The sequence below is a fragment of the Pelodiscus sinensis genome, chromosome 25 (genome assembly GCF_052426305.1).
Source record: "Pelodiscus sinensis isolate ZL-2025 chromosome 25, ASM5242630v1, whole genome shotgun sequence".
Taxonomy (NCBI): domain Eukaryota; kingdom Metazoa; phylum Chordata; order Testudines; family Trionychidae; genus Pelodiscus; species Pelodiscus sinensis.
Genome location: NC_143076.1, coordinates 2085859 through 2336829, shown reverse-complemented (window position 1 = coordinate 2336829; position 250971 = coordinate 2085859). Strand labels below are relative to the sequence as shown.

General features: G+C 45.5%; 2 protein-coding genes and 1 long non-coding RNA gene across 12 annotated transcripts; 2 read left to right on the top strand and 1 right to left on the bottom strand.

The window, feature by feature from the left end:
* Positions 1-57969: 57969 nt before the first annotated feature.
* PRDM10 (PR/SET domain 10) lies at positions 57970-163778 on the top strand. Of its 4 annotated transcripts, none has more exons than XM_075909729.2 (23): positions 57970-58091; positions 76824-77013; positions 79465-79629; positions 81843-81902; positions 85486-85605; positions 86592-86811; positions 87534-87775; positions 88738-88941; positions 108565-108637; positions 109588-109705; positions 110774-110903; positions 116071-116286; positions 128926-129273; positions 132046-132201; positions 133752-133931; positions 134740-134850; positions 136563-136763; positions 138148-138291; positions 147076-147246; positions 149205-149345; positions 156833-157001; positions 157923-158035; positions 159737-163778. In XM_075909729.2, the coding sequence occupies exons 2-23, from the start codon at positions 76921-76923 to the stop codon at positions 159971-159973; spliced, it is 3612 nt and encodes a 1203-aa protein (XP_075765844.1). In that variant the 5' UTR covers positions 57970-58091; positions 76824-76920; the 3' UTR covers positions 159974-163778. The 4 variants fall into 4 exon arrangements, with proteins under 4 accessions (XP_075765844.1, XP_075765843.1, XP_075765842.1 ...); XM_075909728.2 differs by having other exon boundaries at positions 58011-58137; XM_075909727.2 differs by lacking the exon at positions 57970-58091 and adding an exon at positions 58100-58220.
* On the bottom strand, positions 75836-102483 carry LOC142820543 (uncharacterized). Its single transcript, XR_012897764.2, has 4 exons — positions 102310-102483; positions 101780-101858; positions 96723-96759; positions 75836-76624 (listed from the first exon to the last, which is right to left on the bottom strand). It is a non-coding gene; the product is annotated as an uncharacterized LOC142820543 (long non-coding RNA).
* Positions 163779-171922: 8144 nt separating the features above from the next.
* Positions 171923-231477, top strand: NFRKB (nuclear factor related to kappaB binding protein). 7 transcript variants are annotated; one of them, XM_075909822.2, is made up of 27 exons: positions 172055-172176; positions 172991-173096; positions 175435-175591; positions 176286-176487; positions 177260-177387; positions 177934-178108; positions 179051-179152; positions 179369-179442; positions 182131-182215; positions 182943-183123; positions 184151-184259; positions 185268-185394; positions 186194-186259; positions 187284-187369; positions 187459-187502; positions 193852-193912; positions 195039-195213; positions 196495-196601; positions 197095-197218; positions 201795-201874; positions 202646-202866; positions 202986-203265; positions 204182-204403; positions 208968-209753; positions 214559-214665; positions 227209-227344; positions 229629-231477. In XM_075909822.2, the coding sequence occupies exons 3-27, from the start codon at positions 175457-175459 to the stop codon at positions 229752-229754; spliced, it is 3939 nt and encodes a 1312-aa protein (XP_075765937.2). In that variant the 5' UTR covers positions 172055-172176; positions 172991-173096; positions 175435-175456; the 3' UTR covers positions 229755-231477. The 7 variants fall into 7 exon arrangements, with proteins under 7 accessions (XP_075765940.2, XP_075765939.2, XP_075765937.2 ...); XM_075909823.2 differs by having other exon boundaries at positions 172060-172176; positions 172988-173096; XM_075909825.2 differs by lacking the exons at positions 172055-172176; positions 172991-173096 and adding an exon at positions 171923-172048.
* The last annotated feature ends 19494 nt before the right edge of the window (positions 231478-250971 follow it).

Genomic DNA, 250971 nt, shown 5'->3' with positions numbered 1-250971 from the left:
AAATCTAGACAGCTGTCCCACAATGTCTCAACAGGGTATAGAATATTTGGAAGACATGAAAGCAGTGCAACACCAAAAGGATGTGGGGCAATGCACTCTGGGAGGAGAAAAGACTGGCCAAAATGGCTACACTACAGTGTGGCAATACAACACAGTGAAACCATGTGCCTTCCTAATCGCCTGACAAGATGAAATACACTTAAGTCCAGATTTTTTAAGCTATGCTATTGTTGCCGTGCTTAGCATTGCAGTGCAAAAGTATCTGATTTAGAACCCTAAATCTCATTTTCATAAGGGATTTAGGCACTTAGGAGTCAACTCCCATTGACAGTAGATGGGATTTAGATAAACTCTGGGCCTCAGCTACCACAGTTTAATATTAACTATGTTGTACATGGGTGGCATCACATCTAGGGTCAACCTTGCAACTAACTGGTCACTATACTGGTGGAGAGATGTGGTGCAGACACAGCTTTTACAAGTCAGATAGGTACCTAAATAACTTTGAGCATGTGGGCCTATCTTTCATTTTAAATCAACAGGAGCTAGGTACCTAAATGCCTTTGAGAATCTGAACTCTTGGTCCAACAGCCTTTGGATATGAGTACATACCTGAAAAATAGTAGATTCCATGGAAAGTCACGACCTATACTTGACACTGGTCACTTGATTTTGGCAATGGAACTTGCTCAGAAAAGGTCCAAAGTTCATATAGTGTCTGAACTCAAACTTGCCCTCAAGGGCTATGTCTAGACTGGCATGATTTTCCGGAAATGCTTTTACCGGAAAAGTTTTCCGTTAAAAGCATTTTCGGAAAAGAGCATCTAGATTGGCATGGACGCTTTTCCGCAAAAGCACTTTTTGCGGAAAAGCGTCTGTGCCAATTTAGACGCACTTTTTCACAAAAAAGCCACATAAGAACATAAGAACGGCCGTACTGGGTCAGACCAAAGGTCCATCTAGCCCAGTATCCTGTCTCCTGACAGTGGCCAGCACCAGGTGCCCCAGAGAGGGTGGACCGAAGACAATGATCAAGCCATTTGTCTCCTGCCATCCCTCTCCAGGCTCTGACAAACAGAGGCCAAGGACGCCATTTTATCCCCTGGCTAATAGCCTTTTATGGACCTAACCTCCATGAATTTATCCAGCTTCTCTTTAAACTCTATTATAGTCCTAGCCTTCACAGCCTCCTCTGGCAAGGAGTTCCACAGGTTGACAACACGCTGTGTGAAGAAGAACTTTCTTTTATTAGTTTTAAACCTGCTACCCATTAATTTCATTTGGTGTCCTCTGGTTCTTCTACTATGGGAACTAATAAATAACTTTTCTTTATCAGCCCTCTCCACACCACTCATGATTTTATAGACCTCTATCATATCCCCCCTCAGTCTCCTCTTTTCTAAACTGAAAAGTCCCAGTCTCTTTAGCCTCTCCTCATATGGGACCCGTTCCAAACCCCTAATCATTTTCTATCCCTTTCCTAATAATTCCTAGCATCCTATTTGCCTTTTTGACTGCCGCTGTACTCTGTGTGGAAGTTTTCAGAGAACTGTCCACGATAACTCCAAGATCTCTTTCCTGATTTGTCGTAGCCAAATTAGCCCCCATCATACTGTACGTATAGTTGGGGTTATTTTTCCCAAAGTGCATTACTTTACATTTATCCACATTAAATTTCATTTGCCATTTTGTTGCCCAATCACTCAGTTTGGTGAGATCTTCTTGGAGTCCCTCACAGTCTGCTTCTGTCTTGACTATCCTACCCCTTTCTCCAGATCATTTATGAATAAGTTGAAAAGGATTGGTCCCAGGACTGACCCTTGGGGTACACCACTAGTTACCCCTCTCCAATCTGAAAATTTACCATTTATTCCTACCCTTTGTTTCCTGTCTTTTAACCAGTTCTCAATCCAAGAAAGGACCTCCCCTCTTATCCCATGGCCATGTAATTTACACAAGAGCCTTTGGTGAGGGACCTTGTCAAAGGCTTTCTGAAAATCCAAGTATACTATATCTACTGGATCCCCCTTGTCCGCATGTTTGTTAACCCCTTCAAAGAACTCTAATAGATTAGTAAGACAGGATTTCCCTTTACAGAAGCCATGTTGACTTTTGTCCAACAAATTATGTTCTTCTACATGCTTCACAATTTTATTCTTTACTATTGTTTCGACTAATTTGCCCGGTACTGAAGTTAGACTTACCGGTCTGTAATTGCCAGGATCGCCTCTAGAGCCCTTTTTAAATATTGGTGTCACGTTGGCTACCTTCCGGTCATTAGGTACGGAAGCCGATTTAAAGGATAGGTTACAAACCACAGATAATAGCTCCGCAATTTCCCATTTAAGTTCTTTTAGAACCCTTGGATGAATGCCATCCGGTCCCAGAGATTTGTTAACATTAAGTTTTTCTATTTGATCCAAAACCTCCTCTAATGACACTTCAATCCGGGACAGTTCCTCAGATTGATCACCCACAAAGGACGGTGCAGATTCAGGAATCTCCCCAACGTCCTCAGCTGTGAAGACTGAAGCAAAGAAATCATTTAGTTTCTCCGCAATGGCTTTATCGTCCTTGATTGCTCCTTTTATAGCTCGATCATCTAGGGGACCCACAGGCTTTTTAGCAGGCTTCCTGCTTCTAATGTACTTAAAAACATTTTGTCATTTCTTTTTGAGTTTTTGGCTAGCTGTTCCTCAAAATCTTTTTTTGCTTTTCTTATTACATGTTTACACTTGATTTGACAGTGTTTATGTTCCTTTCTATTTATCTCACTAGGATTGGACTTCCACTTCTTAAAAGATACCTTTTTGTCCCTCACTGCTTCTTTTACATGGTGGTTAAGCCACGGTGACTCTTTTTTAGGTCTCTTGCTATGTTTTTTAATTTGGGGTATACATTTAAGTTGGGCCTCTATTATGGTGTCTTTAAAAAGTTTCCATGCAGCTTTCAGGGATTTGGCTCTAGTCACTGTGCCTTTTAATTTCTGTTTAACTAACCTCCTCATTTTTGCGTAATTCCCCTTTTTGAAATTAAATGCCAGAGTGCTGGACTGCTGAGGTGTTCTTCCCACCACAGGAATGTTGAATGTCATTTTTGCGATTGGGGCTTTTTTTGCGGAAAACAAATCTCAGCTGTCTATACTGGCCCTTTTGTGCAAAAGTTTTGCGCAAAAGGGACTTTTGCCCGAACGGGAGCAGCATAGTATTTCCACAAGAAGCACTGATTTCAGACAGTAGGAAGTCAGTGCTTTTGCGGAAATTCAAGCGGCCAGTATAGACAGCTGGCAAGTTTTTCCGGAAAAGCAGATGATTTTCCGGAAAAACTGGCCAGTCTAGACACAGCCAAGGAGTTTGCATTGTAAGTCGCAAAGACAATACCCAGGACAAGAGGTGCAAGCACAGCTTTGCTGAGGAAAAGAGCATTACTCACCCTGTGCAGTAACATGGGTTCTTCGAGATGTGTGTCCCCATGGGTGCTCTTCTCTGATAACTGGTGATTTTTCTAGCAGCGCCCTGCCGTGCTTGGACGAGCAGCATCTCCTCATGCTGTTACTGTCTGCTCCTCCAGTCCTTCCCTACCCTGGTTCTAGCCCTCTAAAGAGGCTCCAAAATAGGGGATGGAGGGAGGGCAGTGGAGCACTTTTGGGGACACACATCTTGAAGAACCTCCTTCACTGCAAAGGGTGAGTAACTCTCTTTTCTTCTTGGAGTGATTTCCCCGTGGGTGCTCTACCCTGGGTGACTACAGAGAAGTGTTTGTATTGTGGAGGTGGATTTGGAGCTGACATCGCTGGAGTGACAATGGAGGTGACAGTATAGTGTTTGGCAAAGGTGTGGTCGGATGACTAAGCTGCTGCTTTATAAGTGTCCTCTAAAGGTACATTGTTAAGAAAGCTTGTTGGGGATGCCACAATTCTTGTAGACCGAGCAGTTACGATGCTTGGCTGCTGCTTGTAATTAATGTATAGCATGAGTGAATGCAAGATGAGATCCATTTGGATATTTTCTGAGAGGAGACCGCATGACCTTTGGAGCGCTCTGCGAACAACAAGAAGAGTCTTGTTGATGGTCCATCAGAGAGAATGAAGGCAGCATTTAATACTGCAGGCACAGTAGGCTGAAGAACCGGGGAGGGCAGTACAGAACAAGGAAGAAAACTGGCAGCATGTAACCTCCAGGAGAAGAAAGCCAACGCAGGTATCCCCAATTCCAGTAGAGATAGGTAACCGCTTTCAGGTTCTCTGCACAGGCACTATGATGGAGAATGCTTTGTCAAAGATGCCTCAGGGAAGGAATCAGAAGGAAATCCCATCAACCAGGAGGCATGGAATACATAGCACTAAAGATAGGGGTTCCACAGCCACCGCACCTAAGAGAGGACGACAGGTGGTGGTGGTCGAGGACTCCCTCCTAAGAGGGACCGAGTCATCCATCTGCCGTCCAGACCTGGAATCTCGACAAGCGTGCTGCTTACTAGGAGCTAGAATTCAGGATGAGACCAAGAGTCGTCTAAAACTGGTCAAACCTTCAGATCACTACCCCTTACTGCTTCTCCATGTAGGAGCTAATGATACAGCCAAAGCATAGGCATGCGCAGCACATTTCATTAGGGTGTGCACCCAAAGAATTTTTTTTAAATGTGCTTTGATCCCCAGTAGCCACACCCCTGACCCTGTTAGCCACACCCCTGACCCCCCATTAGCCACACCTCTGGAGGTAACATTCTCTGGGCAAGATGGACACCTGACCAAAAGGTGTCATGTGACATCCCCCCCAAGGACTTTTCCCACTATGCTCCTGCCAATAGGGATTAGTTTTCCCCCCCTCCCCAAACTCCCCTCATGCAACTATCCTGCAGTTGCATTACCCCAATGTGTGTGACATTAACTCGGGGTGGAGAGGCTGGGGGAAGTGTTCCCTCTAAAAGTTTCCTCCGATGAGCAGAATGAATTTTGTGTTGTGCACCAGTGCTGAGTTCATGTGGCTTGTTTGGATGTGTCACTGTGGCACCCACGTTATTAATAAATATCTCATAAACCTCTATCTTTTCCCTCTGCTGCCAAGTCTCCTCCCCTTGCTCCATCATCTCCCCTGGTGCCTGCTGCCCCCCAACTCCTCATCCTCCTCTGCTGTCCTGACTCCTGCCCTTCTCACTGCCCTCAGCCTTCCTGAGACCTGCCCCCCTCCACCAGCCCTTCTCTGCCCCCCCGTGCCCACTCCTCCAGTAGCCCCACTCTGATCATGTGAGCTACCCCTCCTCATCCCCTCTCCTAACACCTCCCTCTACACACCTGCCCTGCCTCTCTCCTCTGGTGCTGGTCCCTCCCCTGCAGGTGTCTGCCCTTCTGCTTCACCCCCAGAATCCGCTGGCACCTGCATCTTCCCTTAGCCCTGCACCCTCCTGGTGCCTCCCCCTTCCCTTACTGCCCCTGCCCCCTTTTTTCCTGATGCCCACCCCCTCACCACCCTCTGCCTCCATTCCCCTCATGCCCCTGTGCCCTCACACATGCCTTGCTCCATCCCTGCCTTCCTCATGCCCACCCCTTCTTTCAAGCCTTCTCCCAGCATCTCCCCTTCTCCCCTCTAGCCCCCAATGCCCTTACCCTCTCCTCTCCCAGCATCACCCTGTCCCCACTCCCATTGACACCTCCCCTCCTGCCCTTTTCCTCATTGTCTCCACTTGGCCCCCTGGCATTTGCCTCTCCTCTACCCTGTCCCTTAGCGCTTTCCCCTTTCTTCTCCTGACCTGCCCCCTCCCTTCAGCACAATCCCCTTCCTCTCCCACCCCTTCCTCTTATTTTCCCCCCTCCCCTTTGGCTTCTGCCTTCCAATTCATGGGGCTGGAGTCAGAGCTGGCCCAAGCTACAGGCCGGCCAGGCCCTAGCTGGGGCACCATTGGGGCGCCGTGCGGTGCTGCCGGGCTGGACAGGGGCATCCCTGGGGTGCCTCAGGGAGTGCCACGCAGTGCTGCCGGGCCAGGGGAAGGTGCCTCAGGGGGGCCAGATGGTGCTTCCGGGCCGGGCAGGGGCACCCCCGGGTGCATAAGGGGTGGTGCTGCAGGGCCTGGAGCGCAAAAATGGCTCAGGCCGGCTGGCATTTGTAGTGGGGCCTCAGCTGCTTGTGGAGCTGGGATGCACGGTTTGAAATTCCTGGGCCGTGACATTGCGCAACGGCCGGGTGTCTCCCCTCTCACCTGTTGTGCGGCATTTGAGCACACCGCGTATGCGCTCTCTCTGCCCCACAGTGCCCCATAGATGGCCATGGGGAATTTAAAGTAAGGGTTTGTGGCACCCCATCACAAATTCCTCTCCTCCTCCAGCAGCCGCTAGCTGGCCCGAGACAGTAGGGTGTGCCTAAGCACACCCAGCACACCCTGTGCGCACGCCTATGCGGCCAAGAATGACCTTGAGCAGGTCACTGCAGATTATGTAGCACTTGGAAGAAGGATCAAGGAATCGTGGAAGTAAATGCGTGGTTGCGTAAATGGTGTCGCAGAGAGGGCTTTGGTTTCTTCGACCATGGGGTGCTGTTTCAGGCACAAGGATTGCTAGGAAGAGATGGGATCCACCTAACCAAGTGAGAGAAAAGCATCTTCACAGACAGGCTTGCAAACCTAGTGAGGAGGGCTTTAAACTAGGGTTGTTGGGGAACAGTGATCTAAGCCCTGCGATAAGTGGGGAAGTGGGATCCTTCTCTTGTGTGGGAGAAACACAAGGAGGAAGGAACAACAAAGGAGGACTCCTGATTCAAAAGGAGAAGGCAGGGCAATCAACTAGTTATCTAAGGTGTTTGTGCATGAATGCAAGAAGTCCGGGACACAAATACGAAGGATTAGAAGCCCTGGCACAGTAAAAGAACTATGATTTCATTGGAATAACAGAGACATGGTGGGATGACTCGCATGACTGGAGCGCTGTCATGGAAGGGTATAAACTGTTCAGGAAGAACAGGCAGGGGAGAAAAGGAGGAGGAGTTGCACTGTATCTAAGAGAGCAGTATGGCTATGTCTACACTGGCGGCTTCTCGTGCAAGAACATCTTGAGCAAGGGTTCTTGTGCAAGACGTCTTGCACAAGAAAACATCTGCACTGCCACGTGCGAGCTGTGCTTTTGCACAAGAGCGCCCATGGCAGTGTGGACGCTCTCTTGTGCAAGAAAGCTCTGATGGCCATTTTAGCCATAGGGCTTTCTTGGGCAAGAAATCCCTTCTGAGCGTCCACACTGCCCTCTTGCGCAAGAGCTCCTGTGCAAGAAGGCTTACACCTGTTAAAAAAGAGTGTAGCTCTTACGCAAGGAGCCCTCTCTTACCACTTGGTACTGTAAATTTCCTTGCGCAAGAGCGGGTGGGCAGTGTAGACGCTCTGCGGATTCTTGCGCAAGAACAGCGGTACTTGCACAATAACCCGCCAGTGTAGACATAGCCTATGATTCCTCAGAGCTCCAGTATATGGAGAAAAGCCTTTGAGAGTCTTTGGGTTAAGTTTAGAGGCAGAAGCAACAGAGGTGATGTTATATATATGACCAGATCAGATGAGGTAGGCAAGGCTTTCTTTAGACAACTAAGAGAAGCTTCCAGATCACAGGCCCTGGTTCTCACGGGGGACTTTAATCACCCTGACATCTGTTGGGACACAGCAGTACACAGACAATAGATTTAAAGCCCTAATTTAATTAGCTGGTATTCCTCCTGCAATGAGGTTTACCAGTTAATTCGAATTAGGGGCTTTAAATCAGAATCCCATTTCACTGCCACGTGTAGACGCGGGCAGTTACTTCGGGCTAGTCAATTTCTAAAATGGCGACCGGTCGGGAACATGAAATCAAGCACGGGATATTTAAATCCCGGGCTTGATTTGCAATTCCGGTCGCCCTCATTAGCCTACCTAAATCGATCTAGGGGGCTAGTGTAGACGTACCCAAAGGGAAAAGCACAACTGGAATTGCAGCTGGCAAGTGATGTGAAGGGTAACAAGAAAGGTTTCTACAGGCATCTTAGCAATAAGAGGGTGGTCAGGGAGGGTGTGGGACCCTTATTGGATGAGGGAGGTAACCTAGTGACAGATGATGTGGGAAAAGCTGAAGTACTCCGATACTTTTTTTCCTTCACAAATAAGGTCAGTTCCCAGACTACTGCACTAGGCAACACAGTATGGCAAAGAGATGGGCAGCCTTCGGTGAAGAAAGAACAGATTAAGAAATATTTAGAAAAGCTAGACATGCACAAATCTATGGGTCCGGATTGAATGCATCTGAGGGTACTGAGGGAGTTGGCAAATGTCATTGCAGAGCCTTTAGCCATTATCTTTGTAAACTCAGAGATCGGGAGAGGTACCGGATGCTTGGAAAAAGGCAAACGTAGTGCCCATCTTTAAAAAAGGAAAGAAGGACAATCCAGGGAACTACAGACCAGTCAGCCTCACCAGGGCCAGCTATAGGAAGTTTTGATGGGCCTCCCCCCAGGATTTTTTGTTGCGCAAAAAACCCAACCAAACTACCCACACAACAAACCACAGCCACACACAAATATCACACCAGAAGTGGATCTGATCAAAATGTATATCAATATAGTTGAACATTTTCAAAAAAATGCCATCCTTTATTATGCAAAATTTTACACAAAATTAAATCAGTTGCCTTAAGTGCAGGTCAAATATTTTCAATTGCAAACTATCCAATTTTTTTCAATAAATTTAGTTTTTAAAAAGTTACTAGAGAGCGTTGCAGTTTTCTGTTACATTGATTTACTTTTTAAATAGCAAAAATAGAGTCTTTGTTAAGAAAGTGTCAGTTCTGTGGTCAAATTCCAGTCTTTAGTGATTTCAGCACCAATGATTTCACTAGTAATATGGTACCTCATCACCATTGCCTCCTTTGCACTGCCCTTCAGCACATTCATATTGCCTGCATGTTGAGTCCAAGGTTAGTTTACACAAGATTTTATCAATGATTTTTGCTCAAGCAATCACTGAGACAAGACAAGGACTCTCAAGTGATTTTAGTCAGGTATCAACCTAGTTTTTCATATTTGAGATGGGTTACCAGGAATCATACGTGACAATATGAAATCTTTCCACTCTCAAGTCAGCATATTCACAAAGCACCCATAATTTTGATCCATGCATTTATTGGCTAGTGAAAGAGAAAGGAGGGGAATTAGTGTAGATAAATGTTCAAATTTAAAAAAAAAAGAAAAAAAAAAGCCTGAAGGAATTAGGACTGGGCTCCTACATCTCACGTTCAGAACTGACTAGGACATTTACGACCAGATTTTCAAAGGTGTGTAAAGATCAGATAAATATCTTTCAAGATCTGAGTTGGCAACTTTCTCTTTAGGAGCTTAATTACCTTTGAAAATCTGAGCTTAGATTTCCAAGTCCAATTTTCAAAAATGACTTTAGTCACTTAAGTGCTTTTGAAAATTTTAACTGGGGGCCCAAAGAGACAAAAATAGACAAAAGGCAGGAGATCTGGGATTCCTTTTAAAAACGTGGGACATCTATTTTTAACTACATTTTATATTATTTTTCTCCCAGGGGACACTGACCCCTCCGGCCCCCTCACTATGCCACTGCCCCCCTGCAGCTCTATCATCTTATGCATGTGCAAGATCTGTGACAGCCGTCCCACGACTCTGCAGTTAGTGTCTGTTAGTTTCTACTGCTCTGTATTCTGCACCTAAACAAGTATTTTTAGTCTAGCCTTCACACATTAATGAAATACATTAATAAAGAATACATTGAAAAAGTCACATCACTGGAGTAAAGACAATTCCATGTGTGGAGGTGTCATGAAGTGTGGGGAACCACAAGGCCCTGCACCCCCATCTGCAGCCAGACTTGACTCTCAGCCCACAGGTACAACAGAAAGCTTATTGGTTCACAGGGAGACAGCTTAGCATAGTCCTACTGTTAACACAGAAACCAGGAACGGTCAGTGCAATCCATCTTGGAGATAGAGGGACCCAGAACAAGAGCTCTAGGCTCCCTCCCTGCTCCCCAAGCCAGCTAGACTCATTGAACTCTAAGCCACCTGAAACTAACTCATGGAACGAGGTGTACCGGTAGTTCAGAATAGGAATCCTAGTTCGAACTACCTAGTTCGAGCCCTGTGTAGCCGCGCTGCACGGGGTTCGAACCAGCGGGGCTTTAAAAATGGCGGCTCCCCGCTTATGCAAATGAAGCCCGGGAAATTCAAATCCCGAGCTTCATTTGCAAGTGCGGTATGCCTACATTACCCCGCTAGTTCGAACTAGCGGGGTAGTGTAGACATACCCAGACTCAGCAACCGGTCCCAGCCCTGCAGGCAAGCCCGCCTCCGCCTTTGTCCAGCTTTGGGGGAGACGGGGGCAGGGCAGGAGGTGTTAACCTGATTGCATTTCCCATGTAGGCTCCGGTTACAAGAGAGTCTGAGCCTCTGTGTAGTGCTAGGCTGGACAGCCTTCCGTCAGTGAGAGTCACACCCAAAACTCCCATCTCCAGCTAGGCAACAGTGCAGTGCCCAGGGAAATTAAGGGTATGTCTACACTGCCACCCTAGTTCGAAGTAGGGTGGCTAATGTAGGCATTCGAAGTTGCAAATGAAGCCCGGGATTTAAATATCCTGGGCTTCATTTGCATCTTGCCAGGCGCCGCCATTTTTAAATCCCCCTTAGTGCCGACTCCGTGCCCGCAGCTACACGCGGCACGGAGTAGGTAGTTCGAATTAGGCTCTCTAATTCCAACTACTGTTACTCCTCGTGGAATAATTATTTCATGGGAGAGATTTGAACTTTATTAATCTACATTTAGTTGCCCTCTTCAACAAACAACCAGAAAATGGAAATAAAAAATGGTTTGTAGTACTTAGAAGCAAAGACAGTGATCTGAATCATAACCGAGTTCTTCATTTGGTATTCACTGATGGATTAAAAGTGAAATCATTTTAACAAATGACCTGGCAAATGAGCAACATTAAATACAAAAAACCTCAGATCTTGTCCTCTTGCTAAAGATGCCAGATTGTCTGCAATAGCTCTACAGGTCAGCGCAATAAAAACAAAAGGTCTGAGTCAGTGCATTTTCAGACATCATGGAACTAACTTGTGCTAACAAGCTCACTGAGGTTGCCCTTTTATTCTTTCTCATCATTTGTTTGTGTAGTTTCTCGGTTCATAAGCAGCAGAGTGTGTTAAGTATCAATGACATAATACAGGAACTTAAGAGTTTCAGGGGGTAGCTGACTTAGTCTGTAACTAGAAAAACTTAAAAACAACGAATAGTCTAGTAGCACCTTAAAGACTAACAAGATGTGTAGGTGGTATCGTGAGCTTTCCTGGGCACAACCCACTTGTTCAGATGACTGGAGGAGTCATTTTTAAAAGTGCAGCAGAAATTATATCATGGCACTGCAAAGCCTTTGTTAACAGGTCCTGTTCTCTGAATCAGTTGCACAAACACCTAATTACTTAGGGCTAATTTTTCTCTCATTCTGGTTTTACATCAGTGGAATAGTAATAGAAATGTAGCCGTGTTAGTCTGGTGTAGCTGAAACAAAAGACAGGACTATGCAGCACTTTAAAGACTAACAAGATGGTTTATTAGATGATGAGCTTTCGTGGGCCAGACCCACTTCCTCAGATCAAATTGTGGAAGAAAATTGGCACAACCATATGTCATGGCTCCTTCCCCACTCTGGCATGATAAATGCAGAAGTGGGGGCCAGCAAGTGTACCCCAAAGCCTTATCTACCAGGCTTTGGTATAAAACTTCCCCCAAAATCTTAAAAACCTAGATCTTGGGAATAAAACTTCCGCTGCCACCACCCAAATGTTGATAAAGAAATCAGGGGAAAGATCATTTGGGAAATCTCACCCCTAAAATAAAAATCAGGGCACACTATTAACCAATGCCAGGTTAATAAAAAGAAAAGAAAGAACTTTTATTATTACAACAATATTCCTGTTGCAAGCATAATGACTCGATGGAAAGGTAACAAAATATACTCATGGAGAAACTCCATGGTCCTAGAACTTAGTTACAAAGAAAAGCCAAAACATCTTTTAAACAGTGCCAGATCTCAGATCCCATACCCAACCCTTAAAACAATAAAGCATAACGAAACTACCTAAACTTTACCCTACTTACAGAAAATGAAGAATGGTGTCTTGGAGAGAGAGATAGTAATAGAAATGTAGCCGTGTTAGTCTGGTGTAGCTGAAGCAAAATACAGGACTATGTAGCACTTTAAAGACTAACAAGAGAGAGAGACATGCTTGTCCCTCTCTGGAGCTGCAGAGAGCACACACAGAGACAAAAGGAGAAAGGAAAAAACCCAAATTCCTTTGTCCCAGTTTGAAAGTCCCACCTACATTCCTACTGGTCACTCCCCCTGGCTAGGTGTAGTTAACCCCTTAATCCCCAGGCTGCTGGCTAACCCTCATAATCATGACACCATATATACCAAAGGGTTACAAAAGTGTAACCCTTTGGTATATATGGTTGTGACAATTTTCTTCCACAATTTGATCTGAGAAAGTGGGTCTGGCCCATGAAAGCTCATCACCTAATAAACTCTCTTGTTAGTCGTTAAAGTGCTGCATAGTCCTGTCTTTTGTTCCATCAGTGGAGTTACTCCCAATTTACACTGGTTTGAGATCTGAGTCAGTGCCTGCATCTCTGTATGCCCTGTTTTGAGTAATCAACAAACTGTTTTTTCTGTTAAAATAATCATTAAACTGGCAGCCTTGATGGGATTCTGGTGCTTCCCAATTGAAATTCATTCATACTGCAGCCATATTAATATTTCTCTCATGAGGAATCTACAACATTAAGGCTATGTCTACACTGGCCCCTTTTCCGAAAGGGGCATGCTAATTTCACAGGTCTTAATAGGGAAATCCGCGGGGGATTTAAATATCCCCCGCAGCATTTAAGTAAAAATGTCCGCCGCTTTTTTCCGGCTTTTAGAAAAGCCGCAAAAGAACGTCTACACTGGCCCCGATCCTCCGGAAAAAAGCCCTTTTCCGGAGGATCTCTTCAAAGTAGGAATAAGAGATCCTCCGGAAAAGGGCTTTTTTCCGGAGGATCGGGGCCAGTGTAGACGTTCTTTTCCGGCTTTTCTAAAAGCCGGAAAAAAGCGGAGGACATTTTTATTTAAATGCCGCGGGGGATATTTAAATCCCCCGCGGATTTCCCTATTAAGACCTGTGAAATTAGCATGCCCCTTTCGGAAAAGGGGCCAGTGTAGACGAGCCCTAAATGATTTGCTTAAGTTACATCATGAGTTAGTGGCAATGCAAAGAACAGAACCCAGAAATCCTGGCTTTCAGTCCTTTGAAATAGCCACCATATAACATTTCTGGCAGGAGCCAAGTATTTTGTACTACTGTAGGCCCCAGTCTTGAAACTGGATCATTAGCAAGAGCCCAGTTAAGTCAATAGGGCTCCCAACAGGCACAAGAGTCTGCAGGAGTAGGTCTGATTGCAGGATAGCAGGTTTATCTTCTCTCTGTCTCTCTTCCTAGAAAATAGGGCCATCTCGTGTGGGGATTCTTACACTTCTTGCATAGTGGCCTTCCAAATGATATCTTAAAAGAAGTTGCACTTTAACATTCTGTAAATCCTAAATGCTGAAAGAAATCAGAATTTAGTAATCACAGGAAATGCAATTGTTTTGAGTTTGTCAGTTGAATGACACATGATGAGAAGTGTTTCATGTTGAAGGAAGTAAGGGAAATCTGACCAACGGCATGTCTAACCTACACCCCTCTTTCAAAAGAGGGATGTAAATTAGACAGATCAAAATTGCAAATGAAGCCAGGATTTGAATTTCCTGCACTTCATTTGCATTATGGCAGCCACACATTCTTTTGAAAAAGGGCTTTTTGAAAGTGAAACCGTTGTCCAGACATGGTTCATTTGGGAAAAAAATACTTTTTCAAAAGATTCTGAACTCCTCAAAAAATGTCTAAACAGCGGTTTCACATTCGAAATACCCGTTTTCAAAAGAACGTGCGGCAGCCATTATGCAAATGAAGCACAGGAAATTCAAATCCTGGCTTCATTTGCAATTTCGATCTGTCTAATTTACATCCCTCTTTCGAAAGAGGGGTGTAGTCTAGACATAGCCCAAGTTATGAATTCTGGTGTCTCCAGGGGAAAAAGTGATTTACCTGCAGCAGCTTACATCCACAAACTTAGGGCCTTAAAGGGAGATCAGACAACTTAGTTTCTTTCCTGAAGTCTTCTGGTGTCTCAGAAAAAGGGTCACTCCCATGGTGATCTCTGCTTCTCCAAGCCCAAGCACTTTCTGCTATATTTGCTTTTGCTTATTATTTCACTTCCCTTGAAGAGAACTGAATTTAAAATTTTTCTGGTTTTGGTGGCTGAGTTCTTTGCTGATGCTATTTTGCAACTTATAATATTGTTCCTCAGTGTATAAGAAGAGATACAGCAGACCCATGCCTCCAATAACATCAATTCACTTGCGATCGGGGACCTTGTTTCCCTGCACTAGAGGAATAGCCTCTTTATGCAATGGTGTAGAGAGAGCTGGCATTTTTAACACTGATAACAATAAGACCTACAATTTTAAAACAGACTTACAAGGATTATTCTGATTCTAAATTTTCCTGACTTGTCTCACTCATCTGTCTGAATCCCAAAAGTCACACTGAGCTGTAGCTATCTAGTAAGTTATTTAAAAGGACATCTTAAGTACAGCCTTATTGGGGTTTGGTTTTTTCCCTTTAAAATGCAAATAGCTGGTAATTAATTCCCCATTTGGGATCTAACAACTGAATTTAAAATACAGCTGTGATAGAAAAACATATTTCAGAAAGCCCTGTAGTGTATGAAAAGAAACATTGTTACATGAGTAGATTTTCTTCTGGTTAGTCAGATCTTTATTCATCTAGGCTATGTCTACATTGCCCCCATTTTTGCAAAGAATTTGCAAATGAGGCGAAGTGTGGAATATCGCCGTGCCTCATTTGCATAATTAATGAGGCTCTATTTTTTCACAAAAGGCTTTTGCGCAAAAAAGAGCTGTGTACACAGCTCCTTTTTGCGCAAAACCCCCTCTTATGCAAGAGCCATTCTTCCTGTAAAAAATGCAGAAGACCAGTTCTTGCACAAAGCCTCTTGCCTCATTTGCATATTTTTTGCGCAAAACGGGGGCAGTGTAGACATAGCTCTGCATTTTAAACACCTTCACCAACAGGTGGTCATATGTTGAAACACCTCCTAATCATTGTTTTTGGCCAAATTCTGCTCCTACGTATGCTTTGTTGCAACCTCTCTGAAGTGTATATGATGGTGAAATTTGACCATGTTGTCTCCTCTGTAAAATACTGTAAACAAATTATACATCAGCACATCTAAATATATTAGTACAATAATTTTTCCTTATTAAAAAAGTCACACTTAACCACCATTTTTCTGAGAACTTAAAAAATCATCATGTATTTCCTGAAAATAGACCCAGCTAACAGAAGAGTTGTTTGCCTCCTTCAAATTATTATATAGTCACTTATTTTCAGCTTCAAAAATTAGAAAAAGGCTGTCCAACGATGAACAGAAAGTGAAATTTCATTCACTTTAAAACTCATTTTTAATCTCTTTCATGTAAAATAGAATAGCCTGGCATCAATGAAATTTTGTCTAAAAACTAATTATAAAGCTAGATCATTGCAATTTAATGTTAACAAATAATATCTAGTTACAAAAATATACATTATTTGGATAGCTTAAGATGGCACTTTATAGGCAGAGCACAGATCCTGAGCAGTGGTTAGAGAACATTTGCACAGATCAGAGGACATCCGGCTGTTCCAGAGAATAAACTACAGGAGCGTATAGGCTACTTAAATCATGATGGCTGCTGCCAATGCGTCATTTTGGTAGTGGAGGATTTACCAGGATGCTCTTGCCATGTCTCCTTTCCCAGCTATACCCCTGCTCCCCACACTAACAACACTGAATGGTGGTGGCCTAAGAGCTACTGCAGTGACACTCCACCCACCTGAAGATTCCAATATATTGGAGGGGGCAAGGAAAGGCAGTTTTAAGACCAATTTGTATGCAGATCCCAAAACATGAACAAGGGAACATATTTCTCAAAGAGGTACTTACACGTGGGGGGGGGGCAGGTGAAGGGGAAGGGAATTGAATATAAGAAACAAAACAGAACTTTGTGCCTTTCATCTATTTTCTCAGGGGGGGGGGGTTCTGAATCTATTTGCTTACTGCTACAGCTATTGAAGTGCTAGGGTACGTCTACACTACAGCGCTAATTCGAACTAACTTAGTTCGAATTAGTTAATTCAAACTAAGCTAATTTGAACTAGTGCATCTAGACTAAAAAACTAGTTCGAATTAGCGTTTTGTTAATTTGAACTAATGCGTCCACATTAAGTGGACCCTGAACCGGGGTTAAGTATGGCTGGAAGCAGTGCCGGCAGGGCATCAGAGGAGGACTTAGAGCGTGGAGCTGCTGTCTCAGGCTAGCCGAGGGCTGTGCTTAAAGGGTCCCGACCCCCACCCCGGACAGACAGTTCTCAGGGGTGCCCCGCTTGCAAAGCAGTCCTGGCTTGGATTGCCCACACTGGGCACATCACAGCACTCGGCCATCAGCCCGGCTGCACTTGCCACAGGCTGCCATCTGGGGAGAGGGGGCAATTGGGGGGCTGCAGGAGAGCTTCCACCCCCAGAAGCCTGCAGAGCCAGCCCAGTCCTCCCCATTGGGGGCGCGTACCCCATTCCTCCCTCACCTCCTTCCACTTACCCTTCCCTAGCCCCTCTGTGATGGCGCGTTGGGGGTCCCCCGTCTCCTGCACCCCGAAATGGCATGAACAGACTTCACCAGCCAGTAGAATGGAGGTTGTTTATTGTTCCTCCAGCACAGTGCAGCACAGATGTAATCTGGTTACAGGAACTGGGGCTAAGAGGCCTCAGTGCCCCCCTTGAGATAGGGGAGTCCCAGCCCCCCTCCCCAGCTCCTTCTTCCCTGCCTTCCAGCCAGGAACTAACTAACTCTCCTCCAGCCCTGCCCCCCAGCCAGGGCAGCATCCACCTTCCTTTGTTCCTCTCCATGGGGGGTGTCTGGTTCAACAAGTTTGGCATTACCTTTGCATAGTGAGGTTTTCCCTGCTGGGTCTTGCTCCAGACAGCAGGGGTCATCACAGCCCAGCAAGTACCCCCACTACGTCACACCCTCTTCTTGATGTACAAAATAAAGGACAATTGTGTTCAAAAATGGAATCTGTCTTTATTGACCAAAACTGGGGGAGACTGGGAAAAGGAGGTGGGAGAGGGGAAGAGAGAGGCTGGGAGAGGGGAAGGCAACTACAATGATCAGGGGTTGGGAATGAGGGGGAAATCTCGCTCCCCTGGGGTACAGAGCCCCCAGAAGGGTCCGAGGCCGGAGGTTAAATCAGTGAGGCAGGAGAGAAACCTAGAAGAGAAAACTTTATGATGCATGCATGCAGGCTGTCACTTCCAAGAGTGAAGCAGCAGCCCTGACAGACAGATTCAGGTATCCTATATACAGAATGCTTAGACAGTTCAGTTGTGGATTGTTCTTCTTTAACATATCAAAGTCTCAGCAGAAGCACTCTGAGACTTCTGTTCACCCCAGGAGTGCTAGAAGTAAGTTTTTACAGTACACAAAGCCACATGAGAACTTGAGTGGAGGAGTCTACAAGGCAAACTGTGACAAAGATAAGGGTTTACATGACAAATTGTGACAGACTAGGAGTATCCATGAATTTGAGATAGTCATTTGTAAGGGTCTTTGATTAGAGCTAATTTGATTTCTCTCTGTTACAGGGATAGAGGTCTGGAAAACTTTTTAACCCTTACAGCAGTTTTCTTTCAGAGAGTTTTGATTTCTGCACAGTCCCCCCTTTAGACACAATTGGAGTTATTTGATTTTTCTCCCACAGGAACAGGTCCCATATGAAGAGAGGCTAAAGAGACTGGGACTTTTCAGCTTAGAAAAGAGGAGACGGAGGGGGGACAGGATAGAGGTCTCTAAAAGCAGGAGTTGGGTGGAGAGGGTGCATACAGAAAAGTTGTTCATTAGTTCCCATAAAGAAGGACTAGAGGACACCAAAGCAAAGGAATGGGTAGCAGGCTTCAAACTAGTAACAGAAAGTTGTTCTTCACAAAGCAAAGAGTCAACCTGTGGAACTCCTTGCTGCAGGAGGCTGTGAAGGCTACAACTAGAACAGAGTTTAAAGGGAAGTGAGATCAAGTCATGGAGGTTGGGTCCATGGAGTGGTATTAGCCGGGGGTAGGAGTGGTGTCCCTGCCCAAGGTTTGTGGAAGGCTGGAGAGGGATGGCACGAGACAAATGGCTTGGTCACTGTCTTCGGTCCATCCCCTCCAGGCTCCCTAGGGTTGGCCACTGTTGGCAGACAGGCTACTGGGCTAGATGGACCTTTGGTCTGACCCAGGACGGCCATTGTAAGCTCAGGGCTCAGGGTCAGGGGTCTCAGTGGACCACCTTGATTCTCTTGCACACCTGCTCCTGGGTGGCCAGGCTGGCAGCTCTCCTGCCCTAGCCGGCCACTTTCCTGTGCCTAGTGAGGAGGTCATGGATGAGGTCCATGATGTCCGCACTAGCCCAGGCAGGTGCCCGCCTCTTGCGGTCCCGGGCAAGCTCGTGGGAGCCACCAGCCTGGTCCCGGGAAGAGGGGGAGGGCTGGGGGGCATCGGGTGGGTGGCTCAATCCGTGCCAGGTGAAGGGTCTGCTGGCTGGGTGCTGGCAGGCTTGCACCTGGCACGGGCATCGTAGCCAGCCCGTGCCCCTTTAAGGGGTCCGGGGACGGGAGGGGGGCAGACGAGTTTCCCTGGTGTTGGCCAGATTGGCCACCAGGGAAACTTAGGGAGGGCTAGCCTCCCACTAGTTCGAATTAAGGGGCTACACACCCCTTAATTCGAACTAGCTAGTTCGAACTAGGCTTAATCCTCGTGGAATGAGGATTACCTAGTTCGAACTAAGCACTCCGTTAATTCAAATTAAATTCGAACTAACGGAGCGCTAGTGTAGCGCCTATCAAAGTTAGTTCGAACTAACTTTGTAGTGTAGACATACCCCTAGAGACTGGCTTGAATAAAACATTTTAAAAAGCCACAGCTTTGGTGTATTTGAAATCCATATCTGCATTTAAATGTATAGTTTGAGTCCATAGAATCATAGATTCCTAAGGCAGGAAGATGGAGGTCATCGAGTCCAGCCCCCTGCCCAAAGCTGGATTAACGCCAACAAAATCATCCCAGCCAGGGCTTTGTCAAGCCAGGACTTAAAAACCTCTAGGGATGGAGATGCCACCACCTCCCTAGGTAACCCATTCCAGTGCTTCACCATCCTCCTGGTGAAAGCGTTTTTCCTAATATCCAATCTAGACCTCCCCCACTGTAACTTGAGACCATTGCTCCTTGTTCTGCCATCCGTCACTATTGAGAACAGCCTCTCTCCATCCTCTTTGGAACCTCCCTTCAGGAAGTTGAAGGCTGCTATCAAATCCCCCCTCACTCTTCACTTCTGCAGACTAAACAGACCCAACTACCTCTCCTCGTAGGTCATGGGCTCCAGCCTACAGGGAAGGGGTAGTGATCTGACGGTTTGATCAGTCTCTGAAGACTCTTGGTCACATCCTAAATCCATCTCTAGTTGCTACGTGTTTACTCCCACTGACTATGGGCTGCAATATCTTACACGCTCAGCCCGTCCACTTGTGTCTGATTCAGCAGTGAAGCCTCAACTGGGTTGGTGTAATGTGTTATGCATCCCCAATTCCCAGTCAGATATTCCTGCCAGGAGTGGGAATAATTGACATAGATTGCAAGATGAATCTGTGGATACCACCCTCCTGACTCTTGCTGAGGGTCCCCCAGAGCACCCTCACTGCAGGTTTCCAGGGTTCCAACTTCCAGAACAGGGAGTTGACACTTGCACTCTGTATTCTGCTTCTGGCTGAGGCTTTTCAGGCATATGCATACAGTGCACTCATAGCAAGGATTTAGTCTGTAATGAGAAATTGGGAAGTCATAATAAGCAAGCAAGCAAATCCATGTATTGATTAACTGAACATGAGTGCCATCAAAGCAGATTTTTTTGAAACCTTCATGATCCATTGTTAAGTTGGAGCATCCAGCAGCTGACCTTTGAGTGTGTTGCAAGCTAGGGATATAAAATCCCATTTAATTATTTAACTGGTTAAACCAAGTTTGACCTGTTAACTGCTTTAATGGGAGGGGAAGCCACTTCAGAACAGCTGGGCTAGAGAGGCCCCCCCACAGACAGTGTGGTGTGCTGGGCCTTCCCGCTCCCTCCTACTGCTGCTGCATGGTCCCCCATGCCGGAGCAGACCCTTACCTCCACTGTGCAAGGGACTGCTCCAGCCTGGTCAGGTTTCCGGTGAACTGTAACCAGGTAGGGTAAGGGTGCTGCTCACCAGTTAACCATTCACATCCCTACTGCAAACCATACGTCCATTTCCACACCGGTCATTCCTTGTTTACAGCTGCACTAACACTTTTTTCAGCATAGCTTATAGCAGTGGTCTACTACCCCATGCTACTCATCCACGTGGGCACAAATAATACTGCCAGGTGTGACACTGAGCGGATCAAGCGTGACTACAGGGCTTTGGGAGTACGGGTGAAGGAGTTTGGCGTGCAGGTGGTATTCTCTTCGATCCTTCCTGTCAAAGGTAGGGGCCCGGGCAGAGAGAGGTGCATCCTGGAGGTGAATGCCTGACTGCGAAGATGGTGTCACCAGGAGGGATTCGGCTTCCTTGATCACGGGGTGCTCTTCCAGGAAGGACTGCTTGGCGGAGATGGAGTTCACCGTTCCAGGAGCGGGAAGGCCTTGTTTGGACACAGACTGGCTAACCTTGTGAGGAGGGCTTTAAACTAGGTTCGACGGGGACAGGTGAGCAAATCCCACAGGTAAGTGCTGAATGTGCGGGACTGGGAGATGGGTTGGAAATGGCCTATAATGGACTACGGCCTATAATGGCAAGGAGAAAGGAGGGTCAGGGCACAACAGGGAGGCAAGATCAAATCAGTATCTTAGATACCTATATACAAATGCAAGAAGTATGGGTAATAAGCAGGAAGAACTGGAATTGCTAACCAATAAATACAACTCTGATATCATTGGTATTACAGAAACCTGGTGGGATGGGACGCATGATTGGAATATTGGTATGGAAGGGTACGGCTTGCTCAGGAAGGACAGACAGGGAAAAAAGGGAGGAGGGGTTGCCTTGTATATTAAAAATGTACACACTTGGACTGAAGTGGAGATGAACGTAGGAGATAGCTGTGTAGAGAGTCTCTGGGTTAAGCTAAAAGGGGTAAAAAACGAGGGTGATGTCATGCTAGGAGTCTACTACAGGCCACCTAGTCAGGTGGAAGAGGTGGATGAGGCCTTTTTTAAACAATTAACAAAACTATCCAAAGCCCAAGATTTGGTGGTGATGGGGGACTTCAACTATCCAGACATATGTTGGGAAACTAACACAGCGAGGCACAGGCTATCCAATAAGTTTCTGGACTGCATTGGAGACAACTTTCTGTTTCAGAAGGTTGAAAAAGCTACCAGAGGAGAAGCTGTTCTGGATTTGGTTTTAACAAATAGGGAGGAACTAGTGGAGAACTTGAAAGTGGAAGACAGTATAGGGGACAGTGATCATGAAATAATAGAGTTCATGCTCTTAAGGAAAGGTAGAAGGGAGACCAGCACAATTGAGGTAATGGATTTCAGGAAGGCAGATTTTGATAAGCTCAGAGAACTTGTAGGTAAGGTCCCATGGGAAGCAAGACTGAAGGGAAAAACAACTGAGGAGAATTGGAAGTATTTCAAAGGGACGTTGTTAAGGGCCCAAAAGCAAACAATTCCGCTGTGTAGGAAAGATAGAAAATATGGCAAAAGACCAGCTTGGCTTAACAAGGAGATCTTGCATAATCTCAAAATAAAAAAGGAGTCGTATAAAAAATGGAAACTAGGACAAATAACAAAGGATGAATATAGGCAAGCAACACGGGAATGCAGGGGCAAGATTAGGAAGGCAAAGGCACAAAATGAGATCAAACTAGCTACAGGCATAAAGGGCATAAAGAAGACCTTTTATAAATACATTAAAAGCAAGAGGAAGACCAAGGACAGGGTAGGCCCACTGCTTAGTGAGGAGGGAGAAGCAGTAACAGGAAACTTGGAAATGGCAGAGATGCTCAATGACTTCTTTGTTTTGGTGTTCACCGAGAAGTCTGGAGGTGTGCCTAACGTAGTGAATACAAGCAGAGAGAGGGTAAGTTTAGAAGATAGGATACACAAAGAACTAGTTAAAAATCACTTAGGAAAGTTAGATGTCAGCAAGTCACCAGGTCCTGATGAAATGCATCCCAGGATACTCAAGGAGCTGATAGAGGAGGTATCTGAGCCTTTAGCTATGATTTTTGAAACATCATGGCAGACAGGGGAGATTCCAGAAGACTGGAAAAAGGCAAATATTGTGCCCATCTATAAAAAGGGGAATAAGAACAACCCAGGAAACTACAGACTGGTCAGTTTAACGTCTGGCCCAGGGAAGATAACGGAGCAGGTAATTAAGGAAATCGTATGCAAACACTTGGAATGTAATAAAGTGATAGGGAATAGCCAGCATGGGTTTGTGAAGAACAAGTCATGCCAAACTAATCTGATAGCTTTCTTTGATAGGATAACGAGCCTTGTGGATAAGGGAGAAGCGGTGGATGTCATATACCTAGACTTTAGTAAGGCATTTGATACGGTCTCGCATGATATTCTTATTGATAAACTAGGCAAATATAACTTAGATAGGGCCACGATAAGGTGGGTGCATAATTGGCTGGATAACCATAGTCAGAGAGTTGTTGTTAACGGTTCTAAATCCTGCTGGAAAGGGATAACAAGTGGAGTTCCTCAAGGGTCTGTTTTGGGACCTGTACTGTTCAATATCTTCATCAATGATGTAGATATTGGGATAGAGAGTACGCTTATTAAGTTTGCAGATGATACCAAACTGGGTGGGGTTGCAACTTCTTTGGAGGATAGGGACATAATTCAAAATGACCTTAGCAAGTTAGAGAAATGGTCAGAGGTAAACAGGATGAGGTTTAATAAAGAGAAATGCAAAGTGCTCCACTTAGGAAGGAACAATCAGTTCCATACATACATACAAGATGGGAAGCGACTGTCTAGGAAGGAGCATGGCGGAAAGGGATCTAGGGGTCATAGTGGACCACAAGTTGAATATGAGTCAACAGTGTGATGCTGTTGCAAAAAAAGCAAATATGATTCTAGGTTGTATCAACAGGTGTGTTGTAAGCAAAACTCGTGAAGTCATTCTGCCGCTCTACTCTGCACTAGTTAGGCCTCAGCTGGAGTACTGTGTCCAGTTCTGGGCGCCACATTTCAAGAAAGATGTGGAGAAATTGGAAAGGGTACAGAGAAGAGCGACAAGAATGATTAAAGGTTTAGAGAACATGACCTATGAAGCCAGGCTTCATGAACTGGGCTTGTTTAGTTTGGAAAAAAGAAGATTAAGGGGGGACATGATAGCGGCTTTCAAATATCTAAAAGGGTGTCACAAGGAGGAAGGAGAAAATTTGTTCCTCTTGGTTTCTGAGGACAGGACAAGGAGTAATGGGCTTAAAGTGCAGCAGGGGAGGTTTAGATTGGACATTAGGAAAAAATTCCTAACTGTCAGGGTGGTCAAATATTGGAATAAATTGCCAAGGGAGGTGGTGGAATCTCCCTCTCTGGAGATATTTAAGAACAGGTTAGATAGACATCTGTCAGGGATGGTGTAGACGGAGCTTGATCCTGCCTTGAGGGCGGGGGGCTGGACTCGATGACCTCTCGAGGTTCCTTCCAGTCCTATTATTCTATGATTCTATGATTCTATGGTCACCAACCAGTAGATCAGGATCTACCGGTGGATCTTGGAGCCTCTGACAGGGGATCCTGACTGGTTTGGCCAGGAATCTCTCAAGTGCTGGCACTTCAGTTGCCCCTCCATGCTGTTCCTGTCCTCTTGCCTTGGAGCTGCCCCTTCAAGGCCTCCTGCTTGCTGTTCAGGGTGTGGGAGGGAGAACGGGGGGAGGGTGTCTCTCCTCCCCCCACTCCTGTACCCCATCTCCACACAGAGAGAAGGGGATGGAGGGAACTTGGCAAGGCAAATCTCTGTCATGCCCACACACTGTGGGCTCGTCTACACTGGCCCCTTTTCCGGAAGGGGCATGTTAATTTCACCTGTCGTAGTAGGGAAATGCACGGGGGATTTAAATATCCCCCGCGGCATTTAAATAAAAATGTCCGCCGCTTTTTTCTGGCTTTTAAAAAAGCCGGAAAAGAGCGTCTACACTGGCCCCGATCCTCCGGAAAAAGCGCCCTTTTCCGGAGGCTCTTATTCCTACTTCAAAGTAGGGGTTCTCCACATGCTGTCCTTGCCAGTAGACACCACTTCTGCACCTCCCCTTCATCAATAATGGAGAACTGTGGCCAGTGGTGGCAGGGCAGCACATTGCTGTACAGGCCGGCTGCTTTTGGGGGTGGGGTAGGGTAGGGCCAGGGGTGCTTTGGCTCTGTTGCTCTACCCTGTGATAACTGTCCGGTCAGTCCCACAGGCAACGGGGGGGGGGGGAGCAAGAACTTGAACCCACCATGCTCTGCTTTTCAGGCAATTGCCCTGTCCCCTAGTCCACCCCAGCGCTCTCCTTTCAGAGGCTCCCTTATCCTCTGTCTGGTCACTCCCAGGATGGGTGGAGGGGGTGGGCTTGAAGGTAGGGAGGTGGAGTGGGATCTCCAGTGAACTTGGGGATGGGCATCAGCCTCAGGAGTACAGGATGGTGGGCTCACTCCCGCCCCCTCCAACCACTCAGAGAATGGCGGGGCCGCCAACACCAGCTGCCCTAGGGATGGACCTGGCGCCCGTATTAGGAAGGCAGGATAAGGGGCCTGTTGAAGGTAAGGGAGCTCTAGAGTGGCTCAGGAGCCAGGGCGTTTGTCTGGGAACACATGGTGGCAGGCTTAAGCCCTGTCCCCCTAAGCAGCCCAAGCTCCCCTGCCAATCCTGGGATTGGCACCCAGACGCAGGACAAGGCTCCCTGCAAAGGCAGGAAGGTGGGGTGGGTTCTTTAGTGGACCGGGAGATACAGAACTTACCCAAAGGGGACAGGGGTGTGGGTTGGAGTTACAGCCCAAGCTCTGCCCATCCTGGGAGCAACTGGACAACCAGCACAGGATACAGAATCCATCAGAGGCAGGTAGGCTTAGTTCTGGAGTGCCCTAGGGGATAGCACAGTCACCTGGAAAATACAGTGGGGGGAGTTCAAGTTCTCAGAGCAGCTGGACAGCCCACACAAGCTCCCCAGGAATAGACCAGATTCCTGCATTAGGAAGGTTGGGGGTGGACCCTGGAGTGGCCTAAGGGCTGTGTCTAGACTGGCCTTTTTTTCCGGAAAAGCGCCTGCTTTTCCGGAAAAACTTGCCAGCTGTCTACACTGGCCACTTGAATTTCCGGAAAAGCACTGACGATCTCATGTAAGATCGTCAGTGATTTTCTGGAAATATTATGCTGCTCCCATTCAGGCAAAAGTCTTTTTCCGAAAGACTTTTGTGCAAAAGGGCCAGTGTAGACAGCACAGTAATGTTTTCCGCAAAAAAGCCCCGATCACGAAAATGACGATCGGGGCTTTTTTGCGGAAAAGCGCGTCTAGATTGGCCATGGACGCTTTTCCGGAAAAAGTGCTTTTCTGGAAAAGCGTCCTGCCAATCTAGACACGCTTTTCCGAAAATGCTTTTAACGGAAAAGTTTTCCGTTAAAAGCATTTCCGGAAAATCATGCCAGTGTAGACGTAGCCAGGCAGTGCCCCCCAACCTCCCCAGGCACCCAAGAGAAGTCTCAGGGTACATCATCACAACTAAAAGCTGGTGAATTTTTGTTTTAAGTTTTACAGCATTTGTATTATTTTTGTACTTTTTACACCCCAAATATTTCATCACCACCCACCCAGCTACAATTAAGTTGTTTAAACATGTAAGCAGGGGCTGAACTGCTGCTTGCTATCAGCCAGCTAAAAGGAGGGGTGGGTGTGCCCGCTATAATTGTTTAGCTTTGCAAGGAAATTAACTGTTAACTGTTGATATGTAAATACAGCTCAGGAGAGAATACAAGGTATGGCTATGTAAATCCCAGTCAGCCAGGGCTGATGGAAGGTCAGTGTTGGAATGGAATGTGGTGTATTGTATATAATTTGGGACTATTGTGGGGGTCACAAATCATGCTACTCCTAAATGTGGGAACTGCAAAACATGCCACCAGTGCTTGCAGGAGAGACACCACCATCATGGTAAGAGATCTCGGAGGAACAAGCCTCCCCCCTTCCAGAGTTGAGTGAACAGAGTTGGGGGTGTTGGGATTTTGTGGTTCCCAGAGAGTCAGGTGCTGGGCAGAATCAAGGGTCTTCAATTCAATTCAATTCAATTCAATTCAACAAGACTTTATTCAATGTGCACAAAGGGAGAGCCCCTGCTACTAAAATCAGCCAGATCCCTCGAGCAAGGAGCCCCTCCCCTTGCTGTTTTATAGCACATGGCAGTTACAGGTTACATAACACAAACTTCTAAACCAATCAGATTCAACCTTTCCATATATGGCTTTGTTTGTCACATGCTTGTACTTCTCCACTCCACATGTTGAGTTCACCCCCCCTCCCCTTGGCCTTTTCTAGGCTGTTGCTAGGGTGGTGAGCCACAGCATGCTTCTTTATGCATAGCTACTTTCCAAACCACATTTTGTTTAAAATGAACACATGCATGCCCTTCAGCTCCCCGATTTGGTTTTGGGGCTAAGAACAATTCTTAGACCCCACTAACACCACTTCCTTGTATTTATTAGGAGCTATAATTGACCTTATCAACACTTAAGTGCAGTTTTGGTAACAGAATTAAACAATACATTAAACCTTTAATACATAATGGTATCTACACTAAAAGTAAGTCCCCATATCCATTGCGAAAACACAACTGAAATCCATCCCCAGGGTATCTCTGTTCCCACAATAGCAAACTCTTCTATCCACTGAATCACTGCAATTGCCTTACCACTTCTTTCATAATATCTTCCACAATAGGAAGAATGAGATGTTCAAGCCAGGCTTACCTTCCAATGCTAAATACCCAAATCCACACCAGATAGTGGAGTCTTTCTTCACTGTTATAGCATCCATTAAATTAAACATTACATGCACCATTAAGTCAGGTCCTAACATTTGAGTTAGGGCTCGTCCTGACTCCATGTTTCTTATATGCAAAACCCATCCTCACAGGATGGAACATTGGTCCCATGGGAAAGCTATATAGTTATCTCCAGCCATTATTACATACTCAGCTACACAGGTGTCTATGACATGAGAATGGGAGTGGATGGAAGGGCTGAACCTCCAATCCAGACCAACCCACAGGAATTTACACCTCTCCAAAGATGGAATGATCATTCCAAAATGCCCGTTATCAATAGAGACCACTCCCCTGCCATCATCCAAGGTGAAGACATTCAGTCTTTGAGAACTGCGGCTCTCACCCAACAGGGCACCTGTGACACGAGCAAGTCTCCTACCAGGGCTGCAACTTTCATGTTAACACCATGCCAATATGATAACACCATTCCAGACCAATGCTTGCTCATACATTTTAGTAGTTTTTAATAGATGGCTGAGTACAACAGTGAGGACCTAACCAACTATGTTGCTGAGTTAAGGTGATATCTAATTAATTAGACATGAGCCCTATTCTCACCACAATAAACTGTCATCCCTGTTACTAACAAATTTTCAACCCAGTCCCTATTATGAGATTTGATAGCTTGAGTAATGGCATTTATATCTGATTCAGTGGCTCCTCCCCTGGTGACTACATCAATAAAACACTGGGAATATCAAATTAAAACACTTAACAATACTGAAAATGGCCCTCAAGGCGTCCATAGGGTAAACAGAGATTATTGTGCCCTATGTTGAGTGTCACCCTTGTATACTTTTACTCGTGACAGGTGCACCCACACTGGAATTCCAGTGACCCAGGCCGCTGAAGGAGTTACCAGGAGAACCATGTGAGGTACAGTCCAGGCTGGTTCAAAGGTTCATTTTCTATAGGCTTTCACCAGTACCTGATCACCGGGCTGCACCTCACATGTGTCCTCTTCACTAGCCTTTGGGTCTGGTTCAGTTCGGGGGTCCTGTGAGACACACTGAGATAACAATTTGCAATATTCAGCAAGCTGGTCACCCATGACATACAACTCCCCTGCTCCAATGCACAGATTTCCTGGCGTCCTCATCGCCCACCCTGTCAGCATTTCAAAAGGAGATAAGGAATGTGGATTAGTAGGACTGGATCTCATAGACATGAGAGCCACTGGTAAATTGGTGACCCAGGCTTTCCCTGTAGCAGAAAACATCTGTTTGGTTAGTTTGTTTTTAATGGTTCGGTTAGCTCTTTCTACTAATCCCAAACTCTGGGGATGGTAGGGACAGTGGAATTTCTGTTTGATCCCCAGTGCCATGCATACTGTTTTCATCACCTTTCCTGTAAAGTGGGTACCTTGGTCACTATCAATGAAGCATGGAAATCCCCATCAGGGAATTATTTCGGTCATCAATATTTTAGCTACATCAGACGCAGTGGCCTTGGCCACTGGGAAAGCTTCTACCCACTTAGTAAAGTGATCCACAATCACCAGAACATATTCTTTCCCTCTGCACCTTGGCAGAGGTCCAATGAAATCTATTTGTAACTGTGTGAAGGGCTGTGTTGGTCTTGGCTGATGTTGCATTTTCATTTTCACTGTGGGAGCAGAATTACATTGAGCACATGTTACACACCTCCTCACATAATCACGCACATTTGCATTAAGCTGAGGATGCCACCAGGTGTCCGATATCCGGTGGATCACCCTCCATGCTCCATCATGTCCCAACATGTGATATATTTGTATCATAGTTCCCATCAGTACATTTGGTGACACTAATGTGTTTCCTGGGCCTCTCCAATTGTTCTCATCACACAGTTTTCCCCCATTATCCATCCATAACCACTTCTCTGCCCTCGGTGCAGCATGTTGGATGTCCTGTAATTCAAAAAAGTTTGGGGTTTTTATGAGAGGCTGTGTTGCAGCAATCAATTGCATCTCTTTACCTTCCACTGCTGCTCGTTTAGCTAGTTCGTCTGCCCTTCAGTTGCCCTTACTATGAGGGTCTGTCCCTTTTGTGTGGGCCCTCATTTTTATCACTGCTAATTCAGTAGGTTTCTGCATGGCTTCATGAAGTTTCTCCACTATTCCCCCATTTTGTATTGGGGATCCTGTACTCGTCAGGAATCCCCGATTTACCCACAAGTTAATATAATCATGTACAACCCCAAACGCATATCTAGAATCAGTATATATGTTTATAGCATGACCTTTCACAGCGTCACATGCTGCAACTAATGCCTGCAGTTCTGCTACTTGTGCAGATGCCACAGGCAAGCTGCCGTGTGCCACCAGCTGTCCATCTTGAGTACAAACGGCCCATCTTGTGTGTCGCTTGCCATCCACACAGAAGGAAGAACCATTCACATATAGGCAAGAGGCACCAGGTATTTCAGTTTCTTTTACAAATGGAAGGTCCATGTGCTCTTCCTCAAGGCAACAATGATGTGGGTGTCCCTCATCTGGGGTAGGCATGAGGGTGGCAGGGTTTAACAATGACGCTCTTTGCAGATGTACCAAAGGCATTAGCAAGCTCGTTTCCCATCGAGTCCATCTTGCCTTATGGAGTGCTGAAGATTTCTTCCCTGATAAAATAGCAAGGACAGCGTGAGGTACAACAATATTTACATCCTGTGAACCAATAAGTGGTGTGGCCCGATTTAGGGCCATAGAAGCTCCTTCTACTGCCTGAAGGCATGGTGGCATTGCTTGAGCGACAGCATCTAGTTTAGAAGAGTAGTATGCTACTGGGCGCTGTCTGTCCCCATGTTTTTGTGTTAACACTGCTGCCATATGTCCCTCACTGACATGCGTGTACAATGTAAAAGGTATTAATGGATGAGGAAGTCCCAACCCTGGGGCAGTACTTAGCCTTTGTTTCAATGTGGTAAATGCCTGTTCACAGTCAAGTGTCCATTCAATTGCCTCATGTGGTCCACCAGCACCCTTCAGGAGATTATTGAGAGGCTGGACAATCTTTGAATAATTGGGGATTTGAGTTCGGCAGAAATTGAATAGCCCCAACACTTTCCTAACTCCCCTGACCGTAGTTGGTCGTGGGCATGCATTAATAGCCTCAGTGCGGTCAACAGTTAAACGCCTGTACCCTTTGGATATTAGGTACCCCAGATATGATACTTCCTCCTTTGCAATCTGAGCCTTTCTAGCATTACATTTTTCCCCACTGTCTGCCAAGTGCTGCAGCATCACTTCTAAGTCTTTCATGTGCGTTTGGCGATCTGGTGAGGAGATAAGAAGATCGTCAACATACTGTACAACACAAGAAGCCATGTCTGGCAGCTTTGCCAGCACATCAGCTAATGCTCTATGAAACAAAGTAGGTGAGTTATGAAAACCCTGGCTTAGGCGAGTAAAAGTATATTGCTTCCCTTTAACAGTAAATGCAAACCAAAATTGATGGTCAGACTGCACAGGACATTTTGCTTTTACCATGGTGAAAACATCAAAAGCATGCAGGCCTCTCACGACCATCCAGTCCTGCACCTTTTCCCAGAAGAGTAGGTTTGGGTTATTAAGCTGCAAAGATGGCAATTCTTTTAACATGCTCCACAAGTCAGATGGACTCATAGGAGTGTGCTCTAGGTGACTAACAGTAGCAGGGTCCCCTTCCCCTTGATTAGGATTAGGGACAGTGTGCACTCTCACTGGAGCCATAAAACCAGACTGATATCCCCACATTCCACATGTAGGGTCCAAAGGTGCTGAGGGACAAGATCTCTCTTCCTGCAAGGCTGTTTCTTTATAGTTTTTTGCTTCTGTTTGCAGTTTTTCTACCTCTGCTTCTAACTCTCCTACCCTTCCTTTTAGCATCTCACACTTTCTAACCAGCTGTTCATAATCAACAATTAAACACATACCAGCCAATGTGTCCTTTGATAAATATTGTGGTTTATGCACAAAATCAGTGTTGCCCACTTGTAATGGGGGTTGGTCATCCTTCTTTCTTTCAGTCATACAGCCAAGATATCTCAACAAGAAAACTAATAAACTTACAGCTACAATAGTTATAAAAGCACTAATTAAACACTCATATTGAGGATCACTAAATCCCTTCATCTTTCCCTTTTTTTAAAAACCTAAATATCCTCCAATCTCAAAATCTTTAAATACAATTCTGTTTACAAACTAATAACAATTTGCAATGAGGAGATCTGGGCCAGCCAACACATTAACTAGAGGTACTTATGGCTATACCTGCCCCTACACTAACTGTTGGTCCTTATGGCCTCTTTGATTTCCCACTTCAACAACATTTAGTCAGAGGAACTTACAGCTTAACCCGCCCCCACACTAAGTACAGTGTATTAAGACTGCAACCAAGATGTCACAAAACTGCAACAAACCCCTTAAATTCTCCAACACCCAGTTTCACTTACTACAAAAGGTGTGAGAGTCACCCGTCAGGTCAGGGACACACAACCAAATGAAAAATGAACAAAATCACCCTCTAACTTGATTGTAGGTCTTGATCCTGAAGGATATTTCTCACCCTGCTCGCTGCGCCAAGAAACTGTTGGGATTTTGTGGTTCTCAGAGAGTCAGGTGCTGGGCAGAATCAAGGGTCTTCAATTCAATTCAATTCAATTCAATTCAATTCAATTCAATTCAATTCAATAAGACTTTATTCAATGTGCACAAAGGGAGAGCCCCTGCTACTAAAATCAGCCAGACCCCTCGAGCAAGGAGCCCCTCCCCTTGCTGTTTTATAGCACATGGAAGTTACAGGTTACATAACACAAACTTCTAAACCAATCAGATTCAACCTTTCCATATATGGCTTTGTTTGTCACATGCTTGTACTTCTCCTCTCCACATGTTGAGTTCACCCTCCTCCCCTTGGCCTTTTCTAGGCTGTTGCTAGGGTGGTGAGCCACAGCATGCTTCTTTATGCATAGCTACTTTCCAAGCCACATTTTGTTTAACATGAACACATGCATGCCCTTCAGGGGGAATTGTTAAAGGGCTTGAGCCACTCTGCTTCACACCTACCAGGTATGAGCTGTAAGACTGGCCCAACCTCTCTCTCTCTTCTCTTCTCTCCTCTCTTCCCCGCCCCTTTGTTTTAAGAACAGATCTAAAGCAGATTCCCTGGCTGTGTGTAGACTGGCCAGTTTTTCCGGAAACTCAGCTGCAAAAAAGCTCCGATCGCGAAAACAAATCTGAGCTGTCTACACTGGCCCTTTTGCGCAAAAGGACTTTTGCATGAACAGGAGGGCTGTGTCTAGACTGGCCAGTTTTTCCAGAAAATCAAACGCTTTTCCGGAAAAACTTGCCAGCTGTCTACACTGGCCGCTTGAACTTCTGCAAAAGCACTGACTTCCTACTGTAAGAAATCAGTGCTTTTTGCGGAAATACTATGCTGCTCCCGTTAGGGGAAAACTTTTGCGCAAAAGGGCCAGTGTAGACAGCTGAGATTTGTTTTCTGCAAAAAAGCCCCGATCATGAAAATGGCGATCGGGGCTTTTTTGCAGAAAAGCGCATCTAGATTTGCGGAAAAGCCTCCGTGCCAATCTAGACGCTCTTTTCCGAAAATGCTTTTAACAGAAAACTTTTCCGTTAAAAGCATTTCTGGAAAAACATGCCAGTCTAGACGTAGCCCTGAGGTCTGTCTACTTGAATTTCCGCAAGAACACTGACGATCTTCTGTAAGAAATCAGTGCTTCTTGCAGAAATGCTATACTGCTCAGCTGTGTCTAGACTGGCATGATTTTCCGTAAATGCTTTTAACTGAAAAGTTTTCCATTAAAAGCATTTTTGGAAAAGAGCATCTAGATTGGCACAGAAAAGATTGGATTGGAGTGCTTTTGCAGAAAAGCGTCTGTGCCAATCTAGACGCGCTTTTCCGCAAAAAAGCCCTGATCGCCATTTTCGCGATCAGGGCTTTATTGTGGAAAACAAATCTGAGCTGTCTACACTGGCCTGAACGGGAGCAGCATAGTATTTCCACAAGAAGCACTGATTTCTTACAGTAGGAAGTCAGTGGTTTTGCGGAAATTCAAGCGGCCAGTGTAGACAACTGGCAAGTTTTTCCAGAAAAGCGGGTGATTTTCTGGAAAAACTGGCCAGTCTAGACACAGCCCTCCGGTTCGGGCAAAAGTCCTTTTGCACAAGAGCTTTTGCACAAAAGGGCCAGTGTAGACAGCTCAAATTTGTTTTAGCGATCGGGGCTTTTTTGCGCAAAAGCGAATCTAGATTGGCACGGACGCTTTTCCACAAAAAGTGCTTTTGCGGAAAAGAGTCCGTGCCAATCTAGACGCTCTTTTCCGCAAATGCTTTTAACGGAAAACTTTTCCGTTAAAAGCATTTGCGGAAAATCATGCCAGTCTAGACGTAGCCTGAGAGCTGAAATCACTGGTTTGGCTGAGAGCCAGACCCAGTGCAGCCAGTGAAGCAGCGGCAGCCAGCAGAGTGGCTGGTGGGAATCACTGGCTGGTGGTATAACGTGGCCGGTAGGAGCGGCGGCAGGTGAGGCGCGGCGACCAGCGGCATGGCGTGGAGCGGCGGCAGGCGAGGAGCGGCGACCAGCGGTGTGGCGTGGAGCGGCGGCAGGCGAAGAGCGGTGACCAGTGGTGTGCCACGGTGACCAGCGGCATGGCATGGAGCAGTGGCAAGCAAGGAGCGGCGATCAGCAGCGTGGCGCGGAGTGGAGGCAGGCGACCAGTGGCGTGTAAGGTGGCATGGGACGAGACAGTTGGTGGAGTGTGGCGGAGTGTCGTAAGGTGCCCCCTATCTATCCTCCCACCCCATTTCTACCCAGGTTGGGAGGTGAAACCCTGTGGGTGAACTTTGGGACTCTGGGTGGCACGGACCAGGGACAGAGACTTTTGGGGTGTTGGATTCTTTGGTCTTCAGGTAATTCTTGGCTGGGGTGGGGGGCTTAGCTCATGTTTGGGTTATGAACTCTGTTTGTGGTGTTTTCCCCAAGTTAATGCCGTATGACTTCTCTCTCTGCCTCATTAAATAGTGATAGAAATGTAGCCGTGATAGTCTGGTGTAGCTGAAACAAAAAACAGGACTATGTAGCACTTTAAAGACTAACAAGATGGTTTATTAGGTGATGAGCTTTTGTGGGCCAGACCCACTTCCTCAGATCAAATAGTGGAAGAAAATTGTCACAACCATATATACCAAAGGATACAATTAAAAAAAATGAACACACATGAAAAGAACAAATCAAATTTCAGAACAGAAGAGGGATGGGGGGGGGGTAAATGTCTGTGAGCTAATGATATTAGAGGTGATAATTGGGGAAGCTATCTTTGTAATGGGTAAGATAATTAGAGTCGTTATTCAAACTCAGGTGTAAAGTGTCGAATTTAAGCATGAATGACAGTTCAGAGGATTCTCTTTCAAGTGTAGTCTTAAAAGGCCTTTGAAGCAGGATGCAGGTAATCAAGTCATTGAGACAGTGTCCTTTCTGGTTGAAATGGCAAGAAACTGTTTTTTCTTTGTGATCCTGTCTGATATCTGTTTTGTGGGTATTGATCCTTTGGCGAAGTATCTGAGACATTTGTCCAATGTACATAGCAGATGGATACTTTCGGCACATGATAGCATAAATTATATTTCTGGATGCGCAGGAATATGTGTTTTCCGTTAAAAGCATTTGCAGAAAAGAGCATCTAGATTGGCACGGACTCTTTTCCGCAAAAGCACCATTTTTGCAATCGGGGCTTTTTTGTGCAAAACAAATCTGAGCTGTCTACACTGGCCCTTTTATGCAAAAGCTTTGCGCAAAAGGGACTTTTGCCCGAACGGGAGCAGCACAGCATTTCCGCAAGAAACACTGATTTCAGACAGTAGGAAGTCAGTGTTCTTGCGGAAATTCAAGCGGCCAGTGTAGACAGCTGGCAAGTTTTTCCACAAAAGCAGCTGCTTTTGCGGAAAAACTTTCCAGTCTAGACGCAGCCACTCAGTGCTTGCAAGTGGGGAAGCATTGCCTCTCAGAGGCACCCAGAGGTGTGTGAATTTCCCAGATTACTGTGTGGAGGCTTGAGCCGGTTCTGTGTGAGATGGACCCCAAGATATTGAACCCAGCCCTGGTTACTGCCAGGCCTACTGTTGTACTGCAACAGTAAAAAAAAATGTGTGTGTGAAAACTGTAGGTACTGGGGGTTCTTATACAATTTTTTTGAAAAAGGGGTATTTTATTAAAAAAAAAAAAGGTTGAGAAACACTGGCCTAGGGGATAGGGCATTTGCCATATGCCCAAGACTAGAGCCTGCACTCCTACTCCAGCCTGGGGAAAGAGAATGAGATTCGGGGAGGAAGGACAACAGAGTAAGCAGGGTGAGGCCTCGGTGAAGGGGTGGAGCAAGGGCAGGGCCTCAGAGAAGGGGGGAAGGAAGCCAGGCAAGGGTATTTGGGTTTGAGGTAGATCTTACATCGCACATAAATTGAAAAAGTGATCTTGTGGTTAAAAAGTTTGGAGACCCCTGGCTTATATTGTTCAGAGAAGTATAAAAAACACCCTTCTGAGCCAATCAGTTACACTAACAGAAGTGCTGGTATGGACATCACTATGTCAGCAGGACACACTTCCAACAATATAGCTACCCCCACTTGTTCAGGGTGGTTTAATTATATCAATGTTGGCTACATGGGAGATCTTACAGCAGCACAGCTGCTATAAGATCTCTAGTGTAGACATAGCAGAAAGACCAAGTTAGTTTATTTTTTGTATAAATGGTTTCTCTTCATTCAAGTTTGTTCCAGGCTGAAATTTCTTCTTTAAACACAGATGAAGAAAGCAGACTGGCACACTAAATTGTCCTATTTACTGCATCTCAATATTTGCCCATGGGTTTTCAATAATGATATGATTCACTGGTTATTTTATTGAGATCAATCAAGCAGCCAGATGCTGAAAAGCCTGAAAAAAAAGAGCATAAAGCTATAATAATTTCAAGGTGAATAAAGCCATTTAGCACATGTTAAAGGACTGCTGTAAAGTTGTTTAGGTCTAAATTATGCAGTTGATATGCTTTTAACATGTTGGAGATTTTTTATTTCAGTGAAAACAGCATTTTGTTGTGGTGTGACATACTGGAGATTTTTTTCACCTTGTTATGTTATATGTGAGTTCTTCTGTCTTATAGTAACTCTGGGCACGTCTACACTACAACGTTAATTAGAACTAACTTAGTTTGAATTAGTTAATTCGAACTAAGCTAATTCGAACTAACGCATCTAGAACTAAAAACTAGTTCGAATTAGCGTTTTCCTAATTCGAATTCCACATTGAGTGGACCCTGAACCGAGGTTAAGGATGGCCGGAAGCAGTGCCGGCAGGGCATCAGAGGAGGACTTAGAGCATGGAGATGCTGTCTCAGGCTAGCCGAGGGCTGCGCTTAAAGGGACCCAACTCCCCACCCCGGACAGACAGTTCTCAGGGGTTCCCCGCTTGCAAAGCAGTCCTGGCTTGGATTGCCCGGAGTACCCACACTGGGCACATCACACCACTCGGCCATCAGACCGGCTGCACTTGCCGCAGGCTGCCATCTGGGAAGAGGGGGCAATTGGGGGGCTGCAGGAGAGCTTCCACCCCCAGAAGCCCGCAGAGCCAGCCCAGTCCTCCCCATCGGGGGCGCGTACCCCATTCCTCTCTCACCTCCTTCCACTTACCCTTCCCTAACCCCTCTTCTTGATGTACAAAATAAAGATAACGTGTCTTCCAAAATGGAATCTGTCTTTATTGAACAAAACTGGGGGAGACTGGGAAAAGGAGGTGGGAGAGGGGAAGAGAGAGGGTGGGAGAGAGGAGGGCAACTAAAATGATCAGGGGTTGGGAACAGGTCCCATATGAAGAGAGGCTAAAGAGACTGGGACTTTTCAGCTTAGAAAAGAGGAGACGGAGGGGAGACAGGATAGAGGTCTCTAAAAGCAGGAGTTGGGTGGACAGGGTGCATACAGAAAAGTTGTTCATTAGTTCCCATAATAGAAGGACTAGAGGACACCAAAGGAAAGGAATGGGTAGCAGGCTTCAAACTAGTAACAGAAAGTTGTTCTTCACAAAGCAAAGAGTCAACCTGTGGAACTCCTTGCTGCAGGAGGCTGTGAAGGCTACAACTAGAACAGAGTTTAAAGGGAAGTGAGATCAAGTCATGGAGGTTGGGTCCATGGAGTGGTATTAGCCAGGGGGTAGGAGTGGTGTCCCTGCCCAAGGTTTGTGGAAGGCTGGAAAGGGATGACACGAGACAAATGGCTTGGTCACTGTCTTCAGTCCATCCCCTCCAGGGTCCCTAGGGTTGGCCACTGTCAGCAGACAGGCTACTGGGCTAGATGGACCTTTGGTCTGACCCAGTACGGCCATTGTAAGCTCAGGGCTCAGGGTCGGGGGTCTCAGTGGACCACCTTGATTTTCATGCACACCTGCTCCTGGGTGGCCAGGTTGGCAGCTCTCCTGCCCTAGACGGCCACTTTCCTGTGCCTAGTGCGGAGGTCGTGGACGAGGTCCACGATGTCCGCACTAGCCCAGGCGGGTGCCCGCCTCTTGCGGTCCTGGGCAAGCTACCGGGAGCCGCCATCCTGGTCCCGGGAAGAGGGGGAGGGCTGGGGGTCATCGGGTGGGTGGCTCGATCCGTGCCAGGTGCAGGGTCTGCTAGCTGGGTGCTGGCAGGCTTGCACCTGGCACGGGCACCGTAGCCAGACCGTGCCCCTTTAAGAGGTCCGGGGACGGGACGGGGGCAGACGAGTTTCCCTGGTGTTGGCCAGAGTGGCCACCAGGGCAAGCTGGGAAGGGCTAGCCTCCCACTAGTTCGAATTAAGGGGCTACACACCTCTTAATTTGAACTAGTAAGTTCAAACTAGGCTTAATCCTCGTGGAATGAGGATTACCTAGTTCGAACTAAGCGCTCCGTTAGTTCGAATTAAATTCGAACTAATGGAGCGCTAGTGTAGCACCTATGAAAGTTAGTTCGAACTAACGTCCGTAGTGTAGACTAACTTTGTAGTGTAGACATACCCTCTGTGTGCGTGTGCCTCAGTTTCCGTTAAAAGTTTTCCGTTAAAAGCATTTGCGGAAAAGAGCGTCTAGATTGACACAGATGCTTTTCTGCAAAAGCACCATTTTCCCGATTGGGGCTTTTTTGCACAAAACAAATCTGAGCTGTCTACACTGGCCCTTTTGCGCAAAAGGACTTTTGCCCGAACTGGAGGAGCGTAGCATTTCCGCAAGAAGCACTGATTTCAGACTGTAGGAAGTCAGTGTTCTTGTGGAAATTCAAGCGGCCAGTGTAGACAGCTGGCAAGTTTTTCCGCAAAAGCAGGCGCTTTTGTGGACAAACTTGCCAGTCTAGCTGCAGCCGCAGCGTGGACGTGACTGTTTTGTGCAAAAAACCCTTTTTGTGCACGATCCTTATCCCTCTCCTGGAAAGGGGTTTTTGCGCAAAACGGACGCGTCCACACTGCCTTTTTTTGCACAAAAACCTCTTAGCTACATCTACACTGGCATGTTTTTCCAGAAATACTTTTAATGGAAAAGGTTTTCCGTTAAAAGTATTTCCGGAAAAGCGCGTCTATATTGGTCCCAGAGTTATCTGCGCTTTTGCGGAAAAGTGCGTCTAGATTCTGCAAAAGCAGAAGCCCGGAACCATTTTGAAGAGGGCAAAAGGCCACCAGACCTTTCTGGGGGTGGGGCTGGAGCTCCGTTCAGACACGTGCTTAAAGGGGTCTCGCCGGACAGCTGTTTGTCTCCTGCTCCGTGCGTTGGGACCTCTGGCAGGGACTGACAGCCATAGCATGTTTGGTGGTTGCCCTCTGACTTCTGGGGACACCACCATTTTGCCCCCTACTGCTTTCCCTGATTTTTCTTTCTTGTGCCCTGCTCTGTCTGCCATGGACCCATGGGTGGCCATGTGCCTGCTCTGGCCCCTGTCGGCCATGTCCGAGTGCCTGCAGCTCATGCTGCAGGCTGGTGCCCTGGTGTTCCAGGACCAGGAGGCAGAGATCGCCTTCGACTCCCTCACCAGAGAGGCCATGGTGACCCTGTGGCATCAGCACCCCAGGGTGGAGAGGCTAGTCTGGAGATTAGACACCAGCACCGACTGGTGGGACCGGCTGGTCCCCGGACAATGGGGACCAGCAATGGCTCCGGAATTTCCGCATGCGAAAGCGGATGTTCCTGGAGCTGTGCACCTGGCTCACCCCCGCGCTGCAGAGAGCCGCCACCCGGCTGCGGGCACCCATCCCCGTTAACAAGAGGGTCGCCATCACGCTGTGGAAGCTGGCCACCCCGGAGAGCTACCGCTTGGTGGCACAGCAATTCGGGGTGGGAAGATCCACCGTCAGTGTGATCGCCATGGAGGTAAGTCCCAGGGGGAGTGGGGTGGGGGGAGGGTGCTGCACTTCATGCCCAGGGGCAGCCAAGACTCCAGGCTGGGTCGCCTAGGGGTTTGGACCATCCTCCCTTGCACAGGCCTGCTGGTGGGGGGGGGGGCAACGGGGGCCCTGGTGGGTGTGTGTGTGCGTGAGGTTGTCCCATCCTTGCAGCAAAACTCAGGGCGACCCAAGCACTTCTCCCCCTTCTCCCTCTCACTATCCCTCACACAACCCCAGCAGCCCAGGGACAGGTGTGGCCACGGTGGGGACTTCCCTTGAGGAGCCAGCCAAGGCACCGGGAGCAGGCGAGGGGCTCGGTGGGGGCCACGGTCACAGGGCTGTGACGCTGCGGTTTACCCAAGAGCAGCTGGCTGTGCCTCACAGCCAGGCATGGGACAATGTGCCGTTCTCCATGCACCCTTGGCGGAGGTGCGGGCTCTGGGCTGAGTCCCTGGGGCCCTGGCGGGTTCCAGCCGGCATCCACCCTTCCCCCTGGTCCCGCTGACATGTGTGTGAGCAGCACGGTCCCAGGCATGCCCTGCAGCTGCCTGCTGCGGCCACGTACCTCTCGGTCACCAGGCTGCACGTGGTTGCATGTGCTGCTTGCTGCCTAATGCTACACAGCATGGAGCTCACGTGGCCTGAGTGACATGCTCTCCCCCTCCTCTCTCCTCCCTCCGGGTGCCTGGCTCTCCCCCCCGCCCTCCGCCCTTGTGAGTGCAAAGACTCACCGGTGGATCCTTCCCCCGCCTCGGTGGTTCGGATGATGGGGGGGCGCTGGCAGGTGTCCACCAGCACGTCTGGGCCTTGCGGGGCTGGCTGGCCGAGGATGGCATGCAGCTGGTCATAGTGGGGGCAGGTGTCTGGTTCTGCCCCCCTGCCCTCGCTGGTCTGCACGTACCCGCGAAAATGGCGAGTGGGGCTTTTTTGCGCAAAAGCGTGTCTAGATTGACACGGACGCTTTTCCGCAAAAAGGGCCAATCTAGACGCTCTTTTCCGAAAATGCTTTTAACGGAAAACTTTTCCGTTAAAAGCATTTCTGGAAAATCATGCCAGTCTAGACGTAGCCAGTCAGTTTGCCAAGTTCCCATCTCAGGAACAACTGTATACATTAAGCAAAGAATAAGAGTTACCAAAATATTCTCTACTTCAGGACATGAGAGCAGTTTTCAGGTATCACAAGGGAGGAGGGAGAAAAATTGTTCTGTTTGGCCTCTGAGGATAGGTCAAGAAGCTAAAACTGCAGCAAGGGAGGTTTAGGTTGGACATTAGGAAAAACTTCCTAACTGTCAGGATGGTTAAACACTGGAATAAGTTACCTAGGGAGGTTATGGAATCTCCATCTGTGGAATAGTGATAGAAATGTAGCCGTGTTAGTCTGGGGTAGTTGAAGCAAAAACTCTTCCAGAAGAGAGCGTCTACACTGGCATGTGCTTTTGCGCAAGAGCATCCATGCCAGTGTAGACGCTCCTTTCCGCAAGAAAGCGCCGATGGCCATTTTAACCATAGGGCTTTCTTGTGCAAGAAATTCATGTTGCCTGTCTACACTGGCCTCTTGCGCAAGAACAGTTGCGCAAGAGGGCTTCTTCCTGAGTGGGAGCATCATAGTTCTTGCGCAAGAAGCACTGATTTCATACATTAGAACGTATGTATGAACAAGAGCAAGAACTCATGGCCAGTGTAGACAGGCAGCAAGTTTTGGCGCAAAAGCGCCTGCTTTTGCGCAAGATCATGCCAATGTAGACACAGCCCACGGGTTGTGCTGGTGGTGGGTACCCAGCCCTAGCAGAGCCAGTGAAGGGGAGAGCACAGCTCGGACCTGGTCTGGCAGCAAGGAGAGCAGCCCCAGCCAGGGCTGGAGGTAGCAGGGCTGGCAGCCAGGAGTGTAGTACCAGTTGGGGCTGGTGCTGTGAGAAGCACAGCCTCAGTTGGGACTGGTGTGGTGCAGAAGTGCAGTCCCAGCTGGAGTTAGCAGCGGGAAGCTCAGCGGGAAGTCAGCTGGACACACAGCCCGGATCGGCACTGTGGATGGGGGCAGAGAGGGTGAAGCCACTTCTGGGGCTGGAGGCAGTGGAGCCAGCCCCTGTCTGAGGCTGGTGAAGTGGGGGATGCCGTGGTAGGGCTGGAGGCAGCAGCAGAGAGCACCGCCCCACCTGGAAGCAGAGCCTACAGCCAGGTAGGGAGCCTTGACCTCCCCTTGTCTGGCAAACTCTATTGTTCAGGACCACTTAGGTCCTGAGGGTGTCTGTAGTGACTTCACCAGTGTTGCTATGAGTTGCTGAAACAAAGTAGTGAACCCTTAACCAATTGGCACTGTCAAGGCTGTTCCCCACTCTGGCACTCAGAGTGAAGAAAGTGGGGGCCTGTAAGACTTTAAATATACCTTGCCACTTCAGGCACTGGTTACAAAAACTTCCTCCGGAATCACAAATGCACAGATTTTTGGGGGTAGCTGCCACCATCAAATGATTTTTATCCTAAAACTGGGGTGAACACTTGAATTCTTCCACAGGGGTACCCAAGCTCTTCTGCCACAAGAGAGCTAGAAAAAAGAAAAAAGAAAACAAGCTAAATTACATGTGTAAATTACATGGCCATGGGATAAGAGGGAAGGTCCTTTCTTGGATTGAGAACTGGTTAAAAGACAGGAAACAAAGAGTAGGAATAAATGGTACATTTTCAGAGTGGAGAGGGGTAACTAGTGGTGTACCCCAAGGGTCAGTCCTGGGACCAATCCTTTTCAACTTATTCATAAATGATCTGGAGAAAGGGGTAAGCAGTGAGGTAGTAAAGTTTGCAGATGATACCAAACTGTTTAGGATAGTCAAGACAGAAGCAGACTGTGAGGGACTCCAAGAAGATCTCACCAAACTGAGTGATTGGGCAACAAAATGGCAAATGAAATTTAATGTGGATAAGTGTAAAGTAATGCACATCGGGAGAAATAACCCCAACTATACGTATAGTATGATGGGGGCTAATTTGGCTACGACAAATCAGGAAAGAGATCTTGGAGTTATCGTGGACAGTTCTCTGAAAACTTCCACACAGAGTGCAGTGGCAGTCAAAAAGGCAAATAGGATGCTAGGAATTATTAGGAAAGGGATAGAAAATAAGACCCAGAATATCTTACTGCCCCTCTTTAAAACTATGGTACGCCCACATCTTGAATACTGTGTACAGATGTGGTCTCCTCACCTCAAAAAAGATATTTTGGCCTTGGAAAGGGTTCAGAAAAGGGCAACTAAAATGATTAGGGGTTTGGAACGGGTCCCATATGAGGAGAGGCTAAAGAGACTGGGACTTTTCAGTTTAGAAAAGAGGAGACTGAGGGGGGATATGATAGAGGTCTATAAAATCATGAGTGGTGTGGAGAGGGCTGATAAAGAAAAGGTAATTTTTAGTTCCCATAATAGAAGAACTAGAGGACACCAAATGAAATTAATGGGTAGCAGGGTTAAAACTAATAAAAGAAAGTTCTTCTTCACACAGCGTGTTGTCAACCTGTGGAACTCCTTGCCAGAGGAGGCTGTGAAGGCTAGGACTATAATAGAGTTTAAAGAGAAGCTGGATAAATTCATGGAGGTTAGGTCCATAAAAGGCTATTAGCCAGGGGATAAAATGGTGTCCTTGGCCTCTGTTTGTCAGAGGCTGGAGAGGGATAGCAGGAGACAAATCGCTTGATCATTGTCTTCGGTCCACCCTCTCTGGGGCACCTGGTGCTGGCCACTGTCGGTAGACAGGATACTGGGCTAGATGGACATTTGGTCTGACCCAGTACGGCCGTTCTTATGTTCTTATGTAAGCTGCAGTCTCTGCTGGCTGACCTCTCAGTCTGAGGCATGCAGACACACACAGACAGACAAACCTCCTGTACCTTCCAGGACACAAGAATCAAATCGTCATCTTAAAAAAAGTCATTTTTATTACAAAACAAAAGATATACTTGATAAAGCATACTTGGTTGCTAGATGTTACAGAGCAACTAAGGAAAACATATTAAAACAAAGATAAAATCTCTGGGAATAATGCTTAGATGGCAAATGGGGAGGAGAGGCATAGATTCACACAGAGCAGTTCAAACCAAACCACAAAATAAAGAAAATACCCTGATTACAACTAGATTCACTTTTCCCCTTTACTTATTTCCAATCTTTTCTTGGTTCAGTCCACTTCCATGCCCCAAATTCCTTGGAGGCATGGTAGTCCTGCCTGAGTTTAAATCATTCTGTGTTTCTCAACTCCTGGTTTAACTCCCTCCCACAAAGAAAGCAGGCAAGGTATCTATATCCAATTCAGATTTCAACCCTCCATCTCAGTTGGTTCTCCTGGCCCCTTGGCTAACACCCTTGCTAGCTATCTGAGTTTAACTCAGTCACCAGGTGCTGGTCAGCACTCCTCCTATTCATTACAGGCACTAATGGGCCTTTTTGTCATAATTAGAGATGGAGGCAATCAGCTTCACTGAGATGTCAAAAATATTCCTAAAGTCCATGTTGTATGCCATGATCTGTGCTGTAGGCCACTTCCACTTTGCCATCAGACGTTGCTTAGATAGAACAAGGCTCTGGGAGCCCTGTCTCTCCTGGGCTGCTCTTTGCATCTCCTTTGTGTTAAGTGACAAGTCCTATAGATTTTCCCTCTCTGAGTAGTGTTCAAAGAAGGGAGTCTTTCTATCAGCCCCTTCTACATTTCTTTTGTTGTCCAGTGGCACACCTGCCACAGCAGTCACTTCAGTTTTGTTCTCTACACATGTTCCAAATATTCCCATCTTCTTTTCTGGACATCTTTAGAAATAAGGGGATGCTGATCTCACATGGATCTTGGGATTTGAACATAAGAACGGCCATAGTGGGTCAGACCAAAGGTCCATCCAGCCAATACCCTGTTTGCTGACAGTGGCCAATGCCAGGTGTCCCAGAGGAAGTGAACTTAACAGGTACTGATCAAGCAATCTCTCTCCTGCCATCCATCTCCACCTTCTGACAAACAGAAGCTAGGGACACCATTCCTTATCCATACTGGCTAATAGCCATTAATGGACTTAACCTCCATGAATTTATCTAGTTCTCTTTTAAGCCCTGTTATAGTCCTAGCCTTCACAACCTCCTCAGGCAAGGAGTTCCACAGATTGACTATGCGCTGTGTGAAGAAGAACTTCCTTTTATTTGTTTTAAGCCTGCTGCCCATTAGTTTCATTTGGTGGCCCCTAGTTCTTGTATTATGGAACAAGTAAATAACTTTTCCTTATTCACTTTCTGCACACCACTCATGTTTTTATAGACCTCTATCATATCCCACCTTAGTCTTCTCTTTTCCAAGATGAAAAGTTCTAGTCTCTTTAATCTCTCCTCATATGAGACCCATTCCAAACCCCTCATTATTTTAGTTGCCCTTCTCTGAACCTTTTCTAATGCCAGTATATTTTTTTGAGATAAGGAGGCCACATCGGTACGCAGTACAGGCAGTCCCCGGGTTACGTACAAGATAGGGACTGTAGGTTTGTTCTTAAGTTGAATTTGTATGTAAGTCGGAACTGGTACATATTGTAGGGGAAACTCTAGCCAAACATTTTTTTTAGTTTTGGATAGCATAGGGAAAGGTTAACTCCCCTCTAATGTTTGTTTTGCTGTCTGTTCCCCTGTTCAGAAGATTTCACATCTATTTCTGCCCCTGTGACAAACTCAGGACTAAAGGAGTAACTCATCAAATACCAAACAGCTCTGCACCATGCTTTGAGCTAATAGCTTTATTTCCACACACCACCCAGGGTTCTAGGAGGAGGGTCCTTTTTTTGCTAACACAATGAGGCCAGCACTTTGTTTGTTTTGGTGGAGTCTTTGTTTGCCCAGGGAGCCCAGCATGTATAGGGGGAGGAGGGGCGGAGAGGCTGCTTTTGTCTGCTGTTCGGCAGCCTGTTGCTCAGGGGAGGGGGCAGCCTGTTGCTGGCAGGGGGGAGGGGGGAGGCGTGCAGGATGCGAGGCCGCGGAGGGGGGGGCAGCGGGCGTGGAGAGGCACTTTTCCTCTGCCCGGCAGCTCTGCGGGATCCCTGTCCCTGTGGCCAGCTGCTGCAGGCAGAGGCCAGTTGGAGCCGGCCGAAGAGGAGGAGGAGGTGGAGTCTAGGACCCAGGTGAGCGAGCCCCGGGGACGCTGCTGCGCTCCGGGAGCCCGGCATGTATAGAGGGGAGGAGGGGCAGAGAGGCTGCTTTTGTCTGTTCGGCAGCCTGTTGCTCAGGGGAGGGGGCAGCCTGTTGCCAGCAGGGGGGTGGGGGGGGGGCAGCAGGTATGGGGAGGCACTTTTCCTCTGCCCGGCAGCTCTGCGGGACCCCAGTTGGAGCCGGCCCGAGGAGGAGGAGGATCCTAGGACCCAGGTGAGCGAGCCCCGGGAATGCTGCTGCGCTTGTGCGGGAGTTGCCTCACCCCGTTCGTATCTAGGGATCCGACGTAAGTCGGATCCACGTAAGTCGGGGACTGCCTGTATTCAAGATGTGGGTGTACCATGGATTTATATAAGGGCAATAAGATATTCGCTGTCTTATGTATTTATTTGTTATAAATTCAATCCAGTTAGTATATTTCTATGGCACTTGATTTCAAACACATTTTGGTGTCAGCATGTAGGGTGGAATACACTGAATTCCCAAACTCAGATGTTATAAAATATCGTTTTGCCTTAGACTACACATCATGGTTAGATTCTCTTTTATCAAGACAAGTATCAAATACATCTAAAGTGCAAAGAGTAAAAGTGTTTTGATGATAATCCAGAAGGTAACCTAAATCAGTAAGTCTTTTTTTGCTGATGCAGGTGTTTGTCTCTGTGGAATTAATTGCAGGATCAGTTAGTTCACACAGGAAGCTGAAATCTGGATACCATAAGCTATGCAGTGCTGCCAATTTTTGCAATAATTGTTGTGCTTCTTAAAACCCCAGTTCCTGAAGAGAGAATCTCAGCTTTCATTTAAGAATAGTGGCTGTGTCTAGACTGGCCAGTTTTTCCGGAAAATCAGCCACTTTTCCGGAAAAACTTGCCAGCTGTCTACACTGGCCACTTGAATTTCCGCAAAAGCACCGCCAATCTCATGTAAGATTGTCAGTGTTCTTGTGGAAATACTATGCTGCTCCCGTTCGGGCAAAAGTCCTTTTGCACAAAACTTTGTTTTCCGCAAAAAAGCCCTGATCACAAAAATGGTGATCGGGGCTTTTTTGCGGAAAAGCGCATCTAGATTGGCCACGGACGCTTTTCCGCAAAAAGTGCTTTTGCGGAAAAGCGTCCGTGCCAATCTAGATGCTCTTTTCCGAAAATGCTTTTAACGGAAAACTTTTCCGTTAAAAGCATTTCCGGAAAATCATGCCAGTCTAGACGTAGCCAGTAAGGGTACGTCTAAACTACATGGCTCCATCAACGGAGCCATGTAGATTTGGTTTTTTGGCAAAGGCAAATGAAGCCGCGATTTAAATGATCGCGGCTTCATTTACATTTACATGGCTGCCACGCTGAGCAGACAAACAGCTGATCAGCTGTTTGTCGGCTCGCACGCTAGTCTGGACGTTCCCCCTGTCGACATCAAAGCCCTTTGTCAGCAGCCCCAGTAAACCTCATTCCACGAGGAATAATGGAGCTGCCGACAAAGGGCTTTGATGTCGGCAGGGGAGCGTCCAGACTAGCGCACGAGCCAACAAACAGCTAATCAGCTGTTTGTCGGCTCAGCGCGGCAGCCATGTAAATGTAAATGAAGCCGCGATCATTTAAATCGTGGCTTCATTTGCCTTTGCCTATGTGTCTAATCTACATGCCTCTGCTGACAGAGGCATGTAGTCTAGACACAGCCTAAGTTTCCAGCCCTCCTCATTGTAGAGAAAAATATGAAAACATGATTTCTAAAGGCTCAGAAACCAAAAGGCAAATAAAGGGAACCCCATTTGTTTTCAGTTTCATGATCTTTAAGTCAACCTCATGATTTTTAGGGCCTGACTCATGATGCTTGAATGCTTGGTGATGGCAGTATCACATATGGTCCAATTCTGACATCTTTTATTCAAAAAACCATTGCCACAAAACTGGATTTTTATGCGAATAAAGCATTGTCTTGTTTTGTTTGTTGTTGTTGTTGGTTTTAGCCCTCAGTGTAGCTACACTGGTGCATGGTTTACATTGGTCTGAGATAAGGATGTTAAATTTAGATTAATCAGCTAATCAAATAGTTGATATAATTTACATTGACTATTCAATTAGTTGGTAAGGGCATCTCCACCTTTGAAATGTAGCAAGAGTTCTGCCAGCTACAGTTCAAAGGCAGAAACACCACTGGGAGTGCAGGGCCAGCAGGGAACTCAAACAGTCCCCCACTGGCCCCGTACTCCCTGACTTTGAAATGTACAAAAGCCCTGGGAGGATTCTTGTACATTTCAAAAGCAAAGCGCCGCTGGGAACACGTGGCTAGCGGGGGACTCAAACAGTCCCTGATAGAGGCAGCAAGGGGGTGGGGGACGCGACTAGTTGAGCATTTGCCCACTGAATAGTAGACTAGTCACTTACATCCCTAGTCTGAGACTGGAATATGTTGTTGCAATACAAATCATATCTATGCTAGGGGGTTGCACCAGTGCAGCTGCACTTAACTATATTAAGATCTGATCTGGTAAGGTGCCAAACACCTTCAGCTTCCACTGTAGTTAATGGGAAGTAAGGATGGACTGCTTTTCAGAGGATCAGGTTCTTCATAGCTGAAAAGTAGAGCTGGTCAAAAAATGTCTAAGGGAAATTCTCAATCCTTGAAAAGAAGTGGAAAAGAAAAATAAATCTGAAGCACCACTCCAAAACAAAACATTTCCTTTTGAATCAGGTCATTTTCCAAGATAATATTTTTTAATTGGAATTTTTCAGAACTTATAATTATGAAAAAAATTCAATATTTCTACGTGTTCGACTGAAGATGAAAAATGTCAACACGCAGAAATTTTCCCATTCTGTTCTGGGAACAATTTACAAATTGACATCTGTTATTGACAAGATACTCACTATTACGGAGATCACAATTATGGAAATATTAAAATAGTCAGAGGGACTTCTAAAAACTTAGAAGAAATTTCATTTAATAGATATTCTTGAATAATAATCTGACAATGATGGGTACACTACAAGTACTACAATAATAGTAAATATTAGTAACTAAGGGTATATCTACACTTGCAGCCTAATTCGAACTAGGGCTGTAAATGTAGGCATTCAGAATTGCAAATCAAGCCTGGGATTTAAATATCCCACGCTTGATTTGCATCTTCCCGGCTGGGCGCCATTTGTGAAATTTACAAGCCTAAAGTAACTGCCTGCGTCTACACGTGGCAGTGAAACAGGCATTCGAAATAAAGCCCTAATTCGAACTACCTGTTAAACATCATTGCAGGAGGAATAACAGGTTGTTCGAACTAGGTCTTTATTTTGAACGCCCGTTTCACTGCCGCATGTAGATGTGGGCAGTTACTTCGGGCTTGTAAATATATAAAAAAAAAAACCCCAGCACCCAACTGAGAAGATGCAAATCAAGTGCGGGATATTTAAATCCCGGGCTTGATTTGCAATTCCGAATGCCTACATTTGCAGCCCTAGTTCGAATTAGGCTGCAAGTGTAGACAAACCCTAAGGTAGTATAATACTAAAGTTTTCCTTGTTAATTCAACTTGTTTATTTGTAACATAATCGGAAACCTTAAAAGGTTTCGTTGCTGATGTTTTGATTCACTCAGCCTGTCTTTCTAATGAAGCTGAAAATAACATTGCTCTTTTGTTTCCTTCATTATTTCTAAACAGCTAGTGTCACTGGGAATGATATTAATCAACTTCTTCTGCAGAACCAAGTTCAAAACTAATTTTTCTGACTATTACAAAGACAGCAACTATTAATGTAGAAGGAATGAAATCAGACCTCCCGATATAAAAATTGGCCAACGGGGATCCAAACATTTTAAGTAGAGGAATTTGCTAGGCAAGGGTCATCTATGCTCTAAACTGATAAATAATCCCAGGCAAAAGAGTTTAGTTAAGTTGTACATAAATCTGAAATAAATTTTTCCACTGCAGTTTTCTGGGAAAAGCTCCAGTTATTAAAAAATCTTGAAATATAAACTCCACTGCTTCACTATTCTTTTATTCACCCTACTCTGTGTGCCCTGCATGTAATATATTATTATTTGAACTGGAGTAGTACCCAACTCTATAACATCGATCAGGACCCTCTGTGTTAGGTGCTGTGCAGACTCCAAACAAAAACATGGTCCCTGCCACTCAAGAACTTAAGACAGGGTCTAGCAAAGCAAGATAACACATAGAATCCTCAGCAGTTTTGTCTGTCCTTGTGCTCCAGGAAAATGTTGAAAACATCACATCAGACAGAAGACTTTATGATTTTGCACTGGAGCCATGGGAATATTAGCAGGCTAGTGGCAGGAATTTTCCAATGAGGGAGCCTTGACTCTAGAATGCATCCTCCAGTTGTTACACCAGAGCTTGACTTTTAATGCAGACCTTCAGGGCAAACAGTAAAATTTACCTCTTCTCCTAGGCCTTTGATATACTGCTTATTAAAAATGCAATAGAGTTTTTGAAAGGATTATGAAGCCAGATCCTCAGATGGTGTAAATCAGCATAATGAGCTGACAATCTGACCTGTTGCCTTATGGTATATTAATTTATATCAGAGTTCTATACATTCTCATAAGGTGATGTGGTAGAGTGGAATATTTTTATGAATGATCTAGCAGGTGTTGTGAAATTTGCTGATTATATAATAGTGTCTATAAGTATGGAGTCTTCAAGCTTTTATTAGCTTGATACTGTCTAGAAATTAACATGCATTTTTTGTGAAAGTAATGTTGAACTTTTTGTATTGAAAATGGATCTCTTGAATGGGAACTGGACTCTCTTGCTTATTTCTTATTTTGACCTTTGCGAACATTTTTGCAAATGGTAGAGGGCTGTGTGTGGCGTCCCATGTGAAGTGTCCCATCATCAGTGATAAAGATGGGAGTGTGGAACTGGTTTGCTCATTTAAAAGCTGTCTAGGACTATGTTTACACTGTTTTGCTGAAAGAGGCAATACAAATGAAGCGTGGATTAGCATTTTCTCGCGCTTCATTTGCATAATCTCTTTCAGTCCGGTTTTGTGCAAAGGGTTTTTGTGCAAAAACAAGCAGTGTGGACGTTGCGCAAAAATGGACTGAAAGAGATTATGCAAATGAAGTGCGAGAAAATGCTAATCCACGCTGCATTTGCATTGCTTCTTTCAGCAAAATGTGCAGACATAGCCTACATGTTTAGATTTTTAAAAAAGGTACAGAACTTCCATGAAAGAAAATGTAGACTTTTGTGGGTGTTAAGTGGATACCCTTATACCGCACATATGCATAACTAAGTTTTCTATTAGAGAATGAGAAATATGATTAACTTGGTTTGTGACAATGAAAGACTGAACTGATTTGGAAAAAAATGGAACCAAGAAGGGAGAAAAGCTTTGTTGATTTGTATGGCCTTTTGATGCAATGATCCCCTTAATCTGAATTTATGATGGCTTCCTCCTAAATTATTAATCTTATACCAATATTTCCATTATCTCTAGTATTCCACCCTTACGTTATAAAACAGTGCAGTGTATTCAAACAGCTCCAAGATGATCAGTCATCTACTATATATTAGAGAAATTTTGTGCATCTATTTGTGTCCATCCATCCATCCATCCATCCATCCATCCATCCATCCATCCATCCATCTATTAGTCCATTTGTTCAAGAATTCCTAAGCAGTGTTCACTCTAAACTGGGCAGTTTCACAGGTGATTAATCAGCCCCTCCCAGTCAGAGGTTCAGGGCTCCCTGAATGGAGCTGTGCTGCCACACAGTTTAGAGGGAATACTGCTCCTAAGTGTGAAGAGTTAGGACCACCAAATTTGGCAGGCAACTTCCTCTTATCATAGCTTAAAGCAAAATCAGGGTTTGGTTGTGCTAGGACAATGGGATGTGCATGGAATGTGATTGTTTCACAAAAGGAAAGAGAGGGATGTGATAGCAGAGACAGTTATAATTATGAATGACCACCAAGGGGCAACAAGTGCCCCAGCACTGGGGAGCAGCTACTGGCCAGCAGCACAGCCTCGGCCACCCCCAGGAATCAGCTACCACCAGGTGACCCACACGGCCCCTGCCCTTGGGGAGAAGCCAGCAGGTGGGCAGCATGGCCCCCGCTGCTCTGGCTCAGTTCCAGGAAGAAGTTGGTGGCCGTCTTCATCCCCTGCCCTGAGCTCCTTCACACACCTCCCATCCCTCTAACCTGACTCCTGCACCCCCTACCCCCTGTGCTGAGCTCCTCCTCATCCCTAACCCTGACTACTGCACCTCCAACACCTCTAGCCTCCTGCCCTGCATCCCCCACATCCCCAGCCCTGAAGGATCTGAACAACAGGCTTCTGCTCTCTTGGAATTCACACCTCCAGATCAGCTGCTAGAAGTGGGCCTCATCCTCCTTGATTGGATCTACCTTGTCATCCCCAGCCTGATCCTGGCCTGCATATTTATTCCTGCCTCTGGATATTTCCACTACATGCATCTGACGAAGTGGATCCTTGCCCACGAAAGCTTATGCTCCTACACTTCAGTTAGTCTATAAGGTGCCACAGGACTCCTCGTCGCAACGTCAGGTAAGTCTTCTAGTTCTAGCCAATTAGCCCATCATAAGATGGGCTTTTCAGGTCTCTCCTCCACATTGGTCTTCCCTCCTGAGCCTCCGGTCTCTTGCTCCGTCTCTCTCTCCTCCTCCTACTGCCTCCCGCCCTCTCTCTCAGCTCTCCTCCACTTTCTGCCTCTCTCTGTCTCTCTCTTTCTTTTCTCCCCCTCCTGCCTCTCACTCTCTCTCTTTCTCTTCTCCCCCTTGTGCCTCTCTCTCTCTCTTTCTCTCTGCGCTCTCCTCTGTCTCCGGTGGGGATGCACGCTTGTCCAGGCCCCGCCCCCGGCCGTGCACGTCACCGCCCCACTCCCCTTCACCTCCCGCTGTGGTGCTTGGCTGACTTCTGCGCTGCTCAGCCGGGCCACCGCGTGGGAGCAAGCAGTGCAAATGGCCTCTCTCTCTTCTCCTCCTACTGCCTTGCCCTCTCTCTCTCTTAGCTCTCCTGTGCCTCCTGCCTCTCTCTCCAACTCTCTCTCTTTCTCTTCTCCCCCTCCTGCCTCTCACTCTGTGTTTCTCTTCTCCTTCTCCTGCTGCATCTCTCTCACTCTTTCTCATTGTCCTTCGCCTCCTCCGTTCTCCTCTTTGTCTCCTCCGCATCCTCTGTGTCTGCTCCGCTTTCCTCCTTTTGAATCCGGCACCCTTTCCTGGCGTCAGAGACGCACGCTTGTCCAGGCCCCGCACCCTGGCTGTTCACTCTGGGCGGTGCTGTTGCCTCCCGCCATGGCGCTTGGCTGACTTCTGCGCCGCTCAGCCAGTGCCGCCACGTGGGAGCAAGCGATGTAAGCAGCCGTTTGGGCCCTGCGCTCCCCATGCAGCTCCCGCATGGCAGTCCGGCTGAGTGGCGCAGAAGTCAGTTGAGCGTCATGGCGGGAGGCAACAACGCCGCCCAGAGGGAACAGCCAGTTTTTCAGCGTTACAGAGTCACAGACATTGGGCTACTTTCTTCTAGACTACATGCATCTGACGAAGTGGGTCTTTGCCCACGAAAGCTTATGTTCCTACACTTCAGTTAGTTCATAAGGTGCCACAGGACTCCTCGTCGTTTCTTCTAGTATGTTAATAATTCTGACAAAATCATGGTCAAGACAGAATGAAAATTTTCCAGTCTTCCAATTATTTAGATTATAGACAGACACCGAGGAGCAGCAGGGGAGTGACAATCTAATGATGGAATGGACAATCTAATTTATGATTCAGTTTGCAACCCTTATCATGCATATGAGTAGTGCCAGTGACGTCAATGAGGCTACTAATGTAGAGACTACTTACGTAACAATTCATACGGATTTACAAGATTAGATCAATGTTCTCCATACAGATTATATAATCTGTATCGCATGATACCTTACAGAATTAAACAGTACCACAAAAAGGAATCAAATACATAATAGCAAAGAAGGGAATTCAGAGGAGGACAGAGGTAACTTTAGTTTAGATTTGAAATGAGGTGGAGAGTTGATGAGGTGAAGGCATTTTTTTAAAAGGCTGTTCCAGATGGCTGGAGTTGCAGAAGAAACTATACTGACAAGGGCTTTGTTGCTTAAGCAGTATGCCAATAAGCAAGCAGGGTTCAGCCACACAAGTTTTGTGAAGTAGGCTGATACAAATCAATAGGCTACAAAGAAGTCAATTTCTAACTGGATTTTGAAATGAATAAGAAAGGAGCAGAATTGCTGGAAAGATATGGGTGTACATCTGAGAAGGCAGATGGTGCCATGCTCCAGGCATCTGAGAGACTTGCAGAGGCCACAGCAAAGGGAATTGCAATAGGTAAGACAGGAGAAGATGAAAGAATGGATCAGAAAATCAACTGAAGTACTATTAATGCAGCAGTATATCAAGGTGATAATGCATAAGTGACTATGGAGATTTGCAGACCTAAAAGATGTGGGGAAAAATTCAGAATCAAGAACTACAGCAGTGTTCCATACAATGAAGGCAAATGGGGAATAGTTTATTCTGGGTGCCTAGAAAAATACATTGGTTTGACAATGGAAGCCTTTCTTTTAGGAATCTGTGTGGTAACAAGAGGACAATAGATAAATGGGCTTCCCATCAAAACATCAGAAACAAAAAGGATTAAAAGAAGGGAAATGTAGGCTTTACATCTGATTTCAAACACAAGAGTTGATGACTCATGATTTTCTGTATTGGCAGTCCTTTATATCATATGATGTACTGCACGCTTAGGTCCAATAATTCTCCTCCGCTAAAGAGGGAAGCATATACTCATAAATAAATCTTGGATTGTGGGCAGTACAGGAGGAAGGGAAAGAATGGAGCCAATGCCACATATTCTTATGTGCCAAGTTATAACTCAAGACATGTCTACATGAAACTATAATGCAGCAGTGTATTTGTATTTAAGTAAATGTAACAACTTTCCTATTCTCCAGAAAATTAAAAAGGCACTATCAGGTACCAAAGGCCTAAAATGAAGATTTGCTTAAAATATTTGTTTTCTTTACAATCTAATATGATTTAAGTTTTCATAAAGATAAAATAAAATGGAAAATGGACCTTTTTGCAAACATTCCCTTGCTGTGTTTCCCACTCAAACATTTCAGCATGTCAATGTGAAAGTATGAAACTGACTAGAATAATAAATACTACCAGTGCCTTTTTTGTGATGGTATGCACCGGTATGGTATACTGTCACTTCTTTTGGGAGCACTCGCTGCTTTCCCCTGGCACAGCCCCCAGCCGACGCAAGGAGCACTTGCTCTGTGCTGGACGGAAGCCTGCTCGGGACATGTGGCAACTAAAGGGGCCGTGACCACATTGTGGCCCCCGAGGTTTTTTTGCTCGACAGTTTTTCCTGGTGTGTTTTTTTTTTTTGCTCAACAATTTTGCCTTAGTACCAGCATCTTTTTTTTTTTTGTACAAAAAAAGCACTGACTACTACTACTACTACTACTACTACTACTAAAATAAAAAAAATTGACTGTTTTGTCTAACCAAGCATACAATTTCAGTGAAGAAAAGCAAAACAGAGTCAAATCTCATTCCCTTTACTCATGCAAGTAATAGTATTGTCTTCAATTTTAAAAACTAATTTAGCTGAAATAATCTAAGGTGAAATTAGTGGAACAGGTAAGACAATGTGTATATATGATTTTTAAACTATTTAAATAATCTAGTAAACAGTCAACAATTGAGGAGACTATTTCAGTATACACCTATTGGCCCTTCCAGTATAGAAAAACTGAGTATCATGCATCTTAAAAATAGAGGTTCTGGACTAAATCTTTACCTGAAAATCAGTTCTATTGAATCAACAGTGCTACATCAATTTATGTCCGATAGGGTATGTCTACACTACCCCGTTAGTTCGAACTAGCGGGGTAATGTAGGCATACCGCACTTGCAAATGAAGCCCGGGATTTGAATTTCCCGGGCTTCATTTGCATAAGCGGGGCTCCGCCATTTTTAAATCCCCGCTCGTTCGAACCCTGTGCCGCGCGGCTACACGGGGCACGAACTAGGTAGTTCGAACTAGGCTTCCTAGTTCGAACTACCGTTACTCCTCATTCCACGAGGAGTAACGGTAGTTCGAACTAGGAAACCTAGTTCGAACTACCTTGTTCGTGCCCCGTGTAGCCGCGCGGCACAGGGTTCGAACGAGCGGGGATTTAAAAATGGCGGAGCCCCGCTTATGCAAATGAAGCCCGGGAAATTCAAATCCCGGGCTTCATTTGCAAGTGCGGTATGCCTACATTACCCTCCTAGTTTGAACTAGGAGGGTAGTGTAGACATACCCATAGTGATCTAGTCCTCTCTATGCTCTTGCATTTCTGTGCCACTTTTTGTAAATAGTGCTTTGCCTTTGTGTCTTGGATCAAAATTTCCCCACTCTCACTGCCCTGCTACATTCCACTGGCAGACAACTGCTCACAGGAGATTAGGGATGTAATCGACTAGTTAACTATGCAATAAGCAAATGCTTATCGGCTAGTCAACTAGTGATTTGGTTAGTCGCTTCCCTTCCCCTTGCTGCCTCTATCAGGTTCTCCCCAGCACCATCTGTGTGGGGAGAAGGGGCAGGGCTCTTGCTACATTTCAAAAGCAAAGCACTGCAGGGAGTGCAAGGCTGGTGAGGGGCTCAAACAGCCCTCCTGGGGCTCTTGTACATTTCAAAAACAGGGAGTGTGGGGCCAGCGGGCGATTGCTTGAGTCCCCTGCTGGCTGTGCTCCCTGCGGTGCTTCCACCTTTGAAATGTAGCAAGAGCAGGCAGAGCTCTTGCTACATTTCAAATCTGGAGACGCCCTTATCGACTAATCGAATAGTCAATGCAAATTACATTGACTATTTGATTAGCTGATTAAATTTAACAAGATGGCCGCCTTTCAGTGGTGCGTAGGTAGGTGTGTTTTGTAAAGCAATTTTTCTGTAAAAAGAACTTGCCAAATAAAATAATTTTCTGGGTGTGTAGTAAACAAACACTAAGATAATTAGAAAAAAAGTATTTTTCTGTGCCATACCAATACAACTCCTCTTCCCTTCCTTAAAAAGAATAGCGGTAACCCCCAAAGGCCTGGGTAGATAGGTCAAGTTTCTGAACTATGTCAATTACTACCCTTGATTTATTTTACATGACATTTAAAACTTGAATTTATTATGTAACACGTGAGCTGAAAGAAACAGTACATGAGAAAATGATGCAGGAGTATCCAAAATATAACAGGCATCGTAGACTAGTCAGGTAGTAGCGCCTCAGCTGAATTTGCATTTCCTTGTGTACTGAAGTTATAGCTAATAACCAAATTCTGTTTCTTTTATAATTTGCAAATATCCTTTCCCAAAGAACCTTGGGAGACTGTAGATAGTGTTCATATTTTTAAAAACCCACCTTTTTCAGGCAGGTTAGGCAAAATTCAGAGTAAAATGTACTTCAGATTAATAATTTTGTATTTATTTACATGTTTTTAGAAACACTGTAGGTTCAGGTGTGTGCTGAAGATGCTATACAAATAGATAAAGTGTAAATGGACCAGGATCAGTTTCCTTATTATACAACAGAAACAAAGTGACTGCCACAAAAGTGACAACAAAAAGACAATCCACATTCTTATTCAAAAAGTGAGTTTAGGTTACATTTTAAATAAAAATCAGAATCCTACAGTGAAGAAGGATCAATTATGTCATATAGCTCCGCCCGCCATAAAGAATCCCCACTGTAGCATTTACAACAGTGCTTTCTTATGTCTATAATAAAATACCAGTTCTTACATGTCTAGAGCCCCCTGCCTCTCACAGAGGCCGGACACCTGTTCTATATACCTGGGGCTGGCTGAGTCCTGGAGCATAAGGTGAGCAGTTGGGTGCCAGGGCTCATCTATTTGCTTCCCCCAGCCTTGGGTCATTCCCCCTTCCAGCAGGGGGGGCTGCTGCGCTTCCCTTCTCCCCGGCCTTCCAACAGGGGGCACTGCTGGATTCCCCAGACCTCCGCCCCGCTGCAGGAGGGCGGAGCCCGGTACTGAGAAATACGCTGTGATTGGCGAGCAGGCCCCAGCGGAGCTTCGCTTGAATGAGAGCGCCATTGTGATTGGTGCGTGAGGCTTGCGGGGCTGTTTGTGTGTGGAGGCCTTGGCAGGGTTTCCCCCCTTTTTGCATATGGGGGGGGCTTTGCTTTACTCCCCCCCCCCCCGGACCCAGTCGCTTTGTCCTTTTTTTTTTCGGGGGAGGGTGCGTTTGCCCGGTCCCCACAGGCAAGTGACTCCTGGCCAATCAACGTACAGCACTGGTGGCTGTTGCCAGGTAGACTATGGTAATGAGGTAAGGGCGGCCGCCCCCCCTCCTGCTCTGCAGCTACCATTGTGAGGTGAGGACAGGTGGGGGGGTTTGGGGCGACGGCGGGCCCTGCGGCGGCGGCCGGGACGCGGCACCCGCATGAGACCCCCTCAGGTAACGCGATGGGACGGTCCGGGAGGGGAGTCTGTCCCAGGGGCGCCGCAGAAACCTGCCAAGGGTTTGGGGCTTGTTGTTTTAGTCGCACCCAAGATGGCGCCGGAGCCGGAGACTCCTTAGCGCTGGGGCCGGGACAAACCGTTCGCTCCTGCGGGTGGGGGGGGGAGTAGGGCGCTGTCATTCCCTTCCCCCTCCCCGCAGGAAAGGTACAGTCCGCTTCTTCCCCCCTCCTCGATCGGGTTCCCCCACCCGCTTCGGACAGGGGGGTAAGGGGCTGCCCCCACCCGTTTTCCCCCCTCCCGGATGGTACAGTCCGGACCCCGTCACTACATTGACGGGGGGGGGGGGTGTCGGAGCCATCTTACTCCCCCCATCACGTTGGGTATTTCGCCCCCCGTGTGCCCCTTCTTCCCCTGCCCCCATGGTTGGATCGTTCTCCCTCCCCCAGCTTCAGCCTTGTTCCTCTCCCAGCCCTTACGGCGCAATCTCGCCGCCGCCTCCCTCCACGGCCCAGAATGGTTGGGGCTGAGTGACCGTTGGGTGCCAGCCGTGGCGGGGGCTGTCCCGCCTCAGGCTTTCTGGGGGGACAGTCGTTGTGCGCGCGGCGGGAGGGCTCCCTCGCTTTGATTGGCCGGCGGCGTCTCCCCCTTCTGGCCCGGGAGCAGGGGGATCGCGCCCTGCCTCTGGCCGTGGCGGAGGTGCCGCTGGTCCCCGTCTCTGCCTGCAACCTGGAGACCATGGGCTTCTATTGGCGGGGCTGGCCAGTGATTGGCTGGGGGCTAAGAGCCGAGGCCTGCCAGGGGGGTTCTCCCTGCTCCAGCTTGGGGCGGGAAGAACCTGAGGCGTGGCAGGTACCTTGGAGGTACCAGGGCACCTCAAGGTCACGGTGCTCCCCCATATCCGAATGAGCCCAATTGCAGGGCAGCAGTGTTCACTTTGGGGTTCAGGGAGGCTGCAGGATTTCTCATAGGAGCAATCGCTATCCTAACATGTCAAGTATCAGAGGGGGAGCCGTGTTAGTCTGAATCTGCAAAAGCGACCAGGAGTCCTGTGGCACTTTGTAGACTAACTGAAGTGTAGGAGCATAAGCTTTCGTGGGCAAAGACATGCATCTGACGAAGTGGGTCTTTGCCCACGAAAGCTTATGCTCCTACACTTCAGTTAGTCTATAAGGTGCCACAGGACTCCTCGTCACTTATCCTAACATGTTCACTTTGGGGTTCAGGGAGGCTGCAGGATTTCTCCATAGGAGCAATTGCTATCCTAACAGGTTAACTTTGGGGTTCAGGGAAGCTGCAGGATTTCTCCAGTCCCAGCATGTTGGGTACTGTGCTTTCTTTTTGTTGGGGATGATCCTCCCTAGCTCATGGGCCATTAATATGGCCTTTAATCACGTGTTTTTTTGTGGGGGCGAGGGGAAGGTTGTGAAATGCCAGTATGTTTAGATATGCTGACAGTTTGTCATCTTTGTTATGTATAAAGCCAGCATTTCTCTTCCAAATCTTATGAGAAATTTAAAATGGCATGATGCTTCAATCTAGAGGTTTAGAATAAAAATAGAAACACTACGGGCTCATCCCAATATTATCTCCCAGTTGCACCAATTTTTTCTTCTTTCTTCTAGTAGGCTATGTCTACATTGGCCCCTTTTCCGGAAGGGGCATGTTAATTTCACAGGTCGTAATAGGGAAATCCGCGGGGGATTTAAATATCCCCCGCAGCATTTAAATAAAAATGTCCGCCGCTTTTTTCCGGCTTTTAGAAAAGCCGGAAAAGAGCGTCTACACTGGCCCCGATCCTCCGGAAAAAAAGCCCTTTTCCGGAGGATCTTATTCCTACTTTGAATATTAAGACCTGTGAAATTAACATGCCCCTTTCGGAAAAGGGGCCAATGTAGACGTAGCCTACTAGAAGAAAGAAGAAAAAATTGGTGCAACTGGGAGATAATATTGGGATGAGTATCATGAGTAAGAGGAGGAATATAACGAAATGATAAATGTAGAGTGGGACAAAACTGAGCAGTGTTGATATTTTTCTGTCACCTCCTTTTATGGAAATTTAAGAATGCTCTATGCCTGGATACTCTATGCATGTCAACTTGTGGCACATGTAATTTTGTCAAAAGTCCTTATTTTTCTTTTTTTCTTTTTCAGTTTCTGAGGTATCTGCATTTTTTTCATTAGGTAACTTCGTTTTGCTTCTACACATTTGGGATGTAAAAGAGTAGTTGAGTTGACTACTTGGCTGCGTCTAGACAGGCAAGTTTTTCCGCAAAGGAAAAACTTGCCAGTTGTCTACACTGGCCGGTGGAATTTGCGCAAAAACACTGACGATCTAATGTAAGATTGTCAGTGTTCTTGCACAAATACTATGATGCTCCCGCTCGGGAAAAAGCCATTGTAGACAGGTAAAAACTGTTTTGCGCAAAAAAGCCCCAATGGCGAAAATGGCGATCGGGGCTTTCTTGTGGAAAACTGCGTCTAGATTGGCACGGACACTTTTCCACAAAAAGTGGTTTTGCGCAAAAACATCCGTGTCAATCTAGATGCTCTTTTCTGCAAATGCTTTTAACGCAAAAACTTTTCCGTTAAAAGCATTTGCGGAAAATCATGCCAGTCTAGACGCAGCCCTTGTGTTTTCCCCCTCGCTGCCTCTGTATCAGAGGCAGCAAGAGGGGGGGAGAGGCAGGAGCCAATGCTGGGGGAGCTGGCTCCCCCCTGCACAATCTCTGCAATGGTGGAAAGGCAGAGGTGCAGCAGAGCTGTGGCTTTCTTTTTGAATGTAGTAAGAGCCAGGTGGCTCATAATACATTTAAAAGGAGAGCCGCAGCAGGGAACCTGGCAGGAGCTTGAACTGCTTCAGTACGAGCTTGCGCTGGGTTCCGCACTGCTCCTCTGCCCTTTAAATGTAGTAAGAGCCAAGTATCTCTTACTACATTTAAAAGGCAGAGCTGCAGCAGGGTTAGCTCCCAGGGGTGGCGCAAGCTTGGACTGCTTAGTCCTGACTCATTTCCCACGGCCTGGGAGTGAACCCCACTGTGGCTCAGCACTTTAAATGTAGGTAGTGAGCACCCCTCCATCAACTAATTGAGTAGCCGATGTAAATTCCATTGACTACTTGATTAACTGATGATCTGCAGTTCAACATCCCTACTATACATATCGCTTATACAACACTGCAAAGCTACATTACTGTTTCCCAAGCAATTTTATAGACAAGAGCCCTGACTCAAATTTCTTAGTATCTAAAGGAGTGGTGGTCAATCTGTGGCCCATGCCCATTGTGATTTTATGGGTGACTTGCTAGACGTTTTGTTTACCATTGCCCATGCTCAGAGTCGCTAGTGTTTTTCCTGCTGGTATTACTAAAGTGATAAACATGTAAATCAAGGCATGTGAGGTGAGAGGCATGGGGATTGCACACATTCTTGACTGTGAGAGCCATGCACTGTATCTGCATCCAGTCAAAACACTTCCAGGGTTCAGTTGGCACATCCCACAAATTTTAGGTATGCAAACACAGTAGGTAAATCTACCATAGGAAACTGTCTTGTTATGACAATCTTACAGACCACTGAGGTGAAGGAGGGCCACTCATGCAGTTACCCGTGGGTTGCCTATCAATGTCCTAAGACTATGTCTACACTTATGTAGGTAGAATTTAAGTTGCTCAGGGGTGTGAGTAAACTAGGAATGTGAACGACTAGTTGACTGTCCGATAAGCAAATGCAATGCTGTTTAGCAGACTTCCCTGCTAACTCCAGGCTCCATGCAGCGCTGCCGCTTTGAAACATTGCGGGGAGCACGGGGCCAGTGGAGGACTGCTTGAGTCCCCCACTGGCCCTGTGTTTCCTGCAGCGCTTTTGCCTTTTGCTGGGGCTGTTGCTAAACTTCAGAGGTGGAGACGCCTTTATTGTGCCCAAATTGCATCGACTATTCGATTAGCCAATTAATCGAAATGTTACATCCCTAGAGTAAACCACTCCCGTGAGCGACATAAGTTACACCTACATAAGCGGTAGTGCGGATAGCACTATGTCAGTGGGAGAGCTTCCAGTGCCACCATAGCTTCTGCCACTTGTGGAGGTGGTGTCATTATGCTGATGGAACAGCTCTTTCCTGTGGGAATAGAGCATCTACATCAGACACTGCTGCAGCACTATACATGAAGACATGCCCTAAGTCTGAGTAGTTTGATGTGTAGGACATCAGTTTTAATACCAGAAAGCAAAATGGTATCTTAGTGAAATCAGAGCAAGAAATCTTTGTGAAAAAAAAAATTTGAAGGAAAATGTACCAAATTTAGAGGTAGCATAAAGCTTAGCAAGTCAAGAATGGTAGAAAGACTGACTAAAGGATGCAGAGGATGAAATGAGGACACAAAATTTAAGTAGGAGTTTGATGAAATCCAATAAAAAAGACTAGGACTATTTCTTAGAGAGGTTTTTAAAGGCAATCACATTTCTCAACATGGAAGATTCCTGTTACAATCTGTAGCCCATGGTCAGTTGGGTATTGATCTGCTTTTTGAAAAATATGCATTATCATCAGCAAGATCTTCCACTGTTTTCGGAGTAATTCAGAGTGTATGGTTCTTTGTTATATTCAGTGAAATTAAATCGATTTTTAACAGGTAATTCTAATAAACCGTGAGAAACTATTTAGGAACATAATGATATGATTTTAGGTGATCAGATAATATAAGAACCTAGATGGGTCCATTCCATACAATTTGAGTAAAGATTTGTATCTGTTCCTACCCTACCACACCCATGGACAGGCCTCTGTATCCAAACTGTCTTGGCCCATCCTACCCGCTCAGGACCTTCAATTGCCAGCCAGTCCCTCCTCCCACATCCTTCCCATTCCTGTCTCATCTACCAATAACATAGTTTGTTCACGAGCAGAGTTCGGAACGTCTCCTGGGCAGCTTGTACGGGGAAGGGATATGCTCTGTGGGCTTGTGGGCCTGATGTGTAACTGAAAACCAAACACTATCAGTAAAACGGCCCAACTCCAGCTGGCAAGCGAGCTCTTGCCATGAGGCTGGGATATGTTCCATGCGGATGGTGTAACAAAGAGACATGGAACCATGGAACCCCAGCTTTAAGCACCTGCATCCTACTGAGAACCAGATTTGGGTCATGTGGGAAGAGAGCCCTGTGGGGTAATCTGGGCTGCTAGTCCTTAAACTGGAGCTGCATGGCCCACAGCCTACCCCCCTTCTTTCATCCCTATCCCCACCTCCATTCCTACACCCACCCACCCATCCTTCCCTAACCCACACTACCTATCCCTACCCCCCAACTGACTATCCCTCCCCACCTTCTTCCTCCGTTCCTATACCCCCGTCCTTCCCTAACCCCTCTCCTCTGCACCTCCACACTGCCCATACCCCGCCTCCATTCCTATACCCCCCTCATCTCCATCACCCCTTATCGCCCACCCCCACATACACTCTATCCACTTTCCTCCCTCCCTGCACACACCCTGCTTCCTCCCATGAATTCATCGAGCTGCGCACTTTGGCTCATCCCAGCCTTTCCTAAAGGGCCTGTTTGGGTTTGTGTGACACTGTGTGAATGGCCTTTGGGGCAGCTTTGCTCTCTGGTGAGCCCAGAGTGGCTGCCCTGGAGAGTTGGGGAAGTGGCCAGAGTGCAGCATAACTAGGCCATCCCCAAAGGGGATGTGGTGTGACCAAAACCTGCCCTGCCTGCCCAGGAGAGCCCGCTTGAGCCAAGGGCTTGGCCTTGATGCTCCAGTTGGTGTACCTCTTCCCTGCAAGGCCAGGGTGTAGCACTGTGAGCAGGCCCCGGCTGGGAGCCAGAGGGGGGAAGCGGGGAGATAGGGCCTCACAGAAGAGGACAGTGCTTTGTGGACAGGGCGAGCCCAAAGGGCCCTGAGGCTTCGTGGGGGCAAACCTTCAAAGGGCCGCGCCTCCACAGCGTTCACCCAAGCTTGGGTGTCTCAGGGAGGGGAGGGAGAGCTGTCAGTGCATGGGTATTGCTATCTGCAGACCTCCAGACCCTCACCACAGGCCCCCCAACTCCTGCAATCTGCTTATGCTTGGGAAGGCTCTCCCTCATCTTGGGTGGGAGAGAATCAGGCTGCGGCACTGCTGCAAGACATGCTGGTGATGCCGTGCTGCAGCTGCTGCTGGGAACTGGGCCCCCTCGCTCCTTATCCCCATCCTGAATGTTGCAGTACAGGGTCCTGCCGGGGCAGCCAGTAGTCACCACTAGTGCCAAGCCCAACTGCTCTGCAGTGGGCTGCCAGGAGAGATGCATGCCTTGAGCACCAGGGAGGAGGGAGGCCACACAGCTCCTGTCCCCCCGCCGGAGCACCAGCAAGGCGGGAGGCTGTGCAGCTCCTCCCCCCCCCCCCCTTCTGGAGCCCTGGGAGGGGGAGGCCTCATGCCCTGGAAACCATGTAGCTCTGCCCCCCCAGGGAGGGGAGAGGCCACGCAGCTGCCAGGGGTGGGGAGTGGTGGTGGGACACAGTGACACATGACATCATTCTGTGGTCCCGCAGGAAAAGTTTTTTATATATATAGAGAGAGAAATAAATTGCAACCATTACTCTGCTCGTGAGTAATGTCTTAGCGGTGTGTGTGATTTCCATCTATCTTCTTCCAGTGAATATAAATCTTGTGGCCATACTCTACCTGATTACGAACATCCAACCAGAATGCACTGAAGCCAGAGTTCCTTGAAATAATGTGTGTGTTTGACGAAATGAGAATTCAGAAAAAAGACAATGGTCACGACTCAGTAGTCAATGAGGCTAAACAATATTGCACTTTCCAGCTTTCTTGCTGCCATGAGAACATATTCTTTCAAAGGCTCTCAGAAAAATCACTGACTTACCTCCCATGTGTGCTGGGATATTTAAGTTAAGTGTAGGATACAGCTTTTTGCAGACATGTGATGCTACTTTTAAGTATAATAAGCCATTTTGATATTAAAAGCTGAATGACAATTCACAGCATAATTTAGTATTAAACCCACTTTGCATGATGATCTTGTATTCAGCTAATAGCCATTGCGGTTTTTGCAGCAAGGAACTTCAGTCGGCATGCAGACCTCTTCTGTAACCTGAAGTTGATCAAACCAGCCCTTTTATGCACCAGTATTGTAAAGGGATTCTTATTTGAGATATTGCCATGGCTTTATGACTTTCTGAGCGGAGAGGTGGACAATTCCATTTGCATAACCCCAGTCTTCTCCCGTGTTTATCCTATGAGAGCACGGGCAACAGCGAATGTTCACAAGCCCCTGGATGTAGGTTTCTCTGTGGGATCTCCTTAGCTGGGCTCATAGCAGGTACCAACATAAGTGCAAGGGTCTTTCTGCAGAATCTGTCCTTTGCATTTCTTACATTTGAAGAAAGGTGCCCTTTCTCCAACATAAATCCACTTAATACATCCGAGGGTACTGAGGGAGTTGGCAAATGTCATTGAGGAGCTTTTGGCCATTATCTTTGAAAAGTCATGGAGATCGGGAGAGATCCCAGGTGACTGGAAAAAGGCAAATGTAGTGCCCATCTTTAAGAAAGGGAAGAAGGATGATACAGGGAACTACAGGCCGGTCAGTCTTACCTCAGTCCCTGAAAAAATCATGGAGGGGATCCCGAAGGAATCCATTTTAAAGCACTTGGAAGAGGGGCAGGTGATCAAGAATAGTCAGCATGGATTCATGAAGGGCAAGTCGTGCCTAACCAAAATGATTAGCTTTTATGATGAAGTAACTGGCTCTGTGGATATGGGGAAGTCAGTGGATGTGATATACCTTGACTTTAGCAAGGCTTTTGATACGGTCTCCCACAATATTCTTGCCAGCAAGTTAAGGGAGTGTGGATTGGATAAATGGACTGTAAGATGGATAGAAAGCTCCCTGGAAGGTCGGACCCAGTAGTGATCAACAGCTCGATGTCAGGATGGCGATCGGTTTCTAGCGGAGTGCCCCAAGGTTCGGTTCTAGGACCGGTTTTGTTCAACATCTTTATTAATGACCTGGCTGAGGGGATGGATTGCACCCTCAGCAAGTCTGCAGATGACACTAAGCTAGGGGAAGAGGTAGATACGCTGGAGGGCAGGGATAGAGTCCAGACAAATGGAGGATTGGGCCCCAAGAAATCTGATGAGGTTCAACAAGGACAAGTGTAGAGTCCTGCACTTGGGACGGAAGAATCCCAAGCATTGTTACAGGCTGGGGACAAACTGGCTAAATAGCAGTTCTGTAGAAAAGGACCTGGGATTACAGTGGATGAGAAGCTGGACATGAGTCAACACTGTGACCTTGTAGCCAAGAAGTCTAATGACATATTAGGTTGCATTAAGAGGAGCATTGCCAGTCGATCCAGAGATGTCATTATTCCTCTTTACTCGGCTCTGGTGAGGCCACATCTGGAGTATTGTGTTCAGTTCTGGGCCCCCAATTACAGGAAGGATGTGGATGCATTGGAGAGGGTCCAGCAGAGGGCAATGAAAATGATTAGGGGGCTGGAGCATATGACCTACGAGGAGAGGCTGAGGGAGTTGGGTCTATTTAGTCTGCAGAAGAGAAGAGAAGAGTGAGGGGGGATTTGATAGCAGCCTTCAACTTCCTGAGGGAAGGTTCCAAAGAGGCTGAAGAATGGCTGTTCTCAGTAGTGACGGATGGCAGAACCAGGAACAATGGTCTCAAGTTGTGGTGGGAGAGGTCCAGGTTGGATATTAGGAAAAACTATTTCACTAGGGGTGTGTCTAGACTACATGCCTCCTTCGACAGAGGCATGTAGATTAGCCAGATCGGAAGAGGGAAATGAAGCCGCGATTAAAATAATCGCGGCTTCATTTAAATTTAAATGGCTGCCCCGATCTGCCGATCAGCTGTTTGTCGGCAGATCGGGGCAGTCTGGACGCGATGCGCCGACAAAGAAGCCTTTCTTCATCGGCACAGGTAAACCTGGTTTCACGAGGCTTACCTGTGCCGATGAAGAAAGGCTTCTTTGTCAGCGCGTCGCATCCAGACTGCCCCGATCTGCCGACAAACAGCTGATCGGCAGATCGGGGCAGCCATTTAAATTTAAATGAAGCCGCGATTATTTTAATCGCGGCTTCATTTCCCTCTTCCGATCTGGCTAATCTACATGCCTCCGTCGAAGGAGGCATGTAGTCTAGACACACCCTAGGAGGGTGGTGAAGCACTGGAATGGGTTACCTAGAGAAGTAGTGGAGTCTCCATCCCTCGAGGTGTTTAAGTCTTGGCTTGACAAAGCCCTGGCTGGGTTGATTTAATTGGGATTGGTCCTGCCTTGGGCAGGGGGCTGGACTTGATGGCCTTCTAAGGTCTCTTCCAGCTCTATGATTCTATGACTAGCTAGACTATAAAGAGAAAACACTCTTGTACAGTATTTTGTGTATGCTTATCGGTTAATGGTCCCAGTTAATCTCAATATCCTCTCTCCTGCGTGCTCTGCATTTAAAGCTTGAACTGGCAGGCTGGCTTAGTCCCAGCCCGCCAGTCCAAGTTTTCAATGAAGAGATTGCAGGGGAGCTGCCTACCACCATGAGCTGCTGCCTCTGATACAGCCGCTGTCCACAGAGGGCTTGGGCTGCTGCCACCCTGCACTGTAGCCTCTGGAAACTTCTGTTAGTTGTCCAAAGAAAAGCTAGTCTACTTCATCCTCCCTACTCTCTAATTTCCCTGAGCATTTTAAAGTCACTTTTACCATCCTGGTCAGGTGGTCGGTAATATATCTCTACTGCTATATTCTTATTAGAACACAGAATCCGTAAAGATTCTATGGTACGGTTTGGTTCATTTAAGATTTTTACCTCATTTGATTCTACACTTTCTTTCACATGTAATGCCACTCACCCACAGCATGACCTGTTCTGTCCTTCTCATAGATTTTGTACGCTAGTATTTGAACCAATACTGATGAGATTTTGGAAATGTCAAACAGGAGGCAAGTGCTCGAAGAGTAGAGGGACAGGGTCTGTGAGGCAGGTAGGATCAGTCCCCAGAGGATTTTAACAAAAGTAGGGCAATTTAAACTATCCTGAAATGAATGAGAAGCCAGTAGAGGAGTTTGCTGTTGTGATTGCACTTTTTATAGATTTGAGAAGGCAGGCAGCTGCATTCTACGTGTGCTAACATCTGGACGACTGGTCCCAGGGATGCCAGAGAGGATGGAATTAAAGAGCTAGGTGTCATAATGACAGGAGTCTGAAGAATGGATGAGATAAAATGATCTAAATAGCTCTTGTTAGAGAATGCTCACAGGAATCTGGATGCACGCTCAGAAGGCAATATTGTGTTGAATTTAACTAGGAACTACAAATAAATGGAGATGTGTGCGTTTCTCCTCACATCATACGTTATTTATGTTGCATTCTATGGTATCCTGTTTCTTTCACATTCCAAGATGATATGATTTACTTATATCCATTGTCATTGCAGCTCTCATTTCTTCACCTGATTCCATGCTGAGTGAGGCACACCTATTGTTTTGAGAAGGAAAATGCTTTCTTCATGGATGCTGTAAATGGTTTAGCACACTGCACATTGCTTTCAGCACTGCTTCACATGCTGCTTATGCTGTATATATGTCTCAGGGATGCTACAGAAATCGATTTACATTGGGTTCATATTGCATCTGCATGCACCGCTTCTGACAGAAGAATCTCCCATTGGCATATTTGCACTGATATTCCTTTATTCCTAAAGCAGGAGTGGTGAACCTAAGGACTGGGAACCAGATGTGGTCCCTAGCCTGCCTGAATCAAGCCCTCGAGGCTTGGCGCTCTCCCCATCCCAGCATTGGGGAGCCTGTGTTGGTGCTCCAGACCCCTCCCCCTGCTGTCCCTCCATAGGTCTGGAACACATAAAATCTACTAGCCTGTGCCGCCCCCCTCCCCCCCCCAGGCTCTGGTGAGTGAAGGGAATGTGAAGAATGTCTTTCTCCTCAGTTGGGGGCCGCATCAGAGGATTATTTTTCTCACTTGTGTGTAGCCCCCGTCTTGATTTTTCTGTGGATCAACGGCCCCTGACCCAAAAAAGATTCTTCATCCCGTCCTAAGGTGCTCAACTTCTACACATGGAGAGGAAAAACACAATATTTGGAAGGAGAAATGTATACCTGTAGAAAATGATCCATGGATACAATGCAGAGAGTATCCCCTCATTATGCCAGATTTTGAAGTATCCCAGACAAATGGAAGGCCCTGACATCTAAAAATGTAGACGCCCAAGAAAAGATCTTTTATGTATAATGTAATGGAGGCACCAGTTTCTCTATCAAATTTCTCTATCCCTTCCACAGTTTAGGGACACACACCCTTACCCAATTCCTAGGTCTCAGGGCATAACTTCCTGCAGGTTTGCAGGATCTTTTGCCATTGAAAGAGCCTTACACAGTAATATTCTTATTCTCTATTTATTGACAATTCCCAAGCAAGCAGAATGCACATGCTACACATACGGGCTGTGTCTACACTGGGCCACTTATTCCGGAAAATCAGCCGCTTTTCCGGAATAAGCTGCGAGCTGTCTACACTGGCCCTTGAATTTCCGGAAAAGCAACAATGCTCTACTGTACAAAATCAGCCGCTATTCCGGAAAAACTATTCTGCTCCCGCTCGGGCATAAGTCCTTATTCCGGAACACTGTTTCGGAAAAGGGCCAGTGTAGACAGCCCAGTAGTCTTTTCCGGAAAAAAGCTCCGATCGCGAAAATGGCGACCGGGGCTTTTTTCCGGAAAAGCACGTCTACATTGGCCACAGACGCTTTTCCGGAAAAAGGGCTTTTCCGGAAAAGCAGCCTGCCAATGTAGACGCTCCTTTTCCGGAAAAACTGAAAACGGAATAGTATTCCGTTTTAAGCAGTTCCGGAAATTCATGCCAGTGTAGACACAGCCACAGTGTCATGCTCACCAATTCTGATAAAGGTGGGCAGACTTTCCCTGTTGGCCAGGCAAGGTCAGTCTCTTTGGATCTTAGCTGCTGCACGTCATGGTCGTGTGAAGGAGTTCTGGCAGCTTTGGTCTTAGGCTGTATCTTGGAGGTGAGTTCTTCCAGGTCTTCCCTCCTTCTTGATCTTCCTTTCCTTTCCCTTTTCCGTCTTCCTTCTTCTTGGACCCCAGTTTATATAGTGTAAGCTATACCATAACCAGTTATTTTTGTATAATTTTACTAACCAATCATACCATACTGTAACAGAATTACCTAACCAATCATACCCCACCACCTTAGTTGATTTACACCTAGCAAAATTAATTATACAGCAGACAGAAACAGTTACAAACCAGACAGAGCTCACACAGACAAACAATAGGAAAGTAAGGACATAATCATAGAATGTGGATTCCACAACCTCTTCTATTGATAAACAGTTTCTTGCCAGATGAAATGCTGTTAACTAAGTTTTCTCTACCCATGTCGATACCTATTTCTTATCTGGTGACAAAGGGTGCTATTAGGACAAGGTCTCCTTCTTACAGCATAGTGTGACACTATTTTAATGCAATTTAGATAGAATGTGAGAATGTGACTCCAGGCTTTACAGCTAATGGCTGCTGCTCTTCAGTCTGGCTGCAGAAGAAGGCTTTAGTTTAGGCCTTCCAATATGGCTACAGAAAAACCATATTGTTACAGGATTAACAAAAACTCAACAAACTTTCCACATAATTAAAATTAATTGCAATCTTATGAATAGACTATATTTGAAGAAAATAAGTTGTAATTAAGCTCAATATTAATGAGACTTGTATCTTGTTTTTATGGTTACATAGGCTACAGCCTGGATAAACGGTTCATATAATCCTTAAATTGAGCCACTGAATCACTGTCAGCTCACCCAATTACCACCCTTCCTCAACAGCTAATCTGCATGGAACATTTCTGTTGGGTGTAAAGAGTCAGAAGGAGACTGGAGTCATGTCAAGGGATTTCATTGATTCATCTGTCACTGCTCTTTAAAAGTCCCATAGAGTACGTCTACACTTGCTCCCTAGTTCGAGCTAGGGATGCAAACATAGGCAACCGAAATTGCTAATGAAGCGGGGATTTAAATATCCCGCGCTTCATTAGCATGATCTCGCCGGCGCGTTACTCCACTCAACAGCTGATTCGAACCAGGAAGTGCGTGCTGGGACGCATTAGTTCGAACTAAGGGGTCACAAAATCTGATGATTCTCAGCCCTGACCATTGTTCAATGCAGATATAGTGGTTTTTTTCCTTACTAGTTGGATCTCTTTCTAAGGCTGCATTTTTTTTCTTACCTCTTCTGCTCTTTGCCCAGTTTTTAGGATTGAGTACTACACATAGTACTCAATGTATATGTACCATCACTCATCAGTGTAACATTTCTGTTTTCTTTTCCCCAGAGTTTAATAGCATGAATGTATATGAAGTCACATCTCATACCCTACTTTCTTCCATCACTTCTTGGGTTGAGCAACACGTGTGCACTGTATTTCTTAGCATAAGGGAGCCAGTGGATGATAGCACGACATACTGTCTAGTACAGAGGTGGGCAAAATCCTCTCAGTGGGCTGAATTTGGCCCATGAGGCAGTTCTAGGCCCCGCCTCCTAGCGCAGGAGTTGGCAACCTACGGCGCACATGCCTCTTATGGCACGCAAGACAATTTTCAGCAGCATGTAGGAATGAGCTCAGCCCCGTCCTTCCTCCCACGCATAGCCGCTGGTGAGTGCTCCCTCCTCCCTTCAGTGGGTTAGGCTGCGGTGGGAGGAGGCAGAGTACTATGGCAGGCTCTTCTGTGGCACTTCAGCCAGGACTGGAGGCTCTGCTGCTGCGGCCACATAGTCTGGGGCTGGCCCCAGAGGCTGGATGTGCTGCTGCTGTTGCCATGCAGTCTGGGGCTGCGTGGCTATGGCAGTGGTATATCTGCCCTCTGGGACCAGTCTTGGACCACGTGAATCACAGCCTTGGAGCTGGCCCCAGACCACAGCAGCAGTGGGGCCTCTGAGGCAGCCCCAGACTGTGACAACAGCATCAGTGGAGCTCCAGGGCCGAGGCCAGACCATGTGGGCTCTGGCAGCGGGGCCTTCCTCCAGGGTGGCCAGGACAGCATGGCTGCGGCCGTTGCTGCAAGGGTGCACGAAGCCAGGTAAGGTTCCGCCTCATGCTCAGCCCCCCCCCCCCAGCAACGCCCTCACTTCCCTCCCTCCCCAAGACCCGGCACCCCCAACTTCCTCCAACACACTCCCTTGTTACTGCACACTCTCTCTTGGCCAGACACCCAGTCCTCCTCCTTCGTCCACATTGCTCCTGCACCCTCTCTCCTGGACACACACTTCACCCTCCCTTGCTTCTGCTCCCTCCACCTGGCCAGACACCCTATTCCCAGCCTGTTTCTGCACTCCAACTCCCTCCCAGATCCTGCACCTCATCTCTATCCTACTTGCTGGCAGCCCTGTCTTATGCACTAAATCCCTCATTTTTGTCCCTATCCCAGACCATAAGGTGGTCCATAAAATCCACTAACTCCAGAACCTGAGAAAAGTAAATTTGGCCTATGGGAAGCCTTGAACCTCAGTCCCCACCTTTCTTTTCCCTCACTCTGTCAGGCTGGGGCACCAGAGGAGTGAGAGGTCTCAGTTGGGGCCACATCAGGGTTTTTGGAGGAGTTTTTTGCTTCTCACTTGTGTGGTCCCCAACTGATTTTTCTGTGAGTCAATGACCCATGACCCAAAAAAGGTTCCCCACCCCTGCCATAAATAAAGAAAACATTGAAATCTTTTGTGTTGGACATAATATTTTACTTAGTTTATCAAACTTCTTTTTAAACACACATAAGAAAGATAAAATGCTTAATCTGTTTCATAATTTAAATTAAACCATTCTCCCTAGCTGCAGCTGGTTCAGAAAATAAGGTCACCGTACCCAGCCCCCCTTACCTCCTTTCCTCCCTCCTTCCCCCGGCACACAGATCCGTGAATAAGTTAAATATCAGAATGACACTTCTGAAAGATTGCCAACTCCTGCAAAAAGGTAAGATCTGCACCTTAATTTATTAATGAAGTGGCTATAAATAGGACTATTGTTGACTTTAAAAGGTATCCCCGGCACTCGGACCCCTACATAGAGGTGAATAAGTCAGATCTTGGCACTCCACCTATGAAAGGTTGCTGACCCCTTTGTGTTGCCTGGGAGCCAGAGATACATGAGCCCTTTCAATTGCTTTTATTTAAAGGGCTCGCGCTTGCTGGGCGGTTGCGTTGCTTGGCAGCCACCCGGCAGGCACAAGCCTTTTAAAGAAAAGCAATTGAAAGGGCTCACAGCTCTTGGTTCTACTGGCCCGTTGCCTGGGAGCTGTGTGAGGTGTGAGGCCTTTCAGCTGCTTCTATTCAAAGGGCTTGTGCCTGCCCAGCAGCTCCCAGGCAACAGGTTAGCAGTGGGGCCAGGAGCTGCCAGCTGTGTTATGTGAATTCTAAGCCTCCGCCCCAGACAACTCTGGAAGGAGACTAGCCCACAGCACCCTCCCATCTGCTCTAGGTCTCTTCCATTGGCTAGAAGTCAGGGCAGGGACTTTAGGCCAAGCAAAGCTCTGGGCAGGGTAGTTCTCAACCCTGCCCCTTCCACCCAAGGCCCTGCCCCTTCCGCCCGAGGCTCGCGGCCACTTCCGAAATTTGTGAAGTGGCCCCCCTTCAAGAATGATTGCCACCCCTGGTCTAGAATCATAGTAATACACAAAAGCCTCTTTCCTCCATTTGTTGTTTTTCAGTAAGCAATAGTATTAATTTTTCCATCACTGCCCAGGGTGATATTAGAGTAAAGCTTTCCAGAATTATTATTTAATGCATTCTAGGGATGGCCTGTGTAAGATGCATGCACTCTAGTCCTGTCAGGCTTATTCATTGTTTGTGAGATTAACAGAAGGCAGAAAGTGCCTACTTTTTTCTTCTTTGATTTTTTTACCTTGTGAGTGACAAACCAAATGCCAGTATTTGGGAATAAATTATAATTATAATAATTTGCATTTAAAATATATATACATGATAGCATCAGTGAGAGACCTTCTGCTTTCTTATTGGTGCACAAGCAAGTGCTGGCATCAGATCAGCCTCACTAGACTGCCAGCGTAAAATAAAGTTAATTGGACTTGCTGAAAAATCAATTGGGCTCAGCCTCATGTTAATTCCTGAGACTATGATTTAATATGACATTGGAGACGAAGCTGGGTAGGTGCAGAATGACTGACTAAACCAATCAACAAAGCAGTAAATTACACTTCAGAGATTCCCAATGGCAGCTTGATAGGCTCCAATAAAATCGCAAGGGGTGAATAGCATGGAAGCAATTTGTCAAGATTTCCAGGCTTCCATCGATTAGAATTTAAGCTTCAGTGTTCTTTCTCTCTCTGTTTAAAAAATGTCTAGTTTAATAGTATCTGAAATACCATCAGGGATTGCAGATCTGTGCACATGCAGAGTTGCCTCTAAACTCAGAATCACTTTAGTGTTGTACTCAAAATTAAACAAATCTATTGAGAAACCAGTTCTTGCCTCTAAACATGACAATTATTTTTGTGAAAAGACTAAGGTTCAATTCCTAGCCCTGTCTCTTGATCCCTAAGCCATTAGAAGCTGAGAAAGCTGTAGAAAAATCACCTTGTTTCCAGAAAGAAGCAAACCCCTTCTGATCAGTTCAGGAGCAGCGGTCATGAGCTTCAAAGTAAATCCAGTCGAACCCTAAATTGACAGGTGGCCACTATATTGTGATTACCTTCAGGGAGGGGAAATGAAAGGTGTGACAGGTTGGGTCCCAGAGTTCCCCTTGAGGCGGTCACCTGATAGGCTGTTCATACTCCCTGTTCTCTGAGGCACCCCATCATGCGATCTTGCTGAGCCAGTAGCTCTGGACTCCCCCAGCAAGGCACAGAGTTCAGGTTACTGCTCACAGCAGCATAACACAGACATTGAGAACAGCTCAGCTCTGTAAAGGCTCAGTCACGGAGACTTTTCACAACTCCCTGGTGTACAGCCCCAGTGGGATCAAAAGCCCAGATAAATCTCTCTTACTCTGTATAAAAGTTTTACACAGAACAAGTTCATAAAGTGAAAGAGAGATATGCAAGCTGTTGTTCCCGCCACCACCCAGGTAACATTTATTTACATTGGGATTAATAATAAAGCAGAATGATTTTATTAAGTAGAAAATAGGATTTAAGTGGTTACAAATGATAATAGATCAAAGTAAGCTACTAAGCAAAACAAAACAAAACACTCCAGCTAAGCCTAATACATAAAGAGAAATAGTTGTATATCTTAATTTTTCACCCTTTTTCTACTTATTTCAGGTAAAGACCTTCTTGGGCTTATCTTTTTCTGTTCTGGGTCCAGCAGCTTCTCTCCATCCCCTGTACTTACAATTCTTCTATTTCCGTTAAAAGCATTTTAGGAAAAGAGCATCTAGATTGGCACGGACGCTTTTCTGCAAAAGCACTTTTTGTGGAAAAGCGTCCGTGCCAATCTAGATGCGCTTTTCTGCAAAAAAGCCCCGATCGCCATTTTCGCGATCGGGGCTTTTTTTGCGGAAAACAAATCTGGGCTGCCTACACTGGCCGTTTTGCGCAAAAGTTTTGCGCAAAAGGACTTTTGCCCGAATGGGAGCAGCGTAGTATTTCTGCAAAAACACTGACAATCTTACATGAGATCGTCAGTGCTTTTGTGGAAATTCAAGCGGCCAGTGTAGACAGCTGGCAAGTTTTTCCAGAAAAGCAGCTGATTTTCTGGAAAAACTGGCCAGTCTAGACACAGCCTTAGGGTGGGGAGTAGTCTGTGAAGCCTGCTAAAGACAGTCATTGTTTGCTTCCCATTTCTTAAATAGAATTTCCCCAGGATGGGAAATCTTTGCTTAATTCCTCCTACCCCCATGGAAAAGTGCAAAATTCAAGATGGATTCCAACGTCAGGTGTCATGGTCACATGTCTTTGTAGGACCAACCATAGCCCAGGTTCACTGGAAAAACAAGACTATTCACAGGTAATAGTCTTGAGTACCAGGCCATTAGGTTTCTAAAGTACCACTAATGATTTTTACTAGCACATCTAGATTAATAAACATGTTTATACTGCGTATTTCTAACTTCAAATACAGGAATGATACGTGCACACAAATATAATATACACATTGAGGAGATTATAAGAACTCCAATGATAGATTTCATGCCTCATTTTGCATAAAGCATATTTGAATTATGAATATTCCTATTAAAATACATTTGTATAAGAATATGGGGGGTACAGTGTCACAAAATGATTTTTTAAAAACTTCTCTTTCCACTATGCAATACTTGTCACATTCAGTGCTGCAGGATGTTCCTCCCTGGGTCTCTGTTTCTGCCAGGTCTCCTCAGGAGCTCTGCCAGTTGCAGTTGTTGGCTTATTTCCTCATCTGTTGTGATAGAAAATACAGAAGGAATTGGGAAAAAGAACAGAGTACAGTTATTCATAAAATTAAGACTTCTGCCATAACAGCACATCCCTGCATGTGATAGATAGCAGCACCTTTCCACTGGCTTTCTGTTTCAGTTGAAATTGATTGCAATGTACTCTGTTATTTAATATCTTTGGTCTCTTTTCTCTTGTTATAGTCATGTTACTGAAGATCACCTTGTTTTGTGTGAGTAGAGACGTGGTGAGCAGATGAATCTGTTCAGCCAAGCACCGTTCCAGTAATTAGCTAGCACAATGGAGCATCACAGCAGGGATGAGATGAACTCGAAAGAGGAAAGTCCACAAGTGTGGTCTGAATCTGCTGAACAGGAACAGAATACTGCTCAGGTGACTAGCTGCTCCTAGAAATTTCTTTAATTATTTTGTAGAGCCAGGGACTGGGCTGGGCTTGCTTGCCCAACACTTTTGTACTTAATTACCTGAAGCCTGCCATCTTGTGCTTCAAAAGATAAGCTTGAGAAGAAATCATATCCTAGCCACTCACTGTGTTTTCAAAGTAAAGTTTTAGCAGTTGAACTGAGTGTGAACCAATGCTGTGAAGACTGAGTTTGCAGACAGTCTGAAACAATAGCTCTGAGAGATATTAACTATTACTTTTCATTTTGAGGGGCATGATCTTTGGAACCTTCCACTGATTTTATCATCAGACCTTTGGTTAAAGTTTAAAATGCAGAAGGAGTAATGCGAAAAGGAAATATGTAATTTCCAGTGACCGCTACAGCCCATTCCTTCTTTTATGAGTAAGAATTCATTGAATTAGTTTAACTGATGTCAGTATGATTAATCACATGAAGCCCATAATACTTTGCGTAGTAAATTCCTACCACCATTTTTTTCACTGAAAGTGTAACATATTCATATCATCACACATCTTCTTTTCTTTAATTTTTTTAGCACTGATGTGGATCAGTTCAAAGCATCACTGTCAAGAGTAATACATATGCAAAAATGTTTTTAAACCGTGGTTATTACTGACTCTTAGATTTATAAAAATCTCATTTATTCAACATTGCGCATTTTTTATTCTTTGCATTCCACTCAGTTTGGACAGCAAAACTAAGATTGATCAGTTTCACATTAATTTCAAAGCAGTTTCTTCTTTAGTTCTTAAATATTAGTACGAAACTGTTGCTCAGGGTCTCAGCAGTGTAAAGAATGATTAAAATATATACTAAAAACAAATTTTGGCTGAATTTGCACAGGATTGTGAGTAAGGCCTTGGAATCCTGGTTGTCTGAATAACTTGCTCCCTAGACTTTGCAAGAAATTGCATTTCTCTGTAGCTCAACATCTCCAGCTGTAAAATGGGAATAACAATACTTTCTCTGGCTTTTGCAAAGGAGGGTAGTGCAGATTCATTACTATTTTCACAGCGTCCTGGAAATGAAAGGCACTGAATGAGTGCTAAATATTATTCTCATAATTATTTATTTTTGTTTGTTTGTTTATTGTTTGTAAAATTAGTGCCTAAATTAAGATGGACAGGTATTTTCTTGGAAAAAATTCTGAAAAGGGCAAACAAAATACATTAATTTATAACAAGCTTTAATAAAATTATGTGAATTTTATTTCAGACTCTGAAAGTTTAGTACCTACAGTCTAGCTAAGATACTTTGGAAATGGATACCTAAAATAAGATTCCTAATTCCATATTTAGGTACTTAAATAAGTGGCCCAGTTTTCAAAAATGCTGAGAACTCAGCTCAAAGTTGCAAAGAAGAGACCAGTTGCCTGCTGGCAACAAGATGGAGTACACCGATGGAGTACACCAACTCATTTCAGAAAGGCGACCAAACAATTGGACAAGTGTGGATAACAATTTCAGTCACAATCTGCGATATATGAACTGCTGGCCTGAAGGTGGAATCTCTGTATCCCATTAGCAGTGTTAGGAGCTATCAAATAATTTTTGCAATTATATTTTTTTCCAATCAAATAACTTTCTGCATGTACATCTTACAGGGAAATAGTTCCACATATCACATTCCAACTTTATAGTATATAGTAGTATCATTTGCAGAAGCATCATAGAACATGAGAACTGAAAGGGACCTCGAGAAGTCATCGAGTCAAGTCTGCTACCCAAATGGCAGGACCAAGCACTGAGAGGTGTCTATCTATCCTGCTCTTAAATATCTCCAGTGATTGAGATTCTACAACCTCCCTAGGCAATTTAGATATTTGAAAACCGCTATCATGTCCCCTCTCAGTCTTCTCTTTTCTAATCTAAAGAAGCTCAGTTCTTTCAGTCTTCCCTCATGTCATGTTTTCTACACCTTTAATCGTTTTTGTTGCTTTATGCCATCAGTACATTAATGAATTATTTTAGTTATTCAAATAAGAACTCAGTATTTACTATCCAAATACAGAACTGAATGAATGAAATAATATAAATCCACAAACCATATTAAAATGAATTGAAAAAGTATATATAAATGAACAAGCCTTGTTCTGTGTCACATCAACTTCTTTTTGCTAAAAGCAGAAGGGTGAAGAATGTTAGGAAGGACTGTGTATGAACATTTATGTCTCTAATTAAAATGCAGAGGAAAAAAGAAAGCGTATGGTGCTTTTTATGTCCAGGTTTTGGCCTGGCTGGCATTAGATTAGACTGCTTCATCTAAATTATACAATGTTTTTTGTGTTACGTCCATAAATAATTAGCTATGTAGATTGGACTTAGGAGATCTTTACATGTTGAAGATGGCTATTATGAGTGTGTTTGTGGATACTTTCACATAGGATATTTATTGTATATCATCTTCATTTCTCCTCTAGGTGCACTTTGTCCCTGAAGGTGGAGCAGTGGCACAAATTGTGTACAGTGATGATCAGGACCGGCCCCCTCAGCAAGTCGTCTACACAGCAGATGGAACCTCTTACACTTCAGTGGACACCTCAGAGCACACATTGGTTTACATCCATCCTGTGGAGGCTACGCAGGCATGTGTCATTCCACATCCATCCCCTTTTTGCCCCCTAAGGGCTATACAGAATAATAATTTAATTCAGGGTTAAAACCAGCTACCTACAAAGTTATGTGGTTTGTATAATGGCCATCAGCTATGCACAACTACCTCTCTTGAACCACTGGTGAAGAGGGAATATGTACTGTTCATTCCAATCAACTACATATGTTGTAATCACGCCAAAGCTATTAATCACAAAGTACTGGCTATTTCTCTTCAGTAAGATTGGATTGTAATTAAAACAGAGGTATTTTTTAAAACACATGTAATCCCTGCAGAAATTGTGCCCACACAATATTCCATAAAATGCTAAAAGCTGTAGAAGGACGTGAATACACAGAAGAGGAAGAAGTGCTGCTTAATCCATGTTTTTCTTGGATACAGTCTCCTTATTTTACACAGTGCTGTTCTGGTAATTAATAATAACAAGAGAGTCTGTACTTGTATAGCACTTTTTGTCTGAGGATCTAACCCAGTAGTCCTTATTTTGGCAAAACTATTGATTTCAGAGACCTGATATCTGTCCTGCATTTTTATTAGATTAAATAAGTATCTAATAACTGCTGCTTCTGATATCACATAAAATATATGCTATATATGTATGTATATTTTCTTTTGTATATATATTTAAAGGGAAAGAGATCTTGTTAAGAACAATTAATCCCTTTCGGTATGTCTACACTACCACCCTAGTTCAAACTAGCGTGGTAATGTAGGCAACCGGAGTTGCAAATGAAGCCCGGGATTTGAATTTCCCGGGCTTCATTTGCATAAAGCCGGGCACCGCCATTTTTAAATGTCCGCTAGTGCGGACTCTGTGCCGCGCGGCTACACGCGGCATGGAGTCCGCACTAGCGGACATTTAAAAATGGCGGTGCCCGACTTTATGCAAATGAAGCCCGGGAAATTCAAATCCCGGGCTTCATTTGCAACTCCGGTTGCCTACATTACCCCCCTAGTTCGAATTAGGGTGGTAGTGTAGACATACCTTTTGTTGATATGGCAGCATTAATATTAACATTGTAAAAGAACTGTGTTTGGCATATGGGAGTTGCCTTTTGCCTAAATTTCTACCTACATAATACAACTCTGAGCTAGTATATGCAGACTTTCTCATACTATCATGCATGGACTGCCAGCAGTCTGCAGATCCCATGCAATTTGAGAACAAAGTGGTGAGAGACTGAGGTATTGTGAAAGGAGATGGCTCATGAGTGGTAATTGCCTAGAAAGTTACTAATCAAATATTTAAAAAACTAAATATGCTGTAGAGTGTATAACTAGAACATTAACTTACATTTGAGCACAGTGCATTGTAAAGTACTGATTGCATTTTACAGTATCATGTTTATTCAGCATGCATCTAGAACCCTTCAGACTGTAATATTCTCAAATCTCAGAAGCCAAGCAGAGTTGACCTTTGTCATCACTTTGTTTTCCTGAGGTTTTCTCTTCCCAGAGAAGTGGTGTGAGAAGTGATCATGCTGGTTTACTAGGTGGCACTCCTTAGTCCTGAAACAATACTGGAGGTGTCATGTCTACAAGAATTTAAAAACTAACTTCCTGACCACTTGTACCCATTAAAGATTCCATGCCAAGTTCAAATATAAGAGTTGTTGGCTACATTTTCTTTTAAGGGGAGTTCCCTCACACTTACAGAAGGATGGAATTAGTAGTTTGTCTTCCATCTCCAGCTTCTTTGCTCCTCACTCAATTCCATTTTGGGTAAACGTTTTCCCTATCTAACGCGTCCTGTAATTTCAATAGAATCCATTATGTCTAAATTTTTGCTGTAAATTGTATTGTAGTGTTGCTATCAACTGTTAAACAGCTGCTGTATTTCATCCTAGAGGTTGTTACCCTTTAGCAATGGGGAAAATGATTATTTCATATATTCCGTCAGTAAGGTCTGTAAAGACCTTTTTGGGTATCTGAATGAAAGGTGATATATAAATGTAAAATTATTATCCTTTTATGGAACTGCTGCTAATTTAAGTTTACTTCCTACATATATACCGTTACTTGGGATAAGTTGAATACAGGTGCTACCCACAGTAATATGCACTTCTGAACTTCAATAAAATAAATAATTCTACATAGATTGCTTTTTAGCAAGAGGGTAACTCTTCTTCTGTGATTTGGCAGTATATGGAGACCAGCTTGATAAGCCTTTTTTGCTTTGTTTAGACTTTGTTTACAGATCCGTCCCAAGTGGCTTATGTCCAGCAGGATGCCACAACGCAGCAGGTGAGAAGCATTTTTTTTCCTGAAGGATCCTGTATAACGCAGTGAAACAGCTGTCGGAGCGTAAAGGGGCTCTGTTGTGGATTGCATATGCTATTGTGGATCTTGGAGTTATGTCCAGAACAAATCATGTTCTCTTTTAATGATTCAATACAAGCCTTTTGGTGATCATGAGAAGGAAGCCTTACAATAACAAGCCAGGGCTGTCTTGACCAATGTATGTATAAATGAGTAGAAAGATTATTAGAGAATTCAGCTTTAAACTTTAAAGGGGTGGTTTTGCTACTACACTGGCTTTTTCCTCCTTAATATTATGAAAATTGTTTGACAGCGTCCTTTCAAATGGGAGAATAGAGCTGTGATGATTTTTGTTTTGGCTAATGGCTGCGTCTAGACTGGCAAGTTTTTCCGCAAAAGCAGCTGCTTTTGCGGAAAAACTTGCCAGCTGTCTACACTGGCCGTTTGAATTTCCGCAAGAACATTGACTTCCTACTGTCTGAAAATGCTTTTGCGCAAGAGGGCCAGTGTAGGCAATGCGGTATTGTTTTGCGCAAAAAAGCCCCAGATCGCGAAAATGGCGATAGGGGCTTTCTTGCACAAAACCACGTCTAGATTGGCACAGACGCTTTTCCGCAAAAAATGCTTTTGTGGAAAAGCGTCCGTGCCAATCTAGATGCTCTTTTCCGCAAAAGCAAAACTTTTCCATTAAAAGCATTTGCGGAAAATCATGCCAGTCTAGACATAGCCTTGGTTTTTAGGTAGCTAAGACATCTAGGTTTCCTCCTTCAGGGTTTGAGCCAAGGACCATTGAAGTCAATGGAGTTTTTCTGCTGATCTCAGTGGACTATGGATCAAATTCTTAATTTGCCAAACATTTCTCAGGTATTTCCTAGGAAAGTGATTGTAAAGGCTAAATACTCAAATTGTTTGGTCCATGTCTATTCCAGGCTTTCTGCTTGGTGTGCTCACCAGTTTGAAATTGACTAGAAGTAGCATGAAATTTAGTGCTGTGGTTGTAAAAGCTGGATGATGTAAGGTATTTTTTCTGAGACAGTGAGGAAGAATTATTTTTCATTTTATCTAATATGTACCTAGCAATTGGAAAGTTCAAGGAAATGATAATAAGATAAAGTAATTTCACTTCTAGTTTATTGGTTCAAAGTAATTTCTGATTTAAAAATCATTTGATAGATATTTAGTGGCCTATATGAAGTAAGATGATGGGTTTTAATCAGTTCCACATTACAAAAGCTACCATTACAATTTATTCGAGCCTGCAATCTTATGGGTAGTTGGGGAACAGATTTGAAGGAATGAACAGACATGGAGAGCAAGCTCCTTTCTCACTGCTATGAAGTGACCCTCCAAATCTGGATTGAGGCACATTGGTAGACAACAGTGTGAAGGAAGCTTACTGCACTGTTGTCTGTGCTCTGTCTGTTCTGTGGATAGAGGCATAGTTGCCATTCTGGCATTTTTTACCAGTCTGGATTCACATTGAAAAATAACAAACAAACCCCACCATATTATTGTCCGTATAATCTGTTTTTTCAGCAGGCTTTTAGCTGTAAATATATGATCAAACTTAAATCCAGAAACCTTATATACACAAAGCAAGTTATGTACTTAAAACACAGCAAATATACTGGCTCACATCCCAACTCGTGATAATGATAGGATATACTACATGGGACCTAAGCATTTTATTTTTATATCCCCTAACCTCCCACCAAGGTCCCACCCATACACCAACATCTTTTATGTCATAACTTTCCCAGGCTAGGACTTCCATTTGTTTGTGAACTGTTATCATATCATTAGGGCGGCTGCTGCTTCAGTGAGTATTCTACATACACATTTCCTGTGTGAAATCTGAACTAATCATCACAGTTAAAATAATAATGAAGGCTCCTTTGTCTTTCAAAGGAACTTGATTTGAAAGAGCCATTCCAAGACTTTTGTTAAAAGTAATGTTGGTCCCTTGCAGTGCATTTCATGGAGATGAATGTAACAATGTGTTTGAAGTGTGATATATATGGAGGCTCTAATATGATATCTGCACAGACACAAGCTTTGTTTAAATCCTCATTGCCGGCAGGTCTGGAGTCATGCCACTGAATAATGCTGCCTATCGCATTGCCATTTGGCACCAGGAAATGTCAATGCCAGACAGTTAATTTCAGCTGTCTTCTTGGCAGCAGCCTGATAATTTTCACACTGTTCTTTGCAGCCATAATTTTGAAGCCGTTTTATAAATTAGACCAGTTAAAACAACAACAAACTCCAAGGAACTAGGAACTTGAGTATCCATGTATATTTTGAGGGGGTATTATCTGTTCCCTGAGGGTTCGTCTACACAGCAGTGTTATAATCTACGTCAACGCTACAAGCCATTATTTCAACATAATATTGAAATCATGTTGAGCTGGAGTACTTCTTACTCCACCTCCTGTAACCCCTATTTTATGAGGCGTAAGGGAAGTTGGAGGAAGAGTGCTCTTTTGTCAGACTTCCTGCTGTGTAGACAGCGCCAAAAGCCGAAATAAGCTATTTCGACTTAAGCTACGCAATTGACATAACTCAAGTTGCGTAGCTTATTTCAGCTTTAGCCCTGCTGTGTAGAAGTGCCTTGAGAGAATAATTTGCAGGCTTTTAGGGAATTGCACTAATTTACAGCTCTCTGTTATACTGGCCAATAAATCCATTCTGTTGTGCCCATTCTAGCTCACAGTAAAGTCTAGGTTCTAATATTATTTCTTTTAGAGCAGAATTAGAATTAGAAAATATATACTACCTTTCTATATGTATATATCTATAAGAGGGACTTTCTCCCTTTCTATTCTTGACTGCATATCTTTTGTTCTGGTTTTAGTTCTCTCAAGGTCTCTCTATAGATGGGTGAAGGTTTGTGTCTCAATTGAAAGACTGCTTATAAAATTATAGGCAATTCTAGCACTAGTGCAGTGTGAATGGTTAGGAAAAGTGAAAGTTCAGACAGCACTGTGATGAGCATTATGTAAAATAACTGCATAGATAAGTGGAAAGCAGAAAACAATGCTAACATTTGGAATCTTCTAAGTTTTGAGTGCTCCAACTCTCAGTTTAATCTCATTATTATTAGTTTCTTTAATGCCCGTTGGTTTGTTTAAGGAAAAGAAACAGAGAAGAAATTAAGGAGCTATTTCCTTTGTCACAAGGGAATAGAAAAGGGTGAGAAATATGTGTATATGGGGAGAACCAAAGGAAAAACAAGGTCCCCAGTACACTACTTTTAACAGAACCCAGCTAGCTAAAGGGCATTTGAACACACTTGCAGCTAGCATGGTTTTAATCTAAGACTGGAAAGGACCTTAAATTAAAGTTGAAAGCTGGAGATAGAATATTCCAAAGCTGCAAAATTCAGAACCCGTTTTCCTCAAATTCAGGAATATATAAGTCCAGGTGCTTGGTTCAGGCCCATCACCAAAAACATCTTTCAAAGTCTGCATTTTTTCATGTTGCAAAGAAGCTGTGCATGCAGGGCACTGCCCATATTTAAATGACTGATGAAATGATGCAGTGCTAAAATGAGTGCCTATGATTTTAGGTAACTGTGCTCTTGCCTGCTGCTGCTCAGAGCATGAACCCTACAAACCTCTCCGTGCTCGGCAACGTTGCTGAATCCCCTCGGCAAATGGCTCTGGAGCAGGGGCCACAAACAGACAGAGTAAGTTGCCAGGACCCTGTTTCTTTTAAATGTAAAGGTACTCTGATTTTACTGCCCCATGGAAAGTGATGATTAAATACGTCTGAGTGACGTGGAAAGTGATGCAAAAAACTTTTTTTTTTGGTGAAGGCTTCTAGAGCACTCCACAGTCTCATCATGCAATGTGGAGGGTTTTTTGAGGGAGCGGGGGTATTTGTTCAATGTATCATTGAAACATGGCCTATGGACTGTTCTCTCTGAAGCAATCACTTTAAAATATTTTCCCAAGGCTTTGAATATCAAATTTAGTAATCTCTATTATTCTGTTTGACCAGTGTCTGCTGATTTCTTTTTAGTAGTCTATTAAGACACTTTATATAATCTTTTTGTTATGAGATGCCTATTTTGAAGTTGGGATATTTTGTACAGTGTGTAGAATTTACCTTTGCTTTCTGTGTGAGAGAAGAGAAAGAAAATCTTCATTAAAATCAGAACTAAAACCAAATACCATTTAGCTATAAAGAATCAGCCTCCTTGTCTTATGTTGTTAGGCATTTAGTTCTTAATTATCTGCTGCCTCATTGAACTCTGCCTGTGTGTATGTGCGCGTGTGTATGTGTGAGAGAGTGAGACTGTGAATTCTGCCTCTGTGTAGGGGTTGTTTTCATTTGCTTTTGTGGTAGGAGGGCGATTGTTAGAGACCCAAGGTACTTTCTTCAAGCATGGATGGGGAATGGGTTTTGTTCAGTTGCTAAGATCCAAAATTCTCCTCTCATTTGGTGCATCCTCCTGCTTGTCACTATTTAATGGAGGCGGGTAGATATTTTCACAAAGCTCCTACCCAGCAAGGGTCTCAATATAGTGAAGAATTACAGGACACAGCTTCAGCAGTCATATACACATGATTTCACGATCCCTCATTCTCTAGTTACCAAAGGAAACAAAGAGCTTTGATCCCTTCTGGATAGAAGAGCCATCTAACTCAGTGCTGTGAATTCCTTCCTCAGGCATCATTACCAGTGCATAACCAGGTATTACCTCCTATGGATGCAGTGGATGGTTCTGATCCATTAGCATCTCTGCAGAACCCAATGGGTACAATGGAAACAAAAGAGGAAGATGATGATGATGACGATGAAGATGAAGATGAAGATGAAGACGCGGAAGATACTGATTTGGATGAATGGGACCCAGATCCACCTCGACCTTTTGACCCCCATGATTTATGTAAGTATAAGAGGAAGTATTTAATTTATTGCCCCTTTATGCTTCCCTGGTTGGTAGGTTTTTTTCTCTGCCATTTGGTAAGCGAAGTCAAAGACCATGCAGTGATTTAGAAATTGTAACCATGTTTGGATTGCACCTGCAGTAAATATTCTCACACCAGCCTATCTGACTTTCGCCTGGGGAGGGCAGGGTGGTGGGTTCAAGTCCTGCCCCTTCCTTCCCCTCCCCCCCCCGGAGGGATGGGACAGGACAGCCAACATCCAGGCTGGCCCCGGTGGAAGGCAGAATAAGGGACACCCTGAAGCTAAGGAGGTGGGGTGGCCTGGGGATAGGGCACTTGCCTGGAGAGGGCAGGGGGATGAGGTCAAGTCCCACTCCACTCTCCTCCTCTCCCTGGACAGCCACACTCTCCTCCAGCTGGAGTCCATGGACAGCTGCATTCTCCTCTAGCTGGAGCCTATGAGAAGCTCTCAAGGAGTGAGGGCACTGTTTGCTATAAGTAAATCTGGAGACTTCTCTTCTGTTTCATTTTAAGATGACACCCTACTTAAAGCATAAACAGACCACTGGCCTGACTGGTGTTGCACCTAAAGAAGTTTCTGACAAATAGTCAAGTCAGAGGTGCTTAAAGGAAGATTATATCTTGTGTGTAAGGGCCTTTCTTTATGCCCGTGCATGGGAACTCATGTCCATTATTTATGTCCTCTCTGTGTGTTTTGTAGGGTGTGAAGAGTGTAACAACGCACATCCCTCGGTGTGTCCGAAACATGGACCTTTGCATCCAATCCCAAACCGGCCAGTGCTGACCAGAGCAAGAGCCAGCCTCCCCTTAGTACTTTATATAGACAGATTTTTAGGGGGAGTGTTCTCCAAAAGACGCATTCCCAAGCGCACACAGTTTGGCCCCGTGGAGGGACCGTTGGTCAGACAAACTGAACTGAAAGACTGCTACATCCATTTAAAGGTAACACTGTGCGTGCGTGTGCATGCGTGTGTGTGTGTGTGTGACAGACAAAGAAAGAATGAGAGAGAAAGAGAACGAGAGAGAGACCTTACACTCCTTGTTTTTCATGCCCTAGAGTCTGTTGTTCTGACTTTATCACAGATATTCTCCTGACACCTTCATATCAGTGCAGTGCAACTCTTCCCAACCTCATACAGCAGAGAGCTACTTGTCATCCAGTTAGACTATTGTGCTCTGACATACGTGTCTCATGACCGTGGGTATGATGTTTCACTTTTAGTACAGGCTAATTTCAAGTACCAGCACAAACTTTGCAAATCCATCTCAGGACATTTTGCAGGCATTGCTTTGTGGCATGCTGTGACTTTAGTTGGCTACATTTCTTCTTTCCGCCCCCTCCTCCCCTGACTTCTAGAGGGAAGGGGGATCGTCTTCCTTTTTTAAGTCTGTTTGGATGGAAGAGGAATGGTTGAATGTCTCTGATCTTTTTGCTTACTGATTTGCGAGTAAGGAGTACTCCTTTATTCAGTGGAGGAGAGGCCACAAAGAGCCTTGAGACTCTGTAGAGGCACAGCCTGAAGATTACTGGTCCATCTAAACTAATACATTAGGTCTTCCCCATCTCTGGCTTCGGTGGCCTATTTACAGTGGTACGCCAGGTATAGAAATATGGTCAGTGCAATGAACATAATGCTTCCACTCACCATCTGTGAGTGGCTTCATTGGCTTTGCATGTCCCTGATGATCCTAGATTCCACCGGTGTCTACTTTTAGGCACCTTTTTAAGTTACATCTATTGCCAGAGTCCTGTGGGCAAAGTGAAAATCTCAGCTCTGACTGCATTACCTTCCTCACGGAGAAGCTGTGATTGCCAGAACAGATTTTAAAGGGCTCCAATTCCTTTGTATTATGTGACCACTGTGGAACATTGACCACTCTGTGTATTTTGATTTTTGACTCAGGTGTCTCTTGAGAAGGGCGACAGAAAAGACAGGGATCTACAAGAGGACCTGTGGTTTGAGCTGTCTAGTGAGGCACTTTGTAATTGGATGATGTTTGTACGTCCAGCCCAGAACCACCTGGAGCAGAACCTGGTGGCATACCAATATGGCCACCATATTTATTATACAACAATTAAGAATGTGGAGCCCAAACAGGAACTGAAGGTATGAGACGTTCACCCTTCATAACTCTCCTTTATATTGGGAAAGAAAGTGAATCGAATTGTATAAAAATATCCCAAATACTCAACTCATTTATGTTCCACCTAAGCTACAAATTGAAATCCTGTTATTGCCAGGTCCCTGGACCTGGTTAACTCAAGTGTATACAAGGCCTTAAACATTAGGGCTTATTGCTCTAAAATAGTCTGAGCAATTTCTTAACTTACTTAGCTAGCCAAAACATATGGGGACCTGATCCACAGCCCACTGCAGTCAGGAGAAAAACTGTCATTGATTTCAATAGGCTTTGGATCAGATCCTGAATGAGGAAACTTAAAATAAATGTGTACAAATGAACTTTCTCCCTCTCTCTCGCTCTCCCTCTTTAATAGTGTACTCCTAGCTAGGAATGTAAGCGACTAGTTAACTAGGCCCTTGACTAGTCACTTCTTCCCGCTCTTGCTGCCTCTGTCAGCAAGTGGGGGGAGGCAGCAAGTGGGGGGAGCAGGAACCAGTGTTGGGGGGGAGCTTCTTATCGCTCTCTTTCTCTTCCTCTTTGTCCCATCTGCCACATGTATGTCACTGGTTGTTGGTGTTCTAGTATTCTTTAAAGTAATGAGGTCTCTTGCTTCACCCAACTTTCCTGTGACTTTTGCAGCTTATACTCCACACATGCAATTTAATTTTTATATTTCTACTTGAAAACAATATGAAGTTACATTTTTCCTAGATTGAAAACATTTTATTTTCATGTAAGTTAGGGATGTTAAATATCGGTTAATTGAATAGTTGATTAACCTCATTAATTCTTATAGAATAGTTGAGTAACCTATAGGCTATATCAGAGGCAGTGGCACGGGATGCCAGGCAGGAGCTGGTCCGCAAGGGGAGTCAGTTTAAAAACCAGCTCTCCTTGCAGACCTGCTGTCTGTCGCCCTGTGCGGGGTGACGGCAGCCCCTGTCCAGTGCGGGGTCTGAGCTCCTGGACCCGGCACGAGCCAGAAACGAGCCAGCCTGCCAGCCTGCCTGGCTCCAAATACACTTTAAATGCAGAGTCACTGCTGACCAGCCTGCTAAAAAATTTATTGGGGGGGGGGGGGGGCAAAGGCATGTACTATATAGCAGTAACTGATAAGCTTTTGCTTATTAGTTAATTGGTTAATTAACTACACTATTACATCCCTAATGTAGATTAGCATGGGATGATTGGGAGAAGCTGCTTTAATTTCAAATATCCATCTTGAGAACTAGGGGGCAGGTAGAAAGCTGATTGCTGTTGTCAGGAATTTTCTTGCTGTTCTGTTTCTTCTCTCTCTCTCTCTCTCTCTCTCTCTCTCTCTCTCTCTCTCTCTCTCTCTCTCTCTCTCAGGCCTTCTCTACACACTTGTTTCAAGAGTTTAACAAAAATTTCTTTTAAACCCATGTAGTTAAACTAGAGCAAAATCTGGTATATACACTTTTATTTTGATGAAGGAGTGACACTTTTTCTGTTCCAAAAATGCTGAATTAATATAAGCCTGGTTTGAAGCAGTTTAAGAGTGTCCATATGGCCTTTTGTTCCTGTTTCACTAAACCAATGTGAAATCACACTTTGGGTATAATCAGCATATATTTGCATGTAGATAAGCCTTTAATCTTGTTTTGTGCTTTAGAAGTGTCATTTGGGAGTAAAAAACAGGCTGATAAATAAGAGTTAAAACAGCTTCATTGTATATTTTCTTTTCTCTAATTAGATATTCATGAAACAGTAAGTTGTGTGTGGGAATGGAGCCAGGAGGGTCATTAAAGCAGAAGCTCACATTGCTTGTCAGACTCATAGACCTTTGTTATTAATGAGCTGTTAGTTTCCGTTTTCCAGAAATGTTTGTCCTCTCAGTGCGGTGCCTGGGAAAGAACAAATACCTGCTAATGACTCCAGCATGAATATCATTTTAGGCTTCTGCATAGAAATAAGATTCGGCCCTCCCAAAAGTGAAACACACAAATGTATCATAAACAAAATACAGGACTATGTAGCACTTTAAAGACTAACAAGATGGTTTATTAGATGATGAGCTTTCATGGGCCAGACCCACTTCCTCAGATCAGATAGTGGAAGAAAATAGTCACAACCATATATACCAAAGGATACAACTAAAAAAAATGAACACATATGAAAAGGACAAATCACATTTCAGAACAGAAGGGGGATGCGGGGGGTGCGGGGGGGGAGGGAAGGAAGGTGAATGCCTGTGAGTTAATGATATTAGAGGTGGGGAAGGGTAGATGTCTGTGAGTTAATAGTATTAGAGGTGATAATTGGGGAAGCTATCTTTGTAATGGGTAAGGTAGTTGGGGTCTTCGTTCAGCCCCCTGCGGAGAGTGTCGAATTTTAGCATGAATGCCAGTTCAGAGGATTCCCTTTCAAGTGCAGATTTGAAAGTCTTCTGAAGTAGGATGCAGGTGAGTAGGTCATTAAGACAGTGTCCTTTCTGGTTGAAATGGCAAGAAACTGTTTTTTCTTTGTGATCCTGTCTAATGTCTGTTTTGTGGGCATTGATTCTTTGGCGAAGTGTCTGAGACGTTTGTCCAATGTACATAGCAGACGGACACTTTCGGCACATGATAGCATAGATTATATTTCTGGATGCGCAGGAATATGTATTCTTGATCTTATAACTCACTTGGTTAGGCCCAATAATGGTGTCAGCAGAGTGAATATGTGGACAAAGCTGGCAACGGGGTTTGTTGCAAGGGAAAGTACCAGGGTTGGTATTAGTGTGGTATGTCCTGTGGTTGTTGGTAAGAATCATCTTGAGGTTAGGTGGTTATGTATAGGAGAATATGGGTCTGTCTCCCAGAGCTTCTTGGAGTTTAGTATCCTGTTCCAGTATAGGCTGTTGGTAAGAATCATCTTGAGGTTAGGTGGTTGTCTATAGGAGAATATGGGTCTGTCTCCCAGAGCTTCTTGGAGTTTAGTATCCTGTTCCAGTATAGGCTGTTGGTAAGAATCATCTTGAGGTTAGGTGGTTGTCTATAGGAGAATATGGGTCTGTCTCCCAGAGCTTCTTGGAGTTTAGTATCCTGTTCCAGTATAGGCTGTAATTTATTGATAATGTGTTGGACAGGTTTAAGTTGGGAGCTGTAGGTGATGACAAGTGGTGTTCTATTGTTGGTTTTCTTGGGTCTGTCAGCTAATATCTTTATGGCTGACCTAGAACAACGTTTCCTCAATTTCCATCCCCTTTTACCCCTTCTCTACTTACGCTACATCGATGACATCTTTATGATCTGGACGCATGGCTAAGAAACACTGGAGACATTCCACAGAGATTTCAACAACCTACACCCCACCATTAACCTCAGTCTGGACCATTCCACACGAGAGATCCATTTCCTGGACACCACAGTACAAATCAACAATGGAAAATTGGACACCACCCTCTACAGAAAACCCACTGACTCGTACAGTTAGCTACATGCTTCCAGCTCCCATCCAGCACAAAGAATCAATGCCCAACACAAATGAATCAAATCTGCACTTGAAAGGGAATCCTCTGAACTGGCATTCATGCTAAAATTCGACACTCTCCGCAGGGGGCTGAACAGAGACCCCAACTACCTTTCCCATTACAAAGATAGCTTCCCCAATTATCTCCTCTAATACTATTAACTCACAGACATCTACCCTTCCCCACCTCTAATATCATTAACTCACAGGCATTCACCTTCCTTCCCCCCTCCCCCCACATCCCCCTTCTGTTCTGAAATGTGATTTGTCCTTTTCATATGTGTTCATTTTTTTTAATTGTATCCTTTGGTATATATGGTTGTGACTATTTTCTTCCACTATCTGATCTGAGGAAGTGGGTCTGGCCCACGAAAGCTCATCATCTAATAAACCATCTTGTTAGTCTTTAAAGTGCTACATAGTCCTGTATTTTGTTTCAGCTACACCAGACTAACACGGCTACATTTCTATCATTATTCTAAATGTATCATAAGTCTGTCACTGGAAAGTCTTTGTCTACACCAGTGTTTCTCAACCAGTGGTACAAGTACCCCAGAGGTACTCGACAGAAGTCTGGGGGGGGGGAGGGTACGTCAACACAATCGAAATTTGGAGAAAACTGAATTTTTGTTTTGAGTTTTTTATAGCATTTTATTATTTTTGTACTTTTTACACCCAAAAATTTAATCACCCGCCCGGCTATGATTAAGTTGTTTAAACAAATGTGTTGCAACAGTAGAAAAAAATTGTGCATGTCTGAAAACTATAGGTACTGGGGGTACTTACAATTTTTTTTAAAGGTGTACTTTATAAAAACATGTTGAGAAACACTGGTCTACACTACAGCTTATGTTGCAAGAACTTATGTCGCTAAGAGTTGTGAATAACTGCCTCCTACCCCAGAGAGACATAAGCACCAGTGTGAACAGCTCTCTAGCTGCCCTCCCCAACATTGGGGGTGGATTAATTAAGTCAACTCTTTCCATTGCCATAGTGGAGCTACACAAAAGATCTTACAGAGTCACAGCATCTGTGCAGCTATGTCGCTATAAGCTGTCTAGTGTAGTCATAGCCTAAAATCCCGTTTAAGGCTCATCTTAAAAAAACATTTGTAAGGTCAGTCTTTTTAATGAGATGGGTTGGTAACCTCTGAAACATCACTAGAACCCTGACTGTGATTGTCTTTGCTGAAATCCTTCTCCAAGATTTAGTTTCTGTTTTTTGCTTTCTTCTCTTCTCTCTTGATTAGGTTTCCTAAATCCCTATTCTCTAAATTACAGGGAGTCCAGGTTTTTCTTTACGAAACAGGGGCATGATGTTCTAATCTACTATTATCTCAGATGCATTTTAAAATTAATCTCAGCATGCCCTGCTGCGTATTGTCTGTAAAGAGAAGAACAACCATTTTGTCTTCTTCGAGTGATTGCTCATGTGCATTCCAGTTATGTGTGTGCATGCAGCGTGCACGTGTCGTCGGAAGTTTTTCCCTCAGCAGTATCCTTAGGGCCAGCGGGGAGCCCCCTGGAGTGGCGCTGGTATAGTGGCCCATATATACCCCTACTGGCCCCCTCACCCACTCAGTTCCGTCTTACTGCCGTGACGGTCGTTGGAACAACCCTCAGCTCATCTAACAATAGTTGTCTTCAGTATTGTTTGTTTCTTCACTTAGCTTAAGTACCTGCAATTAAGTTAAAGACTCTTTTGTTGTTTGTTGTTTTCATTGCTGCTCCCCGCCGCGGCGCGCCGTGTGCCTGTGGCAAGGCATACCCGGCCCGCAAGGCTTTAAGTCCTGCAAAAAGTGCCACAAGCCTATGCCCCGTGATGACCCTCATTCCTCATGCTTAAAGTGCATGGGGCTCCTCACAGAAGCCTGCAAAATCTGCAAGGCGTTTAAGCCGTGCACGAAACGCGAGAGAGTCGCGTCTTAAGATCATCCTTATGAAGGCGGCTGTCCAGCTGGTACTGACATTGGAGTCGGCACCGGGTCCTCACAGCGCACCGGTGTCAGTGCAGCCCTCCCCCCCGCACCGTGCCTACAGAGACCTCGATACCAGTCTCAGTCTCCAGCATCGCAGAAGAAGAGGAGGCCTAACAGGGGATGGTCCCCTGCTAGACACACGCCACCCATGACCCTCCTGCTGCTCCTGGACCTGATTACTCAGGACTCGGGCAGGCTCCACTACCCAGACCTGCACTCGCTGCATTTGACAGCATGTAAGCTCCATGGCTAACGGCTGAGGAACTTCAGTGCTCAGAATGGGTCCAGGAAGTATTACTGGGTAGCAGAAAGCCCTCCACTAGGACCACATACCTGGCTAAGTGGAAACGGTTCTGTATCTGGGTTGCCCAAGAGAGGGTACACCCACAGCGAGCTGTGATCCCCTTGATCCTGGATTACCTGTTAGACCTCAGGCTCCAGGACCTTTCTTCCTCCTCTATCAAGGTTCACTTGGCAGCCATTTCGGCCTTCCACCCAGGGGAAGAGGGGAAAACTCTGTTTGCTAACCCAGTGGTCAACAGGTTTCTGAAAGGGTTGGACAGGCCTGTCCCCCAGTGGGACCTAAATCGGGGTCCTTTCCAAACTTATGGGATCCCCGTTCGAACCTTTAGCGACATGTTCCCTTCTATACCTGTCCTATAAGGTGTCTCTCCTGGTGGCACTCACATCTGCCAGGTATCCGAACTCAGGGCGCTCACCTCGGATCGCCTGTACACAGTGTTTTTCAAAGACAAGGTTAGGCTCTGCCTCCACCCAGCTTTTCTGTCCAAGGTAGTGTCTTCTTTCCACACCTTTCAGGTTATTTTCCTGCCAGTCTTTTACCCCAAGCCGCATGCATCTGGGAAAGAACAGGCTTTACACACTTTAGATGTGCGCATGGTGTTAGCTTTTTACTTAGACAGGACAAAACCATTCAGGAAGTCACCTCGTCTCTTTGTGGCCATTGCTGAATAGGTGAGGGGTCAACCTGTGTCCTCCCAGTGGATCTCCTCTTGGATAACCGCTTGTATCAAGAAGTGCTATGCCCTAGTGGTTTCAAAGGTTTGTCATAGTCGGGGGTGATAGTGGGGTAAGCTCCCACTATCTATAAAATGCTCCCATGGCATGCGTCTCCAATACCCTCTGACAACCAAAGTCCAGCTCCTGGCCTTCACGTATGGCTTAGTTTTTTGAGTCCGGCAAAACTGTTTGTACTGACAGGAGAAGGGGCGAAGGCGGGTGACTGGCGCCTTAAAACCAGTTGCTTCGGGCAGGTGGGGCTCATGAGTCTGGGAAGGCCACCCACCTAGGAGAAGGGAAACCCTGATTTAAAACCTCCGCTGCCTTGCGATACCTAGTTATGGGAAAGGCTTTGGGAGTAAACCCTGAGGAAAAATCCGGAGATGGAGCCCCTAAGGCAGTTTGAGGTTGTACTCAACCTCACTCTGGCAGCTCCTGCGACGACATTGGTGCCAAGCTGTACTGGCTTTCGCCTTTCCCTTGGGTTAAATCAGTGGCGTGGAGAGGGGGATCCTGCTGCTGGGCATCAGCCGGTTCTCAACTTACTTGCCCAGGCCTACGCCCTGGAGAGGACACTCCGGCATCGCTTTCTGAGCGGTGACACAACACGGGAAGCAGCAGTTACTGGTATTAAGCCACTGCACTTGATTGTCGTAGAGTGAGGCACCAGAGGTGGCTTCCGACGGTGGAAGAGGTCTTCGGATCTCATTGGGCAGCTACTGCCTGCCTCAAGCTGGGCAGCCCCCAGCCAAATAGGTGCTGCCTCGCCATGGTCCACTTGCTCCACTGGATGTGTGGGGCTTAGGGAATCACCAACAGGTGGATCGTTAACCTTACACCAGGCAAAACAAACAAGCGACAAAGTAATCCAGCCTTCAGGCTGGGCACATGGAAAGTAAGGACCATGTTCTTCTTCAAGTAGTGTCCCCGTGGGTGCTCCACTGTAGGTGAAGGGTTGCCCTGAGCCGCAGATCGGAGCTTTGTATAGCAGTTTCCCCTGTTGAGTCACGCATGCCCAGGAGGCGTCTCGAGCCCTTCCCGCCTCCTGAGGAGCGTGACTCAACCCCCTCCCTTTCAGTTCCTCTTTAACCGCCCTCGTCAGCGGACGGAGCACTTAGGAGCTCCCTGTCAGATTATCTGACTGCTTTCCTCTTACTAATTTAGGCATAGTTTAGCTTCCCCTGTTATCCTAGTTACTCTTTCCCTGTTTCTTTATTAAAAAAAAAAAAAAAAAAACCTAGAAATAGGAAAAATAGATTAGTTAAATCCCCCCCCTCAGGGGGGACTTGAACTTACCTCAGACCGAGACTCTGGTGAACCGGCTTTCTCCCGCCTGTCAAACAGGAAACACATAAAGACTTAAAAAAAAAAAAAAAAAAAAAAAAGAAGAAGAAGAAGAAGCAAACCACATAAACTATAACAATATAGTAATTTCAAGAGCGAGAGAGCCTGCAATGTCCGGCTCCTCAGGGTTTAAAAAGTGCGCTCAATGCCGGGACCCAATGCCGGCTTCAGACGGCCACTCTGACTGCATACGGTGTTTGGGGGAGACTCACTCTCCACACAACTGTACCCACTGCAATTCCCTGACGGCAAGAGCCAGAAAAGACCGTGAGCTCTGCCTCAGGATGATTTTATTTGAAAAAGCTCTACAGCCTGCGGGAGAACAATCTGCACCGCAGCAAGAGCCTCTGCCACCTTCCAAAAATACCCCGAGACCCAGGGCATCCCGCTCTCTTCCAGCCTCTTCCTCTCGCAAACATAGAGGAGAGGCACACCAGCATGGGAAGTCCCCTGCCACTAAGGCTTCGGGGCGATCCTCCCACTCCGCGCCGGTATCGGGGCGCTCAACAGCTGAGCGGCCCCGGGAGCGCTCTAAGCAGCCGGCACGGCATGAAAAGCCGCTGCCGCTTCAAACTGCGGTGTCGCTTGCAAGCATGGGAAGCGACAGTCCCGGCTTTCAGTCGTGGACTCAGTACAACAACGAGCGAAGTTTCCACAGTATAGGACGGGCAATGCAGGACACCGCTTTCAGTCCCGGCACTGCTTCAAGCCTCTGCGGCACCCCGGGACCATTCTCAGCAGCCGGCACGGCATGAAAAGCCGGCGCCGCTTCAAACCGCGGTGCCGCTTCACAGCCCGGCACCGCTTCCAGCCCCGGCGCTGCTCCAAGTCTCCGCAGCGCCGAAACCTACATCGCGGCTTAAAGCTGCAGTGCCTCTTAAAGCCACGGCACCGCAGCAAAACAATGGGCAGTCTACGAAGCCTCTGGCAACAGCAGATGCTCCACTGGTCCTCCCACAGCCAGACAAGCAGCCAGATAAGACTCCTAGGGATCAGCCCCAACAAGAGACTGATCCATACAGTGGACATCATGATCTGTGCCTGCCCTCTACTTCTTACTCTCCTGAGGGGTCTCCGTCAAGGCGATCCCCTCCCAGATCGATGTCACCGTCGTCTCTCCACAACGCTCCCCTTCCTGATGATGACCACCACACGGTCTATTCCTCACGACATCCATCACCTGAGAAGGCTCGCTCTCACCATTATAGGGCTCCGCCACAACATGGCCCATGGCACCCATACTGGCCTTACCCACCTCCACCTTATCCACCGCAATGGGGACCGTGGGAACACTGGGAGCCATATGGACACCGCTCCCCACCTTGTTCCATTGCATCCTGGAGAAGTTTGCCTCGGCCACAACCCCTAACTCCAGCAAGTTTTTCGGAGGATGAGGTGGAACGAATCTCAAACAACGACTCAGATACTCAGTCAGTAAACATCACACACTCTGATGCCCTGGATGCACAACCAGAGGACGCCGTAGTACCACCAGACACTGGAACGATTGACGATCTGAAACAGTTCCAAGAACTATTCAAGAGAGTAGCGACAAGCCAGAATGTCTCCCTGCAAGAGGTGCAGAAGAAACAATATCAATTGTTAAAGAATCTACATCCGACACTACAGGGCAAGATTGCCCTACCGATAGACGAGGCAATCATGGAAACTTCAGAAGATCTCTGGAAGACGCCTGCATCTATCCAACCAACTAACAGGAAAATTGACAGAAAGTACTTTGTCCCCTCAAAAGACAATGACTTTCTCTTCACTCACCCACAACCTAATTCACTAGTCGTGGACTCAGTACAACAACGAGCGAAGTTTCCACAGTATAGGACGGGCAATGCAGACAAGGACCACAAAAAGTTGGACTCCTTTGGCAAGAAAGTATACTCCTCTTCAACCCTACAACTCAGAATATCAAATTACTCTGCTCTTTTAGCAAATCACAACTTTGACAACTACTCAAAACTGGGAGAACTAATGGCACATCTCCCCGACTCCAAAAGACCCATCTTAAAATCAATAGTTCATGAGGGCCATATGATCGCCCGCGCCGCTCTCCAAATGGCAATGGATGTAGCTGACACTGCAGACCGAGTTACAGCTACAGCGGTGGTGATGCGTAGAGCCTCTTGGCTCCAGTCATCTGGAGTTCCACGCGAACTCCAGCCCAAAGTGGAGGACTTGCCATTTGACAAACAAAAGCTATTTGCAGCTACTACGGACGAAATGCTCCATAACAGCAAAAATTCTAAGTCCACACTTCGCACGCTAGGCATGGGCACGCCACCATATAAACGCAGACGATACACTCCATATAATTCATATAATCGATACCGATATGGACAATACAATCGACCACAGAGGCCTTATGAGGACAACAGACCAAGACAGAGAGGTCCCAGAAGGCGACCCAACCAAGCCCGCCCACCAGCCAACCAACCATCTAAGCAGCAAATTTGAACATTTGGTCGAGGGTCTGCAAGACCTCCCACTCGATCTCGCACCTCAACATGGCCATCTATTCAACCACCGTTTGCTTGCCTTCCTCCCACAGTGGGAATCCATAACATCGGACTGCTAGGTCCTAGAGATAATTCGAGTGGGCTATACCATCCCTTTTATTTCTATCCCCCCTACCCTTCCCCCTACCCCGTCCCTTTTCAGGGACCACTCTCACGAGGACCTTCTAAAACAAGAAGTCAATTGGCTCCTTGCCATTGGGGCTATAGAAAGGGTACCTCGAGAGTTCCACGGGAGGGGGTTTTACTCAAATTATTTCCTGACCGAAAAAAGAACGGGGGGCTGGAGACCTATATTGGATCTCTGCAAATTGAACAAATTTCTCAAGAGACAGCGTTTCAAGATGGTCACTCTTTCCACAATCATTCCTGCGCTAGATCGAGGGGACTGGTTCGCAGCCCTCGACCTCCAAGATGCCTATTTCCATGTAACCATCCACCCCGCCCACAGACGCTACCTATGCTTCACGTTGGGACTGGACCATTTCCAGTACAAGGTTCTTCCCTTCGGCCTCTCATCAGCCCCGAGGGTATTTTCCAAGGTACTGGCGGTTGTAACCGTGTATCTCAGAGGGCAGAACGTCATCATATTTCCCTACCTAGATGATTGCCTCCTAAAAGGATCCTCATACGCCGAAACCGCCGCTATGATACATACGACCACAGCCCTCCTCAGTCGTCTAGGCCTTCTAATCAACCAAGACAAATCAATTCTGTACCCGGTTCAAGATATAGAGTTCATTGGCGCACGCCTGGACTCACTTACAGCCCGGGCATACCTACCTCAACAATGGTTTGCAACCATGCAAAAAATTATAAACGGGATGCTCGCAGTTCCTACCACCAGAATACTTACATGCCTCCAACTAATGGGACACATGGCTTCCACCACCTACGTAGTCCACCATGCTCGTCTGCACTTCCGATGTTTCCAGCTCTGGATTGCAGCCGTTTATATCCCATCACGACACCCTCGAAACAAAACGGTTACTATCCCACCAGACGTGCTCGCATCCTTACAATGGTGGACAGTGTCAAACAATCTTCTGGCGGGGGTTCCGTTCCAACAAATCGAACCCACTATTCAAATCACCACAGACGCTTCCCTGCTCGGCTGGGGTGCACATATGGATGGCCACGAAGTTCAAGGCAGGTGGTCCCCAAACGAGACACTCTTACATATCAATCTCCTCGAATTGAGAGCAGTAAGAAATGCCTGTGCACACTTTGCCTCCGACATCGCCAATCACACAGTCCGCATCCTAACAGACAATATCTGTACGATGTTCTACATAGACAGGGTGGAGCCCGCTCCCGCTCGCTATGCACGGAGGCTATTTGCCTGTGGAATGCGTGTATCCGCAACCAAGTAACCCTCATAGCATCATACCTGCCCGGAGTGAACAATACCAAAGCGGACTCCCTCAGCCGAAACTTCACCACGGACCACGAATGGGAGTTACATACGGAGGTGGCGAACCCAATTTTCCATCAATGGGGATGGCCATTGATAGACCTCTTCGCTTCTACCCAGAACACCAAATGTCCCCAATTCTGCTCGCGTGTGGGACTTGGCAAACACTCTCTGGGGGATGCCTTCCTAATCAAATGGACAGCCCCCCTACACTACGCCTTTCCTCCCATACCGCTCATCCCAAGAGTTCTGTGCAAGATCCTGAGAGACAAAGCCCTAGTCATCCTGATTGCACCATCATGGTCTCGCCAAACCTGGTACCCATACCTTCACAGGCTAGCGGTCCAGCCACCCCACCCACTACCATACCGGATGGACCTACTGTCTCAGGACAACGGCAAGATACTGCATCCACAACTCAATACCCTGCACCTTCACGCATGGCTTCTCTCTGGTTCTCGGAGGTAGAAGAGCGCTGCTCCCAGCGAGTAAAAGACATCCTCCTCCATAGCAGGAGGCAGTCTACTCGGAAAACTTATCAACAGAAATGGACACGTTTCTGTCATTGGTGACAGCGAGCCAAGGTGGAACCCCGTGCCTCACCACTAAATACCATCCTGGACTACACTCTGAAGCTTAAGGCATCAGGACTGTCAATCTCCTCTCTAAGAGTACACCTCGCTGCAATAGCAGCATTTCATACCTCAGTAGACGGCTTCTCCATTTTTAACCATCCTATTACGAAGAGATTCCTCAAGGGGCTCCAGAATGTGTACTCACCACATAAGGCCCCACCCCCTTTATGGGACCTAAATCTTGTTTTGAATTGCCTCACCAGACCTCCCTTTGAGCCACTGGCAACAGTACCACTTCCCTTCCTTTTTATGAAAGTCTGCTTCCTATTAGCCATTACCTCCGTCAGGAGGGTGAGCGAACTCGGAGCACTAATGTCAGAACCTCCTTACACAGTTTTCACTAAGGATAGGGTAATACTGAGACCCCACCCCAACTTTTTTGCCAAAGATATGTACAGAATTCCACCTCAACGAACCGATCGTATTACCTACCTTTTTCCCAAAACCGCATTCTTCGCAGACAGACGCCAGCCTGCACACTCTGGACATCCGGAGGGCTCTGGCCTTCTTCCTAGAAAGAACAAAACCATTTTGTAAATCCGAAAGACTTTTTATTTCCATTGCTGAACGATCCAAGGGGACACCAATATCATCGCAACGAATCTCAAAGTGGATATCGACATGTATAATCAAATGTCACTCTCTGGGCAATAGACCGTTACAATGCCCACCACGAGCGCATTCTACTCGAGCCACGGCCGCTTCTACAGCCTTTCTGGGCAATGTCCCCTTAAGAGACATTTACCGAGCAGCAACATGGTCTTCAGACCATACTTTTGCTAAACACTACGCTATCCTTCCACAACTCAAGAGCGATTCAGCAGTTGCCACAGCAGTACTCTCTACCACTGCTAAACAATGACTCCGGCTCCCTCCAGCCTTACATTGAATACTGCTTTGTTGTCACCTACAGTGGAGCACCCACGGGGACACTACTCGAAGAAGAAAAGGGAGTTACTCACCTCGTGCAGTAACGAGTGTTCTTCGAGATGTGTGTCCCCGTGGGTGCTCCACGACCCTCCCTACTTCCCCTCTGCTCGGAGTCAAAATTCTCGGGCGGAGACGAGGAACTGAAAGGGAGGGGGTTGAGTCACGCTCCTCAGGAGGCGGGAAGGGCTCGAGACGCCTCCTGGGCATGCGTGACTCAACAGGGGAAACTGCTATACAAAGCTCTGATCTGCGGCTCAGGGCAACCCTTCACCTACAGTGGAGCACCCACGGGGACACACATCTCGAAGAACACTCGTTACTGCACGAGGTGAGTAACTCCCTTATTCCGGGCCTTACTGAAGACCTACAGATCATTAGTAATCCCTGGAAGACAGCCGTCATTAATAATGAGCTGAGAAGACTGCGGATGGACATTGTAGCCCTCCAGGAAACAAGGCTATCGTCCTCTGGATGTCTCTGGGAGAAGGATTTTTCCTTTTTCTGGCACGGGAAGCCTCCAGAAGAGACCAGGGAACACGGTGTTGGCTTTGCAATTAGAAACAACCTAGTTGGCTCAGTCATACCACCAAATGTGGGAACTGAGAGAATGCTGAAAATCCAGCTTCAAATAATCAGTGGGCATGGCCAACATCTTCAGCATTTATGTGCCTACTTTAACTTCTGCCCAGGAAGATAAGGACAAGTTCTATGATGAACTTAGTATTGCCATCAGTGAAGTATCTTCCCATGAGCCGCTATTCATCCTTGGCGACTTCAACGCCAGAGTTGGCAGAGACCATCACAGTTGGCCATCCTGTCTAGGACAGTTTGGTACAGGGAAGATGAATGAAAACGGACAGCGCCTCCTTGAACTCTGCTCCCAACATGATCTCTGCGTAACCAATACCTTTTTCAACGTCAAACCCCAGCACAAAGTTTCGTGGCGACACCCAAGGTCGAAACATTGGCACCAGCTTGACCTTGTCCTCACCAAACGCAGCCGTTTAGGTAGTGTCAGGGTGACACGCAGCTACCGCAGCGCAGACTGTGATACTGACCACTTGCTCGTGTATAGTAAGGTGTACATCCAGCCGCGAAGATTTTTTCGCTCCAGAAAGGAAGGGAGGCCACGCATTGACACTGGTAAGACTCGTGACCGTTCAAAAGTATGCGAGTTTGTCCAAGCACTTGAAGAGGCCTTGCCCCGTCAGCAAGAGATGGGAACAACTATGGGACGCTATTTATGATACTGCGATATCTATCTTTGGGAAGAAGACAGTCAAGTCTGCTGATTGGTTTGAAGCCCACACTGAAGGGCTGACGCCCCTGATTGAGAAGAGGAGACAGGCACTGGCTGCATACAGGTCCTCTCCCAGTGAGGAGAACGTGCAGGCGCTCCGGTTTGCTCGCAGTCAAGTGCAGCGGGTTGCTCGGCGGTGTGCCAACGATTACTGGCTCCAGCTCTGCTCCAAGATTTAGCAGGCCATGGACACTGGTAACATGCGAGGAATGTACGATGGGATCAAGCAGGTCATTGGTCCATCACAAAGGAAGACTGCCCCACTTAAGTCGGCCACAGGCGAGATTTTGAAGGACAGAACCAAGCAGATGGAACATTGGGTGGAATACTATTCGCAGCTGTACACGAGAGAGACCGTAGTTACAGAGAGAGCCCTGAATGCCATCTAACCTCTGCCCACCACGACTGAACTTGATGCTGAACCCACCATGGAAGAACTTAGCGACGCGCTAAAAGCACTTTCTTCTGGAAAAGCCCCAGGGAAAGATGGGTATGTCTACACTTATTAACTAAGCTAATTCAAACTAACGCGTCTAGAACTAAAAACTAGTTCGAATTAGCGTTTTGCTAATTCGAACTAGCATGTCCACATTAAGTGGACCCTGAACAGGGCTTAAGGATGGCCGGAAGCAGTGCCGGCAGGGCATCAAAGGAGGACTTAGAGCGTGGAGATGCTGTCTCAGGCTAGCAGAGGGCTGCGCTTAAAGGGACCCGACCCCCACCTCGGACAGACAGTTCTCAGGGGTGCCCTGCTTGAAAACCAGTCCTGGCTTGGAGTGCCCGGAGTGCCCACACTGGGCACATCACACCACTCGGCCATCAGCCCGGCTGCACTTGCCGCAGGCTGCCATCTGGGGAGAGGGGGCAATTGGGGGGCTGCAGGAGAGCTTCCACCCCCAGAAGCCCGCAGAGCCAGCCCAGTCCTCCCCATCAGGGGCTCGTACCCCATTCCTCCCTCACCTCCTTCCACTTACCCCTCCCTAGCCCCCCTTCCTGATGTACAAAATAAAGATAAAGTTTCTTCCAACATTGACTCTGTCTTTATTGAACAAAACTGGGGGAGACTGGGAAAAGGAGGTGGGAGAGGGGAAGAGAAAGGCTGGGAGAGGGGAGGGCAACTAACATGATCAGGGGTTGGGAACAGGTCCCAGATGAAGAGAGGCTACAGAGACTGGGACTGTTCAGCTTAGAAAAGAGGAGATGGAGCGGGGACAGGATAGAGGTCTCTAAAAGCAGGGGTTGGGTAGAGAGGGTGCATTCATAAAAGTTCTTCATGAGTTCCCATAAAGAAGGACTAGAGGACACCAAAGGAAAGGAATGGGTAGCAGGCTTGAAACTAGTAAGAGAAAGTTGTTATTCTTGACAAAGCAAATAGTTAACCTGTGGAACTCCTTGCTGCAGGAGGCTGTGAAGGCTACAACTAGAACAGAGTTGAAAGGGAAGTGAGATCAAGTCATGGAGGTTGGGTCCATGGAGTAGTCTTAGCCAGGGGGTAGGAGTGGTGTCCCTGCCCAAAGTTTGTGGAAGACTGGAGAGGGATGGCACGAGACAAATGGCTTGGTCACTGTCTTCGGTCCATCCCCTCCAGGGTCCCTAGGGTTGGCCGCTGTGGGCAGACAGGCTACTGGGCTAGATGGACCTTTGGTCTGACCCAGTACGGCCATTGTAAGCTCAGGGCTCAGGGTCGGGGGTCTCAGTGGACCCCCTTGATTTTCATGCACACCTGCTCCTGGGTGTCCAGGCTGGCAGCTCTCCTGCCCTAGCCAGCCACTTTCCTGTGCCTAGTGCGGAGATCATGGACGAGGTCCACGATGTCCGCACTAGCCCAGGAAGGTGCCCGCCTCTTGCGGTCCCGGGCAAGCTCCCGGGAGCCGCCAGCCTGGTCCCGGGAAGAGGGGGTGGGCTGGGGGACATCGGGTGGGTGGCTCTGTGCCGTGCCAGGTGCAGGGTCTGCTGGCTGGGTGCTGGCAGGCTTGCACCTGGCACGGGCACCGTAGCCAGCCCGTGCCCCTTTAAGGCTAGTGTAGCGCCTATGAGTGTTAGTTTGAACTAACGTCCGTTAGTTCGAACTAACATTGTAGTGTAGACATACCCGATGGTATTCCCTCGGAAATCCTTAAATGCGCTAACGGTACCCTAGTCTTAGAGCTGTATGGAATACTCTGCCAGTGTTGGAGAGAAGGCAGCGTACCGCAAGATATGAGGGATGCTAACATCATTACTGTCTACAAGAACAAGGGTGACAAAAGCGATTGCAACAACTATCGCGGCATCTCCCTTCTCAGCACCGTGGGGAAGCTATTTGCACGTGTTGTCCTGAAGAGGCTCCATGTTCTTGCAGAGAGAGTCTACCCTGAGTCTCAGTGTGGGTTCAGAGCTGAACGGTCCACCATAGACATGGTTTTCTCTGTTAGGCAACTACAAGAAAAGTGCAGGGAACAGAACAAACCTTTGTATGTTGCTTTCATCGATCTGACCAAGGCATTCGACCTTGTCAGTAGAAAAGGTCAGTTTGCGATTCTGGCTAAGATCGGCTGTCCTCCAACTCTGCTCAGCATTGTTAGGGCCTTCCATGATGGCATGAGGGGGACCATCATATACGATGGATCCACATCCGAACCCTTCGAGATTCTCAGCGGAGTGAAGCAGGGGTGCGTGCTGGCTCCAACACTGTTTGGCATCTTCTTTGCAGTTTTGCTCAAATATGCCTTTAGAACTGCTACAGAGGGCATCTTTCTCCGCACGAGAACAGAAGGCAACCTCTTCAAACTGTTGAAGACCAGGGTGCTTACGAAGCGTCTAAGGGAGTTCCTTTTTGCTGTTGATGCAGCTATTGCTGCTCACACTCAGCAGGAACTGCAGTCACTCATAACTCGCTTTGCAGACGCATGTATGGAATTCGGCCTCACAATCAGCTTAAAGAAGACCCAGGTGATGGGCCAAAGCATGGGTAACGAGCCATTGATCAGTGTGTTAGATTATGAACTGGAAGTCGTCCATGAGTTCGTGTACCTAGGCTCTACGATCTCGGACAACTTGTCATTTGATAGCGAGATTAACAAGCGCACTGGAAAAGCCGCCACAACGTTCTCCAGGCTGACGACGAGAGTATGGGCCAATAATAAGCTCACTGTACACACCAAGGTGCAGGCCTACACAGCCTGTGTTTTGAGCACACTGTTGTACGCCAGTGAAACATGGATTTTGTGCTCAAAACAAGAGCAGCGGCTCAACACACTCCACATGCGCTGCCTTAGGTGTATACTCGGTATCTCATGGCAGGACAAGATCCCCAATAGCGCAGTGCTTGAGAGGGCGGGCACTGTCTCCATGTTCACCCTTCTCAAACAGAGGCGTATGTGCTGGCTTGGCCATGTCTCACGCATGTTGGATGGCCGAATACCAAAGGACCTTTTCTTTGGCGAACTGGCGTCTGGAAAGAGGCCGAAAGGGTGACCTAAATTGCGCTATAAGGACACGTGCAAGCGTGACCTCAATGCTCTATCAGTGCAAACACCTGGCATTTGCTCGCCTTAGACAAATATGCCTGGAAACAGGGAGTGAAGGAAGCTCTTGCTATGTATGAAACTACCTTGGTGAAGGAAGCGGAAGACAAGAGAGCCCTCAGGAAGATCTGTGCCCGTGATACCAGAGCGACATCTGCCTACTGCTGCTCACTGTGCGGAAAGGACTGCCAGATTGCACAGACACAGACACAGAAGATGCTGCTCGAATCAGTCCAACAGGGGCGCAAACCCATGATCCTTCGGGATCGAAAGATGCCTACAATTACGATTATGCCCTAGCAGGGGTACCGGCGCCACCCCTTAGAGCGCACGCCACGAGAGCTGTGGCAGCCTCCACCGCTTTCATGGTGCAGGTTCCCAACCTGGACATCTGAAGAGCCGTGACATGGTCCTCTCTCCATACCTTCGCCAATCACTATGCGGGAACACATCAAGCGAGGGAAGGCACTGCCCTGGGCAGGGCGGTCCTCCACTCCTATGTAGCTTCAACATCTGGCACTCCTCCATAGGTTCTGCTTTGGAGTCACCTAATTGGAATGCACATGAGCAATCACTCAAAGAAGAAAGAATGGTTACTTACCTCGTAACTGTGATTCTTCGAGATGTGTTGCTCATGTCCATTCCAAATCCCTGCCTGCCACCCTTTCTCCGGAGTATATAAGAGTATGTAAGAAGGAACTGAGTTGGTGAGGGGGCCAGCAGGGGTATATATGGGCTGATGTTGGGGGCTCCCCACTGGCCCTAAAGGTACTGCTAAGGGAAAAACTTCCAATGACACACCTAGTTGGAATGGATATGAGCAATACATCTTGAAGAATCCCAGTTACGAGGTAAAACAAAAAAACAGGACTGTGTAGCAATTTAAAGACTAACAAGATGGTTTATTAGGTGATGAGCTTTCGTGGACCAGACCCACTTCCTCAGATCAAATAGTGGAAGAAAATTGTCACAACCATATATACCAAAGGATACAATTAAAAAAAAAAGTGAACACATATGAAAAGGACAAATTAAATTTCAGAACAGAAGGGGGATGGGAGGGGGAAGGTAAATGTCTGTGAGCTAATGATATTAGAGGTGATAATTGAGGAAGCTATCTTTGTAATGGGTAAGTAACTGTTCTTTCTGGAAGAATCCCCCCTAAACACGTATTCCATCTTTTAGGAACATATAGTCATGTCTGTGAACCTCATTTCCTTTCCAAGTTGTAGTTACAATGGGTGAGATGAAAATTCAGATTAGAAAACAGTACTTGAAAACTAAATGGATACAGTTTGTGAACAATGCTGTTTTATTCCTTAATGGGGGGCACATTCTTCAATAGGCTTTATTGAGGGCTTGAGGAGCAATATGAGTTATTGGATCAGAGGAGAGGACTAAACATGATGCTTTAGAAAACCTTCTCCCCTCAATTTGGGGTTAATCTAAGAAGATGTCTTTTTGCCTGTTTTCTTCTCCAGGTATGGTATGCTGCCTCCTATGCAGAGTTCGTGAACCAGAAGATCCATGACATATCTGAGGAGGAAAGGAAGGGTAATTTGTTTTTATCTCTTTCCTTCTTCTCTGTGGCTGCTGTATTAAAAAGAGGTGTCTGACTTTATAATAGTGGTCCTGATCCTTCAGGCAAAAATTCAAATAGGAATTTTACCTATGTAAGAGCAACAGTTTCGGACCCTCCATTTGCTGTTATAGATGCTAAAATCATGGTAATTTAGCCTCATGTTTAAGGGCTTCAGATAATTACCAGAAGGGTGGGCAAGAGATTTCTCCCACATATTGAACTATATTACTAGGGGCTGCAGAAGTGGGGGTTGCTTTTCTCTGAAGCATCAGGTGACTGATGATGGTAGAGTTCTGTACTTGGAGTACAGTGGAAGAATCCAATATGATCTATCTGTGTTCCAGTTGTTTTTCTGGGAAGTTTTGTTGGACAATGTAAAATACAACAAAACATAACCTATGGTAAGGAAAACATCCCCAGTAGGCAACCTCCTGTCTCAAATAATTTCTTCAAAGTCTCAAAGAGGTTTAACCACTTATATAAACAAAATGATTTTTGCTGTCTTTTAAGCCAAGCTTAAATTTCTAGGTATTTTTGGACTGTATTTTAGTAATTATGTATTTGAAAGTCTTATGTGTTGTTTAGAAATGCAACTTCATATAGGCAATTTGTTAGGAGATGGAATTGGGGGCAATGTAAATATTTAATTTCTCCGGATCTTCAACATAAATATTCCTCAATCCTATTCACTACCTTCCTCATTTTTCTGCTATCGGCTGATGTCAGCTTGTAGACCAGGGGTGCTAAGAGTGAAGCCTGCAAGCCACGTAGAGCAATAGAGTAGATTGATGGCAAGACACAATCTTCAGTATGTAAGTGTGGCCTACAGAGACGACTGGGGACAAAAGGGCTTGGAGAAAACTTGAGATGTTTAATTGTTGCTGACTGACATGCTGTCATTGATACTTCCAACTTGATATAGTTCTCCGAGACCAAGAGAAGAACTGGCCATGTTATGAATGCAATCGTCGCTTCATGAGCTCAGAGCAGCTCCAACAACACCTCAACACCCATGATGAGAAGCTGGATTTCTTTAGCAGGTATTTATCATTACACAGAAACTGGGTATCCCAACTCTCAGCAGTGAAAGGTGAATCTGAAAAAGTCTAGCGTTACTATTATTATTTATATAGCACTGTAGATATGCGTGGTGTTTTACAGAATTAGAAAAAGAAAGGGGCGCTGCCCTGAGGAGTTGACAGACCTACTCAGACAAACCTGGGACAGGAATGTAGGGAAATATCAGTGGGGACGTGATTGACATAGGTGACTTTGTATAAGAAATGGTTTAAAGGAGGAACAGAAGGGCACTTATATGGGAAGAAGGGGTACAATCCTGTCTCATTGAAGTCAGTTAATGTTTTGCCATTAACCTCAACAAAGTCAGGATTTTAGCCATTTGGATACTTATAAAAATTACCCTGGCCTCTTGAGTCTACAGAATTCGGCTTGAAATCTCAAGAGAATCAACTTTCTAATGATATTTTTGATGCATCAGTTTCCAGTTGGGTCAGAAATAGAAAGTACACAAACATCCAAAGATTACAAGTGAGAAAAGTAGCCACAAACATTTTAAAGCACAAAAGGTTTGAATCTATAAATGGGTAGCAGTTCAGCAGGGGCAAGGGAAAATATCCCTTATTTTTTCCAAACCTGATAGCCAGTTGCTTATTAGCATTTAAATGGCTGCTAAAACATCCACATAAGAAATTGAACCCCTCAGCTTGCTGTCTGACATCAGTAGAGAAACATCTTTCTTGGGACAGATGTTATGCTTTCAGGTTTTAATGTTTTCTAGGATGCCTGAAGGGCAGCTACTGGCTGTCACTGTAGAAGATTTGATAGGAACCAGTAGCTTCACTGCTTAACCTCACATATATTTGTTTGGCATGGCATTTTATTCCCATTGGGGTGGGATAGAAGTATGCAGCAACCAGAGACCCAGTTTTTGCTCCCAAGATTTCTTCACATTTTCTCATTTACTTGAGGCCATTATTACTCAACTGACTGGTTAGTTTAGTGGGGATTGCTTAGAAAAGGTTCAGGAAAAGAGTAGATTCCAAATCCATGTCCTCTTTCTCTAACTCGGAGCACTGTCTGTTCTGCAGAGCAAGAGGCAGAGGTCGCGGGAGAGGAAAGAGGAGGTTTGGGCCAGGCAGACGGCCAGGGCGTCCCCCAAAATTCATGCGCTTGGAAGTAACCAATGAAAACGGGGAAAAATGTGAAGAAGGAACACAGGTATACTTGGGGGAGTGGTGGGAAAAAAGCTCATCTATGATGTAATCTCGTGATTTAAACCTGTGTTATTTGAGGACAGAATGAGGCTGCTAGTTTTTATTTTCTGGCAGTCGCACCTGAGCCTGGGGAAAGCACAGTAATTTATTGCTAACTTGCACTGCTACAGTACTTGTTATCTCAAAGCAATTCACTGCTTATTGAGCAACAGTTATGGGATAGGACCCATTTAACAGTTCCATGGCAGCATAAACAGCTGTTTGGGGGGGGGGGGGGGGGACAGTGGAAAAGTCCATTCCAGTTGAAACTGCAGTGGAATTTGGCTGGGATACTAGAGTCAGGTCTACACTAGAAACTTGCTATATAATAATGTTGGTTATGGGCATGATTCTTTACAGTATTTTTATACAGCAAAATGCCTTGGATGTATTTATACCAGTATAGAAGTCCTTTTTCTGATACCGTTTATTCATTTGGGGAACTTATATAAGCTATCCCTGCAAAAAACCCTCTTTTTTGCCAGAATGAGGTGCACCTCGTTTTGGAGGTGGGGGAGTGTTACTAGTATATCTGTGCCAATAAAATCTTTCTAGTGCAAACCAGAACTAGAGTTAATGCCCTTACTTTTATGAAAGGTGTCAGAAGTGATTAGTGATTCAGTTTTATGTCTCAGTTGAAAAGCGACATCTGGAGCCCTTTGGTGTCATGCCAAAGCATTGGTTCAGTACTGACTCAGAGGGAAGATTGCATATGCTGCATACAAATTTTAATGCAATGCTTTGGAAGAGCCAAGTCTACATAATTGGGGACTCCCTGACTCAGAAGAACAGAGGCATATCATCAGAACTAATCCAAAGAACAGAAGGGAGTTGCAGTATGGGATGCGGACCTGAAGGTTCTAATGAACGGAGGAGCTTGGTTCTCACTGGAATGTATTAAGGAAGACTGTGCTAGGCTGGGAAAGATGCATAAAGAAATGGAGGCTCAGGTGATCTTTAGTGGGATTCTGCCCATCCTTAGAAAAGGAGAGCAGAAGTGAGACAAGATTAAGATGACTAACATATGGTTCAGGCAATGGTGCTACAAGGAGGGTTTGTCCATGGGAAAACCATTCTCATGGGAAGAATTTCACCTGCTCACGGATAATAACAGACTTCAAGGGTGGATACTTCAACTGATCAAAAGAGCTTTAAAAAAGGAATTCAAGGGAGACAGCTCCATGCCAGATTGTAATATTGTGTGGGAAGAAAATCAAGCAAAGGAGGATACGGCAGTGGAGAAAAGAACAAGAGAGGGTTTGAGAATGGACAACATTCCCACTGACAGTAACAGTCAGGTGATTCTGGCAGAAAAATGAGTATACCTAATTTGGCAAGAAATCTGTGCGAGGTCAAGCAGAAAAAATAAGGGTGTCTGTACAGCAGTGCAAGAAGCCTAGGTAACAAAGTGGAGGAAGTAGAGTGACTGAGTGTGATAAATGTGTGGAGGGAATGGTACAGCAAGGTTGCCTATAAAGGCATATGGCCTATCCACAATCACTATTAGCACATACCATAGAACTCTAACCTTTATTATCCAGCTTTCCCTATGAACCGAACAAGCAGTGGACACGGGTCCAAAAGTGAGCTCTTTCCTGTGGCCACTAGATGGCACTGCAGCTTCACACTTTCCCCTTATCCCCTTATCTGAATTTTTGATTATGCAATCTGGCCCTGATCCCAGTTAGATCAGATCAACAGGGTTCTGCTGTATCTCCAACAGCTGGACATGGGACACTAGATAAGGAGGGCTCTGAGTCACTACAGAGAATTCTTTCCCAGGTGTCTGGCTGGTGAGTCTTGCCCATATGCACAGGGTCTAACTCAGTGGTCACCAACCAGTAGATCAGGAGCCTCTGACAACTGGTAGATCTTGGAGCCTCTGACAGGTAATCTTGACTGATTTGGCCAAGAGGCTGTCAAGTGCAGCATGGCAGCTGCCCCTATCCCCACTGCTGCGCATCTCCCGCCCTTTGCCTTGGAGCTGCCTCTCCCCCCAGAGCCTCCTGCTTTCTGTGCAAAGCAGAGAAGGGAGAGGAGGGGGCACTGATGTCAGGTGCCCCCCTCCCACTCTATATTGTGTCTCCACAGAATGGATGGGGGGACAACAGGGCTTGGGATAGAGGGAGTTTGCTGGCTGCTTTGGAGAGTGGGGCAGGGCCAGAGTATGGGCGAGCCTACTTTAGCCCCACTGCACCACCACCCAGGAGCCACCTGAGGTAAGCAATGCCCACCTGGAGCCTGCTCCGAATCCCTGCCCCAGTCAGGTACCCCCCCAGGCCCCTGGACCCAAACTCCTGCCCAGAGCCTGCATTTTGAACCCCCTCCTGCACTCCAATTCCCTGCCCCAGGCTTAGCTCAGAGCCCCGCTATCACTCCAAATCCTTTGGCCCAAGGCCAGATCCTGTACCCCAACCCTCTGCCCCTACCTGGTGAAAAAGACAGAGGATGAGGGAGGATGGAGTGAACAGAGGCAGGTGGCCTCAGAAAAGAGACATGAAAGAAGTGGGGCAAGGGTGTTTGGGTCTGAGGTAGATCCTGGATCGCATTTAAATTCAAAAAGTGAGCTTGTGCTTAAAAAGGAGACCCCTGGTCTAACTGATCATAGGATTTGCAGTCAGGAAGGAATTTCCACCTACGTCAGACTGGAGGGTTTTTTCTTTCCTCTGCAGCACGGGGCATGGGACACTTTCTGCTTTGCACTAGAGCAGGGGTGGGCAAAAGGGCCTCTGTGGGCTGGATCTAGCCCACCAAGCGGGTTGATCCAGCCTGCAGAGGCCCTAATGCCAGGCCAATTAGGGCCTGGGGGCAGGGGAAGCACACCAAGTTTCCTCTTCCCTGCCAGGAGCACATAGCACTTGGAAGTACATGCTCCTGGCACGGCGGGAGGAGACTTCATGCTGTCCCCTGCCCTCAAGCCCTGATTGGCCTGGGGGCGAGAGGAGCACATGAAGTTTAGTCTGCCCTGCCCCCGCCCTGTGAGGAGCACATGGCACTTTGAAGGAAACTTTGCGTGCTGCTCCCACCCCCAGGCCAGTCAGAGCTTGGGGGTGGGGAAGCGTGTGAAGTCTCCTCCTGCCCTGCCAGAAGTATGTGGCACTTCAAAGTACTATGTGCTCCTGGCAGGGCGGAGGAAACTTAGTGCACTTTCCCCGCCCCCAAGCCCTAATTGGTCCTAATTGGCCTGGGGGTGGGGGAGTGTGTGAAACCTCTTCCTGCCATGCCAGGGACATGGGTGCTTAGTGGGAAGGAGGGGGCAAAGGGGCGCCCCCACTCCCAGACTAATCATGGTTTGTGGGTGGGGAAGCCTGGAAGCATCCTGGTTCCGCCCCCTCCATTTTAGGCCCCGCCCTGGCCAAAAATTATTGCTCACTCCTGCACTAGAGTAAATGGTGGATGCTGTGTAACTTGAAGTCTTTAAATCAAGGTTTGAGGACTTCAGTAGTTCTATCACCTGCGATTTCAGGAGGGCAGCTTTAGATAATCATAATGGTCCCTTTTCGACTAAAAGTCTGTGAGTCTAAGGGTACCATGTAGATTAGTGTACTCGAAAAAGGGAAATGAAGCGGCAATTTAAATAATCGCCGCTTCATTTACATCAAAATGGCTGCCGCGCTGTGCCGATCAGCTGTTTGGCTGCACAGCGCGGTAGTCTGGATGCTCCGCGGTCGACAAGGGAAGCTCTTGTCGACTGCCCCAATAAACCTCATTCCACGAGGTTAAATCGCCGCTTCATTTCCCTATGTTTAGAAATCTCATCTACATGGCTCCGTTGTTGGAGCCATGGAGCCTAGACATACCCTAAGTACTGATTAGGAATAGTGCTAGTTATCCTAGCTGCTCCATGTCAACTCTGAGGACACCATTGCTAGGGAGAAGGGTATAGCAGAGCATCTCATTTAGGAGGCTTTCAAACTCTGCAGCCACTATCTCTGTGGTAGAGTTGGAGAGTTCCCATTACACTGTGGAGCACAGGAAGAGAGACCTGATGCTCTCCTGTCTCACATGACTTCTGCTCAGTGCTGTGAGTTATCCATTGCTTAAACAAATTATCTTGCCCAGCTTTTCATAGATTTGAAAGTCAGAAGGGGCTATCATCCTCATCTAATCTGACCTTCTGCACAGAACTTCAATCAGGAATTCCTCATCAAGTTCAGCAATTTGTGGGAATTTACCAACCAAACCAGGATTTGAATCCTGGATCCTCAGATTAACAGTGTGTACTCAACTGAGCATTCGGGGCTCATAACTGGATGCATCGTTCCTCCTTGCAGCTTTCTTTTTCTCCTCCTCCTCCTCCAGCTGTGATTTGCCAGGACACTGCTTGAGTTTAGATGCCCTTGGCTCTCCACTTCATGTCTTTCATCTTATCGTATTTATTTTGTAAGCAGTTAATGTAACAATCAATTATTTTTCTATAGTTTATTGGAATCGTCTATCCTAGAATATTTATTGGAATCTGTCGGAGGAGAGTGTGCAGTTTGGAGAATTCTGCTTCTGACTCCCTAGGAGGCCCCCTCTTCTGCACTAATTCAGATAAACAGAAAAGCAGCTCTGCTGTGAAACACATGTAAACTACACACACTGGTTGTTTCTACTGCTGCCTGGAGAGGTGGAAAGTGGGAGTCAGATAGGAAAATAAACAGGGCATAATTGTATGTCCCAGTGTCTTACTCGCAGCTTCACCACTCCCATTAGTGTGCTGGTTAGGGCAAACTTTGAATGTGAAAACAGAATATTCCAATTAACTTGACAGTTAATTTGCACGAAGGAGGGAGAGACCCTCTGTGTTCCCCTGTGGCTTCAACTACACTAGGGATTTGTTCTTAAAATTTTTCTTCCCACCATCGCTAACAGGTTCACCTCCCTTGGTGACAGCAGTGGTAGGACATTAATGTACATGGTGGTTAGAACATGGGCTTCCACTTGCAGCACCCCCAGCCCTTCTGCTCCCAATGATGCTACCAGTGGTGGAGGTGAACTGCTGTCAGTAATGGGAAGTTTTAGAGGAAAAAGGCTGGTGTGGCCCAGTGTCATGAGTTCAATCATTTTAAAACATGAACAAATCCAGTCACCTGCCAATTGAGTATTATTAGAGCCTTTCTCACTGCCTGTGTGATTTGCCATTTCAGGACTTGCTGCATTTTTCCAGCAAGGGGCAGTTTGATGAGGCTGGACAAGCCACACTGAATGGGTTGGAACAGCAGGAGCAGACGTCAGTGCCACCAGAGACCCAGTCAGCACTGGATCAACAGCCACTGCAACTTCAGCAGCATCATGATGAGAGCCCGATGCCTACGCAGAGTACCATGACCGCAGACGACATGAGGCGAGCAAAGCGCATCCGAGTAAGTGAAGATGATAGTGGATCATGCCCTCTTTCATCCTCTCACTTTGCTTTAGCCAACGGAAGGCTTGGTTGGCTAGTCAGGTATGGCTGGTCTTTTGCTCCAGTATGATGTCTGTCTTCAAACCCCAAACACAGCATCTCTAGCTCAGAGAATTCCCTCGCTCAGAAAGTAAGACAAACCTAATGCACGAGTCAGTGTCACGTGAAATACTACTGAGATTTGGTCACTAATTGGACCTGATTCAATTCCAACACAGTAATTCTTTCATAGAAACATAATCCATCCAAGTTGGCAGGCAGCAGTGCTCTGAACAGCCATCCAAATCATGGTGCTGGGGCATGAACTAATGGCCTGTTCAGAACACCATCTGTCTGTCTTGCAGATCGGTTGGCTTTAGAAGTTATTGCCAAAGAGGCATTATGTCCATTCATCCCGATTATGATGATAAAGATTTTTTAATGATAAAATTCTTTCTTGGAGAAGGAAGCCTTCCTTCAGGAGGCCTGTGCTGAGAACTTTGCATGCCAACAGCAAACACTTTGAACCTGTGCTCTGTGGCAGCTGAGAAAACAGTTTTTTTCCACCATGTGTGGGAGGAAAATGATTTAGGCAAATAATCCTCGAAGCCATGTAATTGTATGATTGGTTTATTCAGCCTAAAATCTTTTTTCCCCTCCTCTATGTGTAAAATTGTGATTATAACAGGAAACAGCTGCAAACAAGTTGAGACTTCATTTTTAGGGGACGAGAGAAAGAAAGAGAGGATTAAAGGAAGAGACAATGAATGATTATTATAGGACAATCCTGAACCACATATGTGCCAACATTGATGGTGTAATTTAACAGATACGGTGACTTAACTAAGTGTAGAATTTGGCCCAGTCACATTAAAAATGAATGAGTGTGAAGCTTATAAAATGGTTGGCATCTGGGGGTCAGTATTTTGTGAAGTGGTCTTTTTTTTGATCTTTCTCTCTGTTGAAAACACTAGACATGTAAGTAAGGGTTTATGTAAGGCCATCAGACAGCTGTAACCAAAGAACACTGGGAACATTGCTGGTAGGAGCAGACAGTGGTGGTCAAATTCAGATGCTGAAGCTCTTCCAGTAAATAGCATTGCACCTGTTCTCAAGTGTGTATTGATTCATTTGCATATGATGGTATAACTTCTGTCCTACAAGTTGCAGCCTTGGATGTATGGGGAGAGGTAGTTTCATTATAATTACTGGATTTTAAAAGGTCTGAAGATCTCAGGCTTGGTTTGGAGGTAGCAGGGAGGAGATTGAATTGGTTGTTTCCTGGAAACATGAGTTTGGGTCACAAGTGAGATGAGTGTGGTGGTTATTTATTCCTCAGCCACATGTTTGTATCACATATCTCCTCCATCAGCTCACTTGCAGATTGGCACATTTGGCAACCCTTGATTAGCAGAGCCCTTGAAAACATAGGTTCCTCAACTTAAGGGGCTTTGGAAGAATTGCATGAGGGATGGTTGCATAAAACATGCCTAGGCAGTTAGACTGTGACCAATGCTATCAGTCAACACTAGATTTTAACCATGAAAATGTAACCATGACAATTTGTCTGTAGTCTTCCAATGGGTATGTGCAATTCACTACACTTTTTTTCATCACAGCACACAATAGGAAACGTCATAAGCCAGCAAGGGGAAGCTAAAGTTATGGTTTCAGATGTGTAAACTGTCATTTACTTTTAAATAACAGGTACAAAATTTGTAGCTACCAATTGGAACCTTGGACCTAGGGCGCTCTAAGTCACCACCATTTCTTAGTTAGGATTTCTTATTCAAACTTAGCACATACCCTGACCTGACTATTGAGAAGCTATGTAAGAAACATGAAAGTAAATTTATAGAACCTCTTCTGCCTTTCTAAGAAAGGAATAAAGCATGAGGTTATGGTAGAACTGCTCATCTTCAAGCAAACAATTGCAGTCAAAGATGTAAAATAAATAATTGTCATGAAGAGGCTTTACATGATTATTACAAACCTTTATTAGGCACAAACCTCAGTTTTACTATGTCTCCTTCTGTTAGACTCTGAAATTAAACATATAATCAGGTACCATGGGTGTATGAGCAATATTAAAAAATAAAACGTCTACAATAATCAGTCATTTGCATCCTCAGTGTATTAACTTTAATTGAGGGCACCTTTTTCAGTGAATAGACATTCTTTTGAAATGATAGGCAGGTCTTTTATAACTACAATCAAGGGGACCAATGGTCTTTGCATTTTAAATTTAGCTAACAGAATATGACTTATGCATTACAATACCCAGCAAATGATAAACTAGCTTATAATGGATACTTGCACCATTGCATTAGGGTGTATATCATCCCGTAGGATGCAGACTCTTGAAAAGAATATAGTAATAAACCCATAGATGTGCACGGCTGTGTCCAGGACAAGGCAATGCACATGTAGGGCTTGATTCAGCCCCTGTTATAATCACAGAACACTAGAACTGGAAGGAGACCTCAAAGGGTCATCAGGTCCAATCCCCTGCCCTCATAGCAGGACCCAGTACTGACTAGATCACCCCTGATAGATATCTATCTAACCTGCTCTTAAATCTCTCCAGAGATGGAGATTCCACAACCTCCCTAGGCAACTTATTCCAGTGTTTCACCACCCTGACAGTTAGGACATTTTTCCTAATGTCCAACCTAAACCTCCCTTGCTGCAGTTTAAGCCCATTGCTTCTTGAGCTATCCTCAGAGGCCAAGGAGAACAATTTATCTTTCTCATCCTTGTGACAGTCTTCTAGATACCTGAAAACCCCTCTCAATCTTTCCCTTTCCAAACTAAACAAGCCCAATTCTTTCAGTCTTCCTTCACAGGTCATGTTCTCTAGACCAGTGGTGCGCAACCTTTTTCCCGGTGCAACCCCTGGGAAAATTTTGATTGAACAAAAAACGTGTGGACCCTTTAAATGCCACTCTGCTCACCTGCTACTCCCCCTGCCTTCGCTGTGTATATGCCGAGCTGGGAAAAAAATTGTGATATTCCCCACCCCCCGGGCGCGCACCACTTCTTTAGAATTTTAATCATTTTTGTTGCTTTTCTCTGGACCTTCTTCAATTTCTCTATGTCTTTCTTGAAATGTGGTGCCCAGAACTGGACACAATACTCCAACTGAAGCCTAATCAGTGCACTGTAAAGCAGAAGAATGACTTCTTGTGTCTTGCTCACAACACACCTGTTAATGCATCCCAGAATCATGTTTAGGTTTTTTTGAACAGCGTCAGACTGTTGACTCATATTTAGCTTGGGGTCCACTATGACCCCCATATCCGTTTCAGCAGTACTCCTCCCTAGACAGTCGTTTCCCATTCTGTACGTGTGAGACTGATTGTTCCTTCCTAAGTGGAGCACTTTGCATTTGTCCTTATTAAAATTAATCCTATTTACCTCAGACCATTTCTCTAGTTTGTCCAGATCATTTTGAATTATGACCCTGTCCTCCAAAGCAGTTGCAACTCCTCCCAGCTTCGTTCATCTGCAAATTTAATAAGCGTGCTCTCTATGCCAATATCTAAATCATTGATGAAGATATTGAACAGAACCAGTACCCTGCGGAACCCCACTTGTTATGCCTTTCCAGCAGGATTGTGAACCGTTAACCACTCTCAGAGATTAGTTATTATCCAGCCAGTTATGCACCCACCTTATAGGAGCCCCATCTAAGTTGTGTTTGCCTAGTTTATTGATAAGAATATCATGAGAGACCATATCAAATGCCTTACTAAAGTCTAGGTATACCATGTCCACCGCTTCTCCCTTATCCACAAGACTCGTTAGCCTATCAAAGAAAGCTATCCAATTGGTTATGACTGGAAAGATTTACATTGGCTTCAATGAGTGCTGGATCAGGTCCACACTGAAGGAAGTACTTAGATATATCTGTCACTCTTCTGTTGGGTTTCTTGTTTACAGCTTTTGGCATTGGTTTGCCTTTGTAGTTCTAGAACCTGTTGCCAGAAGTATACATGTGGAGAGACATCTCCTTTTTGAACGTGTTTCATGAAGTAAATAATTTTCTTGAGACATTTGTTATTGTTTTAACTTATGCAGTATCACATGCTGAAGATTGAAAACTGTCAGAACAGTGTTATAACAGCCAGTATAAATGTAGGGCTTCCATCTGGAAAGCACTTGTCAAAATCAGGACCATCCTGCATATTTTCAGAAGGTACAAATCTGCTTACCAAGAAGGCTACAATGCTTTGACTACAAGTTATAGGGAATGGCTTAATAGTTTAAATTTCTAGTTGGAAACACTCAGACTCACTGGGTCCGATCCTGATAAGGTCAACACATCCCTTCAGTCGTCTTCTATAGAGTTCATGGAGTTTTTACTCTATGAAAGACTTGTCACCAAAACTTAAAACACTGAGATCCTGCATGTTTTGTGTGGACATAAGAGTCCATGGGACCCTTTTTGTAAGAGTAGGGTTTGACAGACTGACAGTATCCTGGATAAACCTTATGGAATTAAGATAAACATTTGTGAGTGAATTTAAACCTTGTTATATAATATCTTTGGGGTCCATTGTATGAAAAATGCATTTGTTTATGGGTTATTATGGAGTTATATAACTGCTGGAGGAGAAGGTGGATGCAAACATAATTCCTCCAGTTATCAGCCCTTTGAAGCCACCCCGTGGAAAGGTTTGGATATACTAGTTCAAACTAGGGATATTAAGTAGCGGTTAATTAACTAATTGAGTAGTTGATGTAATTTTCCATTGACTACTCGACTAGTCAATGGTGGGGGGCACTCGCTACCCCAGTTCCGGCTTTGCAGTTTAAATGTAGTAGGAGCCGGACACTCAGGCAGCCTGGCTCCTACTATATTTAGGACTCATCTAGACTGCATTCCTCTCTCGAAAGAGGAATATAAATGAAGCAGATCGAAAATTCAAATGAAGGGCAGATTTACAAATCTCATGCTTCATTTGCATAATTGCTTCCAAGCGCTTTTTCGAAAAAGGGTTTTTGGGGAAAAAAAAAACCTCGCAGTGTAGACAGGGTTCTTTCGGGGGGAAAAAACCCCTTTTTTGACAGAACCCATACTCCTGAAAAAATGAGGTGTACAGATTCTTTTGAAAAAGGGGATTTTTTTCGAAAGAACCCCATCTAGACTGCAGCTTTTTGGTTTTTTTGTTTTTTTTTTAAACCCCTTTTTGAAAAAAATGTTCATTTTGATTATGCAAATGAAGCGCGAGATTTGTAAATCTGCCCTTCATTTGAATTTTCAATCTGCTTCATTTGCATTCACTCAACTGTGACATAGGGGATTACAAAAATCATCACGCTTGGCCAAAATAAATGCTTTCTACCCTGTGTTGCAAAGCATTGTGTTTGTCAGTTTCCACTGTCTGGCCGCATTTGAAAAATGCTGTATTTAGATAGGCCTGATCCTGAAAGTTGCTTCATGTGGAGCCATGCACTCAATGCAGAGCAGCATGTAGGACAGAGGTGCAGTTTGTAAAGTGTGGTAGAATCCTGCAGGCTGAAAGGCACAACAGAAATGTAAGAGATTATTAAATTCTCAGGTGTACCGACCAGTAGGACAGCACTTAAATAAATCACTGTCCCTTACTTCCCAGCAATCTGACCCTTGCATCCATAACTTCTTTATTTTCCCATAGCTGCCATCTCTTGCTATGCATATTTCATTCTCACTGAGACTCTACGGGATTCGTTATATAATTTTTAATAAACACACCTTCTGAGGAAAGATGAATGGCAATACATCTCAAAGATTATCTGTGATTTCCATCTTTGCCTTTTAACTCCCTGCCTAACTTATTAGCTGAAGGACAAATCCTGAAATCCCTGCTTGGTCCTTACTGAGGCAAAGCTGTCATTTGGGGGAGTTTTGCTTGAGTACAGACTGAGCTAGGACTTCCAGATCTGGCCCTGACTGACAGTGACCCACAGAAGACTGATTACTGCCAAAGTCAAGTCTTCTGTTTTACGGTCCATTTCATAACATAAATATTTTTCTCTCCCCCAATGCTGCCTGCTCAGTTGGAGCTGCAGGTAGGTTTTTATTTTTTCCCTGTGTCTAACAGAACAAAATGAAATTGCCTGCCATGCCATTTTGTGCAACTTTTGCTTACTATCACTAGATGGAATCTGCCTTGTTGATGGTCTTGTGCTTGTTCTTTTGTATACAGAATGTGTACAAACCTGAGTGTCACCCAATAACTATGTGTTGGCATAGTTTCTCTTCGTCCCCTTCAGAGGGACTGATCCAGTGCAAGAACTATTAACAATTAACTCTTTAAAAGATATTTAAGTGAATCATCCCAAACTTTAAGCTGGGCAGATCAATGGGCAGATCTTGTGGATAAAGTACTATCCCTCGGCTGCCTGATTCAAGTCTGTCTGGTGCGCTTCTAGTGGTATATGTTAGGGTATGTCTAGACTACATGCCTCTGTCGCCAGAGGCATGTAGATTAGGCTACCCGACACAGTAAAATGAAGCGGCGATTTAAATAATCGCTGCTTCATTTAAATTTACATGGCTGCCGCACTGAGCCGACAAACAGCTAATCAGCTGTTTGTCGGCTCAGGGTGATAGTCTGGACGCGCGGGTGTCGACATCAAAGATATTTGTCGACCACCCAGGTATGCCTCCTGGGATCAGGTTTACCTGGGTGGTCGACAAATACCTTTGATGTCGACACCCGCACGTCCAGACTATCGCGCTGAGCCGACAAACAGCTGATCAGCTGTTTGTCGGCTCAGCACGGCAGCCATGTAAATTTAAATGAAGCGGTGATTATTTAAATCGCCGCTTCATTTTCCTATGTCTGGTAGCCTAATCTCCATGCCTCTGGCGACAGAGGCATGTAGTCTAGGCATACCCTTAGTCTTCAGTGACATTAGTAGTTTGGTAGTGCAGGCACCACAACAATTTATTTTAAAGCTGCCTGTCTAGTTCTTTTAATTCCAGTTCTTCAGTCTCTCTCTGTAATTGGGGGGGGGGGGGAATTCCTTTGTAGAAGAATGGCTATTTTTAAATCCATGAGTGAATGACTGGGTAGATTAAAATGTTCACCTACATCGTATGTGTGTTACCATTTCTGTTGTCTGACAGTCTCTGCAACAAAAGATTAATGGACACAAATCAGATATCAGCACTGTGAGTCAGCAATTCTGGGTTCTGTTTCTGCCCCTGACTCACTTTGTGGCTTTGGGCACATCACTTCACCTTCCTCTGTCTGCAAAGTAGAGATAATAGCACCTCCTGGCAACACCAGGAGCTGAAATTTCTCAGTGCAAAGTGCCTGGAGATCCTTGTCTGAAAAGAGGGCTAGGGGATTACAGACCAGACAGTATAACTTTGATACCTGGAAAGAGACTGGAACAAATTAGTAAATATTCAGTTTCTAAGCATCTGAAGATTAAGAAGGTTATATGCATGGAGTTGTCAAGAACAAATTCCAAACTAACCTCATTTTCTTCTTTGAGAGGGCTATAGTCCTACTGGGTAGGGAGAAACTGTAGAGGTGATATATCTTGATTTTATTGTGGCTTTTGACACAGACCCACGTTACCTGCTCATAAGCAAACTAGGGAAATGTGATCTAGATGAAATTACTAAAAGGTGGGTGCACAACTTATTGAAAGACTGTAGTTATCAATCATTCGCTATCAGACTGAGAGGGTGTATCCAATGGGGTTCCTCAGGGGTCAGTTGTGGGTCTAGTACTGTTCAGTATTTTCATTTAATGATGTGGATAATGGAGTGGAGAGGATTTTATAAAATTTTCAGATGATATCAAGCTTGGAGTTGTTGCAAGCACTTTGGAGGACAGGGTTAGAATTAAAAATGACTTTGATAAATTGGAGAATTGATCTGAAATCAACAAGATGATGAAATTCAGTAAAAACAAGTGCAAAGTAGTTCACTTAGAAAAGAAAAGCAAAATGTATAATGATGAAAGGGGGAATGACTGGCTAGGTGGTACCATTGCTGAATCTATAGCGCATCACAAATTGCATATGAATCAACAATGTGATTCAGTTGCGAAAAAGACTAATATCACTTTGGGGTGCGATATATGTAAGACATGGGAGGTAATTGTCCTGCTGTATTTGACGTTGGTGAGATCAACCCTGGAGTATGTGTCTAGCTCTGCATGCCATATTAGGAAAGAGAAGGAAAAAATTCTAGAGAATACAGAGAAGAGCAACAAAAATTATGAGGTTTAGAAAACCTGACCTATGGGGAAGGTTAAAAGAATTGGACATGCTCAGTCTTGAGAAAAGAAAACTGAGGGGAGGATCTGATTAACAAACTTCAAATATGTTAAGAGTTGTTAGAAAGAAGACTGTGATTAGTTCTTTATGTCCACTGAAGGTAGAACAAGAAGTAATGGGCTTAAATTGCAGCAAGGGTGATTAAGGTTAAACCTTGGGGGAAATCTTTCTAATCACAAGAGGATAGAATCATACAATCAAAGAAAATTGGGATTGGAAGAGATCTCAGGAGGACATCGAGTCCAACCCCCTGCTCGAAGCAGGACCAAACCCAACTAAATCATCCCAGCCAGGGCTTTGTCAGGCTAGGCCTTAAAACCTTCTAACGATTCCACTGTCTCCCTAGGTAATGCATTCCAGTGCTTTACCATCCTCCTTGTGAAATAGTTTTCCCTAATATCCAACCTCTAATCCTCTCCACCAGCACACACACACTGCAAGTATTTAAGCTCTGAAATAGGCTTCCAAGGGAGGTTGCAGAATCCCCATCTCTAGAGGTTTTAAAGAACATGTTGAACAAACACCTATCAGGGATGGTCTAGGTGTACTTTGTCCTGACCCAGTGCCAGCCTTCAAGCCCTACATTTCTATTAACCTATTAAAAGTGCTGTAGAATTTTGAGATATTATTGTGTCTTAAAATAGAGACCAAACACCTCAAAATTTGATTCTATAACAGAACAACATGCCCCTATTATAAGCATAACTCCCAATTCCAGTGGCACTCTGGACTTCAGCTAAATTAATGACTGGTGTGTCTAAACATTACAAGTCCTCTGACTGAGACTAGAAATCTTCCATATACCATGGGATGGTGTCTGAAATTACATGGGAAAAGGGAAATGTGTATGTGTGTTTGCGCACAGATAGATTCGTAGAGGTTAGGTCCATCAATGGCTATTAGTCAGGATGGGTAGGAATGGTGTCCCTTTTCTGTCTGGAAATGGATGACAGGGGAGGGATCATGTGAGGATTACCTGTTGTGTTCCCTCCCAGTGGCATCTGGTATTGGCCGCTGTTGGCAGACAAGATACTGGGCTAGGTGGACCGTTGGTCTGACCCAGTATGGCCGTTCTTATGTTCACATATCTGTATATATAATATATATATTAGCATTTTGTGGTTTTCTATATACAATTGCTGTTATGTTTCTCTTTTACTGGAAAGAATGGATGGGTTTCCTCTTTACTGATTAGACAGTGGAGAGAATCATTCAGATTCTCTTCATGTGTTTGTAGCCCAGTACTCCAGAATAACTTCTGAGGTGCTTTGAATTCTGACAGAGCAGCTTTGAAACTTGCTTCATCAGTATCTGCTGTTTGACACTTACTCAAGAGTAGAAGCACTTGCCAGCCAAGACACCTCGTTAAGAAGAGTGGAGATGGTTTTAACCAGGAAATTGTGTTCTCTAAGGGTATGTCTACACTACCCCCCTAGTTTGAACTTAGGGAGGTAATGTATGCATACCGAACTTGCTAATGAAGCCCGGGATTTGAATTTCCCAGGCTTCATTAGCATAAAGCCGGCGCCGCCATTTTTAAAAGCCGGCTAGTGCGAACCCCGTGCCGCGCGGCTACACGCGGCACGGACTAGATCGTTCGGATTAGAAGCCTAATCCGAACTATCTGTACGCCTCGTGGAATGAGGTGTACAGATAGTTCGGATTAGGAAGCCTAATCCGAACGATCTAGTCCGTGCCGCGTGTAGCCGCATGGCACGGGGTTCGCACTAGCCGGCTTTTAAAAATGGCGGCGCCGGCTTTATGCTAATGAAGCCTGGGAAATTCAAATCCCGGGCTTCATTAGCAAGTTCGGTATGCATACATTACCCCCCTAGTTCGAACTAGGGGGGTAGTGTAGACATACCCTAAGACTGTTAATTGTAAAGCATTCCAGTAACAAGCATGTTCAAGCACAGTGACTAGCAGCGTTGTAGCACTGCTTCCATGACTAGCATGGATGTGGATATAAAAAACAAATATCAGAGAAGCTGAGTGGAAAGGAGACAACAGTTAACATTGAAAGGAAGATCCCTGTCCTGAAGGAGTGTAAAAATTTCTATATCACCACAAGAGAAATTGCAGAGTTCCCAAGCCATTTCAATCTTCTGCTCTATAATATTGGATTTCATATTTGTCAGTGTAGTCCACTCTCATATGCACTGTTAGCCAGCATAAAAAATCTTTGACCACTACTGAAATGCAGGGCCACAGAGCAACAAACTATTTCCTCAGGTTGCAAATCTAGCTGTGATTGCTCTTACAGCTGCACAGAAGAGGTCAGGAGCTGAGAAAGGCTTCATTGGATGTGTCTGATACAGTGGTCACCAACCAGTTGATCGGGATCTACTGATAGATCTTGAAGCCTCTGACAGGCGATCTTGACTGGTTTGGCCAAGAGGCTGTCAAGTGCCGGCACTTCAGCTGCCTTCCCCCGCCCCCACTGCTGTGCAACTCCTGCGCTTTGCCTTGGAGCTGTTCCCCTCTCCCACCCTGTATTCTGTCTCCACAGAACAGGGGTGAGGGGCACAACAGGGTTTGGGATGTTTGCTGGCTGCTTTTGAGAGTGGTGCAGGGCAGCTTAACCCCACTGCACCGCCACACAAGAGCCACCTGTGGTAAGCATGTCCAGCTGGAGCATGCATCCTGAACACCCTCTTGCATCCCAAGCCCCTGCCCTAGCCCTGAGTGCTCCTAGACCCAAACTCCCTTACAGAGCCTTACCCTGACCCCACTCCTACAGCCCAAGTTCTGCCCCAGGCTCAGCTCAGAGCCCTTTTCACACTCCATATCCCTTAGCCCAAGACCAGAGACTGCACCCCAACCCTTTGCCCCTGCCTGATGAAAGGGAGGAAGAATGGGGGAGGGAGGAAAGATGGAGTGAGCGGGGGTGGGGCTTTGGAAAAGGAGGTGGGGCAAAAGCATTTGGGTTTGAGGTAGATCCTGGATTGCACTCACATTCAAAAAGTGATCTTGTGCTTAAAAAGGTTGGAGACCACTGGTCTAATGAATAAGGTAGGAAAAGGAAGGGAACAGCAGTTGTTGCATGTAGAAAGCAAGCAAGCAAGCAAACAAACAAGCAAACTAACGTAAGTTAATTTAAAAATGCATACTTGAGTTTAATGTCTAAATGTTGTAATAAATAAAAAGGCAATTAATGTTTGATTCGGTATAATCAAATACCTATGATTGGCCCACAAAATTCTACCAACGCTCTTAGCTTTCCAACACTCTGTGTGTGTTCACTTGTCTACATCATTCTCAAATCTGTACACATATGCATTTAATGGGAGAATTGTGTGTGAACCTTACAAGATACTACATGTTGCTGTTGAAACTACCTCCCTCACCCTGCTCTCATGTCTTTGAGACCCCATTCCTCTTTTTTACTAATACTGTGATGGTTTAAGTTAGCACAGAGATCCATTTGAGTATCTACATCCAGTGTTGTTATTTTGAGGTCAGGCTAAACCACTGCTGAAGAGCTCTCTGATGCTTCTTGTTGCAAAAACTGAAAGGCTGCAGATTTCCAGAGGCTCTGCTAACAGACAATGCACATGAGTAATTGTGAGATGCCTCGATGTGTTGGCTAATCTAGAAATATAAATACACAGAGCCTTGTCCTGAGAGATTAGTTGTAGATGTCTAGCACATCTCATGCTCAAGTCCACCCTTGAGAGGAGAGAGTGAGTTTGTGTTAGAGAAAAATTAAATGTCCAAATGTGTTTGGAGCATGGGACGGGGACTCAGGACTCCTGAGTTTTGTTCCTGGCGCTGCTACTGTCTCACTCTGTGACATGAGGCAAATCTTGTAACTGCTCTATGCCTCAGTCTCTTCTTCTATATAAGGGTACGTGTAGTCTACAGGCTTCTGTCGACAGAAGTTTTGTCGACAGATACTGTTGACAAAACTTCTGTCGACAAAGAGCGTCTAGACTACATTGGGTTCTGTCGACAAAGCAAGCTGCTTTGTCGACATGGTAGTGTAGACGCAAAGGACAGTTTACATGCAATAACACCTTCTGTCGACAGAAACTCTGTCGACAGAAGGTGTTATGCCTCGTAAAATGAGGTTTACCAGCGTCGACAAAACTGCTGAGTTCTGTCGACGTTATGTCGACAGAACTCAGTGATTGTGTGGACGCAGGTATAGTTTTGTCGACAAAAGTGGACCCTGTAGTCTAGACACACCCTAATGGAGATAATATATTTCCACCCCAAAGGGGTCTTTTGAGATCTAACTACTCAATATCCTGGCTCACTGGCCTTTGACATTACTTGTATGTAAAATCTGCGTGTGATGATAAACACTGATGTTTTCCTTGGGTATGTCTTTCAGAATGCAGCTCTTCAGCATCTGTTTATCCGAAAATCCTTCCGTCCCTTCAAATGCCTGCAGTGTGGGAAGGCGTTCCGGGAGAAGGACAAGCTAGATCAACACTTGCGGTTCCATGGGCGGGAAGGGAACTGCCCTCTGACCTGTGACATCTGCAATAAGGGCTTTATCAACAGTGGTGCTCTTGAAAGTCATATGAAGTTCCACTTGGACCAGAAAACATATTCCTGCATTTTCTGTCCTGAATCTTTTGACCGGTTGGACCTGCTCAAAGATCACGTGGCAATCCACGTCAGTGATGGTTATTTCACCTGCCCTACCTGTAAAAAGCGCTTTCCCGATTTTATCCAGGTGAGTGCCATGGTGATCACAAGCAGTGGCTTCCAGGCCTCTGGCACATGTAATGCTTCTCAGTACTGTTTCCATTCAGGGTAATGCATGCCAGATTACAAGATGAGTGGGATCAGTTCTTGGAGGGGAAAACTGACAGCATGGCAGGAAGTGGTAACATTCTTTTGTAGATGGCACTTGTCCCTCAGAGTCAGTAGTGAGCCAATACCCCAGCATGGCACAGTGTTGTTGGTACAGTCTTTTGGACAACATGAAACAGAATTCTTGATTGCATATGATTGTTCAAGATGCATGGCACAACAGGTTTTTCCCTCTTGCTGGATGCAGTACACATCAGAATGTATACCTACTTGTCTCTAACTGCTAAACTTACCTATTCAACTGTTTTATGTATTTAAATCCCATAGTCTTTTTTTCAGGAGTAATGCTGTTGACTCCAGGATGGTAATTCCAAAGCATTTCACTATGTTCCACTTCCCTAAATTCCTCTTGTAGATTCAGTCAAGTACAATATTCCTCTTTATTCCCACATTCCAAACAAGAAGCAGCTGCATTTGAGTGGTGGGTGATGTAACCTCTTTGTGCAATTTGTGGGGCCCTTCTAGATCAGTGCTGGGCAAAAGGCTGTCAGTGGGCTGGATCTGGCCTGCCAAGCACTTCCATCTGGCCCATGGCAGCTCCCCGCTCCGCCGCTCTGCATTGCCTGAGAACCACAAGGGAGGCGCAAGCCCTTTCAATTTCTGCTATTTAAAGGACTGACAGGGTATGTCTACACTACCCCGCTAGTTTGAACTAGCGGGGTAATGTAGGCATACCGCACTTGCAAATGAAACCCGGGATTTGAATTTCCCGGGCTTCATTTGCATAAGCGGGGAGCCGCCATTTTTAAAACCCCGCTGGTTCGAACCCCGTGCAGCGCGGCTACACGGGGCACGAACTAGGTAGTTCGAACTAGGAAGCCTAGTTCGTGCCCTGTGTAGCCGCGCTGCACGGGGTTCGAACCAGCGGGGTTTTAAAAATGGCGGCTCCCCGCTTATGCAAATGAAGCCCGGGAAATTAAAATCCCGGGCTTCATTTGCAAGGGCGGTATGCCTACATTACCCTCCTAGTTCGAACTAGCGGGGTAGTGTAGACATACCCAAAGTTCCTGGAGCCCTTTAAACAGCAGAAATTGAAAGGGCTCCTGGCCCACAGCTGCCCTGCCGCTCCCCTGCTCCCTGGCCAATTAAGACCTGGGGACGGGGAAGCACGCAAAGTCTCCTGCCCCTGCCAGGGGCATAAGGCACCAATAGGAAACACCAAGTGTTCAAAACAGCTAGCAGTTCCCTCTAAGACTTCATGTGCTCCCCCATCCCTAGGGGGGGTGGGGGGGGTCTCCTGGCCCTGCCCCTTCCAGGGTAGCCTGCAACCACTGCAGAAGTTCCCAAAGTGGCCCCCCTTCAGAAATTATTGCCCGCCTCTGTTCTAGTTGAAAGTCATTATAGAAATTTGTTTGGTGAGAAGAATGTAAACTTGCTTTATATATATTCATTACACTTCACACAAATAAAGAAGATGCCATATATCTCAATAAGCTATTCTGACCCAGAGTATACACATGGAAATACAGTTTCCAGTCAAGTGCTAAATCCAGAAACTGATAGGCATTATCTAAAAGTCCAAAGAAGAAAAGATGGAGATGATTATTAATGCAGCCCCCTCCACTGAAAATAATTCAGCCTCCCTTAACATGGAGCAGAAAGAAAACAACAAGCTAGTTAACAAACTACAAGCTAGCACCTCCCTCATCCATTTTCCAGCAAAGCTGATCTAGAAAGGGAAAGATTCCCAGATTTTCCCCACTTTGTTTCATATGCTGCTATATGAACAATTAAGTCCAGGCACTCTGGGAATTAAGCATCAGAAATCATGGTCTACTTCCTGGAGTAATTATTGTGGAGCAAATATAGATACCAAGTAGCTCCAGTGGTGCAGGAGGTAAACAAGGATTGCATCAGAGGTCCTGATCTCTTCAGTGCTGGGATGTGGAATTTCAAGCCTTAGCTGTTTTATTAAACAACTTGCTGTGCACCTGATGAGGCAAAGGACATTCCTAAAACATGCAAAGGAAGCCACACAGGAAGATGTTCAAAATGAATTGCTCCCTACGTCCCATCCATACTGCAGCTGCCACCCAATTCTTTCTGGTCAAAACAATGTGTTCTCAGCTTTCCTTCAAAGAAACAGAGGGAATGAGTATCAGCTATGTAACTTGAAGATGCTGGTTTAATAAAACCATTGCCACTACATCAGCCATCCTTTTTAATTGTCTTTAAAATACCCCATCATGCAATTGCAGGTGATGTCAAGAACAATTCCTAGGGAGATCAAAATGTCCACACAGATGTGTAACAAAGATATGAAGATTCATTCATTACACTGTTGTCATCTGTTAAGCTATTATCAGCACCCCGAGTATTCTGGTTAACTGCTTTCATGCAAGAATTGAGGTTTCTCTAGAACAGACTAGAGAACTCTAAAAAACTCTTTTGGCTTATCGCCCAGATGTGCAAGAGAATAGGATTCCAAATCACCACAAGGGAACTGCTTTGCTAATGTTCTCTTGGAAACTGTTATTCAAGGTTGTTCAGTTTCTTGTGCTGATGGATTCTCTCCAAAGAAAAGAGCTTCAGTAGTAACCAAGTCTCCCCCTAGAGTTGCCTAGAGCAGCTGTGATGGTTCTGTGATCATATCTTGAGTGCTCTGAGTTTTCTCTGTGGTCTTCACTGCCAGGTGAAGAAGCATGTGCGTAGCTTCCATTCTGAAAAGATTTACCAGTGTACGGAATGTGACAAGGCTTTCTGCCGTCCTGATAAGCTGCGGCTCCACATGCTGAGACACTCAGACCGCAAGGACTTCCTGTGCTCCACCTGTGGCAAGCAGTTCAAGGTAACGTATCTAATGAGCTGTGGTGTTCCGAGAGCAATACCAGATCAGCGTTTTCTCCCTTCTTTGTCAGCAAGATTGTCCTCCCAGAAACAGAAGTAGCCAGCACCTGTAGACTTAGTAGGCTTGCATGCTAATTGCATGCACTGATCCATGCAAAGTGCCCCCAATGACTTGGTTTAGGAAATCTTTTTTACTGATAGCAATGAACAAATATCTCCAGCAAACCAGGAGAAATAAGTGAGAGGCTATGGATATCTCATCCTAAAATTACAACTCTAAGTACAGAATAGATGTAATTAAACTGCTGTAAAGCTTTTTAAAGGGACAGTTTGAAAGTGAGAGCAAAAGTCTAATAAACACTTGTCAGATTTCAGGTAATATCCAAACTACAATAATGTTGTGAGTTTGGTTCCCACTGCATGAAAATATTAAGATGACTCAGCTTCTGAAAAGATAAGAAGAGTAGCAAAACGTGTTCATAGCATCAAATTAGAAGGACAAATAAAACAATGGCATTCGTGCTGCCTAGGAAAAAGGTTATTTTAGAGGAAAAATGACAGAAACACTCTGTTTATGGGTGGCTGTATTGTATAATGGGCTGTGCCCAGGAATTGGGAGGGACTCCAGGTTTCCATTGCAAGCTGTAATCTTGGCTTACTGTGTGGCTTTTGGCAGGTTATTTTAATATTTTGGGGCCTCAATTTCCCCATCTGTAAAATAGGTGTAATAATATAGAATCTATGATACTTCAAGATAACTTAATGTGTGTGAAGCATTTTTAGATGACAGGGGGTGTAAACATGCAATGTATTAGTACATTGCTATTATTATAAAGATTTTTACAGTATGGATAACATCAGCCCTAGTAGCTATTGTTACCATAATGCAAAGTGCAGGTCAAAGGTACTTAAATGGAAAGTGTTGGGTGGAACAAACGTACAGCAACACTGAAGTCAGGGAGATAACTAAAAATGGATATATGTGCATCTTTGCATTGCACAAAGCTGCCATCTGTTTTTTCCCCTTATTTTGCATGTGTTTATAAGAAGCACCCTGAGATCTCTACCCACATAAAGCCAGTGGAGATGCAAAGTCTCTGCCTTAGAGGGACTATTACTAGAGTGGGGAAGGCTGGGTCTTTACAGCTGAGTCAGCAATTGGGCTCTGCCATCAAGGGTTACATTTTGAGCCAACTTGTAGTCATGGGAACCCAATGCCACTGGAGTTAGACTGAGACCCACCAGCTCATCTCACAAAGACCACTGAATTAACCAGTAACAGCTTTCAGTGCCTGCCAGTCATAATCCTAGAAATGAAAGATTCTGTAGCTTCTTACTGATCCAGTTCTCCAGTCAGCTTCTGTAATAATGAAGTGCAGCCTGCAGAAGCAGAAGAACATGCCGTGCTCCATCCAGTCTTGGCAGTCTGCTCCACACTAGAGATTACAGGTCTAAGACAGACCTCTCTCAGGTGTGCGTTTTGGTCATTCTTTTAACAAACAAATGCTGTAATGTTTATTTTTCTTCCTCTCTGACTCTTGCCTTAAACAGAGGAAAGACAAGCTCCGGGAGCACATGCAAAGGATGCATAATCCAGAAAGAGAGGCTAAGAAAGCTGATCGAATCAGCCGCTCCAAAACCTTCAAGCCTCGGATAGCTTCCACTGACTACGAGAGTTTCATGTTCAAGTGCCGACTGTGCATGATGGGCTTCCGGAGGAGAGGCATGCTGGTTAGTGTCCTGATGCCCTAGATTTTCTTGAGATTTCTGCTGATGAACTTTTGTTGATTGTTATGACTTAATATAATTCTTGTATTGAGCTTTAGTGAATATAAAGAAATGCCTGCGTATTTCAGGTAATTAGACCAGAGATATTCTGAGAAGGAACTGCAATTCTTACAATAGGTCCTCTTTTTTGCCTGTGCCCATGGAATATAAGCATTGTGATTTACAATACACAGTGCTGTCTGGGCACCAAGTCTGAGATGAGTAACACAATTGCATAGTCTAGACGGGACAGGAAGGATCCACCACTCAGTTTCCAGATGTTCCTTAATTATTTACCAGAAACTTGGTTTTGTTCTTCTGTCCGTGCTCTTATTTCTCTCTCTTTTCTCCTTTTTTTCCTTTCTATGAGAGACCTCACCAGCCTTTGCCACGGAGGGAAAGCTTGTGCAAACACATCTGTATTGCACACCACAGGGGCTCAAGTTGGTTGTGAAGTCTATTCATAAAGAGTTACATAGCTGGGGGCAGGAGGCAGGATTTCTGGTGATAACACCTTGCTCCCAGCAGGTCTTTCAGCCAAGGAAATTGGAAATGGGATGCAGAGTGACCAAGTTAACCTTCAGCAACTGACCACAAATGTACGTTAACCTCCAGTGCCATCAGATGGACCTGGTGTTGCGAGGTAGCAACATTGCATTTTTGCTCAGGGGCACTGTACTGGGGAATCCATACCCTCATAATCAAGAGAAGGTTCCATCATTTAGCTTCAAGCTGTAACAGTCTCTTATTCTGATTTGCTTCTTTCTCTTAGGTGAATCATTTATCAAAGAGACATCCGGACATGAAAATCGAGGAAGTGCCAGAACTAACACTGCCCATCATCAAACCCAACAGAGATTACTTCTGTCAGTACTGTGATAAGGTATGTAAGAAAGTCATCAATCAAAGCACAGCCCTGTACCTTCCTGTAACCAATTTCTGTTTATAAACATGTGGCAGGATTTGTAATTTTCTTGAGACAATACCTATCTGAGATGGCTAACTGCATTCGTACTAGCTCTGTCCATGCAGAAATTAAGAAGCTAAGGCAACTAGATGCAAACTGAACATTTTAATTCTGCTTTTCTCCTCTTTGGTTTGGATCCTGTTCTGAGGACTCAGTGTCTTATCTCTGCATCGAAGATTGCCAGTCTAATTAGAGGATTGCACATTTTGTAGCTTCCCTAGGCTCACCTTGTTTCACACATCACAAGCTCTTGCACTGTTGGAGCCCACGTGACTAAAGGTCTGGTTTTCAGATGTACTGAGCATCCACTCCTCCTTTTGACTTCTGCTGGAGATGTGGGTGCTCAGCACTTGTAAAAGGCAGGCTCTGAGGCCTAGATCCTCAAAGGGAATTATGCACCCATTCGCCTTGAAGGATCTGGACCGAAGCCATTTTATTGGGCTTGTTTTCGTGTGCAGTGGATCGATGCAGCAGCAGTTTGCTCCACTGGAAGTTGATTTATCATGTCTACTTAGACGCAATAAATCCATCTCTGAGTGCTCTTCCATCGACTGCAGTACTCCACCAAGATGAGAAGAGTAGTCAGTCAATAGGTAAGTATGTCAGCTTCAGCTACTCTAGTTGCATAGCTGAAGTTGTGTAGGTTAGATGGTTGGGGAGAGCGGGGGAAGGAGGTTAGTGCAGACAAGACCATAATGACCTGTCCATTTCTTAGCCACATCCCAGTGATTTCCATTGTTCTGTATAGCCTACAACCTCTTTTCCTTTGCCTTTGGTAGATGCTGCTTTTTCTGAGAATCATATACTGATTGACCTCTGTTTCTGATATGCAGGGGCAGATGACCGTTTTGCGGGGCCCCGGGCAGCATAATTCCGCGGGGCCCCCCCTTTGCTACGGCGCATGTGCGGGGCTTTCGGAAGCGCGGGGCCCGGGGCGGCCGCCCCGTTCGCCCTGCCCTATATCCGCCCCTGCTGATATGGACATTTATTTACTTTGGAAAGGCTGCACCACCTTTTCATGCCTGCATGATGTGTTTCACTGATGCCTCCTACCTGTGGTTTAGCAGAACATCCCACTCCTTGCTGAATGCTTCTTGAATTTTGCTTAGCTTGCTTCCTTTTTGTTTTATTATACAAGATTACTTTGTTTTATTTCTCTAAGTGTAGCTCCTATGATGTGTCTAAAGAAAGTAGACTTAAAACAGACGTGTTGATCCCTCGTAGTTATCCAGTGATGCTTGAGCAGTAGGGATGTTAATGCTTCTAGCCTAGGCAAATTCCAGCTTGGGAGATTACATTCTGTCTCTGATGGCATTTCCCCTCAGAGTGTCAATTTAATAAGGCTTTCCTCCTCAATTCCTGACCTAAGTAGCTGGGTTTCTGTGCAGTGTCAAAAAATTAGTACATTCCTGGAAATAGTTAACTCACTGGCTGGTAAAGTGATACGCATGGGGCAGGGAGAGAGAGAGAGCAAGCGAGAGAGCGAAACAAATATCCTATAAAACTGTTGTCCAAATACCTGTTAAAAGAGGCTCATGAACTTTGTGGATGGAGACACGCAAATACTGTCTGTTTTGGGCACTGCCATTGGTGTTACTCTGCTGTCATTCACATTTTTTACCTCACAGGTATACAAGAGTGCCAGCAAGCGCAAAGCCCATATCCTGAAGAACCATCCCGGTGCAGAGCTACCTCCGAGTATCCGGAAGCTGCGCCCAGCAGGACCTGGAGAGCCAGACCCCATGCTGAGTACTCACACCCAGCTCACAGGCACAATAGCTACTCCACCAGTCTGTTGTCCTCACTGCTCCAAGCAGTATAGTAGCAAGGTACTGTGCATGCCTCCTTGCCTAAGAGCAGAGTCCCTCCCCAGTGGTGGTGTTCCATGACAGAACTTGCAGTCTATCCATAGGGGGTCAGCCTTGTCATCATGAATCAGACTCCTGATTTGAAGCTAACTGAGCATTAACAATGTGATTAATCAGTTATTCGATGGAATTTCCGTTGACTACTCGATTAGTTGATAAGCCGGGGAGGTGCAGCGGGGAACCTGGCGTGAACAGGGACTGCTTCTGTCCCCATTTGTGCCGGGTCCCGACTGCTGCACCTCTGCCTTTTAAATGTAGTAAGTGGCTCTCCCCCACACTGTGGAGACAATGCTGGGGGACCCAGCTTTTAATCCAGCTCCCCCCAGCACCGGCTCCTGCTCCACTCCCTTACTGCCTCTGATATAAAGGCAGCAGTGTGGAGGGGAATGCAAGTAGTTGACTTGACTACCCGATAAGCCTAGGCTGTTCAACTATTCTTCTATATTGACTACTCTTTTCCATCCCTAATACAAAAGAAAAGTATTGACATGGGGTGTTATTCCAGAATAGCTTAGCACATTACATTCATACCATACCATATTCCAGAAAACATCCCCATCTGGACAAGCCCTTAGCCAAAGGAAATCATACTTGCGCTCCTCCTGGGTGCCTGAGTGGAAACAAATGGATTTTTTCCTTTTCCACGGTTGAGTCCTTATGAATTCCTGGTTTTCTGAGAGCAGGCCTCACATGGTACAAGCTCTCACAGTATTTCTTGCTTTTGAAACACTGGCAGCCAGATTATCCAGAGTAGCCTCTCATTTTGCATGATGCAGATTTCAGATGCTCACGTGGGACATGTTGGGTGTGACTTTCAGAGGTCACACTTCCATTCACAGCATTCACAGCTCCACTGGAAGACAGTGGTTGTTGCAGGTGCTCAGCATCTGTTAAAATCAGAGACAGGGGGTCCCAAGTTGGACAACCAGACTCTGAGGCATCCAAAATCAGGACTACTACTGAGAATTTTGCCCATAGGTTTTTCAAACCTGTGCCCTGAAGTTCATTTTGCTGGGTGTTTTTATGACCTGGGTTACTACCAGAGAGGAGGGAAGAAGTCAGACATAGTAGAGACTTTCTGCTTTCTTCTGAATGGGTACTCACAACATTTGACAGTGACAGGAAGGTTCGTCTATGGGGCCATGAAGTTTAAAAGGCAAAAGCTCAGCATGAGGCAGGTCTAATTAATATGAACACCCTGGTCTTTGTGTTATCTCACTGGTGACCTGAGTGTCGCATGGTCTGAGGCTTGTTGCTTATCATTCAGGCTGAGCAAAGAGCTGAAAGGAACTGATCTTTTCATGATGGTCATATCTGTAACCCTATTCTCTGCACCCCTCCACAGACCAAGATGGTACAACACATTCGCAAGAAGCACCCTGAGTTTGCTCAGCTGCCCAACACGATACACACACCCTTGGCAGCAACCGTCATCAGTTCCACCCCTGCAGTTTTAACCACGGACAGTGCTACTGGAGAGACTGTTGTGGTAAGAATGCAAAGAATGGTAATCAGTCCGCCTAAGTGAAATAGTCAGGTATCCTGTATTATAATGATTATTAGCATTTGCTTGGCTCCCATCACTTTGGTATTACAAGGCTTATGTCGAGACATTCTCATAGGTCACTTCTATAGATGAATCTGTGCACTTTACTTTCATTCCCCTAGAGGTTCTGTTTTTCTCTGTTTTGAAGATCTGAAGATATGCCAACTAGCCTTATACCACCCTCTCCTGTCTCTGTCCAGCTGGTATTTTCTAAAGCACCTAAGTGGCTTAGGAACATAAGTTCCAATGAAAAGTGAATGGGCCTTGGGCTCCTAAATCATTTTAGCACTTTGGGAAAAAAATCTCATCGTCCATCTTGTTTGAGCTAGTCAGTGTCATGCCTTAATCATTTGGCTAGGCTGTTTTTGAGAGAGATAAGCTCCCCTTCACCACAACACTTCCAGCTGTCAAAGGTGCAAATGGCAGAGACCAGAAAATTGTTCTTATGTTTCCTTTTTGGTGCTGACTGGAAAAGGACCACTCTCCTGCAACATTTAAAAAAATGGGCATCCACACTTCACATTTTTTTTAAGACTGTTCAGGGAAACAATAAGTAACAATGACTATAATGTGCTTGAGAGAGAGAGCAAACTCATCCATTATTACTGTTATTATTTATATTATCATAGAGTTAGAGGCCATAGTCAGAGCCCAAGACTGTATTGTATTAGGCACTGTACAAACACAGTCCATGACTCTGATGCATCTGGCTTGATTCATCGGATTATCCAAGTGTTAATTGTTTCTTCATGTTTAGTAAATTAGTGGCAGAGAGCAGCACTGCTTTTGTCAGGTAGATAGGGTAACTGGAACATGTTTGGAGAAATGATTATTCAACCTGGAAACACAGATCAGAAGCCCTGGAATCCCAGTTCATCCACAAATTCAATTCACATGCCAATGGACTCAATCGTGATATGGGCTGGTGGGGACTCTACCTACTTAATAACCATTGAAGGTGCTAACAGCTCCCTCAGTGGTATCCTTCCTGTTTTAGGAATCTATCTATTGATTTCGATTTTTATCTGCTTAGATTTAAGTACCCATTCTCCAGATACTTACTGATGCTCTGTCTCTCACCCTCCTCTTTTTTTCTCCCCCTTTCCCTTCCCCTCTCCTATTTATTTCGAGTTTTCATATCCCCAACTCATAACTCTGGTCATCTGAAGAAGTGGGCTGTGCCCACTAAAGCTCATGATCCCATCTACATGTTTTGTTAGTCTGTAAAGTGCTATCAGACCATTTGTTGTTTTTTTCTGTAACTCGGTTACCCCCTGAAGCTCCAAAAAATGCTTCGCTAATTCTAACACTAAATCCTCAGCACAAACTTACTATAAACTCACCCTAAAAAAACTGATTCTGTTCCATCTGCCTTCCAAACCAGAGTCATCTCCCTTTCCCGTGGGGTCTCTGGTTCACCCTCCTCGGGTGTGTCCAGCCAGCCAAAGACAAAAGACTCCTACCTTCCTATTCTTTTTAAAGAATTCCCTTATTGTATAGGGAAGGGCTACTCAACTTTGGAAGCCCCAGGGGCCACAATGCCAAGGGCCGCACAGCACATGGCAAGGGCCACAACTTAAGTGTGGTTGCATAGACATGCAAATATATATATGCAAATAGCTTCTTTCACACAGTGCTCCTGGTACCTCCTCTCTGGGGGCTAGAAATGCTGACACCTTGTACCCAGTCGTTCCAGCCAGCTCATCTGCTTGCGTCTTTCAGTGCTCACCCCACCTGGGAGATGCCTCACCATAGTGGAGTGAGTTCCAATGGAGGCCATGTTCAAAGGATCCCACCCGTGGGCCACATGTTGAGCCCTGCATAAACCCAAACAACACTTGAGCCACAAACAAACAGGACACGGGCCACATGTGGCCTATGGCCAGTGTTGAGTAGCCATGGTAGAGGGAGTCCCCTAGCCTCTCCCTGTTAACTACTGCTAAGACTTAAGGACAAAAGGCCATTTGCATATGATTGCCCAGACATTGAGGTGAGAACAGGTGAGTGCTAACAGGGAGTTTAGAGAGGGAGTTCTCCAGGTAAAGGAGAAGCAGATACAGGACTCTTGAGGGAAATGTGTGTTGTGTTTGGGGCTTTCTTGCTGTGTGCTGAGCTTGTGTTTGTTGGTGTGTAGTGGTGTGTGTTCTTTCTTTCTTTCTTTCTTTCTTTCTTTCTTTCTTTCTTTCTTTCTTTCTTTCTTTCTTTCTTTCTTTCTTTCTTTGTTTGTTTGTTTGTTTGTTTGTTTTTCCCGTGTTTGAGAGTGAGGCTTTTTTTTTTTAACCACTTCCCCATTGCCCTCCCCCTCCCCTTGATGGAGTTTGTGCTATGATTGGCAGGTGGAAACTGTTGGCTTCTAATTAAAGTTTGAATTCTAGAAGCCTCTGCTGATTGGCTGACCCTTGGTAGGGGGAGGGGCTTTCAGGCACTCCAGAGCTTTATAAGGCAGTGGGCAAGCGACCAAGGAGCTTGCAAACAGGTGAGTGCTAACAGGGAGTTTAGAGAGGGAGTTGGGAAGGGCGGGAGGTTCTCTTGCCTTTCTTTTTAAATCCCTTCTCCAGGACAGCAGCGATGGATGGTGATGGGTCTGCTGCTGTTACCTGCACAGCGTGTGCCATGTTTGTCTTCCTCCCCGAAGAAAGAACGGATTTCATCTGCACCAAGAGCAAGCTGCTCGACATTTTAGAAGAAAAAATTAGAGGACTGGAGGCCCAAGTGTCGACCCTACACTCGATCAGAGAGGATGAAGACTTCCTCGATAGAAGGCAGCATTTAATCCTTCAAGCACGGCAGGCCGAGGAGCCAGAGAGGGCAGTACGTGACCAGGAAGAGAACTGGCAGCATGTAACTTCTCGAAGGGGAAAAAGGCGAGCACGGGAATCCCCCGATGCTATAGAGGTAAGCAATCGCTTTCAAGCTCTCTCCACAGGCTCTGCAGTGCTGAAAGCTCTGGAAGGGACCTCACAAGGAAGAAACCAGAAGGGAACACCATCTACTGGAAGGCATGGGATGCGTAGTCCTAGGGATGGGGGTTCCACGGCCACTACCCCCAAAAGAAATGACGGGTGGTGGTGGTCGGAGACTCCCTCCTAAGAGGGACTGAGCCATCCCTCTGCCGTCCGGACTTGGAATCTTGAGAGGTGTGCTGCTTACCAGGAGCTCGCATTCAGGATGTGACTGAGAGGCTTATCAAGCTGATCAAACCTTCGGATCGCTACCCCTTCCTGCTTCTCCACGTGGGAACTAATGATACGGCCAAGAATGACCTTGAGCATGTTACTGCGGATTATGTAGCGCTGAGAAGAAGGATCCAAGAATTTGGAGCGCAAGTGGTGATCTCGTCCATCCTCCCTGTTGAAGGGAAAGGACTGGGCAGGGATCGTCGAATTGAGGATGTAAATGCGTGGTTGCGTAGGTGGTGTCGCAGAGAGGGCTTTGGTTTCTTCGACCATGGGACTCTGTTTCAGGGACAAGTATTGTTAGGAAGAGATGGGATCCACCTAACGATGAGAGGAAGGAGCATCTTCGCGGGCAGGCTTGCAAACCTAGTGAGGAGGGCTTTAAACTAGGTTTGTCGGGTGACGGTGACCAAAACTCTGAGGGGAGTGGGAAAGTCGGATACCGGGAAGAAATGCAGAGAGGAAGGGGCAAGAAAGGAGGACCCATGTTTCGAATGGAGAAGATAGGACAATCAACTGGTTGTCTGAAGTGTACACTAATGCGAGAAGCCTGGGCAACAACCAGGAAGAACTGGAGGCCCTGGCCCAGACCAAGAAATATGATTTAATTGGGATAACAGAGACTTGGTGGGATGACTCGCATGACTGGAGCGCTGTCATAGAAGGGTATAGATTGTTCAGGAACAACAGGCAGGGGGAAAAGGAGGAGGAGTTGCACTATATGTAAGGGTGTGTCTAGACTACAGGGTTTTGTCGACAAAAGTGGACTTTTGTCGACAAAACTATACCTGCATCCACACTACCGCTGAGTTCTGTCGACATAACATCGACAGAACTCAGCAGTTTTGTCGACGCTGGTAAACCTCATTTTACGAGGCATAACGCCTTCTGTCGGCAGAGTTTCTGTCGACAGAAGGTGTTATTGCATGTAAACTGTCCTTTGCGTCCACACTACCATGTCGACAAAGCAGCTTGCTTTGTCAACAGAACTCAATGTAGTCTAGACGCTCTTTGTCGACAGAAGTTTTGTCGACAGTATCTGTCGACAAAACTTCTGTCGACAGAAGCCTGTAGTCTAGACGTACCCTAAGAGAGCACTATGATTGCTCAGAACTCCAGTATAAAGAGGGAGAAAAACCTGTTGAAAGTCTATGGGTTCAGTTTAAAGGGGCAAACAACAGCAGTGATGTGGTTGGTGTCTGCTACAGGCCACCGAATCAGGTGGATGAGGTAGATGAGGCTTTCTTCAGACAACTGAGCGAAGCTTCCAGATCGCAAGCCCTGGTTCTCGTGGGGGACTTTAATCACCCTGACATCTGTTGGGAAACCAATACGGCAGTACACAGGCAATCCAGGAAGTTTTTGGAGAATGTTGGGGATAACTTCTTTCCACAAGTGCTGAAGGATCCGACCAGGGGCCGTTCGCAGCTTGACCTTCTGCTCACAAACAGGGAGGAACTAATAGGGGAAGTGGCGGTGGGTGACAACCTGGGAAGCAGTTATCATGAGATGGTAGATTTCAGGATCCTGACCAAAGGAAGAAAGGAGAGTAGTAAAATACACACCTTGGACTTCACAAAAGCAGATTTTGACTCCCTCGGAGATCTGATGGGCAGAATCCCCTGGGATGTTAACATGAAGGGGAAAGGCATCCAGGACAGCTGGCAGTATTTTAAAGAAGCCTTATTGAAGGCACAGAAAGAAACCATCCCGACGCGTAGCAAGAGAGGCAAACATGGTAGGAGACCAGATTGGCTTACAGGGGAAACCCTTGATGAACTTAAGCACAAAAAGGAAGCTTACAAAAAGTGGAAACTTGGACAAATGACCAGGGAGGAGTTTAAATGTACAGCTCGAGAATGCCGGGGGTTATCAGGAAGGCGAAAGCGCAAATGGAATTACGACTGGCTAAGGATGTGAAGGATAACAAGAAAGGTTTCTACAGGCATGTTAACAAGAAGAAGGTGATCAGAGAGGGTGTACAGCCACTAATGGATGAAGGAGGTAACCTAGTGACAGATGATGTGGGGAAAGCTGAAGTACTCAATGCTTTCTTTGCCTCTGTATTCACGGACAAGGTGGGCTCCCAGACTAATGCACTAAGTGACGCAAGATGGGATGAAGATGGACAGCCCATGGTGGGTAAAGAACAGGTTAGGAACTATTTAGAAAAGCTAAACGTACATAAATCCATTGGTCCGGACTTAGTGCATCCGAGGGTACTGAGAGAGTTGGCAACTGTCATTGAGGAGCCTTTGGCTATTATCTTTGAAAAGTCGTGGAGATTGGGAGAATTCCCGGATGATTGGAAAAAGGCAAATGTAGTGCCCATCTTCAAAAAAGGGAAGAAGGACGATCCAGGGAACTATAGGCCGGTCAGTCTTACCTCGGTTCCTGGAAAAATCATGGAAGGGATCCTTAAGGAATCCATTTTGAGGCACTTGGATGAGAGGAAAGTGATTAGGAATAGTCAGCATGGATTCACAAAGGGCAAGTCGTGCCAGACCAATCTGATTAACTTCTATTATGAGGTAACTGGCTCGGTGGACAGGGGTAAGTCAGTGGATGTTATATAGCTTGAGTTTAGCAAGACTTTTGATACGGTCTCCCACGATATTCTTGCCAGCAAGTTAAGGGAATGTGGATTGGATAAATGGACGGTAAGATGGATAGAAAGATGGCTAGAAGGCTGGGCCCAGCGGGTAGTGATCAATGGCTCGATGTCAGGATGGCAGTCGGTTTCTAGTGGAGTGCCCCAAGGTTCGGTTCTAGGACCGGTTTTGTTCAATATCTTTATTAATGATCTGGATGAGGGGATGGATTGCACCCTCAGCAAGTTTGCGGATGACACTAACCTAGGGGGAGAGGTAGATACGCTTGAGGGCAGAGATAGGGTCCAGAATGACTTAGACAAATTGGAGGATTGGGCCACAAGAAATCTGATGAGGTTCAACAAGGACAAGTGTAGAGTCCTGCACTTGGGACGGAAGAATCCCAAGTATAGTTACAAGCTGGGGACCAACCGGTTAAGTAGTAGTTCTGCAGAAAAGGACCTGGGGGTTACAGTGGATGAGAAGCTGGATATGAGTCAACAGTGTGCCCTTGTAGCCAAGAAGGTTAATGGCATATTAGGTTGCATTAAGAGGAGCATTGCCAGCAGATCCAGAGATGTCATTATTCCCCTTTATTCGGCTTTGGTGAGGCCACATCTGGAGTCTTGTGTCCAGTTCTGGGCCCCCCACTACAACAAGGATGTGCACGCATTGGAGAGGGTCCAGCGGAGGGCAACCAAAATGATTAGGGGGCTGGAGCATATGAGTTATGAGGAGAGTCTGAGGGACTTGGGTCTGTTTAGTCTGCAGGAGCGAAGAGTGAGGGGGGATTTGATAGCAGCCTTCAACTTCCTGAAGGGAGGTTCCAAAGAGGATGGAGAGAAGCTGTTCTCAGTAGTGACAGATGGTAGAACAAGGAGCAATGGTCTCAAGTTGTGGTGGGAGAGGTCCAGGTTGGATATTAGGAAAACTATTTCACTAGGAGGGTGGAGAAGCACTGGAATGGGTTACTTAGGGAAGTAGTGGAGTCTCCATCCCTAGAGGTGTTTAAGTCTCAGCTTGACAAAGCCCTGGCCGGGTTGATTTAGTTGGAATTGGTGCTGCCTAGAGCAGGGGGCTGGACTTGATGACCTTTTGAGGTCTCTTCCAGTTCTACGATTCTATGATTCTGTGAGGTCTCCCAGTAGTAGAATTACCCTTGATGGCTTTCCATTTACACATTCAAAAATCATAAAGTATTCCCTACTCCACATGTCTAATTTAATACACAAGATTGATACATAACCAAAATAAGATAAACAGACCCAGTGGATTATGAAATGAAGGTTGATAGGTTACATGAAATAATTTGCTCAAAGCAAATTGAGTTATGAATATTTATGTCCATGTGTCCATTTTTCATAAAGCATGGGGGGTTTCCATCACACATACTTCATCGGACACACTAAAATTGAGTCAGTGGTCGATAATGAAGAGAATAGGTCAATGCTTGGTAAACTGGGTGCAAACAAAGAATGCGTGCATGCATGTGCCGAGTGCACTCCATTTCCCCACAGCTGTCAGCACCGTGGGGAGGACTTAGGGGTCCCACTGTTGCTGCTGCCCTGCACCAGTTCCCTCCCCAAGTACTTCTTGAGGCCATATCCCATGGAGGGTGGTGACAGGAACGGGCAGGGCTGCGGGAAGACTCCCAGGCTTTATTGTAAATAGATGTTTTGCACAGGCTGGGCGTTTGAGATCCCTGAGTTAGCTGAATAAAGAGAAGGTTTAGGTGACTTGATCACAGTCTGTAAGTAGCTGTGTGGGGAACAAAATTTTAATAACAGGCTGTTCAGTCTAACAGGGAACGGAATAATACAGTCCAATGGCTAGAGGCTGAAGTTAGACAAATCCAGACATGAAATAAAGAATACATTTTTAACAGTGAGAATAATTAACCATTTGAGCAACTTACCAAGGGTCATGGTGGAGTCTTTATCATGGGGAATTTTTAGATCAACTCCGGACGTTTTTCTATGAGAACTGCTCTAAGAATAATTCTGGCAGGTTTCTGGCCTGTATTAGATAGGATTTCAGACTGGATGATGATAATTGTCCCTTCTGGCCTTAGACTCTATGGCTACATCTAGACTGGCCCCTTCTTCGGAAGAGGCATGCTAATTTCTAACTTTGGAATAGGGAAATCCGCGGGGGATTTAAATTTCCCCCGCGGGATTTAAATAAACATGGCCGCCGCTTTTTTTCCGGCTTGGGGAAAAGCCGGAAAAGAGCGTCCAGACTGGCACGATCCTCCGGAATAAAGCCCTTTTCTGGAGGATCTCTTATTCCTACCTGAAGTAGGAGTATATCTGAAGTAGGAATAAGAGATCCTCCGGAAAGGGGCCTTATTCCGGAGGATCGCGCCAGTCTGGACGCTCTTTTCCGGCTTTTCCCCAAGCCGGAAAAAAAGCGGCGGCCATGTTTATTTAAATCCCGCGGGGGATATTTAAATCCCCCGCGGATTTCCCTATTCCAAAGTTAGAAATTTAGCATGCCTCTTCCGAAGAAGGGGCCAGTGTAGACACAGCCCAGGTATCTATGAACTGTTCTCGCACATTTACTCACCATCACAAGATGTGATTATTTTGTGGTTGTCTGAAACATCATTCTTTGGTAAGGTGGTCCATCAGCAGTTAAAAGCTGAGCACCACTGCACGAAATAATAATAATTCAACCTGGGAGACAGTACAGTTCCTTCCCATATCAATACCTTGTCCCTCCTGCCAATGGTAAGGGAAGAGAGTGTGTGTGAAAATATGGGTCCCCCACGATTCAGGACAGAGTACTCCCACTGGTCCTGATAGCTGACAGAATCTTATGAAGCGGAGCTCTACACTCAGTAAGCTCTTGTAAATTATTAACTAGGCTTCAGTGGTTTAGAACAGGTTAAGTACAAACATGCAAAGTGTTCAGCACAAGAGATAACGCTGCATGATGCTTGATCTGCCTTTCTCCATCAGACAACAGATCTGTTGACACAAGCAATGACAGAACTGTCCCAGACCCTGACGACAGACTATCGAACCCCACAGGGAGATTATCAACGAATCCAGTACATCCCTGTGTCACAACCCACAGCTGGCCTGCAGCAACCCCAGCACATACAGCTGCAGGTTGTGCAAGTGGCCCAGGTAGGTGATCTAGTGAGGATGTATCTTATATCTCTCCCCAAGCTTAAGAGACACCACAGTTTTGAATACTTGAAAAAAAATGTTGCAGTCTGCTGCTTGTGAGGCTCCCCCTCAGGAGTTTACAAAATGGGCCAATAGCTGACCCACTTCTGCGGTAGGAAGGAGCAATTCAAACTTCTTTTTGCACAGAGAATTGGAGCCCAAATCTGAACATTTGGAAAGTGTTTGCTTTCCTTTTGTATGAACTCTTGCAGTATTCGTCCTCTGTGACATTCGGTAACCCCCTTAAATATAAATAAAGAGCATAACTGGATTAATGGAGCTATGGAAATGGATTTCAAATAGCTTCCGTAGTCATCAGAACAGCTCCTTTAAACCCTTTAGCCTCTGATTGCTTGGGTGCACACAGCTTATATTTAAGCCTGAAATGGGGAGCTACAGGCAGTCCCCGGGTTACGTACAAGTTAGGGACTGTAGGTTTGTTCTTAAGTTGAATTTGTATGTAAGTCAGAACTGGTACATATTGTAGGGGAAACTCTAGCCAAACATTTTTCCAGAGCTCAGTTTTATTCTCCCACACCTCACTTCCCTCAGTCCTTTATTCTCAAGCTGAGGTGTCTGCTGAGAAAAGCCGCTCCGCGTCTCCCTGGTCTGCTGGGGGGAAGCAGCTAGTGCGGGGTTGCCTCACCCCGTTTGTAAGTAGATCCGATGTAAGTCGGATCCACGTAACCCGGGGACTGCCTGTATTTGGTGTCCATTTGTTGTTCATTTTGAGCTACACCTCTTGTTAACAATGGTTTAAATAATAGCACTATTTGACATGAACTGATGAAGTCTTAATGATTCAGCTACTGAGAGTCTGATGCCTGCAGCTTTGCATAGGTTTTAACAAGATGTGATGTCTCTAATTAAATTAATATAATTAAGTAGAAGGTAGGGACCTTATGAGTCTTTAATAAGTGAGGCACTGGAAATTTCACTTTTCTTTCCCCCATTATAGATCTATATCCAGTCAGATCATGTATATGCAGTTCTGGAATATATGAACACATACTTTTACAGAGAGGAAGGATGGTCCAGTGGTTAGGGCACTAGTCTAGGACTTGAAAGTTTCAGTCTCTGGTTTGTAATTTTGGGAAGATCACATAGCCCAAGTCGACACTTCAGGGTGGGTCAATGTAAAGTAGCTAGTGTCAACCTACCTCTGTAAGCGTCTGCAATTATGTCACTCTCACAAACGTAACTTGCCCAGTGCACCGACTTAACAACCTCACTTCCGCGAGAGACACAGCATGTAAGTTGATATAGTTAGATTGATGCAGTGTCATTGTAGACAATGCATTGCTTACATTGACCAGTGCCGCCTTTCAGAAGCCATCCCATGAAAACCTGCTGTGACAGTTAAATTGGTGTGGGTGCTGCTAGTGATGACGTGCACCGCAGACATAAGGAGTGTAGTGTAGGCATGCAGAAGCAATTTAATTACTGTGGTGGCTATACATCAACCTAATGTAGGTCGATTTAATTTCGTAGTATAGGGTTCTCTTCGTCTCTCTGTGCCAGGGATCCCCATCTGTAAAATGTACTTCCCTGCCTCACCTGAGCATTGTGTGAATAGATTGTGAGGCATTCAGATGCTGTGATAATTGGCATCTTTAAATCAGTTAATTTAATAATTGGAGAATTGTCTTTTCACACCACTACATTTCTCATTTACCTTCCATTACAAAGTAATTTTTTAGCCCTGTTTACCAGCTAGTAATATTCCCTGTTGTAATGCAGGGAAATTATAATTTTTCAATTGATGTTTATTATTTAATATGTGTGCTGTGATAATGCGCAGAGGTCCCCATCAGGATCATGGCCCCATTGCTCTAAGCACTATGGCAAACTCGAAGGTGGACACAGTGCCTGCCCCAGAGAGTACACAATTTACAGCTCTGGTTTGATTTTCCCAGGCTACCTCACCTCACCAGTCCCAGCATTCCACGGTGGATGTCGGACAGCTTCATGATCCCCAGACGTACACCCAGCATGCCATCCAGGTGCAGCATATCCAGGTCACAGAGCCAGTTCCAACAACTCAATCATCATCACAGGTATCTCCCACTTTCTGTGCAAAAATCATTCTCTGTGCCAGGATACTCAAGCTGAAGTCTAACATGGCTGGATGCATCCGATGCTCTGTTTGTAGGACTCTCATTGAAATCCTTAAGTGTATGCACATGGAGCAGTGCCAGCATTGGAACACTGAAATTATTTAATAGTTCCATGGCATTCCCATTTATCACAGATGATTCAAGGAAGGGATGTAAAGGCAAGGGTGAACATATGGTTAAAGGGATAAAACACATTAATAGATCTGTGAATACTAGCCATCGTCAAAGGGAGCTCATGGGAAGATGAGCATCATAGAGAGGTATTGTGGCTTCATCATGGAATTAGGAAGTCCTGAGTTCTAATCCTGGTGTGCCAGTAACCAGCAATCTGTGCCTCAGTTTTCCCATCTGTATAATAGGGCTAATGATAATTAGAGGATCTAGTGTACTAATTAGAGGATCTATGTCTATACAATGCATACTTGAAAATATAAAGTGCTTATGTACAATGGTGGTAGGTGTTTTAGAAGTGCAAAGACAACTGTATGAGAGTTATGGATACATAAGAATGGCCGTACTGGGTCAGACCAAAGGTCCATCTAGTCCAGTAGCCTGTCTGCCCACAGTGGCCAGCACCACGTGCCCCAGAGGACACAAGATGGCTTAATCACAAGATTAACAAGAAGACTTTTTGTAAATACATTAGAATCATAGAATAATAGGACTGGAAGGGACCTCGAGAGGTCATCGAGTCCAGCCCCCCACCCTCAAGGCAGGATCAAGCTCCGTCTACACCATCCCTGACAGATGTCTATTTAACCTGTTCTTAAATATCTCCAGAGAGGGAGATTTCACCACCTCCCTTGGCAATTTATTCCAAATTTGACCACCCTGACAGTTAGGAATTTTTTCCTAATGTCCAATCTAAACCTCCCCTGCTGCACTTTAAGCCCATTACTCCTTGTCCTGTCCTCAGAAACCAAGAGGAACAAATTTTCTCCTTCCTCCTTGTGACACCCTTTTAGATATTTGAAAACCGCTATCATGTCCCCCCTTAATCTTCTTTTTTCCAAACTAAACAAGCCCAGTTCATGAAGCCTGGCTTCATAGGTCATGTTCTCTAAACCTTTAATCATTCTTGTCGCTCTTCTCTGTACCCTTTCCAATTTCTCCACATCTTTCTTGAAATGTGGTGCCCAGAACTGGACACAATACTCCAGCTGAGGCCTAACTAGTGCAGAGTAGAGCGGCAGAATGACTTCACGAGTTTTGCTTACAACACACCTGTTGATACAACCTAGAATCATATTTGCTTTTTTTGCAACAGCATCACACTGTTGACTCATATTCAACTTGTGGTCCACTATGACCCCTAGATCCCTTTCCGCCATGCTCCTTCCTAGACAGTCGCTTCCCATCTTGTATGTATGTATGGAACTGATTGTTCCTTCCTAAGTGGAGCACTTTGCATTTCTCTTTATTAAACCTCATCCTGTTTACCTCTGACCATTTCTCTAACTTGCTAAGGTCATTTTGAATTATGTCCCTATCCTCCAAAGAAGTTGCAACCCCACCCAGTTTGGTATCATCTGCAAACTTAATAAGCGTACTCTCTATCCCAATATCTACATCATTGATGAAGATATTGAACAGTACGGGTCCCAAAACTGACCCTTGAGGAACTCCACTTGTTATCCCTTTCCAGCAGGATTTAGAACCGTTAACAACAACTCTCTGACTACGGTTATCCAGCCAATTATGCACCCACCTTATCGTGGCCCTATCTAAGTTATATTTGCCTAGTTTATCAATAAGAATATCATGCGAGACCATATCAAATGCCTTACTAAAGTCTAGGTATATGACATCCACCGCTTCTCCCTTATCCACAAGGCTAGTTATCTTATCAAAGAAAGCTATCAGATTAGTTTGGCATGACTTGTTCTTCACAAACCCATGCTGGCTATTCCCTATCACTTTATTACCTTCCAAGTGTTTGCATATGATTTCCTTAATTACCTGCTCCATTATCTTCCCTGGGACAGACGTTAAACTGACCGGTCTGTAGTTTCCTGGGTTGTTCTTATTCCCCTTTTTATAGATGGGCACAATATTTGCCCTTTTCCAGTCTTCTGGAATCTCCCCTGTCTGCCATGATTTTTCAAAGATCATAGCTAAAGGCTCAGATACCTCCTCTATCAGCTCCTTGAGTATCCTGGGATGCATTTCATCAGGACCTGGTGACTTGCTGACATCTAACTTTCCTAAGTGATTTTTAACTTGTTCTTTGTGTATCCTATCTTCTAAACTTACCCTCTCTCTGCTTGTATTCACTACGTTAGGCACGCCTCCAGACTTCTCGGTGAAGACCGAAACAAAGAAGTCAATGAGCATCTCCGCCATTTCCAAGTTCCCTGTTACTGCTTCTCCCTCCTCACTAAGCAGTGGGCCTACCCTGTCCTTGGTCTTCCTCTTGCTTTTAATGTATTTATAAAAGGTCTTCTTGTTTCCCTTTATGCCTGTAGCTAGTTTGATCTCATTTTGTGCCTTTGCCTTTCTAATCTTGCCCCTGCATTCCCGTGTTGCTTGCCTATATACATCCTTTGTTAGTTGTCCTAGTTTCCATTTTTATATGACTCCTTTTTTTATTTTGAGATCATGCAAGATCTCCTTGTTAAGCCAAGCTGGTCTTTTGCCATATTTTCTATCTTTCCTACACAGCGGAATTGTTTGCTTTTGGGTCCTTAACAACGTCCCTTTGAAATACTTCCAACTCTCCTCAGTTGTTTTTCCCTTCAGTCTTGCTTCCCATGGGACCTTACCTACAAGTTCTCTGAGCTTATCAAAATCTGCCTTCCTGAAATCCATTACCTCAATTGTGCTGGTCTCACTTCTACCTTTCCTTAAGATCATGAACTCTATTATTTCGTGGTCACTGTCCCCTATACTGTCTTCCACTTTCAAGTTCTCAACTAGTTCCTCCCTATTTGTTAAAACCAAATCCAGAACAGCTTCTCCTCTGGTAGCTTTTTCAACCTTCTGAAACAGAAAGTTGTCTCCAATGCAGTCCAGAAACTTATTGGATAGCCTGTGCCTCGCTGTGTTAGTTTCCCAATATATGTCTGGATAGTTGAAGTCCCCCATCACCACCAAATCTTGGGCTTTGGATAGTTTTGTTAATTGTTTAAAAAAGGCCTCATCCACCTCTTCCACCTGGCTAGGTGGCCTGTAGTAGACTCCTAGCATGATATCACCCTCGTTTTTTACCCCTTTTAGCTTAACCGAGAGACTCTCTACACAGCTATCTCCTACGTTCATCTCCACTTCAGTCCAAGTGTGTACATTTTTAATATACAAGGCAACCCCTCCTCCCTTTTTTCCCTGTCTGTCCTTCCTGAGCAAGCCATACCCTTCCATACCAATATTCCAATCATGCGTCCCATCCCACCAGGTTTCTGTAATACCAATGATATCATAGTTGTATTTATTGGTTAGCAATTCCAGTTCTTCCTGCTTATTACCCATACTTCTCGCATTTGTATATAGGCATCTAAGATACTGATTTGATCTTGCCTCCCTGTTGTGCCCTGACCCTCCTTTCTCCTTGCCATTATAGGCTGTAGTCCCCCCCATTTCCAACCCATCTCCCAGTCCCGCACATTCAGCACTTACCTGTGGGCTTTGCTCACCTGCCCCCGACAAACCTAGTTTAAAGCCCTCCTCACAAGGTTAGCCAGTCTGTGTCCAAACAAGGCCTTCCCGCTCCTGGAAAGGTGAACTCCATCTCCGCCAAGCAGTCCTTCCTGGAAGAGCACCCCGTGATCAAGGAAGCCGAATCCCTCCTGGTGACACCATCGTCGCAGCCAGGCATTCACCTCCAGGATGCACCTCTCTCTGCCCGGGCCCCTACCTTTGACAGGAAGGATAGAAGAGAATACCACCTGCGCTCCAAACTCCTTCACCAGTACTCCCAAAGCCCTGTAGTCACACTTGATCCGCTCAGTGTCACACCTGGCAGTATCATTTGTGCCCACGTGGATGAGTAGCATGGGGTAGTAGTCAGAGGGCCGGATAATCCTCGACAATGCCTCCGTAACATCTCGGATACGGGCCCCTGGCAGACAGCATACCTCTCGAGATGAACTGTCAGGGCGACAGATGGGTGCCTCCGTTCCCCTCAGAAGAGAGTCTCCAACCACCACTACCCTACGTTTCCTCCTCGCAGTGGTGGCAGGAGACTGCTCAACCTTGGTGGTGCAAGGCCTGGTCTCCTCCACTGTGGGGGGTGACTCCTTATCTCCTGCTGAAAGTAAAGTGTAACGGTTATGTAACAACACAGTGGGAGGGTTAGGAGCAGGGGTGGAACACTGCCTGCTGCCGGAAGTAACCAGCTGCCAGTGCTCACCCTGCACCACTGTCTCCTCCATAAGTGGCTGGTCAACAGTCCCACATCCTAGGACAGTGACCTCCGTGGACTCCACAGGAATACTGTCCAGGAATTCCTCATGGCCTCGAATGCACCTCAGCCTGGCCACCTCCTCCTGTAGCTCTCCCACCTGCTGCCTGAGAGATTCCAGCAGCAGGCACCTTTCACAATGGTTGTCTCCCCCAGCCTGGAGATCACTCAGTGGGAATTGCAAGCCACAAATACAGCAAGACCACACCAGGACCTGGGTAGAGGCATCCATGCTCAGGTTCTCTGTCTGGATACAGGTACAGGTGGAGGAGACAGGAGAAGTACTGGCACAAGCGCTTCGGGTCTTCATCACCATCAGTCACTCCCTCTGCTCAACTCCCCTGTCTGCAGTCCCCTGTCCGCTTCGCTCCCCTGGTCGCACTGCTCTGGCTTTTTAAAGCCTGCTTGCCTAGGTCAGGCCTGCCCCCTTCTGAGTCACACAGGGGAAGGCTGAGCCTGAGAAGCAAGAAGAAGACCAAGGACAGGGTAGGCCCACTGGTCAGTGAGGAGTGAGAAACAGTAACAGGAAACTTGGAAATGGCAGAGATGCTTAATGACTTCTTTGTTTTGGTCTTCACCGAGAAGTCTGAAGGAATGTCTAACACAGTGAATGCTAGTAGGAAGGGGTAGGTTTAGAAGATAAAATAAAAAAAGAACAAGTTAAAAATCACCTGGAAAAGTTAGATGTCTGCAAGTCACCAGGGCCTGATGAAATGCATCCTAGAATACTCAAGGAGCTGATAGAGGAAGTATCTGAGCCTCTAGCTATCATGTTTGGAAAATCATGGGAGACAGGAGAGATTCCAGAAGTTGGAAAAGGGCAAATATAGTGCCCATCTATAAAAAGGGAAATAAGAACGACCCAGGAAATTACAGACCAGTTAGTTTAACTTCTGTGCCAGGAAAGATAATGGAGCAAGTAATTAAGGAAATCATCTGTAAACACTTCGAAGGTGGCAAGGTGATAGGGAACAGCCAGCATGGATTTGTAAAGAACGAATCGTGTCAAACCAATCTGATAGCTTTCTTTGATAGGATAACGAGTCTTGTGGATAAGGGAGAAGCGGCGGACATGGTATACCTAGACTTTAGTAAGGTGTTTGATATAGTCTCGCATGATATTCTTATCAATAAACTAGGCAAATACAACTTAGATGGGGCTACTATAAGGTGGATGCATAACTGGCTGGATAACCGTACTCAGAGAGTATTTATTAATGGTTCACAATCCTGCTGGGAAGGTATAACAAGTGGGGTTCCGCAGGGGTCTATTTTAGGACCGGCTCTGTTCAATACCTTCATCAACGATTTAGATATTGGCATAGAAAGTACGCTTATTAAGTTTGCAGATGATATGAAGCTGGGAGGGGTTGCGACTGCTCTGGAGGATAGGGTCATAATTCAAAATGATCTGGACAAATTGGAGAAATGGTCTGAGGTAAACAGGATGAAGTTGAATAAAGGCAAATGCAAAGTGCTCCATTTAGGAAGGAACAATCAGTTTCACACATACAGAATGGGAAGCGACTGTCTAGGAAGGAGTATGGCAGAAAGGGATCTAGGGGTTATAGTGGACCACAAGCTGAATATGAGTCAGCAGTGTGATGCTGTTGCAGAAAAAGCAAACGTGATTCTGGGCTGCTTTAACAGGATTAACAGGTGTGTTGTGAGCAAGACACGAGAAGTCATTCTTCCGCTGTGGACACAGTTGGAGTATTGTGTCCAATTCTGGACGCCACATTTCAAGAAAGATGTGGAGAAATTGGAGAGGGTCCAGAGAAGAGCAACAAGAATGATTAAAGGTCTAGAGAACATGACCTGTGAGGGAAGGCTGAAGGAATTGGGTTTGTTTAGTTTAAAAAAGAGAAGATTGAGGGGGGACATGAGAGCCGTTTTCAGGTATCTAAAAGGGTGTCATAAGGAGGAGGGAGAAAACTTGTTCATCTTGGCCTCTGAGGATAGAACAAGACGCAATGGGCTTAAACTGCAGCAAGGGAGTTTTAGGTTGGACATTAGGAAAAAGTTCTTCACTGTCAGGGTAGGTGAACACTGGAATAAATTGCCCAGGGAAGTTGTGGAATCTCTATCTCTGGAGATATTTAAGAGTAGGTTCGATAAATGTCTATCAGGGATGGTCTAGGCAGTATTTGGTCCTGCCATGAAGGCAGGGGACTGGACTCGATGACCTCTCGAGGTCCCTTCCAGTCCTCGTATTCTATGATTCTTTGATTCTGTTACACACTGAAATGATCTAAAGAAGAATTAAAGACCTTTTCTTAAGCATCAGAAAGTTCAAAATTCAACTCTTCTTGTCCAAGAGCATGTTAAGTTTGCATTAACAGTCTTTTCTAATTGGTTAAGAACTTGTACTGTTTCTGGTTTTGATCCCTGCTTCCTGCCTCAAACCTGCTATGTGACTCTGGGCAAATCACATCTCTGTACCTCCATTCACCTGTCTCTGAACTAGGTCTAATAATACTGACTGGCCACACAGAGAGGTGGTAAAGCTTCATCTGGTAAAGAGTCTTGAGTGCCTCGATTGGAAGGTGCTATATAGAAGGTCAGTGCACTGGAGCAGTGAGCCAGTAGGACTTCATTGTTAACATGCCAATTAGAGTTACCCATAGAACAGGCGCAACAAGGGCGGCGGCAGCTCCAGTTCTCTTACACTGTCCTGCCACTCTGGATCTGGTATGAGACAGACCTAGAGAAGAGAAAGGAATTCAGGCTCCACGGTCATTCATTCAGAGCTTGGCTTCTTCTGAGACTGCTGGTTGTGGGAGTGGTTGTGATACAGACATGTTTTCAACTAGGAATGGCTCTGGGAATTCAGATTCTATACCACAAGCTACCAGACAGCTGCATGTGTACAATAACTATTGACCACCTTGACTGAGGTTTGCACTACTGGCTAGAAAATAGTGTGTTGTTATCCTAGTACTAAGAGGAATGTTCCTCCAGCAGTACAAATGCTCTTACTTACCATGCTGGCAGATAAATAATTGTGTCCGTTTTCATCCTGGTGTTCTAGGTGAGCACCCAGCCGTTGAGTCCCTCATCACAGCAGTCTCAACAAGAACTCAGCCCTTCCCAAATGCAAACAACCACACCAGCACCCAGCCAAACCCTCCAGCAACAGCAAGGGTCCTCAGTCCAACACACATATCTGCCCAGCACATGGAATTCATTTCGTAGTTACCGTAAGTATCAGAAATGTGAGATGGTCAGAAAGCCAATTAACCGTTCTTGGGAGCGGATTCAAATCATTTAGCCCCTTTTCCTCCATTTCCCCAGCTGTACAATGCAAACAGTATTGCCTCCCTACTTCACAGAGAGTGGTGAAGATTCATTTGAAGAGGAACTGGGCCATATAAAGGCAAACTATTATTATTGAGCTTTTCCCTTTCCAGATTGGAATCACACCCTTGTGTTTTAAGAGGTCTGTTCTAGCAAGCTAGCTTCTTTTTCCCAGGGAGAGTGCATTTGGCAAGAAGAATTCTGTCTTTAAGAATGGATTATTTACATTCAGAGGAAAGCCCTAATACACATTCTGAAAAAGTTCATTCCGCGGAATTTGCATATCTTCTTTCGACCGTTCCCTGTAGTCTAGATGAGCCCCAAGAATCCTGGAGCAACAATACTTTAGTAATACTTTCATATATGGCAACAACCGGATACGATGACTACACACTAATGGCCAGATCCTGAGAAGATATCAGTTGGTATCGCTCCATTGAAGTCAGTAGGGCTATGCTGATTTTCACCACCTGAGGATCTGGCCTTAAGTGTCTGATTCTTCTTTCCAGGGGACATCAAACTTTGCCCAGATGTAGGCTGTAATTCACCAGAAGCCCAGCACTTAAATTGTATGAACTGGTGTCAGTTGAGTCCACCCTAATCATACATTCAATAAAAACTGTGTGCCTGCATGTAACTTCCATCTTGATTTAAGCAGCCACACAGCATTGCATGCTGGAACTTCTATTCTTTGTCAGTCATCCTTCCCTCCGCTTTAGAACAAGAACAGTCACCAGTTTCTTTTGACCCTAAGGCCACCCTTATGATAGTCTTCTATACTAACCTCAGAATGTAGTTAACTATTTCTCGGTCCTCTCTTCTAGCGTCTGAAATTCAGATGATGGCCATCCCACAGGGTCAGTATGTGATTGCAGAGACCGCTGTAGGTACCCCTGTCACAACCGTGAACACGGGGCAAGTGAAAGCAGTCACCCAGGTAAGCGGAAGGATAGCAGTCTTTGTACTGGGAGGATGAATTAGACATAAACTTTCAACTTAAACACATTAAAGGAACACCAAAAGAAATGTAAGGGGTACACAAATTAGGAAGTATGGGGGTGTCATACTGGGGTACTTGTAAAGGTGTTTTCCGAAATTAGGCACTAACAGGCCTCAAAACTGGTAAAAACTGAGAGCGAGCGAGCGAGCGAGAGAATTCTGTGATCTAAAAGATAACAAACCTTCTGCAACACTCATATCCAGTACTATATGGGGCAATATCCATAGGTAGGCTGGCAACCCAGAATTTGTTACATAACATGCTGGGGGGGCTCAAGAGGTCCAACGCTGAGGAGCAATGTGACATGATCTATTTGATCGTGGAGACAAGAAATGATCTCTTTGTTGGGATGGAGTCAGTAATCTACTTCAAGGGAAAACGTAGTTAATTGTTTATATAGTTTCACAATCCCTGAGGTGGGCTACAAACCCAGAGAGAGGCAAACCCTGGCCTAAGGAGAAAGGGGCAGCTCACCCCTCACACATGGGTAAAAACAAAGCCATGTACCAAAGCATTTACAGTCTGATGCCACCATGTGGTAGATGTTTACTCTTACGCATGGTTTTATGAAATGGGTTTTACCCATGAAAGCTCATGACTTGTTAGTCTCTAAGGGCATGTCTACACTTTCACCCTAGTTCGAACTAGGGTGGCTAATGTAGGCATTCGAAGTTGCAAATGAAGCCTGCGGCTACACACGGCACGGAGTAGGTAGTTCGAATTAGGCTCTCTAATTCGAACTACCAGTACACCTCGTCCCACGAGGAGAGCCTAATTTGAACTACCTACTCCGTGCCGCGTGTAGCTGCGGGCACAGAGTCGGCACTAACATGGATTTTAAAATGGCGGCGCCTGGCAAGATGCAAATGAAGCCCGGGATATTTAAATCCCGGGCTTCATTTGCAGCTTCGAATGCCTACATTAGCCATCCTAGTTCAAAGTAGGGTGGCAGTGTAGACATACCCTAAGGTGCTTCCAACCTGCTCATTGTTTTTACAGTTACAATCTAATATGGCTGCCGCTCTGAGATTTTTTTTATCTGAGCAAGTAGCTCCATTTAGTTTGTCAAAATGAGTCCAATAAAACTATTCTCTTGCATAAATTACTGCAAGAGCAGGACCCAGATTCGTAGTATTTATTAATTATAATACTTCAGACATAGGAAGTATTTAGACAGAGGAATGAATTTTCAAAACAGTTTTAGAAACTTCTATCATCGTTAAACTCTTTGTGTAACATAATGGTGTGAATGGTCTCAGTGGAAGCTGCCGTGATTCTCATACTCCCTCGCAGGAGATCCAACATACTGATATACAATACAGAAAATGAAGCTTCTGTTTGGAATGCATGGCAAAATAGGAGCGTTTCAGACTGATGGAAGAATAAATTAGTTATTTTAATTTTTTGCATCAGTGATTAATTATATGGTTGGGTTTAGCCTATGTTAAATTAGTCGTTTTTAGTGTAGTCAAATGTGCCTTACAATTTTGAATGTTAATGTTCTTGCTGTAAACGTTTAATTCATATAGAAAATATTTCCTAGTGCTAAAACAGAAAAATTATAGTAAAGTAAGTGAAAGACGACTATTCAGCTGCTCTGAAACATCAGTGTAACCAGTGCTTTTATTATCTATGCAGACTCATTATGTGATATCTGAAGGTCAACCTGATCTTGATGTAAAACAGAACTCTTCACTCTCCAGTGGAGTCCAGGTGGGTGTGTCTCAGCCATCAGCACACTCTGAACCCTTGGAATCACAAACAACCAATCAACAGCAAACCACACAGTATATCATCACTACAACCACCAATGGGAATGGGGGCAGTGAAGTGCACATCACTAAACCGAGAACTTTCTCTGATGAGCATGAATGAAGAAATCCCGTTGTGTCATCTGACTTCAATGACAACCTCTCTCCCAAAACATCTGGGTCTCCTGGAGCTCGTTATGCTTTAAAGTGTTCAATTCACTTAACTTCAGCTAAAATCTTGGAGCTCTTGCTGATGCATTATAAGGGTGTTTAGATCACAGCAGAGCCTAAAAACACCCTCAAAATCCTTTGGGGATGCTGCCATCTTAAGCAAATCTTTAAGGAAAAGGAAAAAATAAGTGGAAACTGTGCTTGCCAGAACTTTACTTTTCAGCATATCTGATGACTTTATATTTCCTTTGTGGAAGTTTAACGGTATGCAACACTTATTGTAAAGGTGGGGGAAATACTTGCCAAATAGCTAAGGGGAGATTATGCCCCAGGTACATTTCTACCATCTACAGTTAAACAAAAAGACATTATATAAACTGTCTGTGGTATTCGCTGTATGTCAGCACTGCCCCGTGTGTCTTTATTTTTAAATGGCCTCAAAGAAAAGGAATACATTGGCTAGGTAAAGAGCAGATCGCCTGGAAAGAAGGAGCAGCAGTAAACTGGTGACTCGGGGAAGGGGGAAGGCGTGTGTGTGTGTGTGTGTGTGTGTGTGTGTGTGTGTGTGTGTGTGTGAGAGAGAGAGAGAGAGAGAGAGAGATTTAACAATGAAGCTGTGAAGCTGTGCAGAAGCAGTCAATTAAATTATTATTTTAGCAACCTTTCAGAACTGTTTACATGCTGTCTGTGGTGCCCTCCCAAGAAGTTCTGGGGAGAAAGAAAGGTGTAGTATTGAAACCTCAGTGTTTGGAATTGAAATAATAATAGCCCATGATGGTAACATTGAGCCTATACTGAATTTGTTTCCCCAGCACTCACGGGGAACTCTTCCTTTGTAAACCAATAAAAGACTCAGTAATATTTAAACCTGCCTACCAGCTTTGTGCTGTGACCTCCCCACCCCCCATGATGGTTATAAGAAGAGAACAGAGGATAGGATAAACAAACTGAATTTTTAAACGTTTCTTTGGTAGTTTTTTTAAGTAAGAAGGCACTCAGAACTCTGTGCCTTACAATTGCTATTTGAGACTCACTTTAACCTACAGTGTCAGAAGAGAATCTTTCTAACCTGCTCCTCATGTACATTCTTTTTACAGATGTGCTATTCTTACCTCTAGGGCTGCCTCAAAATTTCTTTAATTTCTTTTCCCCATGAAGGTTGAATGGAAAATTGGTTGCTCTGATTTTTCCATTTACCTTGTTAATAACATGCTGTAACTCCTGTGGACTGTTTCATAAAATGACCAGTCTTGGACTCAGGAAACATAAAAAAGAACACTAGTGGATCGCTCTTCTAGGACAATGAAAGCCATCTCAAAGGATCTCCTGATCTGACAGACTTGGTCTTTTATAGAGCTTGTGTTATGGTTTGGGACCAGGAGAAAGGGAAGTTGTGTCTTCAAAGCAGTTTATTTTTCTTACATGGCTCCCTGGTAAGGGATCTGTTTGTTTGTATGTTTATTTTAAAGCAAGGTGAAGGGCATCAATTTTAATCTGGTATTTAGGAGAATATGACTACCATTCCACTGACTGTTAATGGGAGATACTGTACTAAATATGCCTACATTTCTACTGACTACTTGAAAAGCTACCCCAGAGTGTCAGAGTCTAATAGGATCAGTTGTTAAATTTGGGGCTTAATGGCCTTTTCTGACACAATAATTAACAGATGAAATCTATATTTGAACCACTTTTAGAGTACTACTGCACTGAAGAGCCCTTGCTTACACAAGATCCTCACTGATCACTGCTTATGAGTGAGAACTACAGGTGTGTGATTATGTCTAGACCGCAGAGCTTTCTGGGATATCAGAGGTAACCCGGAAAAGCTCTGCTGCATCCAAGGAACACATCCACTTTTTTGGAATAGTTTCTGAAAAAGCAGGTATGTTCTTTTGGCATCCCTGTATTCCTCTCGGTGAGAGAAAGAAGGGATGTTCCAAAAGAGGAGGGCTTTTTCGAAATTTGGCCCCATGTGGACAAGCCAAATTTTGGAAAAGCCTCTTTCGGAAAAAGATACGCAAATTGTGGTTTGCAATTTGTGTACCGTTTTCTGACTTTTCTATGCAGTCTAGACATAGCCTGTGTAGGAGTTGCAGTGCCAAGTACGATGATGCCAAGCCTTAAACTGAAGTTACAGTTTAAAACCATAATTGGAAAACTCTTTGCTGACCAAGTCTCATGACATATGTTACTATGGTAAATAATGTATCTGTTCTTATGGAGTAGAAACAATGACTGTGCATGATGAGATAAACCCTTTCAAAATACTAGCCTTCTCAGCACTGCTTTAGGGTAGTCTTGAAATGATTGGCCAAAATATAGACTGCATTTGTACCTAGAACCTTGCTTTGACTGTTCCAAAATGCTTTGGGCATTAACTTGTTTAAAGGCTTGGATCCTACTCCAAAGCCCATTAACGTGAATGAGAATCTTTCAGTTGATTTCATTGATCAGACTCTTTGCAGAGGTGCTGAGCAATGGTCATTCCTATTGATTTCTACTGGAGTTGTGAATGCTAAACACTTTTGAAAATCAGGCCCTTGGTGTGTTGTTTGTGTAGGAGAAAAGAAGAAAGCTCTCTGTCCTGACTTTGCCTCTTTGCTTCTTGTTCAACAAAAGGGGCTTTTCTCAGATTGCCAGATGATCTGCTAACTAAAAATGAAGATATATATTTTCCTATACACTGTCTTACACATTTAAAGTCAGATATGTGGTTTTACAGATAATGAGAAGTAGGGGGAGATTGAAAATGTCACATGGTAAATAGTTATTGTTTACAGGCATTTTTTCAAGTCTTTTAAGGTCCACTTTTCTGATCTGAAGAATAAGCCTTTAAAGCACTGCAAATGTAGACTTTAAAAAGTAATGTTTTCTTGAGCTCTGTTTAGAAAACATCATTAAATGGGGCATTTGTTCTGGTACCTGCTATTTCAAGTTGAAAATTAGCCAGTAGTTATGGAATGCCTTGAAAATGGCCTTTTTGAATTTGTATCCAGTTTATCAAGGATTTTGTCCTGTGTCTCACAGAGGCACCATGTACAAAACAACAGCCAGAAACTGAAGTGGTGGTTCACTTTTGTGTCCCAAATGAATGGATGGATAAGAATACAATATTTACAAAGAGAACATAATCTTCTCTGGGAATTAAGCATCATGCATATTCATTCCAAGGTAATGAATTGAATTATAATGATTAAATAGATTTGGGGAAAGAGCAAAAATTTGGTAGCCAAAAATAGTCCTACAGTGCAGGGCCCCTTTTAAAAATGAAAATCCATTTCCATGGCTGTGTGCAGATCTGCAGTGCAGAACACATGAATTTCTTTTCTTTTGCTGGATCCAGCCCAAACCTCTGTCTCCTAAATAATGTCCCATTAGAGCTTAATTCTGGAGTACCCTTGATTGGTTACTGAAAACTAAAGTCTGCCGTAAGAAGTGCATGCTGGGTGCTCCCTTAGGCTTCCATTGGGGCCCCCAGCTCATGCATCTGGGCATAGAAGTTGACCCTGATTCCATATGCTCCAAAATAATCTTACTTGCTTCTTTCCAAGAACTATTAAGACACCTGGGACTAAATCTGGATGTTTTGTGAGACACTGAAGCTGACACACTAGTTGCATCATTCTGACCCTGTTCTGTTATTTAAATGTGTATGTTTATTGTACATTCAGTGACTGTTATAGTGTTAATAGTCTTGTGCTACCTAGCAGATGTAAAAAAAGGTAATAAATTTTTCTTCTTTTTTAAATACTGAATATGATTTGTGCATTCACAATCATTGCAGCTGCTGTTGTCAAATATTATTCCGCTAATACCTATAAGTTACTTGTCTGATGTTTTCAAGACCTAACTTCTACTTTTTGCATTCAAGACGCTGCGTGATCCTGCCCCTCCATACTTCTGCCCTTGCAGCTTTTTGTATCACTCTCCACTTGTTGTATACGGATGGCTCGTAATTCTGCAATAAACACCTCCTCATCTCCCATGCACTTCCCCTGGATGGAATGTCCATTCTAAACTCAAATCCACAAGACCCAACTTGATGGTAGCAGGCAGAGCCGGCCTTTGGGCTGGGTGATCTGGGCCCAGGGAGCTCTGCAAAGAGCTCGGACCCCACCTCTCCCCTTTGGTTCCCTTTTTTGACGGCAGGCTGGCTTTTCTCTTTCCCCTCCCCTCTGGCCAGCAGAGGGCTCAGTTCTACCCAGTACCTCCCTCCGGGGGAGCCTAGACCTGTGACCACTTCCTTCTCTGCCAGAAACAAAAGTTTGCAGCATGAGAGTGAACAGGTGGGGGCTGGGCAAGGCTGGAGAGAGGGGGAGCCGAGCTTAGGGAGTAGAGCCAGGCACCCGGACTTCAGGGAACAGTGTATGCGTGGCGGGTAGGGGAACCAGGCTGGGGATGGCTGCCACAGAAGTAAGGCTGGGAAGGGAAAGGAGGAGGGGCATTGTGTGGCTCAGTGAGCTAGAAGTGAATGGGTCAGGAGCAGTCTGATGCCTCTAGGGATAGCAGCTGTTCCAACCTGCTCTTCGCACTACACCTGTCCCTCTCCCCTCTTCTGTCCACATGCCTTGCCCCTCCTGCGCCCTGCCCACAACTTCTTGCAGTCGCTCTAATCTCCTTTTCACTCTGTCTCCCTCTGCTCTGAAATTTAAGCCCAGACACAAAGGATCCCCTTTTCAACCTTTCCCCAGCAGGAATTTTTTTCCTCGGTGGGGTTTTTTTTGGGGGGGGAGGGGAGGTATTTGGTATTTTTGGTTAAACCATCTGGCAACAGGAATCACCAGCATATGTGGGCTAGGGGGAGGGAGACACACACACAGCCTGGCTTCAGAGGAGGGGAAGTTAAAAGAAAATAAAAGGTGACTGCTCCTGCCCATGATTAACAATATGCCTGTGTCGACAAGAAATTGACACTAAGGCTACATCTACACTATGAATTTTCTCAGCAAAAAATATGCTAATGAGGGAATCATTTGCATGAGTCATGATCTCATTTGCATATTTTCTGCCGATCCATTTTTGTGCTCGTGTTTTTGCATAAAAACAAGCAGTGTGGACGTTTTCTTTTTGCGCAAAAAACTCTTTTTCCCCAAGACTGGCATACCTCCTTTTTGGGGGTTTTGAGCAAAAAGAAAATGTCCACACTGCTTGTTTTTGCGCAAAAACCCCAGCACAAAAAGAAACAAATTAGCATAAATATGCTAATGAGAGTCGTGACTTATGCTAATGAGTCCCTCATTAGCATATTTCCTGAAAAAAACTGGCAGTGAAGATGAAGCATAAAACAATGGGGGGAGGCACAATACTGGGAGCAGTAATTGAGATTTACAAATGCTTGGTAGAGATCTTGAAGTTTCTGGTCTCTGTCAGTGGGATTAGAGCAGATGCGGTTGTACCCAAGGGCTTGACTATAGACGATGGATCGTATGGTGTCCTGGAAAAGCTGGAGGCATGTAAGTACCAAAGCACTTGGCAGCAGACACTATAAGTAAGGCTACAAATCTGTCATAGATTCTGTGATTTGGAGACATCTGTGATTTCTTCAAAATTCCAAGAATTCAGTGCTGGTTGATAGGGCTTAGGTGTCAATAAATCCATGATTTATTGCTTATTATCTAAGTCTTGTCTGCAAGTTTTAGGACAGGGACTATCTGGATTTTTTAAATTTTAAAACTCCTCAAAATTAAAAACCTCCTACAACTCCATCCTATACACATGATTAGCCTGTGCTTCACTTGTGTATGTACGGGTGGTTGCCTAGCTGACCTAACCACTTTATGCCATCCACTCCGCTAGGGGACGGTATTGTTACCAGATTTGCCCAATACTCTGGGGTATGCTCATTTATCAGGGTTATCCTTATGGGACTGGGGGAAGGTTAACAATTCTATCCATGTGCTGTTGGTGCTTACTTGGGCTCTCATATGGAGCTGAATTCTCCCTGCTGACAATTCCCCCTCCCACTGGAGCTCTCCTGCAGGAACTAGGTTCCTCAGGATGGGGTTCTTACCACCTTGGCAACACACACACACTCACACCCACTAATCAGAGCACATCTGAGAGGACTGGGTACTCAGCACTCACAAGCTGACCCCCTCGTATGTCCCTGGACTCAGCTGGCTGGGTTTCACAGCAATGCCACACTGCACCCTCATGTGCCTTTGGACTCCGTGGGCTGGATTAAACAGCACTTTAAGCTGCCATCCTCATAAGCCCCCAGGTTCAGCACCACCTATCCCCACTTTCACACCACAGTCATTCACTGGTAAACCACACGATGAGCAAACCCCACAGGATTTTGGGCACTACAGGGATCTTTTGCTTGGGTACAAGAAGTGTTGTTACAGAGCGAATAGGGAAGCCAAAACAACACCCCTTAAGGAAGAGTGAGCAAAAGAGAAAGAAAGAGAGAGAAGCAACCAGCTTAACAATGAAAGTGATTTATTTCTGAGTAGTGAATAGATATAAAAAAGTTACAATATTAAATTTAACAATTACAATATTAAATCTAAATTGAAACTGATTACAAATGTTAGGTAACCATATAACAGTTTACATAGGGCAGGGTCAGGAAGTTATGCTTAGAGAGAGAGTTGATGGGAGGGAGAGAGAGAGAGAGAGAGACCTCACTACTCCATGGAGCTTGCACTGATCGGGGTTCCCAGGTGATGATGGTAACCGGGGGTCCAGAGGGCAGGAGACGAGCAGAACAGAGCCCCCAGCAGGATCAGACAGGAGATGAAGAAGTCTCAATGGAACTGATGCAGTTTAAGTCCAGGTATCAGAACAGATTTTCTTGGGGCAAGGACAGGAGTTTTTATAGGGATAGTTCAAAGAGAAAGAGGAGAGACAATAGAGACTGATCACCCCTGGTTATGGGTGATGTTCCTTGAAGGAGCTCACAATGCAACTAGGCAGATTCAGTATTTTAGGTGTCAATAGGATCGTTACTAGAATTGGTCTGATAATGACTAATCTGGGTGTGAGCAGGCCTAGGTTCATTAGCTTCTGGAGCAGGGATTTCCCATCAGGCAGTGCTTCTCTGCTTTCGGTGTCCCATAATTCACTGCGGTTCCTGCCTTGGAAGAGCTGCTCTCCATTCTGTATGCTAATGAGATGTCCCTCTGTTCCATCTTTAATGCAAATGAGGCTGGGGTGTTTCCTTAATTGTATCACCCTTGTCTGAAGCAGTTTAGGTGGGTCTCCCCCGGCCTTTTCATTGCTTTGTCTGATTCCAGCAAAGGCTTGGGGGGGGGATGGTTTTCCATGAATGTCACTCCCTGGCTCCCAAAAGCACAGGGCTGGTAGGTAACAGTGCCTTTTTTGTTACCAATCATGGTTTCAGTCCTAGCCTGCTGGTTCTATGAAAGACTTGCAACGCTGGAGGGTTTCTTCATTGCAACCAGACAGACGGAAGTGAAGGGAGCGCTGGCACGAAATCACTGCAGGCAGCGAGAGGAGACGGTGTGCACTGCCGTGAACGTCTGTCCTACATGGCAGGTGCTCGTAGGAGAAGCCAGCATTTTGGAAACTCAGCATGTGGGAAGCAGCAGGAATGGCTTGCAAATGCACCTCTCTCTTCCGCCATGTAACACCCCTCCCCCTGCCTTTGAGCCTGTGCACAGCCCCTGAGGCATCCTGCTCTCCCTGTCATGCCTACCACAGGGATGCCAGGGAGATGCAGCAAGATCACCTACCTTTTTCACTCTGTGGGCCCTGAAGAGCCCCATCCCATCTGAACTTGGGATGACTTCAGGGCAAACCTGTCGGGCACGTACATGCCCAGCATTTTGCACTGATGCGGGCTGCTGCCTACTCCAGAGGAGAAGAATTCATGGGGGCTTTCATTGCAAAGGGCAGGAAATGGGAGAGGAGACTGCGAGGAGTCCCCCCAAGGATAGGGTTGCCAGCTGGTTTCAACAAAAATACCGGACACACTTGACATTCCATCACAATCTACATTACATCTTATTTAGAAAATACCAGACATTTCTATTTTCTCATTTCCATTTTCTCAATTTGTTTCCCCAACAGAAAGCTCAAATACTGGACTGTCCAGTTCAAAACCAGATAGGTGGCAACCCTATCCAAGGTGAGGGGAGGAGTCAGGCAGCTGCAGTCTTCCAGCAGCCACTGGGCAGAGCATGCAGAAGCTGGATGGAAAAGGCTGGGCTCCCATTGGCTGAAAGTTTGGCTGCAGAGAGATAGGCGGGTCTTTAGGGCAGTGGCATGGCGGGTGGGGGGAGTGGCAGCTGGCATAGGGAACTTTTTTTTTCAGCTACTGCAAATTAAACATATCTAAATTTGTTTGAAAAAGAAAGAGCAAGGAAACCCCAGACATTATTAAATATTTAAAAAATCTGGCTGGCCAGAGATTTAAGGACTGAAAAGGAGGACATGTCTGGGAAAAACTGGATGTATGGTAACCCTAGAGCCTCCCCACATCTATATGCCCCCACTTATTTCAACTAGGGGGAGTGAGGCTTTTTTTTCCCCCGCCTCCCCTCTGCCCTCCCCCTCCCCTTGATGGAGTTTGTGCTGTGATTGGCAGGTGGAAACTGTTGGCTTCTAATTAAAGTTTGAATTCTAGAAGCCTCTGCTGATTGGCTGAGCCTTGGTAAGGGGAGGGGCTTTATAAGGCAGTGGACAAGCGACCAAGGAGCTTGCGAACAGGTGAGTGCTAACAGGGAGTTATGAGAGGGAGTTGGGAAGGGCGGGAGGTTCTCTTGCCTTTCTTTTTAAATCCCTTTTCCAGGACAGCAGCGATGGTTGGTGATGGGTCTGCTGTTGTTACCTGCACAGCGTGTGCCATGTTTGTCTTCCTCCCGGAAGAAAGAACTGATTTCATCTGCACAAAGTGCAAGATGGTCGACATTTTGGAAGAAAAAATTAGAGGACTGGAGGCCCAAGTGTCGACCCTACGCTCGATCAGAGAGGATGAAGACTTCCTCGATAGAAGGCAGCATTTAATCCTTCAAGCATGGCAGGCAGAAGAGCCAGAGAGGGCAGTACGTGACCAGGAAGAGAACTGGCAGCATGTAACTTCTAGAAGGGGAAAAAGGCCAGCACAGGAATCCCCCAGTGTTATAGAGGTAAGCAATCGCTTTCAAGCTCTCTCCACAGGCTCTGCAGTGCTGAAAGCTCTGGAAGGGACCTCACAAGGAAGAAACCGGAAGGGAACACCATCTCCTGGAAGGCATGGGATGCGTAGTCCTGCGGATGGGGGTTCCACGGCCACCACCCCCAAAAGGAAATGACGGGTGGTGGTGGTTGGGGACTCCCTCCTAAGAGGGACTGAGCCATCCCTCTGCCGTCCGGACCTGGAATCTTGAGAGGTGTGCTGCTTACCGGGAGCTCACATTCAGGATGTCACTGAGAGGCTTACCAAGCTGATCAAACCTTCGGATCGCTACCCCTTCCTGCTTCTCCACGTGGGAACTAATGATACGGCGAAGAATGACCTTGAGCGGGTTACTGCGGATTATGTAGCGCTAGGAAGAAGGATCCAAGAATTTGGAGCGCAAGTGGTATTCTCCTCCATCCTCCCTGTTGAAGGGAAAGGACTGGGCAGGGATCGTCGAATTGAGGACGTAAATGCGTGGTTGCGCAGGTGGTGTCGCAGAGAGGGCTTTGGTTTCTTCGACCATGGAACTCTGTTCCAGGCACAAGTATTGTTAGGAAGAGATGGGATCCACCTAACGAAGAGAGGAAGGAGCATCTTCGCGGGCAGGCTTGCAAACCTAGTGAGGAGGGCTTTAAACTAGGTTCGTCGAGGGACGGTGACCAAAACCCTGAGGGGAGTGGGAAAGTCGGATACCGGGAATAAATGCAGAGAGGAAGGGGCAAGAGAGGAGGACCCATGTTTCGAATGGAGAAGATAGGACGATCAACTGGTTACCTGAAGTGTTTGTACACTAACGCGAGAAGCCTGGGCAACAACCAGGAAGAACTGGAGGCCCTGGCCCAGACCAAGAAATATGATTTAATTGGGATAACAGAGACTTGGTGGGATGACTCGCATGACTGGAGCGCTGTCATGGAAGGGTATAGATTGTTCAGGAACAACAGGCAGGGGAGAAAAGGAGGAGGAGTTGCACTATATGTAAGAGAGCACTACGATTGCTCTGAATTCCAGTATAAAGAGGGAGAAAAACCTGTTGAGAGTCTATGGGTTAAGTTTAAAGGAGCAAACAACAGTATTGATGTTGTGGTTGGTGTTTGCTACAGGCCACCGAATCAGGTGGATGAGGTAGATGAGGCTTTCTTGGGACAACTGAGCGAAGCTTCCAAATCGCAGGCCCTGGTTCTCGTGGGGGAACTTTAATCACCCTGACATCTGCTGGGAAACCAATACGGCAGTACACAGGCAATCCAGGAAGTTTTTGGAGAATGTTGGGGATAACTTCTTGACACAAGTGCTGAAGGATCCGACCAGGGGCCGTGCGCAGCTTGACCTTCTGCTCACAAACAGGGAGGAACTAATAGGGGAAGTGGCAGTGGGTGACAACCTGGGAAGCAGTGATCATGAGATGGGCAGAATCCCCTGGGATGTTAACATGAAGGGGAAAGGAGTCCAGGACAGCTGGCAGTATTTTAAAGAAGCCTTGTTGAAGGCACAGTAAGAAACCATCCCGACGCGTAGCAAGAGAGGCAAACATGGTAGGAGACCGGACTGGCTTACAGGGGAAATCCTTGGTGAACGTAAGCACAAAAAGGAAGCTTACAAAGAGTAGAAACTTGGACAAATGACCAGGGAGGAGTTTAAAGGTATAGCTCGAGAATGCCGGGGGGTTATCAGGAAGGCGAAAGCGCAAATGGAATTGCGACTGGCTAAGGATGTGAAGGATAACAAGAAAGGTTTCTACAGGCATGTTAACAAGAATAAGGTGATCAGAGAGGGTGTGCGGCCCCTAATGTATGAAGGAGGTAACCTAGTGACAGATGATGTGGGGAAAGCTGAAGTACTCAATGCTTTCTTTGCGTCTGTATTCATGGACAAGGTTGGCTCCTGGACTTCTGCGCCAAGTGACACAAGATGGGATGAAGATGGACAGCCCGTGGTGGGTAAAGAACAGGTTAGGAACTATTTAGAAAAGCTAAACGTACATAAATCCATGGGTCCGGACTTAGTGCATCCGAGGGTACTGAGGGAGTTGGCAAATGTCATTGTGGAGCCTTTAGCTATTATCTTTGAAAAGTCGTGGAGATCGGGAGAAATCCCGGATGACTGGAAAAAGGCAAATGTAGTGCCCATCTTCAAAAAAGGGAAGAAGGATGATCCAGGGAACTATAGGCCGGTCAGTTTTACCTCGGTTCCTGAAAAAATCATGGAAAGGATCCTTAAGGTTACTATCCACTCGCCACGGGCGAGTAGACTGTATTATTTGGCGAGCCCTGGGTATTTTTGCCTCCTGTCCAGTAAAAAAAATTCAGAAAATACCAGACATGTAAAATGTCTGATATTTTCTGATTTTTTTCCCGGCCAGGAGGCGAAAATCCCAGGTGCTCAGCAGGTTCCGCAGGGGAGCTGTCCAGCCCGCGCAGGGAGACAAGACGGCGGGCGGCCACCAGCAGCCATTTAGGGCCAAACAGCCTCAAAAGCGTTTCTTAAAGGGGCCAGGCTTTTATTAGTAGTAGTAGTATTATTTTTGCTTAACAACTCTTAGGGTCTTTTTTTTTCCTCCACAGAATGTCCGCCCCCCCCCCCACTTTGGGGGGCTGGTGTGCGGTATTTTTGGTTAAACCATCTGGCAACCCTAATTTCAACTCCCCCAACTACACCCCCCCCACCAGCGATGCGCCCTCCACAGCGCCGCCCCCCCCTCCAGCGCGCTCATAATGCATCCTCCCGCCACAACTGACTCCGCCCCTTCTTTCCTGCGCTGCGCTAACCCCGCCCGCCCAGCAGGGGGACCCGGCCAGCGCACCTCGCGGAGCGGCCGCAGACCGCCGAGAGGCCTCAGCCACTCCGTGACGGTGCGCATGTGCGTGAGGCTGCTGCGCTCACAGGCCTGTCGCCGGGAGGGTAAGTGCGCATGCGTGAGAAAGGTCCATCCGGCTGAGCTCGTGCTCGAGTTCTAGGGAGGGGTTGCGCGCGCGTGTCCCCCGGTACTCGCTGGGCTGCGTCCTGCCTCCCAAAGGATTGGTACCTGAGTGAGCGCGTGCGGCGCGGGGGGGGGAGCGGGGGAGCCTGGGGATGGGAGACTGGGGGGGGCCCAGGGGAGCCCGGGAGTGGGAGCGGAGGGAGCCGGGGGGAGCCCGGGAGTGGGAGCGGGGGGGGCGGGAGGGCCCGGGGGGCCTGGGGGGGGGGGGGGCAGCCTGATGGTGTGTGTGTTCCCAGGCGCCAGATGATGCTTGGAGAGGGCGAGGGCGGGGCCAGTGGCAACAGGTGGTTGTGGGGAGAGGGGTAGGGAGGGGGCATATGGGGCACCACATTTAGCATTTAAAATTTTGGCAGAGGTATGGGGGGGGTGCACCTCCCAATCCTACCATCAGTCCCCTATGAGTGGGGCTTTTTGTTGAGGGTATTTGGCAGTTCTGTCAAGTCACTGTGAATAACCTTTTTTTTCCCCCCTAACTGGTTCTTATTAGGGATGTTAAATATCAGTTAATTGAATAGTCAGTTAACCTCATGAATTTTTATAGGTTAGTTGACTATTCTATGGTCCCCGGGCAGCCCCTGTCGGCTGCCTGCCTGCCTCGCTCCTCATACACTTTAAATGCAGAGCTGAAGCAGGGGTAGATCCAGGACCCAGGGCAAGCCAGCACGGAGCTGGGCTGCTAGCCAGCCTGCTAAAAAATTTACTGGCAAGAGGTGGGGGGAGGGGAAATGCGTGCAGTCTATAGCATTAACCTCTAAGCTTTTGCTTATCGGTTAATCGACTATACTATTACATCCTTAGTTCTTATCTCTTATTTTTATTGTAGCGTTGCTGCTGATGGTTTTATCATCTTTTGTTGTTAGCAGACAAAGCACTGAATTGTTTTGGGGGATGAGCGCTCCCTGAAGGAATACAGTATTTTGCCAACAGAGCTCATCCCTCTTTCTCAGGGCTGGAGGAGTTTATTTTATTGTATGTTAATATATATTGTCATAATCTCTGTAGTTTGTATTTGCTTTTTTTTTAAATCAATAGTTGGTGTTATTGCTTTGATCTTAGAATAGGCCACAAAATCTAAATAAACGTTGAAAACAACTTTTAAAATAAGTTAGGGTGATCTGGAAGAGAAATTTTACTCTGCATAATATAGTAATTAGTGTAGAGTATTACTATTGTAATATTTTTAATAGGAAATGATAGGTTGGGTATTGACTCTGGTGCATAGATAGTCGTTTGTGCTGTAAGAGCAAGGATTGCTGAGATTTATTCCCGACTCTGCACTGGACTGTAGGCAAGTTCCTTAACCTCTGTGTCTCAGTTTCTTTCTGTGTAGCAGAACTAGTAAGACTTCCCATATCTCACAAAGTTTGTAGAGCATATTTTGTAAACCCCAATGAAATGCTAATTTACAATGTTGGACTTATTGTCTTCAATTGCAATTAGTTTCCTGTTTCATCATTTTATGATGAATTTGCATGTCTTTACAAGATTATTTATGTGGCTAAAATCCCTAGATCTTGCATTTTAATTTTTTAAAAAAATAAACATGTAATTCCATTTTTCTACTGTCATTCATTCATCCCAGAGAGGCATAAGGATCTTGCGGAAAAAGAGTTTTTTGCACAAAACCCATACTACCTGTTTTTGTGCAAAAACCCCTAGCACAAAAACGGAATGAAAGAGTATGCAAATGAAGCATGGGAAAATGCTAATCTGTGCTTCATTTGCATAGGCTTTTGTGGCAAAACTCATAGTGTATCCGTAACCTAACAGACTAACTCTGCTACCCCTCTGAAGCTTAATGTTTACTGTTTGGGCAACCCTGGTGCTGCTAAGTAGTTGGCTTTCTGTAGATGGAGTATTGAAATCACAACCACAGAAGAAAGTCATGAGTTCTTTAATGCCTACATCTACTTATTATGGCATGTTTTGCATGGTGGCACAAAGCGCAATGGAGGATGCACGGAGAGTAATATTTAATTCACTTGTAAGGCTCTGTCAACACTTAGGCTTACTCTATACAATTTTTGTCATTCATGGGTGCTTAACAATTCTCTCCCCCAAAACCAAAATTTTGTCACTGCAAGGGAAAGTGTGAATGCTAATTTGTCAGCATGAACCAACAAAGCAAAACCCCCGGTCTTGTTGGGGGTAGATGTATTCCGTTGGCAAATGTGTGGCAAACAGCATTCACACACACTGACTTTTAGCAAAAGGGCTGTCTCCACACAACCTGCCCCTAAAAGTGTAGACATACCCTAAGAAATGTTCCTAACAATTTGTAAGCTGCTGTGAGGTTCAGAGTGCTGTGGAAAATAAAGGGAGTATTTTTACAGGACTCACATCTGGTCAGAGCCATGAAGTATCTTTGCAGAGCTGTAGCCTGAGGTCAGGTCTGTTTAGCAGGCAACACCCTCTAATTTCAGTAACTCTTACTTCATGATTCTTTATGCACGTGCTACATATCGCCATTTCTTGGGGGTTTTCTATCCCTTGTAGTTTGCACTACTCTACTTATGAGTGTGAAAACGTTTTTTAAAAATTTAGATTTAAACGTTGCTCAACAATATTTCAATCCAAATACTGCAGCAGTGATGTAGTGCATGAGACTCAAAGTGAAGCTGAGTAGGTTAGTGTTGCCATTCTTATGTTCTTATTTGTTTCCCAAGTGTTCTTTCAGTGTATGCGTGCAGGCGTGTCACCTGAAAGATTAATAGTCCCTAGTAGTTCTATCAGAGCGGCATTATCTATTTCATTATTTAGAATGTGTAGTTGTGCTGTGTGAATTTACGGTCAATTAAATTGATTCTATTTAATCAATTCATCAGTTGTACCTTCTAAAACACTAAGACTACGTCTAGACTACGATCCTCTTCCACAAGAGGAAATGCAAATGGAGCGCTCATTTGCATAGGTCGAGCTCTCTTTTGCATTTCCTCCTCGGATCCCTTTCGCACAAGAGGCTTTTGTGCAAAAAAGCGCTGTGTAGATGGCTCCTTTTTGCACAAAAACCTCCTTTTGCGCAAGAACCGTTCTTTCTCAGAAAAGAAAAAGGGGAGAGTGTTTGCACAAAAAGGAGCCATCTACACAGTGCTTTTTTGCGCAAAAGCCTCTTTCACAAAAGGGATCAGAGGAGGAAATGCAAATGAGAGCGCGACCTATGCAAATAAGCACTCCATTTGCATTTCCTCTTGTTTAAGAGGATCGTAGTCTAGATGTAGCCTAAGTTAAGACACCAGCAGTTGTACTTGGGAAATTTTAAATTTTGTTGGTGAGTTTATGGCAGTAAATGATAGTTTCTTTTGTTTAGGGACTTTAGAGTACAGTAAAGAATGGATTCGCTGGACCACATGCTGACAGACCCATTGGAACTGGGACCATGTGGGGAAGGAAATGGCACACGGATCATGGAGGACTGCATGCTGGGGGCAACAAGAGTTAGCTTGCCAGAGGACCTCCTAGAGGATGTAAGTAGTAATTAAGAACACTTTCCATTTCCAGAGTATTTGATAAACATAACTACTTACTCACCACAAAAGGAGGTTGTGGGTGTCAATCTCATTCTTTCAAGGAGGAAAGCCAAAGTAGTTGGGGTGTGGGGGGAAAGGGGGAAGGGAGGGCAATATCTCCAGATGATCCATGCCCTGCTGAAAAAGGCGGGGTTTGAAATCCACTAGGCTCAGTCTAGTTATCTTAACGCAACTGGAATTGCCCCTTCTCCCACCAACTGTATAGAAGTACTTGTAACAGATAGCGATTAAGTTATCTGATTGTGTTGTGCTCAGGTTCCATCCTAGATAACAACATAACTAGCCAAACATAATTTTAAAGGTTTTGAGTGGTGTTTCAAGTCATGTAGCCAAATCTATTTTAAAACCCCCCCCTTTTTATGTTACTAGTCTGTTCTTTCTCTAGGTAACCGTAGTGACTCACTTCTCACATTTAATATTAAAATATCTTTGTTACATTTATACATCCTGCTTTCTCCCTCTCCATCAGTTATGAGTCTTCCTGATTGGAATCCTTAGACTACCATTTTCCACAGTTTGTACTAGACAGTGTCTTGTGACTTGTCTTTAATTCTAAAAAGCCTTGGGAGAGAAAGATTTGTTAAAGGTGGTGGAAGGCATTTTGCGTCATTCTTATTTTTGTTTCCTTCAGCCTGAGATATTTTTTGAAGTCCTGAGTCTATCTACATGGAGGGAAGTGTTGACAGACTCCCAGCGGGACCACCTAAAAAAGTTCTTGCCCCGCTTTCCAGAAGACAACACAGAACACCAAAACAAGCTCATCCCAGCTCTGTTCAGTGGAGAGAACTTTCGCTTCGGAAACCCACTGCACATTGCCCAGAAACTCTTCCGGGGTCAGTGTCAGCTCATTCTACTTTTAACTTTTAATTTTTTTTTATTGACCATATAGCTGGTGAAAGATACCAGTGGACAGCAAAGGGGGTTTGAAGCTCTGTTTATCCATGGTCTTGGTATAACATGAACAGCCCCACATGCAATGTTTCAGATAAGCTGAGCGCTTAGGTGGATACCCAGGAGAGATTCAAGTGCCACTCAGCTGATTAGCAGCGAGTAGCATGTGTTTCTAGTTATGGTGCACATCCGCATATGCCTTAGTGTACGTAACAAAATGTATTCCACACATGGATGGAAAAAAGAGGGAATATTGCCCACACGTTGCTCTGACAGTGTGCTTTACTTCTGTCCTGGAAAGACTCTTTCCTCTCCCACCCCCAAAAAATCGGGAAAGATAGCAGTTTTGTCTCCTTGTCCCATTCAGTATCAGACCTGTCTGCTGATGCTCTCAACAAGGTATCAGCTAGTGCCTGCTGTGCTTTTATTTGTAATGTGTACACTTGTCTGCTGAGACATCCAGGATTCTTTCCTAGAGGACACTGTAATGTGGCAAGAACAGTTGATCTTCTGACCTAAACAGCAAAGCTCCAGATCTTGTGTCGTCTCTGAGAATTGTAATCTCTGGTGTTATACTTCATTTTTCAACAGCTTGTGGCTACTGTAGTGTCTAGATTATTTATGTAAAGAAAATAAAGTGCAGACTTTAAAAAAAGCTTTAATCTCAGCTTGTAGGTAAGGGAAGTCAAAACAATTTTTATTTTTTTTCTGCAGATGGACACTTCAATCCTGAAGTTGTGAAATACCGGCAGCTCTGTTTCAAGTCCCAGTACAAACGCTACCTGAACTCCCAGCAGCAGTACTTTTACCGACTGCTCAAGCAGATCCTTGCCTCTCGCAATGTAAGTTCCTCCAGGGTGCAGTGTGGTGTTTGATGCATTACACAATAGAAATGTAAAATCCCATCTAAAAATTTAACTGTTTAAATGTTAAGTTTAACCGGTGACCTGCGATCTCATGGACGGGGAACTGGGCTGTAGCATCCCCCGCCTGCCACATCATGTGGGGGTGGGGAGGAGATGACATTCCAGCCCTGCCAGAGTATCCCCCATCCACAGTGAAACAGCCTGCAGTGTGGCAGGCCTGATCCAGCTGGAACAGCCCCCTGCCCAAGGAGACCCTGTCTTAAGTAATTAGTGATTAACCAGTTAAACTCTGATTAAAATCAGATTTTTACATCCCTTCTAAATACTAGCTTGCTGTTGGTTAGCTTTTAAAGAACTGGGTAGGTGATACCAGCAACCCTGTAATGATGGTATATGTTATGCTTTTTAAAACTAATTAAATTGGCTTATAGGTGAATGTAAGTCACTCATATATCCCCACAAAGCTGGTCTCTGCACCCTAGATTCTTTCTTGTGCTGTACATGTCTGTCTGTTTACTTCAGCACCTGTTGGATCTGGCTAGGAAAGGTGGCCCTGATATGACCCTTAAGAAAAAATACCCATCTCCTCCATGTGGCCCAGAAGAACGGGATAGACGGACACATCAGCGTTACCTGAAGATTCTGAGGGAGGTGAAGGAGGAATGTGGAGACACCACCTTATCCTCTGATGAAGAAGGTAATCTATCCAGTCTGTTACAAGAATAGTATGAGAAATTGGGGTGTGGTGGACTGAAAAGCTCTCTGCAAATTCTGGCACAGTGGAAAGCCTCTTTTGGCTTTGATGCCAGAAGTGGGCACAGTAACTTTCCCAGTTTTCTTGGAATTTTACTTGTTACTGGAGATTAATAAATCCATCCTCATGAGACTGATGGCTAAATGACAATACAGGCTCCAGCATGTGGTTATGGGTTCCCGTCCTCACCAGTGTGACAGTAAGCAATGGATACCATCTTCTGATGTACTTTACTCTTCGGTGGAAATGAGGTGCAGAGTTGAGTCAGGTTCCTAGTGGACAGGAGTGTACATCAAGGAAACAATCATCTTTATTTACACTTAAAGTTCTTATGTTTTTCCCTTTGTGTTTGTGCAGGCCAGGAAATGGGTGAACCCTAGGTCCTCCTGCTTGTGCTGGGGTGGGTAGTTAAACAGTTTGTCACTGGCATCAATGACACCTTATTTTTTTAGAGCTCTATACAAACTTCTATTGATGATTCCTCTCAAAACCTCTGCTTTTCGGAGTTAAGGATTGTTATCTCCGTTTATTTCAATTTCCCCCATCTATATTCATGTAAAAATGAAATGATATGGACAAACCATGCACTATATCTATGTCGTTCTTGGTCTTAGAGTTGAGACCCAACTACCAGACTAACTCTTAAGCCACTGTTCCTCTAATTCAGGTGTGGTTTAATGCCTGTCTAAATTGGCAGTCTAGTTGGTGGAAAGGAAGCTGCCACGGAATTGAGGAGATGGAGAGAGTCTTTTTGATAGGAAAGTAGCTATTGGATTCATGTTTCATTGGCATGGCTCCTATGAGCCATAGGGACATTGGCAGTAGGGTTTGGGGGCAGTATTCCCTGTAGAAATAACATTGAATTTACAACTTTTATTTTCTCAGATCTAAGTTCCTGGCTTCCAAACTCTCCAGCACATTGCCCAAGTCCAGCTCTTCCCCTCAGGGTGGTCCCCACATTGTCAACTCTGGATATGAAAACAGCAGGTGAGAACTGAGGTAGGGCTTACATAAAGTAGTCAGGAGTGCTTGTAACTACTTAGGCAATGCCTGCCCTACTATTTACGTTGGCATAACTTTTATCACTCAGGAATATGAAACATCCCCATCCCATGCATACACCATCCAGTGACACAAGTTAGTATAATGATGGCCTGAGTGGGAATTCTGGTAATAGGTTTTCTTGGATTTATTTCATTCCAGATAAACTTGACTTTGGGGACAGTGATCTGAAGATGATGCTGAAGAAGCATCATGAGAAACGGAAACGTCATCCTGTAAGACATCTAGGAGACATGGGGCTGGGGATTACCTCTTTGTTTTTTAGCTTGTCTGTCATCTGTAAGGTATAATGCAGTTATAGCTGATAAAATTACTGTAATTTCTTCTGGCTCTTTCTTGTTCAGTCCCTCTATCTTCCATCTCTCGCAGAGGCATAGCGAAGGAGGTACAGAAGGGGGGCAATTGCCTGCAGGCGCCACGCTAGGGGGGGCGCCGGGCCGGGGTGAGAGCAAGCGCACGCTGCACAGGTTCACCTGGCATGGGCAGCGAGTTATATGGCCGTCCCCCCAGGCCATCCCTGCTGTGTGCAGCGTTCAGTCAGCTCCCCCTTGCCCATGCATGCTGCGCAGTGTTTCCAGGTGACCAGTGTTACCGGACTTGCCCAATACTCTGGGGTATGCTCATTTATCAGGGTTACCCTTATGGGACTGGGGGAAGGTTAACAGTTCTATCCATGTGCTGTTGGTGCTTACTTGGGCTCTCATATGGAGCTGAATTCTCCCTGCTGCCAATTCCCCCTCCCACTGGAGCTCTCCTGCAGGAACTAGGTTCCTCAGGATGGGGTTCTTACCACCTTGGCAACACACACAGACACTCACACCCACTAACAAAGCACGTCTGAGAGGACTGGGTACTCAGCACTCACAAGCTGACCCCCTCATATGTCCCTGGACTCAGCTGGCTGGAAGAGTGAGCAAAAGAGAAAGAAAGAGAGAGAAGCAACCTTAACAATGAAAGTGATTTATTTCTGAGTAGTGAATAGATATAAAATGTTACAATATTAAATCTAAATTGAAACTGATTACTGATTAGGTACCCATATAACAGTTTACGCAGGGGAGGGAGGGAGAGAGACACAGACACAGACCTCACCACTCCACGGAGCTTGCACTGATCGGGGTTCCCAGATGATGATGGTAGCCAGGGGTCCAGAGGGCAGGAGACAATCAGAACAGAGCTCCCAGCAGGATCAGACTGGAGATGAAGAAGTCTCAATGGAACTGATGCAGTTTAAGTCCAGGTATCAGAACAGTTTTCTTGGGGCAAGGAGAGGAGTTTTTATAGGGATAGTTCAAAGAGAAAGAGGAGAGACAATAGAGACTGATCACCCCGGTTATGGGTGATGTTCCTTGAAGGAGCTCACAATGCAACTAGGCAGTTTCAGTATTTTAGATGTCAGTAGGATCATTACTAGAATTGGTCTGATAATGACTAATCTGGGTGTGAGCAGGCCTAAGTTCATTAGCATCTGGAGCAGGGATTTCCCATCAGGCAGTGCTTCTCTGCTTTCGGTGTCCCATAGTTCAGTGCAGTTCCTGCCTTGGAAGAGCTGCTCTCCATTCTGTATGCTAATGAGATGTCTCTCTGTTCCATCTTTAATGCAAAAGAGGCTGGGGTGTTTCCTTAATTGTATCACCCTTGTCTGAAGCAGTTTAGGTGTATCTTCCCCGGCCTTTTCTTTGCTTTGTCTTTGATTCTAGCAGAGGCCTGAGGGAGGGGGATGGTTTTCCATGAATGTCACTCCCTGGCTCCCCAAGAGCACAAGGCTGACAGGTGACCATGTTCTCGTTCCTCAAGAATCACAGAGCTGGTGGGTAACACCGGGGAGACACGCGGGCATGACGTGATGTCACGGCCCGGGACTTTAAAAGTGTTCGGTGCCACGTGGTGCTGGCCTAGCTTCCGGTTCGGAGTCCGGAAAAGTGGAAGGCAGAAGGTACGGCAGGGCAGGGGGAGAACTAGGGGGAAGGAGTGGGAAGGTGGAGGTGGAAGGGAGAGGGAAGATACAAATGCCAGGGGCCAAGTTCAGACAATGAGGAAAAGGGCAGGAAGGGGAGGTGTCAGTGGGAGGGGGGACAGGGTGATGCTGGGAGAGGAGAGGAGAGGGAAAGGGGAGGTGCTGGGAGAAGGCTTGAAAGGAGGGGTAGGCATGAGAAAGGTGGGGATGGAGCAAGTCGTGTGAGGGCACAGAGGGGCAGGAGGGGAATGGGGCAGAGGATGGTGAGGGGGTGGGCATCAAGGAAAAAATTTTCCTTTGCCCCTGGGCGCATAACACCCTAGCCATGCCTCTGATCTCTTGTATCTGTTTCCTACCTCCAACCCCCTTTCAGTCCCACAGAGTCCAAACAGTTATAAGAGAGGTAATGGTTTTTTTCTTTCTCATGCACCTTCAGCTAAACTGTCTGCAAGGTATTGATTTCTGAATTTTTGAGGATGGAAGAGAGAGAATTCATCTAGATTTCCAGATCCCAGAATGTTGAGAGATCATGGGTTTGCAAGTATGGTACTTGAAAGCGCCAGGACTGTTCTAAACTGCTGTTTGACTTGGGATGCTAGGGAGAAAATAAATCTGGAAACCCTGAGGACTTTGTCACTTATCCAATTGTAACCACAATTTAACCTGTATCATGCTTTACAGTTTACCCTTCTGGGGTTTTTTTTATGCTGATATTGCAGAGGTCTCTTGGAACTCATCTGTGATGTGTTATGGGGAGACTAAATGCTGTATGTGGGCTGTATAGTTAAGAAATTTCCTTGGTTCTCCTTTAAGTTGAGTTTTTGTAGACAGTCCACAGATCAATTCTAGGTATTTCAGTCTTGGACTGCCATGACCTCTTTGTTAATTTAACACCCTGCCCTTTTTCTCCTGTGCCTCTTTCTCCAATCCTCTTTGTCCTGTGTAGGATCACCCTGATCTAGTGGTAGGGGACCTGACTCTTGATGACATCATGACCCGTGTGAATGCTGGCCGGAAGGGCTCTTTGGCAGGTCAGTGAGTTGGATGAAGTGTTATCAGAGGAATATGCCTCATAGACTTTGTTGCTGCAGCTCTCAAAATGATGGACACCTACACTCCTTCCCTTTTGAACAGTACAGTTTGTCTGTTACCAGTAAACAGCTCAAAATATTAGCAAAAATAAACGTATCTGTAAATTTGGGCCAGGAAAAATTTCCTTAATTAAACTCTGATTAATTCCATGATTACTTGGTATGCTAGTGAATCCTAAATAATGTAGACAGGAGATTATGTGCACAAGACAAGCTGAGGGTAAACTTGACACATTAGATACCTAGGTAAATACGTCATTCCTCCCAGTCTCAAATGCCACCTATTTTTAAACACCCTTCCCCAACGGAAGAGTTTCTCTAATCAAAAGTGGTACATTGAGGAAGAGGGGAATTTCCCATAGAATCCCCCCTCAGGTAAGGCAGAAAATTAAATAAATTCCCTATTTGTATTGACTGCTTATCTTGCAGCAATTTTGAACAAGCTACTGTTATATGGGTGTGTGCTATACAAACCCTATAAAGATATTAAAATAGTCACTGTCTCCAGAAAAGGTAATCTAGGTATCAGTGGAAAAATTTGGTTATAGAATTAAATGCATGTTAAATATATTTCCAAATACATAATTGACTATCTAGTTCAATTCTGAACACTACTGTTGTATTCAGAAATGTTTCTCTGAGATTTGTTTTCTCCTTTTCTCTAAAGCCTTGTTTGACCTTGCCCTTCTGAAAAAGAAGGTGAAAGAAAAGGATGAAAAGAAAAGAAAAAAGCTGAAGGTGATTAAATCTGAGGTGGAAGATTTGGCTGACTCCCTTAGTAATGCTGATGGGATCCCACCAATATCACAGGACCCGTCCCCCATTCCTCTGTCAGCTGTTAAAGAAGAGTAAGTGGTTTGGAGGAAAGGGAATATGGTTGTGTCTGTGTTAGAGACAGGCGATATCTATACTACATGCTAAGGGCATGGTTTCCAGCTCACACACTCTCACTTGCATGAGCTTGTTGAGAGCTTGCAGGAGTAGAAGTAGTAGTACAGCCGCTGTAGCATGGACTGCACTGTCTTGGCTAATTTCACAGTGGAGATGTAGCCACAGCTCAGGGAAGGTGGTGCAACTGCCAGTTATTTTTGAGGGCATCTGCTGTGCTTAACTTTCATCCAGAATGCGGTTTTGACTGTGATGCGGTTTCAAGCTATTTATATATAACTACAACGTTCAGAGAAAATGGATAAAAGGGGTGGAAAAAATCCCTATCAGAAACTCCAAAATAATCCCCTAAGTATCCCATTACAGGAAGAAAGCAGATGGTACAGCATAGACCAGGATTTGAAAATGCAACTCCTGCTGTATTTGCATTTCATAGCAGTCCCACTGTAGTCAGGTTGGGGATCCCACTTACAACATGATTAAAAGTTGCGTTGGAAATAGGGCGCTGTGAAAATTTAAGTTCATTGGGTCCTTGGGACCTTATATCTGAAATACGATGAGTCCATGTGGTAAGCCAAACCAGGAGCATTCTTAGGTACACCTAGTCACAAAGCTTCTACTGTCAAATGGTGGGTGGGCTTAAGTAGATTTGCTGAGATGCTTTTGCAAAGCTCCATCCAGTTTCTAGAAGTGGGGTAGATACAGGTGCTGTGGCTCAGGACTGAGGATCATCACAGAGTTATGGGATCCTGTTTAGTTGGTTAACTAAATCAGGATTTTACGTCCTTAGTCTCCTTTAATTATGAGCTTTTGCCCCCTTCTAGGTTTGTTGGGAACCACAAAGGAGGTTGCTTGCCTCTGCTCCATGCAGCTTTGTAGTGCATAAGCTTATGTAATTATATAGTGTTGATTCTCATTTTTGTGTGTGTATAAAAATTTTTATTAAATCCAAATTATTTAACATCTTGTGTGTTTCTTAATTCAAAGACCTCTTGACGAGATCAAACCATGCCTTGGAGTAAACGAAATCTCGTCTAGCTTCTTCTCTCTCCTTCTGGAGATCCTCCTTTTAGAGGGGCCTGCTAGTCTCTCTGTGGTAAGGTTCTACTAATTTATTGGTCTTCTAAAAGTCTTTCTAGACTCAGCAAAATTAGGGAATTTGTTGCTTAGTTACACATAACAGTGATTTCCCCACAGTCAAATGTACAAGCCTTTAGATTCCTGTCTTGGTTTTAAACATGGTTCATAAACTCAGGGGAAGTGAATTCTTGTACCATTCATATGACATTTTGAACCTATCTGACTGTAAAACTTTTTCTGTCCTCTTCTTCCTGTTCAGATATTAACTACAAATGAGGTGTAAGAGCTTTCTCCTCTGCAGCTTCTCTTGTCTGACATACATGCCTAGTCAAACCTGTGTGTGTGTCTTCTCAATTCAGCTGCTCGCATCTCTTTTCTTTGACAACCTTTCTGTCTCTGCTGTAGATTATTAAATCTTGATAGTGTGAAGGAAAGATACTATAAATCAGGGGTGTCCAAACTTTTTTCAAAGAGGGCCAGATTTGATGAAGTGAACATGCGTGAGGGCCGACCATTTTGCCTGACATTCTTTGAACCATTAAAATTAAATGCAAATTAACTATTTTATGCAAAGTTTATTGCAAACGGCATACTTTTCATTTCGTCACATGGATGACAAATCTAAACAGGTGTTAAATCACTCTGCCTTTCATATCTGAAGGCCAGATGAAAAAAAAAATCCAGGAAGCTGAAATATATGTCAGGAACATTGTAAAGTACATTACATATTATTGGTAATAAAGGTTGTCTGTCAACTTTTAAGTTCAAAAAATATGAACAGGAACATAACACCAAGTATACATGTTGTGTCCAAATATATTTATAACTGATTTAGACCAACTGACATTAACTGAGATTTTACAATGTATTCATCTCAATACATATGGATTCGTTGGGGGCCATAAAAGATAGATATTGCCAAATTTCCTGGGGGGCCGTATTAAACTGGAACACGGGCTGCAATTGGCCCGCGGGCCGGACTTTGGACATGCCTGCTATAAACGAATCTTGTTATCTTTTTTAGCTTGAAGATAAAGTTCTGGATTGGCAGTCTTCCCCTGCAAGCACTTTGAATAGCTGGTTCTCCTTTGCCCCTAACTGGTCAGAACTGGTTTTACCTGCTCTGCAATATCTGACAGGTGACAGTAGAGGTAAGACTTCCCTTATTCAAACTCCAGTACAAACAAAATTACTGTTTTAAATCCGTGCTGGTCCGTGTATTAACCCCAGTCAGTGGTTAATTCACAGAAGCACTGATTCATTGCCAGTGTTGCTTGTACCTCTGGAAGATGTTCTTTGTTGCAATTGTTTTGTATCCTGATACCACAGTGCTTGGGATCCAACTTGGTTCCTTATCTCTTTTGTATGTTGAGCTGAGTGCTGGTGAAAGGTGCTTGAAAGCCCTGGTAACTGAAGTTCTCTTATTAGCCACAGAAGAGGTACCGCCTGGATAGTGGCAGTACACACTTGTTCCATTATCTGCCCTGCCATAAGATCACAACACCTGGGGCGCAAAAGAGAGTTCAAGCTTAGAGACCCATCAGGCTTCCAGAAAGGGAGCTGTTACCATCACTCAGGATGGTGGTCTTTGCAATGTGGATTCTTCTCTGGGAACTGGGCTTATGTCTCCCAGATTCAGTGCGCATCACCCCATCGGACAGTCACTTCTGGTCTCTCTAATTCTGAACAGGATTTAAACTGACAACCTCTAGGAAAAGGCTCAGTATTCTGTTTTGAGCTGTTGAGATATCCACTGTCACCCTGAACTGCCAACATGCCCTTCTTCAACTCCATATTTAGAGATGTAGTGACTTAATCGGCTAGAGAGCTTTGTTTTTCGTTGTGATACTAACTGCAACTTGGAAGACTAACAGAAGTTTGCTTGCATGCCTTTGTAAGGCCTTTGTAGAACACAAGCATGAAGTGCTTTTTTTTTCTCTTCCATTGCAGATGTTCCTTCTAACTTTTCCCCTTTTGTTGAATTCAAGGAGAAAACTCAGCAGTGGAAATTGCTTGGTAGGTAACTTGTTCTATACCACATTATCAATAGTTAAGATCAAATGTTTTCTCCAGGCATTTCCTTTCCAGTTTGCTGCAGCTTGGAGAAATGAGAAGATCAGCTATTTGGTACTCTGTCTACTGTTAGCTATGCAAAGGGATCTATAACTTGGCCTTATAAAAGGGCAGTTTTGTTGATGATATCAGTAAAGACTCAAAGATATACATGGTACAACTATGCAGAGGAGGTGGCCAGAGAGGATGGGATACCTTTCTTTGTGTTGCTGACCTTCATGACCATCTTCTGAGTGTGGCTAAAACCTTTTTCATGGTTACACTTCTCTAGTACCTTCCTCCCAAAGATCTCAAGATATTCTGTAGACAATTAATTACTCTCCTCAGTCCTCTGTGAGGCAGGTCAGTGTTGTTACAGGGGAGCTGAGGCATAGCTTGATAGAGGCCCAGGGTAACAGTAAGTAAATGGCAGAACCAAGAATAGGGCCCCAAATCTCTTGACATATAATTCTGTGCTCTAGCCACCAAGCAAAACCTCTAGTCCTTAACCACAGTGATTCTTGCTCATATTTACAGGCTTAAACTGATTGTGAGCTTTGGACTCAGGAAGGTATTCCTCAGAATGTTGGTGTGGGAATTTTCTGCTCAGGGATTGGGAGACTGGGGTTCACTTCCCTGGAATTCACTTGGGGCACTAAGTAAGGATCATCCGTCACTATCAGGTGCACTTATCCCACACAATCTTTCCTGCCATTGCTGAAGTTGGGGGAGTTGGATCTTGGCCATTCTTGTTTTCCATTGCTTATACTGAACCCACATATGGCATATCTAGGGCGTATGTGTTCAACTTTTGCGTAATCATGATATGTATGGAGAATGGCTTATGTATACGTGGAACTTAACCTAGAGCTGAATGAATGCAGAGTAGGGGAGAGGGTGGGAACTGATTGGAATGTGCAGGAAGGAGGGTGCTGGCTCCATAAAGAGTAATGAAGTTCTCTGAACTGTTTTCCCTCTTGGATTTTAGTACCAGGCTCTTCCCAAGACCATGAGAAGGAACTGGCAGCGCTCTTCCAGCTCTGGTTGGAGACCAAAGATCAGACGTTTTTCAAGGTGAGGCATTCTCTTTTCGTAGTACAGATGCTAGCAGGGCTGTAGTGCAGATAGCACTCAAGCTGATGTTTCTCTTTGTTTCTTGACAGGAAAATGAGGACAGCTCAGATGCCACCACACCAATTCCCAGGGTGTAAGTATGTAGCAGTGAGGCAGCCTGAAAGGCTGGGCCTGGGATGCATGCTAAACCTGTGGGGATAAGTCACCAAGCCTCTGGGCATGAGCCTCTGCTTCTGGAGCATCCACCTGGTGTCCTCTTTCCACATAGCCAGGGTGTGTGGTAATGTCTTTACTGATGAGACAAATAGCATTTATCCCCAAGTCTTGCAGAGTCAATATAGCCCCAGGAGTATGAGCTGACTTCTAGGCTAGCTTCAGTGCATTTCTGACCATAGAATCAAAACCACAGGTAGGCTTCAGATCCCAGGAATTTTTTGCCACAGTAGGAATTTCGTCAGGACAACAATTTAGAGGCAAGAAACTAACTGTTTCAGTTAGATGGGAGATTCTTCTTTGTTTTCTGTTGTAGATTTGTGTGTAGCCTGACTGTGCTTTTAGACAGATGCTGCATTCCTTTCTAGCAGCAGCATGATAGTTCCTGTATTACATAACGCAGAGTGTCATTAACAGCTTTTCTCTCAGTCTCAGAGCTCTTTGTATTTTAAGAAATTTACCTCACAGGGCAGTTGAGCCAAGTACAAATAGTGACTCTCAAATGGAGGTACAGAGAGATAAAGTGACTTTTCCTATAGAACTGAAGATAAGCTTCCTGGCTTCCTATTCTAGCCGTTAGGTGCTGCTGCTTTTCTGTAGATACAATCTAGAAAATGCTTTGAGATCCTTAAAGATGAAAGGCTCGGTATTAATGTAGGTTCATTCAGAACGTGTTCTTCGAGAGAGACATCCCTAGGGGTGTTCCACAGGAGGTGTCTGTGTATCCCAGGGCCACAAACCAGATTCTTCATAGCAGTGCATCGAGGCCATGCAGGCACCCTCCCCTCAGTTCCTTCTTACTGGCTCAGTTCTTGAACCAGGAACTTGCTCAAGACAGACCTTGGCAGTGTTCTTCATTTCTCATTAGCATAGTAGATAAATATTTGAATTCCTGTTCCAAGTTCTTCTCCCTAGTTTATATCTTCTCCAGGTTCTCCCCCTTAAAAAAACCACCAAACCCTCTGTTCATTTACTCCAAGTTGCTCTTCTGCCAGTTACTGTTTACTGCAAGATGCCGGGGTTAATGGGCTTCAAGTGCTGTTCAGCTTGCAAAATGCCCATCTAGGCATTTTACACATTTAGTATGTCTGTCGGAGGAAAGTCCCATGTCCAGCAGAACCGTCATCACTGTACCAAATTTAAGGTGCAAACACGGAGAAATAGGTACCTCCATTCGAAAATGATTATGCTCAAAAAGGCACAGCGTCCCTCTTCTGACCCTGGTACCCAAGGGACTGCCAAGACTAAAATCGATAAGAGGGGAAAAATCCCCAAAGGGACATGTCTCGTCTTTACCTCACGACGGGCAGTTGTCCAAGCAGCACACAACTGAAAAAATTAATGCACAGGGCTGAGAAACTGTCGTGCCTCAGCACATATGATGCCTGGGCACTTCCGGTGCCAACTGGAGGCACATACGGAGGCTACAGGCCTTTCAGTGCCTGTCTCACCGGTCTTGGCATCTAATAGGTGCTGATCAATGCAGCCCCTGAACTTGCAGCACCAAGAATGGTCAACGCAGCTCAGAGTGGCCAATTTATACTGCACTCCTCAGTAAATATGATTTCAACAACTATACAAAATGTCATAGCTTTATTGATGACATACCCAAGGCAAAACAACAATTCAGAGCGGTTATTGCAGAAGGTCATGTGCTGTGATATGAACAGCTCTGCAAGCTGATCTTGATACTACAGATACAGCCGCCAGAGCAACAGCAACTGCAGTTGTGATGACAGGAGCTTCCTGGTTCAATTTCTCAGCATTCCTTGTAAAATCCAACCAACTGTCGAGGATCTGCCATTTGAGGGTGAGAAATCCTTCTCGTCCAAAACTAATGAGGTCCTCCACTCCATGACGGACTCTTGAGCAACGCTCTGCTCCCTTGGCATTCATACTCCTGTAATGAGGAGGCAATATAGATACCAAGGTACCCGCCCCACACCCAAAGGCAGGATCATCCACCACACCAACAACGCAGTCACGGGAGGCAGCAACATAGACGTAATCATGGCAGCACCACCAACCAGCTGCCCCAGCCTAATAAGCAAATTTGAGCCATCCGACTTATGAGGAGAGGCTGAGGGAGTTTGGTCTGTTGGGTCTGTTGGGTCTGTTTAGTCTGGAGAAGCGAAGAGTGAGGGGGGATTTGATAGCAGCCTTCAACTTCCTGAAGGGAGGTTCCAAAGAGGATGGAGAGAGGCTGGTCTCAGTAGTGACAGATGGTAGAACAAGGAGCAATGGTCTCAAGTTGTGGTGGGAGAGGTCCAGGTTGGATATTAGGAAAAACTATTTCACGAGGAGAATGGTGAAGCACTGGGATGGGTTACCTAGGGAAGTAGTGGAGTCTCCATCCTTAGAGATGTTTAAGTCCCGGCTTGACAAAGCCCTGGCCGGGTTGATTTAGATGGGATTGGTGCTGCCTAGAGCAGGGGGCTGGACTTGATGACCTTCTGATGTCTCTTCCAGTTCTATGATAAGGGGATGGTTTGAGAACATGATCTTGGTAACTAATTGACCATTCATTATCAGTGGGTAATAGGTCAATGGAGGGATGATAGGAGTTACTATAGAGAACTTTCTGGGTGTCTGGCTGGTGAGTCTTGCCCACATGCTCAGGGTTTAGCTGATCGCCATATTTGGGATCGAGAAGGAATTTTCCTCCAGGGTAGATTGGCAGAGACCCTGGAGGTTTTTTGCCTTCCTCTGTAGCATGGGGCACAGATCACAGCTGGAGGATTCTCTGCATCTTGGGGCCTTCAAAGTATTTGAAGGCTTCAATATCTGAGACATAGGTGAGAGGATTATTCTAAGAGGGGTGGGTGAGATTCTGTGGCCTGCACTGTGCAGGGGGTCAGACTAGATGATTATAATGGTCCCTTCTGACCTTAAAGTCTATGAGAAAGGGATCTAGGGGTCATGGTGGACTACAAGCTTAAATATGAGTCGTCAGTGTGATGTTGTGGCAAGAAGAGCAACTGTGATTCTGGGATACATTCTGGGGTGTGTTGTGAGCAAGACACGAGAAGTCATTCTTCCGCTCTCCTCTGTGCTGATTAGGCCTCAGTTGGAATATTGTGTCCAGTTCTGGGCACTACATTTCAAGAAAGATGTGGAGAAGGGCCAGAGAAGAGCAACAAGATTGATTAAAGGTCTAAAGAACATGACCTATGAAGGAAGACTTAAAGAATTGGGCTTTTTTTTTTTGGAAAGGAGAAGATTGAGGGGTTTTCAGGTATCTAAAAGGGTGTCACGAGGAGAGAGAGAGAAATTGTTTTCCTTGATCTCTGAGGATAGGACAAGAAGAAATTGGCTTAAATTGCAGCAAGGGAGGTTTAGGTTGGACATTAGGAAAAACTTATTAACTATCAGGGTGGTGAAACACTGGAATAAGTTGCCTAGGGAGTTGTGGAATCTCCATCTCTGGAGATATTTAAGAGCAGGTTAGATAGACATCTAGCAGGAATGGTCTCTAGACAGTACTGGATCCTACCATGAGAGCAGAGGACTGGACTCGATTACCTCTCAAGGTCCCTTCCAGTTCTTGTGTTCTATGATTTTATGAGCCAATCCATACAGTTCATTAGAGCACAGCTTGACTCCGCTTTGGCCATAGCTTCCCTACTTCATGACAAATTCTTAAAAATTTGCAAGCTAGTCTGAGCTCTGCGCCTAATGCCATGTGTCACAGCTCACGACTGTCTCCAACTTTTAGGCCACATGGCAACCTGCAATCCTGTGGTCCTGAGCATGTGTATTTTCATGAGATGCCTTCAGGGATGGCTCTGATCAAGCTACACCCTCTAACCAAAACCCGTCCATTCCCCACGCAGTAAAAAGTGAAGTGTTACGGTGGCCAGGACACAAAACTCATGCAAAGAACTTTTCCAAACTCCAGAACCCACTGTGGTCATCACCATGGATGCCTCCCTTATGGGCTGGGGAGCACACCTGAAAGATTCCATGACCCAATGCCTATGGACCCCAAAAGAGGACCCTACACATCAATGTCCTTGAGCTCAGAGCCTTACGTCTTGCATGTCAACACTTCCTATCTCACATTTTCAGAAGACATGTCAGAATCTATACGAACAACACTGCCTGCATATTTTTATATAAACAGACAAGGTGGGGTACAGTCCCATGCCTTATGCTGTCGCCCTGTGGAACTGATGCCTGACCCATGCTATCTCCTTGATGTCCAAAACACCACTGCTGATGCGCTAAGCAGAGTCCTATCACGGGACCACAAGTGGCAGATAGATTATTCAGTCCCCTCTTGTTCCAGGGTGGGAATGGGAAAAGGCTTACTGGGATCTTCAAGTGGAATCATCACCTACTGTTTGCATTCCCTCCAATTCCCCTCCTCAGCAGAACAGTTGTCAAAATATTGAGGGACAAGGCAAGGGTCATCCTCATAGCCCCTTGCTGGCCTCGGCAACTGTGACTTCCCTTCCTGAAGAGAACGACCCTATGTTGCCCAATCATGCTCCCATGGAACCCTAGGATCCTGTTCCACTTGGGACCCAAGTTCTGCACCTACAGTTTCTAACACTGCACCTGAAAGCTTGGTACTTGGGTGATTCTCAGAGATAAAGCTACAATGCTTAGCCCTGATACAAAATGTGCTCCTCCACAGCAGAGCCCCTTCAACACACAAGACATATAGGAACCAATGGTCCTGTTTCATTCACTAGGTTACTCCCTGCAACATAACTCTGGAGACAGCCCCACTATTTGCAATATTGGACTACTTACTGTACCTTAAACAATCCCATCTCTCCATCAGCTCAAGTAAGGTACACTTAGCAACCATCACAACATTCCATACAAGGATTGATGATACCATGATCTTCACACATCAAACGCTTCCTAAAAGGCCTACAAGCATTATAACCTGACATAGCTACCCCACAGACACCATGGGACATACACTTGGTGCTTAAAACACTCACTAAACCTCCATTTGAACCTATGGCCACATGCTCCCTTCTTCACCTAGCTCTAAAAACAGCATTCCTTGTAGTGATAACATCAGCCCATTGAATAGGAGAGATGGCTGCCTTAATGGCCAATCTGCCATATGCTATCTTCTTTAAGGATAAGGTCTCCCTACAGACCCATCCCAAATTTCTACCCAAGGTACACACCACGTTCCGCGTCGATCAAACTGTCCACTTACCTGTATTCTTCCCCAAACCTCATACCAATACCCAGGGCTTGACAAACGGTGGCGAAAACCGCTCGCCAGCCCCGTATTGCGCATGCGCAAGAGCTGCATTGCACATGCGCATGCCACGGATAAACGGGACGTGCGGCTGAAATCTACTCGCCACAGGCGTGTAGATTGTATTTGTTGAGCCCTTCCATTACTTTTGCAACCCAAATGCATACCCTCGATGTACGTAGGGTACTTTCCTTCTACCTCCATAGAACAAAGCCCTTCAGGGCATCCTCTAAACTCTTCATCTGCATCACAGAACGCAGCAAGGGACACCAGATGTCATTCCAAAGACTGTCCCACTGGATCTCAGACTGCGTCAAAATTTGCTATCACCTAAATCACCCCCACCTACTCAATTTGTGCCTATTATTCCAAGACTGTAGCCACGTCAGTTGCTTACCTGTGCAAGGTCCTATTAAAAGACATATGTGCTTCTGCTACATGGACACCAGACCAAACATTTGCTAAACATTACACACTATCCGCTGGCCCTCTTCACTCCACAAAGGTAGCGAAAGGTGCTCCTGACAGCAGCTTACCTGCCTGATCCAAAGTCCCTATCTCAATAGGGCATGTTGCTTTGCAGTCACCTCCTTTGGAGCACCTTCTGGGATGTGTCTTGAAGAGGAGGTTACTCGCCTTTGGCAGTAACTGACGTTCTTCAAGATGAGCAACCCTGGGAGTGCTCCACTACCCCTACTGTTCTCTCCTCTGCTTCGGACCCATTTTCTCTATCAGGCTAGGTTCCAGATAGAGAAGGAACTGAGTGGGGAGAGTGGCCCCATGGCACCTGCACACCTCTACAGCCCCCATGCACTGTTATGAAGAATCTGGTCTGTGGTGCTGGGATGCACCGACATCTCCTGTAGAGCACCCCCAGAGATACTTATCTTGAAGAACATCAGTTACTGCCAAAAGTGAGTAATTCCTCTTCTTGTGTGAGGCACATTGGTAGATAGGCAGAACTCGTCACACACAGCCTGATACCCTTTCAACCTGTAATTTGACTCTAGTCACTGAGGACTGACACTAATCTTTGTTTCAGAAGGACTGACTACGTGGTCCGTCCTAGCACTGGGGAGGAGAAACGTGTTTTCCAGGAGCAGGTGAGGGAGAATCCACTCTTGTTTCAACATAGATCTGCCTCCAAGTCAGCTGACAAGTAGGATAATTTAGAACAGGAGTCAAGTATCTGCTGTATACCACTGACAGTGAAAACAGAAGTGATTGTAATATAACTGTACTGCCTTCACACAGGCTTCACAGCTTCTGGTGGAACCATGTTGCATTGAGAACAGACCCCAGCACTTTCAGTTCTAAATACCTCAGTGCTTCTCCCCTCCCCACCCCCCTTAAGATAAAGGAGAGAATCTATTTGAGTCATTAATACTAATGCTTACATACAGGTCAGATGGTGACCTAATCAGTATTCTTGAGCAGGTCTCTTCCATCCAGTTGAAGGCAATGGAGCATGCAGGTGCATGCTGGGAAGTCTCTACATAGCAGACATTTGTAGAAGATGTTGGTTTCAATGTATCTTACAGGCTGGTGGTCCATTAAGGGCCAATACCTTAGGAGAATTTCTCTTCACCTCTTTCCTCCTATTCAGTGTTTGTTCAACAGTGTGATGTGCATGAAAGGGGTGGACTATGTCCTTTACTTTGTCACTTCAGTTGTGAAGGATTGGTGATGTATATATTTGTGTGAGGATCTAGATATAACCAAGATATAACAGTTTCTGTCACCTGTGCTGCCTCCCTTTATTCACAAACAGAAAATAAGCTGATGGAATTCACTTTTCATGTCTGAATCATTTAATACTTGTGATAGTCCCTTAATTTCTGCCACACTTCACATTCCTCCCTCCCTTGAGTCTAACTGGTTATTAGGTCAAATAGTTCAAGTACAGCACACTTTGTTTTTAATCAGAAATAGTGCTTTGTAGAAGAGATGTTATTAAATTATGACCCAAAGGCACCTAGTATCGTATATGTTTCAGGCAGAAGCTTAAAGCCCCCAATGCACTTCATAGTGCATGATATTGAACCCTGAGAGATTCCTTCTTGACTGGATTGTAATAGCCTCCTGCTTGAAAGCATGAAGAATGAAAGTCATTTCACTCACCTTACAGTGTGTATATGCATTTCTGTATACATGGCTAATCATAAAATGTGCTAAGACCTTTTCCTTCATCACATACCTTCTGCTAAACATCCATCTCCCCACATGCAGGAGCGCTACCGTTACAGCCAGCCCCACAAGGCCTTCACCTTCCGCATGCATGGCTTTGAGTCAGTGGTTGGTCCTGTGAAGGGGGTGTTTGACAAGGAGACCTCACTGAATAAAGCCCGGGAGCATTCTCTTCTGCGATCTGACAGGCCTGCATATGTCACCATCTTGTCTCTTGGTAAAGTGGCAGTGTTGTATACAATACAGCTTTTTTTTTTTTAATCTTCCATAAAAATTGCCTCACGTGAGGCTTTATACAGCTAAATCGTCGGAGGAGGAGAAGAGAAGTAGGTGACATTGGCAAGGAAAAAACATGTTTGAAATGAGCTGAGAAGGAGCTAGAGAGATTCATGGAGGCTGTTCCAGATAGCAGGAGAGAAGACTGTGCAGCCGAGAGCCGTAGAGGAAATGGGGAGCAGAGAAGGAGAGAGATGAGGTCTTTGAGGCTGGTTGGAGCAAACCATGGATGGTTTGGAAATGGGGAGAGGTAACTTTGGACTGGATCCTGATATAATAAAACCCAGGGGAGTTGTTGGGCAATGTGGAATAACATGCTCATACAGCAGTAGTGTATGAGAAGTTGGGTGTCAACATTTTGCACATGCTGGACTCAGGCAGGATGGAAGGGAGGCTGCAGTAGTCGAGGGGAGATGTGGTGTGGAACAGGGAGAGGAGTAGAATCCAAGTTCATTCTTGTTTTATACTCCCATAGATAACATTTTTGACAGTGTTTCTGTTCAGCACTTTTACATCCAATTAAGAAAGGGATATGGGTCTGTTACCGATCAGCCCTTAATTTTTGAAAGTGCCTTCTAGGAGCTGTGGGGATGTGATTCATGCATGAATGTGTTATGGTACTGCCTCTTCATAAAGTGGAGTGTTAAATTTTCTGGCAGAAGGCCTAAAGGCCGTCCACAGCAGAGGCAGAGAAAGCTATGACTCATAGTTGCTCCTTCCCTGTAACCAGAGTTTGAAATTGATCTTTATCAGTTGCAGGCTTCTGTTGAAACAATATGTATGGATTTTAGAGACGTTTTAAGCAGGAGCAAATGCTAATTCTGCAAGTGTTTTGCTTAAACCCTTATAGAACAGTACCTATAGATTAGGAACAGCCCTAAGCTGACCCAGTTGCCTGGGTAGCCCCCCGTATTGGAAAATTTGGGAGCTGAAGTTGAATGACAGAGCCAGAACTTGCATCCTTGAGTTAGTCCATCTCGAACACAGGCCTGCAGTGGTTGAAGACACTGCATGTTATACTGGAGCTGCCCTTTGCCATCTGTGACAGTGACAGTATCAGTATTGTGGGTTCTGGGAAGGTATCTCTGGGAAACCCCCCTCAGTCAAATAAAGATCCCATGTGGGTGAGGTGAGGAAACCAAATATATAAACTGAAAGGCTTGAAGACAGCTGCCTAGATTTATAGCGCAGGCCTGACTAAGTCTTATTTTCCTGTTACCAGTTCGCGATGCTGCAGCCCGCCTTCCTAATGGAGAAGGAACTCGTGCTGAAATCTGTGAGCTGCTTAAAGATTCCCAGTTCCTGGCTCCCGATGTCACCAGTGCCCAAGTAAGTTGGATGACAATATGCTAGATTGGGATGGTTGCCATTTTTAAGCCTTGGAAACCACCATTCCCTCCTAAAAATCCACTGATGAGGATAGGCAGTATTTGGTGACTAACACAATAAGGGCAAGAAACATCTGGCTCATGGAGTTGGAAATGGGAGCTGTATTCCATTTCACTGGGCTACTACAGCAGTGAGCTTGACATGGCCAAAATACAGCTAGCAGGCCAAATGTGGCCCCCAGGGTTAATACTGCTCTTGTCTTGGCTACAGAACTGTGGCCCACAGGGACTGAAGTTTCAGCATGTTTCAGGGCTGAAGTTTGTATTCTCTGAAGGCCTGAACCTCCTTGCTCAAATGAGATTCGCTAATCGTTGTTTCCATTTTTATGCCAAATAGGTCGAGCCTTGAAATTCTTGGCCATTGCTGAACTGAGCTATTGGTTGGTTGGGCAAAGTGTAGACACATTAAGTTTACCGTGTGTTCTGTTTTCCAGGTTAATACAGTTGTGAGCGGTGCTTTGGACCGGCTACACTATGAAAAAGATCCCTGTGTGAAATACGATATTGGACGCAAACTGTGGATATATCTACACCGGGACAGGAGCGAAGAGGAGTTTGGTAGGTGCTTATTGTAGAGAGCTGGGTAGCAGCTGGATTGGACTCTGTTTAAAGTCTCCAGATAAAGATTTGAAAGGGTTGGTGTCAGGTTAAGTGTCCTGGCCTGTTGATACAGCTGTGGGGCAGCAGTAGCACTGAAAAAGATTTAGGAACCATGGTGGATAGTCAGCTGAACATGAGCTCCCAGTGTGATGCCCTGACTAGAAGAACTAATGGGATTCTGGGATATGTAAACAGGAAAATCCGAAGTAGGAAGAGAGAGGTGATGTTTACCTCTATATTGGTCACAGGTGTGGACACTGCTGGAATCCTGTGGCCAGTATGGGTGCCCACGATGCAAGAAATGAGGTGATAGTTTGAAGAGGGTTCAAAGGAGAGCCCTGAGAATGATTAAAGGGTTAGAAAATATGGCTGATATCAGTTTAGCTCCTTGAGTTTTATCTATAGCGACGGTTTTTATCTACAAAGCGACGGTTATGGGGTGAAAAAACTTTAAAAAACAACAAATAGTCCTGCAGCACTTTAGACACTAACAAAAAAATGTAGATGGTGTCATGAACTTTTGCAGGCACAACCACGAAAGCTCATGATACCATCTACATTTTTTGTTAGTCTCTAAGGTGCTACATGACTATTTGTTTGGGTTTTTTTTTCAGTTAGGGTGCATTTACACTCTAAACTCAAAATAAGATATGCAATTTGTGCTACGCAAATTGCGTATCTTATTTCAATTGTACTTTGAAGTAGCTTATTTTAAAATTTGGCACATCTGCACAGCACCAAACTTTGAAATAATGCACTATTTCAACACATCTGTTAAACCTTGTAGAACGAGAGTTCCCCCATTATTTTGAAACAGCGCATGCCCCCATTATTTTAAAAAGTATTTCGAAATAACAGGCACATTTAAAAGACAGTGGGGGAGCCCCACTGTCTAGACATACAGGCATTCCCCGGGTTACGTACAAGATAGGGACTGTAGGTTTGTTCTTAAGTTGAATCTGTATGTAAGTCGGAACTGGCGTCAGCCGCTGCTGAAACTAATCACTTTCAACCGCGGCTGAATCTGGATGCCAGTTCTGACTTACATACAGATTCAACTTAAGAAACCCAGGCATCCCCAAGTCAGCTGCTGCTGAAACTGATCAGCGGCTGATTCCAGGAAGCCCGGGGCAGAGCAACTCTGCCTTGGGCTTCCTGTAGTCAGCCGCTGGTCAGTTTCAGCAGCGGCTGACTTGGGGACGCCTGGGGCAGAGCAGCTGCAGGACCAACCCGGCAGCCCCCAGCTGCTCTACCCCAGGGGTAGGCAAGAAAAGCCTGGTCTGCTGGGGGGGGCACTAGCTGCACCCCCCCCCCCCCCTAGCAGACCAGGGAGACGGGGGTGGCGGGACCGCCCATGTCCTCCATGGCTTTGCTCCGTTTCCCTGGTCTGCTGACCTGGGAGACCTGGAGCAAAGCCGCAGAGCACGCAGGCAGCGGGACAGTCCAGGCGTGCTGTGGCTGTCCCACTGCTGGCGTGCTCCGAGGCTTTGCTCCCCATCTCCCTGGTCTGCTGGTCAGACCAGGGAGACGGGGAGCAAAGACGCGGAGCACGCCCGCAGCGGGACAGCCCAAGCGCGCCCGGGCTGTCCCGCTGCGGGCATGCTCCAAGGCTTTGCTCCTGGCCCCCTGATCTGCTGGGGGGGTCCAGCAAAGCCGCTGGACCCCCCCAGCAGACCAGGGAGACCGGGAGAAGCTTTTCTCGCCCCGGAGGACACGGGTGGCGACCCGCCGCCCGTGAGCTCCAGGGCGAGAAAAGCCCCGTTCGTAAGTGTGGATCCGACATAAGTCGCATCCGCATAAGTCGGGGACTGCCTGTACTCGTACAGACTAACACGGCTGCCCCTCTGAAACTTTTGGTTATGGGGTGACTTATTTACAGTCTGTATATATCTAAATGTGGAATAAATATTTAATAATGGGTTCTTCAGCCTAACCAAAAAAAGGCAAAACACAATCCAGTGACTGTCTAGCTTCAGCTTCCAAGTTCAGACTGGAAATGGGGCACAGTTTTTTAACAGTGAAACAATTGGACCATTTCATAGAATCCTAGGGCTGGAAGAGACCTCAGGAGGTCATTGAGTCCAACTCCTGCCCAAAGCAGGACCAATCCCAACTAAATCAACCCAGCCAGGGCTTTGTCAAGCTGGGACTTAAAAACCTCTAAGGCTGGAGATTCTAACACCTTCCTAGATAACAGATTCCAGTAGTTCACCACTCTCCTAGGAAAATAGTTTTTCCTAATATCCAACCAAGACCTCCCCCACTTGAGACAACTGCTCCTTCTGCCATCCGTCACTACTGAGAACAGCCTATCTCCATCCTCTTTAGAACGTCCCTTCAGGAAATTGTAGGCTGCTATCAAATCCTCCCTCACTTTTCTCTTCTGGAGACTAAATAGATCCAAATCCCTCAGTCTCTCCTCATAGGTCCTGTGCTCCAGTCCCCTAATCATTTTGGTTGCCCTCCGCTGGGCCCTTTCCAGTGCGTCCCAATCCTTACTATAGTGGGGGCCCAGAACTGGATGCAGTACTCCATATGTGGTCTCACCAGAGCTGAATCAAGGGGAATAATAACTTCTCTGGATCTGCTGGCAATGCTCCTCCCAATGCACCCTAATATGCCACTAGCCTTCTTGGCTACAAGGGCACACTGTTGACTCATATCCAGTTTCTCATCCACTGTAATCCCCAAGTCCTTTTCTGCTGAACTGCTGCTTAGCAGTCGGTCCCCAGTCCGTAACAATGCTTGGGATTCTTCCGTCCCAAGTGCAGGACTCTGCACTTGTCCTTGTTGAACCTCATCAGACTTCTTTTGGCCCAATCCTCCAATTTGTCTAGGTCAATCTGGACCCTATCCCTATCTTCCAAAGTATGTACCTCTCCCCCTAACTTAGTGTCATCCGCGAACTTGCTGAGGGTGCAATCCATCCCCTCATCCAGGTCATTAATAAAAATGTTGAACAAAACCGGCCCTAGAACCGATCCTTGGGGCACTCTGCTTGAAACCGACCACCAACCAGCATCGAGCCGTTGATCACTACCCATTGGGCCTGACAATCTAGCCAGTTTTCTGTCCACCTTATAGTCCATTTATCTAATCCACACTTCCTTAACTTGCTGGCAAGAATACTGTTTGTGATGGTATCAAAATATTTGCTAAAGTCAAGGTATAGCACCTTCACTGACTTCCCCATGTCCACAGAGCCAGTTACTTCATCTTAGAAGCTAATCAGGTTGGTCAGGCATGTCTAGCTTTTCTAGCTCTTAACTTGTTCTTTCTCTATTGAGGGCTGCCCATCTCCTTCCTGTACTGCGTTGCCTAGTGTCTGGGAAGACCAAAAAAGCGTTGAGTATTTCTACTTTACTCACATCATCTGTCACTAGGTTACCTCCCTTATGCAGTAACACCCTCCCTGATCACCCTCTTATTGCTAACATGCCTGTAGAAACCTTTCTTGTTATCCTTCACATCCCTTGCTAGCTGTAATTCCAATTGCACTTCCGCCTTCCTGATTGCTTCCCTGCATTCTCGAGCAGTATATTTATACTCCTCCCTAATCATCCCAGTTTCCACTTCTTGTAAGCTTCCTTTTTGTTTAAGTTCTCCAAGCATTTCCCTGGTAAGCAGCCCTGGTCGCCTGCCATTTTACCCAAGGTCATGGTGGATTCTCCACCCCTGGCAAGCTTTAAATGCAGATCCATGTTTTTCTTGAAGATATGCTCTAGGCCAGTGTTTCTTAAACTTTTTAAGACCGAGGAACATCAAACAGTATTTTTTTTGTTGCGCAAAAAAAAGGGGGGGAGGTTGGGAGAAGTTGTTGTGGGGGGAAGGAAAGGGCTGGGGGGAAATTAAGAAAAAAAGGTCACCTGCCCCTTTAAGGGCAGCCATTTTCAACTCTGTTCTCTGTGGCACACCTCCGACTGCCTCGCCGCACACCAGTGTGCCACGGACACAGTTGAAGAAACACTGCTCTAGGCATTATTTTAGGGCAGTTTGTCTAATCCTCTAGTCCATCACAATGATCCTTTCTGGCCTCTGAGTCTGTGAAACCTCTCAACATTATGTGAAAATTAAAAAAAAATGATTTAAACCGCATGAAAGGTTAATTTGTTCATCTTGGATAATGTCATAAATGTAGTCAGTTTCACTTCCTTTCTAGTCGCTTTCTGGTCATCTTGACACCTGACCATTCACTGTTGAGTGCTGATCAACAGAATAATAAATCAGGTTGAAAGCCTTGAATGTTTTTCCTGAAAAGTGATGATCCATGTGCAAGACATGTATACAAGTGCACATGCAGCTGCAGTGGGTGCATATGCAGTTGTCTTTGCGTGCACGTTTCTTTCACATGGAGTTTCATTGTCTTGGCCAAACTTTTTCAAGTCTTTCCATCTGACGCAATTATTGTTCATTGGTAATTGACAACTTTTGATGCATCACAAGACAGTTCTGAAGCAGATGAAGGGCCATTCAGCTCTGCAACCTCAGTTCTTCTTTTATTTGGGGACTATCCCCCAATTGTGTCTCTTTGCAGAACGGATTCACCAAGCTCAAGCTGCTGCAGCTAAGGCAAAGAAAGCCCTCCAGCAGAAGCCAAAACCTCCAGCCAAGATAGTAAGTTGCCTTGTGCAAGTGGGTGGCACAGAGAATTCAAGGAATAGGATGGCTTTGGGAATGGAACACTGAGCTTTTCAGCTTGATGGTACTGGTTCACATTTGAGTCCATGCCCATAGAACTGCAGATTATTACTGTCTGTTTCAGTTACATTCAAACATATAGAATGAATCTGAGAGTCTCAGTCCAGTTCTTAGTGGACAATTGCCCACTCGCAAAACTCCCCACCACAGTTGGCACTAATGGTTCTCAGTAGTGGTGGGCTCAGCAGGGAGGCCAGTGAAATAGAGCTATTCATCCTTTCATAAAGCTCATTGGCTGGCCAGTGCATGCGACATTTCTCCTGCCACTGTCCATGTGTAGGTTAGCTATGGATAAATAGAGGATTTGGTTCTCCAAGGCTGTCCCTCCAGCATTTTGGATTAGCACTAAATAATTTTGAGCAAAATTATTTCCAGTTACCATTGCCAGCTGGCTAGTTTGCTAGGTATGTCTAACGTGGAAATAAGAGACTAAGAAATCTGCATCTATCCCCTACTACTGAAATGCAGTCACCCTGAAAAGCAGTTGCTGACACCTTGTGCCACATTGGGAGGGGAGGAGAATCGTTAGTTTGTAACCTCAAGGTCCTGCTTTATGGAAGATGTTTTAAGGTTCATTTATATCTGCACAAAAAAGAGTGCCTCCATTTATTAAGGTCTCGCCCTGCACAGTGAACTACTATGCTTGTTTCCATACGGACCATCATCCCAGTTGTGCTCTTGTTGCAGAAATCTGGTAGCAAAGAGAGTTCAGTGAAAGTGTTCCCCAGTAGCACTTCAGAGCCAAGCCAGCTGAGCCTCAGTGACTCCAGCATGCCACCCACCCCTGTGACTCCAGTGACACCCACCACACCAGTATTGCCAGCAACACCCATTTCACCTCCTCCCGTCTCTGTGGTTAGCAAGACTATTCAAAGTGTTGGGCCAGAGCCAGCTAAACCAAGCCAAAGGTAATGCTTCCCCTGCACTCCTGTGTGTTCCTGTGATAGCAGAGAACAAGCCCAATTGTTGCTTACTGTTGTCTTCTCTTACAGCTTCATTAACCTACTGACTTTCCATTTCCCCACAGTGTTCTCTTGGTGTCATCTCCTCCCATGCCTCAGCTTGGGACGCTGCTCTCCACAGCTCAGAGTGCGCAGACACAGGCTGGGCCACAGCCATCTCTAACCAGGGTGGTAAGCCATACTTCCGCTTCCTCGGGCCTCCCACAGGTCCGAGTGGTCACTGCGCAGTCCAGCCTTCCATCTGTGACTCAGCAAGCCGCAGCGGTAACTCAGCAGCAGCAACCTGTGTCAGTGCCTCAGATCCGTGCTCCAGCTATGTCCACGCAAACAAAAGTACCATCTCAGGTGAGAATAACCATGGTGAGACAATTCAAGTACTGTTCACCCTGATGAGTCCCATAGTGCTCTGGAGGTGATCTTTACAAATCACTCACCAGCTGCTAACAAGCAATCAGATGTGAGGTAGTTTACAGAGATAAAAGGCCAGAAACATGGCTGAAGACAGACAAGACAAAAGAAGGGAAGAACAGAGCAACAGTTCAGGGAAGGATACAACACTGAGATGAGAGAGGTTCCTGGAAAAAGTGGGTTTTAAGGAGGGATTTAAGAGGTATTTAGTGGAGATTAGAGGAGACTATTTCAGGGTTAAGAGGCAGCACAGTACAAAGAGAACACATCTGAGAATCAGAATGATGGAGGGGAGTAGATGGAAGAGAAGAGAAAAGCAGGACCGACAAGATTGTGTAGGGATGTGGAGTTAAAATGTAAGACCCTGGAGATTAGTAGGTGAGTGGCAGGAGCCTGTGAAAGGATTCAGATTAAATATGGCGCATGTGCTGAGTGGCAGAAGAGGAAGTGATGGTTACAATGATGAGAGTTGTCTATGATCTTTGGAGACTGTCACCTTGTTCTGCTTGTGCAGCATTGAGCACAACAGGGTCCTGACTCCTGGCTGGGGCTGCTACTGCAATACAAATTACTGCTAAGTGATAAAGGCAAGAGATGACACAGGCTTTAGAAATGGAGACTGTCAGCTTATTTAAATGAGGCAAAACTGTTGTTGTGGGTACAGCATTTTGGCCCAATAAACCTGGCAGTGCACACCTTTGCTGTGTTTCCAGCCTTCTTAAAGAAGAGTTTCAAGGAGAGATGTAGCAAGTGGAGACACATAGGACAGAGCAGGAAGAAGAGTCCCAGGCGTCTTAGACAGTGTGAAGATAAGGGCACACTATGTATTTTTTGCCTTTGCTTTTTACATTAGACTGTAATGACGGTACCAGTGAAAGCCCAAACAAGCCCAGTGCCATTGCAACGACCGGGAGCATCTTCAACAGGACAGGCAGGTATCGCTGTGACGGCACTCTCTGCAGCACCCAGCCCCACTACAAAGCCAGCAGCTAGCTCTCCAGGCAGTTCTGCACCAGTCTCCTCCTCTTCCACCACTGTTGTTCAGAACGTAGCTGGCCAGAACATCATCAAGCAGGTGAGAGGAGCAAATGGGGAGGTGGACTGTTACTCTTCTGTTTCTTGCAGCTTAATAGAGGGCTTAGGCATCCAGATGTGCAAGGTCTAGTAGAAAATGACATCAAGTTTCTTACTACTAGGTTTTGTTGCCCAGGCAAATTCAGACTGCTGTATTTGGGCCATTTTTTCAAATTCCAGGGTGTGTGCTTGGTCTCACTGCAAGTGTAGATGTGGGGTGTTTGTGTGTATGCAACATACAGACCCCAAATGGACATGAGAAAATAAAAATGGCCATACTGGGTCAGACCAAAGGTCCATCTAGCCCAGTATCCTGTCTGCTGACAGCGGCCAATGCCAAGTGCCCCAGCACCGAAGACAAAGATCAAGCGATTTGCCTCCTTCCATCCCTCTCCAGCCTTTGAAAAACAGAGGCCAGGGTCACCATTCCTTACCCCCTGGCTAATAGCCTTTTATGGACCCAACCTCCATGAATTTATCTAGCTTTTTTTTTTAAACTCTGTTATAGTCCTAGCTTTCACAGCCTCCTCTGGCAAGGTGTTCCACAGGTTGACTGTGCACTGTGTGAAGAAGAACTTTCTTTTATTAGTTTTAAACCTGCTCCCCATTAATTTCATTTGGTGTCCTCTAGTTCTTCTATTATGGGAACAAGTAAATAACTTTTCTTTATTCACCCTCTCCACACCGATCATGATTTTATATACTTCTATCATATCCCCCATCAGTCTCCTCTTTTCTAAACTGAAAAGTCCCAGTCTCTTTACCATCTCCTCATGAGACCCGTTACAAATCCCTAATAATTTTAGTTGCCCTTCTCTGAACCTTTTCTAATGCCAAAATATCTTTTTTGAGGTGAGGAGACCACATCTGTACACAGTATTCAAGATGTGGGCATACCATAGTTTTATAAAGGGGCAGTAAGATATTCTTCGTCTTCCTTTCCATCCCTTTTTTAATAATTCCTAGCATCCTATTTGCTTTTTTGACCGCCGCTGCACACTGCGTGGAAGTTTTCAGAGAACTATCCACGATAACTCCAAGATCTCTTTCCTGATTAGTTGTATCCAAATTAGCCCCCATCATACTGTACGTATAGCTGGGGTTATTTTTCCCGATGTGCATTACTTTACACTTATCCACATTAAATTTCTTTTGCCATTTTGTTGCCCAATCACTCAGTTTGGTGAGATCTTTTAGAAGTTGTTCACAGTCTGCTTTGGTCTTGACTATCTTGAATACTTTAGTATCATCCGCAAACTTTGCCACCTCACTGCTTTACCCCTTCCTCTAGATCATTTATGAATAAGTTGAATAGGATTGGTCCTAAGACTGGCCCTTGGGGAACACCACTAGTTACACCTCTCCATTCTGAAAATTTACCATTTACTCCTGTCCTTTGTTTCCTGTCTTTTAACCAGTTCTCAATCCATTAAAGGCTCTTCCCTCTTATCCCATGACAACCTAATTTACACAAGAGCCTTTAGTGAGGGACCTTGTCAAAGGCTTTCTGGAAATCTAAGTACACTATATCTACTAGATACCCCTTGTCCGCTTGTTTAACTCCTTCAAAGAACTCTAATAGATTAGTAAGACATGATTTCCTTTACAGAAACCATGTTGACTTTTGCCCAACAAATTATGTTCTTCTGCATGTCTGACAATTTTATTCTTTACTATTGTTTCAGCTAATTTGCCCGGTACTGATGTTAGATTTACCGGTCTGTAATTGCCAGGGTCGCCTCTAGAGCCCTTTTTAAATATTGGCATTATGTTAAGCTGTCTTCCAGTCCTTGGGTACAGAAGCTGATTTAAAGGATAGCTTACAAACCACAGTTAATAGTTCTGCAATTTCACATTTGAGTTCTTTCAGAACCCTTGGGTGAATGCCATCCGGTCATAGTGATTTGCTACTGTTCAGTTTTTTTCAATTTGTTCCAAAACCACCTCTACTGATACTTCAGTCCGGGACAGTTCCTCAGATTCAGTATGCACAAAGGAATGTTCAGGTTTGGGAATCTCCCTAACATCTTCAGCCGTGAAGACTGAAGCAAAGAAATCATTGAGTCTCTCCACAATGACTTTATTGTTCTTGATTGCTCCTTTTATATCTCGATCATCCTGGGGCTCCGTTGGTTTTTTAGCTAGCTTCCTGCTTTTAATGTACTTTAAAAATGTTTTGTTATTACTTTTTGAGTTTTTGGCTAACTGTTCCTCAAAATCTTTTTTGGCTTTTCTTATTACATTTTTACACTTAATTTGGCAGTGTTTATGTTCTTTTCCATTTACCTCACAAGGATTGAACTTCCACTTTTTAAAAGATGCCTTTTTTATCTCTCACTGCTTCTTTTACATGGTTGGTAAGCCACGGTGGCTCTTTTTTAGGTCTTTTACTATATTTTTAAATTTGGGGTATACATTTAAGTTGGGCCTCTGTTATGGTGTCTTTGAAAAGTTTCCATGCAGCTTGCAGGGATTTTACTCTAGTCACTGTGCCTTTTAATTTCTGTTTAACTAAGCTCCTCATTTTTGCGTAATTCCCCCTTTTTAAATTACATACCAGAGTGTTGGACTGCTGAAGTGTTCTTCCCACCACAGGAATGTTAAATGTTGTTATATTATGGTCACTATTTCCAAGCGGTCCTGTAATAGTTACTTCCTGGACCAGATCCTGTGCTCCACTCAGTACTAAATCGAGAATTGCCTCTCCCCTTGTGGGTTCCTGTACCAGCTTCTCCAAGAAGCAATAACCATATATACCAAAGGATACAATTAAAAAAAATGAACACATATGAAAAGGACAAATCACATTTCAGAACAGAAGAGGGATGCGGGGGGGGGGGGGAGGGAAAGGAAGGTAAGTATCTGTGAGTTAATGAAATTAGAGGTGGGGAAAGTTAGATGTCTGTGAGCTAATGGTATTAGAGGTGATAATTGGGGAAGCTATCCTGGTAATGGGTAAGATAGTTGGGGTCTTTGTTCAATCTGCCCCCCCCGGAGAGTGTCGAATTTTAAAATTCAACACTCTCCGGGGGGGCAGATTGAACAAAGACCCCAACTATCTTACCCATTACCAGGATAGCTTCCCCAATTATCACCTCTAATACCATTAGCTCACAGACATCTAACTTTCCCCACCTCTAATTTCATTAACTCACAGATACTTACCTTCCTCCCCCCCCCCCCCCCCCCCGCATCCCTCTTCTGTTCTGAAATGTGACTTGTCCTTTTCATATGTGTTCATTTTTTTTAATTGTATCCTTTGGTATATATGGTTGTGACTATTTTCTTCCACTATTTGATCTGAGGAAGTGGGTCTGGCCCACGAAAGCTCATCATCTAATAAACCATCTTGTTAGTCTTTAAAGTGCTACATAGTCCTGCATTTTACTTCAGCTACACCAGACTAACACGGCTACATTTCTATTACTATTCCAAGAAGCAGTCACTAAAGACATTGAGAAATTTTATCTCTGCATCTGACATGTACCCAGTCAATATGAGGATCATTGAAATCCCCTATTATTATTGGCTGTCAAAATAAAAAAGTCTCTCTAATCACCCTTAGCATTTCAACGTCACTGTCACTGTCCTGGTCAGGTGGTCGATAATATAGCCCTACTGATAAAGTCTTATTAGAGCATGGAATTGCTATCATAGTGATTTTATGGAACATTTTGATTCATTTAAGATTTTTACTTCATTTGATTCTACATTCTTTCACATATAGTGCCACTCCGCCACCCACATGACCTGTTCTGTCCTTCTGATATATTTTATATCCTGGTATGATTGTGTCCCACTGATTGTCCTCCTTCCACCAGGTTTCTGTGATGCCTATTATGTCAATCTCCTCCTTTAATACGAGGTACTCTAGTTCACCCATCTTATTAGTTAGACTTCTAGCATTTGTGGCAAAAAATTGTTTAAGTCTCGGCTTGAGAGAGCACTGGCAGGGTTGATTTAGTTGGGATTGGTCCTGCCTAGAGCAGGGGGCTGGACTTGATGACCTTCTGAGGTCTCTTCCAGTTCTATGATTCTGTTTATTTGTCTTCTCTTCCCTGATGTATTAGATTCTTTTATATGTGATTGTTTGTCTGATCTGGCCCATACTTTATCATCTTCCCCCTCCTCTCTTTCTGACTAAAACCTAGAGAATCTCCACCAATGGACTCTCCTCTAAGAGAAGTCCATGTGCTCCCTCCCACCAATCAGCTTTCCCCCATCTCTTAGTTTAAAAACTTCTGACTCCTTTGATAACCAGCCCAGGAGCCATAGATATTCCCTTCCCCTCCCCTCAGCTTGATTGAAAGCTGGTATCTATTAGCTCTCAATCTCTGATGTGAGAGGGGAGGAAAGAGGTGCCACCTACTGAGTAGTGACACTATTTCCATCTGCAAGGTGCTCTTTAGCACCCTGTTAGGGAATTGGTTCCATTCTGATGGGGAAGAGGAAAGAAGAGTGCCATCTGCTGAACATCAGCCTGTTGGAAAGTTTTGATTGTGTGTAGCTACGTCTGGGGCCATTTGCTGATTGACTAACATATTTGTGTCTCTTTGGCCTTTCAGGTGGCTATTACAGGGCAACTTGGCATGAAGACACAGCCTGGAAGTGGCATCCCGCTCACAACTACTAACTTCCGGATCCAAGGCAAGGATGTGCTGCGCCTGCCTCCCTCCTCCATCACCACGGATGCCAAAGGACAGACTGTGCTGCGCATCACCCCAGACATGATGGCCACCCTCGCCAAGTCCCAAGTCACCACTGTCAAATTGACTCAGGACCTCTTTGCAGCTGCCACGGGAAGCAGCGCTACTGGGAAAGGCATCTCTGCAACGTTGCATGTGACATCCAATCCTGTCCAGTCTGCTGATTCCCCAGCCAAGACTAGCACAGCCACTTCTGCTTCTCCGAGCCCCACTGGGACCCCAGTGGTTAAAGTGACACCTGAGCCAAAGACTGCGGAGTCGACCGGCTCAGCTTTCAGACTGATGCCCGCTCTGGGAATGACTATGGCAGACCAGAAGGGCAAAGCCATTACCACAATGGCATCCACTGAGGCTAAGCCTGCTGCCACCATAAGAATTGTTCAAGGACTAGGGGTTATGCCACCAAAAGCAGGGCAGACGATTACTGTAGCCACTCATGCAAAGCAAGTGCCCTCTTCCTCTGCAGTGAGCGTGCCTGGCACAGTTCATACCTCAGCGGTATCTTTACCCACTGTGAGTGCTGCGGTGTCCAAAGCAGTGGCTGTGGCCTCCGGAGCAGCTGGAGCTCCCATAACCATAGGAACAGGAGCCACTGCGGTACGACAAGTGCCAGTGAGCACCACAGTCGTTTCCACTACCCAGGCAGTAAGTGACTCATGCTATTCCTTGTGGTGGGGGGTGAGAAGGGATAGTCTACTGAAACATCCCAGACCCCTTTTAAGTAGGGCACTAGCTGGTCTTTAAAGCATAGAACATTTTAGAATTAGCCAACTCATAAGAGTTATAGTGGGACCGCTAGGAAGCGCTGTGCCAGGAAGAGGAATGGCTTCTGGTCACTAGGAGGTAGGTTCAGTTAGGCCATCTGAACTGGTTCCAGCCCTCCTCTTCAGGCCAGGACAATGCACATTAGAACTGGGGTAGAAGCAGGAAGGTGTTATGGATCCTAGAGCTGCACTGTTCCGAGCTATTGTGACGGTCTGGGCCGTGTCTGGGCACAGCTGAGGGCGTCCGCTCAGGGTGAATTGCTCGAATCCGGGGCTCCTTACAGCCCCCCGACTGGTGACCTCTCCACACAGGCCACAAACTAGTCCCACAGAGTGCTTCAGCAGCCTGCCTGAAGCCTCACGAGCAAAACCCCTCCGACACCCCAGCAATAACCGTGCCCCAGATGGCCCCAGACCTCATACACAGGTGGGGGGTCCTAGCACCCAATCCCACCTACCCCGAACAAGTTCTGTCCGGTTCCAGGAAACCAGCCACAGATCTCTGGCCAATTTATCCTTTGGACCTTACCCACAAATCACGCTGGGCCAATCCTTTAGCATCTAACAACTAAAGGTTTATTAACACAAGAAAGAAAAGCATGAGAGTAAGGTTATTAAAGTACAGTACGTTACATGCACCGAATCTCCCAGTTCTCGGTGCAAGCTCCAACAGAGATGTTGCAGCTGCTGGTTTAAAAGTTCTTATTGCGCATCCTAAGATCAGGATGGGTCCACAGGTCTTCCGGGCCCTTCAATCCCTGCAATGCTGCCTCTGGGATGAAGTGCTGAGCTGAAGACAAAATGGCATCGACCACATGGCCTCTTTATACCTCCTTCCTGGCCTCTTCTAGTATGTAGCAGGTCACCTGGTCAGAGGCCAGTCTCTGTGTTTCCTGCTGGCTGCTCTCAGGTGACAGCCCCCATTCTTTGGGTGTGTCCATAGCCTATTGAGAGCCATTGTCCCACAGGGCCTCGGTAATTAGCATGTCCACAGGCTCGGCCCTGCCCAATGCTTAACCACATGCAGGGAAATCTTCAGTGTCCACACAAGTACATGCTAATAATTGCACACACAGACATTATACAAACACCAGAACAGCGTACATAGGATTAGCAGATAATCAGCTTCTATTCAATACCTCACATGGCCCCCTCCTATACCATTTTTGGAGCCAACACCCCCACCTATGGGTGCATCAGTGATCTGGCTGCTCCCCTCAAGATCCAGCAACGTGACAGCTATGTAAGCAGAGTGAGGCTTTGTGACTTCAGGGAAGATAACCCAGTCCAGATTCCTGATGATTTGGTAAGAGTGTGGGTTATGGAGTAAGACTGAGAGGGATGGAAGGAGTTTTTATCTAGCCCAGTGCCATATCAAGGGTCAGAAGGTTGGCAGAGCTGTTGTAAGAGAAGTGGAGAAAAGGAGGGAAATGGGGATTGAAATTACTTTCCTCTTCCCATTTCAACAAAGAGCTGTTTAGTGTTAGGGTGTCTCAATCAGTGTTGCTTTTAGGGATGTTAAGAAATGAGTAATCAGCTAATCGTGTAGTTGATAGAATTTCTGTTGACTACATGATTAGTAAATAGGGTTGGAAGCCAGGTTCCTACTACATTTAAACTGCAGATCTGCAGCACGTGTAGTTCCTGGACCTGGTACGAGTCGGTCCTGAGCCCCGGCTCGCACTGGGTCCATGGCCAGCTCCAAAGGCAGAGAAACGCAGTGGGCAAGCCCAGCAAGGGGCAGCCCATGGGTGGGTTTGATTTGGGATGCGGCTTCCCAGCACATCTCATTTACCTCCCATCCGGGCTCTGACGGCTGTGGGGTGGCGAGCACAGCAAGTGCTGCCCACTGCGCACATCCTACTGCCAGGAGGGGAAGCCAAAGATCTGCGGCATCCCCAGGTGGGCTGTCTGGGTTCTGGGAAAGCAAGGGGCACTTGATCCGCCTATTCATGCCTCCAACCCGATAGAGCAAACTGCTGAAGCCATTTCAGGAGAGCAGCTCCCCTTGGCTGCTGATGTGACTGGGAGTGGCACCCAGGTACTGTGCAGGGTGGGCAGACCCCACCCAGTAATCGCAGGGCCAGGGCGGGTGGACAGTGGACACTGGGCCACAACCTGAGTGCTGCCCACACCCGCGGGAGCCCCACTTGGTCATTTGCCCTGCTCTACTTCGGGCTGCGGTGCGCCCAGGCTGAGCCACACAGCACCCGCCCACCTGAGACCCTGGCAAAGGGTGAGCTCCGGTCCCTGCCCCTGAGACCAGTGGGTTGCTGCCGCCAATGCTCAGTGTGTACTTCGGGGTCATTCCAGCTGAGCAGCACACCCCACCACACTGGCTCAGCTGCCAGAGCCTCCTCCCAGGTGCCCTCAGGGCCCGGCCAGGCTTCCTAAGTACCCAGCCTGGCTGGAGGCTCTGCCACTGCCTGTCTAGATCATGGCTCTGCACAACACTGGCAGTGGCATCGGCCTGGTTTGCCATGGGAGACCCACCCGTGAAGCGCCACCGGCTCAGCCAATGAGGCGAGTCTGCATTTCTCCGAGCCCAGCCTGGGAGCACCTGCCCAGGCTTCAGTCCTTGGCTCCTGACCCAATGCTGGGCAGCCCAGGCCCCTTCCCTGCCTGCCAGGTGTGAGCGGGATTCCTGGGAGTGCAGGGCCAGCCCAGCACATGGGATGGACAGAGAGTAGTCACAGCTGAGCTGCCCCCAGAGCAGCTGGTTCATTCCGGGTCCTTGATGAGGGGCGGGAGGTGGAAATGCAAGTAGAGCAGTCGAGTACTCGACAGACTACCCAGTAAGCCCTGGGGACTCTTGTGCATTTCAAAGCACGCACATGCGTGCAGCCCAGAGTCAGCGGGACTTCCCGCTGTCCCTGGGCTGTTCAAGGAGTTCCACATTCCTCCTTTGAAATGTACAAGAGCTCCCGCTGGGGCTCGTATACATTCCAAAGGAGGAATGCAGAAGTGCTATTGACTAGTCGATAGAAATTCTGTTGATTAGTCAATTAACTGCATTTTATCTTCCTTACCCTGGATTCTGCTGGCCACCAGGACAACAGACTGGAGACCCTTTGTTGTCTTAAATACACTGAAAACTTGTGTGGGTGGTTTTTTTTTAATTGAGTTCAGTATGAAAAAGAATAGTTGGATCCTTGTGGTTTTCCATCCTGTTCAATTTGATATTCAGCTCAGTATATTTTATGCTACCCTAGAAAGCATATTTTTTTTAATATTCTAAAGAATTTTGTATAAAAATTGCACAACTATTATTGAAGCAGTTGCAGAAGTTAAAGGTTAGGCAGCTGAGTAGGGTACATATGGGGTTTGGGCTTCAGGAGTGATATGAGAAGCAGTCTGTTCCTGAAGCCTGGTACCAGGATAAGCAGTGAAATAAGTATAATTGACAAATGAATTTGCATCTTAAAATTCAGCATTAATTCATTACTGAGGTGAATGAGACCAGCTTACAGCTCTCAGATCCCATTGTTTCAAGCTCTCCATAGATTGGCAGATACCATTGCTTTGATATATGCTTGGTTAACATTTGGAAAGCTTTCTTTGCAGCCCCAAGGCCACGTCTACAGAGTAAGAATGTTAAATAACGAATAATTTAGTAGTCAATAGGCACTTTTGCATTCCTCCTTTGAAATGTACAAGAGCCATTATGCCAGCTTTGAAATGAACAAGAGTCCCCATGAAGCCCGGGGTCACTCCCTAGCTGACCCTGGGCTCTGTGCACTTTGAAATGCTGCTGCATGGAACCCAGTGTCAGCTGGGGAGTGACCCTGGGCTCCGCGCAGCGCTGACGTTTTGAAATGCTGCAGCAGCATTTCAAAGGGACAACACTGTACCTGATCCCAGACTCTGTGCAGTGCTGCTGTTTTGAAATGCCACCGTGGCATTTCAAAGGGGTAGTGCCACATGGAGCCCAGGATCAGCTCTGTGCAGCACTGCCCATTTGGAACGCAGCCACAGCGTTTCAAAGCAGCAGTGCTGCATGGAGCTTTGAAGTACCCCTTCTCTCTCTTCCCCCCATTTTTGCTGCTTCTATCTGTTAGTGGCGGGGGAGGAGGGAGGAGAATCATCTAGTCAACTCAACTCTCCAATAAGCATTTGTTTATCAGATAGTCAACTAGTCCTTAATGTCATTACTACGGAGACCATGTCTATATTAAACAGGTCTGTGTGGCCAACTGCTCCCTGCCGGGGTGCTCTGATCCAAGGCCTCTCTGGTCCAGCAACATCCATGATCCTGCTGAACCACGTATGTTGCCAGATCAGGGAGGTTCAACCTATAGTGGCATAAATTCCTGTATCTTGTTGCTCAGCTCTACGAGCCTCTTTTGTATGTAATAGTATTCTCCAGAGCATTAACCACCTAGAATGGTGTCAGCTTTAGAATTTCATTTGGTGCTGCCTGCATTGAGCCAGGGATTCAGTAAAAGTTAACATCAGCACTTTTGTGTTTAATGCCCAAAGCCGTGCACCTAAAGCAAAGCCATTGTGAAGACGTAGGGTTGAGCAAGCAGTAGGGTGAGGTGGTTAGAAGTTAGATTTCATCAGAAAAACTGAGAATTGTAAATTTTTACATCAGGACTTCAAGTGGCATCTGTATGTTTTCAGGTAGGCTCTTCACTGAATTCCCCATTACTCCCAGTATTGTCTAATATTCTTCCACTTCCCTAGGGTAAATTGCCAGCTCGAATCACGGTGCCTCTGTCAGTGATCAGCCAGCCAGTGAAAGGCAAGAACGTCGTGACAACCCCCATCATCAAGGGCAACCTCGGGGCCAAGTGAGTAATGTGCAAACTTCCAGTTGTTCGAGTGATGTCCCCATGAGTGCTCCACGTAAAGTGTAGGGACGTTGCAGAGCCACGGAGCGGAGCTTTTTTTAGCAGCTGTCAGCAAGATGCACATGCGCATGGCAAACCTCGTGCTGCGTTTAGTATGGCACCTCACACACATGGACTGGCCCCCCTCACCCCTTCTTCAGTTCCTCTTCTGCTGTCCTTGGTCATGGACAGAGCTCTTCATTCTCCTCAACAATTCTCCTCAGGGAGAAAAATCTGTCAGCTTTCCTTTTTCCTGTCAGTTTTTGCTCTTCTTTGACCACTGCTGCCTCATTCCTTTTAAAAATATATAATTTTTTTTCCCTGTCATTGCCTCACGGAGCTGCCGCTTGTGCCGGTGCCTGCACCTCAGTCAGCCAGACACCCTGCCTCCCTCCCTCCCTCAAAAAATAAATAATGAAAATAATAAACAAATAAAAGCAGGTAGACGTGAAACAAACAGTGAAACATACGCAGTGACTCTCTCACCCCTTCAACCCACGTAGGCGGCGCAATGCTGTGTTCCTCTAGCTTTAAAAAACGTCAATCATGTCGAGAGCCCATAAGAACATAACATAAGAACGGCTGTACTGGGTCAGACCAAAGGTCCATCTAGCCCAGTAGCCTGTCTGCCGACAGTGGCCAGCACCAGGTGCTTCAGAGAGGGTGGACCGAAGACAATGATCAAGCGATTTGTCTCCTGCCATCCTTCTCCAGCCTCTGACTAACAGAGGCCAGGGACACCATTTCTATCCCCTGGCTAATAGCCTTTTATGGACCTAACCTTAATGAAATTATCTAGCTTCTCTTTAAACTCTATTATAGTCCTAGCCTTCACAGCCTCCTCTGGCAAGGTGTTCCACAGGTTGACTACACGCTGTGTGAAGAAGAACTTTCTTTTATTAGTTTTAAATCCACTACCCATTAATTTCATTTGGTGTCCTCTAGTTCTTCTATTATAGGAACTAATAAATAACTTTTCTTTATCTACCCTCTCCACACCACTCATGATTTTATATATCTCTATCATATCCCCCCTCAGTCTCCTCTTTTCTAAACTGAAAAGTCCCAGTCGCTTTAACCTCTCTTCATATGGGACCCGTTCTAAACCCCTAATCATTTTAGTTGCCCTTTTCTGAACCCTTTCCAAGGCCAAAATATCTTTTTTGAGGTGAGGAGACCACATCTGTACACAGTATTCCAGATGTGGGCATACCATAGTTTTATACAGGGGCAGTAAGATATTCTGGGTCTTATTTTCTATCCCTTTCTTAATAATTCCTAGCATCCTATTTGCCTTTTTGACCACCGCTGCACACTGTGTGGAAGTTTTCAGAGAACTATCTATGATAACTCCAAGATCTTTCCTGATTTGTCATAGCCAAATTAGCCCCCATCATACTGTACATATAGTTGGGGTTACTTTTCCCGATGTGCATTACTTTTCACTTATCCACATTAAATTTCTTTTGCCATTTTGTTGCCCAATCACTCAGTTTGGTGAGATCTTTTAGAAGTCGTTCACAGACTGCTTCTGTCTTGACTATCCTAAACAGTTTGGTATCATCCGCAAACTTTACCACCTCACTGCTTACCCCTTTCTCCAGATCATTTATGAGTAAGTTGAAAAGGATTGGTCCCAGGATTGACCCTTGGAGGACACCACTAGTTACCCCTCTCCATTCTGAAAATTTACCATTTACTCCTGTCCTTTGTTTCCTGTCTTTTAACCAGTTCTCAATCCAAGAAAGGACCTTCCCTCTTATCCCATGGCCATGTAATTTACACAAGAGCCTTTGGTGAGGGACCTTGTCAAAGGCTTTCTGAAAATCTAAGCATACTGTATCTACTGGATCCCTCTTGTCCACATGTTTAACCCCTTCAAAGAACTCTAATAGATTAGTAAGACATATTTTCCCTTTACAGGAAACCATGCTGACTTTTGTCCATTAATTATGTTCTTCCACATGCCTCACAATTTTATTCTTACTATTGTTTCGACTAATTTGCCCGGTACTGAAGTTAGACTTACCGGTCTGTAATTACCAGTATCACCTCTAGAGCTCTTTATATATTGGTGTCATGTTGGCTACCTTCCAGTCATTAGGTACGGTAGCCGATTTAAAAGATAGGTTACCCTTGGATGAATGCCATCTGGTCCCGGAGATTTGTTAACATTAAGTTTTTCTATTTGTTCCAAAACCTCCTCTAATGACACTTCAATCCGGGACAGTTCCTCAGATTCATCACCCACAAAGGACAGTGCAGATATGGAAATCTCCCTAACATCCTCAGCCATGAAGACTGAAACAAAGAAATCATTTAATTTATCCGCAATGGCTTTGTCGTCCTTGATTGCTCTTTTTATATATCGATTGTCCAGGGGACCCGCAGGTTTTTTTAGCAGGCTTCCTGCTTCTAATGTACTTAAAAAACATTTTGTTGTTTCTTTTTGAGTTTTTGGCTAGCTTTTCCTCAAACTTTTTTTGCTTTTCTTACTACATTTTTACACTTGATTTAACAGTGTTTATGTTCCTTTCTATTTATCTCACTAGGATTGGACTTCCACTTCTTAGAAGATACCTTTTTGTCCCTCACTGCTTCTTTTACATGGTGGTTAAGCCATGGTGACTCTTTTTTAGGTCTCTTGCTAAGTTTTATAATTTGGGGTATACATTTAAGTTGGGCCACTATTATGGTGTCTCTCAAAAGTTTCGTTGCAGCTTGCAGGGATTTAGCTCTAGTCATTGTGCCTTTTAATTTCTGTTTAACTAACCTCCTGATTTTTGTGTAATTCCCCTTTTTGAATTTAAATGCCAGAGTGCTGGACTGCTGAGGTGTTCTTCCCACCACAGGAATGTTAAATGTTGTTATTATGGTCACTATTCCCAAGCGGTCCTGTAACGGTTATCTCCTGGACCTGATCCTGCGTTCCACTCGGGACTAAATCGAGAATTACCTCTCCCCTTGTGGGTTCCTGTACCAGCTGCTCCAAGAAGCAGTCATTTAAGCCATTGAGAAATTTTATCTCTGCTTGTCTTCCGGAGGTGACATGTATCCAGTCAATATGGGGATAATTAAAATCCCCCATTATTATAGAGTTCTTTATTTTGGTAGCCTCTCTAATCTCCCTCAGCATTTCAATGTCAGTATCGCTGTCCTGGTCAGGTGGTCGGTAGTATATCCCTACTGCTAATTTCTTATTATTGGAGCATGGAATTACTATCCATAGCGATTCTATTGAACATGTTGATTCATTTAATATTTTTATTTCATTTGATTCTACATTATCTTTCACATACAGTGCCACTCCGCCACCCACCCGGCCTGCTCTATCCTTTCGATATATTTTATATCCCGGTATGATTGTGTCCCACAGATTTTCCTCATTCCACCAGGTTTCAGTGATGCCTATTATGTCAGTCTCCTCCTCTACGAGGTACTCTAGTTCACCCATCTTATTAGTCAGACTCCTAGCATTTGCGTAGAAGCACTTTAAAAATTGCCATTGTTTGTCTGCCCTTCCCTGATGCATTGGATTCCTTTATATGCGGTTGTTTGTCTGCTCTGGCCCATAGAATCATAGAACACTAGGACTGGAAGGGACCTCGAGAGGTCATCGAGTCCAGTCCCCTGCCCTCATGGCAGGACCAAGCACTGTCTAGACCATCCCTGATAGACATTTATCTAACCTACTCTTAAATATCTCCAGAGATGGGGATTCCACAACCTCCCTGGGCAATTTATTCCAGTGCTTAACCACTCTGACAGTTAGGAACTTTTTCCTAATGTCCAACCTAAACCTCCCTTGCTGCAGTTTAAGCCCATTGCTTCTTGTTCTGGCCCATCGTTTGTCCTCTCCCCTCCTCTCTTTCTGACTACAGCTTAGAGAATCTCTATCAATGGATTCTCCTCTAAGAGAAGTCTCCCTCCGATTTACGTGCATCTCTGCACCAATTGGCTTTTCCCCGTCTCTTAGTTTAAAAACTGCTCTACGGCCTTTTTAATGTTTAGTGCAATGCTGGTCTCAGACAAACATGTGGATTGTATATACTGCATGGGGGAAGTTCATGTACCCCAGAAATGAGAACTGTGCCTCGGTCTCACCTCAAGAGCTGGAAGGCTAGGGAGCTCCAACTCCGAATAATTTTATTTGAGATAGCAATTCAGCCTGAGGACTCTAAAGCCTGTCTGCCATTGGGGCAGGCTCCCAGAAAGACTGCCACTTCACTGTTGCCTCACAAGTGGGCTAAGAAGGGGCTGTCTCCCTCTAAATCCCTGCCCCCAATTCCATCCCCTAGAGTGGTTGGAGGGAGCAAGATGAAAACCCCTGGCACTGGGGAATCCAGGGCTTGAACCAGCACCGCAGTCACCTCACCAGGCGCAGCCCAGCACTGAAAAGAGCTGCATCAGCACAGGAGAGCTCTTGCCAGCATGCCTGCACTCTGGTGCTGGTGTTACTGAGAGACGCAGTACTGAGATATGTGCCTCCGGTGAACAAGCAGTCCTCGCATGAGGGACTGTTGCCAAATGCGAGCTCCTGGCTCAATGCCACCCCTCATGGAGGCTCCAGCACAGGTACATTACAGCCAGGTAGACACAAGCAGCAGGCAGGGTGTTTCACCTCCTCCCTGCAGAGAGGCTTCCCTGCTGCCTTTCTCACCATGTGTTTCCCCATGCTATGCGAGGTCTCCTGTATTCTGAGCGTGCTGCCTTTGGCCAAGACGATCAGTGCAGTATGTTTTTTATCACAGTACTCGTCCCCCACTACCATCTTTACTGTTACTGTTACCACGAGAAACCACAATACCTTCCTTGGTACTTGGAGTGGCCATACTCACCACCCTGCTGTCCTCCCTACTGGTCACCATGAGACCACTGTGGTCCATGGAGAAGACTTTCTACTGCACCATCTATCCCGGTAAGGAGACTTCCTCCACCCTCGCTCTCTCGCACTGTGCCAACCACTGTGGACTCAGAATTAGAGGAGGGTCAGTTCCCAGATGAACTCACTGAGTTACAGGACCACACAGAATTCCCTTCTGATAACTCTTCATCATATCCTGACAAAGCTATAATACCAGATGATACTCACCCGACAGACAATCTAAAACAAATCCAAGACCTGTTTAAGAGGGCCAAGATATCCATCTGCACAAAGTCAAGGAGAAATAACATCAACTCCTAGAAAACACCACTCTTCTTTGCAGGGAAGAATCACACTGCCCATCGATGAGTCTATCATGGAGATTTCCAATTAAGTTTGGCAAACCCCTGCCTCAGTTCAACCGTGTAAAAAGGCCAACAGGAAGTACTTCATGCCACCAAAAGACTTAGACTTCCTTTTTTCACATCCGCAACCAAACTCTGTCATCATGGACACTGCCAATCAATGTGCAAAGGCCCCTCAGGCCAGATCAGCATCCAACAGGGAACACAAAAATGAAACCTATTCAGAAGAAAGGTGTGTACTCTTCAGCCACACTACAGCTAAGAATTGCTAACTACGCAGCATTGCTAGTAAATCATGACTTTGAGAACTATTCCAAACTGGCTGAGCTCATGGAACATCTACCAGATTCCAGAAGTCCCATACTCAAGTCAGTCATCCATGAAGGGTACATTGTTGCTCGTACAGCCCTTCTTTCCTCAATAGGTGTAGCTGACACAGCAGCCAGGGCAACAGCCACAGCAGTGGTGATGAGAAGGGCTTCATGGCTTCTATCAGCCAGTGTACCCAAAGAACTCCAGTCAAAGATAGAGGACCTTCCATTTGGTAAGTGCAAGCTTTTTCAACTAGTACTGATGAAGTCCTGCATCGCAGCAGGGACTCCTGCACTACCCTTCGTATACTCAAAAAAAAACAAAAAAAACCTCATATATACCCCTCCATGCTGCTGAAAGCATAATACAACAAAAACAGAGGCTGCTACTATGACTGCGCTCCACAAAAGCCATATAACTACAGTCGTAGACAACGACCCCAGAGGAAGCGCCTACCTCAAGTCCTCCGGTCTCCTCCGATACTCAGGCAGAAAAGCAGCAAATTTGAAGATTTGGTTGAGGGCCTGCCCCACCTCCCAGTTCATCCTTTGCCAGAGAGCCAGTACCATCTCTTTACTTAGTCCCTTTTACCATCAATGGAACATTAGAACATCAGATCAGTGGGTCTTAGAAATCATCTGCAAAGGATACGTCATTCTTTCACGTCACTTCCCCCTACCCGTCCCCCCTTCCCCGTCCTTCAGGGACCCCTCTCATGAGACTCTTCTCAGAGAAGCAATCAGCCACCTCCCACACTTGGGAGCGATAGAGAAGGTCCTGGACATCTTTCGGGGGAGAAGTTTCTATTCCAAGTATTTTCTAACACAGAAGTGCACAGGGGTTGGAGACCCATATTAGATAGAGATCTAATAAGCTAAACAAATTCCTGCAGAAGCAACAATTCAGGATGGTAACACTGGCCTCGATTATACTGGCTCTGGATGAAGCAGACTGGTTTGCAGTCCTCGACCTTCAGGAAGCATATTTCCACATTGCCATACACCCATCACACAGACGATACCTTCGATTTACTATGGGTGATAACCACTACCAGTACAGAGTCGTGCCATTCAGGCTGTCTTCCTCCCCCAGGGTTTTCTCAAAGGTCCTGGCTGTAGTCACAGCCTATCTCTGACAGCAAGGCATCATGATCTTTCTATGCTTAGATAACTGCCTTATAAAAGGCCAATCTCAGGTGGTGACTACCACTATGGTCACCAAAACCAGGCGGCTCTTCAATCATCTGGGCCTCCTAATAAATGAACAGGAGTCAACCCTTCAGCCTGCACAGGGCATAGAGTTCATTGGGGCCTGTCTTGATTCGTTGTCTGCCAGTTGACTCCCACTTCACCAATTCACAGCCCTATGCGATCTTATCAACATATTGACCACAACTCCTACTGCTACAGTACTTACCTGTCTCCAGGTAATGGGTATACGGCTGCCACTGCTTACGATGTGCAGTATGCACGCTTCCATTTCACAGCCCTACAATACTGGCTAGTGTCAGTTTACAAGCCCGCTTGTCATCCCTTGCACAAGTAAGTCACAGTCCCAAAGAAGGTACTAGACTCACTTACATGGTGGACAGGACCCAACAACCTCCTAGTAGGGCTTCCTTTCCATTGGTCTGAACCACTGATGTCTCTCTCATTAGCTGGGGAGCACACCTGCATCAACATGCAGTCCAGGGCATATGGTCGCAACATGAGTCCTTGCTACACATCAACCTGTTTGAGCTCAGGGCTGAGACGACTGAGTGCAGCACTTTCTTAACATCATTGCCAACCACATCGTTCATATACTTACCGATAATGACTCCATGTTTTATATAAACAGGCAGGGAGGAGCTCGTTCCCCATCACTCTGTGCCAAGATGATCCTCCTCTGGAACAGGTGCATCCACCATGGGATCACCATCAAACCCTCATACTTACCTGGGGTGAACAACTTTCGGGCGGATGCTCTGAGTTGCAATTTTGCTATCGATCACGAGTGGGAACTACATCCTCTGGTACCTCCATCTTTCGTCACTGGGGAATCCCAACCATAGACCTTTTTGTGACTCCCCACAATACTAAGTGTCTCCAATTCTGTTCGAGCCAAAGTAGATGGGATCTCAGGGCAATACATTCCTTATCCGCTGGAATGTGCTGCTGCATTGCACCTTTCCACCCATTCTACTCATTCCCAGAATTCTACATAAGATTCAAATGGACAGAGTGCTGGTCATACTGATAGCCCCATCCTGGGTCAGATAGACTTGGTTCCCATGCCTACACATGATGTCCATAGCCATGCCATATCGTCTTCCATTTTGTCATGACATCCTATATCAGGATTGGGCAAACTGTTCCACTCCCAACTTCAAACCATCCACCTCCATGCGTGGCTCCTGTTTGGTTCCACAGGGCAGAGTCCCTATGCTCAGAACAAAGTAGGCCATCAGCTAGGACTGCCTACCTGCAAAAATGGAAACGATTTTCTGCCTGGTGTCAGCAGACTCACACCGACCCTCACAGGGTACCGCTCCATCAGATCCTCAATTATCTGTGTCATCTTAACACTGGAGGGCTATCGGTCTTCTCCATGAAGGTACACCTTGCAGCAAAATCAACTCTTCACGAATGAATAGATGGCTCGTCTGTCTTTGTACACCCCATAACAAGAAGATTTCTGAAGGGCCTCCACAACCTCTACCCTCATGCCACTTCAGTTTCCATGGCTTTCCTCCCTCCCCCTTAAAGACATTTACTGAGCAGCCACCTGGTCATCAGATTACACCTTCACTAGGCACTACGCCATAATGCTGCAACTGACAGCTGACTCAGCAGTGGCTACTGCAATATTATCCACAGTTGCTAACAGTGATTCTGATTCCTATCATCCATTACTGCTTTGTAGTCACCTTATGTGGAACACCCACCGGGACATCACCCGAAGAAGAAAAGGAAGTTACTGACTTGGTGCAGAAATGATTGTACTTTGAGGTGTGTCTCCCCGTGGGTGCTCCACAACCCTCCCTTTCTCCCCTCTCCTCGGAGTCTTAGTTACTCTGATGTAGAAGAGGAACTTAAGTGGAGGGAGGGGAGGGTCATGTGTCCAAGGCGCCAGACTGAAGGCAGTGTGAGGCTCCTAGACAACTGTTGAAAAAAGCTCTTCTCCCTGACACATCTGCACCTTATGTGGAGCATCCATGGGGGGGGGACACCTCAAAGAACAGTCGTTGCCGCACAGAGTGAGTAACTTCCTTTTACCAGCATCTCCCTAAGTCCCACACACGATCAGGTCCATGAGATCTAGGAACAGAGTTTGGACAAAACTGAAGTCTACCACTGCACATCAAAATCACAGGGAATTTGAGTGGCTATGTCCATGTTGCATGATGTAAATGTTTCTTGCTCAGTGCTCTAGGGGAAGATATCTCTAGATGACCCCTCTGAGGGCTTTGCCCTGGGGGAAAATTTGTTCCCTATTCTTAATTTAGCTGTCAGCTGTGCGCAGATGAAAGAGGAAAAACACCCTGATGAAGTATGTAACCCTGCTCGTAATGGGAGAGAATGTTAGAGAGCTAGCACAAGTTATAACTGCATCAACATAGACCTCATCAGCATGCAAATAAGAGGCCATTCCCATTTTTTGAATCTCTCTGCATCTGTGCAGCTATAGCCAGCATGACCAGGGCAGGAAATTTCACATGCTGATTGCTAGGAGAGTGCTTCATTCCCCACTGTCTGATTTAGACTAACCCTCAGACAAGAAGCAGGGCTGAGCCTCAGACCTGCCAGTGTTACAGACATGCAGTTCCTTTTGCCGTGCAGAGTGGTGTTAGCATAGCTGATTTGTTTTAACCTATGTCAATACAGTCAAATGAAAAACTTCATGCCACTGCTGAGGTTTGTGGCTTTTATCTCTTAGCAGCTGAAGAGTAGTTGAGTCAGTGACCAGAGCTGCATACAGACACATGCTTTTATACCAGCTCAGCAATTCCTGCATTTAGTTAAGTGCAGGTGCACAACATAACCATATTACCATTTCCAGGTACTTATGAAAATTCCCAGAGCTTGGTAGTGATAAGTAACTCTTGAAAGGTGATAAGTAACTCTTGAGCTCAGGAAGGACAGACAGGGAAAAAAGGGAGGAGGGGTTGCCTTGTATATTAAAAATGTACACACTTGGACTGAAGTGGAGATGAACGTAGGAGATAGCTGTGTAGAGAGTCTCTGGGTTAAGCTAAAAGGGGTAAAAAACGAGGGTGATATCATGCTAGGAGTCTACTACAGGCCACCTAGCCAGGTGGAAGAGGTGGATGAGGCCTTTTTTAAACAATTAACAAAACTATCCAAAGCCCAAGATTTGGTGGTGATGGGGGACTTCAACTATCCAGACATATGTTGGGAAACTAACACAGCGAGGCACAGGCTATCCAATAAGTTTCTGGACTGCATTGGAGACAACTTTCTGTTTCAGAAGGTTGAAAAAGCTACCAGAGGAGAAGCTGTTCTGGATTTGGTTTTAACAAATAGGGAGGAACTAGTTGAGAACTTGAAAGTGGAAGACAGTATAGGGGACAGTGATCACGAAATAATAGAGTTCATGATCTTAAGGAAAGGCAGAAGGGAGACCAGCACAATTGAGGTTATGGATTTCAGGAAGGCAGATTTTGATAAGCTCAGAGAACTTGTAGGTAAGGTCCCATGGGAAGCAAGACTGAAGGGAAAAACAACTGAGGAGAGTTGGAAGTATTTCAAAGGGACGTTGTTAAGGGCCCAAAAGCAAACAATTCCGCTGTGTAGGAAAGATAGAAAATATGGCAAAAGACCAGCTTGGCTTAACAAGGAGATCTTGCATGATCTCAAAATAAAAAAGGAGTCCTATAAAAAATGGAAACTAGGACAACTAACAAAGGAGGAATATAGGCAAGCAACACGGGAATGCAGGGGCAAGATTAGAAAGGCAAAGGCACAAAATGAGATCAAACTAGCTACAGGCATAAAGGGAAACAAGAAGACCTTTTATAAATACATTAAAAGCAAGAGGAAGACCAAGGACAGGGTAGGCCCACTGCTTAGTGAGGAGGGAGAAGCAGTAACAGGAAACTTGGAAATGGCGGAGATGCTCAATGACTTCTTTGTTTCGGTCTTCACCGAGAAGTCTGGAGGTGTGCCTAACGTAGTGAATACAAGCAGAGAGAGGGTAAGTTTAGAAGATAGGATACACAAAGAACAAGTTAAAAATCACTTAGGAAAGTTAGATGTCAGCAAGTCACCAGGTCCTGATGAAATGCATCCCAGGATACTCAAGGAGCTGATAGAGGAGGTATCTGAGCCTTTAGCTATGATCTTTGAAAAATCATGGCAGACAGGGGAGATTCCAGAAGACTGGAAAAGGGCAAATATTGTGCCCATCTATAAAAAGGGGAATAAGAACAACCCAGGAAATTATAGACCGGTCAGTTTAACGTCTGTCCCAGGGAAGATAATGGAGCAGGTAATTAAGGAAATCGTATGCAAACACTTGGAAAGTAATAAAGTGATAGGGAATAGCCAGCATGGGTTTGTGAAGAACAAGTCATGCCAAACTAATCTGATAGCTTTCTTTGATAAGATAACGAGCCTTGTGGATAAGGGAGAAGCGGTGGATGTCATATACCTAGACTTTAGTAAGGCATTTGATACGGTCTCGCATGATATTCTTATTGATAAACTAGGCAAATATAACTTAGATAGGGCCACGATAAGGTGGGTGCATAATTGGCTGGATAACCGTAGTCAGAGAGTTGTTGTTAACGGTTCTAAATCCTGCTGGAAAGGGATAACAAGTGGAGTTCCTCAAGGGTCTGTTTTGGGACCCGTACTATTCAATATCTTCATCAATGATGTAGATATTGGGATAGAGAGTACTCTTATTAAGTTTGCAGATGATACCAAACTGGGTGGGGTTGCGACTTCTTTGGAGGATAGGGACATAATTCAAAATGACCTTAGCAAGTTAGAGAAATGGTCAGAGATAAACAGGATGAGGTTTAATAAAGAGAAATGCAAAGTGCTCCACTTAGGAAGGAACAATCAGTTCCATACATACAAGATGGGAAGCGACTGTCTAGGAAGGAGCATGGCAGAAAGGGATCTAGGGGTCATAGTGGACCACAAGTTGAATATGAGTCAACAGTGTGATGCTGTTGCAAAAAAAGCAAATATGATTCTAGGTTGTATCAACAGGTGTGTTGTAAGCAAAACTCGTGAAGTCATTCTGCCGCTCTATTCTGCACTAGTTAGGCCTCAGCTGGAGTACTGTGTCCAGTTCTGGGCGCCACATTTCAAGAAAGATGTGGAGAAATTGGAAAGGGTGCAGAGAAGAGCGACAAGAATGATTAAAGGTCTAGAGAACATGACCTATGAAGCCAGGCTTCATGAACTGGGCTTGTTTAGTTTGGAAAAAAGAAGATTAAGGGGGGACATGATAGCGGTTTTCAAATATCTAAAAGGGTGTCACAAGGAGGAAGGCGAAAATTTGTTCCTCTTGGTTTCTGAGGACAGGACAAGGAGTAATGGGCTTAAAGTGCAGCAGGGGAGGTTTAGATTGGACATTAGGAAAAAATTCCTAACTGTCAGGGTGGTCAAATATTGGAATAAATTGCCAAGGGAGGTGGTGGAATCTCCCTCTCTGGAGATATTTAAGAACAGGTTAGATAGACATCTGTCAGGGATGGTGTAGACGGAGCTTGGTCCTGCCTTGAGGGCGGGGGGCTGGACTCGATGACCTCTCGAGGTCCCTTCCAGTCCTATTATTCTATGATTCTATGATTCTATGAAAGCAAGGATGGTCCCAGTGTCCTGCTCACAGCTACATCGGGGGCAGCGTGTAGGGATATGTGGAGAGTCCTGGGTTGAGCATCAGTGAGTCCAGTTGATTCAGCCCCTTTGCATAACTTTTGACATTTCAATTGGTTTCTGCCTTCAGCATCAGTGGACTGGGGAGGAATATCATCCTGACTACAATGCCAGCTGGGACAAAACTTATTGCTGGAAACAAGCCAGTGAGCTTCCTGACAGCACAACAGTTACAGCAGCTGCAGCAACAAGGGCAGGCCACGCAGGTAAGGATACTTGGCAAGACTTTAGGTCTTTGCTTTAAGACTCTTCACTGCAGTAGCATTTTCATGCAGGTTTTGCCCATGAAGACACTAGGGTCCATGGACATTTGGTACTCATTCTGCAAATGTATGTCCGTGGTGTTTGCACCAGGCACATTTAGTTCATTTTCCTCCCTCCCCCCTCGCCGTTTCCTTCTGTTTATATCAGGCCTGCACAACTCGGAAAACGGCGAGGACCATATTACTCCAAAGAAAACAGCTGCGGGCCGCAAGGGTAGGTTTTGGGGGGAGGAGGGGTGATACTTTATTAAGAATTTTTCAATTAAATCAGGCCTGCACAACATATGGCTCCCAATGCCCTTCCCCTCTCCTCTCCCAGCATCACCCTGTCCCCCCTCCCACTGACACTTCCCCCTTGCCCTTTCCCTCATTGTCTCCACTTGGCCCCCGGGCATTTGTCTCTCCTGCACCCTGCTCCTTGGTGCCTTCCCCTTTCTCCTGACCTGCCCCCCTCCCCTCAGCACAAGTCCCTTCCCCTCCCCTACCTGGCTTCTGCCTTCCAGTTTGTGGGGCTGCCGGAGCCTTTTTGAATCCGGCGTTCACCTGCCATGACATCACAACGCCATGTCACACCAGCATCCTGGTGTCTGCCGGCGTCCTGCCTTCTGGCTCACGCCCCACCTCCTCACGCCGGAGCTGCACGCAGGCAGCCCGGCGGCGAGAATTGCCACACTTTCCCCTCCCCAGCGATGCTCCGCTCCTCCACCCGGCCAGCAGCTCAGATGGGGCTGTGCTGCCTGTAGTTGTCACGGGCTACACAGTGAGTGCCTGTGGGCCACATGTGGCCCGCGGGCCGTGTTGTGCAGGCCTGGTTTATATAACATCTGGATTTACTTTGTTTTAAATGTTAATGAAATGAGCTGCTGAATATCAAGGATGAAGAAAAAACATTTATCAGGCAAGCCGGCAGCTTTTCTCCCTCTGCTTTGCTTGGGGCTAAAAGAATTGTATCTTAAGCTTACAGATACTTTGCACTTCTCTAGCACCTTCCAGCCAGAGATCTGCTGCTTGAACTCTCTCCTGAGACAAATTATATCCATGTGCCTCAGTTTCCCGTTCATAAATTTGATATAAGAATAGTAACTGGGGGTTGCAGAATATTTTGAGAGCCTATGACACAAGGCCTGTTGAAATCCAGAGCATCTAACAGATAAAATTCCTTTGGAAAATCTGAAAGCAGCTGAGATTTGGGGTTTTTTCGAACTAGTGGTTGTTCCTTTTTCACCAGGATCTCTCTCTCTTCCCTTTCCCCCTACTTCACCATCACTGGATGCATTGAACTTTCTGTAGCCCAGTGGTCTCCAGCCTTTTTAAGCATGAGATCACTTTTTTTGAATTTAAGTTCAAGCCAGGATCTACCTCAGACCCAAATACTATTGCTCCACTTCCTTCCCGCCCCTTCTCTAAGGCCCCACCCTTGCTCTCTCCATCCTTCCTCCCTCCCTCCCTCCCTTTCACCAGGCAGGGGAAGAGGGTTGGGGGAGCAAGCTCTGGTCTTGGATTAAGTGATTTGGAGTGCAAGAGGGCTTTGAGCTGAACTTGGGGCAGGCATTTGGGGTACCGGAGGGGGTTCTAGGTGCAGGCTCTGAGAGGGTGTTTGGATGCAGGGGTACTTGGGGCTAGGGCAGAAGCTTGGGGTGCTGGAGGGGGGTTCATGACTAGGGTAGGGTTTTTGGGATGTGGGCTCTGACTGGGCAGTGCCTCCCTCAGGTGGTTCCTGGGTGGTGGTACACACCCCTGCCCCTGCACCACTCCCAAAAGCAGCCAGCCAGCTCCCTCCATCTCCACCCCCCCACACACACTGCTCTGTGGATATAGGATACAGGGTGGGAGAGGGGGCACCTCTGCCCCTCTTTTCCCTCCCCTGCCCAGCACAGAAAGCAGGAGGCTCCTGGAGGTCAGGGGAGGCAGCTCCAAGGCAAAGGGTGGGAGATGTGTAGCAGTCGGGGGAGGGACAACTGAAGTGCAGGCACTTGACAACCTCTTGACCAAACCAGTCAGGTTCACCTGTCAGAGCCTCCAAGATCCCCATCTGCTGGTTGGTGCCCACTGCTGTAGCCAAACTTCAGTCATGACTTTTGGGCTAACCTTAATCTTGACTGTGACTGAAACAGTTGAAAAGTATGCCCTGAATTAGTGCTCCTGGCCCATTGGGATTGATGCTGTGTGCTCATGTGACCTCATATTGTGCTCTGGTGTGAATTAAATACTCTTTCATTTTGCACAGGTGCGAATTCAAACTGTATCGGCCTCTCATCTCCAGCAGGGAACAGTGTCGGGCTCTACCAAAGCAGTCTCCACTGTTGTTGTGACAACAGCGCCATCTCCGAAACAGACACAGGATCAGCAGTGAACATGAGCTGTGAAAAGGGAAAGCTTTCTAAGAACTTCTCTGGCCCTGTTGTCCACCCCATCCATCATTACTCAGGGCTTCTTAGGTGCTAACACAGACCGTACAGAGCAAGAGGCAGAGATTGTACCTGTGCCAAATGCGAAACATGCTGTTTGCCTAGAGTCAGAGTTGTGGTATTCAGTGGAAGCCTCAGTAGAGCAACACAGGACTCCGTACTTAAGAAGCTAAACCTCTCAGTCCAGAGTTGTAAAATCAAGTTCTATAACAGTAACTAATTAGAGATTTTATTCCTCTTTATTTGCTCCTTGTTCTGATCACCTTTTTCGCAAATGCTACCATTGCATTATGATATGGGTTAATTGTAGGCAGTCAGTCTAGGCTCTTCTTCAAGAGGGATTGGGTGACTCAAATCATGGACAAGCTTTGTTCTTGGTCTTGGAGTCCCGCTTTTTGTTCCCTTTATATCCTGTGGTGATGGATGTGGGTGGTGGCTGGTTTTATTGTTGGGGCTTAGCCTGCATGTAGTACAAATTCTATATATTTATTTTTATAACTTCTCTCACTTTCCAGCTCAGATTCATTATTGACTGCCATCACCATTTCAGATTTTTGGAGAAACTTTCCCTTTGTTATCCTTGCAAAGGCCAAATAGAGGAGTCCCTTCCTGTAGCATGCCTGATGAAGATCTCTGCTGTAAAATAGCTAGTAACTATTGGAAGGGAGACTGCCCCCATGAGTCTGATTGCGAATGTGTTCAGAGCAAGGGAACAGTAAGAGCAATCTGCCAGGGAATTTTTCCTCCTTGCATTTCTCAGTGACTGAATTGTTATCAGCCGGAGAAGATCACAGAATCCTGTTTAAAAGGAAATGAAAACAAGCGGTCAGTTCTATCGGAGTTGCATTCACTATGACTCAATCAGGTGAAGTGTTTTAACCCATGTTGATGATGGCCTGGCCTTATTTGATTTTTTTAACCTGTCTACAGTTTTTAGCTTGATATGCAAAATCCCAACAACTTGTATGTTAAGTATCAGAAGATGAACTGATTTCTGCTCCCAACTCTGACATCACTGGATTTTTTTTCTCTGAGTCCATAGGAAGTGTCAGGGTAGGAAAAGAACAACAATGCAGAAAGTGGTTTTATTTACAACCTGTGTCCTATAGCTCTATTCACCTGCCACTTAGTTCTGACTGCTATCTCCCTTCAATTCTAGATAGACCATGAGGCTACATCTACACTGTAGCATTTTGTTGGCAGAGGAAATGCATATGAAGCGCTCATTAGCATTTCTCGCACTCATTCGCATAGTCTCTTCCAATATGTTCTGGGGAAGAGGTTTTTGCAGGGGGGAAAAAAGTGTAGACAGGGCCATTTTGCACAAAATATTCCTTTTGCACAAGATCCCTTTTCCCTCAAAAAACCTCTTCCGCAAAACGGATCAGAAGAAACTATGCAAATGAGAGTGCGAGAAATGCTAATGAGTGCTTCATTTGCATTTCCTCTGCCAACAAAATGCTACAGTGTAGATGTAGCCTGACAGTATAACAGCAACATTTTCTTTCACACAATGAAATGAAGTATAGTGGGATTATCTGATCTTCAAAGGGCTAATCGACTCTGTTCGTCTACATGTATAAGTTTCTTTAACATTGTTCCTCTTGTTTTTTAATCCACTGTTTGCCTTTGATACTATCATTGAATATAGTCTGTTTAAAAAAGAAAGCCCTGCTGTTCACTATCTTTGGTTACCTAGTTCTTGAGTCTGAATTCTGCGTGAAAGCATCAGTTGTAGCTGACTCAGGTACTGTGGTCTGGGCAGCATGAGGCTTTTGATCGAGTTGAGGCCTTGTATGTTGTGTATATTCTTCTAACTACATCCAACCCGCTTGGGAAAGTCAGATACAAAAAATATTTTGAGGCAGGTGGCAGCTGCAATTGAGCAGAGCTATATACATAAATATAGCATTTTAAAACACTCTCTCGAATTATGGATTTGTGCACGTAAAAAATAAGACCTGTAATGATAAATGCAGGACAATGTAGCACTTTAAAGACTAACAAGATGGTTTATTAGATGACGAGCTTTCGTGGGCCAGACCCACTTCCTCAGATCAAATAGTGGAAGAAAGTAGTCACAACCATATATACCAAAGGATACAATTAAAAAAATGAACAAATATGAAAAGGACAAATCACATTGCAGAACAGGAGGAGGATGCGGGGGGGGGGGGGGAGGGGAGGAAGGAAGGTAAGTGTCTGTGAATTGATGATATTAGAGGTAGGGAGAGTGGGATGTTTGTGAGTTAATGGTATTAGAGGTGATAATTGGGGAAACTGTCTTGGTAATGGGTGAGATAGTTCAAATGTTTAAGTCCTTGTTGGCAAGTGTCGAATTTTAACATGAATTCAGAGGATTCCCTTTCAAGTGCAGATGTAAAAGGTCTTTGTAGCAGAATGCAGGTGGTCAAGTCATTGAGAGAGTGTCCTTTCTGGTTAAAATGGCAAGAAACTGTTTTCTCTTTGTGATCTTGTCTGATATCTGTTTTGTGGGCATTAATCCTTTGGCGAAGTTAACACTTGCCAACAAGGACTTAACAAACATTTGAACTATCTCACCCATTACCAAGACAGTTTCCCCAATTATCACCGCTAATACCATTAACTCACAAACATCCCACTCTCCCTACCTCTAATATCATCAATTCACAGACACTTACCTTCCTTCCTTCCCCCCCCCCCCCGCATCCTCCTCCTGTTCTGCAATGTGATTTGTCCTTTTCATATTTGTTCATTTTTTTAATTGTATCCTTTGGTATATATGGTTGTGACTACTTTCTTCCACTATTTGATCTGAGGAAGTGGGTCTGGCCCACGAAAGCTCATCATCTAATAAACCATCTTGTTAGTCTTTAAAGTGCTACATTGTCCTGCATTTTGCTTCAACTACCCCAGACTAACACGGCTACATTTCTATCACTGTAATGATAAAGTTGCCTTTCCTCTCTTCTCTTGAGTCACTTCCTGTGTCTTTGTCCCTTTTCCTTCAGGATGGACAACAGAAAAGCTTCTGGTTCTGAGGATGAGTTCTTTAATTGTGGTGGAGTTCAGGCAGGTAACCAAAGCTAGTCAAATACAGTGCTAAACTTAGATGCTGTCCACGATGCTCCTAAAATGCCCCCAGATGGGATGATTCCCATTAGCTAGTCCTATATAGCAGTTATGTTTCAGGATCTTAGACACATCTGCTGAACCGCTTTGTTATAGTGTACAGCATTGTAGCTTTAGTGTAGCCTTTATAGATACTTAGATGTGATTTGTAACTGGTCTTCTGATGATGTGCAGGGGGAAAAAGCTGTACTCTAGCATCTAATCAGGTGCATTACTGTGAGTTGAGAGCCCCTGTTGAGAATAGGTTTAGTCTTGGCCAGCCTGTCTCTATTAAAATCGACCCTCTTTGACCCTAAACCCCATCATTTTGAGGGCTTTTAGCTTGTTGCCACAGATATTTATCATCTGTGTTTTAGTACTAGGCAACACAGTATGGGAAGGAGGTGGACAGCCCTTGGTGCGGGAAGAACAGGCTAGGAACTATTTAGAAAAGCGAAACATACACAAATCTATGGCTCAAGGGTACTGAGGGAGTTGGCAAATGTCATTGTGGAGCCTTTGACCATTATCTTTGAAAACTCATGGAGATGGGGAGAGATCCCAGATAACTGAAAAAAGGCAAATGTAGTGCCCATCTTGAAAAAAAGGAAGAAAGATGATCCAGGGAAATACAGACCAGTCAGTCTTACCTCAGTCCCTGGAAAAATCATGGAGGGGATCCTCAAGGAATCCATTTTGAAGCATTTGGAAGAGGGGAAAGTGATCGGGAACAGTCAACATGGATTCATGAAGGGCAAGTCATGCCTGACCAACCTGATTAGCTTCTATGATGCGGTAACTGGCTCTGTGGATATGGGAAAGTCAGTGGATGTGACATACCTTGACATTAGCAAGGCTTTTGATATGGTCTCCCACAATATTCTTGCCAGCAAGTTAAGGGAGTAAGGATTGAATAAATGGACTGTAAGATAGATAGAAAGCTGGCTAGACTGTCAGGCCCAATGGGTAGTGATCAATGGCTCGATGTCAGGTTGGCAATCTGTTTCTAGCGGAGTGCCCCAAGGTTCGGTTCTAGGGCCGGTTTTGTTCAACATCTTTATTAATGACCTGGATGAGGGGATGGATTGCACCCTCAGCAAGTTTGCAAATGACACTAAGCTAGGGGGAGAGGTAGATACCCTGGAGGGCAGGGATAGAGTCCAGAGTGACCTGGACAGATTAGAGGATCGGGCCAAAAGAAATCTGATGAAGTTCAACAAGGACAAGTGTAGAGTCCTGCACTCGGGACTGAAGAATCCCAAGCATTGTTACAGGCTGGGGACCGACTGGCCAAGTAGCAGTTCAGCAGAAAAGGACCTGGGGGTTACAGTGGATGAGAAGCTGGATATGAGTCAACAGGGTGCCCTTGTAGCCAAGCAGGCTAATGGCATGTTAGGTTGCATTATGAGGAACATTGCCAGTACATCTAGAGAAGTGATTATTCCCCTTTATTCGGCTCTGGTGAGGCCATAGCTGGAGTATTGTGTGCAGTTCTATAGAAAGGATGTGGACGTATTGGAGAGGGTCCAGCAGAGGGTGACCAAAATGATTAGGGGGCTGGAGCACATGACCCGTGAGAAGAAACTGAGGCGTTTGGATTTGTTTAGTCTTCAGAAGAGAAGAGAGGGGGGATTTGATAGCAGCCTTCAACTTCCTGAAGGGAGGTTCTGAAGACTATGGAGACAGGCTTATTCATAGAAGTGATGGATGGTAGAACAAGGAGCAATGGTCTCAAGTTACAGTGGGGGAGGTTCAGGTTGGATATTAGGAAAAACTATTTCCGCAGGAGGGTGGTGAAGCACTGGAATGGGTTACCTAGGGAGGTGGTGGAATCTCTATCCTTACAGGTTTTTAAGTCTTGGCTTGACAAAGCTCCGGCTGGGTTGATTTAATTGGGATTGGTCCTGCCTCAGGCAGGGGGCTGGACTTGATGACTGCCTGAGATCTTTTCCAGCTCTATGATTCTATGTAGCACCTATAATCTACTAATAAAGGATCCCTGTTGCTTTGGGCACTGTACACACTGGCTGTGTCTAGACTGGCAAGTTTTTCCGCAAAATCATATGATTTTGCGGAAAAACTTGCCAGCTGTCTACACTGGCTGCTTGAATTTCCGCAAGAACACTGACGATCTCATGTAAGATCATCAGTGATCTCATGTAAGATCGTCAGTGTTCTTGCGGAAATAGTATCCTGCTCCTGTTCGGGCAAAAGTCTTTTTCCGAAAGACTTTTGTGCAAAAGGGCCAGTGTAGACAGCACAGTAGTGTTTTCCGCAAAAAAGCCCCGATTGTGAAAATGGCAATCGGGGCTTTTTTGCGGAAAACCGCGTCTAGATTGGCCACAGACGCTTTTCCCCAAAAAGTGCTTTTGCAGAAAAGCATCCTGCCAATCTAGACGCGCTTTTTCCGAAAATGCTTTTAACAGAAAACTTTTCTGTTAAAACCATTTTCGGAAAATCATGCCAGTGTAGACGTAGCCACTGTGACAGAGCAGGTGGGATAGAGCAGGTTAAAGGGCTTGGTGGAAGGGGAGAGAGACAGCTCTTGCAGCGGCAGCAATCCTGGCTAATTAGGGGCAGCTGAGACAGGGCAGCTGCAAATCAATTAAGGTCCAGGTGAAGCTGATTAGGGCTGCCAGGCGCCCTCTTTTAAAAACCCTCCCTGCGGGTGGAGGGGGGAAGAGTATTGAGAAGGAGGTCGGAGAGATTTGGAGTGTGGAGAAAGACAACTGGTGAGTCCGGAGGAGCCACGTGGAGGAGCCATGTAGAGCAGCAGCAGCCCTGATAAAGGCTGTAGGGAGATGCCAAACACCGAAACAAGGAGAGTGAATGTTATACTGCAACTCCTAAATTGTGGGACAGTGGCCTGACCAGGGGCTAGGGGCCCAGGAGTGGGATGAGCTCTGCCACAACACATAATGAAAAGATGGCTCCTCCCCCAAGGAGTTTATTATCAGTTTAAAACAAGGGTCTCAAACTCCTGGCCAGGGGATATCTGCATCCTGAGCATTTCTCCAATCCTGCCCACAAAATAGTTTGTATAAGTTATTTAATCAGGCCTGCAACGCAGGAAAAGGGAGGGCAGCGGTGTGAGGGGACTCACCCATGCATATGGCTCCCAGCAGCACTGAAGCTACCAGGACCTACATAGTCCCAACTGTAGAGGGCATCGCTTAGTCTGGGAAGCTGCACTGGCTGCCTCTGCCATGGCCAGCACATTGGCCACATTGCTACCCAAGGTGATGTGCTTCTGCACTTTTAGTTACTTCATGCAGCAGTGAGGGATCCCATCATGATGGCATGGATGTTTGCCAGGGATCCCAGCACGAAGATATGGAGGTGTTGGGGACTCAGTGTCTACTTCTGTGTCCAGGAGCCCAGATACAGAGCAGGAATCCTACAAAATACCTGAAACTATCAACTTACATATTCTGTATTGTCAACCTCAAGCGTTCAAAACTCATGAATCAGCCCCTATCCCCTCAAGAGTGACTTCTTGAAATTATAGATAAAAATACACGTGGAGATCTTTTTATCTGGCGTCTGAAGCTGAACTTGAGGCACATTTTCTAGCTTTTCTCCACAGATTTCCTTTAGGAAAAAAAATAAAAAGGCATCTGGGGTTCTCTTCTAATACCATGCCCCACACAAAAGCATAATTTGCTAAGTCAGTGCGATCACAGTTGCTAGCAGTGCATGAGGCATCAGGTAATGAAGTGCTCAGATCTGACTTCATTCTAATAACATTACCAGGAGGCTTGTGATCAAATCAGGAGAGTTGGCATCACTAATATCTAGTCAGTTTCACAAGATGAATTAATAGCGTCAAAGCTTACACCTGTGGACAGGATGACTCTGCGCACACCTCCCCTGGGCCACAGGGACAGGCTGGCAGCGGCATGGAGCTAGCAGCTGGAAGTCACTCTTGTCCTGATGTGCTCCAGTGGTGGCGGCAGGAGCCCCCTGGTGAGTTTCAAATTATCTGGGGCAGCAGACAGGGCTGGAGGTCATGGGGGAGGAAGAGAAATGCACAGAAACCCTTACCCGCCTTCACCGAGCCCTGCCAGAGGGGGTACCACTTAGGAGGATTTGAGGACTGGCACAGGCACTAAGGTACACTCAATGTGAGACCCCTGATTTAAAGCATACTCATTCACTCAACACGCTTAGCGTATGCAGCATTCGTCAACTCTGCCAACCCAGGGAGTTTGAAAGCTATTTTCACCCACCGGCAATTTTTTGTTGGTGTTTTTTTTGCCTAACTGTTCAGATAATTGTTACACTTGCCATTTCTAGGCTTGGCAGAATTCAATTTTCATATTTTTAAAATTTTAATGAATAGTCAAAGCTTATCTTTGAGCATTTTTTCAATTTTTTATCATTTTCAGTTTTCACAGTTTCAGGAAATCATGGAAGGGAGGAGTCAGACAATAATGTAATGATAGTAGATGTTGAGATTCAAAAAATTAAAACTTTATCACCAATAAAATGTAAATTGCCAATATCCTGTTAAAATACACAAAGTAAGTATCCTTGGAACAAACTCTAATATGCTCTAACCTGTGTTTTTCTTACTTGGCCTGTCTGTATACTTGGGTTATTAGTGGATATTTTGTTTTTGTCATTTGTGTTTGTACAGTCAAGTTAGCGACACGAGTTAAGTTTACACTGCCACTTTATTTTGCTGCAACTTTCTGGCTCGGGTGTGAAACTCTTTCCTTCCCCCCCCCCCCCCCGGTCCACCAGCAAGCAAGTTTCCATGTTGTAAAGAGTCTGTATATAAAGGGCTCCCAGCAATGTTCCCTCTAATCTTTCCTGTCCACATATGGAGTTTTTCATTCACGTGCAGAAATTATTTTATGTTCCCTGAGGCGTGTGCGAATGTGCGCCACCAGCAGAAACACAAACCTAGCAGTGGGTGCTCTGCTCATCAGCTGAGTGGCATCTGAATCTCTCCTGAGTGGCCGCACAAGCCCACAGCTTACCAGGAACACTGGCTCCCAGCACCGTTAGCTACTCCCCTCATGGTAGTTTACACAGAGTGCTGGCTACACACAAGTGTTAACCTAGCCAAGCTAAGTGAGGCAATAACTTTAATTGGACTGACATCTGCTGGGAGAGAGTTTTCCAGTTTACACAATTCTTCGTGTCTGGGAAATGTGCAGATTAGATGTGCACTGTAGCATATCTTATTTCTAGGGCCCATTCAGTGAAAAGTGTCCTGTTAATACCTTTTCAGTCGTAGTAGAAGTGGGGGATTGTGTTAATGGTTTACAGATTATATAATAACCCATACAGCCATTGCCTGCTTAGTCCATGATTTTTAGTATCCAGCCAAGTCATTAATTTCCCAGACTCATCTTTTGAAGGAGTTGTGCAGGTCTCTTTACCAAAGTTTTTACATTCTGCTGAATGACAGCTGTAGTGTGCACTCATTCACATTTCTGGATCATTGTTGGGTGAATAACTCATTTTTCAGTTCATTTGGCCATTCTGGAGGAATTTTTCAGTTCATTCGGCCTATCCAGGTCTTCTCAAAGGTCCTAGCAGTGATCGTAGCATACTTTCAGCATCAGGGGGTCATCATCTTCCCATACCTGGACAACTGTCTAATAAAGAGCTGTTCCAGAATGGAAACCAAGGATATGATACTAAAGACCAAACTTTTCAACCTTTTAGGTCTATTAATAAATTAGCAGAAGTCGACTCTCAATCCAGTTCAAGACTTGGAATTCATAGGGGTGCGACGAGTTAATATCAGCCTGGGCATACCTGCCTTGGCAAAGATTCGATGCGCACTCAGCATTGTCCCCACCCTACTTGTCAGCCCCAATATGACAGTGCATACTTGCCTTCAGCTCCTGGGCCATATGGCAGCCACCATCTATGTGGTCCAGTATGCGTGCCTACACTTCCGAGCCCTGCAGCATTGGCTGACATCAGTCTATACACCATCGCTGCATTCTCTGCACAAGACAGTTGTTATACTGAGACGTGTCCTGGAATCTCTCAGGTGATGGACATCCCCCAGCAATCTGCTCAAGGAGATACCCTTCTTTCAACCAGAACCATCAGTCCAAATCACAGCTGGTGCCTCACTCATGGAGTGGGGTGGACATCTACAGCCCACACAGTACAAGGCAAATGGTTACCACACAAAGCACTACTCCATATCAATCTTCTAGAGCTCGGAGTGGTCAGGAACTCATGCAAGCACTTTACCTCATCCATCACTGTCGGCCCCCCCCCCCCCCCCCTCCACTGGGGTGGCCGCCCTCATCCGGGGCATCCTCCAACCCGCTTGGCCTCAGCCTTTTTAGGGGAAATATGGCCCACTGGCCTCGTCCCAAAGTTCACTGCCCCTGCGGTAGGGGAAATACGGCCTCACGGCCTAGTCCTCAACACGCAGGCCCGGAGGCCTGGTCCCAAAGTTTGTTATCCCAGCCCCCACTCGCCGGGGTCTTGGGCAGCAGGGGTAGGGGGGCCCAAGCCCTCCCTCTCCACCAGGCCCCGACCCAGGGCCCTACGAGCAACGCCGCGGTCCCACCTGCTGGCGTTGGTCGGGTGGCTGTACTGGCACTTCCCCAGTCAGCGTCGGGGTCGGCCGTGTCCGGTCCGGTGCCTGGGTCCCAGGGGGTCGGTCGGCGGCTGGGGCCCGGCAGCGGCGCGTTCAGCTGTCCTGGCGACTCCCTCTCTGGCCGGTGGGCGCTAGCTCCAGCTCAGGCCGCAGTCTGTCCCTTCTGAGCAGGCCAGCAGCCTTTTATATCTCTGCTCCCCTCGGAGCATGCCCAGTAGGGCTGTGTGAGTGGGGCTCTCTCTGCCCCCGGCACCAGGTGGTTTCCCTGGGCTTGAGTGCGGGGCGGGGCCGCCCCGTCACAATCACCAACAGAACAGTCGTATCCTTATGGATAACAGGGCCACCATGTTCTACATAAACATACAGAGAGGAGCACATTCCCGATATCTCTGTGTGGAGGTGGTCTGCCTTTGGAACTGCTGCATCCAATGTGGGGTCACACTAAAAGCAGCATACTCACTAGGGCGAACAACACCTTGGCAGACGCTCTGAGCTGCAACTTCGCTAGTGAGCACGAGTGGAAATTCCACCCACAGGTATTAGATTCCATCTTTCGCAGGTGGGGCTATCCAACAATGGACCTTTTCGCAAATAGGAGGAGTGGCAAATGCCCTTGCTTTTGCTTCCAGGTGGGCCTGGGGAAGGGATCCAGAGGCGATGCATTCCTAATCCCATGGGACAAACCCATTTACTGTGCCTTCCTGCCAATACCACTGATCCCCCCCAGAATCCTGCGCAAGATCCGTCTGGACACAGCCTGGGTCAATCCTGGTCCAGACAGACCTGGTTCCCATATCTATAGCACATGTCCATCGAACTACCCCACTTGCTCCCTCAGTGGTGTGATGTCCTTTTTCAGAATGCTGGCAAGTTACTGCACCCAGCTCCACACACTCTTCATCTCCATACCTGGGTCCTGTCTGGTTTCAAGGCGCAGAAGTCGCCTGCTCAGAACAAGTAAGAAACATCCTCATGCATAGTAGGAGACAAACCACAAGAACAACTTACTAGCAAAAATGGAAACGCTTCTCATCTTAGTGGTGTCAGACAACTAAGTACAGACAAATTTCTGATCCACATGATACTCAACTACTTATACGACTTAAAGAGCGAAGAGCTACCAATGTCTTCCATATAAGTACACTTGTCAGCATTACAGCCTTTCATGACCGCATAGACGGGTCATTGGTGTTTGCACATCCTGTGATAAAGACATTCCTTAAAGGCCTTCAGAACCTCCACCCACCTTGTAGAACACCAACGCCCTTGTGGGATCTGAATTTGGGTCTGGAGACCCTTTCTGAGACCCATGGCCACATGCCCACTATTGCTTCTCACAATGAAGGTGCTTTTTCTGGTGGCGATCACGTCCGCAAGGAGGGTGAGCGAGTTAGGTGCTCTAATGATGGGCCCACCATACATGGTACTTACTAGAGATAAAGTGACTTTGAGATCACATCCAGCCTTTATACCGAAAGTCAACACCTGCTTTCACATTAATGAATCCATAGTCTTAACTGTGTTCTTTCCGAAGCCACATACATCGCCTACACATACCAGGCTTCATACCCCCGCTGTCAGAAGGGCTTTGGCTTTTTACATTGACAGAACTCAAACATTTTGCAAGTCCCCATGTCTGTTTGTTTCTATTTCAGACTACTCCAGGGGCAACCCAATTTCCACACAACGCATTTCTAAGCTAATAATGGGTTGCATCCTCCAGTGCCACTCCCTTGGTAACAAACAGCTGAAGATGGCACCAAAGGCATACTCCACCCGTGCTACAGCAACATCCATGGTGTTCCATAATAGGGTTCCCCTCAAGCCATTTATTGGACAGCTACGTGGTCATCGGACCACACGTTCTCAAAACATTATGCCATCATGCCCCGACTGGCTAAGGCAGTTCTATCTGCCATTACGAAGCAGTGACTTACAGTCCCACCTACCACAGCAAGCACTGCTTTGTAGTCATCTACAGTCCCTGTGGGTGCTCAACATCACCCGAAGAAGAAAAGGATGTTACCTTGTGCAGTAATGACCGTTCTTCAAGGTGTGTCCGCCATGGGTGCTCCATGACCTTCCTTTCCTCCCAATTGCTCTGCGATATACGAGGGAAGGGAGTCAAACCGCCAGTAGCGTGAGAGGCTCATTGCACATGTGCGGCCTGACTGCTGACTAACTGCTATGACAAAGTCTCTAATCCTGCAGCTCCAGGAAAGACCCATCACCTACAGTGGAGCACCTATAGAGGGACACACCTCGAAAAACAGTCATTACTGCACAAAGTGATTAACTTTGGGGGGGGGGGGTGGACGGAGGATGACTGAAGTATGTCATATGACCTAAAACAAATGTTCTGGTTGGTCTTAAAGGGCTAGGTACACAAAACAACCAGAAGAGGATGTTATTCCTTTCCTCTGTTTTGTGAATAGCATCTGAGCCTGGGGTGGAATGAGGGGAAATCATGTGACTTTGGGTTGATCAGAATTGCATCTTTTCAGAAAATTGTTACTTTTTTTTTGCCAAGCTATAATCTAGATTGAACACGGACCAACATCACCTACTCTTTGAGTTAGGGACAGTCCATACCCTGGAGAGCTTACAATCAGAATAGACTAGATAGTATTGGAAAGGAACCATTGCTACTTTCATTTTTTTACAGCTGATTAATCAAAGTACAGAAAGGTCAAGTGGCTTGTGTAGAGTCATGGAGGAATGTTGTGGAGGATCTAGGAACTGATCTGTCCATTTCTTTTCTTGTTAGTTATTTGTGGGCCTGTCATGGGGGATAATGGGGGAGCCACAGATACTGTAGGGTTTTGTTTCTCTCCATTGGGCTATGACTTTTCTGGGTGGTCTGAGGGAACAGGAGCCAAACTGCAGAATGCAGTGGTCACTCTGCAACCTTCTCCTACTATGTCCCATCCTTCAGGGGCAGAGCCAATCCTCTGCCGAGGGCTTCCACCTCCTAGGGGCAAGACCCAACACCACTCCTTTGTGATACTGTCACTCTGGTGACTTGAACATTTCTTCCTACCCCTATTACTTTTATTAAATATACTGTAAGCACTCTGATTTTTGTTTTCTTTTAAAAATGCCATGACAAATCTCCAGCCCATGTTATTTGGGGGGGGGGGGGAGGAGATTATAGAAACTCATGTTGAAATCCCAATTTTCCCCCATCTGCCATATTTCTTCCACCTCTTAATGCAACTGTAACAGATGAATATTGATACCAACATAGTTAGCTAGTTATAAAAGACCCAACTTCAGGATCAAGTGAGAGAACTAGGATTTATATGATCTTCGCATAATGTTTAACATTCAGAGTTAAATTTTAACAAGGTCGCATTGCATAATGAGGCAATCCTTCACAGACAGGTCCTAAACTGCTGATCCAACGTGTGAGCCATTAGTTTAACAGAGAGCTGCTGAGTATACTATAGGTTGGATAGTCAAGTAGCCAAGGGTACCTAGGCTCACCTTGCATGTCCCCAACGTATAACTCAGTAGTCTGGATCTTCCAGATGAATATAAGCAAATAACGCAAGTATGCATAGGCAAGATTAGAAAGGCAAAGGCACAAAATGAGCTGGGTAGGTCCATTGCTCAGTGAAGAGGGAGAAACAATAATGAAATTTGGAAATAGCAGAGGTGCTTACTGACTTTTTTGTTTCAGTTTTCACCAAGAAGATTGATGGTGACAGGATTCTTAACATAGTGAATGCTAGTACAAATGAGGTAGGTTTACAAGTTAAAATAAAAAAAATTAAAAAATTACTTAGAAAAGTTAGATGTCTGCAAGTCACCAGGGCCTGATGAAATACAGCCTAGAATACTCAAACTGATAGAGTCTTTAGCTATCATTGAAAAGTCATGGAAGTCAGGAAAGATTCCAGAAGACTAGAAAAGGGCAAATATAGTAGAACCCATCTATAAAAAGAGAAATAAAAACAACCCAGGAAACTACAAACCAACTTCTGTGCCTGGAAAGGTGGAGCAAATAATTAAGGAATTTATTTGCAAATATCTGGAAGATAATCAGGTGATAGATGATAAACAGCATGGATTTATAAAGAACAAATCATGTTAAACCAATCTGATAGCTTTCTTTGATAGGCTAATATAGTCTTGTGGATCAGGGAGAAGCAGTGGATGTGGTATACCTAGACTTCAGTAAGGCATTTGATATGGTCTTGCGTGACCTTCTTATCAATCAACTAGGGAAGTACAACCTAGATGTGGAACATTGGAAAAAATAATCCCAACTATACATACAATATGATGAGTACTAATTTAGTTAGAACTACTCAAGAAAATGATTTGGAATCATTGTGGATAGTTCTCTGAAAACATCCACTCAATGTGCAGCAGCAGGCAAAAAAGCAACCAGAATGTTAGGACTCATTAAAAAAGGGATAGAAAATAAGACAGAGAACATCTTATTGCCTTTATATAAAACCATATAAAAACATAGTCCACATCTTGTATACTGCATAGACACGTGGTCGCCTCATCTTAAAAAAGATATATTGGCATTGGAAAAGGTTCAGAAAAGGACAACAAAAATGATTAGGGATTTAGAATGGGTCCCATATGAAGAGAGATTAAAAAGACAGGGACTTTTCAGCTTAGAAAAGAGGAGACTAAGGGAGGATATGATAGAGGTCTATAAAGTCATTACTGATGTGGAAAAAGTGAATAAGGAAAAAATTATTTACTTGTTCCCATAATATGAGAACTATGGGTCACCAGATGAAATTAATAGGTAGCAGGTGTAAAATAAACAAAAACAAAGTTTTTCTTCATGCAGCGCACAGTCAACCTGTGGAACTCCTTGCCAGAGGATGTTGTGAAGACCAGGACTTTAACATGGTTAAAAAAAGAATTAGATAAATTCATGGAGGTTTGGTCCATCAATGTCTATTAGTCAAAATGGGTAGGAATGGTGTCCCTAGCCTCTTGTTTGTCAGAGGCTGGAAATGAATGACAGGAAAGGGCTCATGTGATGGTTACCTGTTCTGTTCACTCCCTCTGGGGCATCTGACATTGGCCACTGTTGGAAGACAGGACATTGGGCCAGATGGACTTTTGGCCTAACCCAGTATGGCTGTTACATACTATAAGGTGGGTGCATAACTGGCTGAATGACCATTCTCAGAGTAGTTCTTAATGGTTCTGTTATGCTGGAAGGACATTGCAAGTAGGGTTCTGCAAGGGTCTATTTTGGGACTAGTTCTGTTCAATATCATCTTCATGCCACTGGAGTGAATTTACATGTTAGCATTGATGAAGCAGTTAAATATCACCACTGTTTATTTTAAATATTGCTACTGTAATATTTTAATACATTGAGAAGGTGGAAACATTCATTTTGTTTTATTGTAGGTTGAGCATCTAAGTTGCTGCATTAGGGGCTTGTCCTCCCTGAAATAGGGCTATATAATCACTGTTGATATCAACAGCTAAGCAATGTTGTAACCCCTGCTTATTATACTAGTCATAATCATCTCTGTCTCCTATCTGTTTTTGTGCCTTATCTGCTGTCTCTTATTTGATACTTGGTGGTATCTGTCTCATTTTTTACCATCTTTTTTGTTAGGCATGTGCATAGGGGGTGCTCCTGATCCCTCACTCTTGGTGCTACTCCAGTACAAACTTCCTGGGAGTTCTGTGCCCACTGAATAGAAGCCATGCTATTATCTATTGTGTGTCACTGACACAAACCAGGGCTAGTTACTGTCACTGGGGCAGCAGGCGGGTGAGCAGGAGGCTCCTGCTGGGGTTTGGGGCAGCGGGCGAGCGGGAGGCTGCTCCGGGACTGGGGCAGTGTGGCTCAACCACTGGGGTGGGGATAAAAAAGGGTGGAATCAGATGAAGTGAGAGAAAAACTAGCATTTCTTCTGTCTTGAGTGGGACTGATTCTGCTGTCGCAGCTGTAAATCAGCAATCCTGAGAAAAAAGGTGTGTGACTAAATGTTCACACTTCTTTTAAAATAAAGAACAGAGGAACACAAAATAACATTTTGGGAGCTGTTTTACTCGAGTGCTTGTTTTGGAGCTTACTCTGTACATTTATATTCTGATGCATTAGAAATGGAATCACTCTGTTTTGAACTGTCCTTGAAGACAAACGTAGAGTTTTTACAGCTGTTAGTGGTATGCTTAGTGTACTTGATATTAGATTTCATTCTCCCATATTTGTACCAAATTAAAAGAATCTTTAAAAATGGAAGGAAAAAGAGGTTTGCTGTAGTAATCATAAGCAGTGGAATATGGAAAATTTAAACTTTCTTCAATATTGTACAAAGCAAAGCCATGGTCCATCTACAATAGACATCTCTGTATTACTCTTAGCTTTAACAAGAGTGTTGGGGTGAGGAGAAAGGTGGTCTGATTTTGAACCAGAAGCCAGAAGCTGCTGGTCGTGCTTCTAATACTAACACTAAGGCTGTGTCTACATTGGCACCCTTTTTCGGAAAAGGGATGCTAATGAGACAAGTCGGAATTGCAAATGCCGCAGGGGATTTAAATATCCCCCGCAGCATTTGCATGAACATGGCTGCCGCTTTTTTCCGGCTCGGGGCTTTGCCGGAGAAAAGCGCCAGTCTAGACGGGATCTTTCGGAAAATAAAGCCTTTTCCGGAAGATCCCTTATTCCTGATTTTAAGGGATCCTTATTCCGGATTTTAAATCCCCCGCGGCATTTGCAATTCTGACTTGTCTCATTAGCATCCCTTTTCCGGAAAAGGGTGCCAATGTAGACACAGCCTAACAGCGCAGGCAGGAGGTATGCTGTGCAACTCTTCCTTTGTATTCTTTCTTGAAACATTAATCATCTGAAATTATTGCTTGTTGGTCTGTGAGATGACCAACAGTGACATTTTTACTACTTAAATGCAACTAAAACTATTGTCAAATGCATTCTTTGTCTCCAGCACTGGCGCAAACATTATTTATCAGTTTACCATAAACTTGTTGTGCTTTTGCCATCAATTACATATGTCAATAATAGAACCCATTTCTGGTTACTCTTCCCAATACAGTCCAGAAGACACATTCCACTTTCTTCTATAGAAATAGTAAGTAAAAACAGTCCTGTTACATTAGTGTAATTTTGACTCTGCATGTTCCTTTGGACAACCCAATGAATTAACTGTAGATGCACACAGATAATAAATAGTGATAGGGATGTAGCCGTGTTAGTCTGGTGTAGCTGAAACAAAATACAGGACTATGTAGCACTTTAAAGACTAACAAGATGGTTTATTAGATGATGAGCTTTCGTGGGCCAGACCCACTTCCTCAGATCAAATAATGGAAGAAAATAGTCACAACCATATATACCAAAGGATACAATTTAAAAAAAATGAACACACATGAAAAGGACAAATCACATTACAGAACAGAAGAGGGATGTAGGGGAGGGGGGGAAGGAAGGTGAATGCCAGTGAGTTAATGATATTAGAGGTGGGGAAGGGGAAATGTCTGTGAGTTAATAGTATTAGAGGTGATAATTGGGGAAGCTATCTTTGTAATGGGTAAGATAGTTGGAGTCTTTGTTAATTCCCCTGCGGAGAGTGTCGAATTTTAGCATGAATGCCAGTTCAGAGGATTCCCTTTCAAGTGCAGATTTGAATGTCTTCTGAAGTAGGATGCAGGTTAGCAGGTCATTCAGACAGTGTCCTTTCTGGTTGAAATGACAAGCAACTGTTTTTTCTTTGTGATCCTGTCTAATGTCTGTTTTGTGGGCAATGATTCTTTGGCGAAGTGTCTAAGACGTTTGTCCAATGTACATAGCAGACGGACACTTTCGGCACATAATAGCATAGATTATATTTCTGGAGGCGCAGGAATATGTATTCTTGATCTTATAACTCACTTGGTTAGGCCCAATAATGGTGTCAGCAGAGTGAATATGTGGACAAAGCTGGCAGCGGGGTTTATTGCAAGGGAAAATACCAGGGTTGGTATTAGTGTGGTATGTCCTGTGGTTGTTGGTAAGAATCATCTTGAGGTTAGGTGGTTATGTATAGGAGACTATGGGTCTGTCTCCCAGAGCTTCTTGGAGTTTAGTGTCCTGTTCCAGTATAGGCTGTAATCTATTGATAATGTGTTGGACAGGTTTAAGTTGGGAGCTGTAGGTGATGACAAGTGGTGTTCTATTGTTGGTTTTCTTGGGTCTGTCTTGTAGTAGATGGTTTCTAGGTATTCGTTTGGCTCTTTCAATTTGCTTTTTTATTTCTCCAGGTGGGTAGTTGAGGTTTATAAATGCTTGGTAGAGATCCTGAAGTTTCTGGTCTCTGTCAGTGGGATCAGAGCAGATGCGGTTGTATCGAAGGGCTTGGCTATAGATGATGGATCGTATGGTGTGTGCTGGATGGGAGCTGGAAGCATGTAGGTAACTGTATGAGTCAGTGGGTTTTCTGTAGAGGGTGGTGTCCTCAGCGTTTCCTCAACTCCTGTCCCCTTTTACCCCTTGTCTACTTACGCTACATCGATGACATCTTTAAGATCTGGACGCATGGCCAAGAAACACTGGAGACATTCCACAGAGATTTCAACAACCTACACCCCACCATTAACCTCAGCCTGGACCATTCCACACGAGAGATCCATTTCCTGGACACCACAGTACAAATCAACAATGGAAAACTAGACACCACCCTCTACAGGTGGACATCTTCTCTGAGGATGCCCTGGCCCTGCTAGCTTTGCCCCTTAGCAAGACGGTGGCAAAAATTACAAACACCCTTTGGCAAACGCCGGCATCCTTAACTCCCTCCCTTAAGGGGGTCAAGAGACGTTATGTCCCACAGTTGGGGCATGAACATTTGTACTCTCAGCCTGCCCCCAGATCTCTGGTTGTCCAGGCTGCGGCGCAAAAGGAGAGGCTCCTGCAGCCAGGACCGACTCCAAAAGCCAGGGAACCTAAGTGCCTAGATCTGCTGGGGCGTAAGGTATATGCAACGGTGGGGGGGGGGGGAAGGTTTCAACTCCGCATGGCGAACCAACAGGCGATGCTGAGCCGTTACGCCTGTAATACCTGGCAGGCTATGGACAAGTGTAGAGACTAACTTCCCCCGGATGTGAGAAAAGAGTTCGGGGCTATGACCACTGAGGGCCGCATTGTTGCCTGCATGGTACTGCAGGCCTCCTTAGATGCGGTGGACTCAGCAGTCAGGACCATGGCATTGGGGGTGGTCATGCGCGGCAGTGCATAGCTGCAAGTCTCTGGCATACCACCTGATGTTCAGACCACAATACAAGACCTGCCCTTTGAAGGGAAGTCCCTGTTCTCGGAGCTTACAGACTCCAGGCTCCACACGCTGAAAGACACTAGATCAACTCTCCGCTCTTTGGGGATTCACATACCGGCTCCCCAACAGTGTCAGCTCCCCTACAGACAACAGGGGAGAATGCAGTCTCAGCCCCTCTGTGGAGACTACTGGAGGCTCCTCAGGCTCCCAGAGGAGACATGGGGGCACCGGCAACACCTACCTCTGGTCATGCAAGGGGACAGCCTCCAGGGAGTAGGGCAGCCATCCTCCCAACAGGCCAAACACCCATTTTGACAGGATCCTCGAGGGTCAAATACCAGTTGCCTCCCCCTTCCCCCTGTTTGGGGACAGGCTATCCTACTTTGCTGACACCTTGGCCGAGATCACGTCAGACGCCTGGGTGGTTGGGCTAGTGAGAAGAGGATATTCTATCCCTTTCCTGGGTTCCCCCCCTTCTTCCCCACCATCCCCGTTCCTTTTCAGGGACTCCTCTCATGAAGGGATCCTTCAGCAGGAGGTCCTTGCGATCCTCGAAAAGGGAGCAGTGGAAAAGGTCCCTTCACATAGACAGGGCAAGGGGTTTTATTCCCGATAGTTCATCATCCCCAAATCCAAGGGTGGGATCCGCCCCATTCTGGACCTCAGGAACCTCAACAAAACGGTGGTGAAATCAAAGTTCAGAATGGTGACCCTAGCCTCCGTCATCCCAGTCCTAGAGTTAGGAGATTGGTACGCAACCCTCGACCTTAAGGATGCATATTTTCAAGTGGCAATATTCACGTCCAAGTCAGCAGGTCCACCCTGGTGTGGTTCTTGGTGTACAGATGCAAATGGGGCCCTTGGGAATAAACTGTCCAGCAAGACTTGCAGGTGAAGGGAGCACGAAGTCACTGATTCAGCTAATTGGGTGTGTCTAGACTACAGGGTTTAGTCGACAAAAGTGGACTTTTGTCAACAAAACTATACCTGCGTCTACACTACTAGTGAGTTCTGTCAACATAACGTTGACAGAACTTGGCAGTTTTGTCGATGGCAGTAAACCTCATTCTACGAGGAATAATGCCTTTTGTCAACAGTTCTGTTGACAGAAGGCATTGCATCTACACTGTCTTTTGCGTCTACACTCTCATGTCGACAAAGTGGCTTGCTTTGTTGACAGAACTGGATGTAGTCTAGATGCTCTTTGTTGACAGTATCTGTCAACATAGCCACTGTCGACAAAAGCCTGTAGTCTAGACGTACCCTTGTGCTACGTCTAGACTGGCATGATTTTCTGCAAATGCTTTTAATGGAAAAGTTTTTCCGTTAAAAGCATTTGCAGAAAAGAGTGTCTAGATTGGCACGGACGCTTTTGCGCAAAAGCACTTTTTGCGGAAAAGCATCCGTGCCAATCTAGATGTGGTTTTACGCAGGAAAGCCCCGATCGCCATTTTCGCCAAAAGAACCCAAAATAACATTCACCTGTGTTCGATTGGTTGGGGGTGCAAAGGCCCGTAGGGCTTCAGTTTAGCTCTTGTAAATTCCCCTACCCTGGGCTCCCTAATATTCCACCAAAGGTTGAACTAATTGGGCTTTGTCTAGGAATGCCTTAAATCAATGATTTGTCAATAGTTGCAGTACCTGCAGAGTTTGAGCCTGCATTTCCTCACACTCCTTTCCCATTATTAAAATATCATCCACATAAGAGTACACCCACTCCTTGTCTGCAGCATCTAGGTTGTTAAGAACTGAAGTGATTGCTTAGCAGGCATATGTGGGACTAGAGTGAAAACCCTGTGAGACCCGTGTAATTCTGTTTATTCCCAAATGTAAAAGCTAATTGGTCCTGGTTCTCCAGGGCTAGTGGTAAAGCAAAAAAGCAGTTAGATAAGTCTACCATGGAGAACCACCGTGCCCCTAAGTGCAGGTGATCCAGAATGTTAGGGTGTGCAAAATCTTGCCACCTGTCTACACTGGCTGTGAGTATTTGCGCAAGAACACTGACTTTGTACTGTACAAAATCAGTAGTTCTTGCACAAATACTTTGATGCTCTCACTCAGGGATAAGCCCTCTTGCGCAAGTATTCTTTTGTGCAAATCTTGCCACCTGTCTACACTGGCCGTGAGTACTTGTGCAAGAACACTAACGTTCTAATGTATAAAATCAGTGCTTCTTGCGCAAAATATTCTGACACTTCCGCTCAGGGATAAGCCCTCTTGCGCACCTGT

What these genes read in the sequence shown, in the direction of transcription:
- PRDM10 (XM_075909729.2), top strand. Translation starts at nt 76,921, where the DNA reads ATGGAGCATCACAGCAGGGATGAGATGAACTCGAAAGAGGAAAGTCCA. An exon ending in TTTTGACCCCCATGATTTAT is followed by an intron (nt 86,812 to 87,533) that starts GTAAGTATAAGA and finishes TGTGTTTTGTAG; the next exon opens with GGTGTGAAGAGTGTAACAAC. An exon ending in GAATTCATTTCGTAGTTACC is followed by an intron (nt 157,002 to 157,922) that starts GTAAGTATCAGA and finishes CCTCTCTTCTAG; the next exon opens with CGTCTGAAATTCAGATGATG.
- NFRKB (XM_075909825.2), top strand. Translation starts at nt 175,457, where the DNA reads ATGGATTCGCTGGACCACATGCTGACAGACCCATTGGAACTGGGACCA. An exon ending in CTTATCCTCTGATGAAGAAG is followed by an intron (nt 178,109 to 179,050) that starts GTAATCTATCCA and finishes TTATTTTCTCAG; the next exon opens with ATCTAAGTTCCTGGCTTCCA. An exon ending in CAAAACCTCCAGCCAAGATA is followed by an intron (nt 201,875 to 202,645) that starts GTAAGTTGCCTT and finishes CTCTTGTTGCAG; the next exon opens with AAATCTGGTAGCAAAGAGAG.